The 235,730-nt window shown below is 36.2% G+C and overlaps 6 protein-coding genes across 16 annotated transcripts; 4 read left to right on the top strand and 2 right to left on the bottom strand.

The window, feature by feature from the left end:
- The first annotated feature begins 8,129 nt into the window (after positions 1 to 8,129).
- Positions 8,130 to 24,951, top strand: LOC106053162 (uncharacterized). 2 transcript variants are annotated; one of them, XM_056012771.1, is made up of 10 exons: positions 8,170 to 8,234; positions 10,234 to 10,326; positions 11,589 to 11,760; positions 13,985 to 14,066; positions 15,989 to 16,130; positions 17,173 to 17,301; positions 18,670 to 18,775; positions 19,809 to 19,937; positions 21,939 to 22,096; positions 24,679 to 24,951. In XM_056012771.1, coding segments are annotated over exons 2-10 (987 nt in total). In that variant the 5' UTR covers positions 8,170 to 8,234; positions 10,234 to 10,324; the 3' UTR covers positions 24,746 to 24,951. The 2 variants fall into 2 exon arrangements, with proteins under 2 accessions (XP_013064093.2, XP_055868746.1); XM_013208639.2 differs by lacking the exon at positions 10,234 to 10,326 and having other exon boundaries at positions 8,130 to 8,234.
- A 121-nt stretch (positions 24,952 to 25,072) lies between these two features.
- On the bottom strand, positions 25,073 to 36,307 carry LOC106053166 (CAP-Gly domain-containing linker protein 2-like). The gene is made up of 7 exons (XM_013208649.2): positions 36,046 to 36,307; positions 34,926 to 35,034; positions 34,357 to 34,424; positions 33,872 to 33,952; positions 32,766 to 32,889; positions 31,329 to 31,434; positions 25,073 to 28,906 (listed from the first exon to the last, which is right to left on the bottom strand). Exons 1-7 carry the CDS (start codon positions 36,185 to 36,187, stop codon positions 28,805 to 28,807), a joined length of 732 nt encoding a protein of 243 aa, XP_013064103.2. The 5' UTR covers positions 36,188 to 36,307; the 3' UTR covers positions 25,073 to 28,804.
- Positions 36,308 to 41,057: 4,750 nt separating this feature from the next.
- Positions 41,058 to 136,787, top strand: LOC106055692 (ATP-binding cassette sub-family C member 5-like). Of its 4 annotated transcripts, none has more exons than XM_056012139.1 (33): positions 41,058 to 41,166; positions 56,416 to 56,506; positions 86,314 to 86,534; positions 86,881 to 87,012; positions 89,653 to 89,811; positions 100,779 to 100,926; positions 101,215 to 101,362; positions 102,849 to 102,934; positions 103,528 to 103,701; positions 104,480 to 104,542; positions 104,664 to 104,748; positions 105,088 to 105,236; positions 106,236 to 106,343; positions 106,709 to 106,823; positions 107,019 to 107,161; positions 107,464 to 107,535; positions 107,747 to 107,916; positions 109,661 to 109,733; positions 110,253 to 110,456; positions 111,241 to 111,427; positions 112,094 to 112,195; positions 112,755 to 112,948; positions 113,561 to 113,707; positions 115,208 to 115,337; positions 115,919 to 116,201; positions 116,772 to 116,958; positions 118,258 to 118,350; positions 119,161 to 119,347; positions 119,804 to 119,963; positions 120,146 to 120,224; positions 129,842 to 129,955; positions 130,155 to 130,319; positions 131,384 to 136,787. In XM_056012139.1, exons 3-33 carry the CDS (start codon positions 86,377 to 86,379, stop codon positions 131,483 to 131,485), a joined length of 4,317 nt encoding a protein of 1,438 aa, XP_055868114.1. In that variant the 5' UTR covers positions 41,058 to 41,166; positions 56,416 to 56,506; positions 86,314 to 86,376; the 3' UTR covers positions 131,486 to 136,787. The 4 variants fall into 4 exon arrangements, with proteins under 4 accessions (XP_055868114.1, XP_055868117.1, XP_055868116.1 ...); XM_056012142.1 differs by having other exon boundaries at positions 107,792 to 107,916; XM_056012141.1 differs by having other exon boundaries at positions 41,058 to 41,161.
- Positions 136,788 to 143,352: 6,565 nt separating this feature from the next.
- LOC106055696 (uncharacterized) lies at positions 143,353 to 154,715 on the top strand. Of its 2 annotated transcripts, none has more exons than XM_013212081.2 (9): positions 143,353 to 143,500; positions 145,311 to 145,464; positions 147,314 to 147,428; positions 147,582 to 147,746; positions 148,063 to 148,084; positions 149,102 to 149,200; positions 150,007 to 150,203; positions 151,291 to 151,396; positions 153,371 to 154,715. In XM_013212081.2, exons 2-9 carry the CDS (start codon positions 145,382 to 145,384, stop codon positions 153,499 to 153,501), a joined length of 918 nt encoding a protein of 305 aa, XP_013067535.2. In that variant the 5' UTR covers positions 143,353 to 143,500; positions 145,311 to 145,381; the 3' UTR covers positions 153,502 to 154,715. The 2 variants fall into 2 exon arrangements, with proteins under 2 accessions (XP_013067535.2, XP_055868118.1); XM_056012143.1 differs by lacking the exon at positions 143,353 to 143,500 and adding an exon at positions 143,602 to 143,620.
- A 7,229-nt stretch (positions 154,716 to 161,944) lies between these two features.
- Positions 161,945 to 183,380, top strand: LOC106076849 (uncharacterized). Of its 4 annotated transcripts, none has more exons than XM_056012046.1 (10): positions 162,034 to 162,258; positions 163,112 to 163,286; positions 163,592 to 163,697; positions 168,175 to 168,336; positions 172,411 to 172,441; positions 175,670 to 175,768; positions 177,698 to 177,891; positions 178,610 to 178,730; positions 180,629 to 180,761; positions 183,160 to 183,269. In XM_056012046.1, the coding sequence occupies exons 2-10, from the start codon at positions 163,141 to 163,143 to the stop codon at positions 183,239 to 183,241; spliced, it is 1,074 nt and encodes a 357-aa protein (XP_055868021.1). In that variant the 5' UTR covers positions 162,034 to 162,258; positions 163,112 to 163,140; the 3' UTR covers positions 183,242 to 183,269. The 4 variants fall into 4 exon arrangements, with proteins under 4 accessions (XP_055868023.1, XP_055868021.1, XP_055868020.1 ...); XM_056012045.1 differs by having other exon boundaries at positions 162,035 to 162,258; positions 163,121 to 163,286; positions 183,160 to 183,258; XM_056012047.1 differs by lacking the exon at positions 162,034 to 162,258 and adding an exon at positions 162,410 to 162,430 and having other exon boundaries at positions 163,121 to 163,286; positions 183,160 to 183,267.
- Positions 183,381 to 183,713: 333 nt separating this feature from the next.
- On the bottom strand, positions 183,714 to 224,771 carry LOC106055697 (balbiani ring protein 3-like). Of its 3 annotated transcripts, none has more exons than XM_013212082.2 (19): positions 224,602 to 224,771; positions 221,574 to 221,706; positions 221,086 to 221,191; positions 219,516 to 219,685; positions 218,890 to 219,010; positions 218,023 to 218,092; positions 216,447 to 216,650; positions 207,193 to 207,328; positions 203,926 to 204,036; positions 202,888 to 203,040; positions 200,349 to 200,432; positions 197,845 to 197,982; positions 195,393 to 195,566; positions 192,866 to 192,982; positions 192,079 to 192,303; positions 190,294 to 190,458; positions 189,111 to 189,236; positions 187,565 to 187,676; positions 183,714 to 185,646 (listed from the first exon to the last, which is right to left on the bottom strand). In XM_013212082.2, the coding sequence occupies exons 1-19, from the start codon at positions 224,635 to 224,637 to the stop codon at positions 185,541 to 185,543; spliced, it is 2,487 nt and encodes an 828-aa protein (XP_013067536.2). In that variant the 5' UTR covers positions 224,638 to 224,771; the 3' UTR covers positions 183,714 to 185,540. The 3 variants fall into 3 exon arrangements, with proteins under 3 accessions (XP_013067536.2, XP_013067537.2, XP_013067538.2); XM_013212083.2 differs by lacking the exon at positions 224,602 to 224,771 and adding an exon at positions 222,795 to 222,871; XM_013212084.2 differs by lacking the exon at positions 200,349 to 200,432 and having other exon boundaries at positions 224,602 to 224,770.
- Positions 224,772 to 235,730: the final 10,959 nt, after the last annotated feature.

Here is a 235,730-nt window from a genome sequence, read left to right on the forward strand (position 1 = left end):
TCATGATTTTTGTTTTGGTACCGAGGTGCGATCAACCCTATAAGAACAATTTGGCATCTACGGGAGGGCTACCGATTGAGAGTTTGTCTTCTATCATATCAGTGTTGGAATGTACGTTACAATAGGGAAAGTAGAACATAGGATCTTGTATCTCTCTTTATACACTCAGAGATCCATCGATCCGTCCTTCCGTCCGTTCATTCATTTTTCCATCTGTCTGTCCGTCCGTCCATTCAAACTTCCATTCATCTAATTATTATTTTTTCTATCTCTTTAATTCGCTAGTGAACACATTTACAGAGTATGTACACAATACATTGATTTTGTAGAGCTAGAGCATGTGCTAATAAAACCTATTGATCTACTTTACCTCTCTATTTAGTACATTTTTTTTTCATCGATTATTATTTTTTATTTTTTAGAATGAATGCTATGTTGCGCTGCAACTTATTGATTTTAATTTTTAAAAATCATTTTTCAGTTTACTGTCTTAAAAAAAAATCAGGTCATTTATTTTGACTAATTTATCACGAATGATAGGTTCATTGGCAAAAAAACAAAACCCCATTTGGGCAGCTGTTTGAGACAAACATCCTTAAAAAAGCTGAAAAGATTCTAGAAATAAAAAATCACCCTTTGGGTCAGGATACAATACACCGATAGCAAAGACAGACACAAAGGCCTTTTGCTCTGCTAGTAGTCTAATCATTAAATAGAAACAATCTGATATAAACTTTGTCACATGTAAATTATGAGTGAGTCTGGTGTGAATGTACATTTTTTTTTTTTTTATAGTTATAATGTTTTGTCTGGTGTAATGCACAAATTGTAAGATAAATTTCCTTACTGACAATAAAGATTATTATTATTATTATTAAGAACAAAAAAATCATCTTAAAAATCAAAAATATAAAGAAGAGCAGATTGCTGTGAATAACTCAAATATGAAATCTTCTATATGACATCCCTTGAACTTTCGTTTTATAGTCTGAGATTTGAACCAATTGGACCTGGGCACAATGATTGGATGTGAAAAGGACTGTTTTAACTTGCACTGCCGTCGTATTCACCTTCCATTAGTCTGTTAGATCGATGGGGCATCACACAAGATCTGTTGACCGTCTTACTTAAATTTACAAATTAAAGAGTATACTATCAAAAGCTAAGAAAAAAATATTCTTTCTGGAAATAATATTAAAAAATCATAAGATAATATTTTTTTTTGTAGAGCTATAATTATTTTTTTTTTTAAAGAAAAGCTTTTTCAATGGCTGCAAGCTAATTTAAGAAAAAACAAATCTTGATATTGAGTTCCGATTCCCCACTGCTCCATCCTAGCGGTAAACAAGAAATTTATCATCATTGACGATGACCATTGTCAGGATGACGTTAAGATGGCCACTCATGTCCGTAGTTATCAGTGAATTCCCCACCGTCCACTGGTCGATACAATATCAGACATCGTATTCATCTTCGTCGAGTTTTAAGTTTTGCTTAATGTATCCGACGGAAGCGATCAAAGATTAAAGTGTTTCAGGGCCGGATCTTAGGTTTGCAAGAGCCCTTTGTTGGACCTGACTATTTTTGTTTATTGTCTGACTTTATCACTTTTAATTATGGAATTTGAAATATTTTTTTTTATTTGAATACTATTAATTTCGAATGATTACTGATATACAGGTCAAAACTAGACAAACTACAAAAAAACAAATCCAATCTTTCGTATTAATACATTATAGTAAGGTTATAAAAACATTTCATAGGCCAACATCCTAGAACATAGACGTCAAAGATAGATTGGATAAAACCTGTAACTAGCTCACTATTGAAAGCAGACACAAAGTGGACAGATACTACGTTGAAGGTAAGGCCGACTTTGTCGTCTGGAAAAGCACGTGACTATTCCGCAAAGAGTTAAGCAAAAAAATGGTTTGGTATTTACGTTTCAAAATGAAGATCGGGGTCAACGGCCATCTTATACTTCTTTAGATGAGATATTCGTCTTCGATATACAGACCCAGATATATTTTTTTCAGAATGGGGCAGATTTGGCTAATTGATTAATAAAAAAATCGTAAAGGCTTTACGTTTTTTTTTAAACTAATTTTTCATTTCGTCTTTTAAAAATCTTGTCATTAAATGTTTGGGAGTTTAAAATAGAAATAAATTGTATAGGCCTCAGTGTTGTATGAGCCGGCATTTTTATTATAATAAGCATGAACTGTACTTGTCTCTTCGTCTAACATCGACTGACATAATCATATAGGAATCTGTTGAACAACTTAAATTCAATGGTGGCTAATGAAATAAGTTGTCGTAATGCTGGGCACTAAATATTACATCTATACCAATGATTTTTACCTTGGCCTGGGTTGAATTAAAAGCAGAAGTGAACATTTTTACAAAACTTATATAAACTCTGTCTGTATGTCTGTCTGTCTGTCTGTACACGTTATTTCTCCCACACCCAATCTTGTACCTGTCTAAACAGGAATCAATTTTAAAATAATAAACCAATTAGTTAATTAACTATTGGTAATTAATTATTTGATAGATATAAAACAAGGGAAAGAAATTTTACTTGATTGATGTGGTGGTATACAATGCATTATTCCCCTTGAGAAGGCTTGAGATCTGAGTTCGAACTTTTTTTTATGAATTTAAAAAGCGATCACGGTAACATTTGAACAGATGCCCCCTTCTTCCCCCCACCTTTTCCCACCTGGTTTAGACAGGTGATAGGGTCATAGTGCATTGAGAAAGATAAAAGCATGAAATTGCACAAAACAAAAACGATTGGTACAAATATTTCTAATCGCACAGATTTATTCTTGTTAACTTATTGATACAACTACACTTATATCATCTATATTTTTGGTTAACAAAAATTATTTTTTAAAACAAGTTTCAGGTTTGCCCGTTTAAGAAATGTTCAGGTAATTTGTGAACTCTATGACAGTGCCTGTTTTGATGTGTGTTAGGGATATTCCAGACATGTCGAAGCATGTTTATACTATTAGACTTTATGTGAGGTGCACAGGATTCCGAATCTACCCTTACCCATTGGGATACAAAACCCCCAATTTAATGTTTCCCCAATTAATGGGTAATTTTTAGGATGAGATAATATGTTTTAGCCTCCCCCTAACAAATCTAAAAAAAAAAGGATACAAAATATAAACATTCATATACATTTAAACAGTTATAAATCCATTATAAATTTAAATATTTACATATAAAATGTATACATATAAAGTACTAATGCTGGACGCATTGAATACAAAAAAATTCCACTGCTTCGTTTGTAAAAAAAAAATTATTAAAAAAAACGCCCAAATTATTCCAAACGTATGATAAACTAACTAACAGGCAGACGTGTCAAGATTTCGACCATACGTATAGATCTATATTTGTTTTTGTCCCAAGTCCTCTACTGCTAAAGTATTTGGTTACTTATCCATGTTTCACTTGGAGTGCCTTATTAACAACATCTCCTGGCGGTCATTAGCTTTAGCCCAAGGAAAAGATGAACCTAAGAAATTGGAGCCCAACCAAACATTCCAAGTCTGAAGATCAGACGTCTGCTCGGTGTCGTGCCAGTTATGTTCCACTGTTAAGTTTTTTTTCCCCTACGCGCCCCCTACTTGAAGCCTCCTCCCTACCCTCCCACCAACCACGTCAAGTGCTGTAACGAGGCCCGGGTAATCTGGATTTAGGGCCGGACAATCGGATGTCTCTGTCAATTGTGCGAGGCTCTCGAAGCGATAGAAAATCCGTCCATTAAGAGTTTAAAGTAAGCCACCGTTCCTTGATCACTTTTCTGAAACATTTTTGGGGGGAGAGGGGGCTAATCTTCCAGGCCAGTCTGTGACCTTATAGGGGGGAGGAGGATCTGGTCAGGTTGAGAGGCGTAGGGGGCGCCGCGTGCTGTTGCCTGCTCTGAAGGTAATGAACACCTTAAAAGCATCCCTTCCACTCTCCAGTACCCTATGTGCTAAATACGATCAACCGAAGGGGGAGACCAAATGACTTCACTCTAGTCAGTGTCTTTCTAATGCTAAACTCTTCGTGATACATGCACATGTTTAATATACGTGTTTAGAAATGACCTCCTTTAAAGAAACAAGTAATATAGGGCCTTCACTATTTTTAAAAAATCAAAACCGCTTACAATATTATAGTAGACGAAACTTTCATCTTATATATGTAATTGTAAAATAAAGAGAGAAAAAATTATCGATATGTGGAACAACAGAAACAGACATTTCGGGGGACTAAACCCAACAAATTTATGAATACTGAATTATTAGTTTTCCTTGTTGATATCAAACAAAATAATTTTATTACCAGTATTTAATTGTCTAATAATTAATTGGTTCCGCAAGGTTGTTAACGCCGGAAGTGGAAATGGTTCTAAGCCCACCATTACCTATAAAATGCTTCCAATGGAATGCATCTCAAATAGCCTCTGACAACCAGTCCAACTCCAGGCCTTCACGTGTGGTTCAGATACTGAGCCCGGCGGAACTTTTATCACCAACAGGAGAAGGGGCAAAGGCGAGCAACTGGCACCCAAACCAGTAAGCATCGGGCAGGAGGGGCTCGTTTGCCTTGGTTGGCTAGCCATCTAGGAGAAGGAAAACTCTGAATCCAAATCTCCGCTGCCTTGCTATACCCAAACACGGGAAAGGCTTCGGGAGACAACTCTGAGGAAAAATCAGGAGCTGGTGACCCTTAGACAGATTGCTGCACACTGTGCCTGCGGCGCTACTGATCCCAAACTGTATCGGATATTCCGTTCCTTTGGTCACATCAGCTGCACGGAGAGGGGGGAACTGCTGTGTAGGCGACATCGTTCCGACCATAGACAATGCCCAGGCATTCATCTTGCTTATTAGTTGGAGAGAGACGGTGACCAAGAAAGCTACAGACAGCGAGAAAACATGAGCCTCGGCTCTTGAAGAAAAGCGTGTCACACGGAAAATGGCCAGCTCCACAAAAGCGAAAGCCGGCTTGACCTGCAATATATGTGGACGGGAGTGTCTCTCCAAAAATAGGGCTCCGCAGCCATATGAAAAAGTGTTCGAGATGAACCATAGTCGTTTTACGACTGAAGGAGGACAATGAATTGGTTACTTTTTTAAAAATTGATTCCTGACTTGTCTATGTCAATGAATAATTTTGCGAAGTTTCAATTTTAATGGATCAACTTGCCTATTTGTTTATATACAAATAGCTAAATAAAAGGAGTATGTGATTATAGAATAATATAATAATAATAATATTGTATAAATATACAAGCATCTAGGCCTTCCGTTAAGTATCTGTTAGATCTAGGGTGATTACATTCAGCTTCAGCTAAATGCTACGCCATTAAAAACAATGCTATTGTTGACATTTCAATTGAAAACACTTCAGCTTTGATCAAAGGACAATTGTATACTATCTATAACTTACATGAACAACAAATCTCAAAAAAAATAAACTTTTTTTTTGTTGATTTTTAATGCTCCAATGATGATTTTGTCGAGCTTATGATATACAGCAGAATCTGCTTAATAGCATACTGCGCAATCACACATTTCTCTTAATAGCATAAAATAGGGTTTTCACTTCGATTATTTGATTATCCGGGCTCGCTAGGCAGCTATGCAATTAAACGGGTTCTACTGTACCTCAATTCATTTTTTAAATGTGTTTCATCTTTAACAGTTCTTTGTATTTTCCATAGATAAAGTGGCCAAATGATAACTTCATAGACAATAACGGACATGCCACAAGCCCCAATCAAATGTTCCACTTCTGATGTACTTCAGGTCTAAGCGCGCACACACACACACACACACTCGGCAGATAAAACGGAAACTGGGCGGCCGCCACGCCAAGAGCTTCGGCGCACCAGGCGCAGCGGCACGCGTGCGCTGGTCACTCCTGCCATTGTTTGGCTTCTAGGTCCCATCAGCTTTCGGACAAACTGTTGTGAGGTGGAAGGGGGGGGGGCGATAACGAAGACGGTGTCTTGCCTTGACGACGTCCCCTGATAACCGAAAGGCGTCGCTCTTCATGGTGGACCAGTTGTTCAAGCAAACATTGGCACCGGTGTGTTTGGAGCAGTCGGTGACGTAGGACATATGCTGTGCTTTCTAAGTCACTTGCGACAGCTCTATTAGAGCATGGCCTTCTTGTTGCGATGTGAACACTGAAATAAGACTTGGCGCAAAGAAAAGACCAATACTGAAAGGGAAAAAAGAAGATAAAGAAAGAGATTTAAAAAAAAAAGCATAACTAAACTATTGGATAGATGTGGCGTAGTTGAATTTTGAATAATGTGGAATTGTTCTTTATAAACGAACACGTTTTGACATTGCCAAGTTCACTATTAACTGTATTAAGAATAAGTATAACAAAATTTTAACCATCCCAAGTAATGTTCAAGTTATAATTATAATTTATGAAGGACTTCGTAGCGCCTACCTGAGATCATGCGACAACTCCACCAAACTAACAAGAATTCGAATGTGACTGGACATGTCATCTATAGGACTTAAAACATTGTTGGTCTCTTTATAGATTCATCCGAATATATTCACACCAACGCCGATCGTTATAAAAAATAAAGGCCATAAGTTTCTTGTTTAACATTTAGTGTGTATAAGGAATGTATGGTACATACGACAATACTTTAGATTAATATTAGACTTGAAAGTGTAAAATATTTTTTTTTTAAATTACGACGCTCAAAGTGTTGCATTTAAAGAGATTATAAAATCTTAAAACATTTTACTGGCATTCATGAGGCCCCTTAAGAGGACATACCCTCCCTATTGGGTACCGACCCACTGGGCATTTACCCGAATGCCCATATAGCCAATTCACCCCTGGTTGCTAGGCATTGTGATATCTGTGTTTGTTTGTAAAATGTTTTACAAGTTTCGGATGTTCCTTCAGAGTTGAAGATAATTTACTCCCTAGTCCAAACCTCCCGCAGGACGAGGGGGGATGGGAGCGGGCAGGGTTTGAACCCGGGACCATTGATAAATTCAAACGACAGTCCAGCGCACAAACCGCACGACCAGACAGCCATCCTACATATGTCCTGCTACTCGTGCCGGCTACAATGAAATGTTATTTATTTTTACCGTAACCCACCGGCCTTTTTTTTTTTTTTTTTTACAATACCTCTATTCAAGTCAGAACTTTATGGAACCTGCAGAAACCTGGATCTAGGAACATGGACGCTGATCTCTAAAAACGTCTCTAACGATGTTCCTAGGAATTGAACAGTGGATGTATGTCGCTAAGAAAAGAATTACTAGCCCGTTGGCCACACGGGAAAAAAAATCTAGTTTGACCGTTATAATTGTTCAAAGTAAAAAATACATAAATGTAAATCTAGGTCTAGAGCCAACATGGCGGAGTCAGCCGTATTACCGTAATTATGCCATAACTGAGTAGATTTCAAAGTGCTTCAATTTGATTGAATTTAAGAAGCGTTGCTTACGTTTTGACGTCAATCTAATAGAGAGTACATTCAGATTATAGATGGAAATCGGAACTTTAGGTCTAGCGTTACATCTAGATGTCCACATAATGAAGTTAAGGAACAAACAAAATTAAATAAATAATTGTTAAATTAAGATTAAGCAGCTGACGGTGTTACGAGTTCAATAACCGAATTGAACCAACATTTTTTCATTATTTTTTTTTTCATTATTTTTTTTATTCTATTCTCAGTTTAGCCTAATAATGGAGGAAATTGTCTTTTTATAAAATATTTTTAAGAATGTTTTTTTTTGTGTTTATATTTAACTTCTAAATAAATTTAGTTTTAAATAGGACAGTAAAAGTTGTATACTTCTTCTTAGATTTGATCCAGCAGTGCTAGAATAGTTATAAGGGCTACGTCTTCGATTCCGCAGGTTGTTAATGAGACCATGATGAGACCAGAGCTTCTCAATACTTCTTTTATGTTCTACACCGGATACACCAGAAAAAAAAGCTATTTATAGTTATCGTCTGACATATATGAAAATCTACATTTTAGCGTCTTCTTTTTTTTTTTTCCTTCATGAACTATAAATATCTTCTAGATCTAGATGGTGTGCAATCCAGGTCTTCGCACTGTTGGTACACATTTTGAATGCTCCATCTAGATCTATTTATACTGCAGATACAACTTTTTAGATCTATTTGTGTATTAATGTACTTTCTGAGAAAACACGTTTAGATCAAATGTAAGTACACTATAATAGTCACTATTCCATATAAACATGGTCAATATGTAATAAAACTTTTATATTTTGTATCTATGAAATACGAAGTGTAATGTTGCCTAGATTTAGAGATATGTTTTTAATCTAGTTCTTCATAAAGATCTGGTTTTTCTGGCTGGCTCAGGCAACACATTTCATGCTCTAATAGCACAAGGGAAGAAGGAGCATTTGTACAAATTTGTCCTTGCATATGGAACGAGGAATGTGTCTTTCTGAGTATTTTATTAGATTTTGTTTTTGTATTTCAAGTTCAAGATCCAGTGACTTGGCAGAATTTAAGTCATTGGTTAACATGCATGACTAAATGCATGGCGCGTAGGACATAATCATCTTCTTTTTTTTTTTCGAAGCAACGTCTGTATAATATAAGATAAGATCTAGTGGGTTATTATATTATTTTTTTTATGTCTGCGTTAGATGTGGCAAAATATGTAGGTCGCAGCTTGGACTGCGTAGTAGACATAGTACTGCACTCCTCCTTAATCTTGGGACTCGAAGAGAAACCTTAGTATTATTTAATAGATCTAGCCTACAATCTAGCTAGATAAAGTTATAGTCTATAATCTAGGCCAGTGTTTTCCAAACTTTGTTTCGCGGTATAGTAAGCCTGTGTAGATGTTCCACGAACTATTGTAGTATTAAAAAAAAAGATTCTATTAGATCTCCTTGGTAACCGAAACACTGCATAACAACGGCACTGTGAACTTTGAACTGATTTAGATTCTGGCTCTAATTGGAAAATAGATCAACTATTAAATGTTTTCTGGTCAAATTTGTCTGAAGAGTTCCACAATATTTCAAAACAAGCTGCTTGTTATTTCATTTCAGTTTCTTAAAACCTATTTATTTTAGGAGGATTTTATTATGTTGCAACCAAGTATTGAAACAGTCCTGGCAATGCGCTGGTATTAAAATTCAGCTTACCAATATAGTGCCTGATATCAAGATCAGTGGCGTAGCATCCATGGCGCGAAGGGGTTCAGTGAACCCGGGCCCATCACCATTAGGGGCCTGCAGCCTGTAGCGTAGCAAAAATGACGCAACGAGGCTCATTTCACTTCGGCCCATTACTCACGACCAGTTAGGGCCCACATGAAAACTTGGGGACATATGACACCAAAGAACAATAACACTTGTATAAGAACCGATTTAAAAAATAGAATGTAATAAGCTCCCTCAAAATGGCCTTAACTTTATATTCGTTTAAAAACATTAATCCGTGTTTTAAGCTAGAGTCAGTATACCATCAGCTCAGGAAATCAACGTTGTGTCAAAAATGTTTGAAAGTGAGCAGCAAGATCTCAAGCAGAAAGTCAACTGTAGATTTAGAAAGAAGTAAATCATTGGAGAATGACTTTAAGAGTGTTAAAATAGAGGCTGCTGTAGCTGGGTCTTCATACACTTTTTTGTTTTGTTTTCGCTCTACACGATTACGGGATGCTAAAAGGCAATTCGATGAGCCTACTTAGAAGAGAAAATTCAAGAGAAGACTTTTCAACTCAAACGTATTTGATCGAACTATTGATGCCATTGTTTCTCCACTACATGACAGATTTCATGGGCATAAAAACATTGTCAAAATGTTTTAGTACTTGAAGCCTAGTTTCATAGTTATCATTTCAAGTGCAAGCGACAAAGAGTTAGATGATTTCAACATGCTTTTAGTTTCATCTAGCCCAGATGCTATTTCTATAGGATATTGTTCAGAGATGCAATCCTTAAAATAAGACTTTCATAACGACATTTCAAGTCTGTGTTCAATACGAAATTTGGCTTTTTATTATTTATAGACAACTACATGGCATTTTTTCCCATACGTAACTGCATTTTATCAGATTTTCTAAACATTTTCACAGCATGCATGTCAGTTCTCACTCTGTCTGCATCAGTTTGTTCCTGATAGCGGTCACTTTCGAAATTTCGATTGATCAAAAATTATTTTAAAATGTCTATGACACAGAGCAAGTCGGCTTCACTTTGTGTCATCAAGAAACAGACAAACGTTTAGGCTGACTTGTTATTGACTTTGCTACTTAGAAGGCCAGACAAAAATGTTAGTAAATAAATGTTAGATCTATTTACTGTTAAATAATGGACGTAGAATCAGATAATAGTTTGTATGAATGTTTAATAGTTTTACACCTAGAAATGTTTTCGGAATGTAAATGTGTATAATGGGAAATAGAACTCATAAAACATTGTTATTCATTTGAAACACCTTTAAGTCGTTTAATTCTGTTCAGAAATGATACAAACATGAGTTTAAAGACACAATTTGTTGGAGTCTTAACTGAATCAAACGTAATGACATGATTGGGTCGTTTCCAGGGTCACTGGTTTGGGCCCCGGTCGGCGCAGTGCCTTATTTTCGTCGCATTTAATTCACTACTTTCTCTCATTTAAAAACTTGGTCCCTGGTGCTGCTTTTCAGTTATGTTCAATATGTCTGTACTACTTGTATTGGAATGTCTTTTGGTCAATGTGCCAACACATTCAGATTACTCAATTGTTTTGTTACAAACTACGTTCGTTTTATTCAGGGAGAAAGGGGGCCCACTAAGATATTCTTGAACCCGGGCCCACGGATACTTTTCTACTCCACTGAATCAAGATGCTATGCTTTTCTGTGATACAATGCAGTGGCACTACAGCCCTTGAAGTGCACTGGCCTCCTTAAGCACATCTTTTCCATTCTGATCTATCGTGGGTCTTACTTCTCCATGCGAGGACTCTAAGCTGTTGGAGATCTGCCTCTAAATCATCGCAAAACAAAAGTTGTGTCCATTTCCAGGCCTAGGTCGTTTTCCGGTGGACAACTTTAGTAAAGAATGATATAGTTCAGTGATATCTAACCTTTTTTAGCCCGAGGGCTATCTACATTTCAGGGCCGGCCTATGGCGTAGGCAAACTAGGCAGCCGCCAAGGGCCCCCAAATATAGCAGAGCACTACGAATCTATGTTTACTAGCAGTGGCGTAGCTAGGGTGGTGGAAAGGGAGATCAAAATTTGAAAATCCCACCGGGCCCCCATTTGAGGCCCCCCCCCCAACGAGTGTGCGAAATTTGCTTATACATTAAATATAACACAGATTTACTCATGTCATGATGTCGAATGTTAAATTGCAGGGGCCAATAAAGAGGTGAAGGCCCCCCCACGAGCCCCCAAATCCCTAGCTACGCCACTGTTTACTAGTCTAACTTCCGATATATGAATTTCAGTTATTTATCGATTTAGAAATAGCCGGTCCCAATATGACCCACTGGTCGTAGTTTATGCATCACTGACAGATCTATATTTCAATAACAATATCGTCAGGTCAAAACCCGTAGCTACAGAGCTGCCTCCACTGACAGGGGTTCTAAACTTGACCAAGATAGATGCGATGTTGTATACAGGGGTGTTCGCCAGCTTCGGTAGCCTCAGCGGACTGTTCACCATTTTATTTCTCCTCCTCACCTATATCACCAGCACTCGAGAAAACATGAAGGTAAAAGTTGAGAGTTTGTGTGTGCGCGCGTGTGAGTGCTTTTATAAACACACAATGCCATTGCAATGATAGCTAGGAATGTGATGATTTCTGTTTATTTATTGCTTGGTTTTTCCTTTTATATTAATTTTTGTATATACAGAATTATCTTGCCGAAGATTATATAAATGACTTGATAACACACTGAAGTAACATCTGTGTTCTTTTCTTCCTTCTTTAGTAAACTTCTTTAAATTACACAGATACGTAGATTCTCAACTCAATAACAACTTGACTTAAATATATTTATAGAATGAAACTTTCTAATACTACAACTTTAACTGATATAACTTATTGCCGAAACAACTTTACGACACAAATTCAATTAATGTAACTACAACTACTGGACCCGCAAACGTTTAAACTTGAACACAAGACTGTTACTATAAAAAAAAAATAGTTACAATGCGTGAACACCGACTAACTAACTTTCCCCTAATTTATACTTTTCTAAACCGTACTTTCCAGAATCATAGAAACTTCTCTCCTAAATATTTTATTAACTGTGACCTTCTAGAAGCTGACGTGTATTATTTTTTCCCCTGACCTCTTTCCCAAATTGGATGATTATAATTATCGTGTTTGCTCTTGACTTCTATGACCCGACTTCTAGAAACAGATCGAATTAGTAACAAGACAACGAAAACAACTCTGGCCATTAAATATATATATATATATATATATATATATATATATATATATATATATAATGAATGAAAGAGAAGTGGGAACTTTTTTTTTTCATTTAATACTTTATTTAAGGCAGACCCCGAATGCGATGGATTGATGGTCAGATCTACAACAGCTTGAGGTTAGGGCGTGGAGAAAAAAGACCCAGGAGAGATCCTAATGGAAGGATGTGTTGGAGCAGGCCAGAGCCCTCCATGGGCTGTAGCGCCACTTTGATGGATGGATGGACCTTATTTAATATTAGAAATATTTGATATATATCTAGTATAAAAATAGTAAAGTATCTTTTTCGTACCTTGCTGTCTATAGTGCAGATGATGTAAAGGTTATCTGATTCTATGGCCGACAGTTTAACCAGGGTGTCATGTGACTAGCAAGACGACCAACCGCCTTTACTTTTCCCCAACTAATGACAGGTACACATTACAGTTGAGTTGACTCAGGGGCGTCCATCTTCACCGACATTTGAACCTGAGGACCCTCGGTACGGAAGCTAGGCGCTATGGCACTCAGTCACAACGACCACATGACTATACAAATCTCAAAATCATTTCATTTTCTTACAGGAACAAATGAGGTGGGGAGGGGAGAATAGAATTATGCTGTGTTATTTAAATGGTTATGACTGCTATATAATTGATTGTACTCAACATGAAATGCAAATATTGGTTCCTATTACATTGCAGAAGCGCTAGATGCGGATCTAGTGGTAACTTATGAAACCGCCATGCCGGGAATTCCATTGACAAGAATTTATAGACTCCAAATCTAATTGATAGTATACGCGTGTAAATCAACTATTTTCCGAAATGTGGTTAAAATGTAAATTGTAATACCAATAGAAAACATATAAACATGTAAGAACATCATTTTGTAATGGTCTCCACTTGCTTTTCAATGCACTCTGTTCAACATAGTCTCCCCATATTTTTCTTTTCACGTGGTGCAACATTATCTCCCCTTGCTTATTCAAGGCACTTTTCATTTCACTTGGTCCAACATAGTCTCACAGAATCAGAATGTTTACAGAATACTTAAGACAGAATGACACAATATAAATGAATTAAGATAATAAAGTCCAAAGTAAAAGCATTGAATTTTTTTTTTTTTAAAAAGCATTATTTACAATTAAATGACCCGAACATTTCTATCTCCCTTATTACGACTTTTTTTTTTTTTTGAACTAAGTTTAAATCTTAAACAAAGATTATAAAACGTTAAAAAAAATTATACACCTCTTTGTTCCATGCGTGGAGTGTCAGCAATATTAAACTAGACAAATATCTAGCTTAAGAAGATATCAATCGTTATTGTCACACACAAACCTCTCAATAACTTCCGTTGATTGAAATCACAAACGTACTCTCTATATCTGTGAGAATGCTTAACTCCTATTTGATAAGAAACATCTTTGCATTTATTTCCTCATTGAAGGATATATTTGAATATTTTATCAACTTTAACTTACACGTATTTCTGCATATTTCTCATCAAGTTTTCCGAGAAGATCCTAGTCTACAATGTGCTGATATCAGACCTCATTTATGAGATCATTGTACTGACCATACTGTGTCCTTGTAAGTACAACATTCAAGTCACTAGACATTGAAGTCACTAGACATTTAAGTCACTAGACATTGAAGTCACTAGACATTGAAGTCACTAGACATTTAAGTTAGAAGTCACTAGACATTTAAGTCACTAGACATTTAAGTATAGACAATCTTGTTGAATTTAATCATTTTTTTTTTACATACGAGTGGCTTTTTTTTTCACCTAGGCTCCCAGAAGAAGTGTCCTGGCTTTTGTGCGTGTGTGTGTTGTCGGTTTGCTACTATTTCCCTTCTTCTAAATGCGTCCGAACATATCCAGGGAGACAACAATTAAATATACGTAATAAAACTTATGAAGACTTCAACTGATGTTTATTTTACAGACGGGGATTAAAAACTGCAGACATAACTTCAAAAGGGAAGATGGCTACGCCCTACGCGTGTCCCTGTGTCAATCTAGTTATGCATGTCAATCAGTGACTTAACTCTGCCAAGTTTTCATTGTCCAATTTGTCCCAACATGTGGAAATATTATCTTTGTGTCTTTCTGAGTATTTTATATTTGGTTTTGTTTTTGTATTTGTAGATTATTGTTTAGTGTTTGATGTATTATTTTTCTAAATTTAGTGATTATTCTAAAGTTGTTACTCTAATCAAATGTGAATATTCATTATAAATCTCACGGCCCTCTTTTGCGTCTGTTCTAGTTTCTTACTATTTTCTTGAGTTGAGGGGTCCCAGAGGATACATCTTCTATAACATTTTAGATTTATGTTCTTGTAGGATTCGAACACATTTCTTAGAAACCTTTATTCTTTGTATGATCATTCTTTCTAATTCCATGACAATTTTTCATTTAATATAACACCTAAATATTTTGGGTTTGAATTGGTGAAACTATTTCACCATAAATAAAGCGAAGTAATATTTTTTTTTTCGTTACTCTTAACAACTGACATCTTTATGGGTGAAAAGACATGCTCTCATTTGATTCCCATCTCTGTCATTCATCTCATTTCTTCGTAAAATGTCACTTTCTGTCAACTTTGGGTGTTTGTCTATGTTTGTGTTAGACACTTCGTATAGAGACACACCATAGTTGACGGACTATAAACGCGACATTTAGTGACGTCACGAGTTGGTGGGTTTTAGCTTATTTATGTTATTATTAGTCAGTTGGTGTTTGTAATTTGGAATGGCTGTAGGGATGTTACAGACAAACACTCGACTGTGGCCTTTATGCATTATGCATTAAACTTAATTCTTAAACTTAAATTTAATTCAAGTATCAAACGGTCTTCACATCGTTCTTACATCTTGTTAATCTTGCACAGAAGTAATTTAAACGTATCTAATCAGAGAATGAATGTTAATTCAAGATTGTGTTATATAAATAATATGTAAATATTTCTATCATTGTTAAATCATACTTTTAGTAAGCTTTGTCTGTTAAATTTTACTTTTAGAAAATGTTGTCTGTGTTACGTACGTCTTTCTTTTAGATAAATCTCACTTTGAGAAAGTTTCACCTCTTTTTAATCTTACTATTTAAAAAGCTTATGTCAAATCATTCTGTCAGGCCAAAAGTTTGTACACGTTATTTCTCCGACACCCAATCTCGGATCAAGCTGAAATTTTGCGCAATTATTTCTTTGACACGACAACACAAGAATCAATTTTAAAAATTAACTAATTAGCTAATTAGCAATTGGTAATAATTTTTTTTGGGTATCTCAAGGAAAAGAAATAGTACTTGACTGAAGTGGCGGTATAAGCTGAATTAGTCCCCTTTATAGATAGTCTTCTGAGGCTTATTACAAATTTAATTACAAGACTGATCCAAACTAATTGATACACTTAATATAAGCTTTTTTGTTGTTTTTTTTTTAAAGTATTTTTTTGTTTGTATTTTATTTGTTTGAAAGTGCTGTCTCTCTGTTGTTTAGCTATCAGACAGAACGAGTGGACGTTCAATGAATTCAAAACAACTTGGATCGCCTTCATCAGCACCGCCTGCATGTTTCACAGTCAGCTAGCCCTGGTGTTCATCTGTGACCTCATTGTCTTATCATTGACCGATTCTTACCGGTACGTTTATCTGTTCGCAGGTCGTTTGTTTCGTCCACCAGTTCGCCTTTTTGCATCTCAAGAAACTCAACTCATTGTTAACACAACGAACTTAATGAATAAACTACAAGCCTTTATATAGATCTAACACATTACTCAGTCATAAAAAAACTCTAAAAACAAGGAATAGAAAAAAAAAAGTCTTATAACTAAAATCTTATGTAAGGGAAATAACCGCTAACTACTGACATTTATCTGAAAATTACAGGGATTAGCTCCCTTTCCGCTATATAAAACAAAATTAATTAAATAGTACGAAATGATTAATAAAGTGGTTATTTTTTTGGATTGATTCGTGTATCGACTATGGATAATCATACAAAATTTCAATTTGATCCAAAAATGGGAAGTGAGAGAAAAAAAAAAAAGTGTCAAAACGTAGTAAAAAGGCTAAATCCATATATATATATATATATATATATATATATATATATACATCTCTCAATAAGTAGCATTTTTCCCCTTATTTTAAAATCAAACAAAATAATTAATCACAACGATTAATTAACTTATTGTTTAATTTTTTTTGGGATTGATTCATGTCTTGTCAGATTCAATAAATAATTGTGCAAAATTTGTACTTTATCCGAGAATGACAAATGGGAGAAAAAGCATGTTCAAATTTTTTACCAGACAGACAGAAGGTCGGGCAGACAGACATACAGAGTGAGTTAATCTAATCTTTGTAAAAATTATGCTTTTCAGCAACTTCCTAGGTATAGCCAGTCAGCCTGTAAAGTGTAATGAATGCCCCCCCCCCCCACCGCTTTTATAGGACACTAAAGTAAGACAGTATACACACACCTGTATGTCATCAAAACTGTGCCATTTTCCTTTTTTTTCCTTTTATATCTTTAGGTAAAACAAAATTACTTAAACTAAAAAAGTAAACTAAAGCACCCCTTTCAGACATTGTGTTCTATGGGGCAGAGGATGTAAAGGTCATCTGTTTATGTGGCTAACGGTTTATTTTTAAGCAGAAAAAAATCATCTTTCCCAACAGATTTCACGCCTCAGACAATATCCGACACATGTCAGCGCTGGTACTGTCCACACTCTGCTTATCAATATGTATCTGTTCTCTGCCAGCGTGTGAGCAAGCTGGCTACATCTTTAGACAAGAATGGCTCGCGTGAGTAAACCCGTTATTTTTTAAATATATAGATTAACTTTCCCCAGCTAATGTCAGGTACCCATTAGATTTGGGTGGACTCCCGGGCGCCCTAAAAATCCCAAAATTCAAAATCTTAGTCTTCACCAGAATTCGAACCAGGGACCCCAGGTTAGGAAGCCAAGCGCTTAACCACTCAGTCACCTTGCCAGTGAGTACCTGTCATTAAAATTCGTTCATTCGTTAATTGTTTCAAAAGAAAGAACACACCAACTAGATATTTCAGAGGGGAGGGGGGGGGGGGAGGGGAGGGAGGATGGACCAATGGGGGTGGGACCATGACATGATACTGCCGCACAGGATGTCACATGGGCGGCTCTGTTTTCGCTTTGCTCTTTTTGGCCTCCATGTTATGTCTGACTTTGATTCGACTTGTCTAAGGATATGTCCCTCGAAATCTCATACGACATTCGGTGAGGGGGGGGGGCAACTTCCCGTGCGGGAAGAGATTTTTTGACGACATGATCTCGCTATGTTACACCACAGGGATTCTTCTCTTTTTGTAGGCCTACGAGTAGAGAGTGTCGCCGATGTTATTGTATAGTTACGTCGACTGTCGACACGGTACCACAGGATAATGAGATTTATTAATGCTATTATTATTACATTGTTTATATTTATATGTAGTCAATGAACTAAAAGCTGCAAACGGATTGTTCAATGCGAGCCTGGTCTAATTGATGTTATTAAAAGATGATCTAATTGATGGTTATGTAAAGGGCCCATCTCTTTGTCAAGCAATAAACATTTTCCACATAGTTGAGTGTATGAGAGCATGTTTTGTAATGTACTACATTGAACTTTTGAATGTTGTAACACTGTTTATTAAATGATTTTTAAATTATATTCGACTCGTATGCATACTAAACACATAATTTCTCTTTCAAACCAAAAACAAAACACTTTATTTGTAATGGAAGTAGCCTTTATAGTGTGAAACATTTAATTTAACATAATAAATACTTATTTAGAAATTAACAACAACTTTTGTATAAATGTTTTTAAAATACACAGAGAAATCGCCTCCCATATTAATATAGTCTCCCCTGTTTTTTAAATACTTATAGTGAATAGTTTAAAAAACTGATATATTTTTATGAAAGCATATTTAATTTTTACAATTAAAGTTTTGCTTTCAGAAAAGAAAAGAATTTTGAAAAATCTAAAATTTCATATTATCGGATTCTCAATATATTTATATTTAAATATTAATTTTTTTTTTTTCAATATACATGCGACAGACAGGCAGAGAGACAGACGGAAGGACAGACAGACCACAAAAAATTTTATAGCAGCTGTTTCCGGCAAAACTTTCCTCTTTCTTTTCAGGCCAAGTTTCAACCTACGTCATCAGTACGGAAGTATGTTTATGGTGTCTACTATGTACAGCTTAATCTTATCGAAACAAGCTGTCAACCTGTTGAAAATGTCACGGGTAAGCTTGTTTCTAAATGAGTTGGGAGCTGATTACTTGAACAATTGCAGTTGTATCAACCCTCTTAGCAAGCGTTTCCCTGAAGAAGTGCCCCACGAACTATTGGCGTAATTAACTAGTACACCTACACGTGGTATTAATTCCAAAGTTAATGTTAAGAAATTTAAAAAAAAAACTACCAAAGAAAGTTTGTGTGGAAGCACAAACTCAGAATCGGCCCCCGAAATGGTCCGATCAGGCAGGTAAAAAAGGCAGGTTTTAATATTTTCAGCCTAAATATCAGAAGCTTTGAACTACTAACCACAACCCTATCTCCGTCCATACAAAAAGAAGAGACGTGTGAGAACTGAAGGTGTTGCCGGTATTATTGTGTTGATGGACTGAAATGATACGACAGGTGGCCCTAGCCAGTGGCGTCGCTTGGGTAGGTGCAGCATTTTCATGGTGCCACTTCCATTACCACTACCCACCCAAAAAAACATCAACTTTCTAATAAAAACAATAAAGTAGGATATATTAACTACTTTTAGTACACAATATTAGTCGCCTGTATTTAAAAAAAATAACATCATGATTAGGGCAGGATTAAAGTAGCCCTTCCAGACCTTGCGATTTATGGAGGCAGATGATGTAAATTCTCAATTGTTAGCCGAAGGTCAACCAGGATGTTATCTAGCCAGCACAGTCACTAAGTTCACCAACCTCCCGTACTTTCCCATTTTTAACGTAGAGTAGGGTGGACTCCAAAAGTTTACTGGGGTTCGAACTCGAGAACCCTCCGTACGGAAACCCTGGTTACTACCCCTCACAAAGTCCCAGCATATAATGGTTAGGCCTAGCCTAAAGGCAAAAAATTCTTGGTGTAACAGTAATCTAGAAATTTGAGCAATGAAACACCGATGTATATATAGCTGAAGGTACTTTTTTTGCAAGGTGATATAAATTATGGTAGATACTTAAATGAATAATCACGCAGTGTTATAAATGTGTGCAAACATAATACATTCTAGGTAAAATCTACTCTTTTCTCAAGGTACGTACTTTCTTCATCAATAACAGTAGTAAGATCACCTCACGTGCATTGAAAGATCTGGAACTATTGATTCTATTTGATGTGTTCATTGCTCTGTACAATGTAGCCACACTTCCCGCTGTAATAGGGGTTCGTATATCTCCATATTTTATCTTATCCATTAGAGACGTTCATTTAAAGAATAAGATAATTACGTCCTTAACCATGTGTCTCACGCGTATGCATGGTATAGATAGATAGATAGATAGATAGATAGATAGATAGATAGATAGATAGATAGATAGATAGATAGATAGATAGATAGATAGATAGATAGATAGATAGATAGATAGATAGATAGATAGATAGATAGATAGATAGATAGATAGATAGATAGATTCTTATCTATCTTCGTACCAAACTATATATCTTAGTATCTATCAAAGTACCTATTTAATAACTAATATATCTATTATCTTATATAATCGATATCTATAATGGTTTAATGCGTTTCATTGTAGTTGCATACATATATTAAATATCAGGAAAGAAACGGTATGTTATATACATAGTTAATTCTTTTTTTATTTCTCCAGCTTTTGGCTAAGATAAATAGTATATGTTTTAATTCATGTACCTGTAATGATTCATTAGTTCGTTTTAAAGATGGTCTCGTGTAAAGTTCTACTCTTTCTTTTACACATCAAGACGGACTCCAATACATCAGAACACAGTGTAACCAAACTGTTTCGCGGAACACTTAGCCTGAATATGTGTTCCACAAACTACTGGAATAATTAACTTGTAGGCCGCCAAGTGAATTAACCTCTTTAATAAAAAAGCAGTGTTCCGCTTAATACTTCAGAATGTGCGTCGTATTCCGTTGAGGGAAAAGTTTGGAGAACACTGCATTAGAATACCAAGGCTAGACATAATGCAGGATTTCTCATCTTGGCATAGGCCACCAACCAGCTTCCGCCTGGCGTCTCGGTTCTGGGCGAGTCTCTTCCATTGTTCCCACGTTTTTGCCCAGACGCGCTTGGAGAGTTTTGCCAATGCTGTAATAGCTTTTACTATTCTTGGCAAAAGTCTCCAAGCGCGTCTGTGAAAATGCCAAATTGACCACAGCATCCAAAATCCTAGTCTGCAATGCCTGTGTTGTGAGCACTCTTTTTATGGCAGTGAAAGCTGGTCAACATACATGTACCAAGAGCACAGATTTAATAGTTTCCACTTGCGCTGCCTGAGACGCATAATGCGCATCTCTTGGAGGGACCATGTCTCCAATCGGGAAGTTTTGAGATTGGCCAAAATGAACGGCATGTATGCACTCCTAACACAAAGAAGACTACGCTGGCTCGGACATGTCACCTGCATGCCAGATGGTAGAATCCCGAAAGATATCTTATATGCTGAGCTTGTGGAGGGAGTCAGACCCAAGGTCTAAGACTAACATATAGAGATGCCCTCAAGCGAGACATGAGAACCACATACATCAACGAAAGTGGAAAGAAATAGCCAAAGACCGGAGTGCATGGAGACAGACTGTGCGTGCTGGGACGATCCTCGCTGAGAGCAAAAGAAATGAAGCGGCCTTAATCCAGAGGGAAAAAAAGAAAGCTGCCCTGTCAGCTAGCCCTGAATCAGATGCATACATATGCTCGAATTGTGACAAAGTCTGCCACTCTAGAATCGGCTTGATTAGCCACACCAGATTCTGCCCTGTCTCAAGACGAAACTAAAACCAGTGACTCATTAGGGCGCATCCATTGCCTTCCGAGACAAAATGAGTCATATATATATATATATATATACGTTTTGACAATCTGCTTTCAGATGTCGGCGGCGTGTATTTCTTGGCGTCCCTTCTTCCTGTTTCCATGGAGATGAAGGTTCCAGGTGAAGGCTTGTCTTGTAATGTTGGATGCAGGAAGATGTGGCCTATAAATCGCCAGAATCTCTGAAGGATATCTACATCAATCTGCTGCTGCATTGTTCTTGACCACAATGCAGGATTTACATCTGATATAAAATGTTTGAAAGTCGTTCATTATTTCTCTTTCAATTTCCTAAGTCTCTATTTGCACTATCTCAAACATTGGACAATCAGTTTTGTCATTTTTTTAAATAAATGCCTCCAATTTATTTTAGGGAATGGCCTTCAAGGTGACCCTCTTTCTGGAAGTGATAGTCATTGTAGGCCCCATGGTCCGAGTCATACTGCTGTACTTCCTGTGTCCACACTTTCACTTCGGAACAGCGTCAAGTGGTGACGATTACATGGACGAGTACGCCATGATATCAGCTGAGTGAGTATAGTCACCTGTTGGTGCCACATAGAGCAGACGTAGACATGGTGGTTGTTGGGTACAGAATGTCCTTCAAATCTACACACTCTCTCGAGAGACCCGAACAAGAGAATGGCTCCAACCCCTGTCCCCTTCCTGTCTCATAGAACCAAAAGTACAGGGAGAGCTGCCAGATCTGGACACCACTGCCCAGTTCATCGCAGACTACTTGTCAGAACCTCCCAACATATATTTAAGAGAACAAAGAGGAAGAAGAATATGTGGTTGGGATCTGAGTTTGTAATCGTGCAAAAGGGTTCAATACCTATTTGGGAGTATCCAAGCGAAGAGTATTTTTGAAATCTTTAGTTTATGTTGTCATAGAATACTACGTAATAAGACATAGTAAACACTAGTAAACGGTATAGAGTGGCGAGGGGATTATTATTCAAATTATCCGATCGAATAAACTGGCTTTTAGTTATTTTAATTGTTATTTTAATTGTATACAGTTTGAGAGCCCCTGTATTAGACAATTAGAAATATAATTTAAGAACAAAAAATATACCGTTGTTTTTGGTAAATTTTTTTTTACCAATTTGAAGAAAGTTTAATAGTTGCAGTTAACACATTTTACCGCTTACAAGAGCTTGTTTGGGCTACTATTTGTGGTGGGCCCGGGCACAAGGAACCCCTTGGCGCCAAAGAAAAGTCGTTTAGGAAGTAGACAGTTGGACATTCATGTGAAGCCCATCAAAGTTAGGATCTTTCTGTGACAAGGGTAGAGATCTCGCAGTCTGGTATTGTAGAAGTCAACTTTGTTTAGAGAACAGCTTGATGATATTGGTTAAGATCTTGGAATGTGATAGACTAGTAGGCTCTCTTTTGTTGGTCGCCTATTTTTATTCGGCTCTATTCCAATAAAACTATGGCTAGCAGACATCAACACGCAAAAAGGAGAACAAAAAGAAGGAGAAAATATAAAAAATGGAAGGAAAAAAAAGAAAGGAAATTTTCAAAACTAGACTTACAACTCAACGGATGAAACATATCGGTGAATCGTACACTGTAAAGCTACTATACAGATTATTGAATATTATATTTATCGACAAAGTAACTTTTTTTTTCGGTAGTCTTGTATAATTTCGGTAAACCTTTTCGTAGAACTTGTTTTTCAGATTTTCCAATGTCTCTCATTAGGTCAATGGATAGTTTATTTATTTTTTTAATCAAAATTTCACTGATGTTGAGTAGCTATGACCTATCAAGAGTTCCACGGGACTCTTCAGTCGTGAAGATAAATAAGATAAAGACCTGGGAATTAGCAATGTTTGGAGCGATGTCGCCCAAACAGAAGTCTCTCTTCCCCTCCATGCAGCAGATGTGTGCAAATGAACGGTATTTTGACGTGCGCAGCGCAGTGGGAACGTGGACTGGTGCGAGTGCTGTGTTGAAAGAAAGGAAAGATTAGACAAGTAGAGGAATGTAAACGAGGTTATTATTGACATATTGTTGAATAGAGATTAAAGTTCTCATAATCTACTATGGCTGAGTCTGTTTTGGTGCATGTGGTCGTAACAGGAATGCTCCGATACAAATTGAGATAAGCGGCGTCGCAGGTTCTGCCAAGATAGAGAACTGTATGCTGCAAGCTGCTTATGAGGCGCCACATTCGGATTTTTCCTCAGAGCCGACTCCCGAAGCCTTTCCCTTGTTTGGGAAGAGCTGCAATAAAGCAGAGATACAGAGTTTTCCTTCTACTACTTAGGTAGCCAGCTAGGGTCAACGGTCAAGGTTTAGGCGCCAGTTGCTCGCTATTGCTCCTTATCCTGTCAGTGATAAAAGTTCCGCCGGAAGTTGGAAGTTGTCAGAAATTGTTTGAGACATATGCCATTGGACTCATTTTATAAGTAGTGCATTGATTACATCCAACAATAACAGCCTTATTGAACCAGTGATAACAGCCTTAGTGAACCAGCAATAGCAGCTTGAGTGAACCAGCCATGGCCACCTTATTGAACCAGCAACATCAGCCTTTTTGAACAAGTAATAACAGCCTTAGTGAGACAGCAGCTTTAGTGAACCACAATCGCAACCTTGGTGGACCAGCAATTACAGCCTTGCATTAATGAAAGCCGGACATTTTTAATCTTTAAGACAACGCCTGTGGGGCGAGGGACTCGGTATTGAAAGGGAGGGCATGACCTTTTGTCGGACGTCTGCTAACACAAACACGCGCAAGAAAAATTTCAACAAAATTCTGCTTCGAATTCGGGCTTGAGAGCAAAGGTTAAGTTGACAATGTCTTTGGTTTGATATTCTTATTTTCATGAATGAATGTCTTACCGCCATGAAGGAAATCAACGTTGACTGAAACACTATAACACAACACAGGTGTAATTTGTTACTTTTTGTTTTCTTTTTAGGATAGGATGCTCTAATACTATTCATATGCTGCAGATGTGTTTATTATTACGAAATTAAGCAGATATGATTAAAAAAGAAAATTTCTGATTTTAAAAAAGGTTTCAATGTGATGAATAGTATTAATGTGGTCGCCAGTGAAAATGCAATAGCGTTTTAAATTTTCTTTTTTCCCTCAGAGACAATGATGTTTTGAAGCTGGAGTTAATGTCTAAAGAAGGGGCACCAACAACAACATCAGTATAGCAGGTTGGATGACCAACTAATTGCATCTTCTAATATATATATAGGTCAAGTCTGCCAATGTCCTGACTCTTTTGTCTTCTCCCATCTTACATTGCATGTTTTTCATTGTAAGGCAGTGTTTCTCAAACTCTGTTCCACGGAACACAAGCCTGAATAGGTGTTCCTCAAACTACTGGAATCATTACCAAGTAGGCCACCACGTGAATTAATCTCTCTTTAAAAAAAATGCAAAGTGTTCTGCTAAATGCTCTGAATGTTCGAAGTGTTCAGTTAAGACAAAAGTTTGGGAAACACTGGCTTAAGGTAATCAAAAGCAAAAGTCCTCCAGAGATGTCGACTTGCGATATTTATTTTCAGAAAATTGTTAGATGTATTTAGAATGTAATTTAGCATTCTTAGAATTATTTTGCCTTAGTAAGAATACTTATTGAACATAAATAAAAAAAAAATATTAGTTTTTTTAAACATTAATAGACATAAATTTCAAAAATTGTCCAGCTTTTTAGTGAATGTCTGTCCGTCCGTCCCATTTAGATCCCGTAAACTAGAAAAGTTAGTGAAAATCCGACATCATAATAATTTAGACTATTCAAAGTTCTGATACAACAGCTAATTTTTTCTTATCTGAAATGGAAAACTCTAAATTTTTAAATCACCTATGCAAGCAATTTGTTTTTTTCATTAAAATACACCACTTTTACAAATATTCACTATTAATAGTAACAAACACGGGAGGCTCTTTAGTAGGGGAGATGACTATTTACCATAATTTTTTAACACATTTATGCAAATGGTTTTATAGCTATTGTCAAATACATTATTTTTTACATTTGTATTGCTAAGTTAAGTACGTTCTGTCTTACACAATATAATGGATACACACAAAAAATGTTTATTTCTTTTTTAAAGAGAAAAAATCTATTTAGCATACTGGACATAATTTAAAACAACAATTAATAAGTAGTTTTTCATATTATCGCGTGAACTGCAGCATGTGAACAGCACCGTAGCTATGGAACACTTAACTAAATGGGAAAAAAAAATTTACGTAAATGTTTTTTTTTTTAGGATTTGAATAAGAGATTTACCCTTTACAAAACAATTAGATCAATTAGATATTCATTATAAAACATCATTTAGGCCAGGTTCACATCTAACGTCACCTATCCTTTGGTCTGCTGGACCGCTGGGGCACCACACAAGATCTGTCAACCTTCTTTCTCCATTCTTCTCTGTCATTTGTCTTTGATAGAATTTCATTCTAATGTTTTTTCTGAAAATATTGAAACCTGCCTAGGTGGACCACTTCGGAGGCCGATTTTGAGTTTGTGTTTCCACAACAACTGTCTTTGTAACCTTGTTATTTTTAATAATAGTATAAGTCATGAATTATCTAAGGGCTTATAACATATTTACTTTAACATAAAAGAAAACAAAACAAAAATATATCAAATTAAAGTAGTCAGCCTTGGCTATAAATTATTAGTAAAAAAAGAAGTGACTTAAAAACAAAATTTTTTAAAGGGAAAAAATCTCCATTGTTGGCAGCTTTCCCTCAACTTTTTTTTAGGTGTACCCCCTTTTCCTGATTTCTTTGTTAATTTTAGGTGCGATTGCTTTAAACTGAACAGATGAAACATAACAGTAAATCAGAGATTGTTAAACTACTATACAGATTATTGAATGTATTGACAAAGTGACTCTTCTTTTTTTTTCAATTCTAGTCACAACTAAAAAATACATTTTAACTCTTTCTCTCGTAATTGATGATACCATCATTGATTTGACCTTATTAAATTTCATTAATGTTTAATTTTATAAACTTTACTTTCTATTATATATAAAGAGCCTGCCTTTCCCTTTAATTCTATACCAAATAAAACATTTTCTGATAACAAACGAAAAAGTTATTGAAGCTTAATCATAACAGGGGAGTGAAACAGTAATGACCAAAATGAAGAATTCCGTTGAAACGTAGAAAAATAATGACAGAGAGAAAGAGTTGAAACAGAAAAGTTCATTTCTTATAATTATAAAAGAATATTATACTAGACAAATGATTTAAAGTGATACATACTGACATATTGTACCTTTCTCATGATGAGTTCATGAATCTTGACAATAATGCATTTTATGGTACAAATTATGGTTATAGCCTAATTTGTTTTATTGTGGTAAAGAATATTTCATTAAACTGTATTTGTAGTTATGTATTACTATGACAGAAAGAGTTAAATTGCAAATCTTTGAGAATTTCATGTGTCACATCCATAGACTTAAATATATATTGTATCTAGACTGGACATGGACATCTTTTAAAACTACAAAAAATGCCATGAATTTTTTTTTTAAAGTTGAAACAAGGCGTTGTTTTGTAAAGTAGATATATGAAGCAATGTTGATTTTTTCAAACCTAACCTATGTAACATATAATTTAATTTTTTGATCTAGATCTAGTAATTGAACATCAAAAATAAGAGTATTCCCCTTCTCATAATTATTATTTTGCAATTGTTAAATACATAATCTAGAAAGATCTATGTAATCGATCTATTTAAATATTGTTGTAACCCTATTCACGAGGCAATAGGGTTAACTGTGTGTGATCAGCTGACATATGTGACACAGGCCAGAAATACAGTTTAGTTGTGCTACATCGAAGGGCAAGGGACAGTACTGGCATGAACTTTGCATGTGAATAGGACCCGGGTTATGGTCATCTGATCATAAGCCTGGGTGGACCAGTGACACAGTGTGTCTATATATATATAGGTCTGTGAATCGATCAATGGCGGTTTCCAGTCTAGATATAATATATAAGTCTATGGTCACATCTTTTTGTCATGTAAAACTGGGACATAGCAAAGAAAAGTAGCTCAATGAAAGCAAGATTTAAGATACACGAATGTAGTTTATCTCCCTTTTATTGAAATGCACTAGAAGGGCAGAATGTACAATAAAATTTTCTTAAAATTTCATCAAATTTTCCATTGAATTTAGTTTTCGAGGTAAAAAAAATCATATCACAGGATACCTCGCTCTCATCTCAATTTCCTGAATAAAGCAGGACAAATATTGTAATTGTTATAACATCTTTGCTTGTATCATTAAAAAGTAACAAAAATAATTAAAGACATTAAAATATTGGTAATACTTGTTACAATGCAACATTACTGTATACACATTTCACATCAATACTAAAAGTCAAATTCACAGGCAGGTAGAAGAAACACTAAAAAAAACTCTCTGTGTTAAATACTAACTACAAAATTAACTATCTGTATTTATTTATACAGCGGTGATGAAACCTTTTAGGACAGTGGGCTTTTTAAATATCCAGTATGTGTGTTAAGGATGCTACTGTCAAGGTAACATCTGAGCTAAAAAATTGTAAGACCAATGGAATTTTCAATGGACCGTAAAACAGAAAATGGTGGTCTGGATATTTCCCACTTGCCATAAGTTGGGCAAGACTATTACATGATTAAAAAAAATAGTATTGTAGTAATATTCCAAAATAGATTTATTGACATTTGAAAGATGAAGACTAAGAATTATTTTATTTGTCAGTATTTAAACATTTTTTAATAAAGATGGTAATCTTGTCTAACAGGCAGGTTTTCTTATTTGGTACATAGGGAGACTTTGCTACATTAATCAATCCCAATCAGCAATGCCGTTATAAGGCCTATTATAAAAAACTGGTGAAGCTTTTATTCTCCTGTTTGATCAGAAGAGATTTAGTTTAGCATCCCAATAAACTAGTACACTTTGTTTTTTTAAAGGGAAGTATTCAATATTGGCTAAAGTCAATGTTTTAATTAAAATTATATATGGATTTTATGGATTAAACCTGTATTGAAAGATACTTTTAAAAATCCACCTTTTCAAAGTTTTAATGCTCACTGAACCAATCACAAAAGAGAGATTATATTTCAAAAAAGAAACAAAAAAGACTCAGCTCATTACATAATATTACATAACAATTAATTTCTCTGACAAAAAAAAAAAAAAAAAAAATCACATTTGGCACTCATAGAATTGAGCATTGATATCTCTTTAAGGTGAAATATCATTCCATTGGCTATATTTCATCTTGTCTTTGCCAGTTGGCACTGTCATTTCTCTGACATAGTGGGCACCTTCCCATCCTTTCCTGACCTAAACCAAATGGAGAAAAGGATGTGAAATATATAGAGACAAACACACATACTTAATATACCCCTACCTAAACCAAATGGAGAAAAGGATGTGAAATATATATAGACAAACACACATACTTAATATACCCTACCCCACTCCATTCCTTTTCAAATAATGTACACTAAAATAGTCCAAGAGAAGAATAAAGAAAAAAAGTATTAAGAATATCAAAGTGATATTGAAGAAATCAACACTTAGGCTAGCGCTGTAACTAGTGTAATCATTCGAGCAGACGTGCTTATGAGAACGCACCCAAAAGGTTTTACAAGGAGCTCGCTGATTGGTCAGAATAATTGTTACTTACAGGAAGAGTGTTTATTTGACCAATGGTAATTCATTTTACATCTAGTTATACTGTTGATAAAAATAACAATCTAGCCTTTCGGATTAGAATGGCAGTGAAAACATTTTGTAAATCGGACAATAAATAAAAAAGTTACGATATTTTTTATTTTTTGCATATTTAATGAGCTAAATTAATAAGAACACATGATATTTTGTAAAATTATTTTAAAATATTTTAAAACATACAATATAAATAAAACTAATGAAAAATGGTAGAGAAATGGATAAATTATTATTTTAAACCATATTTGAAAAAGGTAAAAAAAAATAAAAAATTCATATAATTGAGGTGAAACATACTTAATATACCCCTACCTAAGCCAAATGGAGAAAAGGATGTGAAATATATAGACAAACACACATACTTAATATACCCTACCCCACTCCATTCCTTTTCAAATAATGTACACTAAAATAGTCCAAGAGAAGAATAAAGAAAAAAAGTATTAAGAATATCAAAGTGATATTTTTTTTTTAATGTATTGGTATTGCCAGTCTCTTTACTTGACAATAGCATCACAATAGTCAAAGGTTGACAAAACAAGCTTGTATTACACAGTTACAAATAACACTTGTGGCTCACATAATATTACACACTGACTCAGTACTAGATTTTATTCACACAGATGGACTAACATTAACTAATATAGGATCTTTAAAATAACCTGGAAAGAAAGAGTGTGTAATACTGAGATCCTCGCAAGAACGGGCCTTCCCACCATCTTTACAGTCGGACATGTTCACCGGATGGAGGACAATTGCATCCGGAAAATCATTCTGTACGGGCAACTTACGTCTGGCTCAAGAAAAACTGGTCGCCCTCCGTTACGTTGATGTGATAAAATGGGATTTAAAATCAGTAAACCTTGATACTGACCACTGGGAAGAGATAGCCTTATACCGCACTAACTGGAGAGAGACAGTGACCAAAAAAGCTATGGACAGTGAGAAAACATGGGCCTCAGCTCTTGAAGAAAAGCGTGCCACGTGGAAAATAGCCAGCTCCTCTACCACCAAAGCAAAAGCCACCTTGACTTGCACTATATGTGGACGGGAGTGTCTCTCCAAGACAGAGCTCCACAGCAATATGAAAAAGTGTTGGAGATAAACAATAGGCCATTATATATAGGAACATTAATATCATTAACATAGATAATTTGGAGCAATTCACCTATAGATTTATAAATGCACATCACAAGCTTCTCTCTCATGCTATAACATACACAGTGTGCTATTGTCCAATCTCTTTTGTGGACATGTGGGGGGATGGGGTATCTGGAAGAAGGTTTCTGTAATGCCTTTAGGTGCTCAGCAAATACAACTCTGCTTGAGCCAGGATTTAAAGTTTGAGACCACCTTGATAGATAGTCTATTGGTTTATACTAAATTTATACCCACTCAGCCTCACATCCCTGCTTCATCAGTGGATCTATTGTTTTTCCATAGACAAAACAAAAACTCTGAAAGAATAAATCCCAGAACAAAGCCCAGAATAGAATTTATGAACACTTTAATGTAATAAATGCAAACTTTCTAAAAGAATAACTTCTCAAATCTATATCACAATATAACCCAAAATATATTAGTTAAACCAACTGTCCTCAACTGCCCCTTCAATAAGTTGTGTACATTTTTATTTATTATGTTGATAAGCACTCAAACTCAAAAGATAAAAGTTGACTAGGACCACCTCATCTAAATTCATCTACTTTTTTTTTCTATGATGCCACAAGTTTAACAGTAGGCTATTCCCTTTTGCCCTTGCCTTGATCTTTTAGAATACCTGACATTTAGTAACTATGGTCTGAAGGTATTTTGTCACTAGTTGAGGATGAACAAAATTGAAACATGCTTTATACATTCTAAACCTTTCTTCAAAAAAAGAAGATTGACTTATCAAACAAACTTCCAGGAGGTGAGCAGTAAAGTTTTAAAACTCTGTTTATGAGACTAATAATCTACTGGTTTTTACTACAAAATAAAATTAGCATTATTTTTTCTTTGTAAATCAAGAGATGTAGTAGATTTAACCAACCTGATTCCTGAGTGCTGTATGGGGCATGTGAATCTTGGGGATGGCAGGTTTTCTTTCAAACTCTTCATCTTCCCAATAGTCTACATGTATGGGGCGTGAGGAATATCTTGAAGATACAATATAACAAAAAAAAATGGAATATCGAATGCACAAAGAAATTTTTAAAAAATGAAAGATACAAAGACAAAATTTTGTTGAAAGTGACATCATACCAAAACAAAAATACATAAACACAACATAAAAAATACTTAGACTTAAAGATAACAGCACATTTCTTATTCCTTATTCTAGGATAAGTCAAAGTGTTCTTTCTTCCCTAGTGCCATTACAGCACAGTTGCCTGAATCAGCCAGGAAAACCAATGCCTTAGTAGAGGCTAGGTCTATAAATAACATGCATGACTAGTCTAGATTGTCAAATGGATAAGCATAAGACAATTTATTTGATGAAAGAATGTAATTTACAAGATAAGAGACTAATATAAATTACTTTTATACAGGAAACATATCCCTGGTACATAAATAAAGAACTAAATGTCAATTTTTTTAAAGACTTAAATTTTATTATTTTTTTTTTACACTTTGTCTACTTTTGAATCAAAATCAGTGATTGTAGTTAAAAAAAACAATATAAAATTAAAAGATTTATTTGTTCACAAAGCCCCATTTTAATTCTTTTTTTTTGTTCATTTTGAATTTCAAATTACTGAATGTTTCGTTATCATAAATGTGGTGCACTCATTTCAAATATTATAACAAAATTTACAGCTTACATGTTTAAACTTTTATGACACCATTTGTTAAGTGAAAACTACTTTATGGAGCAGAGACCTAGAAAACTACAGTCACAATCATGAACAAAAATTCACATATTTATCAGGAAGATTCTTATCTGCTGGTCAGACAAGATCTCGAATGAAGAACTGTGGCTAAGAACAAAGCAGCAGCCCTTCAAAGTAGATATCCATCAGAGACACTGGCATGGATAGGCCACACTACATGCAACATTACAAGACAAGCCCTCACCTGGAACCCACAAGGAAAGAGAAAGAGGGGACGGTCCAGGGATACAAGGCCCCATTATTTAGAAATAGATGCCAAGCAGATGGGCAAGATGTGTGGACAGTTGGAGAGACTTGCCTAGAACCGTGATGCCTAGAGTAAGCTGGATTGTGGCCTATGCCCCAGATGGGACAACAGGCAGAGATGAGATGACAAACTTTTACAAGCTGTTACAGAATGAGATTTACTTTATGTTGACTTTGTACAATAATTTTTAATCTAGATCAAATTAAACAAATATCTGGTTATGAAGGAAGTAACACAAGCTATTGCTATAGTTGCTGTTAAGTAAGTCAAAAATGTGCATCTCAAATAATGAAATAAAGGATGAGCTTGTGAAATGAGCATGTTTTAAAATTGTATGAACTACACTAACCTGAAAGTGGACGATGATGAACCGGATCTCAACATGGTAGCTGCAGGAATTAAACTGCTGATAGAATGCCGCAGGCTGTAAACTTTTGGCTTTTCCCATATACAGCCAGAAGAAGAATAGTAGTCTAAAAGTAATATATAAACTAATTAAACCACTGGTAATAGTGGCTACAACTTGCTTCAAGGCTAACTAGTGGATACAACATGGTCAGGCAGTCTTCAAGAGTGCTAAATAGAGTTGAATGGTGGTTAAATGTCTGGTCAATGTGAATGCCAAACTAAGGCTAGAGGTATTGTCTGGTCAGTTAAGCTTATCAAGATGCCAGCATCATATTTTTTGTACTTTTATGCATGATTGATTTCAATGAGAGGTTTCACTGTTTTTACTTGCTTATCTTCTCTTGGCAAACAAATTATTTGGGGTCGCAAGTTAGTATTTCCTTGTATATATTCTATGCATTTTGTAACTCTATTGTTATATTGAAAGCACATCATTAAGCTGTATATAAAGAGTTTAGATCACACCTGATACAGGTTATTAATCTCACTGCACTATTTTATATGCTATTTGAGCTAGCCAGGAAAACCAGTGACTTAGCTGAGTTTAAGTCATTGGTTAATATGCATGACTAAATGCATGACGCGTAGGACATAATCATCTTCTTTTTTGAAGTAACGTCTGTATTATATAAGATAAGATATTTATTCTATTTTTTTTATGTTTTCTTGACTTGAGGGATCCCAAACAGAGGATGCATATTCTAATATTGGCCTAACTAAGATTAAACAGCATTTAAGTTTATGTTCATATTTTATTTGTAAAAATTTCTTTTAATTCATTCAAATTTTAATTCAATACTATTATTTACCATAATATATTTTCTAATAAATACTATAGCTTTTCAATGAAAACCTGTATCAGTGTGTCAATAAATACTTTAGGTTTTCAATGACTATTTGTATTAGTGTGTCAATAAGTAGTTTAGGTTTTCAATTACTACTTGTATCAGTGTGTCAATAAATACTTTAGGTTTTCAATTATATTTGTATCAGTGTGTCAATAAATACTTTAGGTTTTCAATGACTACTTGTATCTGCGTTTCTCACCTCCCAATGAAGTCTTTGCTCTTTGAAAATCTTTTACAGACAAGTGAATGGGATCATGGGGACCATCTTTTACAGGTGGAGCTATAGATAGAATAAAAAAAAATATCTGACTTATTTTTATAAACAAATAAAAAAAGATATATTTGTTCACAATTCAGAAATACATTTCAATGTTGAGGCTGAGAGAGGTACCTATTTTACAATTTAATATATCTATGTAAAAATGATAAGCATGCTGAGCTAAAGTATTTTACAAATGTTATTCTTATTTTCAGTTATATGGTATAACTATTAAACTCCCATTATCTTTGCTGACATTCATGATGCTCTATTGTTTGATTATTAAAAAATGGAGTTAGAATAAAACAATATTCAGCTGCAGGCAAAAGAAACAGGTGTTACTGACTACATGTGAAAATAAGGTTTGTAAGTTTCAAAGTGAAACTTCACCTGTGACAAATACACAAGGAGTCCTAAAAACTTACTTGGTTTATCAAATAGGAATTCATCAATGTACGAATTGTTTGCCACTTTATGATACTTGTTATATAAACTGAAATAACATGTATAATACAGCTTTATTAATGTTACATGTAAAATACTAATGTCTTACGAGACAGAAAGGCCACATATATATATATATATATATACTAATTAACTCAAAAGTATATCTTCACATTTTCATAAAATTAAGGATCAGAAAATATTTTTCCTAAGATCAACAATAGATTAGGTACTCTATATTTTGTATGTATGAAGCTCCTATGTTTGCTTGATCTATATTAGGTTGTCAATATGGTGGACCTTTGTCTCTTTGTTTATTGCAAAGATTTTGTCTATAACAGAGATTTAAGTAAGGTAATTATATGACCATCTGTAATGTACATTAAGTAAATGTAAATGACTATCTTTCTGTTTACTTAATTATAAGTTGCATAAGTTTGGTGAATTTATAACACACAAACATTTCCTTCAAAAGTAATAATACTCATCAAAGTATTTGATAATTTTTTTTTTTTATTTGCTTGAAAAGTTGAACATGTTGTATAATTACCAACGTATACTCGGAATAAATCTTATTCTGTCAGATCTGACAAATATTCCGTGACCTTGTGAACACTGAAAATACCTACGACCATGTAACATTCCATTGGAATCTCCAGCTAGACAAGAGAAAAAGAACATTATTTACATAAAAGTATGATAGAATCATTAAAATTTTATGAAGACGCTTACTAACATTTACAAATTAATTTTTTTTTTATGTTAAGTCAGCTAGTAAAAAAATTATACTATCTACATAAGTTTAATTTGAAAAAAAAATTGGTGTGTAAGTTTCAGTCATTTATTCAAAAATGATGATTTTATTTCCCCTCCTCCCCTCTCAGCTTGATTTGTATATTATATATAATATATATATACAATGCATTTTGCAAGTGTCTATAGAGCATCTCCAACCTTTTAAAATAATGCAAGTCAAATTAAGTCGAATAAAAATATGAATTTGGCATAAGCTAATACTAAAATGCAATGGACATTTTAGGAACATTTTACTGATCTAGTGATCTATCTGTAATCAGTGTAATGAGCATGATCATCATAGAGTCATCTTTGTTTTAAAGCAAGACGTCTTGTAGATCTATTAAGGGCCTGACTATGTGTCATGCCAAAGTCAAGAATACATAATAATATAGATATAGACAATATAGAGCACTCTGGAGAAATTGAACCATTCTAGCAAGATAAGAGAGAATTGTACTGGCATAAACTAGATCTATAGTAAACATAACAAAATGTGTTATAGAGTCTATATAAAAAAAATATTTTAAAAAAGCAGTTTGAGTCTTGTCGCAAAACCGATATAAAGTTAAAAGTAGGGGTTAATACTGGCTATTTACTAGGCTATAGCTAGTATATAGGCCTATATTGGCTATATAATATAGTATATATTATTATTATAATATTATTACCATTACTACGCCGTAGTCGGCGTAGTCTACGGAACTACCTATAGTATAGTCACTCTAGAATAATAGATCTACAATCTAAGTTAATTTATTTATTATAACTAGAATCTAGGTCTAGATCTATAAATAATCTAGATCTACCTAGATACCTTGAGTTCTAGACTAGATCTAGATCTAGCTAGATTATAGATCTAAATTTTATCAAACCTGAAGCATCCAACGCAACTCCAACCCAATCCCCTTTTTTCGTAGCTATCGTGCCTTTATACTTGACTACTCCTCTGTATATTCCTGCATTCCACCTAACTTCAACTCTCTGACCTACACAAATATTTTCGAACAATACCATTTTTTTTTTCAAAATTATCTAAGTAATAAAGCCAAATAGAATCTAGTAGAATTCTAGATCATGATGTGCCGATACTATTTTAGGTCGGCCATGTTCTTTGTTTATATAGGTTACCATTTGTGTATCACATTCTCTCGATTGCGGACGAGAAAAAAGGGAGAAAACCAACATAATTTATAAAGTAAATTTATTAATAAGCAGTGAACTCTCTTAGAATTTCTGCCGAAGCAGGAAAGATTATGTTCGGGTGACTTGTAGAACTCATCATTATTATCATTATTAATATCATCACAATTATTGTTTGGCTTTCTTTATTATTTTTTTTAAATAATAATAATAAACTGTACCTGGAAAAAGAAGGGAAGGAAGGCAACGATTTACCAAATTGCTTTAGTTCAGGAACAAAAGTCGGATTTTTCGCAGACGATTGCATAATATCTAGAACAGGGGTTCTCAACCTGTGGGTCGCGACCCCCTTGTGGGTCGATTGACGATTTGCCAGGGGTCGCCAAAGATATTGAAAAGATGGATCGTTATGGTCTATTCTTCTATTGCTGTGTGTGTGTGTGTGTGCGGATTGGGGGGGGGGCGCGGCTAAGTGGGGGATTGTAAAAAGGGTCGCCGAGCATAAAAGGTTGAGAACCGCTGATCTAGAACAATAAAAACAACACAACTTACACAAGATACTGAAATTTTACTAAGAGAACTTTGTGAATTGCAGAAATAGGAATCAAATTGAAGCATGTCTAAATTTCCACCCAAAAAAAAGTAGAATAGGCTTAACAAAAAGCTAAAACAAATTAATTCCACTTATTTTATTCATGGTAAAAAACAGACTAAAAAACTATTTCTATAAATCAAATAAGAACATAAAATTAACATGTTATTTACCCTGGTTAGGCCAATAATGGAATATGCATTCTCTGTTTGGGACCCCTCAACTCAAGAAAACATTAAGAAACTGGAACAGACTCAAAATAGAGCAATGAGATTCATAACAAACGACTATTCACATTTGAATCTGAGTAACACCTTTAGTTAAATCACTAAATTTAGAAAGCCTTCAGGACAGAAGACTCAAAAGTAAAGTAGCAATTATACATAAAACACTGAACAATAATCTTCAAATACAAAATCAAATTAAATACTCAGAAAGACACAAAGATAAAGGCACATTCCCTATTCCATATGCTAGGACACATTTGTACAAATACTCCTTCCCTAGTGCTGTTAAAGCATGGAATGGGTTGCCTGAGCTAGCCAGGAAAACCAGTGACTTGGCAGAATTTAAGTCATTGGTTAATGTGCATGACTAAATGCATGACGCGTAGGGCGTAATCATCTTCTTTTTTCAAGTAAAGTCTGCATTATATAAGATAAGAAGATGAGAAGAATATTTATTCTATTAAAACCTCTGCCCTTCTCACTTTTATTTCAAAAGAACTCTCCCCTGAGTTTGGTGGCTTAGAAAAAAGCTTACAAAAACACTGAACCATACTCTTCAAATACATAAACAAAATTTAATTAGCCAGGAAAACCAGTGACTTGGCAGAATTTAAGTCATTGGTTAATATGCATGACTGAATGCATGACGCGTAGGACGTAATCATCTTCTTTTTTAAAGTAACGTCCGCATTTTATAAGATAAGATAAGAATCTAGATCTAGATCTGTAGGCAGCTTCATTAACAGTTGATTGGTTTTTAATATGCATAGGGTTATTTAAAGGTATTTTAACATTCACACGGAATTGTAGGCTCTATCCTGAATGTGAAATACTAGATCTAGAACTATACAAAGCTAGAACAGTCAATTTTGCCACTTTTTTTTCCTCCTTCCTAAACCCAAACAGCAGACTGCGTCAATCATGACATTCGCTGTAATGCTCTGCACCTATTAAGTTCTGTCCTAACAATATTGACTAACTCCAGGTCTGTGGTTGTATCTATAAGTAACACAACACAAAAGTATTTCTAGGTAGAACTGCTAACAGTAACAATATCATACAAACATTTTGTTTTTCTCTTGTACCTAGTTGATTATGTCATTGCTTTATTTGGAAGTTGATGAATCAAATTGTCACTGCATACAAGTACAATACTATTGATTTCAATAATGACATTGATTGCAACAAATGGTACTGTTCGGTAAAATAGTTTTTTAAAACTCTTTAAATGAAAAAAAAAAATAAAACAAATAATAATAATAATAAATAACATCTTTTTTTTTTTTTTTTTTGTCTCCGTCAGTTAAAATGTGACCCAAATGTTTTATAGCAATGTACTCCTTAAAGAAAACCAGACTCATAACCACAGTATAGTTTGAGGACTGCTTTGATATCAATATGTTTGAATCAGTAGTTAGCAGTGTTTTTTTTTTCAAACTAAATATCTTCAGCGATAGGTTTTAATTGAAGTACCGGCCAACCGTATAACATACTCTGGCGAGGGCCATTTGGTCCGCTGTTCATGTTTGCTCAATGCAGGTCAACCGAGAAGACAAAAGGTTACAGCTACTGTTGGAGGGAAACAGCTACTTCACGTCTTTTAAACTAAAAAGATGAAAAGGCGGCGCTAAAACGGCCTGCTTTGGGTGATGTGTGCATAGAATTCATTGATCGACCTCCACTCTCGGGAAGCCACACACAACAGCAGATGCAGGAAAAGCCCCCTTGCGTAAAACTCAGCTAGTCTAAGTCTATATATAGAGTGGAGAGCAAATTGTTCAAGGTGAGGGGCTGGATGAGGTGGAAAGCTTCACCTATCTTGGCAGATGTAAGAACCGGCATTGATAAAGCTCAAGATGCCTTCTATCAGCTGAAGAATCCCTGGGGATCCAGGGAAATAAGCACCACCACCAAGATCAGGATCTTCAACACCATTGTTAAGCCAATACACTTTAAGGAGCAGAAACTTGGAGAGCCACCATCACACCATAAAAAAAAATCATCGTATTCATCAATAGCTGCCACAGGAAGATTCGTATGATCTACTGGCCAAACAAGATCTCGAATGAGGAACTGTGGCAAAGAACAAAGCAGCAGTCCATTGAAGTAGATATCCTTCAGTGACGCTGCAGATGGATAGGTCACACCCATCGCAAGCCTGCATCCTATATAACAAGGCAAGCCCTAACCTGGAAACCCCAAGGAAAGAGGAAGAGGGGACAGCCCAGGAATAAATGGCACCGCGATTTGGAAGCAGTTGGTAAAGACGTGGACAGGTGGAGAGACTCTCCCAGAACCGAGACGCCTGAAGGGAAGCTGGTTAGTGGCCTATGCTATAAACGGGACTATAGGCAGGTAAAGAGAAAGAAAAAGTCTCGGAAGTTAGAATTTCAACCCTAGTCTGTTTTAACATTGACATTGGAGGAATTCTGAGAGTGATAAAGAGAGAGAGACGGACCGACACTCTTAGACATTGTTTAAACATTGAACGAGTCTAGTAGTAAATTAAGGAGGAAAAGGGAGTGGATGAGTGAATAAAGAGAAGGAGAGAGGAATGCACTGAGAGAGGAGGTTCAATGAGGCACACGTATGCTGTGGTGTGACCACGTGGAAGCTGGAACCCAACGATACACAATGTACATGAAATGTGTTACCAATTATTTACTATGTACCAGCGCATAGTTGGAATTCTTCAGTAGTCAAATAACTCTGCCCCCTGTTGCGACACAGCATAACTTTAACATTTAGTCCTATATCTAAAAGTTTGATCTTGTTTTAGGACAAGAGTTTAATTTTGACATTAGAATCAGGTTTTAATAGTATACAGGTCAAAGAAGGTTGCATAAATTGCATCAATAAGGCACTGCCCTTTTTTGTACTAGTTAATTTTTAAAGCTGATACGAAGAGCAATGTCCGGGGTCTAGGTGACCCTGACATAAGAGTAAACAGACGACGAGTCAGTGCATACCCTCGTTCTCCCTCTCCTATACAGTTCGTCCTTACTAGTCAACTCTATGGCACGGTTCCATTCCACTCTTTCAAAACCACGATTCCAAAATTAGATAGGTTTAGCCAGAGCCTAAAAGTACATCTCTGATGAGCACCACACAGTGAAGCGTACACACATAGTCGCTTGTCTTGTGACACGAAAGACGAACACAGTGTTGTCACATACACAAACACACACGCGTAAATCAAATCGTAAAAGTGCAATAGTCCCCACGTTCGTGGTTTAAATCTATGGAGTTTTCGTTTGGCTATATTTCACCCCATTAGAAATAATTATTAGGCATATTTAATAAAAAAAAAATAATAAAAAAAACGATATCTTTATAAGAATGCGGTCTTATAAAGAATAATTTGTTTTGTTTTGTTGTACATGATGTTCCTTCAGATTTGAAGATAATCTACATCTAAGCCCAAACTTACTGCGGGCGGGGTATAATCACAGGACCATCGAGACGATGGAGTGACAGTCTAGCGTGCTGACCAGTCCCATTATTTCGGCGCTGAATACATTCTTACCTTAGTGTCGTCGCTAGGGGTTATGAGCCTACACAATTTGACACCAACAACAACGATGACTTTGCCTATAACTATCAAGTGTTTTGTTATATATTGCAATCTTCAAAGCCAACCATTTCCATTAACTCTGAAATTTAAGTTTATAACTCACAGTTGCAGTATGTTATTTGATGGTTTAATCAGATACGGAGAAATTATTGTAGATTTACATTTAGTTTTCATCAATTCCTGACATACGAAAACTAACAACTACGACTCTTAATCCAAAAAGGCAACAAACTTTCGAATCATATTCTTAATGCTTATGGATTATTGCAAAAAATGACAAAATGGTGCACCGTAGCTTTTTCGACGCCCAAAAACGAGTATAAACATTGTCTCGTGAAAGGTAAAGGTTATGTGTTGATATTTCGGTACACTTAGGTTACAGCAGACGATAATGATAAAAGTTTGTGTGTGTGTGTTTGGAAAACACCATTCAAACAGACTGGACTAACACTCCGGTAAGGTAAGTCCACTTAATGTTTAACTTTGGCTATAGATTTAGTTCTCGTAATATGACTGCTTTCTTAGACTAGACTCTAGATTCTAGCTAGATGTACATTAGTCTTATATTTATTGTATTATTTTTTTTTTACTATAGAGTATAGACTATATAAGATTCAAGATCTAATCTAGAGAGTAGATCTAAATCTAGACTATATATTCTATATCTAGATTTAGAATATTAGATCTATTAATAACACTATCACATGGGGAGATTCGTTATTTATTTACATTTTACCAGTGCTTCTCAAACATTTTAAAGAAAGGTCTAGATTAGAGTTGATTCGATTTTGATTCTCTGTGGAGATTGATATTTAGGCGATGTCGACCTGATTGATCTTAGTGACATAGATTTGGATTGCAGCCTGACCGTGTGGTATCGTGACCTCTGTGACCCATTGTTGTCTCGAAGGTCCAAGGTTCGAACCCTGTCCTCCGCCATCCCCGTCCTACGGGAGGTTTGGGCTAGGATGTAGGTTAGTAATCTTAAATTCTGAAGTGACACACAAAACATCTAAAACAAAATAAATCAGAACAAAGATAGATGTAGTTCTAGAATCTAGCTTTAGGAAAGTGATTTCGGTTGACCAGACTATATACATGGCGTCCTGATGGCCATCGGCAATATAAATCTAGTACCTAGACTTTACATAGGCTATCCGCTACAATCTCTACATGATCCGCATTCTGACGTGCTTTAGTAGCCTATTCATTTAGACTCTAAAGGACTTAGTATCTCATATAGTCTATATTCCTTCGCTACCAATTCATGTATCAATGTAAACAGACCAAGATCTAGACTAGTTCTATTCAAAAAGGAACTTTTTTTTCGTCTTTGAAATTGATTGCAGCCATTTAGATTTAGATATAGATTTATTTTAGATATCTTGAAAATCTAGATAACATCTAGATCGAGATAATAGATCTAGATACTAAGGAACCATGGAACTAGACGGCGTCCAAGCTGTTGTCTTTCTGATCGGCTGGACGGAGTTCAGTTATAAGATTGTTTACTAGAGTCTATATTTTTTTGTCGAGAGTTTGATCTAGATCTAACTGTTCAGTGGCGCTACAAACTGAACATTAAGAAACGAAGTAATTGACAATTTCGCGAGAAATCAGCTATAGACCTAGTATTCTAGAACAAAAGTAAAAGTAAAGTACCCCTTTCAGACCTTGCTCTATATAGCTAATGATAAAAAGGTCATCTGTTCCTATGGCTAACAGTTGTCGAGGGTGTCATGTGGCCAGCAAAATGACCAACCAACTTTACTTTCCCAAACTAATGTGCCCATCAGAGTTGCCTGGACTCTAGGCATCCTAAAAGTCTCGAAATTCAAAATCTTAGTTTTCACCAAGATTCAAGTCAGAGGCCCCTCGGTTTCGAAACCAAGCGCTTTACCACTTTGCAACAGCCCATTCTAGAACTATTTGCCCCCCCCTCCCACTGGATAATAAGAAAGTTAGGTGGTTAAGATTTTTTTTGGGGGGAGGGGGGGAGTTAAACTTTAAAATTATTTTCACATTTTCACATACCTAGTGCTATTAGAGCATGGAATGGGTTGTCTGAGCTAGCCAGAAAAGCCAGTGACTTGGCAGAATTTAAGTCATTGGTTAATATACATAACTAGATGATGTATGACGCGTAGGACGTAATCATCTTCAATTTTGATAGAGATAGAGAGAGAGACAACTTAGATTAGTAGAGCTCCAAGATTAATTAAATATGATCTCTCAATTTATTCAAATAGATTGTCCCTATGTTGAATGGGCCCTTTTATGTAAAAGATTCTTGTTTCTATTGAGCTAAAATGTGTCTACCTGTTTGGAGGTTACCAGTGCCCAGACACAACCCTTACAAAACTGGCTCACGAGGATGATTAGGCAAACCTTACTGATCCAAATAGCTCAGGAACAGTCTAAAGAAATACATATTTTCTATTACGTCAGATGTGCAAAGTAGAGATGGGTTTGAGTCCTTGTATTTCCGAAATGAATACCTATATTATGCTGTGGCCGATTCTCGAGGCCTCTAAATAGAGAGCACACAAGGCATTAACAATGGGTACGTATTGGGAGAAAATCCAATGGAAAAGTCTTCGCTAGTAATAAAAATACTCTTGTTTAAGGACAGGTCCTTCTTTCTCGGGGCCTGTACTCTGTCCGACAGACATTGTCCGAAAATGTGAAAATATCCGGCTTTTACTCTTTTGTTCACTGCAATAGCATAGTATCAAACAATCGAATACAATCCACTCACAAACTTATGTATAAATGATGGATTGTCACGCATACAGTGCCTAAAAGAACTGAGTATTGTCATATAAATAATATTTAGACTTGTATTACAAGTAGACATAGGCCTACTGCAACTTGAAAAAATACTTTCTTTTTGGACAATCTTCTTCAAGGACAGTGAGAATATTTAAGGCTTTGTCGGGTTAGTTTCACATATTTCGGTTGTTCCTTCTGAAGGAAACGGGGATGGCGTCGGCCCCCCTCGAGCTCGGAACCATCGATCGACAGTCCAAAATACATACTACACGTCTCACGATCAGACAGCCCTCCTGGCTTTCCTCCTATCCGTCCTTCTTTGTTAAACTTATTCCTCCTTTGTTAAACTTTGTCATCCTATCTGTCCTCCTTTGTTAAACTTTGTCCTCCTATCTGTCCTCCTTTGTTAAACTGTGTCCGCCTGTCCTCCAGATGTATGGTAACCCTAGTTAAAAAGTCAAAAAACGAAACAGACAATTGTTTGGACATAACATTAGGCCTAGGCAGGTATAAGAGTTACTTAGGCGCAAGGCTCCATTTCATTTTTAAAAAGTTCAAGTTTGAAAATTCATTTTATCTTATCTTATATAATACAGACGTTACTTCAAAAAAGAAGATGATTACGTCCTACGCGTCATGCATTTAGTCATGCATATTAACCAATGAATTAAATTCTGCCAAGTCACCGGTTTTCCTGGCTAGCTATTCTCTAATAGCACTAGGGAAGAAGGAGTATTTGTACAAATTTGTCCTAGCATATGGGACGAGGAATGTGCCTTTATCTTTGTGTCTTTCTGAGTATTTTATTAAACTTTGTTTTTGTATTTGAAGATTATGGTTCAGTGTTTTATGTATGATTGCTACTTTACTTTTGAGTCTTCTGTCCTGAAAATCATTAGTTCGTCAGCACACTAAAATGATTGAGTTAAACCAATTCTAAGCATTTTGTTTGAATGGTAACATTAAGATACCATTAGCTTGGCGGATGTTAGTTTACCACAAGCCTTTAGATTTAAAAGCACCCGATAATTTGCTTATAAAAAAATAAACCTATTAATTAAAACTAATCCGGCCTTGTAACTCCCACTTTGATGCGCTAAACATTTATCTTAAAGTAGACGCCGTGTACATATTGATGAATCTTATCTTAAAACCAGTGTTTCCCAAACTTTTGACCTATGTGTACCCCTTTTATAACACTGCAGAGCATGAGAAAGAAATTGGACAGTCTGTTTTAAGATCTCCTTATTCCTGGAGAAGGAATAACCCTTTTATAACTCTTTTCTGGAATTCTTGTCCAGTACCGTGCAAGACACAACATTCTGCCAGAATGTGGTCCTTTGTTCTGTCGTCTTCACTGCAGTGGCGGCATCATGTGTGCCTCCATTCTCTCTGGATTGCTGTTGTAGACGGTCGTTGTCCTGTAGCACCAAACTGCTGGTAGACAACTAAACCGTCGTATTACATTTTAACTTGTAAAATTTGAAATAACTTGAATAACTTTTTTGTGAATAATACTTTTTATAACTTTTAAAACAACACAGACACATTTTTATTTGAGATGAAATAAATAAATTTAGTAGACTTTAGTAATAATAGAAAAATGGTATTTCGAATAAAATCTAACTCACAACAAAAACACGTCTTTTCACTCTGGCAATCTAAAGTCGTCTGTCGAACCCGAGACAGCTGACAATGCCGATTACCTTGCATCATTCACACTACATTATCACCTATCAATTACTAACGTGCCACCATCATCATAGAAACACACACACACACCATAACAAGTACCCAAAGTACACTTCGATTGGGCAATGACAGGATCCAGACCGGGCTAAGACGGCCTGTTCTTTTTGCTTTAATTGCCCCCGTGCATCTTTGCGGTCTGGTTTCTTCATCTCTCTCCATAACTCTCTGCCCCCCTCCTCCTTACTTATCCCAGCTATCTAACCAAATAGTCTCCATCTCTCTCCATAACTCTCTACCCCCCTCCTCCTTACTTATCCCAGCTATCTAACCAAATAGTCTCCATCTCTCTCCATAACTCTCTGCCCCCCCTCCTTACTTATCCCAGCTATCTAACCAAATAGTCTCCATCTCTCTCCATAACTCTCTGCCCCCCCCTTACTTATCCCAGCTATCTAACCAAATAGTCTCCATCTCTCTCCATAACTCTCTACCCCCCCCCTCCTCCTTACTTATCCCAGCTATCTAACCAAATAGTCTCCATCTCTCTCCATAACTCTCTGCCCCCCCCTCCTCCTTACTTATCCCAGCTATCTAACCAAATAGTCTCCATCTCTCTCCATAACTCTCTGCCCCCCCCTTACTTATCCCAGCTATCTAACCAAATAGTCTCCATCTCTCTCCATAACTCTCTGCCCCCCCCTTACTTATCCCAGCTATCTAACCCAATAGTCTCCATCTCTCTCCATAACTCTCTGCCCCCCCCTCCTTCTTACTTATTCCAGCTATCTAACCAAATAGTCTCCATCTCTCTCCATAACTCTCTGCCCCCCCCTCGTTACTTATCCTAGCTATCTAACCAAATAGTCTCCATCTCTCTCCATAACTCTCTGCCCCCCTCCTTACTTATCCCAGCTATCTAACCAAATGGTCTCCATATCTCTCCATAACTCTCTGCCCCCCCTCGTTACTTATCCCAGCTATCTAACCAAATAGTCTCCATCTCTCTCCATAACTCTCTGCCCCCCTCCTTACTTATCCCAGCTATCTAACCAAATAGTCTCCATCTCTCTCCATAACTCTCTACCCCCCCTCCTAACTTAGCCCAGCTATCTAACCAAATAGTCTCCATCTCGCTCCATAACTCTCTACCCCCCCCTTACCTCCTTACTTATCCCAGCTATCTAACCCAATAGTCTCCATCTCTCTCCATAACTCTCTGCCCCCCTCCTTACTTATCCCAGCTATCTAACCAAATAGTCTCCATCTCTCTCCATAACTCTCTGCCCCCCCCCCTCTTTACTTATCCTAGCTATCTAACCAAATAGTCTCCATCTCTCTCCATAACTCTCTGCCCCCCTCCTTACTTATCCCAGCTATCTAACCAAATGGTCTCCATATCTCTCCATAACTCTCTGCCCCCCCCCTCGTTACTTATCCCAGCTATCTAACCAAATAGTCTCCATCTCTCTCCATAACTCTCTGCCCCCCTCCATACTTATCCCAGCTATCTAACCAAATAGTCTCCATCTCTCTCCATAACTCTCTACCCCCCTCCTCCTTACTTATCCCAGCTATCTAACCAAATAGTCTCCATCTCTCTCCATAACTCTCTGCCCCCCCCTCCTTACTTATCCCAGCTATCTAACCAAATAGTCTCCATCTCTCTCCATAACTCTCTGCCCCCCTCCTTACTTATCCCAGCTATCTAACCAAATAGTCTCCATCTCTCTCCATACCTCTCTGCCCCCCTCCTTACTTATCCCAGCTATCTAACCAAATGGTCTCCATATCTCTCCATAACTCTCTGCCCCCCTCCTTACTTATCCCAGCTATCTAACCAAATGGTCTCCATATCTCTCCATAACTCTCTGCCCCCCCCCTCGTTACTTATCCCAGCTATCTAACCAAATAGTCTCCATCTCTCTCCATAACTCTCTGCCCCCCTCCTTACTTATCCCAGCTATCTAACCAAATGGTCTCCATATCTCTCCATAACTCTCTGCCCCCCTCCTTACTTATCCCAGCTATCTAACCAAATGGTCTCCATATCTCTCCATAACTCTCTGCCCCCCCCCCTCGTTACTTATCCCAGCTATCTAACCAAATAGTCTCCATCTCTCTCCATAACTCTCTGCCCCCCTCCTTACTTATCCCAGCTATCTAACCAAATAGTCTCCATCTCTCTCCATAACTCTCTACCCCCCCTCCTTACTTAGCCCAGCTATCTAACCAAATAGTCTCCATCTCTCTCCATAACTCTCTACCCCCCCCCTTTCCTCCTTACTTATCCCAGCTATCTAACCCAATAGTCTCCATCTCTCTCCATAACTCTCTGCCCCCCTCCTTACTTATCCCAGCTATCTAACCAAATGGTCTCCATATCTCTCCATAACTCTCTGCCCCCCCCCCTCGTTACTTATCCCAGCTATCTAACCAAATAGTCTCCATCTCTCTCCATAACTCTCTGCCCCCCCTCCTTACTTATCCCAGCTATCTAACCAAATAGTCTCCATCTCTCTCCATAACTCTCTGCCCCCCCCCCCTCCTTACTTAGCCCAGCTATCTAACCAAATAGTCTCCATCTCTCTCCATAACTCTCTACCCCCCCTCCTCCTTACTTAGCCCAGCTATCTAACCAAATAGTCTCCATCTCTCTCCATAACTCTCTGCCCCCCCCCCTCCTTACTTAGCCCAGCTATCTAACCAAATAGTCTCCATCTCTCTCCATAACTCTCTGTCCCCCCCCCCTCCTCCTTACTTATCCCAGCTATCTAACCAAATAGTCTCCATCTCTCTCCATAAATCTCTACCCCCCTCCTCCTTACTTATCCCAGCTATCTAACCAAATAGTATCCATCTCTTTTAACGTCCATATTTTTCTTTAACCTTTCTGTTATGTCTGTGTGTGTGTGTGTGTGACAAAGTATGACTAAGATGCTATTGTCAGAGAATGGATGGATTACTAAAAAGGTTGGCTATTTTTAAACCAGACGTGCAGTGTTTGAAAAAAAAAAGGAAGTGGTGGCTAAGGAAAGAGAAGACTCGCGTGCAGGCGAGAGATTCCGAGAACACGTGAGTTGGGAGACAAGAACGATTTTTTAACATCTTGTGATTGAATTTTATATTTTGTATCACAGATCTACTATACCGATATTGAAAGCCTGCTATTTTTTCAATAAAAATTTATTTTATTTTGCTTTCAAGAAAGATCTCTAGCTTTTAATTAAAGGTGTTTGCCAAAGTACTGCACACGGCAAGAGTGTAGATTGGTGTCTCTGTTTGGAGCTTGTAGCGCATTTTTAAAATGCTATAAGCATGATCAGTGTGCTCTGGTCTAATCTCTTTTGTGATATCTCGCTCAGCAGACACAACTCGGCTCGAGTCCGGATTGGAACTCCAGCATTCTTGATAGGCAGCCAAACGGGGTCTGCCACCCAGCCACACTATGGGCACTCTATGAGCAATGAAGTGACATTGCCCTCTATATGATGTGACATTGCTCTGAGTATCTTCCTATTATCATAGTCCTCGCCGTCCTGCTATTTGTCTAACAATAATGTAGCGCGTCAGAATTGAACAACAAATCATTTGTGAAATAATTAAAAAAGAAACTTCGAGATAAATGGAAATATATATTTCTTCCCGTTGAGTACCCACACACCCACATATTCAGTGAAAGCAATGACCTATTAAGGTACGCCCATGCATAAATAGTATAATAAGATCTGAACACTGGCGATAGTTCACCAGCGGGCGATAAATTTAGCCTAAGATCTTTATATCTGTCAAGCTCCCGCTTTAATCTCATTAATTCATTGTTACAAATGTCACAAACCATCCTGGTAGGGAAAACCCTTGAGCGAGATTCTCTGTCTGGGGCCATCGATCAAATCATACATGTTTCGAACTTTTTATTTGACCCCACGTTACAGTTCGATAGTGCAAGGAAGTGAAGATATATATATATATATATATATATATATATATATATATATATATATATATATATATATATATACCGGTATTGACTTTTGGTCAGTGCAAGATATTGTAACGATACTCATTTTATTCGACAGCATTTACATCGAAAATGAAATCAGAAAAACGGGCTGAAAACGTGACATACATTAGAATGCAAATTCACAGACAATGTAAAATATAGTTTCAGTAATATTATCAGTCTTGTCAATTTTAAAGAAAAAAAATTGCGGTTAGTTATGCGTGAAACATTTTTGTTTTGTCTGGCCCATAACACAAAACGTGCAGCGAATAAAAGTGATAACCAACCCATTTCATCATATGTGCACGGTCCTCAAACGGTAGGCCATCCTCTTGGTGGCCCTGATCTAGATTAGTGGCCCCCTGATTTAGCTTAGAACTACACCCATCAAGTTCTAGAAAAATGAATAAAGGCCCCTCTGTTTAGCATTTAGGGCGCCATCTGTTTCAGCGGTACACGTGTTGATGGGAAATCCACATTATCTAGTGGGTACTGAGTCTGAAAAACTTTAGGGGACCTCCAGTCTGATTGGCTTTGAGCGTCAATCACTTTTCGGTTTCGTCGATTCCTTGAATGGCGACATCTGTTTATCTTCTCACTAAAACAAACTATGTTGAGCCCCCCCCCTCCCCCCCCCCGCCCACCCAACCGCATTTTTTTTTCTTCAAATAAATATAAGAATAAGAAATAATCCAGTGTTGACTTCCTGGTTTCTTTATCACGTGGATGGAAGATAGTTAGGGGTCATCCATTCAGGACGTCAGCATCAACCTACGTGAAATGTTTTTTTCTCATTAAAAAAAAATGTATCTAGATCTAAGTCTTGCTATTTTATGAATTAAATTATGAATAATTAAGTCGTCAACCATTATACTCCGAATTACAGATGTAACTGATGCGCATAGAATCACACAAGTAAGTAAGTAATGTATTATGTACAACTAATGGCACCGCGCTCGTAGCACGAAAGTATGCAGTGTGATTTTACCTTTACCTATCCTTTAGTCTGTTGGACCGTTGGGGCACCATGCAAGATTCGTAGACCGTCCATCTCCTTTCCTGTTGCCGTAGATTTAGATTTAGCATTTCGATATGGTTTATACGTTGGTAACAAGTGGCCATTTATAAATATTGACTTTAAATGCGGAAATTACTTATTTCTTTATAAGAGGTAAGGATGATAAAAAGAAACATTTGTGACTTGTCCCTTTTTATATATTTTTTTCCTCCAACAATTTTTGTATGTATCAAAGCCCATTTAAAAAGGTTGAAAATGATTGTTAGAACATATTACTTTGAATATTGTTTCTAGACCTAGAAAATGTTGATTCCATTATCTTACGGCTATATGTCACAACAGTTCTCTGATTACTCTCTCTCTCCGTAATTACTTTCCTCCTTCCAATAGTATTATTTATTTCGCTCATTTGTATTTCACTATCCTGTTCTGATTAAACTTCTATAACTTTATGTTTGTTATCAGAAAATGTTATGCTTGGCATCGAATTATAGGAGAATGCATGCTCTTTTTTACACAACACAAAACTAAAGTTTATAAATCCAATAAGCCATTTAGTTTAATGGGGTAAAATCAACGTTGGTATCGTCAATTAGGAGAGAAAGAGTTAATACTTGAGAAAAATTTCAGTTCCACCATTTTGTTTGTATCAGCCAATGCCTGCAATGCTTTATACAAGATCACGTGATTTTGTCATTGACTCCGAGAACATCAACAACTCGAATATATTTTCGCATTTTTTAAGTAGTATTTAATGTCTCACTAGAGTCGCATTTCTTTTTCAATAGCTTGACTTAAAATTGTTGAGATCTGGTTGATCTAAAAAAAAAAAGGGTTGTAGGTAGGGTTCCCCTTTCAGATGATGCGGTTATCTGTTTCTATAGCAGACGGTTAACGAGGGTGTCATGCGGCCAGCACAACGACCAACCGCCTTTACGTTCCCCCAACTAATCCCAGGTACCCATTAGAGTTGGGTGGACTTAGGGGCGTCCTAAAAATCCCAAATTCAAAATGGCAGCCTATGCCGAGATTCGAACCAGAGAGCCCTTTGTTGGGAAGCTAATGGCCTCGACCACTCAGCCTCCAGGCTAGTAGGTAGGCTACTATACATGATAAACAGTATTTAGGAAAGATGAATGAAGAAAATGAATATTTATTTATAGTGTGAGTACTTTGGAGTCATACAATCTGCTCACGTTTTCGTAGCGCTGTGATTCCCCTCCCCTACACACACACACACACAGAAGCTTCTACCCACGTTGCGTAATAAAGCCAGCAAGTCTTGGTTCAATTTGAAAAGGCGATTTTTTTTCGGGCCTAAATTTTCTATAGTCAACTCCTGCACACATACCGAACAAAAGCTAATCACCACTGTTCTACATCATTCTCAATCAGTTCTGCCCCCTACAGCCTGTACAGACGTTCTAAGTGGATGGCTCCCTTCGAAATGCACATATGTCCTAAATCCTGTATAGAAAACGAGAAAGGTATGCATTTGGTGGTATCACATAAGAAATGAAAGCATTACATTGATGTTCAAGGACATTCATGGATAAAATATGGTAGACAAAATTTGAATTGAACCTAGGCCCGACTTAAAATGCTCAGCATTCTGTCCCCGTTGACCCATTTTTTTTTTGATAGGACATAGAATTCTAATTTTAAACTATTCAAAACATGGTCCTATTTTTTTTAAATATTGATTAGATGGGTGCATTATGTTATAAGCCTTGAAGTCATACAATATATGTTCAATATGACTTTTTAAACAATTGTGTTACACCAGAGTTTCTCAAACTCTCTTCCCAGCATTATTTTAAAAAAATATTGTGATGTTTCCATACTAATCTGTTGTGAATGCTCTTACACGGTCAGCATATGAATACGGAGGAACCCCTAGTGGGCTTGGCCTCCGGCCTCGCCTGGTATTGGGAAACCTAGGCGGGGCTCAGGAAACCGTATCCCACAAAAACGAATGTGATTAAATGATCATCTAGTTGATGGGGGCTGGGGCTTCGGGCGGGTTGTCGGTCCTGAGTAAAATCCTCCCCATTGGTCAAAGGGTCATCAATGGGTGCAAGCTCGACCCTTAATGGACACTCACCTACCCGTAGTATTACTTAATTATCAATTGCTTTTATTTAATATAGATCTTGTTCTAAGTCTCAACAGTTGTATGCTCTATTGGTGATTTTATGTTCTAAGTCTCAACAGTTGTATGCTCTATTGGTGATTTTAATATTGCTTCAAAGAAAATTGTCAAATTTCAAAAGAATGTTTTCCTTTCTTTTTTTAGCATTGCGTAACAGCTTGAAAATGAATGTGTGATAATTTTTTTATAAAATGGTGAGGCTGAGCAAAGAAACCAGTCCTCTTAAAGCTTAACATGTTTTCAAGTCATCGATCTAGGAATGGATTAGGCCAAACCTCTTATGACAAGATTTATGTCTTTCAGTGCAGATCTAGTTAATATATTTGTATATACTGATCGGATATGGCCCGCGGTCTGCCGTCCTTAGCTATTGAATTATTGATCTGGTGGATTGGATATAGATCTATGTCAAACATGGCCATACATGGCCAATGTTCCCTTAACATTTTTATTAGATTTTGTCACGAAAATGAAAGTAGAGTGTGAAAATGGGTTAACCAGTTTAGCCGTCAGTGATATCAAATATAAAATACTGTGAAAACGGGTTTACCCGATTTTTATACAAGTTTCGTTCTCTAATAGAGATAAATGTAGGTATTTTTCTTTATTTTGAAGTCCTTCTGGTTGTGGGTGGGACATGAAACATACACTAGTGTCTCCGCCATGATCTAAGGAACATCTATGCCAAGTTTTATCAACATTGGTCAAACGGTTTTGATTTCTGTGCGGGACCTACTTACACACATACATACATACACACTCCATACATTCTGCTTTATATATATATATATATATATATATATATGCTTTGTTATATATATATATAGGCTTTGTTTGACTCATAGTCCGAAAGTCGCCATTACTGGGGCACAATTCATTAAGTTTGAAATTATACCTAGGCGAATATATCTTTGGCCTTCTTTCCTCCCCTCCTTTTCTTTGTGTTGCCTTAGAGATAAGAATGTCTTTTTATTTATATTTAATGTGTCGTTTTGTGGTGTCTACACATTCTTAATGTATCACCACGCCCTTACCCATACCCCTCACCACCTGTGTTATACGTTTGTAGATGTACTTTGTATATGTCTACGATGACGCACTTGGCATCAAATTATCGAGTTGGCTAGTTTTATTAATGGCACATTTTAAAGTCATTAATATATTTTATTTTCGTAGCAACTAAGTGCCTAAAAAAATATGATATTTTAGATCACATGGGGTCTTACAGAATTCTTGGTCCGGCAGGGTTACATATATATACAGTCGTTCACTCCTGCAGCAATAAATTTTTGTTTTTTGAGTCTTTGGGCCCTATTATAGTAAAATGTGTAGAAAATTGCACTTACAAAGATCATACATACACAATCACACACAGACAAGCGCAATAGCTTTGACATTCTAAACAGAAATGTTCTAAGAATACCCGTAAGACGTAAAATGAGTCACTCTCTACATTAAAAGTTTATAATGGTTTATATTGTATAATTGGTTGATATTGCAACAAAGCGTTTAGACCAGTGATGCCCTACCTAATTTATTCTGCTGGCCATTTTAATTTCCAACACGCGTGTCGCGGGCCATATCACCGAAAAGGTACAAAAACGAAATTAAATTGACCTCAAACTATTTTATTAGAAACCCGTGGATCTAGTACGTTTTTCTTTTGTTTGCGGTTCAAATCAAGTATGCGCCATATTTGTTTGTAATGTTGTTTATACGTTGATGTTTTTTTTTGTTTTTGTTTTTTGTTGATTTTTTTCTAAATATTAACACTTTTTTTTCTAAAACAAATATGTTGGCATATTATCATTTTACACACACACAAAAACACAAAACAAAGACCTTTTCACTTTTCCTGGTAGATTCTACGTTTAGAGTCCCATTTCATTAACACACAAAGGCCATGGTACCAATCCATCAGAGAAAAAGTGAGGTCTAACGTAGGCAAACAATAATTTTTTTATTATTTTTTTTTGGAAGGGGACATTTTCTACACTTTATGCTGACCTTTCGGCGGCCGTATAGAATCACGTCGCGGGCCGGATTTCGGGCATTACTAGTTTAGACAAACAGGTCTGATCTTCACAACAAACTACAATTATTTGTGCTGAAGAGACATTATAGTTTCATATACAATTGTGTTTTTGTTTTGTTTTTCACGCTTCGTTTCCGCGATCCTGTAGAAAAAGAAATGTGTAGAACTATTTCTTTCTCAAACAATGAGTCTGGCTAAGTGCATTCATTTTCCGCCGTCGGTTCATTGTCTCAAATCCATCTTACAACCTAAGATGGGCAGTGCAAACATTCTGACAGAATGGATTTCAGCCTGGCATGCGCTCTGTACTTTCTTCTCGATGGTCCGTGTTTGAACCCTGCCCTCTGCCATTCCACGTCGTCGTGCGGAAGGTTCTGGCTGGGTTGCAATAATCTTCAAACAAACATCTTAAACGGGAATTGCCTATGCACAAAGTTGACTAGGGTAGTCTTCGATTCATGGGAATACATAGATTCTCAACCTAGGGTACACATACCACTTGGAGTACGCGACGGACCGGTTTGGCAAAAAAAATGAAAATAAAATTTTCCTAATTGAATGGGGACGCTATACGCAACTTTAGGATAATATGTTTGGGTGCACGTGAAGAATGCAAAGTCTACTCAAGGTCTTCTTGGGGCAAATAGGATGAGACATTCTAATAGATCAATCGGCTGTCAACCGTAGCCAGCACATTGACAAACCGCCTTTATGTTCCGTTCGTGTGTTATCTACCCAATTAAAGCACTGATGCAAGACGTGTTTTAAAGTGGAGCATAACATGCCTCAACAACTCGCATTAGCTACTGAAGCACCCTCTGGTGGCAGTCGGAATTCCCCTGCACTAAGAGGCAGCAGAGGTCACTTGCGCCTTTCAACCTCCCATTTCCACCCTTTTCCGCATCGATGCCTGAGCCTTTATTTAAATGTCCTTCAAACCTTATCAGCTTTTATAATGTAAAACTGGCTTACTTTTAAATCAGCGTTTCTCAACATTTTGACTGACGGCGCCCGTCAAAAGTTTGGTTACATTGTGCTTTAACAAGCTGGGTCGTGAGAAGCCCTAACGGCAAACGACCTTCTGCATTCTGAGCTGCTTAAATGCATTCTCCGGGCATCTTCGAAGCAAACTTCGTCACAGTAAAATTTTAACGTAGTTTAATTAAAGATGGAGGCTGCACCAATGGGCATAAGGATGTAGTCAAAGGACGATACTGAAATGTGAGAAACAAGTAGCTCAGGTTGTCTGAAAGAGATCAAATCACTCTACGTGTACCGATTTTTTTTTGGTACATTAAATCTCAAGTACATTGGCGGTTAAAAAAACAACAACAAACATAACGGTATAGTGTTCCCTATATGGGGAGGGGCGCAGTGGCTTCGTGGTAAAGCGCTTGGCTTCCGAACCGAGGTGTCGTGGGTCCGAGTCTCGTTGTAGACTGGGATTTTTAATTTCGGGATTTTTTAAGGCGACCTTGATTCCACCCAACTATAATGCCCTAATGGTGGTGTGGACGGTCGTTGACTTGTAGCACCTCACCAAACTTCTGTTAAACAACTAAACCGCTGTAGGTGTATTATATCTTAACTTGTAAAACTTGAAATAACTTGTAATAACTTCTTTGTGAACACTACTAAATAGAACTTTTATTACAATAGAGACAAATTTAACTTGAGATAAAATAAGTGTAGCAAAATAATATTCTAAACAAAATCTCTCTACAAAAAACGTCTTTTCAGTCTGGCGTTCTAGAGTCATCTGTCCTAACTAAGACCGCTGACGAAAATGCTGCTTATCTTGCATCATTCACAACCAATCGCTAACTTCTTCCCACCGCCACCATTGAAACACACACACTCTATCACAAATGAGCACCGTACATTAGTTTGGGAAATCAAAGTGGTTGATCATTGTGCTGGCTACATGACACCCTCAGTAACTGTAAGCCAAGGAAACAGTACGTCATATTCCCCATAGCTCTCAAGGTCTGAAAAGTGGTACTTACATTTTTCTTTTATTTTCTATTCCCAACATGATAGTGTTCGCATCAAGAAAGTTACTCTGCTGTATCGAGAAGTAGGCATTATGAAGAATTCCGTCGACTATTAAAAGAATCAAGTTTACTTACAAGTAAGTGAATGTTTGATCTTAGTATGATTTGAAGTTTACATTGCTAGGTAATTTAAGTATCGACGTACACTGGGCGTAGTCAGGATTTTTTTCCTCCCCACCCCCGCAAAAAAATATATGTGTGTATGTGCGTATTTGTGTGTACATAATTAATCCTTATTACATTTTCACCCTTCATTCTTTCGGAAGACGTTTATTTGACCTAGAATAGGTTCTTACTGGAGTTAGTGGGAAAATTGTAGACTCCCCGCCATTGCCAGCTCACAGCGCTACCCCAGCTCGGGGCGGAGCTCCGCCGCCAAGCACTATTTTCGGTATTAAAAGCCTACAAAACGCATATTCTGAGGTATCTACAGTGCATCATCCTGCTATTAAAAAGTGTTTTTTTTTTAAACCTTATGTACTATTCTTACTGACTCAGATCCTCTCTCGTCGTTCGGCGCATTGGGCGGCAAGCTGCTTCCACAAAAATCTGTCACTGGCAATGTCTGAGGCCTCTTCCCAACTGCTCTGATGACCTCCATGAAAGTGTGGCGCCAAGTTGTTATAGGATGTCCCTGTTTGCACTTTCCTTGTAATGGCCTCCATGTCATCGCAACTCTTATTATGCGTAATTCATTTTTGTCGGAAAACATGTTCCGCAGACATCATGCGACGCTCTGTCACAATCTCACTAAGGGGTCGACTCCCAGTTCGGCATAGGAGTTCCTTGATTTAGACCCGATCTCTAAAACTGACTCCTAAAATCTGTCTTAGCCATCTTTGTTGAGCCACATATATTGTTTTTCAATTTCGGCAGATGACTATGCACTGAACTATATTAATAGAGCCCAACCACTGGTAGAAATTTGTAACCTCTCTTGAAATTAGGTGACTGTAGTTTGTTTTAGATTTTATAGTAGGAAGCGTGGTCAAGAGGCTAAGAACGCTTGAACTAGGCTTGGTTTGGCCAATGAAGAGGGCTCGAGGTTCGACACCCGTCTCGTGCAGAGTTGTGTAATCCGAGCGCCTTAAGGCAGCACTGAAAACTTTCTTCCATATACCCCCTCCCCCCACTGGCCCACAAATGAGATTGGACCATAGCGCTCTGAGCATAAACATGAAAGTAGCGCTATATCCAAGCTATAATTTATTTATTTTTATCTATATCGAAAAGGGAAGTTTTATCGTCAAAATAATTTTTTGAGGGTTTTAAACTAAAAAATTTGTTGTTTTTTTAAAACCCCCATTAGCTACGGTCATAGAATTTGGTGACTGTAGTTTGCTTTAGAATAAAATTGAAGAGAGAGGTTTTCAACCGCAAAACTCTCTATATGGGGTATTTAAACTCAAAACCATTAGGTGGGGTTTTAAACTTTTAAAAAAGCCCTCTGGAGGAAGGGGTTTACACTCAAAACCCCCCTTGGCATGGCTACGATCATAGCATTTTGAGTGCGTAATTTACTTTTTTTTTATATTGAAGAGGTATTTTTTTTATCTTCAAATCCCACTGAAGTGGGGTTTAAACTCAAAACCCCATTTGCTAGCTCCCTTAGATTTTTGAGTAATTTGCTTTTCTATATTGAAGAAGTGGTTTTTAGCTCTAAACCCCGCTGGAGGGGGTTTTTAAACACAAAACCCCTCTTGGCTACGCTCATAGAACCTGTGACTGATGTATGGATAGTCTTATATTGAAGAGAATGTTTTATCGTAAATTTCGGAGGGGGTTTTAAAATCAAAATCTTCCTTAGCTATGCTCTTGGAATTTTGGGATTGTCGTTTGCATTCTTTTTTTTTTTTTTTTTTTGGTTTTGTATTATAGAAGAGGGGGATTTGACTGTAAAAAACCCTGGTGGAAGGTTTTAAACCCGAAACTTCCTTGGCTGCGCTGGGACAAGCGATGGTTTAGTATTAAAATCTCACCTAAAATTAAAAAACAATCAGTCACTAAATTCTGATTCCCCCTGCGTGTGGGATTTCATTTCGGTGTGTGTGTGTGTGGTGGGGGGTTGAACCCCACCCTACACCCCTGGCTACGCCCATGGACGTACAGTATGTTAATGTTAAAACCATAATAACCACCGGAAAAAGGGGGGGGGGCGCCACAAAGTAAGAATCGTAACAACTAACTAGAGGGAAAAAAATGATTAGGCTACGCTCTCAGAATACCTTTCCCGCCCCATCCCCGTTTATGAAATGTCTTAAGTGCACATTTGAAGTGTGTGACTATAAAAATGTACCAGCTACAGTAATAAGATCAAGTGTGCCTACGTAATCCTTAGCTAAGCATACAATCTAGAGGGCACCGGTACCGGTGTAGGCATGTGTGTTTCTTTTGTAGGTGTATGTGCTTCGTAGTTCACGTGACCTTATATAACAGTACAAGCTGATAAGAGGCCGTAATAAAACTTGATAGCAGTCAGCATTGCAAGTGTTAAAGTTTGCTTTAAGCAGTGAGGCCCAAACTAAGGCCCGCAGACCATATCCGGACCGCGACTCGCTGATATCCGCCTTTCGAAACCTCGGCCCCCAGTGCATAACGGAGCCGTGTAGGATTGATTCTAATAAAGACCGATTCCACTAGAATCGATCTTTTCCCACGACCGTGACACGTATCGAAAGTTTCAGACCCTCTGAACGAAAACACTACTGGGCTTTAGGGGCAATAAGTGACTGAAAAAAAAATAATTTCAAAACGTTAAATATGTAATGTAGGGGGATTCTTATATTTCAATATGAACAGTACTGGACATCGTATTTATGTGCCCTTTTTCGACTGATAAGTTAGCGATCAAAGTAAAAGTTTGAGAATCGCTATTATGCAAGTTATAAAGGTGACATAATCAGATCGCATGCCTATGTTGCTATTGCCCTTGTGCCTTTCAAGCGATAGCTAATGATCCAAGGAGCACTCAATCTGGGAACAAAATGTAATTGTAAGTGCAGAATCGCCAAGAAGGACGGATATCTCAGTCCACTAACATCGCATGATCGAATCCACTGTATATGTCTGTCCAACAACATTCTTACCTTGATTCCTTTCTTAGTGAAGGCGAAGCCGCGTTCCGCTCTCTTGTGATGTTTGTGTAAACAGTATTGATGACAGATATTCATGTGTGTGTGTGTGTGTGTACACTGTCTGACCTTAATGACCTTTAAGGGGGGACCATTCAAGACAGACTCACTGGCTGTACTAATTAGTTGTTGATAGCATATGTTTGTTGGAGCGTGTGAGTGTATATATTTAAAACAAGTAAGGTGTCAGTAGTATGTAGACCTGCGATCTAGATAAAGACTTGCAGTATATTAATACAGTTAGTTGCTGTTGATGTAACAACGAGTTAGTTTCGTCACTGAGTTTCTGTTTGACGTGAGAGGATGAACCCAAATAAGACACCGTGCAGATATTACTATTACACTATGGGTTGAAACCAAAGAAGACACCGTGCAGATATTACAGTATGGGTTGAAACCAAAGAAGACACCGTGCAGATATTACAGTATGGGTTATTCTCGTCCTTTACAAATTAAAACCTTTCTTTAAATCGTTTCATTAAGACGAAACTCTTTTGTTTTGAATGAGCAAAGACTGCCTTAAGTAATGTGATCAAAAATAGATGTTACTAGACAATTATAGCAATTGTTTTGTAACGTCAAGATAGGCATAAACCCTTGAACTAGTTGTATCTTTAATGTGGCAAGATATAACATCTAACACTAGATACATGTTGCCACTCTCATCTCTCCACATTTCTAAAATATCTTAAGCATTGGTAGCGTGTTAATGGCTCGCTACTGTACGTCCAAACAGAAAATTTACGATTTTTCATTAAAAATAATTTTTTAAAAAATATGCGTAGGACTGGCAGCATTTTAAACTTTAATAGGGTTTGTTAGACTAGTCCGTTTCGTTTCTTTGATATTGGGCCGGAAGTCGCTTTTTTATTTATTTATTTTATGAGTATTTTACCCAAGATCTGTGTTGTTTTTTTAGGACTAGCTTATTTCATGTACCCGGCATTTTCCGATACACAATTTAATACACAAAGTAATTGTTGAAAAAAATTGTAGTGATTTTAAACTTTAAATGATTACTTAAAAGGGTGTTACTCTAATCAATTTGAATATTTTTTTGTTATGAATGTCACTGTTTATTTTGTGTCTGTTCTAGTTTCTTAAATTTTTCTTGAGTAAAGGGGTCGTTTTTCTCCTAATGGGTATACCTGATTTCTCCAAGCAGCATTTGTAAAATATTGGTCCTAAATAATGCTATGTTTATAAACGAAAAATCGCATGGCTGCATTATGATGAATGTACGTGTTAGTTCAATATATTTTATATTACTAGGTAACTAGTAATAGCCGCATAAATAGATGCAAGTTTAATTTTTTTTTCTGTTAGATATAGTCATATGACAAATTTTTGTATATCCTAATTCTAAAAAGGAATAATAATAGAATTATACAGTAAAAACAATCACTAAGTTTTTCTTTTAATAGTTTTGAAAGTCTAACTGAGTTTGTGTTTTTGCAGATGTACACAAGCTACACTATGAGTCAGTCCATCTCTTCTGACTATTTAGAAATGAGTGTAAAAATGTAGGCTTCGATATTTTTAGCCTGAATTTAAGAAGTTACAATCTTCAAACAACTAATATATTGCCTCTTCCATAAAACTTTATACTTAAAAAATAGGCCTATTATTATAAAAAAAAATAATCAGTCATTATAGACATCATTCGCAATTTTATTCTTAGGTCTAGGCATTAAAAAGTAAATCTATTAATAAACTAAAATCGATCTAAGTCTAAGTACTAACTTTTAAAAAAAGTCATTATAAGTAGAAGTATTATAATGAATATTGTATAAATCTAGATTGACTATATTATAGATAGATCTATAGATCTCTAGTTTAGTAGATTAAGTATAGAGTATAGTAAACGTATTACAGTAGGCTATTATTAGATCTATGTCTTATGTCTATATCTAATTAAAAATTCTAATAATCTAATAATTAAAAAACTTTAGTCTTTATTAATATCTAGACTTTTTTCTTATAAAAACTGACTATATGCATAGCATAGGCTAGACTCGGCAATCTAGTCTCAAGATAGAATCTATACTATTACTAGATCTATTCGATTTTTATATATAGATCTAGACTAGAATTAGATTATATATCTAAATATACTAATGGATAGATGATATGAGGTGTTAGCTAATAGCGTTGCTCAAGAAACAAACCTGGGTTTTTCTAAACTCTAATACTTGGTATGTAATAGTAAAACAGCACCTACCTAAATAAATCGTAACTAGCAATCAAAAACCTATATTTATTGTAGTATATATAGGTCTGTGGTTGTATTTTATATAGCCTTCGTAACTTCTTCTATAGAGAAATGACTTTTTGTAATTTCTTTTACTGAAAATTGGGCTATTCGCGTCTGACACATATATAAATTTTATGTTCAGCAACAAACCCCATTTAGTCTGCAACGACGTAAAGGTTTATTCAGCAAACATAAAACAACCTTAACCCCTAACCCAAACATGATAATAAACATAATTTAATATCCAAAGTAATAAATCTACAGATTTTAATTAAGAAAATTGTATTTGTTAAGCCATATCTAAGTTGTCTTTTCCGTTATAACATTAACAATACTTTAGAAAAAGACAATACCTCCTTGATGCAACTTATTGAGCGATTGTTTTTCTCTTCAAAATTAATGAATGTTAGATTCTAAAACATTTTTTTACCCCGCTCCCTTCCCCCTTCTCCCAGAGAAAGAATCCTGGTTGAAGTGAATGTATAGATCTAGTACACCTTTTAATTTTCTAATGGTAAGCCTTTAGATCTAGACTTAGAAGACGATGCGCAAAATTTTTCTTAAACATTAATTTATTATACTCTTGAATGAATAAAGCATAGACATAATATTATATCTAGACTGGAAGAAAATGGAAACTAATTGTCGAAATGTATATTGATTTTAATCATCTTATGTACATTTAGATCGAAATAATTCATATCTATTGATTTTAATCATCTTATGTACATTTAAATAGATTTATTACCAAGATCTATCTAGATTATGTATCTAAAAATTGGAAAATAATAATTATTAGTCGAGAGTACTCTTATTTTTTATGTTCAATTACTAGATCTAGATCTAAAAATTAAATTTAGGTTAGGATTTTAAAAAAAACAACAAATTTACTTGTTATTACTACTTTACAAAACTACGCTTTGTTTCAACTTTTCAAGAACGCGATAGTTTCAAGAACGCGATAGTCCTTTTAAGAACGCGATAGTTTCAAGAACGCGATAGTCCTTTTAAGAACGCGATAGTCCTTTTAAGAACGCGATAGTCCTTTCATGAACGCGATAGTCCTTTTAAGAACGCGATAGTCCTTTCATGAACGCGATAGTCCTTTTAAGAACGCGATAGTCCTTTCAAGAACGCGATAGTCCTTTTAAGAACGCGATAGTTCTTTCAAGAACACGATAGTCCTTTCAAGAACGCAATAGTCCTTTTAAGAACGCGATAGTCCTTTTAAGAACGCGATAGTCCTTTCATGAACGCGATAGTCCTTTTAAGAACGCGATAGTCCTTTCAAGAACGCGATAGTCCTTTTAAGAACGCGATAGTCCTTTCAAGAACGCAATAGTCCTTTTAAGAACGCGATAGTCCTTTTAAGAACGCGATAGTCCTTTTAAGAACGCGATAGTCCTTTCATGAACGCGATAGTCCTTTTAAGAACGCGATAGTCCTTTCAAGAACGCGATAGTCCTTTCAAGAACGCAATAGTCCTTTTAAGAACGCGATAGTCCTTTTAAGAACGCGATAGTCCTTTTAAGAACGCGATAGTCCTTTTAAGAACGCGATTGCGATAGTCCTTTTAAGAACGCGATAGTCCTTTCAAGAACGCGATAGTCCTTTTAAGAACGCGAACGCAATTTTATTGTCGGTAAAGAAATTTGTCTTACAATTCCTGAACTTTGAAGCTATTGTCGGCACTATGGAAGCATCTCCAACATGGCTAACATTAACTCGTGAGTAAGTGGGTTAGTATGTCACACGTCTTACTAGATAACAAGAGAACTGAATGAGGCCAGAAGCGTGTCCTTGAAGCCGAGGTCACGCTAACTTCAAACTATTTACTTATACAACTCATTGGAATGAAGAGCTCCCGGATGTCCTCTGAGTATCAAATTAGCATACACCTTTATTAAAAAGTCTTAATCTATTAGCCTTTAGGGTTCACGAGACGTTGAATTTGACATTATTTTGCGGGGGTTATATGACGAATGCAAAAATAAAAAGTTTGTTTTTTAAACCTGAATTATTTAATTTATATTTAAGCTGTCTTCAAATCTGATTAGTTCATTTCAGTTTTAGTCAGGGCTAGGGCATAAAAGTGGAATAGGTCTTTGTAAGTACTGAAGTTTTGTCTCTAGGAGGTAGAGAGAAAAAATAACTTTGCTACTGGAATTATGCTAATTTTTTAGCTTGGTTTATTTAGTAGATCTTTATCTATTTTTATCCCGCATGATTAAATTAGGAATCACGGATGGCACTTTCGCTTAGTAAAACATAAGTCACTTGTTATCATCTGTTTTAAACTACTATTATCTAACCTTTTTCATTCGTTCAAGATCTGTCTAGGAAACAATGTTAATAGTAAAGAGAATTTGATCTAATCTGGAAAAAAATTACAATAAAACGTAAAACATTAGCTTGCAAATAAAAAAAAAAGCTATTGAGAAAAAACAAACTCAAAAGTCCTAAAAGCTAAAATCATTCCTTATCCCAAGTGCTAAAAAAAAATTAGAAAGACTCAAGGATTAAGTCACATCCCTTACACATGTGCTAACAACATCAGAAAGATACAAGGATTTAGTCACATCCCTTATACCATGATCTAACAACATCAGAAAGACACAAGGATTAAGTCACATCCCTTATACCATGTGCTAAAAAATATCATAAGAGTACGCTTGCTCTACTCTCTCTAACCAATAGCCACTAAAGCTTGGTGCGGGTTGTTGAGTGTTTTTTTCTAATTAAATCAACATCTACGACCTTTTTTTTTTTCAGAAGACGTCTATAATTTATAAGATAACTCTTATTTTTTGAAAATGTCTATGTTCCGTTCTACAACGGATAATGAGATCTCTCTAAATGTGTGGTTTTGAGATTGAAATGAAATAGTTTTGAACTAGGAAGTAGACCCCCCCCCACACACACACACATACACTTTGATTTTGAAATCACTTTGTTCTCTGTTTCCAATGTCTTCTTTAAACGTAAATCAGAGAGTTTTAATCAGTCTACATCCATTAATAGATCTATCTCTAATTGAGCTCTGATAAGGAAGTCGACTTTCATTGGATAGAAAAAGAAAGAAAAAGTAAATCAATACTGACGTCTGGGTCACGCTTAGATGTGTGCACTCTTAGGCTTTCGGTTTTTGTGAACTTGAATGAAATTTCACATGTTTCTTTTTATAGTCTTATTTCTGTGTTAATGACTTTTTTCTTTTTAACCCTTTCACGAAACATCAGTTCTTAGAGTTTGATCCCATTTGACTGTAGAAAATTACCCCCTTCAGGCGTTTACATGTGAAGGGCACTGTAACATATTTTATTTTTCTTTTGACCTTTCTCTTAAGTTCGTTAAGGTTGACCTCAATGTCAACTACATCTGTGATTTCCCCAGAATTTCTTCTGGGTTGAAGAAAAAAAAAACAACAGTTTGGGGGGGGGGGGGAAGGGTGGTCGTTTCCCCCATTAGTGTTGACATTTTTTTTTTTTTTTGCGGTAGACAAGATTCGTCGCTTGGAAACAAGTTGTGAAGTATTTATGCATGGAACGGAGGGAGCAAAACAAAATGACAGACAGCGCAGACACATTTGCGACTGTTCCTTGCAAAAACCGCGTGACAAAGTATAAATGATAAGGTCCGCGTGGAAAGTTAGCCTTACTAATACTAGAGATATAATTTAACACGTTTGATGTTAATTTGTTAATAATTTGGAAACTATTCTTGCTTAAACTTAATTTTACTCCACGGAACTCTCTCATAAAATCCTTAATTAAGTCCACTCTGTCTGTCCATGAAATTGAATTCGTGTCTTGACATTGCACTCCATAGCTGTTAAACCTTCCACACACGCGTGTGTGTGTGTGTCTCTTGTACCCAGCATTCATTGCACAGTAAAACGGCATAGCTAAAAATAGCTAAAACTCTTTCAGCCGCCTCCGCGCTTGTGTTCTTGTTAATTACGCCTGTCGCCTCATTTCTAGCAAGATGCATTTATCAGATGTCGCTTAGCTGATTCAAGGATACATTTGAACAAGAGAAAGTACAAGGCCAGTCTTAGAAATTTGTGTATTGAAAAGTCTTGAAACACAAAAAAGAAAGACAGCGGCGCGTGTGGCGTATCTGCCTTTTGTTTATAAAGGCAAGGAGCTTCGTAGGCTATATAAGCATAGCAGTATTTCTTTTTATCTCGTGGTATTCCCTTCTAAAATCTAATCTACAGGGAGTATTCATTATTATTTTGCAGAATGATGCAAGATAAGCGGCTCTGTCTAAATCTATGTAAGGATCGAGAGACGACTCCATAATGTCACAGTTTACGGACGTGTTTTTAGTGTGTGTTTTAGTGATTTGTTTAAATATCAGTTTATTTCATTTCAAGTTGAATTTGTCTATAATGTATTGAAAGTTATATTTAGTTTTGTTGAAAAAGAAGTTATTCAAGTTGCTTCAAGTTATATAATACGCCTACAGTTGTTTAAGTTGTCTACCAGCAGTTTGGTGCTATTAGCCAACGACCGTCAACAACTGGGAAATAGATAGGACATCAATAGGACAAGTTGAACGCTTTGAAATTCCTATACCATTATATGCAGATTTAGTAATCAACTATTACCACATGATCTCCGCTTATACACCTATTAATCCTTTTAATCTTATAGCATTTCTTCTGGTCAGCCCTTTTCTGTGTTTTTCTATGCACTTTTACATGGCTAGGTGATGTCGCGCGTGTATACTTAAACTTCTACAACAAAGACCATTAGTAAAAATCGTGTCCACGCCACTCTTCCCCCCCCCCTCACACCACGTGGTCTCGTGTATCCAGGAGACAATTAGTAGTTAAACAATGTCAGGTCTGCAGAGAAGAAATTAAACTGTAGCCTTGGGTACTGAAGCCTTGCACTTTTAGCGAAAGCGCTGAAAATTGGGTTACAACCTAAGCGAACTGAGATACGTAGCGTTGCAAGTTTATGTTAATGCTATATGAATTTGAAATTTTCTTAAAGATAACATTTTAAAAAAATATATAACCTTGGGATTTTTTTTTCTAATGGTACTATTGTACTTCTTATTGTGTGGCAGTGGAGAGGGGGGGATTCGTCGACTATTAATAATCCTGGCAAGGGTGTCATCCCAGTGTTGTGAGAGACTTCACTGGAACATGTATATCCATGAAATAAAGTGGACATAGCCAGTGGTCGATTCTCCCCAAACTGTATAGATTTTCAAAAGTTAAATGAAAACGACTTGACTGAGTCACTCACTGAGCCACTTGTTATCTAAAAGTCTTGTACTGATAGCACAGACTTTACTTGGTGATACGGCAACCCAGACTTTACTTAGTGATACGGCAACACAGACTTTACTTAGTCATACGGCAACCCAGACTTTACTTAGTCATACGGCAACCCAGACTTTATTTAGTGATACGGCAACACAGACTTTACTTAGTCATACGGCAACACAGACTTTACTTAGTCATACGGCAACACAGACTTTACTTAGTGATACGGCAACACAGACTTTACTTAGTCATACGGCAACACAGACTTTACTTAGTGATACGGCAACACAGACTTTACTTAGTGATACGGCAACACAGACTTTACTTAGTGATACGGTAACACAGACTTTACTTAGTGATACGGTAACACAGACTTTACTTAGTCATACGGCAACACAGACTTTACTTAGTCATACGGCAACACAGACTTTACTTAGTCATACGGCAACACAGACTTCACTTTGTGATACGGCAACACAGACTTTACTTAGTGATACGGCAACACAGACTTTACTTAGTGATACGGCAACACAGACTTTACTTAGTCATACGGCAACACAGACTTTACTTAGTCATACGGCAACACAGACTTTACTTAGTCATACGGCAACACAGACTTCACTTAGTCATACGGCAACACAGACTTCACTTAGTTATACGGCAACACAAACTTCACTTAGTCATACGGCAACACAGACTTCATTTAGTCATACGGCAACACAGACTTCACTTAGTTATACGGCAACACAGACTTCACTTAGTCATACGGCAACACAGACTTCACTTAGTCATACGGCAACACAGACTTCACTTAGTTATACGGCAACACAGACTTCACTTAGTTATACGGCAACACAGACTTCATTATAAAAAAAGCACGTTTTGGGGTAGGTTTATTCTTACACTTTTTCATTTCCAAGACCAAAATACCCACACGTGGCAAAGTAAGCAGCAAGTGAATGTTGGGAGTCAAAAGAATTTTTTTCTTTCTCCAAGATAACAAAATACGCTAGAACAAATTCGTAGAGAATGGAAGGGTTGCCTAAATCAGCCAGGAAAACCAACGACTTAGCAGAGTTTAAGTCAATGATGAACATGCATGACTAGATGAAATGCGTAGGACGTAATTATCTTCTTTTTTGATGTAACGTCTATAATATATAAGATAAGAGTTACATTTTTTGATATATCCCATCAGTAAAAAGCAATCTGGCTTTACATACCAGTGGAACGCATTTCCACTTTACTCCGTTCATTTGTAAATAATAGGATTTTCCAGATAACGACTGTTAGATTTAAGACACGGAGCCATTTCTTGGTAAACTAAGAGCTTACCCTCTCAACTAGCTCCAATCCTCAACTAGCTCCCACCCTCAACTAGCTCCCATATTGACAGTTCTGAAAAAAAATCTGCTTTTGTTTTTAAAGAATATATCAATGATTGTATTGTGAGTCAGTGAGAAAATGGCAAAGATCGAACTATAGTTCAAGCACACGCTGTTTAATAAAACACACGCTGTTTAATAAAACACAAGTCGAGTGTGTAGGCCATAACTTTTTGTAGCTTCCAACTTTTCTTTTTTAAATGGCTTTTGTATAGTGTATCTTACAGCTTAAAGCATCTTCAGTGCGCTATGGTCCGTACATGGGAAGGGGGGAATTGGAGCTGCCTTTAGGCGCTCCGAAAAGATAACTCAGCACTCTAAGGGAGTTTCGAATTTGATAGTTATCTAAGCGGTTAATGTCACTGTGCAACTCATTCTCTCATTATTTTTTAAATTTAATTTTAAATTTGTTAATTAAAATATTTTTAATAAGTGTTTATAGACCATTGGAGGTGCGGTGGCTGAGTGGTAAAGCATTTGGCTTCTGAATCGGGGGTCCTGTGTTCGAATTCTGGGATTTTAAATTTCGGAATCATTGAGTCCTGAGTCCCCCCCAGTTCTAATGGGCACCTGACATAATTTGCAGAAAAGACGAAAAGTAAAGGCGCTCGGTTGTTCTGCTGGCCAAATGACACCCTCGATAACCGTGGGCCATAGAAACAGATGACCTTTGCACATTCCTGCCAATACATCGCAAGGTCTGATAGGGGAACTTTACATTTAACGTTTATATACCATGATCGGTATTGTGCTATCTGCATAAAGAGCATCCGCTTGTAAAAGTTAATTAAGAATTCACGGCATGAAGGATTAGTCCATATCTGCTTTCTATTAAAATCGGATCATGTAGATTACAGACTCAGACAGCGACCTGATTAAGACCCACTTTCCCTCTGAATATTAAACTTCTAGTTATACCTTTCTTTTTAATGAAGGACTTGAAGGCATCACTACTCTTACGCTCTATGTGGAGATCTCAGGCTATGCGAACGGGTCTTTTTACAAAGCTTATATCAACTCTTTCTGTCTTTCTGTCTGTCTGGTAAAAAGTTTGAAACATGTTTTTCTCCCATTTTCCATTCTCGGATCAAGTTAAACTTTGCACAATCATTAATTGAAGCTGACAAGATATGAATCAATAAAAAAAGGAGAGAATTAGTTTATTAATTATTGGTGATTAATTATTTTGATTTCGAAATAAGGCGAACAAATGCTACTTTATTGAGAGATTTGTATATATATATATTTATGGGTCTAGTCCTCGTATTACGTTTTGAATGTTGTTTTTTTTCTCCCACTTCCCATTCTCATATCAAGTTGAAATTTTGCAAAATTATTCATAGTCGATAACAATATAACAAAAATTAACCAATTAGTTAATCATTTAGTACTAGTTAATTAATTTTGTTTTATATAGCAGAAAGGGAGCTAAACCCTGTAATTTTCAGATAAATGGTACTAATTAGCGGTTATTTCCCCATAGTTAAGCTTTGGTTTTAAAAGTATTTGTTTTTCAATTCCTTGTTGCTGTATCCAAATTGATCTCTTCAAATATTTTAAAACATGTGTTTGTCTAGAACATCTAAAAGCATGCTCAGTGCGCCCTGGTCCAATCTTTTTTTTTGGACCCGTGGGGGGAGAGGATATCTTGGAGAAAGTTTCCGTGCTGCTTTTGGACTCTCAGGAGGCGCGGTGGCTGAGCTGTAAAGCGCTTGGCTTCCAAACCGATGGTTCCGGGCTCGAATCCTGGTGAAGGATGGGATTTTTTTACTTTTAATTTTGGGCGCCTGTGAGTGTAATAGGTACCTGACATTAGTTGAAGAAAAGTAAAGGCGGTTGGCCATTGTGCTGGCCACATGACACCCGCGTAAACCGCAGGCCACAGAAACGACCTTTACATCATCTGCCCTATAGACCACAAGGTCTGAAAGAGGAACTTTACTTTACTTTGGACTCTCAGCAAGCACAACTATGCTCGAGACGGGATTCGAACTCGAGATGCCTTCATAGGTACGTGAGAGTGTTTGGCCTCTCTGCCACACATCCATATTAATACCATTTTGCGTATATATGTTTAAGTCTTTCAGTTTGTATTCTTTATTTGTTTTTATAATATTTTAATAGTACTTTGTGACTGACTCCTTCTCTTCAGTAACTACACCAGCACCTTCAGCGCCTACACCACTTCTTATTTTTGTTGAAGAGTCACGCACTTTAGAACGACTTTAAGCGTCGGGACTAGATCGTCCATGTTTACAACTTTGATCCTATCCCTCGTCTCACATAAACACACACACACACACACACTTCCGTTGCAAAAAAAAAATGTGTGTGCACTCTTAAAGTACATCTTGGCGATACTGCTGCTAATGCATGCACTGTTCTAGAGATGGTATAGATTTGTGCTCCTGTTGTTTTCGGAGATGTGCGTTGTACAAAAGCTGCTGGGTTATTCTTTGTGTTGACTTTTAAGATGTAGATCTAACGACCGTGCTAAATAAACGATAAAACGATCGCCTTTTGTTTGCCTGGTAGACTTTAAAGCCTGCGCGACGTAAGGACGGTTTATAAATGTACTGGATCAAACGAGGTGATCTGTAAGCATCAGTTTAGGTTTAGAAAGTGCTTTTGGAATACGTAGACAATGGATTAATAGGAAATGTTAAAATAAAGCGCTTAATAAGACATGGTTCCAATTCGCCTAATTTGTGAGTTTGGGGGAGGGGCCAGATTCATAGCGAACCCAGGCTCCTCCCTCCAGATTTGAAACAAGCAAAATAAAAAAAACTACTTTTTAAAAAAGCTTATACAAAGGAAAGAGCCACACACTTATTGCCAAGATTTATCTCCCTTTTTCTATATAAAACAAAATTAAATTATACAACTGATTAATTAACTTATTGTTTTATTATTATTATTATTACTGATTCATGTGTTGTCCTCAACAATGAATAATTGTGCAATATTTCAACTTGATCCAAGAATGGGAAGTGGGAGAAATAGCGTGTATAACGTTAGTGTCAGACAAAGTGAGTTGATAGAAGCTTTGGCAAAAGAAGTCACTGTGTGGACCGAACATCTTCATTGTGAACTCAACGCTTCTAGTGGTGTCACGTTTCTCCCTCAAAAGTGAGTCAAAAGCTACGGTCTGCGGGTTTTTTTTTTTCAGTGCAGGTTTGGGACTCACTCCCCATTGATCTCAGACAAACAAAAATGCTACACTACATTCAAGAAGAACATAAAAACCTATCTGTTTAAAACGTTTTTTTAGATTAGTATGTCATTTTAGCTGTCGTGTTTGTGTGTGTGACGTTATCAAAGCGCTTTGAGCCTGCATTTCGTTTGTTAACAGCGCTCTCTAAAATTAAATTATTATTAGTATTAACATGTCCAGCACATCAGTTGCCCAGCACATTTTGTAGTTGAAAAGTTATGGAGAACATTTCTTGAGTTTTATTGAATTATTTTCTCTTTATTTGTATTCTGAACAAATTTAGGTCTTTAAAAAAAAAACTATAATTTTCTGTCCAGAAGTGTCTCTTTATATCAAATGTAAGCCTTAAAATAGGAACCAAATAAGCCAATGGGAATCTATAATGACGATAAATAAGTCGTTATCAAAATATGCGTATTAAATATAAGAAAATAGAATCGCGATTAATTATACAAGTACTCTATTTCTGTCTGTTTAACCATAGACTATATGGCTGTAGCTGATGTAGGCAAAGGCAACTGCATTTATATTAAAATGGAAAGAGGGAGAAGAAGCCCCCCACAAAAATTCTGCCCACGGCCTCCACTTGCTACAATACGGCACTGTGCACATTGAATTTGATCTATTATTTTGAAAGTTGTGTTATTTCTGAAGTTTTTAAAAACTCAACTGTTTATATTCAGCTAATAGCAATATGTTTTTTGTTGTTTTTTTTTTTGGTCTCTCAGCGCACTTGTTTTATTTACATTGTTGTTAGTTGTTGCTTGTATCACATGACGAACAACAACACAGCCTTTAACTGATTAGTGATTGTTTCTATTGTAAACACCATTTGAAGCTAATTTGAACAGTGAGTGGCAATTGGTTGAGGGTGGGTCGAGAAAACAAGACGTAGAGAGCTATTCAATTAATTGTATTACCTCCCCCCCCCCGCACTGGAACGTGTTTGTTTGGGATGACTTGAAGGCTACAGAGATTATTAACAATTAAGGCGAGACAGAACCTATTTGAGTGTTTACGACATATTGACGCGCATTTGTGTATGTGTGACTCTGATACTTAAGACTTTTAACTCAAAATCTCTTCGTCTCAATATGCCATGGAAAAGCCAGTGGAGTAGCAATGTACCCGTGGGCCCCCTTCCCCAATAAGATATATTTATTGTGTGACCAAAACAAATCGGGTGGTCTGTTTTTATCGGTACATTTTCCAAAAGTCATTCCAACGCAAGTTGTGCATTTTTAAAATATAAGTTATAATGTCATTATGCTTGATTCAATTAGGACTCCATACAAGTAATAACTTCTCTGCATGTTAAGTTGTCTCCTCACAGTAGTCAGTAGTAGGCTAACCATATTGACTTTTAACTATCCGCAAACGAGTGGAGCAACAAAAACTGGATGAACACCCCAAGATTGAAATACTACTTTAGCAGCTTCATTCCTTTTTATTGTTCAATGTGCTCCTTGTCTATTCACCATCCACACTAGTTGATGTTGTGTGTTTGTTTGGTAAGGCACCATCGCACAGTGGGGTTTGGGATAGCCACCATAATAATAAACATGATGAAAGCTTGCTACACTGACTAACTGAAAACACTTGGTGAAGATTTTGAAGTTCGTATAAAGTGGAGCATATTTTGAGGGAGCGTTTTTTTAAATCGGCTTTTACAAAAGTGCAATTATTTTTTCCACTTTCTTGTCATCCCACAAGGCCTCATGTGGGCCACACTAGGGTCAAGAGTCATAGGCCCAAGCGCAATTTATTAACCCCTTCGCGCCATGGTTGCTACTCCAAAGGCAGTGGGGCCCCTAATGGTCGTGGGCCCGGGTTTATTGACCCCCCCCCCCACACGCCATAGATGCTACGCCGCTGGGAAAAGCAGTTTCGGGAGTGCTAGAAAGGCAGACCTTGACATGAGAATACCAAAGAACGCATCGTCTTTATGTTTCTCTGCATACATGCGTTATTAAAATACTCACTGTTGTTGGCTCTGCCAAACCGCTCTCTCCTGCTATTAACCTGTTTTGGCCACTCCCTATCTTTGACATATCTCCTTATCATTATTTAAGAACCTCCTCTTCCTTCCGCCCGAAATGCCCCCCCCCCCGGCCACCCTAAAATGTCCTCCAACGCTAATATGTTTACACTATATTAAAAAAAAAAATTGTCGACAGTTAATTACCGCCATGAAACCTTCACGTGTTTCCCTAACCATAATGAACACATACAACTACAGAAGTGACATACACTAGAGACCTTCTGTGCATGTGTATGAGTGTTTGTGTTGAGGATGTGTGTGTGTGTGCATACTATAGTTCGGTGTCCCGATAACATGAACTGTTGCTTGTGCACTCTTGTCTGTAGAGCTGTTTAGACTGTACTTGTGTGTAGTTGTGTCTGTGTGTGTGTGTGGGGGGGGGGGTCTGTGTGTGTTTATGAGGTTTATTTTTATTAATCCTTTTTTTCCCTTCTATTAATATATTTTTTGCGTGTGTGTGCTAGTAAGTAAAGAAGGGTATCTGTGTGTGTGTTTGATTTGTATGTGCATGTGTTTTAATTATTTTTTGTTTAGCAACAGTACATCAACACTAGACCTAACGTCAAGAGTTACTTGTAAACAAACCAGAGATGATGTTGATTGGACGGCAAGGCGTTCTCGTGTCATGGCAACGCTTTTAGAGTAGATTCGTTGGTAGGCAGAGGTGGCACAAGGCGTAGACGACGTGGGCGACCCTCGCGGTCCGAAGGGCCTTGCGCTTCGAATGATGATGACTTACTTAAAAACATTAATGCATGATAATTTCTCAGTCAACTGAATTTGCTTGTTCCAAATCACCCAGACCAGCTGTGAATGTAAGGGACGTAGAGCCCCTATCGAGGCTCCCTTTAACTTTAGAGACATTAGTGATCAACTTTTTTTTAAATCATTATCTAAAGGAGTTTAGAAAGGCTTAAAAATGGAAAAACATAAGATATATTATCTTAAAAAAACAAATAGAAAGGCTTAAAAATGGAAAAACATAAGATATATTAATTTTATATTATCTTAAAAAACAATAGAAAGGTTTAAAAATGAAAAAAACATAAGATATTATCTTAAAAAACAAATAGAAAGGCTTAAAATGGAAAAACATAAGATATATTATCTTAAAAAACAAATAGAAAGGCTTAAAAATGGAAAAACATAAGATATATTATCTTAAAAAACATGAAGTTGTATCAATTAGTTTGGATCAGTCATGTAATTTTGTAAATCTAGACCAACAACAATAAATCTGTACGAATTGTTTTTGTTTTGCCAATAGCAAAGTTTGGTCTTGCTCTATCACTGTTGGTAGGAACCAGACACATATAAGTAGATGAACAACTGGAGAACCTTATAACACTTGAGTCTGCAGTATACCCTTTAATATAGATACATTATTGGAACATAGCTGTAACTGTTAAAAGTTTGCTGGAAAGTCTTGAATGTTAGTACATTTATTTAATATAGATACATTACTGGAACATAGCTGTAACTGTTAAAAGTTTGCTGGAAAGTCTTGAATGTTAGTACATTTATTTAATATAGATACATTACTGGAACATAGCTGTAACTGTTGAGAGTTTGCTGAAAAGTCTTGAATGTTAATGCATATATTTTGTATTAATGTTGATAATAACGTGTTAGTTTTTTTGTTGTTTTTTTTTAATCAGCAACAACGACCTACATTAGATGAAGAGCAAGAGTTGCCAGGGCTAATGAGATAGTAGAATAAAAACAAATAGAAATATATCATTTAGGTTTCGAAATAAAATCAAAGCGTATGCTCACATTCAAGTCAACGTGCTTGACACTTCTAGTTGGTCAGAAGAAACCAGCTTCGGCGATTTAACACAGCTATAGCCAACTGTTTCTGTGAGGGGAAAAAAGTGATCAGCAGCTTATATTGCAACTTAAAGCTGTGCCATAGTGATTGAAACAATTACCCGCAGGCAGTTATAAGTAGATTATACACATTCGTTAGCTCTTTTTCTCTCACTCTTTCTTTCTCTCTTTTTCTCTCTTTCTTTCTCGTTTTCTCTCTCTTTCTCTTTTTCTCTCTCTCTTTTTCTCTCTCTTTCTTTCTCTCTTCCTCACTCTCCTTCTCTCTTTCTCCTCTCTCTCTCTCTCTCTTTCTCTCTCTCTTTCCTGTAGAAAATCACGACCGCGTAAGAGAACTTGAGAAATGGCCATCAGTTGTACACTTTCTATAAATATAGCCTCCTGTGTACCTAAGCAATGTTTGTTCTATTGATTCCATTCTTTAGCCACGTGACTAGCTATAAAGTATATGTCACCCTAACCTTATTTTAAATTCATTGATAGAGCACATCTTAATGGAAGAAATAATAATAACAAGTTGTAAAAGCAAAGTCTGCCCGCATCATCGTTTTAGTGCTGCTCAATGAGGTCGTAAGCAGGCCGCCGGTTTGATATAAAAAAAAAAGATTATTATCATATGCAGGTTTTACGTATGCCCTTTTAGTACCAAAACTTGCCATAAGTTTATAATAGATTTTATAAAAAGCTGTCATAAGATAATTTATTTTATTGTCTAGCACTTAGTAAAGACTTTATGACCTACACCTTTAATACTTTTCAGGGCCTATGGCTTCCATTAATTATAATTATACATATATTATATATATATATATATATATATATATAATGATCTCTAACTGCCGTTAAGTGTATTCATCTTGACCTTACAAAAGTGACTTAGATAGTTAGAAAGAATGGATATTTGGTATCTAAAAAAAGATTTTCAACAAAGCGCTGGATGAAGTCTTGCTAGTCGATCACGTGATTAGCACGTGCATATTTTTTTTTTCATTACTTCTTTAGCAGACAACGTGCCCTGGATAGAAATCAAAGAAATACATGTCTTGACTTGATAGAATAATTAGATGAATCTTGTTGTTGTTTTTCCCATTTTTTTCCTTACAGTTGATGATGGACTGAGTTCTCACGTGAATGTCATGTCTGGGCATTAATGTTGCGTGATTTGTTCTTAACGAGTTGTTTGTAATTACATTAATCTTGGGTTTTTCTTTCCGATGCATATTTGATGTATCTTCATCTTATCTTATAATGTAAATATTGTCCATTTTTGGGATGTGTAACTGAGAGACGAAGCCCCGCTTAGCTGTCTATATAGGGCGCTTGAGTTCGAATCCCGTCTAGATCAGAGCTGTGTTTTCTAAGCACCTAAATGTAGCACGGAAACTTTCTCCCAGTTTCAACCACCTCCCTCCTCCCCACGGCTCCCCGAAAGTGATTAGACCAGAGCGCACTGAGCAAAAAAAAAAAATTGCGCTATCAAAGCTATTCAAAAACAATTTATTTTAATGCCCTCTCCACACGATAATCCAGTTTGTTCGTGTTGGATTTTGTTTTTAAAAAGGAGAAATTTTTGCATCTAGTTCAGGAATCCTCAATAGTGCTAAAATCTATTGGAAATTTAAAAAATCCAAGTCTATTAATAATTCTCGCGCATTTCATACTGACAGAGAAACTGAACAGCATCTGGTCTATCAAGGCGTATAGATTTCTTGAAACTGAAGCGAAAAAAAAAACGTGTTATAACTCAACAGACAAAGAATTGTTCATTAAATCGTCTGTTTAATGTTCTACATCCTTATATCTTTTTACTCTTCAATCCATAAGTGAGGCTACATTTTTTTAAACTGCATCTCCCCCGCTCTCAACATGTCTTTCAATTGTTCAATTATGTTCAGACTTTATATTGGCTCGGGTATTCCGTTACATAGCTGAACATATTACCTGGCTTCCAATCAAAGACCACAAGATGTTTTTCTCGGATTGTGTAATTTGTGCGCAAAGTCGTACCACTGATCAATCACCGCTGTAGAATCTTAATCATTAGTGCAGTGCTGATCAATCATGGCTGTAGACTCTTCAGTACAAGTGCACTGCTGTCTCATAAAACAAATAACTTTTGGAAAACGACACGTCCATATGGAGACTTTGTCGCTGATACATTTCAGCACTTGTGCACCTTTTTTAAAAATCTATGCTCAGGAGTAGAGCGCTAATTATATCCAGTGTCAATTGTAGTGCTTAGCGCTGAGATCTAAATATTTCAGGACACCTCTGTTATAAAGACTTTAGTTTTTGACTTTGTAATTCGCTAGGGGGCGCGGTGTTTGGTTTAGCTCTTGTCTTCCTAACCTGGGGTCCTGGGTTCGAATCTCGGTGAAGACTGGGATTTTGAATCTCTAATGGGTTACCTGACTTTAGTTGGGTAAAGTAAAGGCGGTTGGTTGTTGTGTTGGCCACATGACACCCTGCTCGTTGACCTTTGACCATAGACACAGATGACCTTAACATCATCTGCCCCATAGGTCGCAAGGTTTGAAAGTGAGACTTTACTTACCTCGCTGTACAATGCATTTTTTAAAAAATTAACACGGGTTAAATCGTATAATGTCTCTCTGTTGTTTAGATTGTCAATTTTCCAATAATACATTCAATAATCTGATAATTGCATTATGTCTACGCAGAAAATATCGTGTTGAACTACTTACACCGTGAGCTTATGATATTTTTTTCAAGATGAATTGGTGATTGTTTGTAACTATTGGTTTTTTCATAGTTTAAAATAAAAACAAAGAAAAAATTTTGTGCCTCTCGTTTCTGTCCTTCTCCGAATTACCCATGTGTGAGTTAGACCACATAAACATTACTGGCTAACCTGCATGCTTGGGACGTAGAAACCACCCTGGTAGTTCGTAATCTGTTGTCTACGTTGCCTGGGTGTGTAGTAGTATTTGGTGACCAAGGCTACGTGATGTAAAATGTATTATAAATAAAACCTGCCAGTAGTTAAATGGAATATGAATATATGCATGTCAGTTAAAACTTCATTCTAGCTATATGTGCTACCACTGGGCATTCTAGATGTCTATGTTATCACTGGACATTCTAGATGTCTATTTTATCACTGGGCATTCTTGATGTCTATGTTATCACTGTACATTCTAGATGTCTATGTTATCACTGGACATTCTTGATGTCTATGTTATCACTGGACATTCTTGATGTCTATGTTATCACTGGACATTCTTGATGTCTATGTTATCACTGGACATTCTAGATGTCTATGTTATCACTGGACATTCTTGATGTCTATGTTATCACTGGACATTCTTGATGTCTATGTTATCACTGGACATTCTAGATGTCTATGTTATCACTGGGCATTCTGTTAAGTACTTCAAATTGTTTGGATTACTTCGCGGTCATTAATCGTACACAGTAAATCTATGGACTCTTTTTGTCCCGATTCTCATAGAAATAATGAGAAAAGCCTGGGCAATAGGCTATGGTCGAATCAATGTCGCCCACAAATTAATTCCCCTTCCCTCGCCACGCACCTGGTGTATTTTTAAGAAACGACAGGTGTCGATACAGTTTGGAATCAGCGGCGTCGCACGTTCTTCCTGGGTGTAGCTCTGTGTTCTTCAAGCTACGTGTAGAAATCGAGCATTTTATTGTAATGATTTTATATTTCTAAACAAAGTATTCAACAAAGAAGATGCAGACAACGTTTGCTTAATGTTTTCTAACTGTACTCTTTGTTTTTAATTCAGCTTCTATTTCACACAATATCACACCTCCATACACAAAAAAAAAAGAAAAAAAAATCTAAATTTCGAAGGGTCAGAAACTTTACATTTTTTATCAAAGATACTTTAAATCTTACAAAAGTGTCCGCTTATAGTGAGCATGTATTTTCGTAATATACTTTGGATAAACCGTAAAAATGTTTGACTAAAATATTCATTTTAAATAATTTGATTTTATTAAACGAAGGAAATTTAAATTTAATTTATAACTACCGGTACTTTCTTTTATAATATGGCATGCTTTTAGATATTATTTTATTTGTTTTATAAATGAGTGGATTTTTATTAAAGCTTACGAAAAAAGTGTAGGCGCCTCCACATACCTAAATCCGGCCCTGGGAGGCAGCACTGGCCAATATCATTATCAGAGGGACATTAGAGTAAATACTATTAATATAGTTTACGTACGTCTATATTAGTATGCGTTATCGTCGGAAGATCATCTCAGTGTTAATTTTTTTTTTGTATGGAGGGGAGGGGTGACTAAGTGACTTTCGCTGAAAATTTTGATTTATGTGAGGAGGTTTCGCGCAACACGTCGACCTCACTCTCTCGCCTTATAAGCCCATCCTTTTCCAGAAACAAGATTTGGTCAAGACGTCCGGGGACGAGTTTGGGTGCAGAGGATCACCAGAGACTTTCTGTGTGTCTCGTCCTGCTCTAAAGTGCTCCACGGCACTGTGCTGGTAGTTGCCTTTCTGTTCGATTGGTCTAGTGTTTGTGACGTTTCGCACAGGCCGCCAAGTCCAGACTTTACATGCTAGGTTTGACAGAACCTCAGTGTACTGACTGTCACGCCAAGTCCAGACTTCACGTGCTACGTTAGACAGAACCTCAGTGTACTGACTGTCACGGACACGTCAGGTACCCTCTACCTGGTTTAGCCGGCCAGTCAAAACCGTTTCCGGGGTGTGGCCGCTGCACATGCTACAGCTTCTGGGAGCCACAGGTGAGAGTTGGATACCGAGTGGGTACCAAGAGTGAGCCAAGCTACACTCAATAGAGGGTACGACTGCCTGTCCACTAGAGGTGCTACCCCTCCTAGATACCACATACACCCCACGTGTTAAGTAAGACGTTTTTATCGCGGACCTTTTTTATAATATTTTTTTGTTTTTCGCACAAAATTCGTCAACATAATTTTTTAACGACAGTCGATGTAAAGAAGTCGGGAGAATCTCGACCATTGTGACATTCGAAATTTGCAATGGATCACGTTAGTGAAGACATTTTAAAAATGTCCTTTATAAAGAGTATTGGGTTGGCATTGCTTCTCGAGAAAACTCTTCACATTTGAGTAGGTCCTTAATAAAAGATGAAACAACGTCACTGGCCTAAAATTTTTTAAATTATCTTTTATTTTAACGTCGTTTTAGTTGATATTCAAACATGGATCAATAACTACAATAAAATAATTTGTATTGCTCCTTAAAAATATATTCGAACCCCCCCCCCCCCCGCCCCGCTCCACTTTTTTTCAGGTCTTAGCGCCCTCCTTGAGAGGAGTTTGCGCCCTCCCCCCCCTTAGGAGGCGCACCCCACAGTTTGAGAAACGCTGTCCATCCGAGCTTTTTTAAAAGCTATAGATCGTCTCCCTTATGTCACTACGACCTGAACGTGACCTTCGTGAGTTTCTTTTAAGTGACGACCTGACTGACTGGCTCATTGACAAGAACGTATTTGAGTCACTGTATGTCTGTGTGTGTGTGTACTTAACGTTACCCAATCTCACCTTGCATCAAGGAGCTAGATGTGGGACATGTCTTACACTGGGAGTAGAGGAAAAGGAGGGGGGCGAGACAATAAGCTATTTGACATTTGAATGTCATTCTGTATTTGACAGACATGTTTTCATTTACTAAATGTATGGGTTGTCTGATGTAGCTTTGCTTTAGAGATGGCACTGAAAACTAAAGATGACCACACCAACCACACAAACACATACCCTATTGCCTTATTTTGAGATTTTTTTTATTTTTTTTGTAGACAGTATTTCAGTCCTCTTTTTTTTTTCTCAGCGACTTATTGCTTATAATAGCCAAAGATTGAGCTGCTTGCCTAAAGGTATCGTTGTTGTCATGGAAACCAGTTAGACTTTGTTTATTGTTGCAAAGGAGGCGCGGTGGCTGAGTGGTTAGGCGCTTTGGGTCCTGGTGAAAACTTGATTTTTAATTTCGGAATCTTTAGAGCGTCTCTGAGCCCACCCAGCTGTAATGGGTACCTGACATTAGTTGCAAATGGGAACTAATTATTTAGTATTCACACATGGCTACATTTGTTGGGTTTATTCCCCTTAAATAATTGTTATTTCTCCCTGACGCATTCTCCGATCTATTTGATACTTTAAACAATTATGTATTGTACATAAGAAAACATGAATAAAAAAAAAAAAAGAAAAATATCCACTTAGCCAATTAATTTTTGGTAATTAATTATTTTGTTTCGTATCGAATAAGGGAAATGTGTACATTATTAGTAGATATAGTTTTAAGGTCGGAGTTCTTCCCTTTAGGTAAGCTTTGTTTTTTTAAAACGATTTTTTTTAAATATATTTGCTATTTTTTATTAGGCATAAATATTCCTTGCAGTAAAGGAATAAAGACCAAACCGCAAACATGTCTATGAACCAAACTAACACACAACACCTCCCCCTCCCCAGCCCCCCCACCACACACACACACACACAAAAACCTGTCAAATTGGCTGAAATAAATTTGTTACTTTATTGGAGATTTGCAACAACAGGAGAACACTTAGTATTTTGATGGTTCTGTATAATGTTTGTTTGTAAAATGTAGTTTCGGATGTTCCTTCAGAGTAGAAGAAATGTTACATCTTAGTCCAAAATCCCGCAGGACGATGTGGAAAGTTATGAACCCAGGACCAAGGAGTCGCGCGTAGCTGGTGCAAATACAATAAGATATTTTGATAAGCCATGTATATATATGGAAATTTTTATACATATTTTAGCATTTAAAAAAATATAAACTCTTTTTTGGGGGGCTCAGCAAGTTGTAATATTTAGTTGGCAATTGTGATCTTTGAATATAGAGTCCTTGACATTGTTTAGCTTATTTAATTATTTAAAGATCTCTCTTAATCTATTTTTTTCTGTCCCCTTATCAACATGCGCAACCCTAACATTTCTCTATTACTTTTGATCCACTTTCCACCGCCACTCAAACAGCATTTCTCTATTACTTTTGATCTACTTTCCACCGCCACTCAAACAACATTTCTCTATTACTTTTGATCCACTTTCCACCGCCACTCAAACAACATTTCTCTATTACTTTTGATCCACTTTCCACCGCCACTCAAACAACATTTCTCTATTACTTTTGATCCACTTTCCACCGCCACTCAAACAACATTTCTCTATTACTTTTGATCCACTTTCCACCGCCACCAATACATTCCGTTTCATTGCCATAAGTCTTGCCTTAGGTAAAATACATTTAAACTTGGCTTCGGACCATTTTATTGAAACATATTCTCGAAACTGCCTTTGGTTGAGACCCCTAGCTCTGATACGTTTGATCACGTGAGATAATTGGGTTAATAATTAGTTTGATATGCAATGCAGCTCGTCGCAAACTTTCCCGTATGTTTAAAGTTTATGGTTGGGATTGTGATATTGTTCTTTAATCTATTAAAATAAACTGTTTTTCTCAAAGATTGTTGTTACAGTTATTACTCTTGCCTTCTTGTTACAAGCCTATCCAACACTTTCAACACAGTTCTTCTTAGCATTGAATAAATACTGGCCTGAGTTTTTGTCTTTGACTGTATGTACCGAAATATTGCCAGAAAGAATTTTTTTTTCACTTAATGTTTTTAGAATCACGTAGAGGCAATGTTTCTATCATCATCATCATCAAACTCCATTTGAGTGAGGGCTTGACCAGGCTCAAATCCTCTCTTGCAAAAGCCCTGGACAGAAACTCTGCTGTTTTGCGTAGTGCATAAATGTCGCCATACAGGTTGCGAATATTTCTATGTTTCTATAGCCTCTTCATCATAAGTGATACGAGTCAGAAGTTTTAATAATTTAAATATTTAAAATTATTTATTTTGTAATATATTTCAATTTTTAGATGTATAATTTGTGGGCACACGTGATTTCTATAGGTGACCGCCGTCCGCATAAACACCCGGGTGGACCACATGTGACCCGCGGGTCGTAATTTGCCCACCCCTGGAGTTAATGAGCTAAGCGCTCCTCTAATGTCCAAGACAACAAGAAAATGTGGTAGAGTAGCAGAGATTAAAGATAGTAAGACCAGGCAATGACCTAAAACATGCCTCACTACATTCAAGAAGAACATTAAGACCTACCTGCTCAAAACTTAGATTTTTTTTGCCATCTTAACTCATTTTTTTTTTATGCGGCGCGAAATTATCTAAGAAGAAGTAAGAAAAAGTTCTCAAAGCGCCTTGAGCCAACATTTTGTTTGTTTACACGTCAATATAAACTCATTAAATATTATTATTATTTACGTTGTCAATTTGTTGTTTTTCTCTTTCTCTCATTGTCTTTATTGCAGCAGCTTTTACCTCACTGTTACCACCTCCCTCCGTCTAGAACTTCCATCCCCTTAAGGCAGTTTGTCATTGTTACATAAGATTGCTGGAAGGAAGTGACATATCGTTTGACAATGAGATCTCCCTATTCTAGTTTCTGGCCATCTAATCTCTTTGTTTAAAACAGCAGACTAAACACGTTCCTCACCACCTGGTCATCTTGTTCAAAACTCTCGGTGCACTGGTCACATGACATAGCACTGCTGAAGACAACCCGACCCTAGTGTTTATTACATGTCTGTCTAGACTCTGGGAGTCTAGGTCAGTTTGCAATGGTTTTTTTTTTTTTTTTTGGGGGGGGGGTTGTGTATAAAGTTATGAAATGTAAAGGCCATCGATACTTTGACGTTTCCTAAATATCTCCAGCCAAATGTAATATTATGATAATGAGATCACGTGACCTTCATTTGAAGCTTGGTGCATTAGCTGTTTAAATACAAAGCATTTGGGGCAACACTGTTTGCTTTGAAATGGCATCGTCGCTATTTTAACATGCTTTTTTCCCCCTCTCTCTCTGGCCTATTTCAAACAATAATAAAAATGTGCACTTAACGTGCTGTGGTCTAGTAAACGAGATTCTCGTGAGACTCCTCCCCGGAGGTGGGGGGGGGGGGGGTAGAAATACGTCAGTTCAAAATGCGGTCTGTTTGATAGAATAAAAATAAAAAGAAGGATCTTTTTTTCAGCACTTTTTTTTTTTATCTGTGAACCATTCTATTGTTTTACAGCTCTAATGTGTATCAAAACTATCCTCTGTAGCTAAGTAAAGATAACATATGTTACACTCTAGCCATAAAATTATTTATTATTCACAAGTTTACAGACTTACTCTTCAACTGTAAAAACAATAGAAGCACTCCCAGTTCGAGTGTCTGTTAATGGAAGGTCAATATATAGCACCATTTTTCAGGTACCATGTCGGAATCGTGCATTTCCTCATGCATATTTAACTTTTGAAACATATATTTTTTTTTTAAATCCACTGCTTTAGTTAGCAGTCACTGTTATTTCGTTATAAGTTTTCCGTCCACGGCGAGCATTGTGTCAGAGAGAGAGCTTCGCAATGGTTGTCATCGCTAGTAATGTTACTAGGACCTAGACCAATCGTGACCTCTGGCATGACAACCTGTGGTCAGTGGAGACCAGTAACTCTTTGCCACGTCACAGGTCTGACGTACTGCCCCGTGACATGGCAACTATGTATTGGTCTATTACTGCCTACAGTTTGCGATATTGCAGGTCAGTGTTGAGGCCTACTAAAACGGCCTGAACACTGACCTGGGAGCATGCCAACCTGGGGTCAGTGAAGACCAAAAACACTTTTTGCCGCGTCACAGGTCTGACGCATGTGACGCGGCTACGAGGTATTGGTCTAAACTGCCTACAGTGTCGAGGCCTACTAAAACGATATGTCTCCCTATGTCACCGATTCTCCCATCACTCGAATGTTTCTTTAAATGTTTCTTTGAAGCGTTGGTTCTTACAGTTTTTTTTTCACATTGTCCCCGGAAGTAGATATTCTTTATTTGAAACATGAGAATAAAATAATAATAGGAGAATAAAATAATAATAGAATAAAATAATAATAGGTAGCCGTGGGTTTTACAAGAGTTGGGTTTTGGAATCATTTTCTATCACTCAAAAAGTTCTCTAGCCTATTTTATTATACATTTCGGCATTATTAGTAATTGATGTGCATAAAAATGCTTAGTGCTTTACTATTTCAAAGCTTGCACATGAAAAGGTAACATAATTAGAGGAGTAATTTGTATTGAAATCAACTCCTCCCTATGAAGCTGATGATGGTGCTCTAATTTCTCATTCTATGTATTTCTTGTAATGCTTCACTATTGCATGAAGTCTTTCCAGTGAGCTTTCCAAAATGAAGTTCTCTATTATCAGACGTCTAATGGTTTGACCAGGGAAAGTGGTCTAGAACTTATTTAAAAGACGGTGCTCAAAATGTTCATGTACATAGATCATTTTATTCTGCTCCTTACTGAACACAAACATTTGAGTCGTTAGCGGACATTCCCGCTGAAGCCGTGTTCGTAGTATTAAAAAAAAACATAACTCAAATTTAATTTTAAGATGATTATATTTGAAAAAAGTATAACGGTTAAACCACTTCTATTCTAAAATTATAACGATCAAATCAGAGTTTTTACTCTTTCGTCAGTCACCTAGTTGTTGTTTTCCCCCAAAGATTGACATAAACTTTCAATCGTTTAAGCCGTTTTCGAAATGCCAGTCCACCCACCCATGAAGAGTTTGCAAGCTTTTAGGAGGAATAGACCAAAAAATGTATTGTTAATTTAATAAAGCTTATTTTTTTCTATCTATATTTTTTCCTAAAAACAGATTACCCTTATATAAGTCCACAACTGAGCAGTGTAATATGGATACACTACCTTCACTATAATAATGGATTCTGTCAGTAACACTGTCCATACGGCAGATCCCAGAGTGGATGGACAAGGTCATGCACACATTCACATCGAAGTCGGTCAAGGAGACGAGCGAAAGTTGGATGACGTGGATAAAAGGAGTGAATCACAAGTCACTGACACTGTCAGAGACAGGTAACATAACGCTATAATCTTTTCACTGTCACATCCCTTTTTGCTGATTGGCCTCTCCCCACCCCAAAAACTGGTCCACACATATGATTGGACCGTAGCCGCATTGAGAATGCTAAAAGCATGTAATTGCGCTAAACAAAAACAGTTGGTAAATATATTTCAATCTCACAAATCTATTATTGCTATTCCAGCCTTATAAAATATTAATTACATGATTGAGTCAAAAAATTTATAAAATTACTAATATAACCTTTTTTTTTCAATAGCATTTTTTTAATCTAACTTACGTATATTTTTAAAAATTAAAGTTCTATTTATGTTCAGCGAATGCGTGCACTATTTACAGTTCACTAACTGTCTCTGGTAAAGAAAGTGAGGACTTCGACTGTGAGTTTGGGCCCAAAGTGCAGAGACGCCCTGGTCTGGGACGCTATAAGCATGGACTGAAGTATGCTCTCCCTTTCAGACTCAAGAAATCGTAAGTAGAAGCGTTGAACTTTTGTGTGGATGCTTAGTGTGTGGTAAAACAGGGGCGTCAACTATTCAAACCATGGGAGGTCATTTTTTTTTAACGGTGCGGCAGGGACGTCATTAAGATAGGTAACGTGACAGTGACGCCATTAAGATAAGTGTCAAAAAGTCATCAAGATAAGCAACATGACAGTGACGTCATTAAGACAAGCGACGTATTGGGGACTTCATTAAGATCAACAATGTGTCAGGGGCGTCATAAAGATGAGCGACATCATCATTTTGCGAGGTTTGAGAGAAACGTCATTAATTAGCGATGTGTGACAGGGACGTTAGCACCGTGCGACATGAGCGTCATTGATTCAGAAAAGATGTCCCACTTACTCTCACGTGACTTAAGTCATTACTGGCTAATTACTTGACTGACTCCAGGCTTCGCATCGTGGCCTTACACCTTTCATTATACGCTATGCTCGACATCAATATATGACAATTTCAAAAAATTCGCCAAAATTCTCTCCCCCTGCTTCTATCTAAAATGCCCTCAAAACCCTGGTTCATTATCATTACAATACATCATATGTCTCCAAACTACATTGTCAAGGCGATAAATAACAACAGAAAAACACATTTTGGAATGTTAATTCTCTCCATAAATCAACATGTTTATGGATTGCTCTAAAAAAAACTACAGCTTTAGAATATGCGAGATGAGAAAACTATTCTATAAGCTGGACTCTGTGTTTTGATGGAGTGTTCGCATCTCTTATTGTGTGTAGCGTGCTAACATAATTACAAAACATATTTCTGCTCAGACAGAGTGGCCATCAGACAGTGAGACGTAATGAAGAAGACAAGCAAGATTGATGTGTTTGTTCATTGCCCTGCAGATCTGGAGCTCATCACTAACACGGAAGGTGTAGAGAGGGGAGATGATAGTTCAATGAAGATGGTGATCTAGAAGATAATAATTAGGACCTAATAATTAGCATGTTTTCATGCTGATGTGACAACACAGGCACAGTAGACAATACTGCATCATCAATGAGTCGACCCCACAGAAAATGGGGTCACTATTTTATAGTTACTAAACATTTATTTTTTGTAAGAAGAGGAAAGATGCAGACAATGAAAGGAAAACCTTAAAAAGTCCTCCAGCAAACAGTGTACATGATTTGTTGCAAAGTATGTTGGTCACAGCAGGGTCATCATGGAGTCATTCAATTCTGCAATATTGGCTCCAATTTAATACTAGCTCTAGATCTAATCTATCTTATCTTATATATTACGCATTTCATGTGTCAATCTAGTCATGCATGTTAATCAATGACTTAAACTCTGTCAAGTAGTTGGTATTCTTGGCTGAATCAGGCAACCCATTCCATTCTCTAAGGGCACTAGGGAAGAAGGAGCACTTGTACGAATGTGTTCTAGCCTAAGGAGAAAGAAATGTCTCTCTATCTTTGTGTCTGACTGTTTCAGAAGGATTGGTTTTTCTATTTGTAAGCAATTGTTTAGTGTTTTATGTATTGTAGCTACTTCACTTTTTATTCTTCTGTCCTGAAGTGTCTCGAAGTTTAGTGATTTTACTAATCTATATAGATATCCAACAACGAAATAAATGCCATTACCGCGATATTATACTGTGGTCTGTGTGTTATGTGTAGTTTTGGGTGTCCGAATAATTTCAGATGATTTAACATCCATTTATAGTGTTAAGGTGAAGGAAAGACCAAATTCCTCTTGAAAAACTAAATTAATTTTTATCTTTCGAGTAGAAGTCATGCAAAGATTGATCACACGTTATATATCCAGCAATAATACACTTCATAATTCAAACTGAACAATAGACTCACGATGCTATACACCAGCCGAAGCTGAAACTTATGAACTGAATGAAGCCCGATTTAGTTTGTCTCCCTTTTTATAGATTACCTAACTTTAAATTGAAATTTTTCCAATTTTGCTGGAAACGCAAACAAGTTATCTCCCTTTAATTAATTTATTCTTCTGTGTAGAAACTGGAAATACCAGGTTGTAAACAACTTTCTGTTTATACTTCTAGCAGTGTTGACGCGTACCCACGGAGTTTAAAGTTTGCCTTGGCCTAATATTTCATCACTGTACCATACATTATTACTATTTATTAGCTTTTATTATTATATTATTTGAAGTCCAACAATTTTAAAACATGGGGGATTTTTGCTGGGCAGTGGCAGAGTAATACAGTTATGAACAAATTGAAGGCGATAATGTTCAGCGTATTTGTGTTTTCAAAAGTATGACTTGCAATTACGTTTTCCCTCGCCATAGGACAGCAAGTTCTCTCCACAGAGACTGTTCATATGCGGCTTCAACAGCCTCTTCCTAGCTGGTGCCCACAGATTTTAGGTCTTCTGTATTTAAGAACTAAAATGAAAAAAAAAACAATTTCGACTATTTCGACCTGTGTACATTCCACAAGTCTTTGAGAGTAAGATTAATATATTTATTAGAGAAAATCGTTTGTGGTTCAAAATACATAGATGTATAAATTACATTTCAAGATTTTTATAAAATTGTAGTCCTGTTGCCTACTGCCCACTCCCCTTGCACTTTTTAAAACAATGATAGCTGACTGTTGATAGTTATTTTGTCTCCAATGTAGAGATCCAAGCCAGCTTCCCCTGGAGACCAATGGTCTGTTGAACTACATGACTTTCGGCTGGCTGAACAGATACATGTGGCTCATCTATCGTCATGGTGTGTCCTCTGTCAAAGATCTTCGCATCAACCAGTCTGAAAGTTCCCAAGTCGGGGCTCAAAGGTGAGTTTTCTTTGAGATTAATTGCAACTCAATCGGCTTTGACTGTTTCGTCATCAACTAACTTGGCCGCACTGTCATAGTGATGTATTGCGTCATCGTTTGTTGTTTTGTGAAAACTACTAGTCAGGATGTGACGTAATAAAACGAGAGCTTTCATGTCTAGACTGCTAAAGATGAGGTCTCTATGAATTCATTTGCCAACCGTTATTGAACACCATAAACACCTAGGGACAAAGCTCCAATCGCGTGAGTTTGTATGAACGGTTATAAAAATGCTTATAGTATTTGCCTGCATTCCATGTTGACTAAAACTATGAAAAAATCACATGGTACCTAGCATTCAATTACACCTTTCTAGTTTCTATGTAAATGTCATAGGACCACTTCTGTGAATTACTCTCCCCCCCCCCTTTTTTTTTTCCTTTTACAATTTCCCGTCAACTATGTGAACTACAAATCCTGAACTGCGAAATATAAACCTAAACTACTTATTGAACATTTGCACCAAAATATTCTTTGGCTATCCATTTATGTATACATACATTTAAAGAGACAAAAAGAAAAATGAAACAAATTCACTCCTAATGACTTGCGTATATAGAAATTTCACAAAGACTGTCTAAATGCCTTGGTCTTAAGGTTAAAGGTTATAAGAGTGATGGGCTCTGAAAGTTTTGTTTTTTTTTTCCTCTCACCACCAGAATAAAGAACAATTCTGATCTTCATGAAAATTTTCTTCTAAATCTTTTTTTATATGATAGAATTCCATTCACTTTTTTTTAAATTTCCCAACCATAGTCAGGTAAACCATTAGAGCTGGGTGGACTCAGAGGCGCTCTAAAAGATCCCAAAATTAAAAATCCCAGTCTTCACCCGGCTTCGAACTTGGGACCCAGCGGTTTGGAAGCCAAGTGTTTTACGATTCAGCCACTGCGCCTCCTGGAAGTTCTTTTTTGTTACACACAAACTCATGGCGGTTCCTGCGTCTAATACAACATTAAATTGCTCAGCGAGATTTGTGGATTGATACAGACTGCTTAGTAAATAGTTTTAAAAAAAACGAATATGCACAATTTCTTAAGACTGTTAGTAGTTGTTGAAACTAGGAGCACATAAGTTATTTATGTTAACATTCATTTGACCAATAGTTTACAGATATATGACATTGAAGACTGAACACCTTGATTTTTTAACTCTCTTCATTTTGTAACATAACTTTATAAGACTTTATTTTTAAGTGGACTGTTTGTAGGAAAACCAGTTCGCACATTTAATTTTCGATGCAAACTAGTTCGCTTCTAGAAGACCAAAAGTTTCCACTGCACCCGTTCCGAGCCCAAGACAGGTGATAGTGAGCTTGATCATTAGTAGCTCTTTTACTTTTTGAGATTGAAACGTAAAAGACGGATAGACAAGCAGCATAAAATTAATAGCAGATTTTCCCGATAGGGGGCGCTGCTAAAAAAAAACGTGGACTAAAAATAATTTTTGGTTTAAAAGTTTTCTGTTACTTTTTAACATTACTTTCTTCAACGATAAAACTGGCAACATGAAGTTTTACACAAACTCGATTTTTTTTTTTAAATAAGGGAAGGGAAAAAGTTGAGCGCCTTTTCCCCCTTTCTAACATTTAAATTGTAATTTTTCGGTTTAAGCTATACGCATACAAGTATAGAATCAATAATTTATTTAATCGCGTTTTGAAAGTAAAACTATTGATATATGTTTCCAGTGACATGTTATTGAGCCAGTGTATTGAGCCAGTGTATTGAGCCAGTGTATTGAGCCAGTGTATTGAGCCAGTGTATTGAGCCAGTGTATTGAGCCAGTGGGGACCATTTTTTTTTTCGACTTTGGGGCGGGTGAAATCAATTTCCTACACACACGTGCCATATCAACCCATAAAATGTTTGAATCCAATGGAACGGAACCTCCACGGCTTTGTTATGCAATGTAGGCAAAAGTTTCGAGGGGCAAGATAGCACGGGCCGGATTTGGCCTGCTGGCCGTAATTTGGGCATCACTGCATTAAGCCATCCATGCCGCTAAGAGGGTTTGTGCTGGATCGAACAAGCATGAGCTATTTTTTTTTCAATGCACATCACATTCCAGTTACATCTGTGCCACTTCTTTTTGAGAATAAAGTCGCTTTTCATTTCCCACTGGTCGAACGGCTGTAGAATAAAACAGATGTCACTCACAGTGGGCCGAGTCTGACCTACGTAGGCTACACTCTGCCCCGAATGTCGATCTAGGTTCAAAGAAGCGTCGGTACATATATGATCCAACAATGCTTTGACCTACTTTCAGCGGCGGATTCGTGTGTTTTGAAAAGAAAAGAAGAAAGTGCCGATTTATTTTTATTTTGCGTTTGATAAAAGGGGGGATGGGAAGAGGGTAATACATATTAGGACACGGTCTCTCTGAAATAGAATATAAATAGTGTAAATAAATCTAAGGGCGTAGCTCTGGAGAGAGAGCTGGAGAAGGATAGAGAAAAGAGGAATAGGGCCCTCAAAGGGGGAGGGGATACTCCTGCGTTGCTCAAACCTGAAACCAATGAAATACATCAGCTGGAAAGTTTGATGTAGATTATGATCTTTTTTTATTGATTTTTTTTTTACTTGTTCTTTTTATTTCTGTAGTTTTAAAGTTTGATTATTTATTTTTAAAGAGGAGAGAGAGCGTTGTGGGGGGGGGGGGACGCGCGTGGGAAGAGTTAGAGAGCGATCCGAAAGCATAATTGATCCCAGTGTGCAGTTGTAGGTTGATCAAGAAAAACTCACGAACGCCTAGTAATGCAGTAGCCAAGATCATGTGTAGATTTCAGTTGTCGATCGATTATTGCCAAATGCAAAGTGAGATTAATGTGTGTAGACTTTTAACTAACAACAATGATAAAGAAGTACATATTTCCCACAATTTCAGATGCCGTGAAGAAAGGTTTTCGAAAGTATAATAATGTGAATTAGAAGAGCGTCAGCGTGTTCCATTCGTTGAGTTGTATTATTACAAAGCTTATATCGACTTACTCTGTTTGTCTGTCTGATACTAATTCTTACCGGGACTTTCCGCCAGACAACTGTTCCCGAGTTACAGAAAGGTGTGGAAAACGCTGATCGATCCAAAGGTAAACTAGAAATGTACAAGAAAATCTAGCATTGCGAAAGAAACCATAGCCCAACACCCGAAAGATGTGTAGGTGTAACTACGGCTCCACGAGGGAAGTGCTATGGTGCGGTAGATTTCTCAGTCCAGTCGAAAGAGACGAATTGGTAGGTCCAAGTACAGGCGGAAGCACCTATGATGCCGAAATGGAAGGAATCAGAAACCCTCTAGACCAGGGGTTCTCAACCTGTGGGTCGCGACCCTCTTGGGGGTCGATTGACCATTTGCCAGGGGTCGCTTAAGACCATCGAAAATATGGATTGTTATTGTCTTCATATTGCTGTATGTGTAGAGTGGGGGATTGTAAAAGGGGTAGCCGAGCTTAAAAGGTTGAGAACCGCTGCTCTAGATTACAGACATTTATGAAGCAATGGCGGCACCGGCCAACGTGACCCTTCTGACAGACTCGCTTTCCAAATATGAAACGCTGGGTTAAATTATTTCAAACTAGTGGATCTACGTATGATTGTCTGCAGTGGAAGCATGGGAGAAAGTACAGTGATGGAATGCTTGAATCATGAGCTTTTTGTTTGTATTACTACAATATATATGCCCTTAATTAGAGACATCAGTAGGATCGTATTGGTCTATTTATAGTATTCTATTATTTATGCTGTTGCACTCAGCCCACCTTTGCTCCAAATTCTAGACTCCGCCTCTGCTTGCCTTGGCTCAGAACGGACAAGAAAAAAAAAAAAAAGTTTCTCGCGTCATCACGAAAACAAATGCTCCAGACTTGACTGAAATATGACCACTGGGCAGTGGAGTGGCGGGGAAACACATTGTTTAATGTGAGGCAAGGGGGACTGCTCGCTTCATTTCTTTCTTTTATCTTGTAACTCTGCCAATTTCCTTGGATTAAATTATCTGGCTACTTCAAGAGGGAAAAATAAAAGATAACAATCAGATGCGGAAAAAAATCAATTATCACCCCTGCTTTAGCTTCCAGTAGGTGGAGTTGTTGTTTTTCCCTCACAATTTGCATCATTCAATTCATGAATTTCCTCCCCTCCACCCCCCCCCCTTTTTTTTTTTTTTTTGCTTTGTGGACAACTATTATAAAGTGAAAGTTGAACTCAATAATTTTTTTCCCCGTTTTTGAGGTAATCGATTCTCCTTTGCCTCTGAACTATATTTGAACCATAGACTGATTTGAACTGAGCATGTAGGCCAGTGATTTCAATGTGTACCTTAGGTTTTAATGTCTAGCTTTTAACTTCGGCGTCGTAGTCGTGATTTAGTTTAGTCGTACACGAGTACGTGTAGAGAGAGATACATGCACTTACATTTCAGTCATCCCGACCTAGTAGACTTGGGCTAGTGTGTCTCGGATTGTTGGATAACATCTGTGTTGTCTCGTGCTGAACATCTTTTCTGCATTACCCATTGAACAGAACCTTTTCCCGTCATGCTCATCAACATATTCAAATTAGAGAGAATTAATGAACATGGCTTTTTAAAAGCTTATATCATCCGCTCACTCTGTCTAGTTCAAAATTGAAAATTTGCAAAATTGGCGAAGACAATACATGAAAAAGTCATGAAACAATTAAATAGATTCACCAATTAATTGCAGGTAATTTTTTTTATACCAACAAGGTAAATTAATCCTTCAGTATTCACATATAATTGTAGGCTACATGTTATTTCTCCCAGACCCATTCTCGGATCAAGTTGAAACTTTAAACAATTATTCATTGTACCTGACAAAAACATGAATAAATAACAGAAAATTGACCACTTAGTCAACTAATTATTGGTAATTAATTATTTTAATATGAAATAAGGGAAGTAACCTCTACATTATGGAAAGATGTAGTTGTAAGTGCGGAGTTCTTTCCCTTAGATAAGCCTTGTTTTTTTTTTTAAAGGATTTTAAAAAAATACTTTGCTTGTTCTATCATCTAAGTCAATAGATTTAAATTACAGAAACTTTAGTGAGCATAGCCCCTTGCTATTATCCTCACTGATCACTACACTAAACCTAATAAGTTCAGCTCAAAACTATCCTTCAGACTGAGTCAAGTCTGGTTAATTGAACAAGGCAAGAAATTCATTTGTTGGAATTGAATGAGACATAAAACTCTACGACGACATCTCTGAACAATGAACATAATGCCCACAGAACATAATGCCCACAGAACATAATGCCCACAGAACATAATGCCCACAGAACATAATGCCCACAGAACATAATGCCCACAGAACATAATGCCCACAGAACATAATGCCCACAGATCACGTTCTTCACGGGCTGACAGCCTCCGCTACTTTGGCAAACTGAAGGCTGAGTAACTTTTTAAGATTCCTATTCTGGATCTACTAAGCCCAACATTTCTCTCCATTTCCAAAAAATATGAGAAAAGAAAAATATAAGTGTATATCGCGTTGAAAAAGGTACATCTTCTACCTTCTAGTAAAAGAAAAACAACAACAAACAAGCAGAATCTAAAAAGTTATTTGTATAAGGAGAAGAACTGCACATATACAGCCATGTATCTTAATATATTGCGATTTAATTCCCATTTTCTTTATCAAAACACATTAATTACCACTTGTCAATTGGTTAATATTTTTTTTATTGATTTATGTTTTGTGAGGGACAATGAATAGTTGTGCAAAATTTCAACTTGATCCGAGAATGGGAAGTGGGAGAAATAACGTTAACAAAATTTGTACCAGAGAGACAGCTTGAGTTGACAGAAGCTTAGTAAAAATAGAGTTTCATTGTTGTTTTAATTAAATTGATTTTTTTAAAACCAGACTACTCAATCACGATATACATTATTTGATAGCCGTGTTTAAACTAAACTATTTGCATTAAATGCACTTTAGCTTGGTCTACCTTTCAGTGCACAAATCAAGCTGCTCTGACTCTTAAAGCTTAGACCTCAAATTACCGATAAAAAATCAGGAAGGTGGGATGAGGAAAGGGGGGGCAGGCGTGATCGACTTTAGCCTACTTCTTATTAATGCGCCGATACAAGACGCTGAGCTAACACGAGTATTTCCCGTTCCAGACCGAGGACACGACCTTGCCCCGGCATTCAGACGTGTAATCGCCTCGGGACTTATTGGACGAGTATCGATTCCCCCAGCCCTGCATTCACCTTTCTGAACCTGTCCCATTAGATCCTGATTACAGTGGTTTTTAAAAGTGCACGGGGCTGACATTGCTACACTTTAAACAAGAGTGCAAAGTCTTACGAGATCTAGATCGAGATCATCGCTGTGGAATAATCGATAAGATAACAAGCATGTACATATCTACTTTAACACTAAATTGAGACGCATTTAGAAGTTGTGTCACTTGTGTGTGTCTTGGTTACTGTGTTACGAATGAACTAAAATAGTCGATACTGAAAGAAAAATAGACACCCAGAAAGGTCCTATAAAAAAAGGAGTGGTTCTCAAACATTCTAAATGTTAGTTGTAATTTACTAGTTTTTGTTGAAAATCTTCTTGACTTTAAATAAAAATTAATAATTACCTATGTAACATGTTATTTCCCATTAGTTTCAAGAAATCAGTCTTGATCTTAGCTAATAAAAATTTGAAATATATGCATATATTATACAAAATTTTAATATTGTATAGGCTACTCTTGTCAGACAAACTTACTTTGGCTATATTGTATAAATTGGTGCTTAGTTGATTTAAAAGACACTTTCATATTTTCAAAAGATTACATGCAGACTCATGGTTTAAATATATATATATATATATATATATATATATATATATATATATATATATATATATTTATATATATATATTTACGCCTTGGTGATGCTAATTGTAGCACCCCTCTAAAGTTGGGAACAATCAAGTCAGTTAATTTCTGTGTAAAATAGATTTTGCACCTCAAGATTTTGGTTCCAGTTCAAGTTGAGGTAGCTGCAACCCCTCCCCAAGTGATCTTTTGTGTTGTGTATATGTGTGTGTGTGTGTGGGGGGGGGGTAATGAGCTCAAGGAAAGGAAAGCTACGCTTCAAATCTCGTACCTGACTTTTTTTTTGGAGGGGGGGGAGGGGGCAACTGTTTAGTGGAGATAATCTATTTTTATTGTATGTAATAGTAATGTCATCTGTCTTTCTGCCATTCACTACAAAGCAAATCAAATGAAGAAACTATTTAACCCATTGTTAGGCAACTAACAGCAACTTTATTGGAAAAATAAACATACAAACACATATTTTAGGGTCTAAATGTTCACAACCCATTTACTCATTCGAGTATCAACAACTAGACTATAACAAACCAAGCTATCAACAACTAGACTATAACATCCAAGCTATCAACAACTAGACTATAACGGTACAAACCATGCTATCAACAACTAGACTATAACAAACCAAGCTATTAACAACTAGACTATAACAAACCATGCTATCAACAACTAGACTATAACAAACCAAGCTATCAACAACTAGACTATAACAAACCATGCTATCAGCAACTAGACTATAACAAACCAAGCTATCAACAACTAGACTATAACAAACCAAGCTATCAACAACTAGACTATAACGGTACAAACCATGCTATCAACAACTAGACTATAACAAACCAAGCTATCAACAACTAGACTATAACAAACCAAGCTATCAACAACTAGACTATAACAAACCATGCTATCAACAACTAGACTATAACAAACCAAGCTATCAACAACTAAACTATAACAAACCAAGCTATTAACAACTAGACTATAACAAACCAAGCTATTAACAACTAGACTATAACAAACCATTCTATCAACAACTAGACTATAACAAACCATGCTATCAACAACTAGACTATAACAAACCATGCTATCAACAACTTTAATTAATCCAGCCATTCAGTTTCCTATAAATCCCCCCCCCCCGCTTCGATACGGGTCACTTATGTCAAACAACAGGCTCTACACTCACCAGTATGTCTGTCTTTATTACTTTTACATAATAGGCCTATAATGAAAATATAAACTAAACGAAGGTGAAAACTGCTTCTAAAAACAACAAACATCATATCTAGTCAAAAATCTGCCAAGTTATCTCTTCTTTCGCAGCCCTTACGAGATCTAAACTGTCCTTGTCATCATACCGTTTTATTCCCTTAATAAAAACAACGACAAAAGTAAATTAATGCTACAGAGAAAGGAAAAATGATGCCAGTGATGATGATTATGGCCTCCATATCTAATTTGCATAAGGTCACGACATCCCTGTCAATTCGAACTCATCGTAGTCAAGCAGTAAAAATGTTGGACATGTTTCAGATGTTCCTTCAGAGTTGAAGATAATATACTTCCTAGTCTAACCTCCCGCTGGACGACGGAGGATAGCAACGGCCAGGGTATGAACCCGGGACCATCGAAACGACCGAACGACAATCCAGGGCACATACCGCACGACCAGGCAGCTATCCTTTTATGCATAGAATGTAAAAACGCTTGTGTAATGGAAATATCTCATTTGTTGTTCTACACAAAATGTTATAGTCTGTCGACACAATCTTCTCACAATGTTTTTCCTTCATGGCTTGTAGTCTACTTGATGTCAAGATGGCATGAGTGCTGTAAGAGTGGGGCTTGCTTTGTCTGTGAAAAAGAGAGAGGCTGAAAGAAAGAGAGAGAAAAAGAGAGAGGCTGAGAGAAAGAGGGAGAGGTTGAGAGAGTCAACAGGAGAAATATCTATCTTTAGCACCTTTTTCACAGTCATATAATTTAATGCAAAGATAACACTCCATTTTCTGCCTCCTTAGCTTGATAATGTGATAAATGAATCTACTTATCAATCAAAATATCTCTTTTTTTTTTAAATCTTTTTGTAAACTTAATTGTTCAAACTTCCTGTCTGGTGACCAAAGAGGTCAAATGTTGTAATGACTTTGATTCCTGGTGAGGTGTAAGGTTTTGAAATGCAAGTTTCTAGAAGCTCACAAAATCTCCCCAGTCTCTAATATGTGACTGACATTTTCTGTATTGTTTCTGAAGAAGGCAAAGGTGATTGGTCATTGTGTTGGTCGCATGGCACCCTAGTTATTGTTAGTCAAAGAAAAAGATTACCTGTAAATTTAAAATCTGCTTTAGACCACCAGGTCTCAAAAGTAAATTTTTACTTACTAGTACTTATTCTTTAAACTTTGCTGTTAGTGCTTATTGATTCTATTTATAACTTTTAAAACTATAGTGTTGCTCATAAATCTTTGAATTGTTGGTATTGAGTCTAAAACAAAGTGTGTGTAGCAGCAACTGAAGCTTAATTTATGAGAGTTCACCAGACATAAGTAGCTTACTCACAGGACATTCTCTGTGTGTACTGTCCTATTTTCTTTTAGATCAATAAGTTTGATATACTTTAACCTACTGAGACAGGCACAGATGACAAAAAAAAATTATAAAATAGAGCAAAAGCAGACAACTGCTTTTAATAAATTAGTGCAAAGGTAAATTAGTGCCAAGGTAGACAACTGCTTTGTCTGTGATGTAGTTCAGAACCATGTAGCTCACCCCATATAAAATACTGCACTATCTTTTCTGGACTTGAAGTTATTGTTTTATAATTATAAATTACATGTCCTTATCACAGAAGCAGCTTAAAACATAGTTGACAAGCTGTTATTTTTTCCAAGGTGATTCAGTCCTCTTTAACAGCAACCAAGATATTCAAACTTTTTTGTCCCTCTTTTGTGTGTAAGTAATGCAAACATTGCAAGCACGGACATAATGAGGTTCAATTTAACACATAGAATGTAATGTTCTTATAATGTTGATAGATTTTTTTTTCATCTCCATATGTCTTTGGCAAGTGTTGTTTTTTTTTTGGAGGAGGGGGGGGGGAAGGCCTTAAAATATTTGTCCTGCAACCTACATGAGAGCTCCTCTCTGTTTCTTTCAGGGGTCATCTACTGCCAGCTGTTTTCACTCTACAAGTTAGAGTGAAATTAATAGCGCTTACTGTAGACACATATTACTCTAAATAAATAATTTATAATAGGTAAAAAAGTTATAAACCAGGATTGCTGCCATATACGTGGTATATGCTCTAGACTGTCGTTTAGATGGTTCTAGATTCAAATCCTGCCATCTGCATTCCCCCGATCTCCTGCAGGAGATTTGGGCTAGGACGTAAAAATCTTTGAAGTTTTAATCTGAAGGAACATCTGAATCCAATTGTTTGCCAGTTTGTCCTTTGTAATTTTGCTCAACAATCCTAAAAATGTCTTTTTAAGAAGTTTGTAATGTAAGTTTTATATCAATTATTGGAAAGACCATGAAAAAAAGAATTTAAAAAGTCTTACCTGGCAGAGATGTGTGCATCCCAGTTATATTTATTGAAGATGTGATTCACTAACTATGCCAGGTGACAGCATTCTTAATAACTGATTGTCAATTTTGTTCTATCTGTGCTGTAATTCTTCTCTCTCACTTTTCAAATAAGAATATGTTATTTTTTTCGTTCTGTTTTTCTCATTCTTGTAAAACTATCATTTTATTGAATGTAAGTTTTAGTAAAAAGTTTAATAAAAACTTAGCACAAAAAAACAGACATTTTGTCTGATGCAGGAATTTGTTTTTTTCTCATAGCCAGCTTTTTGATGCTGAATTATAGGCAATAAATTTTAAAACTTAAAGATTACTTGGTAGACTTTTTAAAATGTTTCTTAAAGCAAAATTACATGTCTTTTTTTTATACTTTGTCCAAATCTAGAATTTGCTAGAGCTCTAAATGTTCATTGGTCTGTTTTTCTAGCTCCAACCTTTTCATCACATCACTCTACACTAATTGAATTGACAAATATTTTCTTGACAGAATGGCTAGATTTTGGCAGGAAGAGCTAGCAGACAAGGCACAAGACAAAGTCTCATTTGGTCATGCCATTTTCAGATCATTCAAAACAAGAATTTTAATTGGAACATTTGCTAGTCTTATTTATGCAGTGTTTACTCTGGCTAATCCAGTAAGTAAAACATGAAAGTATTTAAATACAGATTGAATAAATACTTCTTGTAGATGCTTTACTAGAAACAGACCAAACTTTGATTTTCTGAAATGTAGTTTACATTAATAATCACATATTCCAAGTGTCTAGTTAGATGTTGATCTAGAGTAGTGGTCAATAAGAGAGACATGTAAGTCAAGTACAGTTAGCACTGGAGACATGTATAATCATGATTGAATTACTCTGTAGAGTACAGTTATAAACAAGATTGAAGTACTCAGACTTTTTTTTTTATTATTGTTTCAGATATTTGTTATCAACTACTTTTTAGTGTATTTAACTGAATCTGATGTTTCTGTGAAATCTGGGATAATTTATGCTATTGCTTGTGGACTGTTTCTACTTTTGAAAGGTCTAACTGGTGCTTTTTTCTGGATGTTGAACTATGAAGCAGGTTTGTGCGGAGTTCCATTTTTAATAATCATCTAATTGTTTTGTATTTTATAAGGACCTAAGACCTTAACTCTTTCAGAGTGGGGTTACTCTCAGAGAGTAACTTTGCTAGCACTGCCAGTAGAGACCTAGATCTATTTTCTTTTAAAATAAAATCAGATATGTTTTTATAGTAAAATAAAAAGGTTATGTTAGTTTGAGTAACTCTAACCACCCTGAAGATTTTTGGTCTTTTAGGAAAACTCAATTGTTTCCATCCAAATAATTGGCACTGAAAGACTTTGAGAATAATGTTTCATTTACAGACTTCAATATAGAAAGAATAGGTGGCATATAGAGCACACTAGTACTGAGAGCAGTCTAAAGGGTACAATTCTGCCAGCACATCTGCCAAATAGTCATTACTTTCCGAAGTTAGAGCTGGGTGGTCTTTGCAATATTTTCCCTTTAGGATCAGACCAATCAGGTTTATATGGGATTCTCACATTTTTAACCAATCTTTATTATAAAACCAGTTTTACTATAATATGAAAAATGATGTCTTAAAGAATATTATTTTAAGATGTGTTTTTTTTTCCATAATCCATTTCATATTTGCTTCATTTAAAAAAAAAACAGTTGGTTTGATTAGAATTTTGGTTCCTGTTAACATTTTTGATTCTTTAAGATTTATTCTTTAATTCAGTTTTTTTCTCTCTTTACTGTTAAAAAGCTTATGTTGCTCCCCTTTCTCTTTGGCTGTGTCAAGGGTTATCAGAAACTCTTTCTTCTACATTAACTCACATTGTCACTTATAAGATCAGTTATCATGGGATCTGCAAATCAAAATGAGTTTGAGCTGTTAACCAAAAGTATCCAAACTCTCACCTTCTAGTTTTTATTTGATGGACTTAAACTTAGCAATGCTCATGTCCTAACCCAGTTGTATTTCATCCCCTTAAGTCTTCAATAATATGTTCAAAAATTGTGTAAACATATTTTGCTTTAACAGTTCAGACCATTTAGCTCTTCTGCATTGTGGTTATCAGACCATCTGACTTAACCACCTTTATGTTACATGCATATACATTCTCCCATCTAATTGTATATCACATCTGGCCATTCTATACTATCTTAATGTATATCTTAAGACATGCTGGTAGCATTATGCCCTCTGACAGAAATAATACTGATGCTCATTTTAAGATTTTGGTTAAAAAACCATGAGAATTGTAACACATTCACAAACAGATCAACTACACACAAAGCATCTTGCCATCTATATAACATAAACCGGAAAAAGATAAACAAATTAGATCCACTTTAAAAATATGACTTTCATAGATTGCAAAATATATAGCCAAATGCTATTGAGAATATGCATATTTAAAATCCTCATAGATTTTTATAAAGTAAATATTTTTTATTGTGTTTATTTGATAATAAAAGTAGTGTATTCATAACTAATTCCACAAACCATACAAAGGGCAATTTTATTATTCCTTTAGCAACAAGAATCAAGTATGGAACACTTGCTCTACTTTATAGAAAAATTCTTCATTTAAAAAGTCTAAAAGACAAGTCTGTAGGAGATGTAAGTATTGTAGAGCGCTGTAAGAAATGTAGAGTATTCAATTGTTCATGTTCTTATGTTTATTGGATGTTGACTGCACATTTCAATCACTTTAGAATCCACAATATTAATACACATTTGTTTCAGAAACAGATCATATCATTGTCCATTTAGGAATAATATTGCAGAAAGTTGTTATAATTTCAATAAATCTAAATCACGAACTATTTATATCATATAGTTACAATTTTTACAATTACCATTTTATGAAAATGCTTTAAAATAGATAAATTGTTTTCAAAAGTTTTTAATTTGATAACCATTTTCCAAATTTATTTTGTTTCATTTCATTTAAAACTTTAATCCTGCTGTAGGAGCAAACTATCAATGTTATGTTTCTTACATAAACACTGTAAGTCATTGATACATTTTCATCTTAAATACAAACCAGTTACTCCTTCTCACTTTTTAGATCATAATAACATAAAGTGAACTGCAAACTCCATGGACAACTTTTTAAAAAGTAAACTTTATTTTCTCAGTTCATGCCCTGACAGTTAATGCACAAATGTAGTATTACTAACTCTTTAGGTTTTGATTTACTTTTTCCCTAGATGGTTAATTTTATCAGCAATGATGGCCAGCGCCTATGGGATGGGATCATTCTTGGACCTTTCATCATCAGCTCTTTGATCATTGTGATCATGAGTTGTGTCTACAGTGTGATGCTAATGGGGCCATGGTCGCTAATCAGCTTCATTATTATTATTGGATTCTATCCCTTTGCTGTAAGTAGTAATTTAAGTAAGCATTTTTATGGAAAAATCTGTTTCCAGCAGTGTCAGGATATAAAAATTGTATATTTAAAAATATATTTTTACACATTTTTTAAGATTACCAAATGCCAAGCTGTTTTGCCATGGGTTCTCGACTATTGTCTCAATGTAGTCCTGTAGGAGATTTAATGCAAATATCTTTTTTCTGAAGAAATATATGAAATACTTTAAAATATTAGAAATGTTCAGTCTGATGATGATATATATATTTTGAATATTTGACAAAGTCACAAACAGGAAATAGTAAAAGACAATTGTTGTTTTTTTTATGATTATATTAATGGTTATTTCTAAGTAAACAGGATTAAAGTTGCAGTTGCATCCTCAGACACTTTTATTGTTACATAATTATTTCTGAACTGTTTTTCCCTTTAAACGTTTTAGTGAGAACCCTGCTATAACTTTTAATTAGTTTTTAAACTGCATTTCTGCCATATACAAAGATAGAAAGATTTTTTTTTTTATCTTCATTAGTTTTCAGACATTTCTTTAGAACGGAAGTTTTATAACATTCTAGTTTAAACCTGCTAAAGAATGGCAAGAAAAGTCTGAGGAGAGGATATTGGGGCCAGTTTGACATGTTTCTGAAGAACTGAGCACATAATCATAGAGAAAAACATTAGTTCAATTAATAATTTTTTCTCCATTAAAAAAAAAAATGAAAGTCATATCATAAGGTTTTATAACTTTACAACCATTTTTAATTAATTTCAATCATTTTCTCTTTCAGATGTTTTGCGCCAAAATGTCTCAGTGCTATCGTGAGAGAAGTATTAAAATAACTGATAAAAGAGTAAGCATGCTTTTATTTTTATAAAAAAGTTGTCAAACTAGACTTTCTGTTGATTTGAAAATACAAATTATAAATAGTAAGAAATTTTATTAATAGCAAATAATCTCTAATTTGTTCTCAGGTGAGTTTCATGAACACATTACTCACTTCTATCAGACTCATCAAAATGTATGCTTGGGAAATGAGCTTTGCTAAGAAGATCTCTGGTAAGATTTTGTTTATAATTTAATTAAAAATAAATGTTTTGACAGGAGATTATGCTGTATACTTTGTCTAAAATTAACCCAAGCTATTTTTAGTTTGCGTTTGTGACCAAATTCTTTATAAATTGTAAGAAATAATTGTAATGAAACAAATATGAAGCTACACAACAGATCTCTTTGGAATTAGAGAACTTATAAAATATTTTTTAAGGGACATCATGAGCTCTATTTTTTAAACTAGGGAAATAAATATTGCCATTTTATCTTTTAATTGTCTCCCTTAATCTAAGGAGTATTGGAAATAAAATTACTCGATCTCTATTCACTTTTTTTATTTTTCAGAAATTAGATCAGAGGAGCAACGCCTGCTAGAAAAGAGTGTTTTTATACAAAGCATCAGTATGGGGTCATCCATGCTGGTTCCCCTCTTTGCTAGCAGTCTGATGTTCATAGCTTATGTGACCACAGGTCATAATTTGACTGCTGCTCAGGCAAGGCTATTTTTTTGTGACCTTTTTCTTTCTTAATGGGTTCCTGTAATTGCAAACTATAAAAAAAACTTTCTGTTGTTAATTATTAAATTTAAAAATTACAAAGATTGCTAAATGGAGTTCAACAAGAGGTTTTTATAGTTCATTTTAGTTTATGACTAGATGGCATAGTTCACCCATACATCTTTCTTATATGAATAAAATTGGATGCGGTCCTAGTTTCATGTGTTAGCTTCCCAGCAGCCTTTTGTTGGATGGGGACATTCTAGCTCCCTGGTTGTGAATGGATCTCCAATCTGAATATTCATGACAAGGCTTTTTATTAACAGATGTGTTATAAAAGTCATGAGTTGTTTAGTAAAGAAATTAGCTATCACAGGGGCTAAATCTTGTGAGACAGGATATCTTTTAATTTAGGATATAAGTTAAATGATTAAAAAAAAATAATTAAGAGCAATACTGTTCAGCATAAATGATTTGTTTATATGAACAATTATTACAATTACTTAAGAATTATTTTTTGAAATAACAAAATGAATTCCCCTTTTAGACCTAAAATGTATAGGCCAGGTAAGCTAGTTTTGTGAAATGTGTTGAGAATGTTATGCAGTTAGCACTTTGTTTTTTGCCAAGTCTTTACATTCTACAGTTTAAAACGGGGGGGGGGGGGGGGGGGGGGGGTGTATCAATAGCTTTAGCCCTGGCTTCTTGACCCAGTACAAATTTAAGTATTGGTAAGAAACAAATCTAAGAACTTCAGGTTTCTAGCCATATAGTTAAGATATATGTATTTATGTTGGAGACATCCATGGGCTCAACGCAAATTCTTGAATTAACTGGCAAAAGAAAGGGTGCAAGAAAGATGCATTGATTTTTTTTAAAAAAGGCAATACTAAAGAAAGGTTTTCATTTGCAATAGACTTCTGCTACCTACAACACATATCACTAAAGATAGAATTGTAAAGTAAATGTTCTGTTTTAATTTCTTGTTTCTCAAAGGCATTCACATTTATTGCTCTACTGAACACAATGCAGACTTCAATGTCAACATTACCATTTGCACTTAAAGCTATCTCAGAGATGGTAATCAGCACCAGAAGAATTCAGGTAAAAAATTTTCAGTTGATTTTTTTTTTTAAATTAAAAATTTGATTTTGAATTTAGGCATGTTATTTTAAATCATTCTTAAACTTATGACATCAACATTTTTTTTAAATGCATGAAATTTATGTCTATTTGGCTATCCTATAAATTATGATAATTATTAGATAATATATTTCATAATTTTAGTATGACAACAATATCTGAGCTTCAATGTCAACACAATTAGACTTTGTTCTTCAATTTTTTTTAGTTCTTATAGCAGCACACACAAACGTTTATTTTTAGAAATCTAACTTTGTCTTGTTTGCAAGTCTGATAAATCTGCACTTTTTCCAATTGTCTTCTTTGTTTATTAATGTTGTAAAAAGGATGTGCTGTTGATGGAGGAAGTAAGTCTGCCTCCTTTGCCAACTTCAAGTGCTACTGCTATTCAATTAGTCAATGCTTGTTTGAGTTGGCCACCTAGTACAGCTCATAAAAACAGTTAAGTTTTGCAAAATGTGTTGTTTTTTTTTTCTTGAATAAATATTCTAAAAAACAATACTTTCTATGCGAAATGCAATTATTTTCAAATTACTAAAATAGTTAAGAAAAAATATTGTTCATAAGAGTGCCATAGAAATAAATATTAGGAAATTATATGACTAATTGCTGTCTGTACTGTCTATATTTAAGCAGGTATTGTAAAAAGAAAGCCAAGGAAAATGGGGAAAAAAAATATCATCCTGTCAGAAAGTAAAAGTTTAAATGAACATGAGAAACAAAATGGCCACAAATACTCTGAACCACTGCTGAAGAATATCAATCTTGACATCAAGAAAGTAAGTTTCATCCTATCAAATATAATTTATTTAATCAATAATTGTTGATCATCATTATAATGAATCTGGTATCCTTAAATGATAATCTCTATCTTCTTTCAATCTTGGATAAGCAAGAAACAAGAGTTATCTTTTTTTATGACTAATTTTGTGTAGTATTTGTTTTTATACATAATCATTAGACACATTTAGAACAGTTCAGTGTTTTGCATTGCATATATAATTCTTTATTAATAGTTTTCATATAGTCTTGATATGTACTTAAAATAAATGAAATAAATATTGTAATTTGTTAATTTTAGGGACAACTGGTTGGTATTTGTGGAAAGATTGGAAGTGGTAAAACTTCTCTAATCAATGCTATTTTAGGCAGGGTAAGTACATCCTTTTATTCAATGAAAGTTTTCCAAAGACAGATTTCAATCATGTCAATATCTATGTAACATTTATCATTACATTTCTGTCACATTAATTTTGTTTTTTTAATGATACATTTGTAATAGACACTTCATTAAATTTGATGATTCACACATAGATTTGTGTAGTTTAGTTTCCTTTTATTTTACAATTATTTTTTTTGTACAGTTGCTAGAGACACAAACTGGAATTTTTGTGATGTTTCCTCCACAGTTGTCTTTAGAGTCTGGTATGCTGCTAACATCTGGACACTGTGCATACGTCCCCCAACAAGCTTGGATAACAAACAACACAGTCCGAGAAAATATTGTTTTCGGACAACAATATGACCCTGAAAGGTAGAACAAGTCATTGGTTATGTATAATTATAATATCATCTCTGATTTGAAGTTTAGACATTTATTTTCACATAATTGTTCAAATGTAAGTTGACCAAAAAAAGGCATGCTTCACCTGCAGCTTATGCGATTGATTTAAAATAATTCACAACTGAATGTTGACAAATTGGGTTTGCAGATCTTATGCAATAAATGTGCAAAATAAAATTACATTCAAAAGAATGAGGACCTGTAAATGAATGTCAAAGTATGGGGATACAAAAAATCTTCTGATATATGCTGCTTCCAACACAATGACTCTCTTTATTTGGCCATACAAATTCTTAGTGTAATAGGTCTTATTCTGGTCTGTTATAGTTTATTAGATGTACTTATTGTTTTTATTTTATTAGACTCAAGTTTCTTTTATATTCAGGATAACTAAATGTTCAGCTCTCTGTGCAACAAATGTTCAACTTTCTGTGCATCAAATGTTCAACTCTCTGTGCACCAAATGTTCAACTCTCTGTGCACCAAATGTTCAACTCTATGTGTACAAAATGTTCAACTCACCGTGTACCTAATGTTCCACTTTCTGTGCACCAAATGTTCAACTCTGCACTAAATGTTCAATTTTCTGTTTCTGTGCACCAAATGAATATAAGAGTCCTGATCAATTACTTAAATCTCTTTCCATCTTATATATATATATGGCTCCTTTTGTCTCGAAAGGCAATGGATGCGCCCAAATGAGTCACTGGTTTTGGCTTAATCTTGAGACGGGGCAGAATCTGGTGTGGCTAATCAAGCCAATTCTATAACGGCAGACTTTGCCACAATTCGTACATGTGTATGCCTCTGATTTAGGGCTAGCAGACTTGGCAGCTTTCTTTTTATCCCTCTTGATTAAAGCCGCTTCAATTCTTTTGTTCTCAGCAAGGGTTGTCCCAGCACGCACAGTCTGTCTCCATGCACTCCGGTCTTTGGCTATGTTTTCCCACATACTTTCGCTGATGCCTGAGGCTCTCATGTCTCACTTGCAGACATCTCTATATGTTAGTCTTGGGCGGCCCTTGGGTCTGACTCCTTCCACAAGCTCAGCATATAAGATATCTTTCGGGATTCTGCCATCTGGCATGCGGGTGACATGTCCGAGCCAGCGTAATCTTCTTTGTGTCAGGAGAGCATGCATGCTGTTCATATTGGCCAATCTTAAAACTTCCTGACATATAAGAGTCCTGATCAATTACTTAAATCTCTTTCCATCTTACTCTCTTTATAACCCTCCATAAAAAATGTGTATACAAAGTTTCACATTATAAAACAATATTATTTAGAGAGACTGCGATTTATAGAGCAGATGATGTAAATGTCATTGTTGCTTTGGTTGACTGTTAAAAAAGGGTGTCTTGTGGCCAACACAATGACCAACCACTTTCCCCAACTAATGTCAGGTACCCATTATAGTTGGGTGGACTCAAAGGCGACCTTAAAGTCTTGAAATTCATAATCACAGTCTTCATTGACATTGGAACCCTGGAACCCTCACTTTAGAAGCCAAGAGCTTTATCTTTCTGCCCCCATGCCCCTTAGAGAGAGACTAGTTAAACGTTTTATCTAGTTAAATAAGGTGAATGTGCTCAGCCATTCTAAAATTTCAAACTCATTTACCAACCAATTATCCATACTTAAGATGCTCAAGACTGTCTTCACCAATTCTTAGTGTAATCCATAACCGAAACTTTTGTTTTTACTTTACTTTCAGATATAACAAAGTACTACAAGCTTGTGCTCTGACTGAAGACCTAAAATCTTTTCCTAATGGAGACATTACAGAAGTAAGAATGCAGTACCTACATAGTTGTTTATGTCTAATGTTAGTCTTATATAAGTAACAGCTTTTCCTTTCAAAGAGAACTTGATATCTAATTCCAAGTTCATGTGTTGAAAGATACTGGTATTGACAAGTCCAAGCACTAACTGTTAGATAATACAATCCATAGTCATAGTCCTATTAAGTTTTATTTTGTAACATTTATCTTCCTTTTACCCATCTTTTAATTTTAGTGCAGTTCCACCTTGCATCACTTTTATCATATTTGAACAATTGACATTACTTTTTCTCATATTAGAAATATTGACTTCACATTTTCTCATATTAGAAATATTGACATACTATTTGATCATTTTATGATATTTAATTATTAGTATTACAACATTTAGATCAGAAACAAATATTATCTATCATGTTTTGAAATCACATTCTTTTTTTTTTTTTTTATTTTTAATTACATATCTCTTTATATAAAATATTTATATAAATCTTAAAACTAAATAATTTGTAAATAAATGTTTAGGTTGGAGAAAGGGGAACAACTCTAAGTGGTGGTCAGAAACAAAGGATCTCACTGGCCAGAGCAGCTTACAGTGATTATGATATTTTGCTATTGGATGACCCACTTTCAGCAGTTGACGTCCATGTTGGCAATCATATCTTCAATCAGTGCATTCTGGGATTGATGAAAGGCAGAACTGTATTATTTGTAACTCATTGTTTAGAGGTATGTAGTGTTAAAAAGCAATTCTGTTCATAAAAAGTTTTTTTTTTTTTTCATTTTGGGTGCTGCAGACCTTCTGCAGATAAATTTAAATTCACCTAATTCTGTGATTAAAAACTTACTGAGGGTGCAAAATGGCCAGTATAATAACTTGACTGTCTTTGCACTTGTCCAGTAGATTTGAGACTGTTGATTTGGTAGAAAAGTGCTTTACAGCTTTGCCTCCATTTCAATTTATCCTTTTTGAATAATGGAAAAAAAATATACAGACCTAAACAAGTCCTTATAAAAATAGTCTTTACTTCAATATAACACAGTTTTCTTGAACAAAGAGGTAACATGCAATAATGCAGTCATCGGTCATGACTAACAGACTGCAATACCATTAATGTGAATTTCAGACTAGTTGCATTGTTTTCATTATTAATGTGATTGATGATATTTCTCAATTCCTATCCTATTAAAATAAAATAATATATTCAGTCTGTAAATTAAGTACTCCATTGGCCAGTCTGTACTTACACAATCAGTCTGACAATTATTTCAGCATCGAACATTTTTCTAAACAATTTTTAGTTTTTTATGTCTGTTTTTCTAGAGGTAATTTATGGTTAGTTTTATTTGTTTGTTTGATTTAGTCTTTTTTTAGTTAATAAATTTAATTTTTTTTTTAGTGTTTTTGCATTGACTAATTGCAATTTCTCTAAATAATTTTTAATGAAATAATAAAATATGTTATTCTATTCTAATAATTTTAAGAATCTTGCATGTTTTTGTATTTTCAAAGTTCTTACAACATTGTGATCAAATATTGGTGATGAGAAATGGTGTTCTAGTTGAAGAAGGGTCACACAGCCAAATGTTAGCAAATGGTAGAGAGTATGCAAATGTTCTCAGTTTTTACAGCAGTGAAGATTATGTATATGTAAAAGAAGGCCTCTTGGAGACAAGAGACTTTGGAAAAAACATAAATGGTTAGAATTCATTTTCTTTATTTTCATAATATGGGTTCCTAGTAGAGTTTAATCCACTAGAAGTTCAGGGTATTTTGAATTTGAGACTCTTACTGTTATAGACCTTGATAAGGATGATTGTTCAAGCACAAAAACTTCAACATCTTTGATAATGCCTTCAATAGTCTTTATAGAAGCTGATCAATCTGTTGCTAATTTTAGACCAAATTACACATTATTTTTAAATTCATCACACAAAAATAACTTTGAAGTATCTGGCCACTGTTAATTATCTGAATGTCTTGGGTATGGCATTAAACTTCTCTTTTGATTGATACTCTTAGGAACTTAAAAATTAATTTTCATTTCCACTACAACATTCTCATCTTTGTTATTGTATACTTCATGAATGGATATTTTTTAAAACTCTATTGTTGGCATAACCCAGTGTACTTATGGACAGATTAGTCACAAACCAAAAACTCAGCCAAATCTTAGTGTGTAAACATAGAACTGTTTCAAATCTGAACATTTTGTAATGTTTGTATTTTTTTAGTCATTATTTTCACTATGCATTTATTGTTATCATGTTTTGGATTCACACCTTTGTAGCATTAAATCGTTAGAATTAAATATATATTCGTTATGATTTAGTTTCTTGAAAAAAAAAGCATCTTCTTTCTCCAGGAAGGATTGCTGACAGCAACAGCAATAATTTAACAAACCATTGTGTCCAGCAGGTGAATAACCATACAGAAACTATGGGAAAATCACATGCAACCACAGAAGGTAAGACATTTTTTAACCTTTTTTCTACTATAAAAACTAGCACTCAGGTGCGTGGTAGCTGATTGGTAAAGTGCATGGCTTCTGAAACAAGAGGTTCTGAGTTAGAATCTTAGTGAAGACAGGGATTTTTAATTTCAGAATTTTTAGTAACGCTCCTGAGTCCACCCAACTCTTCTGGGGTAAAGGTCGTTGGTCATTGTGCTGTTCCTATAACACCCTCATTAACTGTCTGCCATTGAAACAGATTACCTCTACATCATCTGCTCTATAGATCACAATGACTAAAAGGGGCACTTTACTTATTTAAGTAGCACTTGGCTAAAAATTTAAAGTTCCTTTTAATGTTAGAGAAAAAAAAAGAAATACAACTTTGGGCTGATTATTAATTTTCTTTTCTTTTTTTCTGGTTTACAGTACATAATAATATTATTCCCAAATGTATAAAGCTGTATATTAGTTAAATAAGCTACTTCTCATACACCTTTTGATATATTTTAATATACCTAAATTAAGATTAACAGCTTGTTTTGGGGTGGGTTTTTTTTTTGCTTTATTTCAGACCAGTCTACAAAATTGATGAAAGAAGAAGAGTTAGATAAAGGCTATTTGCAGTTTTCAGTAGTTCACCAATATATTCAGTCCATGGGTGGATATCTCATTCTGGCCTTAGTTTTGTTTTGCTTCTGTCTACCAGTAGCTGGAGTCACATCTGCCAATTGGTTTTTATCCTACTGGATACAACAAAGTGCTACAGTAAGGTGTCTTGAATTCTGCATGTTAGTTGTAATTTATCTAAAATGTTCTTTTTTTTTTTTGCTAGTTTTTGTTGCAAATCTTCTTGACTTTAAATTAATAATAAATTAATTATTAAATTAATAATGAAATTAATAATTACCTAAGCAACATCTTATTTCCCATTAGTTTCAAGAAATCAGTCTTGATCTTAGCTAATAAAAATTTGAAAAATATGCATACATTATACATAATTTTAATATTGTGTACTCTTGTCAGACAAACTTACTTTGGCTATATTGTATAAATTGGTGCTTAGTTGATTTAAAAGACACTTTCATATTTTCAAAAGATTACATGCAGACTCATGGTTTGAAAAAAAATGTATTTACGCCTTGATGATGCTAATTGTTTAATTCTTATGATTTTGAATGGAACTAGAGCAATGTCCACTGATAAGATTGATTGTTTGAAAAAATTGCAGTCAGAAAAGCACTACAGCATAACATGGCCTAAATAGTGTTAAATAGGAGAAGTCAATTCATATGTGTAATATCCTAACAAATAATTAGAACACAGTTTTGTCTTTAAGCTAAATATTTTAAATATTTTGTTTGACATATTTTTTTTCAGAATACATCTTTTTTATTGAATAAGACCTCACATCTAAATAGTATAACCATAGAGGACCTAGAAACAGATAAATATTTACTTATATACGCTGGATTTATTCCAGTTCTTATTGTTCTCATATTGCTGAGATCATTTGGCATTATGAAGGTAAACTGATCATTATGTTCTTACTAGACTCTGTTGTTTTTTGTTGTTGTTGTTTTTGTTTTTTGTTCAGCTTTAAACCATTTAATCTTTTATTTTGTAATTGTTGATTATTTCTAATACCTCCTTTTTTTATAAACTTTGATGAGTATATTTCACTTAAGTTAGTCTTGGTCAATTTATGTCAATCTTAACTTAAGCTTAATCCTAAAGAGTGTACTTAAAATCATATTTATTTTTTCATTTTGAAATATCTAATAATGGCTCTTGCGAAAATGGTCCAACAAGGTTTTTTCATTGATTAATAAATAATGAAGTATATCTTTTATTTTTAGCTTCATAATATTTTTAGCAATCACTTTCAGAAACTTTAACCTGATAAGCCCTACATTTTTTTAATTTTTGATTTTCGTTTGAGACATTTACTTAATTTTTCTTCCTCGTTCAGAAATTTAACCTGATAAGCCCTACATTTTTTAAATTTTGATTTTCATTTCAAACATATACTTAATTTTTCTTCCTCGTTCAGAAATTTTAACCTGATAAGCCCTACATTTTTTTAATTCTGATTTTCATTTGAAACATATACTTAATTTTTCTTCCTCATTCTCATTTTTATGTTGGAGGGTTCAGATGACTAGACCATTATATGTGCAGTGCTTTCCAAATCAGGGAGCTCTCCATATAGTTTTCTTTCTATTGGGGTGTTTTGGGGCCAGTGTCTTGTACAGGCCTCTTGGTAAAGAGAACAGTTTTGAAGGACATGGTCAGCATTCTCTAGTGACATTCCACTTGGGCAGATTTCACTAGTTCCAATTTTGAGCTTCCGGTACATATGTTGTCTCAATCTGTTATGTCATTGATCTTGTCAGGATAGCTAATAAAAGGCATCATCTTTCTTGTGATTCAGATGAGAGCTTGTCCATTTCTCATTTATTTTATTTACTATTAGTTTCTTCATTTCTTCTGGATAGAGTGCAATGTTTAATTGTGAGTTTGTTCTCCCACACTTGGCGAGTGTGTCAGCCTTCTCATTTCCTTCTAGTTCTATATGTGCTGGTAATATACATAATGTATTATCAAATTGCACAGTTTTTTTTATAGTCACATTCTTTAAAAAAGATTTTAATATTAATTACATTGGCACCAGAAACTGTTATTAGCATATTCCTTTTTCATCAGGTCCTTATCTTGGCCATCATCACAATTAATAGTTTTGCTGCTTTGAACTGAAACATCTAAAAATTAATAAATCAATTATTTAATTTGTATTTTAATATATGAAATAACATTATTATATATGCAAATTTTAAAAAAGCAACAACATAAAATGATTGAATGGGGTATTTGCTATACGAACATTTTCTTTAACTTTTTTGTGAATATATATGTGTGTGTGTGTGATTTTTTATTTATTTTTGTTGTTGTTGGAACCACTAATTGGATGCAACAGAAAGTCAGGTAAATGCTAACAGACTAACAAGAACTTTGCTTGTCTTACAGGCCTCACTTAGAGCTGCAACTCATCTACATGATTCTGGTTTTAAGAGTGTTCTCAAGTGTTCCATGTCCTTTTTTGATAGCACACCCTTGGGAAGAATTATCAACAGGTTTTCTGCTGACTTAGATGAAAGTAGGTCAATGATGTTTTACATTTGATGTAGATGAAAGTAGGTCATTGATTTTCAGTTTTGAGGTAGATGAAAAGAGGTCAATGATGTTTTAGTTTTGATGTAGCTGAAAGTAAGTTGATGTTTTAGGTTTTCACCTTATTTTCAACCCTTAGTGCATGGCTTATAAAACTTGATTTAAAGAATTTTTTTCTTCAATAAAAGAAAGACATAAGAGATATTTCAGTGGCTTTGAAGCAGATGTTTTTTTTACAAGAAATCAAAAAGTGACTTTTATTATAATTGGTGCTCTTTAAATTATTTTTTTAGGCTTAGCTTAAAATCTAAAATCACCTTAATAAGTTATCAACAATATTATAATTTATTTTCAAATAATGTTGTTTTTGTTATTTTTGTTTTACACTTTTAAATTATGTATAATTTGATCTGGTAATTTTACTGTCTTGAACAAATGATTACCAAGAGTTTTTGTCAACATTCACAATACAGACATTTATAAAAACTATCTAGTAAACACATCTTAAGCTACCAGTGCACTGCCCTATGGAGGCACAAATACCACTGAACTCTTTTATACTTTCAGTTGATATCCGCCTACCATTAAATGTGGAGATATTTTTAAGCAACGTCCTACAAGTTCTGGCAGCACTGGCTATTATTGGATATGTGTCGCCATGGTTCCTTCTCTCTGTTGTTCCTCTGGGTTTCTTGTTTTTCATCTTGATGAAAATTTTCCACATCTGTGTCTGTGAACTGAAGTGTCTTGACAATGTAACCAGGTCACCTGTCATCAGTCATATGGCTGTCTCTGTACAAGGGTTGGCTTGTATTTATGCCTTTCGTATGACCAATGTCTTTGTTGAAAAGTAAGTAAATCTTAAAGTATTCTTTTATATGAACTTTTTTTTAATTGTACATAATTTAACTATTTAAGGGAAAACACTGAAAAACAACTAACTGCCGTTTCTTTCTTCTGTTTTGGCATATGATGACACATGGCATCTTGTTCCTTAAGTTTTGAGAATGTTTTTAATATAAGGGCATAGAGGCCAAGTGGTAAAGAGCTTAGCTTCTGAACATGGGGATCTCAGCTACAAATCCCATTGAAGACTAGGATTTTGAACTTCAGGAACTTTAGAACACCCCTGAGTCCATCCAATTCCAATATGACATATGAGTGGGACTGTAAAGACATTTGGAATTGTTGTGACCAATGTTGTGCTCCAACTAAGACCTTGTAATACTTATGCTAGTCCACACACATGATCAGCTTCTCAGACACTCTCAAGTGATGAATAAGTCTTTAAATAATTTAAACAAATGACAGTAATAGATGTTTACTTTACCTTTGTTAATATCCCCAATTGGTAATGATGTAATGTGACTCATGGCTTTTGACATGAAAAAAAATGTTTTAAACATTTCCTTATCTTCAGACATTGTCAGCTTCTAAACATCAATTCTGTAGCAGTATTACTATTTTACTCCTCCAATCGTTGGCTGGCTTTGAGACTGGACTTGGTATCTGCTGGGGTTGCCTTCATGACTGGTTTACTTGTTCTGCTTGGCTATGATCATCTGAATCCATCCCTGGCAGGTCTTGCTCTGTCTTTTGCTTTGCAGGTAATACATCTGTTGTACATCTATTTACAATTTTTTAAGCTATAAAAATATTTAGGCCTTAGTGACCCTCATTTATTCAATTAAAACTATGGCTCACCCCCATATTTTTTTTTTCTAAACTTTTTCAATGTAAGTAGCCATGTTTTTTTTTTTTTTTTTTTTTTTATTTTGTTGTTGTCTTTACTATGTATCATGTAACATAGTTTTTAAACTAGATCATCTTGATATATATCTTTATATAGATCATCTTGATATATATCTTTATATAGATCATCTTGATATATATCTTTATATAGATCATCTTGATATATATCTTTATATAGATCATCTTGATATATATCTTTATATAGATCATCTTGATTAAACAATAATCATTTTATAAAGTATCTGGCATACTTATATAGAGAAGCCTGCTTTTTAGAAGGGGAAATTACATAAAGAAGAAGCAATATTCAAAATTGACATAGTTTTAAATGACAATAAGCTACTACATGGTTTCTAATAAGTAATAACAACTCTATTAAGAACTTCTGTTATGTTTTGCCTGCCAGCTATTAGCTGATTATGTCACAGTCGGAGTCTTTTAATTCAGACAAAAGAATTTTAATCACTTAAATACAGAAATTCGCTCACATTTAATCATATCATCTACACAAACTATTTGCATTATCTTACGAGAAACATGTACACTCCTCAAAAAGAAAATGTTTTCATATTTCTAACAAAACTTGAATGTCACAGCCCTTTTTTTTTTTTACTGATCTTATAAATTACAGACAGTCTTATCTTATTTTATAACCTACAGATGTTCCTTAAAAAAAGATCATTACTATCTATGCAAATCCATGTGCAAATCCAGCTAGGCATGTTCATTACAGACATAAACTCTGCTAAGTCGTTGGTTTCCTGATTCAGGCAAACCATTCCGTGCTCTAATGGCACCAGATTAACACATGGATACTGTAGGATGTAATCATCTTTTTGTTTGAAGTAATATGGTTATGTGGTGAGATATGTAGTTATATTAAGCCAATTTGAGATTGAAACTTACCAAGATTTTGGGGGTTTCTACTTGATTCATGTAAACCTGTTCTCTTCTCAAACATCAACAATAACAAAATATACAATAAGAATTAAAGAGTATGAATCATCAATAACAACTGCTTTATAATTTTATGTATTGAAAGAATTAGGTCAAATGTATCTTATCTATATATCTGATATATCTTATCTATATATCTAATATATCTTATCTATATATCTAATATATCTTATTCATTTATTAATATTTTGTTTCAGTTGTCTGGTCTGTTCCAGTACACAGCAAGATTAACTGTTGAAACTGAAGCAAGATTTAATTCTGTACATAGAATCTTGAAAGATATTAATGAAGTAAGTTATTGAAGGATTAGAACCTGATAGTCAACAAGTGTATTTTTTCCTTATTCCTATCAAAATAAAATGTTCTGTTCTTACATGTTAAGCACTGACTCACCTGGTGATTCAAACTTCTAATTTTTATGACATTTTTTTCATGGCCATTGATCAGGCAAGATTCTTTTATTGGTTGTTGTATTTTTTTTTATTGGAATAGTGAGATGTTTCAACTGAATATCCTATAACCAGCCAATATCTCTTCACTGCTTCTACTGTTTATTAAGCATTCACTAACCTTATACTCACAAACTATTCCCCTTCCTACCAGCTGACAAAGAAGATGGTCGCTACATTGGTTATTCATCTTTCCCTTCTTTTTACTTTAGTGTCTGCCTGACTTTCTAGAAGTCTTGCTTTCTACTGCAATCTCTTTTGAAGTCACTGAATGTCAGTTCCAACTTAATACAAGTCCATGACATAAGTTAAAGGCTTTAAGAGTTGTTTTTTTCAATCCTTGCTTACATTCAAACTAGGGTGGGCTGAGTAGTTAAGCACTTGGCTTCCGAACCTGGGGGCCTAGTTTTTTATCTCAGTGAAGACTAGGATTTTGAATTTTGAGATATTTAGGGCACCCCTCAGTCTTTCCAACTCTAATGGGTACCTGACCTTAGTTGTGAAAAGTAAATGTGGTTGGTCCTTGTGCTGGTCACATGACACCTAGCTCATTAACTGTTGGCCAAAGAAACAGAAACAGATGAGATGATTACATTCAAACTAATACTTGTCATTTGTTCATTATCAATTTTACTGTCTTGTTCGGACCAGACCAAAAATATAGAGCAGACAAAAGAAAGTGACCAACAAAATATCTCAAACTGGCCTAGAGCTGGTTCTGTGAACTTCAATAACATCAAACTTCGCTACCACAACAATCCCACGTTGGCTCTGAAAGGTGTTACATTTCAAGTTGAGGCTAATGAAAAAATTGGCATTGTGGGAAAAACTGGAGCAGGTATGTAGTCTAGTAAGCTTAGAATATGTACTTCAATAAAGTGTCTTATTTTATCTTTAAAAGTTGCTTCTAAAGTGGCTTATAACATGTTCACTATAATTTTATAATAAGTTGATAGTAATCTTTCAACAGCAAAAGAAGTATTTTGAATGAATTTTTAATAAATATGTATATATATAGATAGATATAGATATTCAATTTTTTTTTTAAATTATATTGCTCCTATAAGTGCAGTTTTGTTGTAAGCAGATTTGTTTATACCCTTAATTCATTATTTGTTGGTTAAATATTTTCAATTGTTTTTTCAATTTTCTGCTTATCACTCTGTTTAGTAGGCCTATCCTATTTAAAATATTAGTTATTTACCTCATGTTTTTTTTTAAATATTTTTTCTGATTTTATACTGAATTGTGCAACTTATTTATTCAAATAACAATTTACTTTTTGTGATTTTAGGGAAGTCATCATTGGCTGCTGCCTTGTTTAGATTAGTTGAGCTGGAGTCTGGTCAGATATTTATAGATGATGTGGACATATCCAAAATTCCCCTAAATGATCTAAGGTCAAGGTTGTCCATCATTCCACAGGATCCAGTCTTATTCACTGGAACAATAAGGTCAGGCATGCCATGTGAAAAAAAAAAGCTCAATAATAAATGCCTTCATTCAAACTAGTTAAGCTGAAGTAGTTCATGCCATTTGAAAAAAGATTGTTTAGATGGAAGATGCATGACTTTCTTCTGGCAATCATTAATTTCTTCTTGAATTAAATTCTTTTTTTTTTCTACCTCTACTTTAGGTCTAACCTTGATCCATTTCAAAAATATTCTGATGATGAAATCTGGCAAGTTCTAAATAAATATTATATGGCTAGTTTGGTGAGTACTTTAAATTATTTAGTCAATGGAATGAAGTCATTGTTTTTGTAAACTATTGTTCATGTCTTGGAAGCTCAACTATCACTTCTTTTGGCAGTAATGGTGATGACAAAACAAATATCATTTTCCAAACTGTAGTCTCCATAGTTCATTTGTTTTCTATAAATATTTTTGTGACATTAAGATATACTCATTTCAAGCTGTGGAATTGTGCCAAGGGTAAAGTCCACAAAAATTCATATCCATGGTGAGACTATTTCATGATGGCATGAAGGCTTGTGTTCAAGAAAGTGGAGAATCATCAGAGCCCTTCAAAGTATCAAATGGGGTAAAACAAGGCTGTGTCCTAGCACCTACACTGTTCAGTATCATGTTCTCCGCTATGCTGACAGATGCATTCACAAATAGAGAAAACAACGGGATAAATATATCATACAGATTTGATGGTGACCTATTCAACCTGAGGCGGCTTAAAGCAAAATCAAAAACAAATGCAGCAGTAATCAGAGACTTGCTATTTGCTGACGACTGTGCCCTAAATGCCTGCTCTGAAAATGATCTGCAGAGCATCGTCAGTGACTTCTCAAGAGCATGCTCAGCTTTTGGCCTTACCATCAGTACGAACGAGACTGAAGTCTTATATCTACCTGCTCCTGGGAAAGCCTACTCGGATCCAAGCATCACTATAAATGGACAGGATATAAACGCAGTGTACAAATTCACATATCTTGGCAGCACACTCTCCAGAAATGGAAAAATCGATAAAGAAATCGACCTGCATATTGCCAAGGCCAGTGCATCCTATGGCAGACTGTCTACAAATGTCTGGAACAGAGGTGGTGTACAGTAAACATGCAAAGAAACTAAACCACTTCCACATGACATGTCTGAGAAAAATACTAAATATCAAATGGCAAGACAAAATACCAGATCCTCAAGTCCTTCAAAGAGCGGGTCTGCAAAGCATCCACACAATCCTGATGCAGTCCCAGCTGTGATGGGCAGGTCACGTCTACAGAATGGAAGACTACCGCATCCCTAAATGACTCTTGTATGGCCAACTAAGCGAAGGAAAGCGCTCACAAGGTGGTCAAAGAAAGCGCTTCAGGGACACCCTCAAAGCTTCTCTGAAGGCGTTCAGCATAGACCCAGGCACCTGGGAGACAGAGGCACTTGACAGAGCATCATGGCGTCGCGCTGAGGAAAAAAGAACAACGCTGGCAGAAGAAAAACGCCAGAAAAGAAAATCAAGACAAACGACACTAGCTCCAGCTGGAATAACCTGCCCAGTGTGCGGCCGAACATTCCGGGCTCACATAGGTCTCACCAGCCACATGAGGAGGCATAAAAACCCCAGTGCAAAGCCCTCAGCCCCCTGGATGACAAAGTGGTCATCATCGAACCACAATGGACGAACTATATATATATTAGATATTGTTACGACCCTATTGGCGGCGCAAAAGGGTTAACTATAGGCTCAGCTGACACACCCGTGAATCACTCAGGTCAGCGGGGCCATGGACAAGGGACAGTACTACGATGACAAATATGACCAATGTTATGGTCATGTGATCGAAAGCCTGCGGTACGAGTGACACAGTGTGTAAGAAAGCGGAGTTCAAGACCAGAGAGCGTTGAGACCAGGACTGTGAGTTGGCCATGAAGTCGGTCCTTGTGGAGTCCTCAAGTGTTATGTACGAGTCTAGGAAGAAATAGAGACAGTAGAGCTGTATACGGTGATGTACAGTTTAACATTCGTAGTAGCTTATTGTGTTGCCAATTGTGTCGTATTGGCTGTCTTCTACTTATTCACTCATTATTAAAGTACCAGATTATTGGGGAGCTCTTGTTGGCAGGTTCTTGATGTGTTGATGTGTTGTGTTGTGTTTAGCAGTGTTTATAGAAGGCCGGAGTAGAAGAGAATCGTAACACTGGTGTCAGAAGTGGGATCTGAATCGTTTCGGATAAGAACGGATCCGCTATGGCTACTATGAAAACGTTAGACCAACTCCGTGTGAAGGAACTGAAGGAAGAGCTCCGTGATCGAGGCCTGAAGACGAGCGGCAACAAAGAAACCTTACAAGCACGCCTTCGGGAAGAACTGGTGAAGGAAAAAGAAGATCCGGACACATATCTTTTTGAGGTCGAACCGGACTTGCTGGAACAGATCAATTACAAGATAGATGCCATGGACACCAAGATAGACACGATGGACTCGGGAATCAAAACGGAGTTATTGGCAATGAACCAACGCATACATGCTGTGGAGGAGAGAATCACCAACATTGACGAGCAGATGAATCAGAGGGTCGACGCAGTGGAGAAGGCCATCGACGAAATGAAGATACAAGTCCAACGCAAGCACACAAATGTACCAGAAGCAGATATGACGTCATTTGTACCTGAAGTCTCCGGGAAAATGAAGCCCCCCGTATTTGATGGTTCCGTGTCCTGGTCAGTATACAAGAAGCAATTTGACGCAGCAGCCAAAGTTAACAAATGGATTAGTGAGGAGGAGAAAGCAACAGCCCTTGTGTTATCCCTAAGAGGAAAAGCCTCCGAATTGCTACAGTCTCTACCGAACCAGCAAGACTTCGCCGCCCTAGTCCAGGCTATGGAACTCCGATACGGGGATGAACATCTGCAAGAAGTATATCGTGTGCAACTAAAGACCAGACAACAGCGCCCCGATGAAACACTACAGGAACTAGAGACAGACATTGAACGCCTCGCACATCTGGCCTACCCAACCGCCGCACAAGATTTTCTGGAAGTCATTATTACAGACGCTTTCATTGATGCCCTTCGAGACCCCGAGTTAAAGAAAGCCACCAGAGTTAGTGGTAAACGTAAGGCCAGTGAAGCCCTCGTATATGCTCTCTCATATGAAGCCGCCAAAGACGCATCAGGGAGCACTCATCAAGGCCGAAGGTTAGAAGTCAAAGAGGAAGAATTTACACAACTTGTGAGAAGGGTGACAGAGGCAATAGATGAACGACGAACAAACCAAGTACCAGAAAGTCAACCTAGGGTTCCTGTACGATGCTGGAATTGTGGTGAACTCGGTCATATACAAAGAAGCTGCACTAGAAGATTTGCGCAAACTGGAACCCATTACAGATCAGAAAGGTATGCACGACCAAATTCTCGGGGCTACCAGGGAAAGAAACTAGCACGCGCCGGCTTCAAGGGGCGGAACCCGGCGACACAGAGAATGAGAGCCCCTGCAACCATCATCCCGGTCGCCGTGCTAGGGCAAAGTAAGAGTCTAAAGGTCATCGGGAAAATTGGATGTCAAAACTATCACTTCCTCCTTGATACTGGTGCCTCACGATCAGTCATCCGGACGGATAAAGTGGACAATAGCAAGAAAACGCCAGTTAGGGCCTACTCGTTGAAAACAGCCAGTGGAGAACTGATGCCCATAAAAGGCCTGATCGACATAACAGTCGAGATCGGAAATCAGTCGTTCAAACACGAATTCCTGATTGCTGACGTCACAGATGACTGCATAATAGGACTCGACTTCATGCTGAAATATGGCTTTTCTTTGAATATCGGCGGAGGCACTTTACAATGTGGGGACCTCGAAGTACCCTTGCTTGGCGACGAAAATGAAGAAGATGGCCGAGCCAGAAGGGTTACGTTGGTGGAAAATACAACCTTGCCTGCTAAGTCGGAAATGATCATTTGGGGGAAGATTGAGGACGACTATCCCACGAGAAAAACCGCGCTGGTAGAAAGCTTGAACACCAACTATAACGGGATAGCAGTAGGAAAGACACTAGTCACGATTGGGAAAGACCAAAAGGTACCCGTAAGAATTATGAACCTCGGCACAGAGGAGAAACATTTACGGGAAGGAAGCCTCATCGCTGGTTGCCATGCTCTAGAGATGATAAGAAACTGCAGCAGTGAAAATCCCGACGGAATACTCAAGCCCAGTGAACCCCAGGTTACTAGACTTCTGGCAGAAGCCAAAACGATCTTGTCAAAAGAACAGTACACCAAAGCAGAACGATTCCTAAGAGAGTTCTCTGACATATTGCCATCTGATGAAATGGACGTTGGGCGAACAAACCTGATCCAGCATCGAATAGACACAGGAAACACTAGGCCCATCCGACAGCAACCACGTCGCCTGCCGCTAGCAAAACATCAAGAAGCTATGGACATGATAGAACGAATGAGGCAGCAAGGGGTTGTTGAACCATCCAACAGTCCGTGGTGTTCACCCATAGTCTTGGTAAAGAAGAAAGATGGATCCACTCGATTTTGTGTCGACTATAGATTACTAAATGACGCCACACACAAGGACAGCTATCCGCTTCCTAGGATTGACGACACATTGGACACACTTGCTGGGTCACAGATCTTTTCCACCCTTGACCTAAAGAGCGGTTACTGGCAAGTGGGACTACACCCCGAGGACAGAGATAAAACAGCCTTCTCTGCTGGTAATGGTCTCTGGCAATTCACCGTGATGCCTTTTGGCCTCTGTAACGCCCCAGCCACCTTTGAAAGACTAATGGAGCATGTGCTAAGAGGACTCAACTGGACCACGTGTCTTGTTTACTTAGATGACATTATCGTCATAGGCAGAACCTTCGAGGAACATATTGCAAACCTGAAGGAAGTGTTTGAACGAATTAGAAACGCTGGAATGAAATTGAATCCAAAGAAGTGCTCCTTGTTCAGAAGGACTGTCAAGTACCTTGGGCACATCGTGTCAAAGGAGGGAGTCAGCACAGACCCGGATAAAGTTGAAGCCGTAAATGGATGGCCGATCCCCGCTAATATCCAGGAGTTAAGAAGCTTTCTTGGACTCTGCACGTATTACAGACGTTTTGTGCCTAATTTCTCTAGCCTCTGTAGTGCCCTTCATCAATTGACAGAACCGAAGCGGCCGTTTATTTGGACAACGGAATGTCATGAGGCCTTTGAGAGACTTAAAAAGGCTCTTGTTTCATCGCCCATTCTGGCCTACCCGATACCAGCAGAGACGTTCGTACTTGACACTGATGCGAGCAATACCGGAATAGGTGCTGTCTTATCCCAAAAGGTAGATGGAACTGAGAGAGTCATAGCGTACTTTAGTCGGAGCTTGTCCAAAGCCGAGAGAAACTACTGTGTCACAAGACGTGAGCTACTGGCAGTTGTGGATGCCATACAACATTTTCACAAATACTTATATGGGCAAAAATTTATCCTTAGGACAGACCACGCTGCTCTACAATGGCTGTTGTCATTTAAAAGCCCTGAAGGACAAGTCGCCAGGTGGATTGAACGTTTGCAAACCTATGACTTCGAGACACAACACCGAAAAGGACAAACTCACCAGAATGCTGACGCGCTGTCTCGACGACCTTGCAGAATGGAATGTAAACACTGCAGCAAGGTTGAAGAAAAGGAAGTTATCGTTGATTGTCGACATCTTGGGGTACAAGCTTCCGGGTCATGGTCCGACGAAAGAATCCGAGAAGACCAGTTAAAAGATGAGGACCTGGCTCCCATTCTGCTTATGAAGGAAGACGGACAAAGACCAGAATGGCATCACCTTTCTGATAAAGGAGCTGCTACCAAGGCATATTGGGCACAATGGGACTCACTGGCAATCGACAATGGAGTTCTCAAGAGGGTCTGGGAAACGGCAGATGGGACATGCAATCGCTTACAGCTGTTGTTGCCTAAAGTGAGAGTTGCTGAGGTGCTGCAAGAAATCCATAATAATTCCAGTGGGTCACATTTAGGTGTCAACAAGACCTTTGAAAAAGTACGCCAGCGGTTTTACTGGTTCGGCTACCGGGATGATGTAGAAGAATGGTGCCGAAGATGCGACGCATGTTCGGCAGCAAAGGGCCCGCACAGGAGAACGAGGGGACGTATGCAGCAATACAACGTCGGTAACCCCTTTGAAAGAATAGCGCTCGATGTAGCCGGACCATTTCCTGAATCCCAGAGAGGAAACAAGTACGTTCTAGTAGTGATAGACTATTTTACTAAGTGGCCTGAAGCGTATGCGATACCAAACCAAGAAGCCACCACCATAGCGGAAACACTTGTGGAGAATTGGATTAGCCGATTCGGTCCTCCCAGGGAGTTACACTCCGACCAAGGTCGAAACTTCGAATCCAAGATCTTTCAAGAGATGTGCCAGGTACTCGGCATCGAAAAGACACGCACAACCCCTCTTCACCCCCAGTCAGATGGAATGGTGGAACGATTTAACCGAACATTGGAACAACATCTGTCGAAAGTCGTCGATGAACGTCAAGAGGACTGGGACACCTATATCCCAATGTTCCTTATGGCATATAGAGGATCGATTCACAGCACCACCGGTTACACCCCAGCAAAGATGTTGTTCGGCCGAGAGCTGCAACTACCTTGTGACTTGCTATTCGGGATCCCGGGAGATGTGCCAGCCTCTTCGACAGACTATGTCGCAAATCTCCGAAAACGGATGGAGAAAACTCACGCTCTAGCCCGCAGAAACATCAAGATCAACAGTGACCAGATGAAGACAAGGTACGACAAACGGGCCAATGCCGCTGGGTTTCATGAGAACGATCTGGTGTGGCTGTACAACCCACAAAGACGAAAAGGCAAGTCCCCAAAGCTTCAAACAGACTGGGAAGGACCCTACCGCGTGATAAAAAGAATCAACGATGTCGTGTATCGAATACAGAAGAGCCCAAGATCCAAACTGAAGGTCGTCCACATCGACAGACTCAACAAGTACCATGGTGAAGCTGGATCTGCCCGGGACGGACAGATCTAAGGTGGTGGCACAGATGGGGGTAGTGGCGTGTGTAGTTAGCCGTCGCTTTTGCTGCAGAAATGAGCGCCTCCGTCAGCCAGACAGAACCAGACAACGTTGTGTCTTACATCAAGCCTGTAGCTGGGGACGTTAAAGACATCTGTCAATCTGTCAGTGCTGATGAGAGGGACCCGAATCCTGATGGCTGCACTCAGATGTTTGGCGAGAACTTTGTGTGTCGAGCTTTGCAGGGAGAACGCCAACTCCAAGAAACCCATCGGCAAGGTCTGCACCCAACAGACGTTTGTCCAGCTGACGAGACCTGGTGATGGTCATGTAAGTGAACTGGAGCCTGATGCTGAAGATGAGGGTCCTTCGCAAGTAGAGTGCTGCCAACTTGCTCCGCTAGTTTGCCCTCCGGACAAGCCTGAAGATGATGTGTGCCACTATCTCTCCTCCTGTGGACCTGACACCCATTCCCAAAAACCCGTCTCTTGAAAACCCTATGAAACAACCTGATAGGCCAGCGATCTTGGTGACCCCAGTCCTGACATCCTATCCCTCCCCGTGTGTTAAGTGGCTGCCCTCAGAAGTGAGCGACCGAAGAAGGCGACGTTTGCTCAGTCCAAAGTGCATGGCGATGCAACCACGACGTCAGTGCAGCCAGGTGAAGGTCACCTGGAGTAGGAGAAAGAGACATACGCCGAATACAACGCAGATGGCTCCATCGAGATGGCAATATAAGCCCATTGTCGCCCCCACCGATAGACCTCCTCCTGCATCGATTCACCTCCACTGCCCATGTCGTGTGATAGATTTTGTCCGGGACGGACAAATCTGAGAAGGGGGCAGTGTTACGACCCTATTGGCGGCGCAAAAGGGTTAACTATAGGCTCAGCTGACACACCCGTGAATCACTCAGGTCAGCGGGGCCATGGACAAGGGACAGTACTACGATGACAAATATGACCAATGTTATGGTCATGTGATCGAAAGCCTGCGGTACGAGTGACACAGTGTGTAAGAAAGCGGAGTTCAAGACCAGAGAGCGTTGAGACCAGGACTGTGAGTTGGCCATGAAGTCGGTCCTTGTGGAGTCCTCAAGTGTTATGTACGAGTCTAGGAAGAAATAGAGACAGTAGAGTTGTATACGGTGATGTACAGTTTAACATTCGTAGTAGCTTATTGTGTTGCCAATTGTGTCGTATTGGCTGTCTTCTACTTATTCACTCATTATTAAAGTACCAGATTATTGTGGAGCTCTTGTTGGCAGGTTCTTGATGTGTTGATGTGTTGTGTTGTGTTTAGCAGTGTTTATAGAAGGCCGGAGTAGAAGAGAATCGTAACAATATTTTATCTTTTGGTAGGGAAGCAAGTTTTGTTAATAAATCTATTGGCATGATTCATAAATAACTGAATCCATCTACTAATTTTATAGCTGGCAGATTTTCATCTACTCATTTGTGTCAGGGTTATGTTAAGGCCTTAGCTCGTTTGCCCGGGCCCCTGACATTCAACAGGCACCTTCGTGCTTACAATAAATAATTGACTCAATGTTAACAATGTAACTGTTTAATGACATGAATATAATTAATAATGACAACTGATGGAGTAATGACATTGAATCTAAAATATTCGAATATTGTGGTTATAGCAATTAAACAATAGTTCTGCACCTTGCTATCCCACAACGCCACACATTCAACACTGTCACACTGCCGATAACAAACTCCAATGTAAATCTTGATAATCCCATAACTAACTCCCTGTAGAAACAAATAGTAAAGACAAACTAACAAAAGGTCTAGTATACTATGGCATCGAAACAACTGCGAAATGCAGTCATGCCTTAGATACTCACCCTAAACAGGGGAACACAGAAGAATCTCAACAAACGTTACACCAGCATACCAAAATCACTCCATAAGCCTACAAGCAGCAAGGCAACAAAGAAAGTGCGTTCAAATAATGTGCACTTAATAAACATTGGTGCTAATACCATAATCTACGCATTTGTACCTTGTAATTTGATTAGAAAGCTCAGATACTCTCTTCTAAGGGTTATTGGAGCTAAATTAGCCCTGTATTTCAGCATCAATAACTGGACTGACAGTGCTAGAAACTAAAACTATGCCATTGACATTAGCAGAAACTATATAACTACTTCCACTGCCTGCAATGCATAATGTGCATCTCCTGGAAGGATCATGTCTCCAATTAGAATACTTTGAAATTGGCCAATACACACTGTATCTATGCTCTTTTGACACAGTGAAGATTAGGTTGGCTCACACATCATGCCAGATAAAAGAATTCTTAAGGACATCCTCTAAGCTAAGCTTGTGCAGGCTAGCTCCACAGAGATATCTGCAAGGCAAGCAAGATTTGAGAACTACAAGCATCAATAAAAGTATGAGAGAGGAAATACCACAAGATGGGAAAGCATAGACATGACTATGCATGCAGGTACAAACATTGCCAAAAGAAATGAAATGGCCTTAGTCAAGAAAAAGAAAGCTGACCTGTCTATTAGTCCTAAAACATATGTATTCACATGCATGAACTATAGCAAACTTTGTCGCTCCAGAATCAGCTTGATTAGTCACACCAGATTCTGACGTGATTCATCTAGGAGCATCCATTGTCTCCATGACAGAAGAAGCCATATATATATATATATATATATATATATATATATATATATATATATATGTATGTATATATATATATATATATAAATACAAAGACATTGACAGTGCTAGAAATTATAATAATGTCAATGGCAGTGGTTTATAAAAATGTTCGTCTAAATTTGACTAAAAAAATGTTGTTTTCAATCAACATCTATAATTTTCAGATCAAAACTCTAGATCATCAATTGGATACACCTGTATCAGAAAATGGAGATAATTTTTCAGCTGGAGAAAAGCAGCTCATTTGTATGGCAAGAGTTCTTCTTAGAAAAAGCAAAGTAATCTATTTAATCATTATTTTTGTCATGTTTACCTTGTAATAATTTATACTACTAATAATTAAATTAATAATATATTAATTCAATAAAAACTACAAGAAATTTATATTAGTAATTACTTATAAATTAGTTTTTGTTTTTTCAATTCTACAGCTTCATATATATTTTTTTTTGTTTCTGTTTGCATTACAACTAATAGATCTTAGTACTAGATGAGGCAACAGCATCCATTGATTCTGAAACAGATACTCTAGTTAAGAAAACTCTTCAAGAAGCTTGTAAGAACTGTACTATGTTGATCATAGCTCATAGACTGAAGACAGTTCTAGAATGTGATAAAATATTGGTGCTAGAGGAAGGAATGGTAAAGTGTTTTCACACATTTTTTACAACGCTTCAATTAACTCAATCTGTCTGTCTGGTACAAATTTTCCACACGTTATTTCTCTCACACCCATTCTTTGATCAAGTTGAAACTTTGCACAATTGTTCATTGACTAAGAGAATACACCAATCAATAAAAAACAAATTTACCACTTAGTCAATTAATTACTGGTTGTAAATTATTTTGTTTGATATTGACAATGGAAATTAATACTTAAATATTCACAGATATGGCTAATATGTGGGGTTTTATCCCCTTAGATAATTGTGCATGCTATTTCTCCCACACCCATTCTCTGATCAAGTTGAAACTTTAAACAAAACATTGAAAAATCAAAATAACTTCTACATTATTAAGATATGTAGTTGAAAATGTGAAGTTGTTAGTTCACCCCTTCTTTTTTATTATCTTTTAAATTATTTTTATATATTGATTGTTATGGTTTAATATTAAGTACAATTCATAATAGTAGGCTATTTTTTTGTTATCAGTAAATTAGAAATAAATGTAAATACAAAAAGTATAACTCTTTACACAAGAATATTCTAAATATTTCTAAAATATGTGACATCACAAAATAACAATCCTCAGTATTTTCCTTTTTTTCTTTCGAATGTGCTCCATTTCCATAAATTAAGATATATAGATATTTTACATGGGTTTTCAAATGCTTTTGTTTTGAGTATTTGTGAGTTACATTGTAAATATACTAAGTTATCTAACATTGCTTTAGTGGGAAAGCCAACTTCTATTTCTACCCCTCTTCTTAGGACACACACACACACATTTTGTTAGGAAAAACAGGAAGGGCATTTCAAACACTTTTTCTGCAGGCATTTGGTTGGATAACATCTCCACTGCATGTTTTATCCTTAAGCTAAATGGATTCCAGGAATTTAATCCAAGCCTAAAGCCTTGATAAAATAGCCATAGCACCTAATCCAAGAAATCAGTGAACAAAAGTATTTAACCATCCTTACTATAAATGAATTAAATTTTTATCTTCATGTATAATCTACATATTACTACTTCTTGTTCTTCAGGTCCAAGAATTTGACTCTCCTTCACACCTACTGTCCAATGCCAATTCCAAATTTAGAGCCATGTTTGAGGCATCTGGCTCAGCACTTTCAGTCTCCTGTTAAACAGGTTGATTGTGACATTTGTTGACATCGTGAAATGCTCATCTAAAGGGATTCTGTGACAATTATACATACAATATGTAAGGCATGCTCTTTTTGGGACATAATCTACAACAAATAACACCTAGGGTCACATAGCTGATCATCCAAATAGCTAATTCAGCTGATCACTGGTAACATTCAAGTTGTGAAGCTAGTGGGATGTCTCTCTTTTCATCATCTGTGGAACTGCTTAATGGTAGCAGTCAAGCTGGTTAACTCTGAGATGGTCATCTTTGACAATACATGCGTGTAAAGATATCTGACTGTGTGCTAATTATTTAGCATGCACCCTTCTCTTGTTGGTTGTTGTTTTCACTGAGATTTTTATCCCAATGAAATCTTAATTCTGTTTGTTTGTATAATAATGTACACAATTTTGTTGATGCCAAACTTTTGTTTCATTGTGGAAATGAAAAATCACACTTCTATTTATATTAGTCTAAAATGACTGGATTTCTGAATGCTTAGAAAATATAATCTTATAATAAACTAGTTATAATAACAAATACATTTTAACATTATATTCTGTGTAACCATACAGTAGTATATTAACAATGAGAGTTATTTTTTGTTACTTTTCTGATTTATAAACATGAGTATGTTATTTTTTTTTCATTTTCTGAGCTCTGTGAGCAATATGTTGCAATACAACCTAGATCACTTGAATTCTATCTTTTATCAGTGGTTGTAAATTACTTTTTGAGGCTATTTTCAAAAATAGTCAGCAATGGTTTTCAAAAATAGGTTTGTAATCCTTAATCTTTAGTAATAGACTATGAAGAGAGTACGTTTCTTCAAGGCTACTGTCTACTGATCTTTTTTTAAAAAAAATTCCAATGAATAGATCACCTGTATTTATGATAACTGGAATAAAACATTTTGTATTGACATATACAAGTCATTCTTCTTCTTCTGTTGTTTTTTTAACATTTACTAAACTTTGTTAAGCAGTAGGCAAGGGAGGTAAGTCATTTTCCCCTAAAGTGAAAGGAAAACAATTAGTTATATTTGGGTTATTAATTGGGTCATGTGATATATGCTCTGGACTGCTGTCTTGGTGGTCCTGGGTTCAAACCTTGCCCATTGCCATCCCCTGCTGTCCTGCGGGAGGTTTGGACTAGGATGTAATAATCCTCGATTCTGAAGGAACACTTGAAATGTAAAATATGTATATCCAAGTAATAGGAGAAAGAGTATGAAGTGAACATGAATATTCATTTTTTTTTATGTACATTGTTATTTGAAATCCATTTTCATTGTATTCATTTTTCCTTTTGTACATTTGAAACTGTATAAATAAATGGAACCATTTTTTTTATATTTTTGTGTCTGTGTGCATATTACAAAATTATATTTGATGAAATCCAAAGATTTAGTTAATGGGATAGCCTGACGTAACCCTGTGTATCACTTGGTGAGCATTGGGCTATAACCAGATCTCCATCAATTTATGGCAGCTCTTTCTTAGTTTATCACTTGTCACCTGAAGTCTTTAGCTGACTGATGACCTTTCTCTTATCTTATAAAATACAGATGTTTCTTCAAAAAATATAACATCTCTTCCAAGTTTATTTCACTTTCTCTACTTTAACTCTGTTGGCTTTTTCCACCCTTTTGTAAGCTTTCAAAATTGTTTCTTGCTTTCTGTTGTCCAAGACCTTAGAGAACTGTTCAAAGGCTGGACTTATGACCATGCAAGGCTGAACAGCCACAAGGGCCTCACCTTCCAAGAGAGCCTCCGAATTAAAAAAAACAACTACTTCCTTAAAGTTTCCTATTTCATTTGTTCATGTTGTTTCTGAAGTGGCCTATGACATGTTGGCAATAATTTCTAGCAAGTTCAATAGTTTTCTGTTCACTTGAACAATTCATTGAATGAGAATTTACCCAATTTTGTTTGACTGTCTTTGCTAATCCACTTGATACATGTAAGACAAGTATTTATCAACTTATTTGTTACATGAAGTTTATTTAAAATAAAAAATAAAATGTGTTCAGAATAGAGAAAAGATAGCTTCTATTGCAGGATTGTTGATTTGTTTTCTTCATTTCTCATTATCAAGTAAGAGGGTTTAAATGAGCAGTTCTGTATCTGAGATCAACTGCACAATGGTCTTCATAGCAGAAAGTTTTCCATACAGTTCGTCATCTAAAGTGATGTTCTGAGGCCAATATGTTGTTCTGACCTCTTGATCAAGTATGCAGGTTTGAGGGACATGGACAGCATTCTGTGGTGACACTTTACAATGGCATATTCCTCTTCCAGAACATATGTTGTCTTATTCTGTTGTGCCCTGTAGAGGAACTATAATTATTTTATGTTAAATTGTTACATCTAATTTCATTAATTTAGCTGAGGAAAATGAAAATTGAAGGCTATATCTGAACCAGATGTGTCTACAATCTGTGTCATTTATTCATACACACTTGCTACTTGAGCAGTTGGTCAGACCTTTCTACTATTGGGTCAGTTCATTAGACCCTTCTTGTATCTTTTTAACTGATCAAGTTTAACTATTATCTGACAAGATGTTCGAGCTTGTTTTTATACCTTACTCACCCCTTATTTTACACAGTCATTCTTAAATGTTGTTGTTATTACTAATGAAACTACCACAGATTTATCTATTTATTTCTTGTTTAACTATTATTTTAATGCATTTGTAAATTTGTTTTTAACTGTTTAATTTATTGGATCACCATGGCTGTGGGTCAGACTTGCTTGTATTTGTCTTGTGGCGAGAAGAGTATGGATTCCTATGTTGTAAAAGAATAGACTACAAAGTTTGTTTTTTTTTTATTTTATTTATCCTCAATGAAATAAGAAAGATGTATAAAAAGATCTATTTATAAACTATGTATGGTGGATGAGTGGTAAAGGGCTTGGTTTCTGAACTGAGGAGTCCTGGGTTTGAATCTCTGTGAAGACTGTGATTCAAATACAGGGATTTTAAGGGTGCCCTTGAGTCCACCCAGCTCTAGTGTGTACCTGACCATAGGTGGGTAAAGTAAACCGATTTGTCATTGTGCTGGCCACATGACACCCTCATTAACTGTTGGTCATACAACAGATGATCTTCCCCCTATATCAGAATGTCAGAAGGGGAGTACTTTATTTTCCTTTTTAATTAGAAACCAGCCTCCTAAATAAAGCATTTTATGTTTTCCTTATCATACAGAGTACAGAAATCTTGCTGGTTATATAAGAAAAACTTAATAGCAACTCATATTATAGTTTCTATTGAAGAATAAACTATTCTTTTTATTTTTTTTAAATGTACTACGTTTTGATTTATAATTTGTGTTGTATTTTTTTCTTTTAACCATCTGTTTACAGTTACTAGTCACTGATAAAGAGCTCATTTATCAAGATAAAAATCCTGTAACTTATTAATACGATTGTGTTAGGAAAAGCCCAAACTCAGTACTAATTTATGTTAATGTAGAAATGAGTCAAATGTTTGTAAGGTTTTTGTCTTGCTTTTCATTTGCTACTTAGCTCAGATGTTAGACAAGTTGTAAGGGGGATAACAAACTTTGTTAGGTATTGACTCCTAATGGTATTAATCAATATCACAATGTGTATTGCATACTAATTGTTGGTCATTGTTCACTTTTAGAAATATCATTTATATATTAATATCATCGTACATCAAACATAAATCACTGAGGGTTTGTAATTAACAGCAACTAGAATGCTACACTCTTTTTGTATTCGAGAGATTTTTATAAATCTATATAACTGTTAAAACCAAAATTGGCATCTATGTTTCTTTCACTCTATTTTATTTCTTTTATTTCTCTTATTGGGTTTATGTTTTGAAACAATGAAACAGCTGTTATTTTATAATGATCTGATCTGTCTTTACAAAAGTTGCTTGATTTATTGAGGATGTTTTTTTTTATGTTGTCTTTTTTTCATTGTGTACAGCAATGATGTTTTGTTCAAGTCTTAAGTACTGAGAGTAAGGGTCTATCAATATAAAGTAAATTTCTTTTATGCAGGCCTACTTCTAGTTTTTCATGCAAATTGTAGCTACAGCATTCAAATCTAAATCCAAACCTCAAATTTAAAACAAATTGAATGAAACGAAGTCTTACTCACAAGGTTCATCTGCAATAGTATATACATGAGAAAATTTTTTTCAAAATGTTTCTAAAGTTTGAGAGTGGACATCAATTCTCAACAACAATACTAAACTTTTAAGTTTGCTCATTCATTTTTTTTCATGCTTCCAGAACATAGTTTAGACTTATTTTGTGTGTGTGTGTGTTCACACTAGTGTAGAGACAAAATGACCTTTACCAACTCATAAGGAATGAGCTACAAAAAAACAACCTGATAGTCAAATGCTCTACCACATGACCACAGCATTAATTGTCTGTTAGCACAGATATTTGCTAGGGACATTCCATGTTGATACATTTTGTTGATTACTAAATATCCTTTGCTCAGAAATTTAATGCCAGATTCTTTTATTAGGTATGTATAGAATATCCAAAATTTAATAATAAAATGCAGATAGGCTTAAGATTTAATGTTCATTTATGCTAGGAACAAATTTTTTTTTCATCAAGATTTATGAACTTCTATCTGGTCATTGATAAATACTTGACATTTTTATGATCATGTATTTAGATCTTATGGAATGGTAAACATCTTCTTTCTATTAAAATAAATTACTTATGTTAAATCATTTACTGTATTTACGATATGTACCCTTTCTTTTGTTTGTATAAATGATTAGTAGGTTGATTGTGACATTTGTTGACATTAAGAAAAGCGCATCTAAAATGATTCTGTGACAATTATTCATACAGTATATAAGGTGAACCCTTTTTGGGTAATCCACAACAAATAACACCTAGGGTCACATAGCTGATCATCCAAATAGCTAATTCAGCTGATCTTTGGTAATATTCAAGTTGTGAAGCTAGTTGTACGTCTCTCTCTTCATCATCTGTGGAACTGCTTAATGGTAGCAGAAAGTCTGCAGCACTGTTGGATATGTTGCTGAGTGGTTTAAAACGCTTTATTACCTATGAAGGGAGCTTGAACTTGAAACCTGACTCAAGCTGAGTTGTGTTTGATGAGCAGCAAGGAAACCTTCTCTCAGATACCCCCCTCCCTTCCCTCCCAGGTCCACAAAAGAGATTGAACCATTGTGCACTCAGCATGCTACTAGCATGAAAGAAGTGCTATGCAAAAGCAATTTAAAAAAAAAAAAAAAGGTTTCTAAGCCCATGTTATCTAAATACACAATCCATCCACTAAAGTTTTCAACAAACTCGTTTCATTTGAACTTACATGTGTCATTAAAACTAGTTTCTATTTCAACATTTATTGCTTATGTCATTTCATATTTTTTTAGATTAACAGCCCAAAAACATTTTTGCAATTAATCCAGAGGTTAGTTCTGCTATTTCACATATTTACTTTTGTAAAAGAAGTAGCCTTAAACTGAAAGGTCATTTATGAATCAAATCATCATAAACAGAGAAAACAACAATCTCATTATAATACAATATGTGCTTGTATATAATATTTCATTCATATCGGTCTCAAAATTAAAATAGAACATATCTTTTCAAACCAAACAACCACAACGTTTAATTCTGTAGTTGTTTTCAACACTTTAAGCAATAAATGAAATCTATGTTTATATGGTTGTCCATGTTACACTTGCTATCCATCCAGATAATTGCTTGCGTTTGTACCAGCTTACTACCATCATTGTCCCATTGAATTGTACAGACATATGCAATTTACGTAGAAATAGTATTACTGTTAACTTATGTTTGATTTTAAAAAAAGATTGATCATGGAAAACGCCTACATATAAAATGGTATAAACCTTGAGGTATCCTGTATAAACTACCAGTGCATTAGAAAAACATAGTGTAAATATCTGGGTATACAAATTACAGGATTGCTAAGTCCTAAAGTATGATTTTCTATTGTTACTAGAATGTTGTGTAATGAAATCTTCAATGAAGTAAAAGAAATATTTGTAAAGTTTTTGTTTTCTTCAGTGTTTTTACAGTATGACTTTTTTTCTAATTTGATTCATGTTTTGTCTATGCCAGTGAAAAATTGTGCAAAGTTTCAACTTGATCCGAGAATGCGTATGGGAGAAATAACGTGTGTCAGCGGTTCTTTTATATGCTTTGACTTGACTTGGTTCCTGTAGCTTGCTACGGGGGTTGCTTGATTACTCTATTCCAATTAATTAATACTTGCTACACAAATAAGAACACTTAATACTTAATATACTTCCTCCAGCTTTCAATGAATAATGATTGTACTTTAATACTTAATAAAGCACACAATTATATTAACTGTCAGTAAATAATACATAAACACCAGTCCAGGAAGCAACGTCCAACCTTCCTGGACCGGAAGCAAGACCTCACTAACTTAACACACTCTCTCTTACATTCAACGAAGATTTAACCATTCAGTTCACAACCTGGGAATACATATACAAGGGGATATAACTATCATATTAAACTAACATTCACTCTCGCCATACCTCCCGCTGACAACGTGTACACACTTTTTTACCAGACAGAGTGAGTTGATACAAGCTTTGTAAAAAGAAACTAGTAGCATTGAAGCGGTCCTTTGCTCAAATGAATTATGTAGATCAATGGGAAGGGCAGGATTTGTCTGGTGTTTATTTGCATGTTTGTAACCACGATTAAGACCATTGCAGATAAGGTTAAAAATAAAGGTGGGTGAACAGCTGATGAAAGGCAGTTGGCTTAAGAGTACAACCTTAACGGAAAAATAAGAAAAATATTTAAAAAATACTTTTTTTAAAAAAGCTTATATTAAGTGTAATAATTGTATCAATTACTTTGGATCAGTCATGTAATTAAATCTGCACTAGATCTAGACTAACAATAATAAATCTGTGCGATTTGAAATACTTTTAATAATATTTTTTAGGGCCATTTCATGCTTTTAGCTTTTTACATGCGCTATGATCCTATGACTTGTCTGAGACAGTTTGGAAGTGTCTTAGTGAATGAAGGAACATCCTATGACTTGTCTGAGACAGTTTGGAAGTGTCTTAGTGAATGAAGGAACATCCTATGACTTGTCTGAGACAGTTTGGAAGTGTCTTAGTGAATGAAGGAACATCCTATGACTTGTCTGAGGCAGTTTGGAAGTGTCTTAGTGAATGAAGGAACATCCTATGACTTGTCTGAGGCAGTTTGGAAGTGTCTTAGTGAATGAAGGAACATCCTATGACTTGTCTGAGACAGTTTGGAAGTGTCTTAGTGAATGTTGCCGCGATATCTTTTTTAATGCATTTTTTATTTCAAGATTTGTTTAAAAGTTGTACGATTTAAATTCGAACTCGATTATTCAAGCCCCTCAAGCCTATATACTAACCACCGTGCCAGCGAAGTGCTAGTGAAAATAGAAGGTTTATAGTTATTTATTGTTACTTTTAAAGCGGCCACCTAATTCTCTACAGAAAGTGTAAAGGGGATTAATTCAACTTAAACCACCACATCTGTAAAACTATATATGGCTCCTTTTGTCTCGAAAGGCAATGGATGCGCCCAAATGAGTCACTGGTTTTGGCTTAATCTTGAGACGGGGCAGAATCTGGTGTGGCTAATCAAGCCAATTCTAGAACGGCAGACTTTGCCACAATTCGTACATGTGTATGCCTCTGATTTAGGGCCAGCAGACAGGGCAGCTTTCTTTTTATCCCTCTTGATTAAAGCCGCTTCAATTCTTTTGTTCTCAGCAAGGGTTGCCCCAGCACGCACAGTCTGTCTCCATGCACTCCGGTCTTTGGATATGTTTTCCCACATACTTTCGCTGATGCCTGAGGCTCTCATGTCTCGCTTGCAGACATCTCTATATGTTAGTCTTGGGCGGCCCTTGGGTCTGACTCCTTCCACAAGCTCAGCATATAAGATATCTTTCGGTAACTAATTGGTAAATGTATATTATTGATTCTTGTTTTGTCAGGTAAAAGACATAATTGTGCGAAATCTCAACCTGACCCGAGATTGGATGTGGGAGAAGTAACGTGTACACTTTTGTTACCAGACAGACAGTGAGTTGATAGAAGCTTTGTAATAAGCCTTTAAAAAAAAATAGACGTGTTGTGGTCAAACAGTTGCCTCTATAACTCTGTTGTTAGGCTGGCTGACGCCGTGATGCCACAGGGTAGGCCTACAGTCTAACCAGACACCCGGCAAAATATGAATATATTCTTGGTATGTCTGTGTTTGGCACATTTGTCAAAGTGATTTATTCTTGACAAATACGTCATCACGGGAATGTATGATGATGACGTCAGTTTGCCACTAATCAGAATGTGACATCATCACTATACAACTTTTCGAGGAGTCGGACTTCTTGGGTCATCTTGTATGTTGCTGTGAATAAATTTGGCACGCAGACACATTGCTAGCCTAGGACTATACAAAGCAGTATTAATACATGTAAGGTCATTTTTACAAAGCTTATATCAACCACAATGTCTGTTTAATAAAATAAATTATTATGCGTCATTTCTCCCACACCCGTTGTCTGATCAAGTTGAACTTTTGCACAACTACTTCTTGTACCTGACAAAACAAGAAATAAAACAAAAATAACCAATTAGTTAATTAACTATATGTCATTAATTATTTTGTTTTTTTTTTTTTGGTATCAAACAAGGCAAACAAATTGTACTTGACGGATGTGGTGGTAGGCTATAAGTTGAATCAGTCCAATGAGTGAATTAGTAGTTTTTTTATGTATGAATTTAAAAAGCGATCACGGTTACATGTTATCGAACAGATTCATTATTGTTAGCCTAGAATAGATCTAGTCATTTCGTGAATTCCCACTGACGTAAGCAAAATAAAAAGGTCAAACCAGTATTTACAATGTGTGGCCTATTATCTAGTATTTTTCCCAAAGATATAAATAAACTGTTCACTTTCTAGGAAACCCTTAGAACGGTTTTCGAAATACCGTAATCCCACTGTCCCATGAAGGGTTAGCAAGACAATAGGAGGAATTATATGAGATCAATATTGCCAATTAAAACACAAGAGTTATCCGAACAACTTTTGTTTTTAAAACCACTGTAGATAAATAAATACATTGAGACCTAGTTTTAAATAACTGACAATTTTAAGTGAGAAAATATAGAAAAGAAGTAAAGTTCTCCTTTCAGACCTTGTGGTCTATAGGGCAGATGATGTAAAGCTTAAGGTCATCTGTTTCTGTGGCCTACGTTTAAAGAGGGTGTCATGTGGCCAGCACAACGACCAACCGCCTCTATTTCCCCCAACTAATGTCAGGTACCCATTAGAGCTGAGAGGCGTCCGAAAATTCAGAAATGAAAAATCCTAGTCTTCACCATGATTCGAATCCAGACCCCCGGTTCGGAAGCCAAGCGCTTTACCGCTCAGCCACCGCGCCTTCAAGTGAGCGAATATAACCACAAATCAACTGTCTATGTTGCAATAGCAAGTAAACCTATGTTCCTCCACCGAGTTGGTATAGGAATATGTTTCACTTAAAAGTAAATACACCTTGTGCTACAAACAAAATGTGCGTCCTTTTGTTTTACCACCAAACACATTAATCCTTAGGCTCCGGACTCAAGCCTCAAACAGCCCAACGTGGTTACACAGTTTGAGCTCCCTGGGTGACAGGAGTGGTCATGATTGACTTCGATAGATGAACTATATATAGAAATGGTGGGATAGCATTTAAGAGAAAAGTGAATGGTGACAGTTTAAAACTAAAATTAAAACAGTATCACCTACACAACGGTACACCTAGTTCCTTGTCTGTTGACTATCACCGCCACTCATTGATCAGGGAACATGAAATGCACCAAGATACCTGTGTGTAGTCGTTGAATGAACTCTTTATGTTGTGTCTGTTGTATTTATGTGTATTTTTCTGTTGTGTTGTCTTTATATGAGAAAAGAGTTCTTGTAATCACAACAAATTTCCGTAAGGATCAATAAAGCAGTCTTAGTCTTAGTTTTAGTCTTATTTTTCCTACACTCATACAAAAAAAAAGACTAAAAACTTTATATTGTGTGTCATTGTATCAATTAGTTTGGATCAGTTTTATATTTATCAATGTGAATAAACTAGACATAATACATCTGTGTGATTAGAAATAGTTTTACCTATTGTTTTCGTTTAGCTTTTAGCTTTCTCAATGCGCTATGACCCTCTCACTTGTGTGGACCAGTTGTAAGATGGGGAAGGAAGGAAGGGGTATCTTGGTGAATGTTTATATGTGATCGTTTTTTAAATGCATAAAAAAAATCAAGGCTCAAGGGGGAATAATTCAACTTATACCACCACATCTGTCAAGTAAGATTTCTCTTCTTGTTCAAGGTAACAAACAAAATTATTAACAACCAATAGTTTATTGACTAATTTGGTTAATTAGTTTATTGATTCTTGTGTTGTCAGGTAAAAGAAATAAGTGTGCAAAATGTTCATCTAAATCCGAGATTGGGTGTGGGAGAAATAGCCTAATGTGTTCAACCTTTGTACCAGACAGAGTGAGTGTGGGAGAAATAGCCTAATGTGTTCAACCTTTGTACCAGACAGACAGAGTGGGTGTGGGAGAAATAGCCTAATGTGTTCAACCTTTGTACCAGACAGAGTGAGTGTGGGAGAAATAGCCTAATGTGTTCAACCTTTGTACCAGACAGACAGAGTGGGTGTGGGAGAAATAGCCTAATGTGTTCAACCTTTGTACCAGACAGACAGAGTGGGTGTGGGAGAAATAGCCTAATGTGTTCAACCTTTGTACCAGACAGACAGAGTGGGTGTGGGAGAAATAGCCTAATATGTTCAACCTTTTTACCAGACAGACAGAGTGAGTGTGGGAGAATTAGCCTAATGTGTTCAACCTTTTTACCAGGCAGACAGAGTGGGTGTGGGAGAAATAGCCTAATATGTTCAACCTTTTTACCAGACAGACAGAGTGAGTATGGGAGAAATAGCCTAATATGTTCAACCTTTTTACCAGGCAGACAGAGTGAGTGTGGGAGAATTAGCCTAATGTGTTCAACCTTTTTACCAGACAGACAGAGTGAGGGTGGGAGAATTAGCCTAATGTGTTCAACCTTTTTACCAGACAGACAGAGTGGGTGTGGGAGAATTAGCCTAATGTGTTCAACCTTTTTACCAGACAGACAGAGTGGGTGTAGGAGAATTAGCCTAATGTGTTCAACCTTTTTACCAGACAGACAGAGTGAGTGTGGGAGAATTAGCCTAATGTGTTCAACCTTTTTACCAGACAGACAGAGTGGGTGTGGGAGAATTAGCCTAATGTGTTCAACCTTTTTACCAGACAGACAGAGTGAGTGTGGGAGAATTAGCCTAATGTGTTCAACCTTTTTACCAGACAGACAGAGTGGGTTGATAATAAAGTAAAATTGTAACAGTAACCTTGACAATGTTGTAGCCAAATAAGCTAGAAATTAATGTATTGTTTGTGTGTGTGTGTTTTATAGAAATATAAAGGAAAGTATTCGATTTTTAACGAAGAAGATTCTTATTTCATATCAGAAGGCGGTAAATTACTGTTTGGCGTCGTGGTAAGGTAAATTGACAGTATATTAAAATACCTGGCAGAGGATACGCAAATGTTTATGATGAATGATGGGTTGAGGATGACAAAAGAATCTTCATATGGTAATGGTGCTGCGCCCTCAGGAATGGGGCCTTGGACGGTCTTAATATACATCCCATTACATTTCATTTCTGCAATTTCCGCACGTTATAAATAAACACCTAGCGGGAAATCCATTTTATCTACCCCCTAACACAGACCCGCCGTTAACTTCTTCAATCCTGTTTTTCAGAACTATAGATAACTGAGGAGAATTTTGAATTTACTTCATTCGTGGTACTTACATTTGAGCCCTTGCATCTAGTAATCTTTTAGATAGACAGTGTTAGTGAACTTCATTACTGTAAGTTATTTATGTGTATTATTCTTCAATTGATAAAATTGAATGTAGGGGAAACACCACCAAAAAAAATAAAGTATTGAAATTTAGTTCATGATCATTCATGAAGGAATACGCCATACGGTATAATAAATATGTCAATAATAATAACTATTTTAACTGATAATAATAATAGTAATAATACTAAATCCAAAATCTCTATTTAAAATATTTACTCTAAACCTGGTCTGTAAAGCGTATCAAATATTATCGATACATTCGTATTGTTTCATATCGTATAGTGTAAATTAGGCCTAGATTCTATATGTGTATAGCTGATTATTGTAATGATTTAATGGTTCAGAAGTAGTTTTGAAGAGATCTAGAAAAAGCCATAGCAAGCCACAACATATTCAATTTACTTTTAAATTCTTTGGTGCCATTTCGTCTTACAGCGGGAAAAAAAAAAGTCAAAATTGTTCAGACATGTGTGGAAATGAACAAATTAAAATGTCTCTTTGAGCAGAAGTGAAACTTGTGGGATTTTTCATGTGTCATTCTTCCTATACGGATGTGAAACTTCAACACTTACAGATCTCCAGTGATGGATCATAAACCCAGACCCTAGAAATGTTTCTTTCCTTTTCTGAACTAAAACAGCGTAGGCCCGTAGAAAGGAAGAGAACTAAATTGCCACAACTTGTTCAGCATTATCAAAGCTAAAAAACAAAGATGGCATTGTGAAGTTATTGTACTAGATGTAAATCAAATAATGGCACTGGGCAAGAGTGGCTGAGTGGTTAAGCGCTTGGCGTCTGAACCTAGGGTCCTGGGTTCGAATCTCGGTGAAGACTGGACTTTTGAATTTCAGGATTTTTAGGGCGCCCCTGAGTCCACCCAACTCTAAGGGTACCTGACTTTAGTTGGGGAAAGTAAAGGCGGTTGGTCGTTGTGCTGGCTTCATGACACCTTGCTAGTTAACCGTTGGCCAAAAAAAAAAACAGATGACCTTAACCGCGTGGTCTGAAAGGGGAACTTTTTTACCATGCCGGATAGAGAATGGATGGTATCACTAGCATGTATGGTGAGACTGTATGTATTGTATTTTGTCGCTATTTAGGTATGAAAGAGTTGCCTCCCTTTGTTTATGTGTTGCCAGTGTTCAAATGTAAAACTGTAAAATTTTGAATTCCTATAATTTAAAAAAAAGCTTTTATATAGTGGCAAATTTCATGCTAATAGCATGCTCAGTGCGCTATGGTCCCATTTTTTTTGAAGACCAGAAGAAGAGGAGGTATCTGGAAGAAGGTTTTTCATGCTGCCTCTTTTCAAGGGACGGATATTTGTATTGTCGCTAACATATCTAGGTTGTAGCGTTCATTGTGATCAAAGTGTAAGATTTCAATGATGTTTGAATAGAACTCTATCGTAGTATTGATTTACTGCAAAACTATTGTTGAATGCAATGGTATATCGAAGACATTGTCATTATTATTAAGTTATCAGGTTCAATTCTCCATATGGTTTGGTAGGCCTACACAAACTCAAACTTACTTAAACATGACGTAGACGAAGGAATGGGGTATTGATGTTAACTGATGTTCTGTTGTTTGACCAGTGAGGCAACTTGAAATCATGTGTAGAACAGAATGAATGACACATGTTTTCACAACCTCATATGCAAACATTAATGCTCTATGACTAAGTATTCAAGGCTGAGCCTGTCAAACATGTTAGAGTCCTTCCAGATTTGCGGATTTTCCTTTTCTTTGACCGTTTTTGTTTATCAACGCATATCATTGGCATAATTGTATTTTGTGTGCTCCTTTGTTAGGCTTTGTCCTACTTTCTGCCCTCCTTCTGACGTGTTGGTGTCAAGCCTACATTGAAAGATCATTCAGAACTATGGCCTCCGAGGATGTGAACGAACCCCTTTCAGAGCAGAACGATTTTTTGGAAAGAAGAGACGAGAATGAACACAATAAAAAGTAAGTATTTGTTGATATTTCTGACATTTTGAGTTCCTTCAGAAATTATCACGCCATAAACATAGACACAGAAAGATATGGACTTGCCAACGAAAATGTCTTGTTTAAAGCGATAGTGTGAAGCACAACGACTGCCTATTATCCTATGACTTAGCTCTTCGCCCAAAGGAAATGTATCATCTTCTAACATTAGGCTGTACGTCAAGAGGGGAGCTATAGATTCTCGGCCATTATTCCATTCGTGTTAATAACTTCTATAAGAAGAAAACAAAACCATGACTAAAATGAGGACATACTATGTCTGTCAATGACTGACCGTGCGCCTCTATTTGTTAGATCTTTTAGTTTCAATCTTATAGGTCTTTGTGAGCTCTTAGTTGTGGTGCTTTTTTTATTTTATTTTTTTTTGTAAGTGAAAGAAAATGTGCGATCTGGGGGTGCATGCCACACGACCAGGCCACGGTTGTAGTTTTGTTTGTTTGTCAGATATAGGGAACTAGTCTAGATCAGTATTGAATACCACATTTAAAATAGAGTGTTATCTTCCTGTGCAATAGCGTCGATTGGGAATGAGGTCGTATATACTCCATCACTGTAGCATAGATCTAGGTGGTTGTACTTCTCGTTTTGTTTCAAACATTTAGTTGGTTAGCGCCGTTTAGTTTAAAATATTAGATACAAATCAATTTAATATCTTTTTTTTTAAAAAAAGCACTAAATAATATCTTTAATTTCTCGATTAAATACTTTCATTCCTGAGTTTCTTACGGGAATAGTGACGGGTGTCTATTTATAGGAAGTGGGAATTCCTGTTGAAGTCGAAATGGAACGTTCCGATATTACGTAACGGCTAAGGGAGGGGAGTATAAAAATTAGTTACGATTTGTTAGAAAGGGGGGGGGGGGTTCAGAAGATTTGTTACGTAGCAAAGCAAAAAACTATACAAATGAAATGACAGGTACAGTGGTCAATTGACTGTCGTGGAAGGGATATACCACGGGGTTTCAACAAAATATTTTGTTTACACCACGGGTTTTCACAAATCATAACAAAACCTTTGGCCGTTACACAATATCCGAACGTTCCTAATGAAAGAAAAAGGGTCCATTTTTTTTTCATAAATTTAAAGCCAAAATTAATTTTACGATCTCATTGGCCTCCTTCAGTGGTAGAACGACTATGGATCATCTCAGAGCACACTTCCTCATGTGGCTGTGGAGCCCTATTTTGGAGAGACACTCCCGTCCACAGATAGCGCAGGTTAAGGTGGCTTTTGCTTCGGTGGTAGAGGAGCTGGCTATTTTTCTCATTGTCCGTTTTTCTTCCAGGGCTGAGGCCCATGCTCTTTCGCTATCCATAGCTTTCTTGGTCACTGTCTCTCTCCATCTGGTGCGGTCTAGAGCTATATCTTCCCAATGGCAAGTATTGATGTTCACTGATTTGAGGTCCCGTTTTATTACATCTATGTAACGGAGGTGGGGGCGACCAGTTTTTCTTGAGCCAGTCCCGAGTTGTCCGTAGAGGATGACCTTCGGGATGCGATGGGGGGGGGGGAGCACCAATAAAGTAATATGGTTTTTATCACTTCGCCTCTGGATCTATTACAAATTTAATTTAAATGACTGATCCAAACTAATTGATACAATTACGTTTAATAAAGTTTTGTTTCTTTAAAAGTATTTTTTTAAATATTTGTTGTTTCTCATAATACACAAAGATCTTGAAATTTAAAAAAAAAATCGTTACACACGTACATACATACAAACATACAATTATTTCTAGAATTAGAGTATAGGATTCTAAAAAAAAATGATCCATATTATCAAGTTAATTTTTTTTTTATTTTCAGAATATATAGATATGCCCCAATCGTCCTCTCCATATTTGCCATTATTATTAGCATAATCAGCATTGTGTTGGCTTTAGTTATCAACTCACAGACTGCAACACCAGAAACTATTTCGGTAAGGAAACAAAATGTCTTAGGACGCTCTGTACATTTTTATTATTATATTTTTTTACTATATCACATCAAAAGAAAACAAAGATCCGGATTGACGCAACAATCTCCCAATCTTTACAATAATTCACTAAAATAGTCATTTTGTTGTGTGCAGACCAGGATTGAAGTTGTTCGCAATATTTCCTGCACTGAGTGCCATCTGTTTCCCAAACCTGAGCACCAGTATTTCCTGCACCAGCTAACTCGATACAGGAATGAGACCACGGAGCAATGTTGTGCGCAGAACTCTTCCCAACTTTCGGCATTCTTAGCACTGAAAGTAAGGACTTTTTGTTTTACTTTCATTAATTGCTTTTTTTTTAAATACCAAATACAATTTATTTGTGCTTTATGTAAAAAAAAAACTATAATAAAATTGACTGTGTATAAATTGACTGTGTATAAGTTAACTGTGTATAAATTGACTGTGTATAAGTTAACTGTGTATAAATTGACTGTGTATAAGTTAACTGTGTATAAATTGACTGTGTAAAAAATGTTGCTGTTAATATAAAACTATACAAATAATTTTGTCTTTCGCCGCAGTTGCATTCCTTGTAGTATTATTTGATGACATTATTTTTGTTTATTTTCAGATGTCATCATATGAAGAAGAAGGTGTGTAGATTGATTTACTTTTTTTTTGTTTTCTTTCTCATTTTTCTTTTAAATTCTTTTCTGAAAAAAAAATTAAAGTCGGAGTCTTCAGTTTATGACCAACAGTTTTCGGCTCTTTACTCCCCCCCCCCTCCCAACCCACTTGCCCGGACCATTAAACAACTAATAAAAAATCACGGATGGCTACCTGGTCGTGTGATATGCGCATTGAAGTGTCCTGACGACGGTCCCATGCTCAAACCCTGACCGCTGTCATCCAGGACCAATCATTATAGAAGGCCCGAACACTGACCTGCGACATTGGACCGTGTGACGTGGCAACAAGCTATTGGTCTAAACTGACCATATATTTTTTTGTGGAGTTTCCCTACAATTTTTAGCTTAAATAAAGATCCAGTTATGAATGAAAATACTGATATCTAAAAGCATGAGATATTTTAGAAGAAAGACATTTAATTTCCTTTTTAAAAAATATTTTATATGCATATTTTAGTTTAAAACGTGTATATATTTTTTCTGTTTGTGGAGGGTAAGGTCCTTGGTACACGCGTTATAGTAAATCCGGAGGTGTATTGACTTATTCCGAGCATACTACAAGCGTACACTTCTTAACCACGACATTTGTGGTAGCCATAAAAATGCGAAAAAAAAGAACTTCAAAGATTTTGACCAGTTGAAATTTGAATCTATTTTAATCCCTTTTATGGAGGCCCCTTTCATGCGGAATCCCGGTAGCCCCAGCTGCCCTTGATTAAATCCGGCCCTGATTATCCATAAGGAAATTTGTCGTACAATTTGTGCATTACATTACGTGACATTGTTGAAATATTATGGGCACACGCAGAAAATAAACCACTCAGTTACATTACAAGAAGTATTTTATAGACAATAGGAGCGTATCCTCGTGGACACCCCCTGGCCACGATCACCTTTGAAACCAGTAATTATGCTAAAAACATAAAGTTTTATTTTGATTTCAATAGTAATTACGTTATTCTATTTTTTTTCTATTATTAGAACTTCCACCGGTGATAAATCCGGATAGTTTTTCCATGGGAGATGTCTCCATTCATAAGAAGCTGATTGCATCTACAAGTGTTAATGATAATTTGGAATGTAAGTGAGGTTGTTTTTTTTTGTTTTTTTTAGAATTCATGAAGTTAACAAAAACTTTTTCTAAGTGAAAATGCAACTGCGCATGTTGATTACAGATTGGCCACAGTTATTTATCAAGTATTGGCCTCACTAGTCACACATGAAGTCGCATAAATATTTTTATTCCTCACGGATGATAATAATAATTATTATTATTAGTAGTAGTAGTAGTAGTAATCAATTTTGTATAGAAATAGCCTACATTTTCATGATTATCAATTCCGATACTTACCTCGTTGTAAGCCACATTACGCATCAGTTTTTGAGGGGATAATCTATACAATATTTGTACTATTTTTTCTGTATTTCTCCCTTGGAAATGTAAAAAAAAAATTCATTTTCAAATATTGCTAACTAAAAAAAATTGAACTGCAATTATAATTTTAGCAATATCTCGTAGGGAAGCAATTATCCTTTGTAACTAATTCTCCCTATTACCGTTAGTTAGTTTCACATTTTGTTGTTTTTTAAAGAAATGTTTGTGATATACAGAAAGTCCGGCTGTACTCGCATAGCGAAGCCTATTGTTACCTGCTTAGCGAAATGATTTTGGGAGGCAAACGGAATCGCCTAGAGAATTTTTGTTTCTGCGGTGCTGAAAAGTTGGCACGAACATTATCAGACCTTTAAAAACAAAAAACACCTAGCTTATCAACACTACCTTTGTTTTGTACACCGGATACACCAAAAAGCTTACTATTTATAGTTTTTCCTTCATGTATGAAAATCTCTAATATTTTGTGTTTTATTTTTTTTAAACTCACCAGATCCAATTTTCGACCCTTTACAAAGTTACAATTTAAAGTTTGCAACAGATGAAGATAATCCACTGCTGGAACATAACAGAAATGTTGAGCTCTTGGCTTCTGGTACTAAGATCACTCAGTCTGGTCTCTACCTGGTCTACGTCAGCGTTCACTTCAAGCCGGACTCTCCAGAACCTTGTAAGACATTTGATCAAAAGGTCAGTGAAACACAAGAACATCCATCTAATTCTAGGTAGAATGATATATTGCAATAAATATAGTAGGTTAAATAAACCAATCCAATATAATAATAAACAAAGTTACAAAGACAGTTTATGTGAACACACAAACTCGAAATCGACCCACGAAGTGGTCCTTTACCTTTACCTATCCCTTAGTCTGTTGGACCGTTGGGGCACCAAGCAAGACTCGTCGACCGTCTTTCTCCATTCCTCCCTGTCTTTTGCCTTAGTTAGAACCTCTTTCAGTGGCAGGCCCGTCCATTCTTTAATGTTGTCATCCCATCGCTTTCTCTGTCTGCCTCTTCTTCTTTTTCCTGGTACTGTTCCCTGAAGTGATCCGTTCAGGCAGATAAAAAGGCAGGTTTCAATATTTTCAGACAGAATATCAGAAACTATGAGCTACAAACTAACAACAACTGCAGCACTATCTCCGTCGATTCAAAAAGGAAAGACTTTCTGTTGTGTTGTTAGTTCGACTAACGACTTGATACCACGGGATACGGGACTTTATTAATGTTATTATTATTACATTGTTAAAATTATAATATTCAAATGTATTCCGTGAACTGATAAGTTATGTCACTTTCAAAGACCGCATCACGAATGAAGAGACTAGAAACATTAATTCAGCAATTGGACCCCACGATGACCTGCTAACCACTGTCAAATAATGTAAACTCAAACTGTATGGCATCAAGATCCTCAGGGCTCGCAAAGACCTTCCTACATGGAACAGTAACAGGAAGAAGATGAATAGGAAGACAGAGAAAGTGATGGGAAGACAACATCAAAGAATGGGCAGGCCTTTCAGTGAATGATATTCTATGGGGAGGAATGGAGAAAGACCGTTGACAGATCTTGTGTGGTGCCCCAACGGTCCAACAGAGTAAGGGATAGGTGAAGTTGAAGTTGGATGTGAACCTGGCCTAACTGATGTCATATAAGGATTATCTCATTGATCTAATTGTTTCGTTTCGTAAAGGGCCGTTGTTAACCCACTGAGAAATAAAATCAAGAAATATAAGTCGTAACCTGTCTAACTTTTTTTTTTTTTTTGTTCTAGACATTTAGTGTAAATATCACAAAACACCAAGATAAAGCAATCATTCTTTCTGCTATACATACGTGCTGTGACGATTGCATAAGAAACCAGGAGACTGGATTCACAGGTTTGTTCATTTAACCCATATTAAAATGTTTCGTCATAGATCTATTATTGTTCATCTTTTACAGCATATTTTAATGTGACTGTAGAACTTGACTCTACAGAGAGATTCTCGATGCATATAAAGGAGGCACTTGCTTTGGTAGTAGTGGAACCAGCCCTTTCTCGTTTGGCTCGCTTTGCTTCCACAGCAGAGCTCGTTGCTTGTTCCTTGTCCATAGCGAGCAATGTCGCAATCTCTCTACATATAGTGCTCTGTCACAAGTCGAGTCTGTGACCTATTTCGACCAGTTTCTAGAAGCTCGAGGTCAAGCCAGTGCTGTCCAGCGTAAACAAGTTAATTTTAGGTATCCAATCAAAGAAAGGGGTTAAGGAAAAAAAATAGCACACGTCAGCTTCTAGAAGGTCAAAGTCACTAAAATAATTATCTGAGAAGTTTCCATGATTCTAGAACATCCGATTAAAAAAAGTATAAATTAGGGGAAAGCCAGTTAGAAGGGGTCCTCGCTTAGTCCTCACTTAGTAATAGTTTGGTAGAGTAATATTAGCGGGTCCATTAAAGTTTTATTAGTTGAAGTAATATTATTAGTTGAAGCTGAATGTTATACTAAGTGTTTCATGTATCTTTAAGTTTTATTTATGAAGTATCAAGTCAAGTTGATATTGAATTGATGAGTTAATTTTATGTGAAAGTTGAAGAAGTATTGTTAAAGAAGTTTGGAAGAAAATACAGAGATGTTTCTTTCTTCATTTCATTTGAATTTATCAACTTATTAATACAATCCTCGGCTTGTTCATCACAACTCTCTTTGGCTATATCTTTCCAGTACAATAATTGGACATTATTATTCATGATCATTGATGACTTCGTCGAACGGTCGATTGTTCACTGTGTGAGGTGAAACTTTTGTACGTTGACCGGGACAGTTGGTTTAATACATACATTAGTATCAATGCGTTGAACCTAGATAGATAGATAGATAGATAGATAGATAGATAGATAGATAGATAGATAGATAGATAGATAGATAGATAGATAGATAGATAGATAGATAGATAGATAGATAGATAGATAGATAGATAGATAGATAGATAGATAGATAGATAGATAGATAGATAGATAGATAGATAGATAGATAGATAGATAGATAGATAGATAGATAGATAGATAGATAGATAGATAGATAGATAGATAGATAGATAGATAGATAGATAGATAGATAGATAGATAGATAGATAGATAGATAGATAGATAGATAGATAGATAGATAGATAGATAGATAGATAGATAGATAGATAGATAGATAGATAGATAGATAGATAGATAGATAGATAGATAGATAGATAGATAGATAGATAGATAGATAGATAGATAGATAGATAGATAGATAGATAGATAGATAGATAGATAGATAGATAGATAGATAGATAGATAGATAGATAGATAGATAGATAGATAGATAGATAGATAGATAGATAGATAGATAGATAGATAGATAGATAGATAGATAGATAGATAGATAGATAGATAGATAGATAGATAGATAGATAGATAGATAGATAGATAGATAGATAGATAGATAGATAGATAGATAGATAGATAGATAGATAGATAGATAGATAGATCAAGTATGTCCATTACATTAATAGCTTAATGTGTCTGTGTGTGTTTTGGGTTAAGCCGTAACACAGCTACAAGTAGACATGTAGACACATTTATAGCAAGATGTATCTAGAACACCGTAACTTAGGGAGCCAAGCGGTTTATCCAACTCATTTTAACATTATTCGCAAACACGATTTTTAGGCCTACGAAAAAGATTATTTGAGACCACTGCAAAACATACGAACAAAACATACGAACTAGAACATAACAACAATTATAAAAAAAAATAATGACAATATTACTGTAAGAATAATTATGACCAAAGTTTTAGAAGAATTATAATAAGTATTTGCTTTTTCTTTTCCTTCCCAGCTGGCGTTTTCCAGCTAAAAGAGAATGATTTTTTGACTGTGGATGTTTCCGGTGAAGGACTGGTCAGCTATAGACCGCAGTCAACTTTCTTTGGTTTGACTATGCTGTCAAAGACACAACAACCGACATGAAGCCGATCTAAGACTGCTTTATTGATCCTTATGGAAATGTGATATCATTGAAAATATTATTCCACAAAAAAGAACTGAAAAAATAATAATGTTGATCGACAGACCTTCTGGATCTTTTTTCACTTTCCTATTCAACTAGCAGCCGGTAATACTGTCTCAAAGAGTAAGGAACAAGCGAAGTTCTTGTAGCGTTTAGTTCTTGCCTGGAGAGGAGTCGCCCACTTTGGTTCTTGCCTGGAGAGGAGTCGCTCACTTTGGTTCTTGCCTGGAGAGGAGTCGCCCACTTTGGTTCTTGCCTGGAGAGGAGTCGCCCACTTTGGTTCTTGCCTAGAGAGGAGTCGCCCACTTTGGTTCTTGCCTGGAGAGGAGTCGCTCACTTTGGTTCTTGCCTGGAGAGGAGTCGCCCACTTTGGTTCTTTCCTGGAGAGGAGTCGCCCACTTTGGTTCTTTCCTGGAGAGGAGTCGCTCACTTTGGTTCTTGCCTAGAGAGGAGTCGCCCACTTTGGTTCTTGCCTAGAGAGGAGTCGCTCACTTCGCGACGACTTGACGTGGATAAGATGGAGCGAGAGGCAGTTTTCTTCTAAAATGTTTCAAACATTGCCGAGACTTCAATGAAAAAGCTTATTCAAATATGGTAAGCATGTACAAGTGATTTTTTTGGCGCTCTTATTTATTACACTATCCTAGAGCCGCAATAGTTTGGATGACACCAAACCAGCTTTGAGCAGGAGGGGCTCTTTAACCCTTGTTGGCTACCCAAGTGGAAGAAACAAAGCTCCAAATCCGAACATCCGTTTCTTTACCCAAATATGGGAAAGACTTCAGGAGTAGTTGACTCTTAGGCAGCTTCACACAGTGCTACAACCTGGCACAACTCATCTCAAAATGTATCGGTTATTTGACGTACTCTTCGACCCTACAGATACATGTGCTCCAGGGTCTTGAGCTGAGCTAATTCACAGACTTTCTTCTGACCAGACTAGAGGATGAACCATAGTCGCTCTACGAATGAAGGCTACAAAAAAAAACAACTCTTTCCTGTGAAAGAAAGTTTGCCTGTGGCCCGCAGCTGAAACTTGCAGGTCATCCCATTCACAAACGTTTGAATACATTTTAAAATGTCAAGTGCAATATTATAAGTGCCACATTATAGTTGTATTGTATTTAAATGATTCTTCGCCAAATAATAGATAATACATTTTTTATATTCTTGATTCAATTTTGCTTGTTTAAATCTTTTCCATTCAGGAATTTTCAGTTATAATTTGCTAGTGGGTCAAGCGCAATTTGTCTTGTCAATAAGTGTGTGTGTGACCAATGTGGTTTTGAAGAAAGAGAGTATTTATTGTTAGCTGTAGAGAGAGAGAGAGAGAGAGAGATAGAGAGCGTATTAATTGAATGTTTGTCTTGTAGAATGATGCAAGATGAGCGGCGATGTCGTAAGCTGTGTTAAGTACGCCAGACGACTCCAGGATTTCAGAGTGATACGACGTGTTTTTATAGTGAGATTGGTTTCAAATAGAAGTCAATTCTATACATTTGTCTGTATTGTACTAAAGTTATATTTAGTCGTTATTCAAGTTATTTCAATGAGTAAAATTTAAAATCACAACGCCTACAGCGGTTGAGTTGTCTACCAAAATGTTGATACTATAAGTCAACGACCATCAACAACAATCCTAATACGCAATTATATGTCCAAACTCTAGATTGACTTTTTTTTTCTTCTGAAACCCTGTATTGATAGATTAATATCTACGTCTAAATAGATTTACAAATAAAAATCTTTCTACTCTAAATGCTAAATTTAAATAGAAGAAAATATAAAAAATACTTTTAATAATCCTCGCTAATATTGAGCGAAATTTATAGCAACTATTTTGGATCAGTCATGTAGGCCTAATTAATTGTTGTTACTCATACTGTAACCATTACTTGCATCTTGATCCGAGAAATGGAAATAGTAGAAATAAAGTGTAAAACATTTTGACCAGACCAACAGAAAGTTCATGTAAGCCAGGTAACGAAGTAAAATTACCATATAGGGGAGATTATAATTCTTTTTAAACCATTTCGGTGTTTTTATGTCATGACTACTAATTGATTAACAAATTGATTATTATTTTGGTTGATAATGTGCTGTCATCGACTATGAATAATTATGCAAAATTTCAACTTGATATAATAAGTACTAATATTAAAAATTGGGATATTAATGCGGATTATAATTTATACATATTAATACGATAGTGCTTGCGCTATATGGCTGAAAATGTGTGCAAGCCTCGATGTCCAATATAAAGTTGTAAATACTATTCGATAGCACAAGTTTACAGACTATTTCAAGAGTTTCTTTATTCCATTCCATCTGAATGCTCGGATGTGCAATAAAAATACAAGAATGAAGGATGCCTTATTGCAGGACACATCTCGATCAAAAATAAAATAGTCTTTACTTTCAATGTGGAGATGGGTTCGCGGAATATGAAATGTTGGATTGGATATTGGATTTTCTATTTTTCTCAGATCTTGTCTGTCCCGTGAGAAAATTAAATGATAAAATACATTTTAAAAATATATTAACGTAATTATTTAACGACCACCTTATTTCAAGCAAATCATTCTATTTGCCAATCAGTTATATAAACAAGCAAATTAAAAAAAAATACAAAATACAAAAATTATCTAAGGGGAAGAATTGTATATTTATAAAGCCATATATATCAATACTGTAAGAATTACCACTAATTGATTTATTAAATGTTTAATTCTTTTTATTCATATTTTGTTAGAAGCTAGTGATGGGCAAAATTGAATTAAAAAGTTCAGAACTTTTAATTTAACTTAAAAAAAAATAATTATGGCCAAAGTTTAATTATAAAATTTATTATTAGTTAAAACCGTAGTTAAATATTTTTTTTTAGTAACAAACCAAAAAGTTCGAATATTTTGTTACGCTTTTCAACATGTGTTAGCGTTTGAAACGCATATCCCTGGTTTCCTGGTCATGTGATATCAACAACTTTGATAATTTAAAAAAAATGATGCAATTAACAACTATTTAGTCAGCCTGCATTTGAAGAGGGTCAAGTAAGATGTTGTGCACTTGAAAGTACCAGCACTATAAATGTTGTTAAACATTTGTTTGCAAAAAGCTTCTATGCAATAATATGAATGGGTCACTTGGTGCAATTTAATTTCTGTTAATTTATAGTGGGAATCTGATTAGCGATTTAGGTCAATATTTAGTGGTTTTAATCAATCCATGATATATTTTTTAGCTGCAGGAACATCAAGTACACCATTTTTATAGCTTATAGCAGAAGCATATAATAGATTCTAGTTTGTTTGATTTTTACCTATTACTGACACCTAGGTCCTAAATCTACAGTTAGTCCTATTGAGATCTAAGAGCATTAGAATAACCAAACTCTAGAAAACACCACGCGTTTTCTTTTTCGATTCGCGTTTTTGCAAATGTATTTGTTGTATATTGAGTGGTCAGACAAGAAAATAACACATTGATATGGTTAATCAAGCATCTACCTTTATACTAAACTACGTTTCTCAAGTCAAATGTTTTTTTTAACACTCCAGCACTTCTGTTTTTATTTTTTAGTTACTAGATCTAAATGTGAAATTCTGGATCTATTTATTTGATGATATTTTAAACGTTTCCACTCCTGTAAGATTTTCCGTTATAAAATAAGTCAATTACATTTTTTAAAAGTAAAATAAAAAACACATTTCTAAAGGTTTTAATTCAATACAAAAATACAAACACACATATTATTTAGACATTTTTCAAATTTTCACGCACATTTTTTAAATTGGACTTTTGTTCAGCGACTTTCGTGCAGTAGAGTGACGGCCGCTATATCAATTTAATCGAGGCTTTGAATGAGAGATTGCTCTTTACAAAACAATTAGATTAATTAGATAATCATTATATAACTTCAGTTAGGCCAGGTTCACATTTAACTTCACCCTCACCTATCCCATGGTCTGTTGGACCGTAGGGACACCACACGAAATCTGTCAACCATCTTTCTCCATTCCTCTCTGTCATTTGCCTTTGAAAAAATTTCATTCTGATATTCTTTCTGAAATATTGAAACCTGCCTTTTTACCTGCCTGGGTGGACCACTTCGGGGGCATATTTTGAGTTTGTGTTTCCACACAAACTCTCTTTGTAACCGTGTTACTTTATCTTCAAATACAAAAACAAAATTTAATAAAATACTCTGAAAGACACAAAGATAAAGGCACATTCCTCGTCCCATAGGCTAGGACAAATTTTTACAAATACTCCTTCTTCCCTAGTGCTATTAGAGCATGGAATGGGTTGCCTGAGCTAGCCAGAAAAACCAGTGACTTGGCAGAATTTAAGTCATTGGTTAATATGCATGACTAAATGCATGACGCGTAGGACTTAATTATCTTCTTTTTTTAAGTAACGTCTGTAAGATAAGATTACTAAAGTCTACCACATTAGTGTCATTGTATTTAAAGTTGAATTTGGCCTATATTATAATAGAAGTTATTCAAGTTATTTCCAGTTTTATAAGTTAAAATATACTACGCCTACAGCGGTTTAGTTGTCTACCAGCAATTTGGTGCTACAAGCCAACGACCGTCTACAACACCTATCACTGCTGTAGTTTCTAGCACTGTTTAAAAAAGACATTTGTAATAGATTTAGAACCACGTCAATGCCTGATCAACACAGTGACAACACAATAAGATAAAGGCAACACACATGACGTCATATAACTATAGGCTTACAGAAAAATAATTTCACTCCAGGATATTGACCTACATTTAAGTCTTCATCAACTTCATCCATTATTAGGTTATCAGCATTAGCTCTGAAATTGTCGAACTGTAAAAATATCGCGTTACGTAAGTCTTAGTATGTGTGTTCGTGTCACACACACTCACAGGGTATATATAAATGCTTGTTTATAGCCTACATTTATATGGACTTTGCTATATGTCAGTGAGAGATGGTCAACATACTTGTACCATGAGCATAGTTTGAATAGACACTTTGCATTACCATGCCATTATGCGCATGCCAGATGAAAGAATTCCTAAGGACATCTTCTATGCTGAGACTGTTGATGGAACCAGACCCAAGGGACGTCCAATATAAACATCCAGAGATGTCTGCAAGCGTGACCTAAAGACTTAGACTCTCAATGAATGACAGCATGGACACTGATGACTAATAGTGGCAATGCATGCTGGTACGGACCTCGTGGAGCACTAGAGGAGTGAGGAGGTTTTATGAGGAAGAGGAGGAAAGCTGCCCAACTGACAGTCTTAAAACAAATCATGCTCTAACTTTAGCAAAGTCTGTTGTTCTAGAACTGAACTGTTTAGTCACAACCTATTAGAGGAGAAGCAATCTGGGTGTACCTATTGTCTTTAGAGACAGAAGGATATATGTCATTACTTTACATGGGCGTAGCCAGGGTGGGGGGTTGGGGTTCAAATGAAATCCCCCCGCAGGGGGGGTGTCGGAGTTTAGTGACTGATCTTTTGCTTTAATTTTGTTTATTTTAGGTGAAATAGTAATACTAAACCATCACTTGCCCTAGCACAGCCAAGGGGGTTTTGAGTTTAAAACCCCCTACCAGGGGGTTTTGAGTTTGAAACCCCAAACCAAGGGTTTTTAGTTTGAAACCCCATACCAGGGGGTTTTAAGTCTAAAACCCCCTACCAGGGTTTTTTAGTTTAAAACCCCCCTACTAAGGGGGTTTTGAGTTTGAAAACCCCTACCAGGGGGATTTGCAATTTAAATCCCCCTCTTCTATAAAACAAAAAAAAATGCAAACGACAATCCCCAAATTCCAAGAGCACATCTAAGGAAGATTTTTATTTTAAACCCCTCTCCAAAATTTACGATAAACCCCTCTTCAATATAAAAAAGCAAATTACACACTCAAAATTGTATGAGCGTAGCCAAAGGGGTTTTGAGTTTAAACCCCTCTTCAGCTGGGTTTGAAGCTAAAATTACCTCTTCAATATAAAAAAAAAGCAAATTACGTACTCAAAATACTATGAGCATAGTCAAAGGGGGTTTTAGTTTAAAAAGCGGTGTTTGAAGCTAAAAAAAAATTAATTAATTAATCTTCAAAATAAAAAAAAATAATTTCGCAAGCCAAGCCTATTGGGTGTTTTGAGTTTAAATTTCGCTTCAGAGGGGTTTGATGTAAAAAATACCTCTTCAATATAAAAAAAAAAGCAAATTACACACTAATATTCATTGAGCATAGCCAAGCCAATGGGGGGTTTTGAATTTCAACCCCTCTCCTCCAGATGGCTTTTTTAAAAGTTTAAAACCCCACAAGATAGTTTTGAGTTTATAATCCCCCCCACAGAGCGTTTTAAGGTTGAAAGCCTCTCTCTTCAATATTATTTCTAAAGCAAAATACAGTCACCAAATTCAATGACCGTAGCTAAATGTGGTTTTGAATAAAAAAAAAAAAAACTCCAGATATATTTTAGTTTAAAACCCCCCAACAGATGATTTTGACGATAAAACTTCCCTTTTCGATATAACATCTAAAGCGAAATAGTCACCTAATTCCAAGATCGTAGTCAAGAGAAGTTACATATGTCTACTAGTTGCTGGGCTCCATTAATAAAGTGTAACGAATAGTCATCTGCCGAAATTGAAAAGCACTAAATGTGGCTCTACAATGATGGCTAAGACGGATTTTAGGAGTCAGTTACAAAGATGGGGTCTAAATCAAGGAAATCATATGCCGAAGTGGGAGTCGACCCCTTAGTAAGGTTGTGACTGAGCGTCGCATGAGGTTTGCGGGACATGTTCTCCGACGAATTGAATTACGCATAATAAGAGTTACGATGACATCCTAGTACAACTTGGCTCCACACTTTCATGGAGGTCCTCAGAGCAGGTGGGAAGAGGCTTCAGACATTGCCAGTGACAGATTTGTGTGAAAACAGCTTGCCGAACGGCGCGGGAGGGTCTAAGTCAGTAAGAATAGCACATTAGGTTTTTGAAATAAAACCTTTTAATAGCAAAATAATGCACTGTAGGTACCTCAGAATATGCATTTAGTTGGCTTTCAATATCAGAAATAGCGCTTGGCGGCGGGGCTCGGCCCGCGCTTGGGGAGCTCTCAGCGCCCCCCAGACCCCCTGCTGGCAAGGTCGAGGAGTCTACAATTTTTCACTAACTCCAGGAAGAACCTATTCAAGGGCACAATAAACGTTTTCCAAAAGAATGAAGGGTCAGAATGGAATTGAGATTAATTATGTACACACGCACACACACACATCCATACATACAAATATATATATATAATTTTTTTCGAAGGGGTGGGGGCGGCTGGGAGGGGGGAAATCCACCCAACCCCCCCCCCCGAAAAAAAATCCTGGCTACGCCCATGTGTCATTAATAATGATAGATAATGTTATTAAAAATGATTACATAGAGAGATAGATAGATAGATAGATAGATAGATAGATAGATAGATAGATAGATAGATAGATAGATAGATAAATAGATAGATAGATAAATAGATAGAAAGAAAGTAGATAGCTGAAGTAACTCTATAACCATGATAATCTGATAGCTTAATGTGTCTGTGTGTTTTGGGTTACGCCATAACACAGCTACATATAGACATGCAGACACATTTATAGCAAGATGTTTACTGAGGGATTGTGATACCATGAACAATGGTTATAATTATATTTTCTTACTTCATTCTAGCTAGAATTAAATGAGTTCATACTTAGGCCTATTTATAGTCGATAAAAGGTACTGGCCTTTAAGTAGAGATCATGCATTTGAAATGTCAACATGTTTGAAAGAAATGATTCTTTTTTTTTGGTGTATACAATTAGGACGATTCTGCAGAAATGAAGAAGACATACGCAGACGACGATAATGAAATCTTAATAGACCACCGGTGGACAAGGGTTATGCTTGCCCTGCATTCGTCATTTATATTGGGACTCGAAGACAAGCCTTATTATTTTTTTAAGTATTTTTTAAATATATATATTTTTTTGTTTCTTGTTCATATGGGACCTAATTCGCTTCGTCTAGGGCCTCTCATCTAAACCTAAGACCGGCACTGTAGACGGGGTGGATGCCTGGTCGTGGAGTACGCGACTCGGACTGTCATCCCTTTGGTCCGAAGTTCGTATTCTGCCCACTTTCCTCCCCTGCAGTCCGCGAGAAGGTTAGCTTAAGAAGGTCATATTGACATATTTAAAGGAACATACGAAATGCATAAAATAATACTCATTTCAAACCGTCTTCAAACGCCTTTCAAACCGCTCCACTTGAAATCACAAAAATTCCCTTTTTGTAACTCAATACTTTTGATATTGAATTCTTGAACGAACGGTTACTGAAAAGAAAAAGGTAAAGAAAACGCAAGTCGTCTGTTAATAGCCGCAGTTCATTTGAATACGACTAGGAGCACCATAAGGCAATGTGAAATTCATAAAGAGCCGCTTATCCTATTATAGGATTGAAAGTACGAGAGCTTTAAAAACAAACAAATCAGGTTTTACAAGAAATGCTGACAAAACTTGGTCCATATTTCGAAAAAAAAAAATAATCTTACTACTGTGAATTAGGTTTTCTCGATAAGCGAATTCCCGATTCACACAACACTGATCGTTATTTCTACCCGATCGTATACACACTTCCTGGAATTGCAGTTGCTGTTGTTATTATGTCATTAAATTATTTCATAACAGTAAAAAGTAAGTTGACTGAATGTGTTGCTCTAATTATTTCATTATCTAAATACATTTTAATTCTTTAAGTCGCGTAGCAGCCAAATGTAGTAGAAATAGGAGAACTTCAATGATGTGTCGATGAAATGTACAAGTCAAACTGAAGTAGAGAGCTTAACTCTAGTTAAAGTAATTAGAGGTAGAAAGGAATTATTTAAAATATCTCATATAATAAAAATAGAAAATGATGTATTATACAGAGAGGGCAGTGGCACTCAGGTTGAAACAAAGATACGCTTCAACAAGGGCTCAAAACATATCCTCCGAACCATTAAAGACTCAAACTCCATTCCAGTTACATTAGTTTAATGAATCCGATTCTTCAGGTTTCTATGAAGTCATGTAGGCTATTTCTATTTCCCTGTTAGAGCGATGTAGATGCAAATGTTTGCCTTTGGAAGAAGCCTCATTGTAGACTCTTTATCAGTGTCCAATGAGGAATTTTCTGGTGATGTGGCAGGTCTGCAGCAGTACCGCCCTCTGACAGACAATGAGAAAGTTCCTAGGAATGTTAAGGGCCTTGAAGGTGTATGTGAGGTCGGTTATTATTATCCCCTCGGTTGATATAACAATGGGGTATATTGTTGTTTTAGATAACTTTCATAGACGCTTAATCTCCAAGCCAAGGTTCCCATACTTTCTTTATTTTTCCATTTCAGTTTTTCTTAAATTATGAGATAGTGGTACGGCGATGGCAATAATGGTAGCGGATTTTTCTTTTTTATCAATAAATAGCAGACCAGGGCGATTAAAATCTACAGTTTTGTCAGTCAAAATAGTTATTTTATTATTATTATTAATTAAATTATTATTTTATAAGATTTATAAGATTGATAGATTGAAAGAAGAATGAGCGATGCAACGAATGGACCAGAGAGAGAGGAAACTAACGAGCCTATGATCTCAATTGACAATGCAGACCCGTCAGAGGCCGATACTGCTGCAGACCTGCTAAATCACCAGAAAATTCCTCCGAGGCAGAATTTCATAAAGAGGTAACTTATCTGTATCAGAGCAAATAGTACTGTGTAGGTCTAATAACTAATCTATCTCAACCAAATAACAAACCTTAGTAACAATAATATAAATGTTTCATTTCTCTTCCATGTAAGACATTGTTTTGGTCTACTATTTCATTCTTGAAGCCAAAATAAAATATTTATCTTTTAACATAAATGAAATATTTCCATTGATTATGAATGTAATTTTTGTTCAGTGTGAGTTATTCTATTATCCAAGAATGATTTGATGGAGTCTGCTAATTTAACTCTGAACTGGATCTTTTCTTTATTGTCCCCAGTGTCACCATTGTACAAATCTTCTCTAGTCTATCAATGGTTCTATCAATAACTATCAGTATTGCAGCCATATTGCTCTCGGTTGGTAGCACCACAGATTACAATCAGGTAAGTGCTGACTGAGTTATCTTGTGTTCATCAAAAATTCCTATCGAATGCGTTTTATTAAATAAACACTATTGTACAAACAAATTAAATTATTTGTACGAGTAGTTTATGCTATTCAGACACCTATAGGCCCAAATGTGAAAGTTTGACTTTGACAGCGCATTATTTGACAATGGTTCGACATAGAAAAGAAAATGAAGTGTCAAAATCTTCTTTAGTTAAAGGAGAATAAGGATGACTACTTATATTTGTAACCCTAACCTATATTTGTTATTATATTTAAGGCCAAAGAGGCCACGTGTTTTCATTTAATTCGAACAAATTTGACCCACATTATTTGATTCCGGACACCATAATTTATTTCGGACAGTCTCTATATTTAGGCATCAATATACTCAGATTTTAATTCTATATTAACATTAACTAAATTTTAAGATCCCCAGGCATAGCCCCTCACAGGAAATCGTTAAGAAGATGCTTTCAAACTATGCATAGATACGAACACAAAAAATAAAAATATGAACACACTTCTTCTACCAAAATTAGGTCACTGAGATAGTGACTTCTACACAGACTTTTAGACTTATTTTATGTTTGCATGATTAGATGTGTGTTGAATGTTTGTGTTTTTTGTTTATTCATTTAATACATTTCTAATACAGATGATCTTTTGTAGTATAGTACAGGTTAGGATAGCTATTCTTGCCAAAATAGCTGAATCCTCTATATTTACTCTATATCAGGGGTGGGCAAATTAATATCTATATAAATTATTTAAAAATGTCACATTATAATAAGTTTTAAGTAAACAAAGATTATGCTTATTGGCTATAGGCCTACATCAATACACTTAACTTAAAGTCACAATCTGTGAGTGTTGGGTAGGCTTGGAACAAGATGGCAAGTGAAACTACTGATGACAACTGATATATTTTTTTTATATAAAAATATCCCAACCATAAACTCTAAACATGAAAATTTCCACAAATCTGCACAAAATTTCAACATTATTCTGGCCCTCAGTATGATATCATATTAATCAAACTTATTAGAGCTAGAGGTTTTAACCAAGGGTAGTTCCGATTTATGAACAAAATAATCCAATGCATCTACCACCCTATCATGGGCAAGGCAAATGAGATATACAATCTCAAGGAAGAATTTGTTGTTACTTTGTTACCAATATTTCTAATGAAGAGTGAAAGACAGATTTCATGTTTTTATATAATTTCATTGCAATCGGTTGTTTACATATGAAATGTAAATGCATGTTAAATTTTTTCAAACAAGACTTTCCCATTTCTACTGGCAAGCAAAAGAAAATAATATCTGTCATTTTCCTTTGTTGAAAGGTGAAACTATCTTGAGTGAAATGATTAAAAGTACAGAAGCTGTATCTCCACACCTTAAAAAAAACTCTGCTGCTGTTTACACTATTTGGGTACACATACATCAGTTCTTCTTTTTCCTCGTTCTCATTTTACATGTTGGAGGGTTCAGATCAGTAATCCTATATCTGAGATGAACCGAATAGTCTTTGGAGAGTTTTGTTCGGGTCTCCTGATTTAGTATGCACCATTGAAGGACATGGTCAGCATTCTCTGGATGCGGGCAGGTTTCGCTCGTTCTGACATTTAACTTACGGAACATATATTGTCTCATTCAGTGAACAAGTACTTTTTTTGTGGAAACTAAACAAGTATAATTACTGGTCAATGTTGACTGACTGTAATTTGACAGCAGTCACAAGGGTAACAACTAGTAAGATAGTTTCACAGTTCCGGAACATTATGCACGAGCGTAAAAAGTAAAATACTGCACATTAAGTACAACTGTATATTAGTGGGGTTATTGTGGTATAAAAAGGCAACAGCAATTTAAAAAAAAAATAGAAATATTGGTTTCAAAAATTGCTAACTCTTGTTGTAATTGTTCAATGTGGAGTGTGAAAAAAAAAGAAAGAAACGTGAATATAATACAGTGTAACTATGAATTAAAAGACATTCTACACAGATAGCTATCGTATCTTTATAAGATATATATAAACTATTTTTAATGCGGCCCTCGATACAAAAAGGTTGCCCACCCCTGCTCTATATAAATCTAGATCTATCTAGTAGGTCTAGATCTAAGCATTTAACTTCATTCAATGTACCAAGCTCACTCCAAACATTTGCCCATTTATTCTTTATTAAAAAAAACAACAACAAACAAACAATTATAATATAAGATCATTAACATTGATGTCCAAAACTGGCTGTCCGAAATAAATTTTGGTAAGAAAATCGTAATTTAATTCGGACACCCTAAAAAAAAAAATTTTTATGGAATCAAACAATTTGGCTTATGAATCAAATAAATTCGCTCCAAAAACAGAATAAATATTGCCGGGCTCGTTAGTATAGACTTAGCCAATCAAAAAATATAGTCTTAACCCTAGGAAGAGGTAAAGTCATCCGGGTAACATAGGAAAAAACAACAACCTGACTTACACATTTTAAATTCGTTTTTCTTACATAAAAAGACAGCTAAATGGAAGGAAATTGGATCAGAATCATTGGAAAATGGACAAGCACATTAAATATTGAAATAATTATTTAATGACCACAAAAACAGCGAATGTCCGAATTCATGTAATGTCCGAATTAAATAAACTACTATATATTTCGTTTGAATGTTTGTGCTATGTACATTGTTTCCTAAATAGTATTTAAATAGTAAAGACACATTTTAAGAGTTATAAAACGATTTTCTAGAGTTTTATTAAGATGTAGAAAATGAGCCACGAAGCTCTTCGAAGTCGACACTAATTAACAGTTGGGAAAAAGTGGCACTGGATGGATCCACATGTAGAGCGAGCATAAAGGAAGGGTCCTTGATTGCAGATGCCATGCCATAAGGGTGAAAGTGCAATAGCACTTGGTGATAACAGATGCCCAACATGTGACCGCAGCTGTGCATCAAGGACTGGCCTCTTGAGGCACACGAGAAATTGCAAAGGGAAAACAATATTCCAAGAAGCGTAAAATGCCAAAGAGAAAAAACTTAGAAACAGTTTGTATACCCAGAGAAAGGAAACTTCGTTAAAATGATTGGGCCCTAAAAGCTTATTGTGTTGAAATGATTGGGACCTACAATCTTACTTTGTTGAAATGATTGGGCCCTATATGCTTACTTCGTTGAAATGATTGGGCCCTACAATCTTACTGTGTTGAAATGATTGGGCCCTACATTCTTACTTCGTTAAAATGATTGGGCCCTAAAAGCTTATTGTGTTGAAATGATTGGGACCTACAATCTTACTGTGTTGAAATGATTGGGCCCTATATGCTTACTTCGTATAAAAGATTGGGCCCTATATGCCTACTTCGTATAAAAGATTGGGCCCTACAAGATTACTGTGTTGAAATGATTGGGCCCTATCTGCAATCTTACTGAGTTGCAGAATTAATTTGTTAACATGTTGGGACCTGTTGGGTTCGTTAATGTACCCGGTATTTCAATGATTTGGGCCAGCCAAAGTAGGGTTATAGTCAACACAATTAAAATCTTTTTTTCTTCTTAGTAGGCACTTTTCGTGAGATTGGTGAAGGTTGGCCAATGGGAAGATGTGGTTCAAGGACGAATTAAAGGAGTGCTTTCCCAGAAAATTATCCGGTTTTTCCGAAGACCAATTACAGTTTGTTTTTTATTAGCGGCCCCGAAAGGGGAAAAGACGATATTAGTTTAGTGGGTAATGTCTGTCCGCCTGTCCCGTTTAGATCTCATAACTAGAAAAGATAGTGAAAATCCGGCATCATAATATTTTAGTCAAAGTTTTGATGAAACGGCTACTTTTTTCTTTTCTGAAAGGGAAAAATTTAATTTTTTAAATCACTTATGCAAACAGTTTTTTCATAAAAATACACCATTTTTACAACTATTCACTATTAATAGTAACAAACACGGGAGGCTTCTTAGTAGGGAAGATAACTGTGTACCATATTTTTAACACATTTAGGCAAACGGTTGTAGATTTTTTGTCAAAAAATTTTTTTTTTTAATTTGTATTGCTAAGTTTAGTAAGTTTTAGTTTTAACTACTACATTTACACAAAAATTATAAGTTGGTCATAATTTAAAACAACAATTAACAAGTAGTTTTTCATTTTATCGCGTGAACTGCAGTGTTTTCCATGGCGATAGAACACTGAACTAAAGGAACTAATAAAGGAAATTTCTTTTATTTCGGAAATGTGTTGTTTTTATTTTAGATTGTCCCTTTACAAAACAATTAGATCAATTAGATGTTCATTATAAGACATCAGTTAGGCCAGATTCACATCTAACTTCACATTCACTTCCACCTATCCTTTGGTCTGCTGATGTTTTTAACGGCCTGTGTGGACCACTTCGGGGGCCGATTTTGAGTTTGTGTGGATTGTCTTTGTAACCTTGTAGTTCATTATTTTATTATTATACTTTTTTTTTGTTTTTAGCCGGACGTTAAACAGCTGTACTGTGTACCATGTGAGACATTGTTCAACTGTTTGTCCCGTGAACACCCGCAGTTGAGTCAGATCTCTAGGCACACGGATGCTAACAATACTGAGCAGTGCTGTGCCCACAATAGAACAGAGATGAAAGCTCTATCCGAAATGGTAAACAGTGTAGACTGTAGACAACATTATATTGTTATGAAATAGTGGCTAGACAATAGAGAGGGGAGAAATAAACATAAAAGCATACAAATAGATGTAACATGTATGTTACTCATGAGTACTTTCCCTTGGCACTGACAACTCTCATTTCAGTTGAACTCTTTTTAGTATCCATTAGAGTAGGGGAACAGTGGTGTCAGCTTTTTTTTTTACTAAGCTTATTATCAACTCACACTGTCTGGTACAATTGTGTACACTTTATCAACTCCCACTGTCTGGTACAATTGTGTACACATTATCAACTCACTCTGTCTGGTACAATTGTGTACACATTATCAACTCACTCTGTCTGGTACAATTGTGTACACTTTATCAACTCACTCTGTCTGGTACAATTGTGTACACATTATCAACTCACTCTGTCTGGTACAATTGTGTACACTTTATCAACTCACTCTGTCTGGTACAATTGTGTACACTTTATCAACTCACTCTGTCTGGTACAATTGTGTACACGTTATTTCTCCCATCGACATCGTTCTGACCTCAACTAGTGCCCAGGCATTTTTCACATTTCCATGAGATGATTCATAGTCGCTTCGCGACTGAAGGAGGCCATACATTTCTCCCATACCTATTCTCCGAACAAGTTGTAAGTTGGAGTTATTTCGCCCACTTCCCATTCTTTTCTTTGTTTATGTTCATTGTTTGTCTCTTCTTTATTTGTAGTTGAATAAAAGCCTCTTGACGTAAATGTCCTTTGTTTTCATCTTGGTTCAGAAGTATTTTTGTTCTGATTTTTTTCTTGAGTGTGAAAAGATATGCTATTAACGTTCTCTCTCTCTCTCTCTCTCTCTCTCTCTCTCTCTTAATATATATATATATATATATATATAATAGCCGGACATTACCCGCGGGCCTTAATTTGTGTATTACTAATCTAGTGGATTGGATTTATATATGTCAAACTTAGCTAATGTTCCTTTCAAGTTTTTTTCTCTTTCTCCACGAAAATAAAAGTAGTTTTGCGAAAATGGGTTTATCTGTTTAGTCGATAATTCATATCAAATATAAAAATACCATGGAAACGAGTTTACCCTTTTTTTAAAAGGTTCTTTAATAGAGATAAATTTAGCTATTAAATGATAGAAGCGTGAGATGAATGGGATATAAAGTACAATTAAAACGGGTTTACCCGATTCGTTTAATGAATAGGGATTATAAAGGACCTCAGTCTAAATTCTAAGGTATAAAAAACAATGAATTTATGTAAAAATGCGTTTGAAACACACATTGGAAGGTTAATTTTATTCAATAATGAAATCAATAGACTATATTTTGTATTTTAATGTGTCAAAGTAAAAAACTATCTGTGCAAAGTGTAGTTCTTAACATACTTTCAGAGAGTTGGGCAACTTTTTGTTGTAGGGTCCAAAGTTTCTTTTTGGACTACTATACATGCCTCACGGTTTTAGTTAGCACCCAAGGAACATTTCTGCAAAGTTTTATCAAGATTGGTCAAACGATTTTAAAATCTATGCGAGACATACACCTATACATACACCTATACATACATACATACATACATACATACATACATACATACATACATACATACATACATACATACATACATACAATACATACATACATACATACATACATACATACATACATACATACAATACATACAATACATACATACAATACATACATACATACATACATACATACATACATACATACATACAATACATACATACAATACATACATACATACATACATACAATACATACATACATACATACATACATATATACATACATACATACATACATACATACATACATACATACATACATACATATATACATACAATACATACATACATACATACATACATACATACATACATACTGTCGTGAATTTCCTTATTTGGATTATCGCCCCCTTAGTGTTTGTTTACATTTGTTAACCTGTGTACTGACCGTATTTCGTAGTCCGTGTTGTGAACTCTACTATGTGTGTAGTTGTTTGTCATTCAGTGAAATAAAGCTTTGAATGTAACATGGTATTGTTATTATTATAAGTACAACACATACATACATACATACATACATACCACTAGCGGATCCAGAACTTTGGACTGGGGGGGCGATTTTTTTTCCAAACCCTAACCCTAACGCCCAGTAAACCCTAACCCTATGCATAAACGTGCGTACAGCACACACACACACACACACATATATATATATATATATTTGAGAATAAAAAAAGCAGCATTTCTCAACCTTCGGCGAAAAAGAAAACAACTGGGGCAGCGCTTTTAGGTTATCTTGTGGAGTTCGGGGCGAAGCCCCGACGCCAAAAGCGTTTTCTTGCTTTTTTCACTACAAAAACGTATTCTCCTGACATCTACAGCTCATTATTCATCAATGGAGTTCGGGGCAAAGCCCCGACGCGAAAAGCGTTTTCTTGCATTCTTCACTGCAGAAAAGCATTCTCCTGACCTAAAGCTCATTATTCATACTATTAAAAAAGGCCCTTTCGAATAATGTTGTACTTGAAAAATATTCTAATATGAATTTATAGGCCCATAATACATTGCAAATAAAACCGATTTTTTCCTTGAAAAGATAGGATACCCCACGTATTTAGATTTTTGCTTTGAGGATCGCCGCCGAAAAAAAAAACTTATTCGATAAATAGTATTCAAGAAAACTGTAGTATTAATTGTGAGTTATAGTTCCAAAATTTTTAGCTAGAAAAATATCAGATTGAGTAAAGGTTGGGAAAAGGCGACTATAACAATATTATTTGAGTTTAGAACTCATCTCAATCATGACTCTTATACTGAAAAATTTTGTTTGAATTCTAACTTTTCTAATGCAAAGTCTTTCTTCAAATAATTATGATAAATTCATGTGAAATTACAAAAACTCTGTCTAGAAATGGGAATGGCGGTAGAGTGAAAACGATTAATCCTCGCTCCTTTAATAATTTCTGCTAAAGATTGCATTTGTATTAAAGAATAGGGGTGGGGCGACTCGATATAAGAATTTAATAGTATATATAAATTATATTAATGACAGATTTTTTTAATTTTGTAATTTCATAACTATAATACAAAAAGAAAAAGTATTGATTTGTTCGATGGGGGAAATACGATTGCATGTATCGCCCCTCCCACCTGGTACAACCCTTTTTCATTTAAATTTACTAATGATACAATCTGAGATTAGAGTGTGGTACGATATAATATACAATGGGTCACATATTAATACGTAGTTTATATTATATAGATATTCAACTAATTTTATTCACAAACTATGATTCTCCACAAAAATAGGACCGCCCCCCCCCCAGCACTCAGAGGGCTAGAGTGGGGAGGGCAGTACATGTAATCGCCCCCCCCCTCACCCCACCGAATCGGCCAAAATACCAGAAAGGGAGCGACATAATATAAATGTATATATTAATTCAAGTTCAACTAATTTTGTTCACAAACTATGATTTCTCCATAAAAAACGGACCGCCCCCCCCACTCAAAGGGTTTAGGTGGGAATGGCAGTAGAGGTATTCGTCCCCCCCCCACCAATCGGCAAACAGGGAACGACATAATAAAAAGATCGGTTAAAATATCAATAACAAGTTGTAATGATAATTTAATTATAATGATTTAATTGATTTTGTTAGCAAGCTGTGATTTCTACAAATAAATTTGACCGCCCCCCCCCACTCGAAAGTGTAAGGGGAGGGGCGGGATTGATACCATCGCCCCCTCCCGACCCCACCAAATCAGCCAACATACTAGAAGGGAGGGCGAAATAATTTAAAAATAGGTTGAAATATAAATAATTAATATATATTTTTGACATAATTAATAAATTCGTATACAAACCGTGTGAATTTTATACTAAAGTTCGTCCGCCCCCCCCCGAAGGGGGGTCGGCCGAGTGGGGGGGGGGGGAAAGCCCCTACCGCCCCCCCCTCTGGATCCGCCAGTGATACATACATACATACGTTTTACTTTCTGCTTCATATAAGTCTTCATTTGTTTCGTTATTTTGCAGGTTTTACATTACATGTCTTGTTCACGGAGAGGTGAGTGTAAAACAAAAACAACAAAAGATTTGACATTCTAAATATTTGCCCTAAGTAAAACGTTATCCCTAGAGATTTTGTTACTGTGTACATCTTAAGGTGTGCATCTTAGTGTGTACATCTTGGTGTGTACATATTAGTGTGTACATCTTAAGGTGTGCATCTTGGTGTGTACATCTTGGTGTGTACATATTAGTGTGTACATCTTAGTGTGTTCATCTTAGTGTGTACATCTTAGTAAGTGCATCTTAGAGTGTGCATCTTAGTCTGTACAGAAATCCAACTAAATATCACTTTAGTAAAAGTAACGCAAAAAAAACAACAACCTTTTAGACCTTGCGATCCATGGGGCAGGATAAAAGTATAAAGCGTATCTGTTTCTATGGCAGATGGTTCACAGAAGTGTCAAAAGGGGGGGGGGGGGGCAGCACAACGACCAACCGACATTACTTCCCTCTACGCATGTCTTGTGCCCATTTACAGTTGGATGAACTTGGGAGCGTCCTAACACTCTCTGGTATTTTTAGTTTCATCTTATTATTCATTGTCTGGTACTATCAAGATCAATACTCGTTAAACGAAAAAACATTTCGTTGTAGTCTCCCTTAGTAGTATCCACTTTAGAATATTCAGAACTCCGACAATGCAGGAGAGCTGTTGTCTCTAACAACATGATATAATGATATAAATAAATGATAGCAAAAATACATAAGAATTGAACCATAATTTACGAATACAAAAACAAGAATAAAATACTCAGAAAAATACACAATGGCAAACTTCATATTTTGTATGCTAGGTCAAACTTATACAAATGCATTTCTTCATTTGTGCCATTTGAACATAGAACGGGTTGCCTGGTAACCAACAACTTAGCAGAATTTAAGTCTCTAATTAAAATGCATGACTAGTTACTACATGGATACGTATAAAACATAAGAGTACTCTTTGAAGGAAAATCTATAATTTAAAAGAAGGTTACACCGATAGTTTGTGTGGAAACACAAACTCAAACTCGGCCCCAGGAAGTTGTTCGCTCCGGCAGCTAAAAAAAAAGGCAGGTTTCAATATTTTCAGAAAGAATGTCAGAAACTACGAACTATCAAAAACTACAACCCAATCTCCGTCGATACAAAAAGAAGAGAAGGTGTGCATGTCGAAAGTGTTGCCGATACTGCTGTAGTGATAGTTGGACTAACGACTCAATGCCACAGGGATACTAAGATTTATTTATGTTATTACATTGTTAATATGAACTGTTAGCTATGAAGATATAGTTAAATGTAAACCTTCCTAACTGACGTCATTGAATGATTATCTAACTGATTTATTTAGTTTGTAAAGGGACAATATCTCATTTAGAGCCTCTACAAAAGGAAACCATTTCCTGTAGCTAACTCTAACTATTATGAGAGTGTAATGAAAGAAACTCTTTGTATGTACACAATATACAATACACTACTTATTAACTGTTGTTTTAAAATTCTATTCAAGTTATATACATATTAAATACTTTTTTTCCCCTTGAAAAAAAGTAAACATTTTATTTAAAATGTAAGTAACTAGTATGACAGAAAGTACTTAAATTTGTAATATAAAATTTTTAAAAACGTTTTCTTAGCAAAAACAAAAGAATAATTCACATAAATGTGTTACACATATGCTACATTTGTATTTCCTTTACTACAAAGTCTCACGTGCTTTTTTACTGTTAAAAATGCTTAGTTTTTTAAAAAATCGTGTATTTTACATTTTAAAAAAATTGCATGCGTTGTTGATTTTAAAAACTAAATTTTTTGTTTTCGCTTTCAGAAATCAAAAAGTAGCCGTTGCATCAGAACATTGTAAGACTTAAAATATTTTGATATCAGATTTTCAATATTTGTTCTAGTTTATGGGATCTAAGCGGAACGGTCGGTCGGACAGAAGACAGACCACACTAAACAGATAGCGGCTTTTCCCCTTTCGGACGCCGCTAAAAAAATATCTATCCCGCTAGCGTGTTCTGTTATTGTATTCCATTTCTATTTTTGCGCAGTCTCCACATTTAGTTCTGACTTTTAATACTTGTGTTTCATTTTCCTTTTTTCTTACTTTGTGATATGTTTTGAGTTGTTATTGCAACCATGAACTAAGACATGTTGCTATTTGTACTCAAACACAACTAGAATTCGGAGGTGAGGTAGCTGGGTTGTAAAGCGCTTGGCTTCCGAATCAATGGTCCTGGTTTCGAATCCTGGTGAAGGATTTGTAATTTAAGAATTTTAGGGCGCCTCTAAGTCCTGTAAAGCAAAAGTAAAGACAGTTGGTCGTTGTGCTGGCTACATGACAACCCCGTTAACCGTGTGCCACAAAAAGCAGATGACCTTTACATCATTTGTCTAATAAATCTCAAGGTCTGATGAAAATGGAATTTTACTTTTTGCTGCTGGGATTTAAGATTCGTTAAGGGAAATACAGTTTATTGTAGATCTAGTTTTCTTTTACTCCTTTACTTTTACAGAGCTTATATCAACTCACTCTGTCTATCTGTCTGTCTGGTACAAAGTTTGAACATGTATTTTCTCCCTTTTTCCATTCTTGGATAAAGTTGAAACTTTGCACAATTATTCATTGTACCTGACAAGACATTGTACTTGACAAGACATTGTACCTGACAAGACATTGTACCTGACAAGACATTGTACCTGACAAGACATTGTACATGACAAGACATGAAGCAATCAAAAAAATATTAAACAATTAGTTAATGAATTATTGATGGTTAATTATTTTGATTGCTCTCAAAATAAAAGGAATAACTGCGAGTTAATGAGAGATGTAGATGTACCTAAGGATTTAGTCCATTTATTACATTTGGACATATTTTTTCTCTCACTTCTCATTCTGGGATCAAGTTGAAATTTAGCACAATTATTCGTAGTCGATGACAGTACACGAATCAATCCAAAAATTAACCATTTAATTAATCAATTAGCACTAATTAATTAATTTTGTTGTATATGACAGAAGCTAAACCTAAACCCTGCCATTTTTTTTATAAATGGCAGCAATTAGCGGTTCTTTCTCTTAGATAAGCTTTGTTTTATAAAAAGTAACGTTGTATTGTTTGATTTTTTACTTTCACTGTTATTAATATGAATCTAATTTCGTGTTACTGTACATAGATTTTGAAATGTCATTTTTTTTGACGTCTTTATATGAATTCAAATCTCTCTTTTCGCACAGTATCTCTCCCAGTTATAAATCCAACAAATTTCTCATGGAGCAAAGCATCCATACACATGAAGCTTGTCCCATCAACCATATACAGTCCGGATGGTAAATGTGAGTGAATACAAATGATTACTTTCATCTTTTTAGACATTTTTCCATGTCATATTTTTAGCCATTTTCTTTATCATCCCTTTCATCGTTTCAGACTGTCACGTAGCATTAAGCAGCTGTTGAATTAAGTTTATTTTTAGATTTCTGCAGCGTATGGTAATGGTTATGTCGTTGACGAAGTTTCACGGAACAGAAGCGTGCAATTTTATTTGCATCACGGCGGCAAGTTCATTCCAGACCTTAAAAGGAGCGAGATTGACTGTTTCCATATATAGAAAGACGTGTAGATGGTAAAAAAAAGTATTTAAAGAACGGGGACATTCTGTTGGGAGCTTGAACCTCGACAGTAAATTTGTTGGATTGAATTTGTATTGTACAGTGTGAATGTTATTAGAGTTATTTCTAGTTCCAGAATTAAAGCTTTGTAGTTATTGTTGAGGGATCTTAGCTGTTTTGAATTTATAGTTTGCATTTGACTCTCCGGGCATAACGATATTGTTTGAGTGTTCAGTCATTGTTTCAAAGTAGAAATCTATACTAAAATATAACATCAGAAACGCAATGACTGATCAATACAATCTCATCGTAGCATCAAGACATCATCACATCTAGCACTCAAATATAATTGTCGTTACATAGACATTTTCCATGATCATCATTTTAGCTATTTTTATAATCATCCTCACTTTCATCATTTTAGACATTTTCCATGGCCATCATTTAAGCCAATTTCTTAATTATCTTTACTTTCATACTTTTAGACATTTCCTTAATCATCATATTCATTAATTTCATGACCATCCTCCTGGTCTTTTCATCTTTGGCGCAATGTGAAGAGCCCATGGAAGAAAACAGCTCGAGAATGTCGTAAAAACTGAAGTCGCCTTTCTCAGTTTCTCAACCTTGTACTTGTGATGTCACCTGACAAAAATCAAAATGGTTCCAGTACTAAGCAATGTCTTGAAACCTGAGCTGCAGAAATGCATTTTCATTGCATCCCATCTTTGTGTCGTGTAGGATGGCGAACACTTATTGGTTAATCTTGTCCGAAAAGCTTTTTTTAAATTAGTGCTTCAAACAAAACTAACCAAGAGAATCTATATTTAACCATCATTCTCTATAATCAAAGGTTGCAAGGGTTATTTCTCCCTTAGCATACATTTGAAATGTTCATACCTTGAGGCAAGCTTTGTCTTGGTATATCTTGTGGGAAACATACGAGAGTATTTGTATTCGAAGTATTTTAATCATCTATATAATTATTTATGTACAAGCTTATCGGAATAATTTTTAAAGTTCTTTTGCTTTTAACACAAAGTTATTTTTTATTATTCATCTGTGAACAGAAACCTTTCAAGGAAAAGAAAACTTTCAAAAAAAAAACAAAACTTATCGAGGGAAAAGAACCACTAATTACTGCCATTTATCTAAAAAAAATGGTAGGGTTTAGCTCCCTTCCTGCCATAGAAAACAAAATTATAATAAGTTTTAATTGATTAACTAGCTGGTTAATTTTTGGATTGATTCGTATTTTGTCATCGACTATGAATAACTGTGCACAATTTTCAACTTGATCCGAGGTGGAGAAATGTGAGAAAATACTTGTTAAATGGGGATTAAATCCATATATACATCTGCATCTCTCATTAAGTAGCAGTAATTCCCCTTATTTTGACTTAAAACAAAATAATTAATCACCAGTGATTGATTAACCAATTGGGTGATTTTTTTTTTATTGATTATTAACTTATGCGAAGTTTCAACTTGATCCGAGAATTGGAAATGGGAGAAAAAATATGTTTAAACTTTTTACCAGACTGACAGACAGAGTGATAACTGTTATTATCTTTTAATGTGAAAATCTTCAAAACGGCGAAAACAAAATGTTGCTTATAAAGTTTATAGGAAGAGTTTATTCAAATTCCAAAGATCCCAACTTCGGAGCTGCTGACTATAATCTGAAATTCGCAACTGACGAGCATAATCCTCTGTTAGAACATAATCGTTACATGGAAATGCTCGAAACTGGACTTAAGATCACCGAGTCTGGGCTCTACTTGGTCTACTGCAGCGTCCACTTCAAGCCGGACTCAGCGGAGCCTTGCAAAAATTTCGAATACAAGGTAAACACACAATTTTCTTGTATGTATTTTTATAGATCTACCTTAAACTATAATTTACAAATACTAAAAAAAAACCAAATAAGATACACAGAAAGACAAAGATAATGGCACATTTCTAATTCCATATGTTCCTTCTTTCCCGGTACCTTTAGAGCATGGAACTGGTTGCCTAAATGTGCAAGGAAAACCAAAGTCTTAGCTTAGGACATAATTCTCTTCTTATCTTATCTTATATTATATTTTACAGACGTGACTTAAAAAGAAGATAGTTACGTGTTACGCATTTCATGTGTCAATCTAGTCATGCATATTAATCAATGACTTAAACTCTGCTAAGTCTTTGGTTTTCCTGGCTTCTTCAGGCAACCCATTCCATTCTCTAATGGCATTAGGGAAGAAGGAGTATTTGTACGAATTTGTTCTAGCATAAGGAATCAGAAATGTGCCTCTATCTTTGTGTCTTTCTGAGTATTTCATTAGGTTTTGTTTTTCTATTTGTAGCTTATGGTTTAGTGTTTTATGTATTATTACTTCTTTACTTTTTATTCTTCTGTCCTGAAGTGTTTCAAAGTTTAGTGATTTTACTAACGGTGTCACTCTAATCAAATTGAAATATTTGTTCGTTCAAATTGATAAAGATTTATCAGTGTATAGCGAGTGTAAAGAGTTAAATGTTAATAATACTACGTTTTGTTTTATGTGTGCTTCAAAAAAACAGACCTGGAGTGTGTTCGTCAAGCGACACCGGCCCTCGAATGATGCTCTCTCAGGCCCTATCCTGACAGCCACACACACCTGTTGTGATGAATGTGTGAGAGAACAGGAAACAGTGTACACAGGTGAGACGAAGATTTCCCGCTGAATGTCAGACTCAGTGCAATGAACTTTTCCAATTCAAAGTTTATGACATTAACTGATTTAAGTAGAAGTCAACTATACCTTTCAGATCTATGGGGCAGTAGATGTAGAAGTCAACTATACCTTTCAGATCTATGGGGCAGTAGATGTAGAAGTCAACTATACCTTTCAGATCTATGGGGCAGTAGATGTAGAAGTCAACTATACCTTTCAGATCTATGGGGCAGTAGATGTAGAAGTCAACTATACCTTTCAGATCTATGGGGCAGTAGATGTAGAAGTCAACTATACCTTTCAGATCTATGGGGCAGTAGATGTAGAAGTCAACTATACCTTTCAGATCTATGGGGCAGTAGATGTAGAAGTCAACTATACCTTTCAGATCTATGAGGCAGTAGATGTAGAAGTCAACTATACCTTTCAGATCTATGGGGCAGTAGATGTAGAAGTCAACTATACCTTTCAGATCTATGGGGCAGTAGATGTAGAAGTCAACTATACCTTTCAGATCTATGGGGCAGTAGATGTAGAAGTCAACTATACCTTTCAGATCTATGGGGCAGTAGATGTAGAAGTCAACTATACCTTTCAGATCTATGGGGCAGTAGATGTAGAAGTCATCTGTTTCTGTGGCCCACGAGGGTGTCATGTGGCCAGCATAACGACCAACCACCCTTACTTTTCTATTACCAATGTCAGGTACTTATTAAAGTTGGGTGGGCTCAGAGGATAAAAATCCAGACAATGCCAAACCCGGGAGTCCAGTTTGGAAGCCAAGCGCTTTACCACTTAGCCAACTCGCATCCTAAAAGTTTATGTAGATGAATGTTTCAGATTTATTCTTAATCAAGAAATATTTTTTTAAAAAATAAAAAGGACCAATCGTTTCCTAACATTATCGTGACATCTTCCCTTGAACATTAAGTTTCCACAAATATATCTGATAAGAAATGATGGAAATTGCAAGTAAGTGATTGTGCTTGATTTATGTTATGATTGGATTGGATTCTGTCTAGTGGATTTTAAGGACTACAAAAATATACACTGGAAAATACATGTTTTGATTCGTACTTCATGTTTTATTTTTTAAATCTTCCTTTTCTTTAACTCTATGGAGGAAAGTGTACCAAAGTTAACTCTTTCTCCCTCGAACTGAAGCCTCCGTATATTATGTGAAGGATAGTAAGTTGCATACCTCAGCGTAAACCTTCTTGTTGTCTTCGCCTCTAGTTGTAAATTTTTTGTAAGTTCCAAGTTCAGTTCTAAATGTGCGATATGGTTTTCATTTTCTGCGATATTGTCTTCATTTTCTGTTATACGCCTTCCGCCAAATAGTGTGTAGCCCAGAGGCGTAGTGAGCAAAATGTGCGCCCGGGGCAAGGTACTTTATCGGCGCCCCCCCCCCCATTTTCCATGCACATCACATAGAAATATAGGCTTGTAATTAAAAAGTATTTAATAATAATAATAACTACAAATAACCTTAGAATGTATTACCTAACTAAATATCTACAATATTTTTGGCGTCTCTCTGCGTGTGGCGCCCCCCCCCCGAGGGTGGCGCCTGGGGCGTTGTGCCCCGTTGCCCCCCCCCCCCTCAATACGCCACTTGTGTAACCCACTTATTATGTATTTAAAGAGAATCCATTTTGTATATAGTATTAAAATACTATAAACTATAAGAAACTCTCTGGGGAATGTGTATCAATACATTGTGGATCTTCTATGTACACATTCTGGGATCACTTCTCTTCTGCGTTCAAACCATGGCTTTTCAAATTTTGTTCATTTTTCAATCATCTATGTTTCACGTGGTAAGATAGGTGTACTGCATTAATTGCAATAACACAACGAATGTATTTGACATTCTGCTTCACAGCGGGTGTGTTTATGATGCTAAAGCAGGACTTCATTACAGTGGATGTGTCTGGAGAAGGGCTGGTCAGCTACAAGCCTCAATCCACATATTTTGGTGCAGCCCTCGTGTGGGCTGATACGGACACTGACTCGAAGTAAGAATCATTAGCAGGACAACGGCTGGACTGTTTGAATTATTTTCTTATAAAATTTATGATCACCCAATATTGATACTTTATCTTTAACAAGAGCCATTTTTCTACGCTACTTTTTAATGTTTTAAAGTAAGAATTTATATCACCAGGATTTTTTATTTGAAGGGGGAAAAAAAAGGGGGGGATCGCTCGTTCCATACACAACTTGATATAGCTCCGACATTTTTTTTTTGATAATCTATAACTTTTTATGTTACTTATTTATATTTCTTGAAAATCCTATATTAGGCCTACATATAAGAATGATTTTAAATAAAAATTAAACTTCATTATTCACAAGCATGGCCTTACATTTCTACCACTTGTTTAAACAAGACAGGAAGATTTAGATGGTTCACTAATCATATATTATTATATATTTTAGCAGCACTGTAGAACTTTAGAATCATACCTGCATATCATCATCTCATCGTGGCCTTAATCTGAAGTTTACATTTTAAAGTTGTAACATTTATATTCAATAACACTGGCTTTCACTCTGGCTTAGAAGTCCTTGGATTTCAGGCACCGGTAATTGTGATACAAAGAAATAATGTTATAGACAGGAGTTGTCCTATTTATTATATTTGTTATATTTGTTAGCCTATTCAAGTAACTGCTATAAAATTATAAAATGTGTGTGTTTCAATGTATTTATACATTATACAAGAAGCATGTATGTTTAAGACTTGTATGTGCAGTCTGTATGTGCCTGATATATGAACAAAAGATTGACAATGATGCCTTCATCTGCCTATCTGCCTGTGATCAAAACCTTAAAGGCATCACTTCAATTTTAAAAGCTAACTTTTCATGTGGATATTCAGAGATATAGGGTTAAAAAAGAGCTGTATCTATTAGCGATCTAACTGTCTAGTATCAGAAGTTTATACTATTATTGTCTCTATGCGTTGACTTGAATCTTTATGTTTTTAGTGCACATGTCATTGAATATTTTTCACTCACTATCTAAACATAGCAAGCGCACAAGGCGTGGTCTATCATGTACTGTTGGCATCAAAAAGTTTTTACGAATTTCGCATATTTCTATTATCTATGAAGTTATTACTTGGGTATGAGTTCACATGAAACCAACGAAGGCTGTAAGATTTTGTGTCATCTTCCTACAATTGAGTTGAATTCTCTCCTCAGTAAACGAGCTGTCTTCTCTACTGCCCCCCCCCCCCCCCCCAGCCAGGCCTATCATAAGTCTTGATCTCTGTATCACGCTTGCAAACATCTACATCTATGTATCTCAGTATATAACGTCCAGGAGAGCTCTTGTCGGTAACTCGTCCACCAATTTTTACTCCGGTATACACACAGCTATTAATTTCTGAAGTCATCTCAGTAGGTAGGCTACCCAACAGTTTTGGTTGCATTAGTTTGTAAGCAACATTTATTGTTCTTGTCTGCACTGACATATATTTCTTTGTGATGGCTCATTGCTAGCTGGCCAGTATTTGTCCTCCTTGCTCATCTTCACATGCCTCTTAGTCCTTTGGGGCACCACACACGATCTGCTAACCAACCCTCTCCATTCTTCTCTGTCTTTTGCCAGGATTAGAGTGGCTTTCAATAACAGCCCCATTAATTCTTCAAGCTGTCCTCCTTTTTTTTTCCCTTGGCACAGACTGCAGTACAACTTTTTGTTCAGAAGAAGTAAAATCTGGCGGGAAGAAAAAGTCTATAGATTTATATGAGAATCGTTTAAGTGTTTAAGTTATGGTATTCAATGTGTGTTATAATTGTGTGGTAATATAATGATTTGTAAAAGAAAAATGCTTTAGTCCAGTGATTCCAAAATGTTTTCGTTAACGGAACACATTCTGAGTTTTAGCGGAACATTTTGCATACTTTCTTTTAGAGAGATTAATTCGTGTGGTGGCCTACTAATTAATTATTCCAGTAATTCGTGGGACACCAATTCAGGCTTCCCGAAACACTAGGGTTCCGCGGAACACAGTTTGGGAAACACTGCTTTAGTGTATTCTCAAACAAAATACCCAATTCCAAAAACTCTTATAACGGAAATAAAGTGCAATAGAAAATATTGTGATAACATTTTTATACATTTGGCTTATACGTGAACTATTTATTCTATATCTTTCAGCTTATATACATATAATTCTTTATATTTACTTCTTTATATTCACACTCAATATTAAACAGAGTGAAGCTGGTACTATCAATAAGCTGATGTAACTATGATATTCAAGTAAACTTCAAAGATCATATTTTGTAAATCTCATAATATACATGTCATTTTAAATACAGTGATATTTGAATTCTTTTTTTTTTAAATGTGTGTTTATTTTTATAATTAGACCTTTATCTTTATCTTTTACCTTTTTCTAAGTCTGTTGGACCGTTGGTGCACCATGCAAGATTTGTTAACCGCTTTCCTCCATGATTTCTCTATGATCAGAACGAGAGATTAATGTCCAGAAGTTTTTGTTTGTTTATCACAGTGTTGATTTTGTTGAATGTAAAGAATTATAACGCAGCACGGAGTGTGACTTAGAACCCTCCGATGTCAACTTGTCATGAAAGGTACACTGAGAATATAGTTCTGGATAAAACATTATAAATAAGCCTCGTTAATCTGCTAAGCTAAACAATCAATCATTTTCTTATTCGAAGAATTAATCCCTTTCCACATTGAAAAATCAATGACTTTTACATTAAACAAAATTCAATCACTTTCCAAATAGAACAATCAATCACTTTTACATTAAAAAATCAATAGCTTCATACAATAAACAATAGTCACTTTCTATACTAAACAATCAATCATTATGCAGTTCATAATTTAGATAGATAGTGATTGACGCTTCAATGGCTGGTTAATAAAGTTGCCATCGAAATTAAAATAAAATAAATTGAAGAAGAAAAAAAAATAAAAATCAAAACTAAAAATCAATTAATTTTATTTGTATAATTAAAACCGACATATTTGTTCATGTTATGTAGTTGTATTTATTGATCAGTGATTTGTTCTAATACGTATTTAGTAAAGAAAAAAAAAACTTAATACAAAATGTAAAAATATAAATACAAAATAAATCATATCAAAAACGTACGGAACAAATATAAAGATGTTTGCATTAAATAGTGAGAGGAACATTAAAACATTCCTGTCAAGAAAGACAACTTGTAACTTACTGATACAACGTTTATAGACATTTTTGACCTCATAACCACCACCGCCCTCATTCCACACTACCAACTCCTAACTCTCCAACCTGTCGAAAGTCTCGACATCCAATATTTTTTTACTCTTAAAGTTAAAATAAAATGTGATTCCAAGTCAGCTCAATAGCTAGTAGACCTGAGCTGGGGTTGTTTTATGTCTTTCACTGGCTCTGGACTCACCATATTTTGTCGCCTAAAACTTTTGAAAAGTGATCAAAATGCCCATTACAAGAAAAAGGATCCCTACTATAAGCTATCTCGACATAAACAACACACAATTTTCGACTCAGAACCGGACACAACAGAATGAAACAACATATGTTCCGGAAGCTAAAAGTCGGGACTAGCGAAACTTGCCCTTGTGGAGCATCACCAGAGAATGCTGACCGTACCCTTCAAAGCTGCATAATACATCAAGAGGCCCGAACAAGACTCTGTCCCCAAAACTCTCCGTAGAAAAAAAAATATTTGGAGAACTGCCTGATATGGAAACCACTGCGCAGTTCATCTCTGATATAGGATTACTGATCTGAACGAAGAAGAAGAAGGAGTTTTTGTTTTTCCCATAGTTCAATTATTTAAAATTAAAATCACTAAATCTTTTGTATGTTAAAAATGTCATCACTCGTCAGGTCTTTAAAAGAATAAAAAAACAATCAGATACACCAATGAAACAATCAATAAGTACTGACTTTACTATGACAGAATGTGAGTTACGTGGTCAAGGCCGTTACCATTAAAAAAAAAAAATTTAAATTATTTTTCATATTACAAATCAATATTCAGACACACTTAAAACAAAGCAAAAATTAATACACCGTTGGTGACAACAAGGGAAAGAAAGACTTCAGGGGTTTTATTTATGGGTTAGAACAAGGGAGAGAATGACCACAAATTTTATTTTTGTGGGTTAGAACAAGGGAGAGAATGACCACAAATTTTATTTTCTGGGTTAGTACAAGGGAGAGAATGTCCACAAATTTTATTTTCTGGGTTAGTACAAGGGAGAGAATGACCACAAATTTTATTTTCTGGTTTAGAACAAGGGAGAGAATGACCACAAATTTTATTTTCTGGGTTAGTACAAGGGAGAGAATGACAAGAGTTTATTTGTTAGGAAGAAAAAAGATCGAGCGTGTAACACAAAGTGTACCAGACTAGATTTGATGTTTTAGATACTAACAGAAGTGGAAAACAAAAGTGAACCCTTGTCTGGGAACTGCATCAATTTCAGGAAAAAATAACTTTCAATCCGCCTGAGAGATCTATGTAATAATTTAGAGTGCCCACTCTGGTATTAGTCACGCATACTCATTCCTGGTATTCAGTAATATAAATTTACCGCACGCTATAGTGCCCGCAACTTGTTACTAGCTCTTGTCTAGTATATGTCCCCAAAGAGACTTATAATCCCTACTTGTTTAAATATATATATATTCGAGTTATGTTATGTTACGGTAACATATTTTCTTTAGTTCATGTATGAATTTTACAAAATATAATTCGTACACTTTGTGGTCTGACTATAAAAACTTCAATTTTAAATTATTTGCAAAATACAAACAAAATAAATGAGAAAATACACAGATAGAGTGACATCATTAATTTAGCTGCGGATTCATTTCCAGGAACTTTAACCACATCAGACGACCTGCAGTGATAATAAGTGTACAAATAAATGATATGAATTTCAATGACAGTCTAAGACTAGCATACTTCCCCTAGGGTGGCCATAACGAAAGACGTGAACTGCAGAAGAGACAGGCACATGCAGGTGATCAAAGTACAATCTATATAAAGAATTAAACTATGGCAGTACAGGGATTGAATGTTCCTCACTATGCGCTCGATGTCAAGGTCAGTCAGTCGGTACAGAAGCTAAACGTTAAGATGTAACGAGGATCTTAAGGCAGGAACAGGGCTCACTTTTGAAATGTTCAAAACCAGTAGAGCCCAAACATTTAAAGAAAAAAAAAAAGCATCGAAAGCAACAGAACTGAGTCTTCATTATCACTGGAGGTAGAAGCTTCAACATCCGATAGTAGGCCCTTTAGTGTCGCGGGCAGGATAGTTCTGTGTGGCGGGCAGGATAGTTCTGTGTGGCGGGCAGGATAGTTCTGTGTCGAGGGCTGTAGTTTGGGCATTAAAGATCCTAATTTGTAGTTGGTGTTTAGGTCCACGAAATATTTGCTTTAATTTAAATCTGAGCATCAATGGGAATATTAAATAAATATTGTACATATATCAATTAACATGAACTGACAGCCTGGGGACAACAAAGATAAGAAAAGGAAAACCCAATATTAAAAATAGCATTGTCATCATTAACCCTTTGTCCTCTGTGAGTATGTTTACACATAATGGAAGAAGAAGATACCGAGTTGTTAAAGACAACCACGTCAGCAAAGTTCAGATTTATATAAAAAGAAAAGTCTAAAGTCTACTTTTTGTTGTAGTCTTACCTAATGTAGAAACTCTTTCAGAAAATAGGGAAAGACTTCACCTCTATATACAATTCATATTTGTGCAGTGTTTTGTGTGTATGGATACCGACTAACATTTTATACAATGTATTCCTACATACAAGTATAGTCTTATAGCTGCATACTATTTCAAAGCCCATTAAGCTAGAGTATAAATGGTTTGCATATAAGTTTACATAAATGCCAGTGACTTAAATGAGATTCGTGTAGACACAACTTTCATGCAACAAGTACCTAACTGGCATTATTCAAAGATTATCATAGGACACTGTCACAGCATTGATGTGGGAATAATTCACCATTTCTACCCTATCAGAAATAATGGCAGAAAATATAGAATATCAAGTGCAAGAAAACATATTTTTGTTTGGTTACAATGACTGAGAATAAAACTTTAAAACCTCATGCTTTGGAATAAAAAAAATGCAGGGCTAGACTTCTATCTTGGCAAATAGGGTTAAGACATTGTAAATCTAGTTTCAGTTTATCTAGTTTCACATACAGGCAAGAGGACCCAGCAGTACGAAAATAAGGTACTGTTGAATGGTGTCCCATTATGAGAAAGAAAAAAGAAAGAGAGAATTGATAGTATTATTATGACATTACCCTGTTTATTGCTTCTTATCTTCTGCTATATCACCCTAAGAGTAAGCAAGTTAATAAAATACAACGCAAATGTAAAGCATCACATAGTGTCAAACAAGGAACCTTTTCATTTACAGTTTTATTGCTAAACATTCTCTCCCTCTAAGTCTAAAGCATTGCTTCTCGTCTGGTTGTTCTTGCTTAAGAACTCAGCAGAGAATCAAATTATGTTCACTTTACTACCTGGCTCTTTGTGTCATGCCCTGCATTTTTTGAAGAATGATTTGTTAAACGATGCTAAAACATATTCATATTAGTGTATTTATCAAATTCATGATAGAGGATGAAGCATCTAATGCTGGATGCATAATAAACATGTACAGATCAATATATTGACTACATTTCCGAGAAAAGATACATTGATTTTTTTATTTTTTTTTTGCTAGCATAGAAATCGGAAGCGTTGCTCAGAGTGCACTAAATGGACAAACTGTTAGTTACAGGGGGCAAGACTGGCAAGATCTCTGACAGCTCCTCATCATAAAGTTTGGATTTCTCTGGCAGTGGCCGTCCTTGGCCCAGACTGAACACAGTACCTCTGTATCTTGGCAACCTGCAATCAACCATTATTATTTATAGGTTAAAGGTTAAAAGTTGTACACCAAGTCGTCATTTTTTTTCTTAAACTTTAAAGAAGTTTTGGTACCAATAAAATTACAACGTATGTAATCTTAAATATCCGGCAATCGTTCATATCACTTATTACTTCCATACAGTTGGATTTGGCCGAATATGACTTGGTAAACTTTTTTTTTTAATTTAGCATTAGTATTCATCAGTGATAGAAATACAGAACATACATATATGGGCCTATGTTAATACCGATTTCAGAATTAGTCATGTAGTAAATTGCGAAAGGGATGCAACCCAAGAATAACACTTTCAACGTTTTAATCAGTTCAGTCCCTTAGTATGTTGGACCGTTCGATTCGACACATGATCTGTTGACTATCTTTTTCCATTCCTCTCCCCCTCATGCCAGGATTAGAGTCTCTTTCATTGACAGGCCCGTCCATTCTTACCACCCCTTCCTCTGTCTGCCTCTCCCTTTATTACACTGTTCACTGCATACAAATCTTTGCGTGCCCTGAGAATCGCATTATATGGCAGACGTATTAGAGTAAGCCCAGAATTATAATTTACTTACTTCTGTACCACCTATTAAAGTAGCAGAGATAGATCAGCACTCTCTCAACATAGACTCGCAGTGAAAAACCTCAGTGAGTGTCCATTAAGGGTCGAGCTTTTGCCCCATTATGACCCTTGACCAATGGGAAGGAATTTACCCAGAGGCCAGAAATGAGAGATTGCTCTTCCCTGATCCCTCTGTCCAGGGGTTCCCTATCAACTAGATTATGTAATGATGAGGAAAGGGGAGTGGATGTTTCTGAGTTGGTCTGTCATAATGGATGTTAATAATAAGTCAAAGTCTTTACTCAAAGCTCCGCTGGAAATCTAAATTTAGAAAGGCCTAGACCAATCGTTTCAAAAACCAAATAAAGCAAAATTCCATTACTAATTTAGCCAATACCACTTTATGGAGCAGAGACCTGAAGAACCACTGTCACCATCATGAAAAAAAAAAATCCAGGTATTCATAAATACCTGCCTCAAAAAGATTCTTGTGATTTTCTCAAATAAAGACCTGTGGTAAAGACAAAGCAGCATCCCACTGAAGTAGGAATCCTTCAAAGATGCTAAAGATGGATAGGCTACACCCCCACACAAGACATTACAAGGCAAACCCTCAACTGAAACCCCAAAGGAATGACAAAGAGGGGAATCAGATGTTTAGGGCATACAACAGTCTTCATCTGGCCATGTGAAGGGTATAAATATTGTAAAAGTATTAATAAATTGACTATGTAGCCACATAAAGTACTGCACTTTCCTTAATCTATGGACACAAAAACAAAACGTGATATAAATTAAATAAAAAACAAACTTGATATAAATTAAACAATATAGTACAAATAATAATTCTTACTATTGCAGTTGTTGCAGGATTTCTTACAATACTTCAGACTATAGGTAGGGTTACTGTCACATGATCCATACTTGGCCCAGTTTGGACAATCTGCATTCAAATCTTCACACTTCTCACTGAGACCAGCTATAGCAAAAATAAATGAAACTTCTTTTTTATAAGACAAGTAATAGTAATAAAAGTTAGTAATAAAAGGGAAACTTTTCAAGAATAAATTCAACTCCAAGCAGATGATAGTTTTGTCTGCATCAGAGACTGTGAAAAAGTATGTAGATTGAAGCCGGCCATACAAATCAATGTGAAATATTGCAATTTTCTTGATTTGTAAATAGATCTATATCTATATAATTTCTGTCTTAATCAATGACTTTTTGGGTTCTGTCTTTTCTTCTTTGAACAATTTTGACAAGGTCTATATATTTCTAAGCATTCATTATTAGACAAAGGCCTTAAGGTAAGTAACTAGATTTATATTGTCAATCATAAAGATGAAAATGTCATCCTGGTTCAGACTTACTACTTCATTTTTCAGAAGCTAAATAAATATCTTTTTATGAAATTGTTTGAATGGTGCTGCAGTGGGTATTTCAAATGTCTGGAAATGGTCTCAACTTGGTTGTTTTCAGTCTTTGAACTTAATTCGTCTTATTGGTGACATTTCTGGTCGTGTTGTAGTCACTGGCATCCAGCAATATTTTTTTGCCTTTTAGCCTATGTGGTCTACAGCACTCAAGAACGTTTGCCCTACTTAGGGGATCTAGTTTGGAGGTAGCGTCAGAATCAGCACTGGAGCATTGGGGATGTATGGGTCAGTGCTGGGCAAGAGATGTGGCCAATGTGTAATCACATTGGTGGTGTTTTGACATAGACTTGGTACCAAATTGTTGATCATCACCTTTATTACAATGCAATACTCTTTAAATCATTTACTACTTTAACTGAATGTTAAAGTGGTAGATCTAGTAACCTGTCAAGTGACAGATCTGGTAACCTGTCAAGTGGTAGATCTGGTAACTTGTAAAGTGGTATATCTAGTAACCTGTCAAGGGACCCAAGAATTCAACTCTTTATATAATAATGCCTGACAGTCACCACTCCCCACTTTTAAATTGTATAAAATTTCCTAGAGCCTAATAAAGTTTCACTTGGAAAAAGAAAATATAGCAATGTATTGAATACAAACTTTTGGTTGGTCCTGATGTTGTTGTAACAACTCCACCGCTACCTGTGCACCCTGAACAGGACTTGTAACAGTTTTTATGCATCCATCTTGGGTTGATCTTACACTGATCATGTTTAGCCCATCCCTCGCACTCAGTGTTTGACTTGTGCAGGTTGATACATGCCACTGAAACAGAGCACACAGTTAGTGCCATCTATTAGAATATGATTCTGTAAAATTAATATTAATAACAATCAAAAGACTTTTATTGGAAAAACAGTTGTGTGAATAATGTTTCTGAATTCAAACAGAATCTGGTAACATTGAATTTGGTGTCTAATGAAGTACCCCTTTATCTCTTATATAATACAGACGTTACTTAAAAAAAGAAGATAATTAAGTCCTACGCGTCATGCATTTAGTCATGCATATTAACCAATGACTTAAATTCTGCCAAGTCACTGGTTTTCCTGGCTAGCTCAGGCAACCCATTCCATGCTCCAATAGCACTAGGGAAGAAGGAGTATTTATACAAATTTGTCCTAGCATATGGGATGAGGAATGTGCCTTTATCTTTGTGTCTTTCAGAGTATTTTATTAAATTTTGTTTTTTTATTTGAAGATTATGGTTCAGTGTTTTATATATGATTGCTACTTTACTTTTGAGCCTTCTGTCCTGAAGGCTTCCTAAATTTAGTGATTTTACTAAAGGTGTTACTCTAGTCAAATGTGAATATTTGTTTGTTATGAATCTCACTGCTCTATTTTGTGTCTGTTCCAGTTTCTTAATGTTTTCTTGAGTTGAGGGGTCCCAAACGGAGGATGCATATTCTATTATTGGCTTAACCAAGGTTAAATAACATTTTAGTTTTATGTTCTTATTTGATTTATAGAAATTTCTTCTAATAAATCCTAATGCTTTGTTTGATTGTTTGTAGTTTCATCAATATGTGGATTCCATGATAGTTTTTCATTTATTATAACCCTTTCAGACATTGCAATCTATAGGGCAGATGATGTAAAGGTCATCTGTTTCTTTGGCCAACAGTTAACAGTGTGTCATATGGCCAGCATAACAACCAACCGCTTTTTTTCCCCAACTAATGTTGGGTGGAATCAGGGGCCTAATCCCCAAATTCAAAATCCCAGTCTTAACTGAGGTTCAAATCCAGGACCCCTCAGTTTGGAGTCCAAGAGCTTTACAACTCAGCCACCATGTTGGTCTGAAATATTCCTGTCCACAAGTTTCATTGTTTTTTATGACAGATACATGATACATAAAAAGTTCTCTAGTTGTCTGCAATAGGAAGCGGAGCATTTTTAATTAATATAAAATTTTATCACCTATTAAAAAGTCATTTAAAAACAATGGCAACCAGTCAGATACTTTCAAATACATGAACTAATAAAAGTATTAGTTCCCTTACAGACCTTGTGGTCATCTGTTTCTGTGGCCAACTATTAATGAGGATGTCAAGTGACCAGTACAACGACCAACCGCCTTTACTTTCCCCAAACTAATGTCAGGTACCCATTAAAGCTGGGTGGACTCAGAGGCACCCAGGATCATGAAATTAAAAATCTCAGTCTTCACCAGGATTTGAACCCCGGACCCCGGTTTGGAAGTCAAGCGCTTTACCACTAAGCAGCCATGCATCCAATAAAATAAATGTATTGGAAATGATAAAAATAAATGTAAGCTGCCAAGAATGATACAAATGGAAACAACTTTCTGTTAGATGACGTGACCAATGTTTGACAATGACATTGAAAACTTTATCTTCTTGCAAAAAAAATGGACTATACCTGCAGGGGTAGATGTTGTTGGTTTCAGTGTTACTGAAGTCTGTTTTGATTTGTCTGTTACACTTGGTCTGGAAGTGAAGAGTGTCTGATTTGTCTTGCCCTCGCAAGGTCCTCGTCCACAGGCCTTGGCACAGTGTCTGCCCATTCCGACATAGTTAAGGATGCACTCTAGGTCTTTAGCCCAAGCTTCACATTGGTCATCATCAAATAGATTCTTGCAGGTTCCTTAAAGATAGAAACACCAATGTAGTAGGCCTATTCAAAGTTATTTATAAGCCTACCTAAAAGTGATCTAAGCACAGTAGCACACACTTAAATTTCAATGGATAGCTTGGGATTTTAGGTGCTAGAGCAAGGAAGACCACATGAAACCATTGTAAACCACAGACCACATGAAACCATTGTAAATCACAGATCTAAAATCAGCTCTGCTTCTTCTGAACTGTACAGTTTTTATCTTAATGACAAACTGAACATTTTCCTCTAACATATACAATATCTATCATTTTATCTGCATATGAAGCTCTCAGAAACTCAACCCTAACTATGACTTTAGTCACAAATCTTAAGGAATATTTGTATTTCAGTTTTTCACCAAATGTTACTTTTCTAAATATATTAGTTTTATTTTTTTTTAAATGCTTCTGTGGTAAATGTTCAAAAAAGACCTACGTATAGTATAATGGCTATGATATCAGGTTAGAAAGGGATCACAGTGTAGTCAAAAAAAGTCACCTGACCAAACAGGGTTTTGAGCTCAGCTGCTTAACAGTGTAACAGTACTCACCATCCTCACACTTGCCACACGCCTTCCTGCAGTCTTTGATCATGGCTCTTGGATTCCTTAAGCACTCCCCCAGTGAGGCCCACATGGGACAGTCACTGTATAGGTCCTCACAGGTCACTGGCACAAGATTTTAAAAATCAAGCAGTGCATTTCTATACATATATGTAATGTCTTTTCTATATCCTTATTCCTAATGTTTCAATTCAGTATATTATATAGTTTTCTAAACATATTTTCCGAGTTTGTCAAGAACATTCATCTCTAATTATAAAACAGTTTTTTTTTTTAAATACTTATTCTCTTACAAAACAACAGTCGATGACTCAAAAATTTAAATGTTAAATTTTAAAAAAAAAAATGTGTGATAGATTTAATATTTTTTAAGGGAGAAAACTTATTTACGTTTGTTATTGATTAAGCGTTCTTTGTGTTATCTCCCTGTGATTATAATTATTACAATCCAAGAGAAATAACTTTTCATTAGAGTTTGTTATTGGATTATGCTAGTGCATTGTGGTTACTTTAAGCCTAACAAATTGATGCACAAGGGCCACATTGCAGGTATTACTTATAGGCTAAACAGGCTATAGCTTAGGGCCCACACTTTCTAGTCTTATAAGACAACTGTAGATCTATACATTGCTTGTAAAACACGTGTCCTAACAGAACGCAACAAACAATTTTTCACATAATAAGAATATTTGGATGAATAGGAATGGCGGAGCCACCTATAAAATATGTTGACAGTGTGACACTAAAAATGTGGTAGCATGTAGATCTATATAACTAGTTTTACTACACTAATGTACTGTCCGACCAATTTGAAATACTTAATCCAAGAACTGAGATAAAGATTTGCAGAAGAGATAAAATGATATTGTGTAATTTGGAGAATGCCAGAGGGTGTGTGGCTCACAAGTCGAACAAATAAAATTTAAGTAGCGTTTTAAAACTGTGATTGGTTCTTTCACTTTTTATTACTTATCTTATCTTATATAATATAGACGTTACTTCAAAAAAGAAGATGATTACGCCCTACGCGTCATGCATTTAGTCATGCATATTAACCAATGACCTAAATTCACTTGTCACTTGTTTTCCTGGCTACTTCACTTTTATGTTCTTTTCAGAAATGTTCTCTTTATCACAGAAATAATATCGGCCTACAAGTGATTTTGGCAAGGGCAGACTACGTTTTTTTTTTTCTTAAATACGCTATGCTTTCCTAAATTATTCCATTCTCATCGAATTATATTTTTTTTTCTTTATGCACTTTATTTTTTTTTCTTTTTGCCATGATCGGAATAAGCATTGCAGCCTACTTCTCTACTCCAAGCTTAAGTAAGAAGGCCTATTTAGCCTCTCGTTTTTGTTCTTAAAAAAATCCCTCCTTTCTCTAAACTGACCAAAAACCAAAAGGATGCCCCTGTGATTCTGATTGTACATCGAGAGTTTGCTAATTAGTCTGTCGTGGGTCAAAAGTCTGGCACCCCCGCTGTGTTCTCGTTTTTACCATCTGGATAGAGTTACGGTGTCATTCAAGTGGATTACCTCCCCTCACACTTGACTACCCAGCACATAAACACTTGGACCTACACGAGAACAGAAAGACAAGGTTCTTCGAGGCATTAGCTTCATTTCAAGGTCCATCTCTAGCCACTTGACCCACAATGGCGCCGTAACTATACATACAGACATACCAACTTGAGTGATTTTCACCGTTCAATTCGTTAAATGACAAACACACAATTTTTTGCTTTAGACTCAACCTAAAGAAACTCGATTCTAAAATAGAAAAGTGAAGAGGTGTGTAAGAGAGATGTAAGCGTGTAATTGGGACCATTATAAGTGGAGCTAAAAGAGTTGGTCTATGAAGATTGTGCTTGCGACTCCAGTTGTCTAAGCTAATCGAATGCTGGTACCAACGCCGTCCGCAACCTTTCATGAAAACAATACTTATTGGGAGAAAAAGATATTGTTATTATTTAAGCATTATGTCCCCCCCCCCTGTTTTTTTTTTACCTACTGAATCAATATGCGAGAAGGGTGCTCAATTGGTAAAGCTTCTTGGTTGCAAAACCGTGCTCATTTTTTTATATTAGGGCAATATTAGGAAATATAGGATGTTATTGGTTGAAGAAAATAGAGACTTTGGAGTGGGGAATACAGAAATATAGGATGTCCTTCTGTACCTGACAAAAGTTGGGGGAGGTTAGGCGGTAGTTGTTGGGCTGGCCAGACAATATCCTCGTTACTCTGAATAGAAATATCTTGACGTCATTTGCCCTATCAATAACTCAATTTCAAAGGGAAACAATGCTTGCTTCAGTTAATAAATGTATCTACACAGTTTTGGTTCCTTGGGTTGAGGCATTACGTTCCTACGTTATATGTCCTATAGGTTTGAAGTTGGGGGATAAGGCAATACAGCAGTGCAGACAAGGATGAGCGGAGTAGAAGGTAAAGTTTTACGAGAAGAAAATGTGAGGTAACTTTTCCTAGCTCTCTGCTGAATCAATGAACTCACGTATTTCTTCTTCCACGCCTTTGTTGGTGCCCACCAGGTCCTCCTCTTTCATCAGGCACATGGCACAGGACTTTCTGCAGTTGTTGAACATCCACTTGGCGTTCACGGTGCACTCTCCAAACCTGGCCAGGTCCTCGCACTTATAGGGATCCTGGTTCTGGTTTTGACAGCTCACTGATGAAAAGAGAAAGAGATGGATGTTTGAATTCGTCAGTTTCAATCCCTAGTTTGATAAACAAAGTGCTTTGACCTCCCCCCCACCCAATCCTCTTTTGATCACACCTACATAGTTTGTTTGTTGTTTTTTTTTTTTTGGGGGGGGGGTGAAATGTTACTATTTAATGCATAAAAGGGGAAGCTAGAGCGATGGTGGCCTCAACAATGTCATTTCTGATTTAAGATCTGGTGATGGAAGAGGTTATGACTCTTTCAAAGTCGGCGATGGAAGAGATTCCTACTTAGTCAAAGTATTTCTAAAGAGAGGTGTATGGACTTTGGTTAGAAGTAAATTAAAGGCTTCACGGGAATTGTTGTCGGCCCTTTAGAATGAACACCATAGTTGTTTACACGGAGCTCAGTGTAATGTTGTTTTTGTTCAATTGTAATTCAAACTTGAGAATTATAGAGCAATGCTTAACAGCTTGTCTTAGCAGGCTACATTTGAATAAGAAACATTCAATTTCAACATTGGACAATATTTGTTTCTTTTTTTCGCAAGTTATCTATAATTTCGTTCGACATTTTAATCTCAAAGGGACACAATCTGAAAGATGAGGGTTGCTGCCTTTGAACTGGCGCGCTGTCCCTGGCCTGACAAATTCACAGGGAAGCAACAACGAGAGAGGTGGGCGCGAAAGGTGGAAAAGCTTGTTGAAAAATCACACTTGGCTGCAATCCATCCGGGGGAAACTGAAATTTAGTTTTTATCGAAAACCGAAACTGGGCACTCTTTCATAGAGGCTTTAATTTTGAAGATAATTTGAATTGCGTAACGTAAACTATATTCTTAGTGTATGAGTACTTTGGTAAACTATATTCTTAGTGTATGAGTACTTTGGTAAACTATATTCTTAGTGTATGAGTACTTTGGTAAACTATATTCTTAGTGTATGAGTACTTTGGTAAACTATATTCTTAGTGTATGAGTACTTTGGTAAACTATATTCTTAGTGTATGAGTACTTTGGTAAACTATATTCTTAGTGTATGAGTACTTTGGTAAACTATATTCTTAGTGTAGGAGTACTGTATGTGTATGTAGACGTTATCACAAAAATGCCAGCTATAACAATGTTTGACTGTAGTTCATTACACCAGCTATAACAATGTTCGACTGTAGCTCATTACACCAGCTATAACAATGTTTGACTGTAGTTCATTACACCAGCTATAACAATGTTTGACTGTAGTTCATTACACCAGCTATAACAATGTTTGACTGTAGTTCATTACACCAGCTATAACAATGTTTGACTGTAGTTCATTATACAAAAGAAAAGATGACAAAAAAAAAAGGCACTCATGAGAATAAAACGTCTCCTTATAAAGTGTCAATATAAAGTCGTCCAGTGGAGTCATGAGAGGGGAGGTAGAGGTGGGCGGGCGATACATTACGACATGTGTGTTACTGAAGTGATACTCCAATGTACGGGCCGGTAGTAGATGCTAGAATTCGCTGTCCAAAGTAATGTATGGGGGAGCGCTTACTTGTGGGCTTTTATTATTTTTTGTTATAAGGCAATATATATATATATATATAGCCTGGGAAGAAACCAACGGGTCTAGCCGGCGGATAATGCTAAGATAGGTGTCAAAACTTTTCTTGACCCGGGGACCTCTTTATACACTCATACAGTCAAAAACTTCCAGACAGACCCCTAGGTGAAAAATCTACATAAATACATAAAAGTAACAATGTACTAAAAAACAACATTTTGATGGAGTGTTGATTGAGTTTATAACTTGTGTTTAAAATATTTTTTTTAGAATGACTTGGATGAGGGCGATGAGATTATAAAGCCCATAGAAAAGAAGCCTAGGCGCCAAAATCCGTTAATAATTTTGTTTTTAAGTAGCTATTCAAAATTTAGACATGTAGCCAGTAGATCTAAATTAAAAAAAGCATTGTAAAACGATTTCTAACCCAAAGTTTTGTAATAAAAGAAAAAGGAATCTGAGATATATATCTTTTACATACTCAAGTGGAACTATGACTTCTGCTTCTTCGTTAGATTTATTTTACCGCCAAAAAAAAAAATTCCAAGCGTCCATCTCATGATAGACATGTTATTTTGAACAAGCAAATTAGGTCAGTGGGGCCCCACTTCCCAAACTACTTCGACCACTTTCTCTTCAATACATCCACCCCCTTTTCCCCACCCATACAACGCCATTCAGTACTTTTAGAATGAATTCAACTCTTACCGCCGGAAGTGGTTACGCAACCACCTTACCTTCAGGCCGTGCTGATGAGTTTCCACACAAGCCACATGTGGCAGGGCAGTTTCTCTTCATCCATGCTGCGTTGGTCAGGCAATCGCCCCTCTCTTTCCACGTGGCGCACTTGGTGGAGAACAAATCTTTGCAGGAGTCTTAGCCACGTGCACGAGAAGTGGAGAACAGCGGTGAGAAGAGACGAGAGAGAGAGAGACATTAGTACAATTGAAAACCATCCAAATGTCTAATATAAAACCATACAAATCTAGATCTAAAATCAAACTGTATAAGTTCATACTTGTTAAAAGCTAGATCTAAGATTAAACCACACAAGTCTAGATCTGATAATACTATACAAATCTAGGATCAATATACAATAAAAAGCTAGATCGAAGATAAACCATACAAATCTAGGTTTTAAGGAAAACCATTTTGTAAATTTCTAAATATCAGAGACGACCAAAGACATCTAAAAACATTTAAATATCAAAATCATAAAAAGAATGAAATAATGATTACATGTAAATGTACTTTAAAATTCTATACGTTTTAAAAACTAGTTTGATTTAGACTCTTGTTTCGCTATTACTAGCTAGGTGCCATCAGATTTTATGATTATGAAAAAAAAAATTCTTTATTTACTTGATAATATATTTATAAACATTTTCAGAGCTAACATTAGCTTAGTTAATAATACGCCTATTGTATTTGAAATTCTTTTAAATATATAATTGACACATAAAATACACATGTATTCCAGATAAAATGGTAGGTTTTCAGCCTATTGTTAAAAAAATAGTTAGTGTGGTCAGGAGGTCATATTATAGAAACTGCACACAAATAATAATGTTACAAAAAAATAACACGTTGTTAAAATGAAACTAGTAACAAAAAACTAACAATATAATGTTATATTTCTTTGATTCTACAAGAATAACACGAATGTCTACCAACAGTAATTAGTATCACACTCATCTTAGTGTTTTAATATATCTGATAAGAGATTCTCAGAATCTGATTTAAAAACAAATCAAAACATAATGCAATATTAGTCAAATATTCATGAGCCCAGACAACTAAAATGTTATGGGAGCAAACATTCAAAGTGTATAAAAACAGAAAACTTGTCGACATTTCCAAAAAATCTGGCCAGCCTGCGCATCTCATTCTACATGCTTGCGTTGATGTTTTTCGATCTATATCCTGGTCACTGTCCTGATATGTGGCAGTGAAGGACAGAAAAGCTTTTCGAGATCGCGTGAGTCAGCCATTTTGAAAGTATTTACGATTCGAATCAAAGCCGGAATAGCTGAGCCTCTTTTTTTGGCTTCACATCTTGATACCATATAAGTAGTAGAGGACCCCCTAGAGAGACTATCCCTCCCTCCATTTATAATCAAAACATAGTTCATACCCCCTCTGTACCACGCACACACACACACTTTATGACGTCAAATAGGTCATTGCGGCAACTCCATGCTGTTTTGTTTGTCCTATTGTGCTCCTCTTTGTTCCCTTTGAGATGGGAAGTTTGGATTGTTAGACCATCAACCTCCTGTTCTGAAGAGGACCGTTTTCTTTCACCGCCCCCCCCCCCCCCCGAATGTTTTAAAAGCCTAAGATTATCCTCGGCCAAGCTTTACCATGTCAGAGCTTGCTTCAGCCATCTCGATAGAAAAAAACGTTTTTTTTTCCCGAAGGCCACGAAAGAGAGCATTAGCCGAGGGTACCCGAGTCTCATCGGGTATTGTAACGTTCTTTTTTTATTTACATATATTGTTTTTGTTTGTTTGGGTGTTCCATCAGGTTTGAAAATGACGGGGGATGGGCAGCGGGTAGGGTTCTAAGTCCAGAGCGCATACCACACGACCAGGCAGCATACCAGAGAAATATATTAATCCTTTTTTTTTTTATTTAAAACCTCACTAAACCTCACTCTACAACTTTTCGTTCTCTCAATAACTAATGAATGTTAGATTAAAAAACAACGGAACATTTTGAAGACGACGCGCAAACTTTTCCGGAACATTATAGTTTATTGAACTCTTTACTGAATAGGGCCTAAATGCGGAAATACCCGAAGACGTCATCTGTTCAAGATAAAGATGTTCCAATTCGCTCTATCCAAATTTACATTATTTTTGTATATACTTTGAAAGATTAAAAACAGTCAAATTTGTTTTCCCAGCGTGGCCAACGAGCTAGTAAATCTTTTCCCAACTCAACTATCAAATTTCTAGGAAAATCGTTAGAGCAGTTTTCAAGTTCCGTGTCCACCCAACAGATTCTATGTTTTCCCGATGAATGTGCAACCTGAATAGAGGAATTGTTTTAAAAAAAAACAACTGGAAACAAAAATGTTTGAAAAAAAAAGCAAGAAGCTTTTCACTACAAAGTAAGAAGACTAGAACATGCTGAAAGAATTAGTTCTTGACTACACAGTCACTTCACTACAGGCTGCTAAATGTATTTTGTTAACATTCTTTTTGTGTGCCATTCAATGGTCAAATTGTTTGTTCACCTCTTGGTACCAGCTGTTTAGGTAGAACTTTGGTCAGTAAGGGAAACCAAGCCCACGACCACATTCTAGATCTATGGCGTCTGTCTGTGTAACACCAGAGACGTGAGCAAAATAAGAGAGCAAAAAGAACAAGAAACATACGATTGACATGTATAGCACGCTTTAAGTAACTAGCACTTACCCACGGCCGGTAATCTCGATTAAAATATCACTCAAATTATAGCAATAACATCGAAATCAGGTCCATTGAGGATAGAAAAAGAAAGGAAACAATAATAATGATAAACAGATCTAGTGCTCTCTATTCACTTAAAATGACGAAATCTAAAGTGTTCTAGACCTACTAGAGAAATACATTTTTAAAATCAAAGAAGAAGAACGCGAATTTCTAGTCATTTTTTTTTATGCTGAGCTGTAAATCTTTTGCAGTCTTTGCCAAGGAAAAATAGCGTGATGTGTCGTTTTTTTTTTCCCGATGTTGCTTCAGAGTTGAAAATGATATACATCGGACATCTTAGCCAAAATCTCCCGAAGGACGACGGGTGATGGGCGCAGGCAAGGTTTGAACCGGGGACCATCGAGACAACCGAACGACAGTCAGTCGTCATCCTTGGGTATATACAGACTTGTGCAGGACAGGCCGTGTCACTTTGACAACAGCAAGATTACAGATCACCTTGATTATTCTTCGATATCCACATATTAAATCGCTCAAGTAAACAATCTTTAGAGTTGACTTTAATAATATGTATACCGGTATTGGAGATTTGCATACATGGGGACAAACTATAAATAGATGGTGGGTTTTTTTAGTATCTGGTGTACAAAATCAAGGAAGTTATGATAAACTGTTTTTTAAAGGTGTATCCATAGTGTGTCTGGACATTTAGGCACCTCCCTTAAGTGGGAGTGCGTGGAGGGGGGGGGCTAAGGAGGTGAAGCAATGAGGGGAGAATCATCTGTACCTCCCCTCCCCTGAATCCTGTGATGACTTAATCCGGAGTAATTTTTTCCACACATTCTCATGATTGTAATTTCCCCCCCGTTTTTTCAGATTTTCTTTTGTATCATGATACATCAGTAAGAATCGTTGCTTTTTTTTAGAACGTCATCGATAGCCCAGAGCCTAAGGATAAAATATACGTTAAAACTTTTTAATTATGTTCAAAATTAAGGTCGCTATTAAAGAGTGCCTAATTTTCCGGTGCCTTATTTTCCTCCTTATTAAGAAACCATAATTATCTGGTGCCTAAATATCCGGTGCCTAAATTTCCTAGATTCGTATCCCTATTTTATGTCTATGGGTGTATCATAATTTGTTTGCAACTTTGAGCAGTGCAGAATCAATACTAATCTCTTCCGTCTAAAATTCAATAAGAAGTCTTTCACTCTATGACTTAAAAAAAAAAAGGGCAGCTAATTAGAGGAAATAAAAAGCAGTTCAGGATGAACTGCCACGCATTGAGATGTTGTTAAAGTAGTTTCTTTCTTTGTAATTTAGTTGGCAACAGAGAAGTTCCTTGTCCTTGACATTGGTTAGTTTATCGTGAATATCTCCACTAAGTGTAAAAGTGTAACCATCACATCATGGAAGAATGTCTGTGAATTTTGTTTTTTAATTTAGACGAGGATTTGAACCAGAATATTTGAATAGAAATGGTTAACACATAGATATTTTGTGCTCGGGAATAGAGCAGTTGGGGGAAGGGGGAGGCTACATGTTTGACCCTAGAACTAAGTCAACACCGAGCCCCGGTCCAGCCAGATTTCTTCATGTGTACATGGAGTCATGGTACACGTTACTATCTCAGTAAACAGATAACACTTGTGTGGCTCTGGTGCTGGACTTTTCGAAAAAGTGAACTAACAATGCAAGGATGATAGGGGTGAAACAACACGACAGACACTTGTGTCTTACCAGACACTTGTAGTTTACACGACAGACACTTCTATCTACATAAGCAACACATGCACCTTTTACGCGATACTTGTATCTTTCATGATAAAAAGGTAAATCTTAGATAACAGAAAGTTGTATCTTTCACAACAGACAGCTGTATTTTACAAGACAGACACATGTATCTTAAGTACACGAGAGACACTTGTATCTTATATGACAGACAGTTGTATCTTGCATGAGAAACGCGTGCACCTTCTACACGACAGGCATAACGACCTGCCGCATTTTTCTTGCCCAAAGTAGGCCTAAGTCAGGTGCCCTTAGAGTTGTGAGGCGCACTAAGAATCCCGAAGTTCCAAGGCCCAGTCTTCACCGGGAACCGAACTTGAGACTCACTCGACCAACAAGTTTCACCATGCTGGTCGCCCCCTTTTTTTTATTTCTTAGCGTGCCTCCACCTCAAAGCCTTCTCTCTCTCTCTCTCTCTCTCGCTTTCGCACACACATGCATCGAATTCTTACAAATTACGAGAATTTGTTTTTTCTTAAAAGTGAATGGTCAGTTAAGTCAGTAGCCAACTTGACGTGGGAAAACACACGCAGCCACCCGCGTCATCGAAAGCCATGACCCGTTACTGACCTTTCGCTCCTCTGGTGTTTGGTCCCTGTGGATCACATTGGCCACAGGCCTTCCGGCAATATCTGGTCATGAAGGCCCCGTTTCGTTCGCACTCCCCCTGGTTGGCCCAGACGTAACACTTCCAACTGTTGTAGTCATTAGCGCACTGCTGGGCTGAAACGAGAAGTTAATGTAGATGTTTGAATGCGAAACACTTTTTAAACGTTTTTGTTGTGTTTGTGTTTTGTGTAGGTGGTATTGGATCACACTGCGTAGAACCAATTAATGTCACGCAGGTGGTACATGTCAGAGTTGGGTTTGAATCTAATACAAACTAAAACAGAATTATGGTTAACCATTACTTCCCTTTAAAATCTAAAAAAAAAAATAATAATTATAAATTAGGCTATGATTTTTAATAAATAAATAAATACTACTGTGTGGTCGTTGTTCAATTATCCTTAGTAAAATTAAGTTGATATTCTGACAATATATTTCATATTTGGATTGATAAAAAAAAAGATTTCTACAAGTGTTCTGCTGTAGGCTATTTAATTCCTGATTATTTGTTTATTTGAATAATTGTAGAAAAATAAATCAGTACAAATACTAGTTAAATCAACAAACTGGTTTAAACTAGTTTTTAATGTCAGATCATTATCTGTATTTTGTTAAAACTTCAACTTTGTGATCTAAAAAGATTCTTGTTTTTTACAATTCAATGAATGAGCCAGCTATAAATCTTGAAATAGGTCTGAAAAAAAAAATTAAAATTCTAAATCAAACTTATATTTATCTTTTATATATAGGCACTGTAATGAATATGTTATTTTTATTTGAATCGCTTTGAACTTCAACCAGAGAAAACTGTCAGAAACTCAACACTACTCTAAAACTACACTAAGTTCAAGTGCTGGTGATTGATCTTTAGTTTCTGATCCATTTTTTGTGTCTTACTCAGTTACAACTTTTTCAATGCGAACTTTATTAGGTCTGCAGTGGAGAACAACACAACACCAAGCTGACCTGCTGTAGAAACATGTCACGTTATCCGCTCACCTTTGTTTGGTTTAGTTGTGTCGCAGTCCGAGCTGCCATCTTTACAGATACATTCACAGTTCTGGTCAAGATGACCTTCGCTTCCACATTTGTCGGGCTGGGGGCAGTGACCTGGCGTAATGGAAAACTTTATTCGTTTAGAAAACAACACAGATCCGTGTCTGTCTGTCTCTATTTGTTATAAACTATTGTTTACCTAGCAAAGGTATGTTGTATAACTATGCAACTATTATAATAACGAGAACGTTTACTATAGTTATATTGGATCTCAGAAAATAAGTACACAGGCGTCACTTGGGTTTTCGTCGCCCGGTGAGACTAGCTAATTGTGCCCCCCCCCTCCACTTATATCATCTACCGAAAGAAACGTTCACAATATTATCTACTCTAAAATAATAACACTCCAAAAAGAGCTAATCAATAACATCCAATAATTGGAACGTAACAGTGAAAGTTTTGTTTTTAAATTCGTCGTTTTTTTAATTGTATTACCCATTAGGTGGGTGTCACCTTAGCTGTCCGCACCCCCATGCGCCATTTGTAGCGACGTTACTAGCTAAAAAAAGTTTTTTGTTTATAAAGTTTCTTTGATATTACAAATGAGCAAGGCATTTCGGGATTGATTAAACCCCCCCCCCCTTTTCCATCCTTTTCCGAATGCATCTTTCTAGTCCTATTGTTTCTGCTCTTACACCGTCATTCTGTTTGTCTCCAATCTAATAGGCCTAAGTGCTACAGATAGTCAACTTAAAACTACATCTAGTAATGAGATAGTTGATCACTTATGTAACACTTTTTCATGGCGCACAACTCCTACAAATCAAACTTTGTTTTGTGGCGCAGTCAATGACTGGATGACTTTGTGTTATACACTTCGTCGTCACGCGATGACCCCGAGTTTGAACCGTGTCGCCTTTCAAAGAGTTTGTGCTAGGAGTTTGTTGGCCTCCTTCAGTAGCAAAACGCCTTATGGTTCATCTATTACAAAAAGTTTTCATGTGACTGAGGAGCCTTATTCTCAAGAGACACTCCCGTCCACATAGAACGCAGGCTAAGGTGGAAATCGCTTTGTTGGTCGAGGAGCCAGACATTTTCCATTTGGCACGTTTCTTTGTTTTCTTCCAGAGTTGAAGCCAGTTGTTGTTTTCTTCCAGAGCTGAAGCCAGTTGTTGTTTTCTTCCAGAGCTGAAGCCAGTTGTTGTTTTCTTCCAGAGCTGAAGCCAGTTGTTGTTTTCTTCCAGAGCTGAAGCCAGTTGTTGTTTTCTTCCAGAGCTGAAGACAGTTGTTGTTTTCTTCCAGAGCTAAAGTCAGTTGTTGTTTTCTTCCAGAGCTGAAGACAGTTGTTGTTTTCTTCCAGAGCTGAAGACAGTTGTTGTTTTTTTCGCTATCAATATTTTTTTTTTGTCACCATCTCTCTCCACATCGTGCGGTCTAGGGCTATGTCTTCCCAGTAGTCAACATCGATGTCCACTGTTTTACGGTCCCGTTTGATTACATCCACATATCGGAGGTGGAGACGACCAGTTTTTCTGTCACCAGTTTTCCACAAAGGATGACTTTCGGGATTCGATTGTCCTCCGTCCGGTGGACATGACAAAACCAGCGCTGTCTGAGGATTGTAAAGATGCTGGGAAGACCTGTTCGAGCTACGATATATATCTGATGGAACGTCAAACGTTTGTATTCTTAAAAAAGTATAAACCAGTTTAATAGGTTACCTAAGCGCTAAGAGTCAGATTTAAAGAAAATTGGATTCCCTATGGGAAATGTGGGCAGGCTAAATCAGAACTGAGGAAGATTGAAAGGTCAATTTGAAGGTTTAACGTGCCAAAATGAACCGTAGTGGCTGAGTAGTAAACCGCTTAGCTTTTGAACCGAGGGGTCTCGCCTTCGAATTCTCTGAAGTCTGGGATTTTTAATTTAGGAATTTTAGAAGTCCATCCAATTCTACTGGGTCGTTACTCGTCAAAATAGTGCGGACAAAATAGATCGGACTTATTTATAATATGTATAAGTACCGGATGTTAGTACGTTAAGTTTCAGGGCAGGATTTGTTGTTATTCCTACATGTCTTCACAGCACATGTACTCGTTGATCACTGTGCCGTACTACTGCCATCGAAAGAGGAAGCTGAGAATGTTCGACTCTTCAGAAAGCTTGCAGCTACATATCGTGAGGAGAAAAAAAATGTGCGGATGTTTGTGAAGAGGATGTTAGCCCGTTCATTCGTTACACGTGCCGATGTAGATACTGCCTTCGAAGAATTAAACGAAGCTCGGCCACACGTTGTAGGGAATTTGTATGACTATTATATTGGTCGCCAGAGACGAAACCGCAGAGTGACTCCAAGAGTTCCGATAGCATTATGACATTTTAGAGATCGATTATGCATTATACCACGAACAATTAAGTGGAGGAATGGCACCATGCATTTCAGCTGTCTATTGACCATCATCACCTCAATGTATACAAGTTGATCTCTCACTTCCTCCGAGAACAGGAGAACACAGAGAACAGGAGAACACAGAGAACAAGATTCTGAGGTACAATGCTGGAGAAGGGTGTAAATCTGCAAGCAAGACAATGTACCTCTTACTTAACAGACGTCTTGCAGCTCTATTGCCAAGTATGGAAACAAGCCGCTGATTGGGGTTTCTATGTAAATATAACAAGTATGGAATTTTGCTTAAGTCTATATGCCTTTAATTTTTTCCTCTTCCTCTTTTTTGGGAGGGGGGAATATAAATAAATATAAATAAATGTGTTATATATTGAACTTATTCATTTTTGCATATTCTAATATGCTTGCATATTCATATTTTACTACATCTGAAGTGTTTACTCAAAATGGCGGGAAAATAATGATAAAATTAAAGTTAAAAATTCTACACTATTTTGTTGGCGCTATTTTATCCTTTCACCCTAATGGTTACCTGACATTTATTGGAGAACAATAAAGACGGTTAATTGGTTGTTGTTCTGGCCCCATGACACCCTCGTAAACCATGGGCCATAAAAACAGATGACTTTAACATAGTCTGCCCTGTAGATCGAACGGTCTGAAAGGGGAACTTAACTTTTTTCTCTTCACTTAGCCGATTGATGGTCACCCGTCTATTTTTCAGAAAATTACATAGACTTATTATGTCACCGACACTCACAGATCTCAGGATATGAACGCTTGACTTGTATTTCGGTACATTTTTAACACTGTATTAACACTAAACCAATGAGTACAAGCATATCGGTACAAGTAGGTCTACTTACTGGAGCAGTTGTACATGAGGTTGACTATAAGAACATCTGTGTAGGAGAGTTCCTTCAAGTGTGTCTCCCCAATGTCATCCTCTCCCTCTGGTTTGGTCACGGCAATAGTTCGTTTCTTGCCATCCACAGAGAACGCCTTGAACGAACATTTCAAACAAATTAGCTCCCTTTAAAGCTTAAATGAATATCTCTTTTAAAAAAGTTATTTTCAATTCTTTTGATTCTTTCGTCTTACAAAAGGAGGAACAATTATTTTAAAATGTGTTTGTCTCGGGGGTGGGGGGGGGGTAATTGAGTGTGTGTGTTTCCAAAGTGATGATGAACAAAAAGACCATTACTTTTAAGTCTTAGAGAATGATAAATCACGACAGGATCTGTCATAATGTATGTTATGAACAGCAGATCATATAGAGACACGAAAAGAGACAAAATAGTAAAGGCGCGTTTTTAGCGGTCCCAGAAAGGGGAAAAGACGCTATTAGTTTTGTGCGAAATGTCTGTCCGTCCGTCCCGTTTAGATCTCGTAAACTAGAAGAGTTAATGAAAATCCGACTTCACAATATTTTAGACCATTCAAAGTTCTGATGCAACGGCTACTTTTTTTTTCCTGAAAGTGAAAATTCTAATTTTTAAAATAAATTATGCAAGCAGTTTTTTTTATAAGAAAAAGCTAATTAGTATGCATTATATGTTAGACCTAATTTAAGAGGAATAATAATCTTATAACATTTTCGTAAACAATTTTTCGTAATAGCGTGATACATAGTTTTATTCTTTTTGAGGATTCGAATATGAGATTGATTAAGTAGCTAACACTTGAGGATTAATTCTGTGGATTATTTGTGTTTCTGTGGTTTATTTTGTGATTCTGTGGATTTTTGTGTGTTACTGTTTAGAGTGGACGGCGCGAGGGTTGTGTAGTAAAGTATTGTGTAGTTTGTAGTGTAGTTATCGTCTCTTTTCTGTCTCTGTACTTGTGATAAACCCTTGTAAAAATGTCAGTTAAGACATTTTTTATTGAAAAAAAGGACCTGGATGGTGGACTTGTCCACTCCCCAGGTACCTTGCTTCTAAAGCTGTCAGGCCAAGGGGCTGTTAAGGCCACTATGGCGAGCCTAATAGAGTGCCTGAAACTAACACCGGACGAAGTGAGTTCTCTCTATCGCTTCGAGAACCCCTTTGTCTGGTTCCTGGTCCCAACATCCGCCCGAGTGAGAACCCGTATACTAGGGAAATCATTCGGGAATGATAAGGACTTCAAGGTAGATGTCTGTACCTTAGAAGACGAAAAAATCAGGGTTACCCTTAACTGGGTAGCACCAACCATAAACAAATCAAAGATAGGAGAAATCTTTGGAGCCTTTGCAGAAGAAGGCTCCAAGATAGAGCCAATCAAGCTAGGCAACTCAGATAAGTGGGCGGCTTGGATCAAACTCCGCAAACAGACTGAACCCCCCCATTATATTCAGTTACGATATGAGGACGATCCGAGGACCTACAAGGTCCTCGTGACCATCCCGGGACGTAGACAACAGTGCTGGCATTGCGGACAGGACCAGCACTGGTCAAACCAGTGTCCAAATAGGGCGAACCCCAGACGGGACCAAAACTCCACAGAAGGTGCAAAGGAGGTAGGAGGGAAAATCTCCTATGCCATGGCCCTTAAAGGGGAGGGAGAGAAAAAGCAATCCGAGATTGATCAACAGCAAAAAAAAGATGGCTTCACAATGGTTGAAAGCAGCAAAGGAGGGGGAAAAAAACAAATAGAAGCTATGGGAGCTACTCCAAGTGGTCTCCCCCCACCTAACAGCCCTGAAAACAAATCCAAGCAAAGTAAAAAAATTAAAACATCCGGAGGGGCAAGTTCAGCACCCACCACCCCAACCAAAATAACAAGAAAGAGGGCCCTCTCTCTCTCTTCCTCATCAGAGGATCTAAACGAGGATCCCCGGGTAGAAGAGGAGAAAAGAGAGGAAGAACAGTTCAAGCTCGAGCTGAACTTTCCAGACTCCCCGTCAGTGCTAGTCATAGATGAGGGCGAGGACCCTAACACACATTCAAACACATAAACAACATAGCAACTCTTAAAGATAAAACGCATACACATACAATAGAATAACAAACACGCAAACCAATCTCACACACTCATGGCAGACATCAAAATTTTGACACTCAATATCAGAGGGCTTAACAATAAACACACATACATAGCACACCTCACAAGGAAATACAAGCCAGACTTTATCTTTCTGCAAGAGACCAACACACAGTTAGAGTACAAGGCCAAAAAAGCAGTCTCTCTTATGGGCCTCCGGGAGGGTTATTTTAGTTTAGGTAGAAAGCCACGAGGGACAGCCATTTTACAAACATCCAATAGGTTTTCAATCACACACTCATATCAAGACAATAGCGGAAGGATAGTAATAATTAGGACAAGCTCACAAAAACACACATACACGTTAGTCAACATTTATGCACCCGCTCAAAAAAAAGAGAAACACGAGTTTTTTGGAATGCTAAGTGACATTCTACACACTCAGTACGCAGGAGAAAATTTGATAGTAGGGGGTGATTTAAATTACATTGATTCCCAATTAGACAAGCAAAACACAAACACAGAGGGTCCTGCTCCTCGTGTAACAATTAAAACGCATGACTATTTGGGGGGAGTCATCAAGGCTTTCCGGTTAGTAGATGCCTATAGAGAAGTAGAGGTCACGGGCCGGGTCACCACGTTCAGGGACAAGGCACACCAAATAGAAACACGGATAGATAGAGTGTATGTGCCAAGGGCGTGCGAAACAAAAAGTGTAACACATCTCATAGAGACGTTACAATATACAGACCACAAAGGAGTCTTAGTGGAACTGCTGAACCCAAAACTAAAAAAGAAAAAACAAAAAACACCGATCTGAAAATTTAACAACGACCTCCTAAAAGACCCGCTCTATTTAAAAACAATCGCAAACCTCCTCAAAAATATAATACATGACTCAAACACACCCCATTTCAAAGTGACACAAATATGGACGCTAATTAAAAGCTCCATTAAGCAGCAAAGCCAAATACTATCCACACTAGTTAACTCAAAAAGGAAAAAAGAAGAGGAAAGACTTAAAAGTTTACTAACAAACGAAGAAGACGAAGCAGCCAAAACACATATACTAACACAACTAGAAGAACTATTTAACTATCAATACAAAGGAGCGGAATTGAGGTGCAAAAGTAAAAAAATAACCGAAGGGCCTAACAAACTTTTTTTATCAGCAGAACAAAACATTCAAATTGACAGAACTATTGACAACATTGTTGATAGTAAAGGAGAAATTATACACGACCTGGACAAAATAACAGACACATTTACGAAACACTTTACTAATTTGTATGACAAGGAACAGACGGACGACAACGCACAAAAATTATTTTTACAGAACTGCAAAGAAATACCAATTACAGAACAGATAGAGACAGACGCTCCCTTTACGCTAGACGAACTGAGGGCTGCTTTAGATACAACACAAAACAACAAATCCCCCGGCCCAGACGGTCTGACGTTTGAATTTTACAAAGCCTTTTTTCCCCAAATAGGACCCCTACTATTAAATCTATACAGCGACATGTTAGTGACAGAACAGTTACCTAGAGATTTCAACTTAGCATACATCACACTTCTACCAAAAAAACAAGAAAACAACACCTCACCTAGCGACTTTCGACCGATCTCACTTCTAAACACCGACTACAAACTCCTGACGAAAATGATTTTTTTAAGACTAAAACCCCTCATACCACACTTAATAGGACAGGACCAATACTGTAGCAACCCAGACAAAAACATCGACGAACTTAACCATTTTTTAAGAGACATTATATATTTCTGTAAAGACAAAGACTTGAAAGCAGCCCTCCTTTCTATTGACCAGGAAAAAGCCTTTGACAGAATAGACCATGATTACCTTTTCAAAATACTAGACAAGACGAAGATAGATGGAAGAATGAAGAAATACATAAAGCTAGTTTACACTGATGCCACAAGCAAACTCATAATAAACCAAACCCTTAGTGGCAGTATCCCTATTAGAAGATCTGTTAGACAAGGGTGTCCCCTTTCTCCCTTTTTATACACCCTTTGTCTAGAACCCCTTTTAGAAACCATAAGGCTAGATAGTGGAATCACGGGGATAAAAATCCCAGGCCCCACGCCCGTAGTTAAAGTTAAAGCATACGCTGATGACACAACCCTTTTTCCCTCCTCAGAAAAAGACATAGCCGCAATCATAGATAAGTTTATTCAATTTGGGAGGGCAAGCGGGTCAAAAATCAACATAAATAAATCTTGTATTATGGGATTGGGCAGGTGGGAAATCCCCTTAAACATCCCCTTTAACCTTAAAATAGAGAAGGCAATTAAAATATGCGGCATCACGTGGACAAGCAACCCAACATATTACCACACACAGCAGTGGGAAAATATTTTAAACAAAACCAAAAACACACTTAAAAGATTTCATTATACAGCAACTACTATATTTGGTAGAGCAATACTAGTAAACAACCTGGTCATCCCGAAGATAGTTTATTTAGCAAACATCACAGAACCTCCACCAACTTTTATACCAAGCATAAACACAATTATTAGGAATTTTATATTTAAAAGCACTATCAGGAACATTAAACACACAACACTTATACAAAACAAAGAGGATGGGGGGATAAACTTACAGGACATCAGAACCAAAATACAAGCACTAAGATTAAAATACATAGGACAAGTAGCCAAGAACCCAAACAATTTTCCATTAACAATATACTACTACGGCTTAAGGTTAAATAAAATAATTCCAATAAAAAATGACACCCCACACCACTTTGGTACAAACACACATCCATTTTACAGATCCATATCAAGAATACTCCCCGGCAATGAACATCTAATACACAGTCAATTAAAAGACACATACACAACACTTAAGAAACAGTTACAAGAAAGATTATTCAATAGGATCAAATGGAGTAGAGAGTTAGGTGTAATAGATTTCAGAGACACTTTTATAAATCTACACAGCAAACACATTACACCCAAAGCCAGAGAAATAACATACAGACTAATCTTCGGGATGACCCCTGTAGGAAGTAAGAAAAGAAATGTACACACATGTGTTTTATGTCACACAGATAATGGTAACAATGAAAGCCATATGTTTTTAAAATGTAAAATATTTGATAATGTTAGATGCACTATGAAAGTCCTACTAGAGGCAAACTGTAACACCAATGTTAACCTTAACCTAGCTATTGTTTTAAATAAATTGCCTAAAATCAAAAGTAAGATGATTCATAAATTTAATCTAATAATAGTGAGTGAATACAGAAGTCTTGTGTGGCACAGTAGAATTAAAGTTGTTAATAACAATGTATCTTTAAATCCTTATAATCTAGAGTTAATATTTAGAAAAATAATTGAACATAGAATTGATAATTATACTGGTTAGATAGGAATTGTAATTATTGTATAATTTATTGCCCTTGACTAAATTGTCAGACCTCAGAGATAAAAATCTAAATACTGTAAACTGTAATCAATCTGTAAAGTTACTCTATTTGTATTATGTCAGTTAGTTTAAGAGGTTATGCGAGTGTGTGAGAGTGTGTATGTACCTGGGTTAAAGAGAGTTTGGGCTAAGAGATGCGGGATAGGAATCAAATTGAACTTTATTTATCTATGGAAAACTACAAAGAAACTGTCTTTTAAAGGGAAGTCAACACTTTTGAAGAATTATTTCTCCCTCGCGGTTACGTCCTCTTTGATCACATGATCGGAGAGCATGTCACAAGTCAACATCAAGTGTGTCTGTACAACACTCACAGAACACGGCAAGCCCGTGGAAACGTTACAAGAACTCTATGACAATGTCTATATCTTAGCGGCAGCCTCATCCTAAACATACTAGGAAACAAAGGAACAAGAAAACAAGACGCAACTGAATGGAGCCTGCGAAGAGACTAGAAACAAAAATAACCAAAACCAATAATACTAAAGAATATAGACAAGGGCAGACAATTGAAAGTCAAGAATCTTTTATGAATAATGTAATAGTTTAAGACAAATTAACTATTTTTTATTTATTTATCAATTTTTTTTTTTTTTTTTTTTTTTAAACCCCTCGTAATGAGAGAAAAAAGAATCCTTAATCGACACCCCTATCCTGAAATAATTTACACATGACCCTAACAGAACCCTGAACAATTGTGATACAGCAGCACCTTTGCTTGGTTAACTATCCCAGAACGATTCTAACAGACCCAAGGGCCACATTGATGATGCTAGAGTAGCCCTCTTACATCTCAAGGAGACCTTTAAAAATTGTCGTGAGAGGGATTAACCTGTTCCCTGATCAGTCTTTTTAAATATACAAGGCAGCTGTATAAAACCTATATTAGCTTGCCTTGCCTAATTACTTGCTACTACCTGGGAACATAGCATTGCTACAAAGTCAATTTCAGGAAAGATTGTTAATGTTGCTGTGCAGCTTTGTTAATAAACTCATTTATGTAGAAGATTGTTACTGTTAAAGCAAAAATACTGAGGCCACTTATCAAGGAAGTCCTTTCTCTTTGTATTACTTTATAGAAAAGATATTGTTCTGTTGTGTAAAATTAAATATTATTATATGTCTAAAATACTATTTGACGAGACAGAATGGAGGCTTAGGATGAAATCAGTCACTTTTTCCTCTTCGTACTACCACCAAGAGCAATACATTATGTCCCCTTTAACCATAAAGTGACAATGACAATGCCAAGTGCTTAAAAGGAAACATAAACTAATTGGATACAATCACACTACAGATTTCCCTTTGTTTCGTTTAATTTTTTTTGGAAAATGTCTACAAGATAAGATAACTTAAATTCAGTTTGACTACAATTGAAGGCGTTGTCAACTAGTGGATATTAAATGAAGTGTAATTTCTTGACCACTATTGTTTTATTTTAATTTTTGAAAATGACTACAAATTAGTAGAAATTAAATGAATTGCAATTTGTTGACCACTCATGTTTTGTTTTTAATTTTTTGAAAATGACTACAAATTAGTAGATATTAAATGAATTGTAATTTCTTGACCACTATTGTTTTATTTTTACTTTTTGAAAATGACTACAAATTAGTAGATATTAAATGAATTGTAATTTCTTGACCACTATTGTTTTATTTTTACTTTTTTGAAAATGACTACAAATTAGTAGATATTAAATGAATTGTAATTTCTTGACCACTATTATTTTATTTTAATTTTTGAAAATGACTACAAATTAGTAGAAATTAAATGAATTGTAATTTGTTGACCACTAAAAAAAAAAAAAAAAAAAAAAAAGAATATGAGATTGAGCCTTTTCAAAACAATTAACTTATTTAGTTCGAACCGAGGGTCCCTGGTTCGAATCCTGGTGAAGACTGGGATTTTCAACTTCTGAGTCTACCCAGCTCTAATGGGTACCTGACATTAGGTGGGGAAAAGCAAAGGCGGTTGGTCGTTGTGCTGGCTACATGACACCCTCGTTAACCGTAGCCACAAAAAACAGATGAACTTTACATCATCTGCCCTATAGACCACAAACAAGTTAGACCAGGTTCACATCTAACTTTACATTCACTTTCACTTATCCTTTGATATGCGGGACAGTTGGGGCACTACACAAGATCTGTTAACCTTTCTTTCTCCATTCTTATCTCTCATTTGTCTTTGATATAATTTTATTCGGATGTTCTTTCTGAAAATATTGAAGCCTACCTGGGTGGACCACTGGTCGTGAGGTTTGCGCGCTGGACTGTCGTTTTGATTTATCGACGATCGAAGATTCAAACCCTGCCTGCTCTCATCCCCCGTCGTCCTGCGGGAGGTTTGGACTAGGAAGTAAAGTATCTTCAACTCTGAAGGATTATCCGAATTATGTAAAACATTTTACTTCGGGGGCCGATTTTGAGTTTGTGTTTCCACACAAACTGTCTTTTGTAACTTTGTTTTGTAGTGAGTTAGATTTTGTTTAAATATCATTTTATTTCATTACTATTAAATCTATAGCTCATCTCAAGTTAAATGTGTGACTATCGTAACAAAAGTTATCTTCTTTTTGTTCTCAAAAGAATTTGTTCAAGTTATTTAAGTTTATTTATATTAAAGATATAATTACCCTTTCAAATGCCGTTATCGGCGTAGTTGTAGCTAGCTGTTTGGGCACAAGTTAAATCTTTGTATTTTGTAATAAAAGTTATATTTTAATAACAAGGGAAGTTTGTTCAAAGTTATTCGAGTAATTTTATGGAAAAAAAAATAACACGCCTCGAGCGGTCTAATTGTACTAGTTGTTTGGTGCAACAAGCCAACGAGGTCTAAGTGTACTAGTTGTTTGGTGCAACAAGCCAACGAGGTCTAATTGTACTAGTTGTTTGGTGCAACAAGCCAACGAGGTCTAATTGTACTAGTTGTTTGGTACAACAAGCCAACGAGGTCTAATTGTACTAGTTGTTTGGTACAACAAGCCAACGAGGTCTAAGTGTACTAGTTGTTTGGTGCAACAAGCCAACGAGGTCTAACTGTACTAGTTGTTTGGTGCAACAAGCCAACGACCGAGCAACAACAGGTTGCTTGGTAAGAAACGTTTTACATGAGGCACAGTGGCTACTTCGTTGACCAAAGGGTTACTTTCTCGTTTGACAAGTCAACACACAATACTAAACATATAGATCTATGGAATTATCAAATTGTCTGCCTGGTCCTGTTGTATGCGCTCCAGATGTTCACGGTGGTACCGGATACAAACCCTTACCCGCCATGAGCTCCTGCCGTTCTGTACGAGGTGTTGACTGGGACGTAGCTTTGCTTAAGAAACGTTTGAATTGTATAATAAGTCAATTCATAAAAAAATACCTTTGTCTTTATGGATATAGCGTCATGCCGAACAACTTCGATAAAATTCCTGGCCCAACCTCTTGTGGTGACTTAACGTGAGGCTGCAGTACATGATTGGACGAGTTAATGGTGACTTAACGTGAGGCTGCAGTACATGATTGGACGAGTTAATGGTGACTTAACGTGAGGCTGTAGTACATGATTGGACGAGTTAATGGTGACTTAACGTGAGGCTGTAGTACATGATTGGACGAGTTAATGGTGACTTAACGTGAGGCTGTAGTACATGATTGGACGAGTTAATGGTGACTTAACGTGAGGCTGCACTGCTTGATAGTGACTTACCGTGAGGCTGTAGTGCATAATGGATGAGTACTCGTAAGGCACGCTCATCTGGTCCACGATCTTGGTGGTGTACTTGTTGAACCAGAGTCTCATCCTGGGCAAGGCGTTCTCATAGATGATGCTGATGTAGTCATCTCTGTTGGGAAGTTGGTGCTCGTGGACCAGGCCGATGGCGTGACCAATCTCATGGAGATACAGTCCCTTCTGTGACATGTCCAATACAAAACAACACAAAATAGTAAGGAATTAGATCTATTTGTGAAGAAAAGAAGAAAAAGGGAAAATAAAAAAAAAAAGAGCAAAAAGAAAGAAAGAAATAGAAAAGAATGAAAAGAAGAGAAAAGAAATAAAGAGGAAAATCAAAAGATGAAGGAAACAAGAAAAAGCAAAAGAAAGAACAATAAGAAAAAGAAAGGCAGAAAAAAAGAAAGAAAGATGGTTTTAAAAAAAAAGTAATGAAACATATAAAAAGAAAGAAAGAAAAAATGAAAAACAATAAAGGCGAAAAGAAGCGAAGAAAAAAACAAATCCAAAGCAAAAAAAGAAAATGAGAAAATAAAGATAAATGAAAGGAAACAAGAAAGAAGAAAAGAAAGCTAAGAAGAAAAAGAAAACAAAGCTAAGAAGAAAAACAAAGCTAAGAAGAAAAACAAAGCTAAGAAGAAAAAGAAAACAAAGCTAAGAAGAAAAACAAAGCTAAGAAGAAAAACAAAGCTAAGAAGAAAAACAAAGCTAAGAAGAAAAACAAAGCTAAGAAGAAAAACAAAGCTAAGAAGAAAAAGAAAACAAAGCTAAGAAGAAAAAGAAAACAATGCTAAGATGTCTAAAAGTGATTCACAAAACATCTTAATATACTGCTTCCTTGCTAAATTCAAACTTTATTAAGAACTTCATAGAAAATGTAATTGGCCGTGGTGGTCAAGCCTCCTGTGAGTTCACCCACCTTCCATGGTTACCTGACATGGTTACCTGACATGGCTACCTGACAAGTGTTTGGAAAAGTAAAGGCGGTTGTTCTTTTTTTCTTTGCCACATAATACCCTCGTTAGCAGCAGACCAAAGAAACAGATAAACTTTACAGCAATTGTCCCGGGGGGGGGGGTCATCTTATATCAGTAGCTAAAAAGTAGTTGCTGAACTAATATCTACCACACTCATCTCGTGGAGCTGAGGCCACGTCATCGTTCACTTAAAGAAACCTTTCAAGTTTGTGTGAGGGTGTTATCATGAGCACTCATCTTCAATCAAGTGCCGTGTCCGTTAACACCCAAACTATCCTGTCTGGTAACTATCACAGGACATCAAGAAGGCTTAATACAGAGGGTTCTCCAACATGTTAAATCAGTACCACGGCAATATTTGAAAGTAGTTCAAAAGCCTTCCCTCTTGTCCTAAAGGGCGAATGTAGATTTGGTTCTGGATTCATTTAGCTCTTTAAATTTAAAACAAAGTTACAACAAAAAAAAAAATTCTGCCAGTCCACAGCTCTTCCACCATATACTCCGACTAGAAAGTTAGAGAAGTACTGACCTAGTTGCAAGACAAAATAAGCAACATAACAATTTAAACAGCTTACAAATCTACATCCGGGATATTCCAAGTTCAGATCTTGAGTTCCACCAATCATACCAAGTTGAGAGTTACATCTAAAAAACAAAACAAACAAAAAAACCTGAAGTCGAACATATTATGATGAACCGAATCAGGAACAGCATTTGTGTTTTACAAGTTCATTAGGAGTAAAGAACAAGTCATGCATGCTATTATTTAAATCTACACAAAGTCACCCTGTTCTTCCTAATGCAGTCACCCTGTTCTTCCTAATGCAGTCACCCTGTTCTTCCTATTCTTCCTAATGCAGTCCCCCTGTTCTTCCTAATGCAGTCACCCTGTTCTTCCTAATGCAGTCCCCCTGTTCTTCCTAATGCAGTCCCCCTGTTCTTCCTAATGCAGTCACCCTGTTCTTCCTAATGCAGTCACCCTCTTCTTCCTAATGCAGTCACCCTGTTCTTCCTAATGCAGTCACCCTGTTCTTCCTAATGCAGTCACCCTGTTCTTCCTAATGCAGTCCCCCTGTTCTTCCTAATTGCTAGATTTTCACACAAAAGAAAATAAGAGTGATCTGCTCTTTGCCTACACTTTTAGTTTTAATATTCGCCTTACGTTTTTTTAAAGTTTAAAGCAAATAAAATCTGACAACAGACAACAATAAGACAGAACCAATGGAACCTAATGAAAAGCGAAAGAAAAATGAATTGTGGGAGATCGGGAGAGACTTTGAAATAAATCGTCAAAGTAAACAAAGGCAAGGATCCCACATTGAAAGCTCACTTGTTTCTTACTGAATAATACAAATTAATTTGTGCTACAAGTCTAAGGTCAGAAGGTCAGAACTTCGATTCTAAAGTGCTAAAAAGTGCTTATGGAAAAAAAAAAGGTTTACCCTCCGCCTCCTTGAAATCGTACGACATTTTTGTCCTGTGATGTCGCTGGTCTGAACTTCATGCAGGTGTATCTCTCCCACTCGGTCATGGCTCGTCTGATCATGTACTCTTCTTTGGTTTCTGGTGAGATTGACAGACAGCACTCAAGATTACACTTAGCGTTTCAAAGTATTGAAGGACAAACTTATGTTCTTAATTGTTTGACCGGAACTCTTTGAGTTTAATACAAATATGTGATGGAAAGTTTTCTATCGGATTATCGCCATTTGAAAGAACAAACCCCAAAAAATATAAACACCAACATCTCTTGACCGGACGCAATAATACAAACAATATCATCTCTTTACAGGACACATACACAATCATACAAGCAGTACCATATATTGACAGTACTCACACAATCATATAAATACCACCATCTCTTAAAAGGACATAACCATCATACAAGGCAGGACACAAACATAATCATACAAATAACACATCTTTTGACAGGGCACACACAATCACCACCAACTCTTGACAGGACACACACAAGCACCACCATCTTTTGACATAATCATACAAAAACAAATATCTACTGACAAGACAAACCAAATCAGACAAATACAATCTCCAGAGCACTGACCAAAATGAGTGGCCAGGAAAATGTAGGGAATGACGTTGTTCGTCCATCTCAGCTTCGTCCGCCTGACTGCTTTTCTCTTCTGTCGAGTTTTCTCGTTGACTTTGGAGAAGTACGTATCATCCATGACAGCGCCAACAGGAGCAGACATCAAGCCCATTTTATACATTTCTCTGTCAGCGAAATGTCCAATTGAACATATTTATGTAATGAAATGTTCATATAATCTATCTATATATATATATATATAAATTTCTTCTTCCCTCAAGAAATTGGACTAGAAGTAAAGGAAAGATCACTCTCTTATTTCTGAGGATAGTCACCCCACGAAAAAACAAGAAGGGAGGGGAAGAACAAGAATTCACCGGTCACGGATGGCTGCCTGGTCTGCGGTTTGCGCGCTGGACTGTCACACCCTGCCCGCTCCCATCCCCCTTTGTCCTGCGGGAGATTTGGACTAGGAAGTAAACTACCGTCAACTCTGAAGGAACATCCGAAAGGTAAAACATTTTACAAACAAACATTTTACAAACACTATATTAGCAGCGCCGGACTTAACCTTTGTGACCAAGACGTCACGGAAAGAGAACAAGTAATCTACTATGTAGGCCTATATTTACAGGTCACTAAATAGCAGGGCCGGACTTAACACTTGTGGGGCCCTATGCGAAATGGATTTCGCGGGGCCAAGTTTGGGTAGGGAAGCGGATAATAAGTGAAATTTAAGAATTTGTATTAGAAAATAAATTCGTCTATGCATTTTATTCATTCTTTACTACGTACAGAATTACTTTACGAGCCTTGCGTGTAGCAAAGTCATACAGTATATCATAATAATTCTGTTTCCTACCTAGATCAGGCTCAATAGCAAGAATTACCAAATGTTTCAATCTATCTTTGAAAATTGTTGACCTCAAGTAATTCTTCATTAGTTTGAGGCACGAGAAGCTCCTTTCAACATATTACACAATTACGGCTAATGCATAATGCCGTTTTTATTTATCGCGCGTAGGGTTGGTGTTTTTCATATTGAATGACACCCTAAATGACAATTTTTTTCTATTTATTTCCGTATATTTTGTAATTTCGGGAGATTTCCAAGAGCTCCAGGTAAATTGACAGGAGGATGCGGGAAATCTGTTTTAAGTTATAATATGGTTTACTTTAATAATTTATACATCTAGAATTAGAGCGGGTCCTATGAAAGTACGGTGCCCATAGCGGTCACATAGGTTGCAGTGGCCTAAGGCCGGACCTGCAAAATAGCGGCGTATGCTACGCCGCCGGTCGACTAGTATATAATAAAACGTTTTATGTAGAACACAAAACTACAGGCGCTTCATGTATAGCCACCCAGTGGCATAGCATCCATGGCGCGAATGGGTTCAATGAACCCGGGCCTACGCGTAGCCACTGTAGCCATCATAATTAATCATCCTTTGACTTGTAGTACTTACGTTCCATACTAAAGTTTAATATATTGTAAATTTGTTTGAAATAAAAACGCTAGGTGAGTTTGATACTAAAGTTTGATTCAAGTTTCAGATGATAAAATAAGCTCACAAAGACTTACTTAGCAGATGGGGGCTCGTACATAGCAAGGAACTGTTCCTGGGACAGGTACATATCCAGTTCTGCTAGGATCTTTCCGTCATCATCCAGGATCATATTGGAGGCCACTGAAAAGAACGCGCGACTAGATGTCACTAACTTGTCATTTGTCACTTTTCAGCAAAACATTTTTAAATAAAGCTTACTCAACTCTCTCTGTCTGGTAAAAAGCTTGTACACGTTATTTCTCGCACACCCAATCTCAGATTTCAGCTTGATCCGAGACTGGGTGTCGGAGAAATAACGTGTACAGACTTTTATCCAGACAGACAGACAGAGTGAGTTGATATAAGCTTTGTAAAAATTAATTGACTTAATGATACAAAGTGCTTCAAAAGTATTTAGGGGAAAAGTGTAAACAGTTTGAAATATTGTCTAATAAAATTCTAAACATGTGCACATATGTCCATGTATGATACTATGATTACACTCTATAGATGTAGCTCTTACTATCAATGCCTCCCATTGTCTCAGCGATGACCTGATCCATTGTTTTGTTGGTTGGCTTTTCATACATGGTGCGGAATTGTGGACGAGGAATTTTGGCTGCATTTTGTAAGCTCACCAACAAGAACAAAATTGCCTGAAGAACAACAAGACAAACTTGAGAATATAGTCAATGTATATTTCTCTTCCATCTAATGCACCCTACAGGGCTCAATGCAGTGGTACATGACCTTTTTCGGCATGAGAGCCTTATTACATTTCAGCCAACTAACCGCGCCGCCTATCACTCTATTAAGAGCGAAGTCAACCAAAAACTTCTCTACAAATTTCTTTTCTCTAATGAACCAATTGTGAGCTCTACCAATGTAAAACTCAAAGGTCAAGATCGCGTGATAAACTCGGTCAGTTTTGACCCTCATTTTATACTTAGCATTCATCTCAAGTGAGATGTAACCTAGGACATACACTGTAGATTTATGGTTTGAAAAGACAATTACTCTACTTTATTATTGTGGTTTCATTAATCTACTTGTTTTCTACCCTATCTTCAAGAAACAGCATAACTATATAGATGTAATCAACAGTTAATTTCAAAATTGTAAACAGTGCGTAGAGCAGTTTTGTATTATTTATTTATTCATTTATTACAATCGGCTATGTTGATGAATTTAAGATATATATTTTATTCTATAGATCTATATGTGAAAGTCACAATTTGACCGACAGTTCCCAAATGGAAATTGCGAAGAAATATTATGAGAATATATTTAGGTCGGGGCTTCTCACATACCTATATAATGTATTTCTATGTATGAGATAATTAATAGTCGCTTCACGACTGAAAGAGTCCTTAAATTTTGTAAATGTCTATTTCTGTTATATTCTTAGATTTAAAAAAAAATTATTAATACATTTGAAGCCAATAAATCCCATTTCATTTTTTTATTTGCATTTAATGTAAAGCTCAGAGAAGATATCTTTTTAAGATTCCAACTCTGCCAATCTTCCAATTTAAATGCGAAACATAAAAAAGATGTATTCGCAAATTTAATATACTGTGTGGTACATTAAATTTGTATTAAATACAAATTTTAAAAAATATTATACAGAAATCAACGAAACCAAATGAATGCTAAACGAGATAGTGATCTAATGTTCTATTGTTCTGTTTGCATGCATTGTCGTATGTGCTACAGCTACACACAAAGAATGAGTATAACCTACCAAGATTAAATACATCTCCTTAACAAAGGTAAACCAGATACACAGGTAAAAAAAAAAAGGTGAGCAGTGTGTGTGTGTGTGTCCGAGCGCGAGCGAGTGTGAGAGAAGGTTGCGTTGTCTCGTGACGGGTATCTATATTTAGCTCCACTGATAACAATGAATGTCCGAGTTAGCTAGACATGGCTCACTACGCTCCGAATGAAATTCCGAATCTTTGATCTAGTAGCGAGCAGTGTTGCTCTAACTCACTTTTAGAAGATTCATTCCCTTACGTGGACTCGGGGGATTGAAGTAACAGGCGTTTGTCTGCGGAGTGGATCGAGTGTAAGTCAAATCAAAATAATAACCGTGATGTTATATAGGATTTGTTTATTTTCCTTTCACTACACCTGACACAATCGATTGATGTAGGTCTAATTAGTGTATACAGTGCATGCTAGCTGATTGGTTAAGCGCTTTGGCTCCTGAACCGAATTTCGGTGATTTTACGAGGCCCCTGATTCCACCCAACTCTAATGACGAGGCCCCTGATTCCCCCCAACTCTAATGACGAGGCCTCTGATTCTACCCAACTCTAATGACGAGGCCTCTGATTCCACCCAACTCTAATGACGAGGCCCCTGATTCTACCCAACTCTAATGACGAGGCCCCTGATTCTACCCAACTCTAATGACGAGGCCCCTGATTCTACCCAACTCTAATGACGAGGCCTCTGATTCCACCCAACTCTAATGACGAGGCCCCTGATTCTACCCAACTCTAATGACGAGGCCCCTGATTCTACCCAACTCTAATGACGAGGCCCCTGATTCTACCCAACTCTAATGACGAGGCCACTGATTCCACCCAACTCTAATGACGAGGCCTCTGATTCCACCCAACTCTAATGACGAGGCCTCTGATTCCACCCAACTCTAATGACGAGGCCCCTGATTCTACCCAACTCTAATGACGAGGCCCCTGATTCTACCCAACTCTAATGAAGAGGCCTCTGATTCCACCCAACTCTAATGACGAGGCCCCTGATTCTACCCAACTCTAATGACGAGGCCTCTGATTCCACCCAACTTTTATGGGTAGGCCCCTGATTCCACCCATCTCTAATGACGAGGCCCCTGATTCCACCCAACTCTAATGACGAGGCCCCTGATTCCACCAAACTCTAATGACGAGGCCCCTGATTCCACCCAACTTTTATGGGTAGGCCCCTGATTCCACTCATCTCTAATGGGTAGGCCATACCTGACATTAGTGGAAGAAAATAAAAGACGGTCGGTCATTGTGCTGGCCACATGACACCCTCGTTAACCGTCGGCTATTGAAACAGATGACCATTACAACAACTGCCTTAAAGATTACCAGGCTAAAATGGGTACTTTACTTTTAATGGTAACCAACGCGTTACATGTGGGCTCGGTGGCTGAGTGTTAAACGCTTGGCTTCCGAACCTGGGGTCCTGGGTTGGAATTTTTTAGGGCACCCTGAGTCCACCTAACTCTAATTGGTACCTGACTTTAGATGGGGAAAGTAAAGGCGGTTGGTCGTTGTGCTGGCTACATGACACCCTGCTAGTTAACCGTTGGGTAAAGAAACAGATTACCTTAATTACTTAATAGCATCTGCCCTGTAGGTTATAAGTTCCGATAGCGGCCGAGAGGGGAACAATCGCGTTACATAATGAATGCTTGTAAATAGGTTACACCGTAGTACAGTATGTGGGTAGCAAACATTCTAGACAAATACACAAGCAGGTTAAAGACACTTTCCTGCTCCACTAATTATTAAACGGAATAAATATATACTTACCAAGAGTTGAGCGGTTGCTATGGTGATCGCTGCCATCAATACAAACCAAAGAGAAAGCAATGACTATTTGTTTACTTAATTACACATTGATAAGCTCCGGTGCTTTTGCTTGAATGACACTGGATAATGTGTTTATTTCCTCGTTACTTGGGCACGCGTTACGTTCAAGTGTTGAAGCTCTTTATGTGCGTCATAACTGATACTTCAAACAAAAAACATATCCCCAAAAAAAAAAAACCCACTGCAAGGAGCGTTCATTGAGAGCTTATTAGGAGGATGCACTCGATGTATGTTATGTTATGATTTCGGGTGTTCCTTGTTAGATCCTGGCACAAACCTCCCGAATGAGCTGGGGGGGGGGGGGCGGCGGCCAGGGTTCGAACCTGGGACCATCAAGAAGACAGTCTGGAGCCTAAAACACGCTAAATGTGTACAGCCAGGTCTGTACACATGACAAATAATTTTATTATATTTAAATGAGGTAAAGAAATCTAATCAATAAAAAGTGAATGAAAATTATTGGAGATTAGCACACATTACGGACAAACTAGAGATGTCAAGCTTTTTGGTGTGCCGCAATCAGAGACATGGAAAGTCCCTAAAACAATTATGGAAAAGTTCCAGACCTTTGTTAACGGATACCTAGGCCGGACATTGGGAATTAGATGGACAGAAAAGGTAGCTACTGTCAATTTGTGGGAGAGAACTAGACAAAAGCCCATAGCGCAAGATATCAAAAGGCGAAAGTGGAGCTGGATAGGACACACCCTGCGAAAATTGGCTACCAATGTTGCAAGGCAGGCACTTGATTGGAATCTTCAAGGAAAGAGGAAAGTGGGCAGACCCAGGCAAACATGGAAGAGATCAGTCATCAGTGAAGCTGAGGATACTGGAGTGACATGGAAGCTGATCAAGAAAGCTGCTCAGAACCGAGTTTAGTCTAGGAGAGGTGTGGTTGCGGCCCTATGCTCCCATGGGAGTGCACAGGATGAAGTCAGTAAGTCAACCGGTGTACAAAATAAAGGAAGTGTTTCTAAAGGGTGTCTATAATTTGTGTGCATATCATTGCACTGCACAGTGAGCAATCTTTTAAAGCTCTTCCGTTTGTAATTTGAAAATTGTAATAGCTAACCAAGGACTTTTTTTTTCGTTTTTTTTTATGCCTTTCTACTACATTCTTGAAAAACTGAAAATACTATATCCTCCTTTTGTAGATGGTGTTAGGCAAACATTAGAGATATTAATGACAACATTGGAGATTTTTATAAAATGGAGGCTAATAATAATAATTATAGTTTAATGTTTCAAGCCCTGTTCGCAAACATCATGTAGACTCAAGGCGCTCAGATAACATAGCAGACATAAACGCGTTTGAGTGTCGTTCAGTTGTCTCGATTGTCCAGGGTTCATACCCAGCCCACTGCCATCCCCCCCTCCGTCGTCCTGAGGGAGGTTTGAACTAGGATGTAGGTTATCCGAAACATGTAAAACATTTTACAAACAATTTTTTTTTTGCAGTTAAAATGACAAGCTAATCTAAATACGTCATAATGTTCTTCTTGAATGTAGTGAAGCTTGTTGTTTGGCACAGCTCAGTGGGGAGCAAGTTCCAAACCTTTGGTCCATGCACTGAAAAAAGTCTGCAAACCGAAAACTTTAAGGAAAAAACGCGGCACAACTAAACTAAACTAAACTAAGTCTCTCTAAGGCAGGGTCGTAGCGAGCATAACTGGCGCCGCTCCACGACACTCCCCCCCCCTCTCAACGTATTCCAGAAACATCACATGGGAATATAATAACTAAAATGTACTCAAAGATACGAATATTATACATATAATGTATCGTTTAACTCTAGATATCTACGTTATATTACGACTAGTCACTACCTAACTTCGCCTTACATGGCACCCGAGGGCCACAGAAACGGATGCACTTTACATCATCTGCCCCATAGATCACAAGGTCCGAAAGGGGAACTTTACTTTTACATCTTTACTTTGGGACACAGTGGGACCCATTGACCATTGAGATGTACACAAAGAGCAGAGAGTACTGTGAGTAACTAAAAGGAAAAAGTATAGTATCCTTTTCAGACCTTGCGATCTAAAGAGCAGATGATATTATCTGTTTCTGTAGGCCATGCGAGTGTCATATGGCCAGCACAACGACCAACCGCCTTTACTTTCCCCCAACTCATGCCAGGTATCCAGAGGCGTATCTAAGGAGGGGGAAGGGAGGGGTAGACTTTGAAAATCCCCCCGGGCCCGCACTTGAGAGGGGACCCCACATGAGTGTTTTTTTTAATTAAATAGTAAATATTTCGCAAAATGCAGGAGCTTCCCAAAGAGGTCAACCCCCCCCCCCCTTGGGCTATCAAATGATGGCAAATTCCTAGCTACGTTCTACCACTCACCCCCCCCCCCCACAGTAAATAAATATGAACATTTCTAAAAAGTTTTTTTTTATAATTTTTTTTTAAATTTCTTACAACTTTTGTTTTCTTACACAATTTGTTAATTAAAAAAAAATAGAACAACAAAACAACAGTGAGGGGAAAAAAAGGGTAAGAAGGGAGTCGCTCACTAGCTGGCATGTCATGTAAACCCCCCACTTTCAGTCCCTGTCTGTGTTTAAAAGAAATCCGAGTACATGTTTTATCGATTAGTTTCTGCGTCATCCAGGACGCTAGCGCGAGAAGAAAGAGATTGTGTACTCTTAGAGCTGCGTCACCCTTCTCAAGTCGCTCATCCCTTTAGCTACATTTGGAACGTACCTTGGATTTTAAACATCAAGTAAAACTTTATTTTGACATGGGGGTGAGGACAGGGTAGCTAATACAGACAGGTCATGAGAGGTGCTCCCTACATTTTGTTTAGGTGAGGACAGGGTAGCTAATACAGACAGGTCATGAGAGGTGCTCCCTTCATTTTGTTTAGGTGAGGACAGGGTAGCTAATTCAGACAGGTCATGAGAGGTGCTCCCTACATTTTTTTTTTACGATTTTTTCTCTCCGTTTTATTTACGTGTAAGACTTTTTTTTTTTGTTGTTGTTTAAATTCAAGACCATGCAGTGTAGATGTTGTGTAAAAAGATACTCGATGATTCAGTCCATTGATTATTTGATTACAATGATTTGGTCCATCCTCGATGATTCAGTCCATTGATTATTTGATTACAACGATTTTGTCCATAGACGTCGATGATTCGGTCCATTCATAACGACGATGTGGTCCATAGATCTCGATGATTCGGTCCATTGATAACGACGATTTGGTCCATAGATCTCGATGATATGATTCGGTTCATATATAGAGATTTGGTCCATAGATCACGATGATTCGGTTTATATATATAGATTTGGTCCATAGATCACGATGATTCGCTCCATTGATAACGACGATTTGGTCCATAGATCTCGATGATTCGGTCCATTGATAACGACGATTTGGTCCCTAGATCTCGATGATTCGGTCCATTGATAACGACGAATTGGTCCCTAGATCTCGATGATTCGGTTCATATATATAGATTTGGTCCATAGATCTCGATGATTCGGTTCATATGTATAGATTTGGTCAATGGATCTCCATGATTCGGTTCATAGATATAGATTTGGTCCATAGACCTCGATGATTCGGCCCATAGATCTCGATGATTCTTCAGTCGATTGATATTGTTGATTTTGACCATAGATTTTGTTCATAGATCTCAATGATTTGGTGCATAGATCTCGATGATTAATCCATAGATCTAATCAATAGATCTCGATGATTAATCCATAGATCTAATCAATAGATATCGATGATATGATTACAGATCTCGATAATTTGGATCACACATTTGGTTCATAAAATGTTTATAATTTTGTTGATAGATCCACGGTGGTGTGGTCCATACAGACTAAATATAACCCTCCCCTCTCTTTTACTAATTATTTTTTAAACATGACTTTCACGTCATTCAGCTATTTTCATTCAACATTAAATTATTGGAATTTTCTTAAGCAAAAAAAAAATAAATAATAATAATACAAAAAATAATAATACAAAAATCCTACACTAAATTTCAGTATTTCAGATCTCATCAGTTTTTTTTTTCTATGTCTAGAATCTAGATTATTCTAGCTCTATATATTTAGCTGATAGGAGTGTAGAAAATGCTATAGCCGAACCCAATTCTTATGTAACGATGTATGTTACTTAGGTGAAGTATATAACTATAGATACTAATTTTAATATATCTTAATCGAAAACTTATTTGTAATTAATGAAAAAAAAAGATATTAATAATGATTAACACACACACCCTTTCCCAACTTGAACCAAGTTTTGACTTCGGAGAAGTAAAACAAAAAATGAAAACTAGGATGCTTCAAAAAAAAAAAAAAAACTAAACCGAAATATGTCATGACTGCGCATGCTCCGAGAGTCAAAAAGTAGTACTACCGTAAAACTTGGAGTATGACCTACTGGTGGATGCGCGTGCTGGTCTCGGGATGAATGAAATGACCCACTTTGAATCCACTCCTAGCTCACACCAACTGTCTGACCCACACCTTCCCCTTTCTTCACGCTCGTGATTCATATCGTCTGCTGAACAAAAAAACACCAAGGGTCTGCCGGATGTTTGATTGGATGTCAAGGCCACGGAATGCTTGCGTTTAAAACAATGGTTTTATATACGTTTATTGATGTAGATCAAGACTTGATAAGGCCCAAAGAAAAGGGGCTCTTTTTTTTAAAAAAATATGCATTCCTTTGCTTCTTCTTTAAAACAATTTTTTGAAAGGCTCCCAGGCAAATGGGGACCCTTTATTTAATTATTATCACTATGGGATTAACTAGTTACAAAGCTTATATCAACTCACTCTGTCTGTCTAGTAAAAAGTTTAGTTTGTACACTTCATTTCTCCCACACCTTAACTCGGATCAATTTAAAATTGTGCACGATTATTTCTTGAACCTGACAACATAATAGCCAATAAAACAAAAAACAACAACAATTAGTTAATCAATTATTTGTAATTAATTATTTTGTGTTTGGTAACAAAAAGGGAAAGAAATTGTATTTGACAGATGTGGTACAAGTTATATTTTGTGTAGAGAATTAGGTCATTGCTTAAACGTTTGAAACTAGCAACAGAATTTCAACAGATAACTATAAAACCTATATTCATAAGCACTTCGCTTACACAGTGGCGCTGACTCTCCTTTTATTTTTTTCCCTTTCTCTCGCAAAAGACAGTTTAAGAGATTTCGCGATCAGTGAATCAGTGACTGAAAGGTATTTTTGGTTAAAATGGTCTTGTAGATTACGAGAATTGTTGATATATGGACTCCTTCAAGATAAAAAAATAAAGTCTTTGTGTTTTCACCTCAACGTTAGTGGTAGTTGTTTACTTATTGTTGACTGTGAACCTAGATCTTATTTAACAAGAATACAACCAGACAGTATAAGACGACTATAAGATAAGGTAATAATTTTGAGCACTACATTTGATCCTTTCTGTGTAATGCTAGATATTTACTCTAATGTAGAAAGTACTCTCCGCAAAGAAAAGAAAATCCAGGTCCTATCAAAGGATTTGAACTAAAGTGCTTTTGCTTGTTTTGATTTGTGCGCGCGTGTGTGTTATTGAAAGTATTAATAACAAGAGATACAACAAAAGATAGAGCCTTATAAATCATTGGTGCGTGTGGGATGATTAGCCTGAAAGAGAAGGGACGTATTCTGAGTATTGTATCAAAGTGTTTGTAAGTGTAGTAGAGTCTCGTGTTTGTTATAAAAACTTTTTTTAATTCATGCAAAGTTTGTTACGAAATTGATAGTGAGAGTTAACGGCAAAAGGGTGGGGGTTTGGGGGGTGGAAGAGAATGATGACTATAAGAAAAAATAGACCTTGGTGTTTAAGTCATTTATCATAGCTACTCAATGTATCCATGAGTGTGTCATTTTTTTATTATTATTATTATTAAATAAACGAAAAATGCCCTGTTACATAGTCTGCCGAATAGACCACAAGGTCTGAAAGGGGAACTCTACTATTTTTTTTTATTTTTTTTTTTACTGTTTCTAAGTAGAATGGAAAACAATCCACATAGCTTTAAGAAAAGAAAGTTTTGAAAAGAAATCTCGATGGTTCGATTTAATTTTTTTGTGTTTGACATACCTAGACTGAAAATAAACCTAGCTTGCCCAGGCTCCTATAATGCAGCTAAGTTGGTTAGAAGTTTATTTGGATTTGGACTAAAGATCCTCTTCATTTGAAGCTTTTCCAAATTATTTTGAATTCTCATAGTCTGTATGTATGTACAAATTGGGTATGATGACATTAGTTTGACTATGTATCTGGATAAGTCTTACAGGCAGAGATTGTCACGTGCATCTAGTGACAGAGTAGAGCTGAAGAAGACTACGTGCCCCTCTTGGGGGCTACATGGCAGAAAATAATATTGTTAGTTATTGAGGGGAGGGGGTGGGTGCTTTCTTAGCCTTTCAAAGTGTCTCATTTGAGATTAGTACCAAATATATATATATACAGGGCTTTTTTTTGTGACGGTATGCACAGGTACGGCGTACCGGCACCGTTTTGAAAAAAATATTACTTTTCTTTTATTTTAACGTATATTATTAATTTTTAGTAGTTAAAAGTTAGGCAATCAACAACTGAGTACCGGCACCTAATCACTGCGTACCGGCACCTATTTTTTTTTTTTTACAAAAAAAAGCACTGTATATATATGTGTGTGTATGTATGTGTGTTGTTGTTGTGTGTGTGTGTGCCTTTTAGCCGGTGACGCTTAAGACAACAAAGAAACGAAAAGATGTTTCAAAACAACCACTTAGTTATAGAGACTAGAGTTCAACAACAATGTAATGGGACATCAGACAGCCTCTGAGTCACCAGGCATTCTTCATTGAAAGATGATAGTCACAACTAGTCGTTGTTTTTGTAAGGTGTAATCGGTATTCAGCTTTCTTACACATTCTTCCTTCTTTTAAACCTGTGCATCTAGGTCAATGATGGGACCTCAGGGCCGGATTAGTTAGACTTAGCAAGGCAGTATGCTAATTGAGATACCAATTTTTTTTTGTGTCTTTACTCTTTCTTCAAGATGATTGAAAATACCATTGGAAACATTTTGGAGAGAGTTGGGGGGGGGGGGCAAGCTAGTGGAAGTGCAATGCCATGGCATGTTTTGTCTATAGGTAACTTTCAGCACCGTGGGGCCTTTGATTTCTTTTTTCTTTTTTTAATAAAGGGTGCATTGAACGAAAAACAGGGAATAGGTTGTTTTTTTGTAAAAAGATTGTTTAAGATTGAATAGAAATGTAGATTAACATTTTTTTAATCAGTTGACAAGCAACAAGAGTATTAAAAACAATGCTAGATTAAACATGATTATGATTTATGTATTTGTTTCCTTTTGTTTTAATGATAGTCAAGTACAGTATGTGTACGGGGCGGGGGTTGGAGATTTGAAGTAAAAAGCACGCTTTATCATTTTAAAATAAATTCGCTTAGTTTTCTCGACGCAAGCACGGTCAGACTACCCCCCACTCCATATTGTTCTTAGTGTGTGTGTGTCTATTTGTAAGAAGTACGGGGACATAGCTAATCCACTTCAAAGAAATCTACCAACACAAGGCCTTTCCTATTATGCTTGATGGCTATTGAAAGTGTACATATTGAAACGCGTGGACATTCGAGGAATCCTATTATTGACTGAAGACTTCTTCAAATCCTTTCACACCGCAGCGTAGAATGAGGCGGGAAGTGGGGAAGACGTCTGACACTTCAGCTACCTACCCGAGGGCAGTGTCTTTACCTCCCTTTGCGCCGTCTCTGAAAACAAGACAAGTAGGTGTGGACGGCCTATGGCGAAGGCGATGACACTTGAATAATACTATAAGTCAGACATTACATCACCGGAAATAGGGATTAAAGCTCGGATGATCAATCGATGCGTCCGGCAAGCATTAGTAGTTTTTTTTATGTCAAGGTGGTCCTCTAGTGTAAGTCGTTGTTACGAATTCAAACACATACATATATACAGAGAGAGAGAGAGAGAGAGAGAGAGAGAGAAAGAAACAAACATACAAACGCGCCAAAACGTAAAAGGTTCTATAATTAAAAAAAAATATTTATATAATAACAATAACATGCGAGTAGTTATATTGTTAGTTAGTACAAAATTGTGTCAAGGACAATCTAATTTCAAGTTATTAAAAACTTTGTTTATATGAAAATGAATGTCGAAATGAAAACTTTACGACATAGTTGCATTATTTTTAAAGGCGCACAAATTGCAATTTAAACATCATGGGATGGTTAGGGGGAATATTGTCTGTAAAAAAAGTTCTCATTTCGGCCATGGAATGGTGAAATCTGTATCTACTTTTCACATTCCTTACTCCCCCCCCCCCCCCACCAAATACACAGAAAAAAATCGTCGACTCCTCTCAGGGTGTGCATCACTATGTGTGAGTGTTAAAAGAAAATTATCTGCCGTGAATTTATTCATTTTAAACACAATCTATAAACACATGATTTGATGACTTTGCAAAATGTAATTCTTAATACAAAATACATTGATATTTGGGAAAGACGTTTGGCATAGATATTGACATTTGAAAAAGTGTTAGGTGTCTGCTAAATTTCATCTAGTCGATTCTCTTTAATTCTGTAGATTCTCTGTATTTCTCTTTTATTACGCTATTGCTTCCCTGTTTTTCTTTTAGTCTGTATTCTTTTCCCTGTATTTCTCCTAAAATCTGTATTCTGTTCCCTGTATTTCTCCTAAAATCTGTATTCTGTTCCCTGTATTTCTCCTAAAATCTGCATTCTGTTCCCTGTATTTCTTTTAGTCGGTAACATTTCCCAGAATCGTTCATTTGGTATGTGTTCTGTCAATGCAAAGAAATGAATTATTGTAGACAATAAAACATAAGAATTAATAAACAAAGACTTCATGTTGATAGGAGGAGACATTAAAAGGCTTACATTTCATTACGTCACATATGTCTATGACTTTTTACAAATACATCCACGACAAATAATGACGTAATACAAACAAATTAGCACAGTCTGTATTCTCTCCCCTGCATTTATCTACAAGTTTGTAATTTGTTGTTTTACGTGGTGTTTTTTAAATTTATTTCTTATGTTCCTTGTATTTCTCTTTTAGTGTATATCAAAGGTTCTCAAACTTTTCTTAACGGAACGCTTCGCACATTCCGAGTATTTAGCGGAGCACTTTGCTTATTCTGTTAGAGAGAGATTAATTTATGCGGTGACCTATTAGTTAACTATTCCAGTAGACCTATTCAGCAGGCCGCGCGAAACACAGTTTGAGAAATACCAGTCTATATTCTTTAGTTTGCTAGTCCCCTTTTCCCTTGCATAATTTTCTTTTGGAAATTGAAGATGCACATTTAGATGATCATCATAAATACTATCGGCAGATTGTCACGAAATTTCTGAATTGCAGCATCAAGGTAAAAGTTAATATCCCACCGTCTGTTTCCGGTCACCCTGCTGCTTATACTCATTTAAAAGTACTTTAATGTGTGTATGTGTTAGAAATTTTGGTAGAATTCTTTTGGATGTGAAAGCTTAATGGACTAGATTAAAAGAATAGTTCATTATTGTTGATCAATGCCGATGTGCCACAGTTTATACGAAAGTCTTGCAATGACCCCAATGAAAGGTCAAGTCTGCCACGTTTGGAAGGTGATTCTATTTTTGCTCGACTTTGCTCTCCCCAGTTGATGCTAATTATTTTATATTGCTCCCAAAAATACCAAATAAAATTATCAATCTATAAGATCTACACAGCAGCATTCGTAAAGAAACTACACAAATCTAGACCTACAATACACAACATTAGTTGCATCTTAAATAATACTTTTGTAAGGTTTCTTAATGATTTTTATTAGATCTAGATTTCTTCCTGTCGTTTTTAAAACTAAATCAAAACATGCTGTCTTGCAGATCGTTGCTGCCTCGTTTTTTTAAACCTAGATCTAAGTGATGCTAAACTAGTGTGACCTCAATCCCAACAAAAATATACAGTACAGGGTCTACAGATAGTCTATATTCTTTCCTGTAACCTTTTTATATAATTGATAACAACGCGTAGTAGCCCTACGTGTATACAGTCTATAAGAGGATACGACAAATAGTTATGGTAAAGAATTATTAAATTTGTGAATATAGGACTATACTTTTTTTTTTCACTAAGTAAGAATAATAAAGCTAAAAAAGGTATTTAACTCTTTCTCTCCGTAATTATTTAACACATTCTGGTGAAATCAAACGTTGGTATCGTCAGTTAGGAAAGAGTTAATTTTAGCGAGGCCAATATTAGAATATGCATTCTCTGTTTGGGATCCCTCAACTCAAGAAAACATAAAGAAACTAGAACAAATACAAAATAGAGCAGTGAGATTTATAACAAATGAATATTCCAGTTTGATAGAGGAACACCTTTAGTAAAATCACAAAACTTCAGGACAAGAATAAAAGTAAAGTAGCAATAATACATTAAACACTAAACCACAATTTACAAATAGAAAAACAAAACCTTATGAAATACTCGGAAAGACACAAAGATAGAGGCATATCCCTTATTCCATACGCTGGAACAAATTCATACAAGTGCTCCTTCTTCCCTTGTGCCATTAGAGAAATTAGAATGTGTTGCCTTTATCAGCCAGGAAAACCAACGACTTAGCAGAGTTTAAGTCATTGATGCATGACTAGATTGACACATGAAATGCGTAGGACGTAATTATTTTCTTTTTTTGAAGTAACTTTTGTAATATATAAGATAAGATAAGATGTATATCTTGATATGCTTATGCTTAAGTTTATACCATACGAGACGTCGAGACCTGTAAAGCATTCGTAGGTCACCGTCACTGTAAAATAAGCTATACATGAATATAGACATTTCATAATGATCTGGGTAGTTTAGTTCAAGTTAAAAAAAAAAAAATTCCCGCCATGTCTTGGTAAGAAAAATTTCCATGGCCTTCCTGCTAAAAAAAAAAAAGAAAGGTTTAGTCCGATTCGTAATAAGCTTGCGTAATAGTTGGCTAGGGTTTAGGACCTTAGGCTCTCTTTG

Source organism: Biomphalaria glabrata, chromosome 15 (genome assembly GCF_947242115.1).
Source record: "Biomphalaria glabrata chromosome 15, xgBioGlab47.1, whole genome shotgun sequence".
In the NCBI taxonomy this organism is placed as follows: Eukaryota; Metazoa; Mollusca; class Gastropoda; family Planorbidae; genus Biomphalaria; species Biomphalaria glabrata.

Excerpts from the sequence above, each read along its gene's own strand:
- LOC106053162 (XM_013208639.2), top strand. Across the intron at positions 18,776-19,808 it reads ACCTGTTGAAAATGTCACGG|GTACGTACTTTCTTCATCAA; the intron begins GTAAGCTTGTTT and ends TCTTTTCTCAAG. Across the intron at positions 19,938-21,938 it reads CACTTCCCGCTGTAATAGGG|GGAATGGCCTTCAAGGTGAC; the intron begins GTTCGTATATCT and ends AATTTATTTTAG.
- LOC106076849 (XM_056012046.1), top strand. The coding sequence starts at position 163,141 with ATGAGCGATGCAACGAATGGACCAGAGAGAGAGGAAACTAACGAGCCT. Across the intron at positions 172,442-175,669 it reads CATGTCTTGTTCACGGAGAG|TATCTCTCCCAGTTATAAAT; the intron begins GTGAGTGTAAAA and ends CTTTTCGCACAG. Across the intron at positions 177,892-178,609 it reads GCAAAAATTTCGAATACAAG|ACCTGGAGTGTGTTCGTCAA; the intron begins GTAAACACACAA and ends TCAAAAAAACAG.
- LOC106055696 (XM_013212081.2), top strand. The coding sequence starts at position 145,382 with ATGGCCTCCGAGGATGTGAACGAACCCCTTTCAGAGCAGAACGATTTT. Across the intron at positions 149,201-150,006 it reads TGTTAATGATAATTTGGAAT|ATCCAATTTTCGACCCTTTA; the intron begins GTAAGTGAGGTT and ends TAAACTCACCAG. Across the intron at positions 151,397-153,370 it reads CCAGGAGACTGGATTCACAG|CTGGCGTTTTCCAGCTAAAA; the intron begins GTTTGTTCATTT and ends TTTCCTTCCCAG.
- LOC106055697 (XM_013212082.2), bottom strand. The coding sequence starts at position 224,637 with ATGGCAGCGATCACCATAGCAACCGCTCAACTCTTG. Across the intron at positions 204,037-207,192 it reads CCTCATGTACAACTGCTCCA|GTCACTGCCCCCAGCCCGAC; the intron begins GTAAGTAGACCT and ends CCATTACGCCAG. Across the intron at positions 203,041-203,925 it reads CACAACTAAACCAAACAAAG|CCCAGCAGTGCGCTAATGAC; the intron begins GTGAGCGGATAA and ends TTCTCGTTTCAG.
- LOC106053166 (XM_013208649.2), bottom strand. The coding sequence starts at position 36,187 with ATGGTATTGTTCGAAAATATTTGTGTAGGTCAGAGAGTTGAAGTTAGG. Across the intron at positions 35,035-36,045 it reads AGTTGCGTTGGATGCTTCAG|CTGGAGATTCCAATGGAATG; the intron begins GTTTGATAAAAT and ends TCTCTTGTCTAG. Across the intron at positions 32,890-33,871 it reads AGCAAAGACTTCATTGGGAG|ACTACTATTCTTCTTCTGGC; the intron begins GTGAGAAACGCA and ends TATTACTTTTAG.
- LOC106055692 (XM_056012139.1), top strand. The coding sequence starts at position 86,377 with ATGGATTCTGTCAGTAACACTGTCCATACGGCAGATCCCAGAGTGGAT. Across the intron at positions 106,344-106,708 it reads TCAGCACCAGAAGAATTCAG|GATGTGCTGTTGATGGAGGA; the intron begins GTAAAAAATTTT and ends TGTTGTAAAAAG. Across the intron at positions 115,338-115,918 it reads TTCTGCTGACTTAGATGAAA|TTGATATCCGCCTACCATTA; the intron begins GTAGGTCAATGA and ends TTATACTTTCAG.